At 43.3% G+C, this 288358-nt stretch overlaps 1 protein-coding gene and 1 pseudogene across 2 annotated transcripts; one reads left to right on the top strand and one right to left on the bottom strand.

The window, feature by feature from the left end:
* Positions 1 to 56941: 56941 nt before the first annotated feature.
* Positions 56942 to 267780, bottom strand: Ror2 (receptor tyrosine kinase like orphan receptor 2). Its single transcript, XM_070033324.1, has 9 exons — positions 267420 to 267780; positions 102406 to 102483; positions 85502 to 85789; positions 84302 to 84332; positions 70633 to 70760; positions 64654 to 64968; positions 63538 to 63783; positions 61623 to 61825; positions 56942 to 59421 (listed from the first exon to the last, which is right to left on the bottom strand). The coding sequence occupies exons 1-9, from the start codon at positions 267514 to 267516 to the stop codon at positions 57976 to 57978; spliced, it is 2832 nt and encodes a 943-aa protein (XP_069889425.1). The 5' UTR covers positions 267517 to 267780; the 3' UTR covers positions 56942 to 57975.
* Positions 158327 to 159367, top strand: LOC138834578 (large ribosomal subunit protein uL10 pseudogene; annotated as a pseudogene). The gene has a single exon (XR_011374206.1). The product of XR_011374206.1 is annotated as a large ribosomal subunit protein uL10 pseudogene (transcript).
* Positions 267781 to 288358: the final 20578 nt, after the last annotated feature.

Below are 288358 nucleotides of genomic sequence, written 5' to 3'. Positions count from 1 at the left end.
TTCTACCACTGAGCCACAGCTCCACTTCTGGCTTTTTGTTTTTTGTTATCCACACACACACACTCCCCCCAGTTACTTGAAAACAGGAGTCTCCCAGACTTTCATGCCCAGGCTGTCTTTCAACTGAGATCCTCAGCCTCCTGAGTAGCTAGGGTTATAGGCATGAGCCACCCAGTACCTGGCTACAGTAGCTTTATTATTTTTTTTCAGATCAAAGGTTAACATGTAAATGCTAAACTATAAATGTCTTACAAAGAAAGAAATAAAAATCTTCAGGAACTTCAACTTGCCAAAAAATATTATTTCCTTCCTTCCTTCCTTCCTTCCTTCCTTCCTTCCTTCCTTCCTTCCTCCTTCGTTCTTTCGTTCTTTCATTCTTTCTTTCTTTCTTTTCTTTCTTCTGCCTCTTTCTTGCTTTATCCTTCCTTCCCTTCCCTTCCTTCCTTCCTCCCTTCCTCTTTCCTTCCTCCCTCCCTTCTTCCCTCCCTCCCTCCCTTCTTCTGTCCTTCCTTCCTTCCTTCCTTCCTTCCTTCCTTCCTTCCTTCCTTCCTTCCTTCCTTCCTTCCTTCCTTTCTCTTTCTTTCCTCTTTCTTTCTTGTGCTTACCCTTGCTAGACTCAAGCCATACCTCCAGTCTGTTTCTGCATTGGTTATTTTTAGGTAGGCTTTCATTTTATGCCTGGGCCAGCCTGGGCCGTGAGCCTGCCGCAGTGTTCTCCCACATCACTGGGATGGCAGGAATGCTCCACTGAGCCAAGGCATCATTGCTACCCAGGAGCTGACATAGCAAGAACTCACCACTGCATCCAACAGCTGGAGTCTTATGAACTCTTTTCCACCTAAGCTGCTCTAAACTGTGATTTCCCTCAATGTCTGCTTCCCAAGTAGCTGGGATTACAAGCTTGAACCACTGAGCCCAGCTTGATTTATAAATACACTTTCTTGGTGGTGTCCTTTTAAAATATAAAGTTTTTAATTTTGATAGAAATCAAAGGTATCTGGGTTTTCTTTCTATTTTATCCATTGGCAATGTTCCAAAAATTCCTTGTCAAATCAAAGTGTCTGAAGACTTGCATTTATTTTCAAAGATTATTTTTGGAGGGGGGGCGGTCCAGTCGTGGGCCTGAACTCTGGGCCTGAGTGCTGTCCTTTAGCTCTTCAGCTCAAGGCTAGTGCTCTATCACTTGAGCCACAGCGCCACTTCCGGCTTTTTTCTTTTTTGCTTATGTGGTGCTGGGGAATCGAATCCAGGGCCTCATGCATGCAAGGCAAGCACTCTACCACTGAACCACCTTCCCAGCCCTTTCAAAGATTTTTGTAGTCCAACTCTTACATGTCAGTCTTTGAATAATTTTGATGGCTTTTGTTTCTTTAGTACTAGATATGTAACTCAAGGCTTTGCGCATTCTAGACAAGTGTTCTACCACAGAGCAATATCCTCAATCTCTCTTCAATCAACTTTTGGGTTATTTCAATATTCTTTTTTTTCCAACAACTTTTTATGGCTCCCATAAAATGTGTTTTGGACTCATGCTTGAAATCTAAATCACAACATGATGGTATTTGCAGAGGGCATTCATGTTCATTAGGTTTTTACAAGTCATAAGGATGTGTCTTCATGATAGGATCTGAGCCCCTAGTGAAACAGGAAGACACCCTAGATCTTTCTCATCCTCTCTCCAAAGAAAGACCATGTGAAGAGACAGTAGAGGCAGACATTACTGAACCAGGAGCAGAGCCTCCAGCATACAACCATGCTGCATTTGATCTTGGACTCCCAGCCTCCAGGGCTGGGAGAAAAAAAAATCACCTGTTGTTTCAGTTACATGGCCTGATATTTTGTTAAAGCAGCCTGAGATGACAAAGACACAGTATTTATGTTATATTGAATCCTAAATACCTTTTTTTGTGGGGGGTGAGATGTTTTTATAATTGGAATTGTCTTCTTTTTCATTTCCATATGGTCTACTGCCCATGCATAGCAATATGATTGTATGAAACACAGATCTTGTATCCTGCAACTTTGCCAAACTTGTTGATGACTTCTAATATTTTTACAAGATTTCTTAAGTTTCTCTACATACAATATCACATCATCTATGAATAATAATTTACTTCCTCCTGAGGATCACAGTTTGAAGCCAGCAAGGCAGGAAAGCCCATGAGACTCTTGTCTCCAATTAGCCACCAAAAAGCCAGAGGTGGAAGGTGGTAGAGTGCCAGCCATGAGTGAGAATGCTAAGGAACAGTGCCTAAGCCTTGAGTCCAAGCCCTAATACCGGCACATACACACACACACACACACACACACACACACACACACACACACACACACACACACACACACACAATAAGCTAGGATGCTGTATTGCCCTAACTAGACCCTTCAGAGCAGAGCTGAACAGAAGTAGCTAGAGGAGATGTATGTATTTTGTTTGTGATTAAGAGGAAAGCATCCGTCTTTCATTATTAAATTGGGTATTACCTACGGATTTTTTTATAAAGGGTTTTATCATGTGAAGGAAGCTTTTTCCTAGTTTGTTTGGTATTTCCTTTTTCATTATTTCTATTTTTATGGTTATGCATTGGATTTTTTTTGGGGGGGTCCGGTCGTGGGGCCTGAACTCTGGGCTTGGGCGCTGTCCCTCAGCTCTTCAGCTCAAGGCTAGCGCTCTACCACTTGAGCCACAGCGCCACTTCCGGCTTTTTTCTTTTTGCTTATGTGGTGCTGAGGAATCAAACCCAGGGCAAGGCAAGCGCTCTACCACTGAGCCACCTTCCCAGCCCTGCATTAGATTTTTATCAAGTACATTTTCTATGTCTATTGAGATGATCTTAAGTTTTGTTTTTTTATTCTATCAATATAGTACATGTTAATCACATTTCACATTTTTACAGCGCTAAGATTTGAATTTGGGGCCTTGCAGTTGCTAGGCAGGGACTCTACTACTTGAGCCATGCCCTTGTTCCTTTTTGCTCTTATTATCTTTTGAGTAGGGTTTCACATGTATATGTGAGCTAGCCTAGACTGTGATCCTCCTATTTATGCTTCTTTCTTGACTGGAATGACAGGGGTATGCCATTTTGCCTGGATTTCTGTTGATTTAGACAGATTCTTGCAAACTTCCAGTCCAGGCTGGCCTCAGGTTCTATCTTCCTGATCTCAGCCTCCCCAGTAGCTAGGATTATAGATGTGAATGATCATTCTGGCTTTAATTTTATTTTTATGTAATTGGATTTATGTTTATCATTTTCCTTTTTTTTTTTTTTTTTTTTTTTGGTTGGTCATGGGGCTTAAACTCTGGGCCTGGGCACTGTCCCTGAGCTCTTCAGTTCATGGCAAGTGCTCTACCACTTTAGCCACAGTGCCACTTCCAGTTTTCTGGTGGTTAATTGGAGATAAGAGTCTCATGGGCATAATGGTTTTTTTCTTTCTTGCTATTGTTTCTAACGTATTTATAAGGTACCAAGTAATTTTTTTGTTGCTTCGTATGTCCCTCCCCCATGGTATCACTGTATTTGATGTTGGTATAATTAGCAAATTGTTTAAATAGGGATACAGGTTGACCCACTGCAACAATGAGATGTACAAGACGACGTTATATCGAAAAATGAGCTTTACAATATAGGCGGGGCGGCGGGGGAGGGGGGAATGTAATTGTGGAGATGGGAGGGAAGGGATGGTAGGGGAAAAACAAAGGAGGAGGCAACAATGCTGGACAAGAAATGTACTCATTACCTTACTCGTGTAACTGTAACCCCTCTATACAGTATTTCCATAGTAAAAAACTTATTTTTTAAAAAAGGAGTCTAGGGATTTTCCTGCCCAGGGTTTGCCTTGAACCTTGATCCTCAGATCTCAGCCTCCTGAGTAGCTAGGATCACAGGCATGAGCCACCAGCTCCTGGCTTACTTTTGTTTTTTTATGCCGCAATATTTTTCTTCATCAACTCTTTATTACTTCCTTAAAATTAAAGTTATTTCTCTAAGGTTGTATTTTAATTCTTTAATGATGTTCACTGTATTTTGGATGTTTTAGTGGTTATAAGGATGATCAAATCTACCTTTACATATACAAATCTGCGTTACATTTTTACTAACTTATTTCTAGTGAAATATAGAAAACGCAGGTATTGTTTCCTCAAATATATTTTGTTTCTTTCTCTCTGGCAATCCTAGCAAACAAATGTTGATACATTGATCAGAGTCCCACATTTCTCTTAAGCTCTCTTTGTTGCTGTTTTATTCCTTATTAGTTTGTATCGTTTCTTTTCTTTTTCTGTGTGTGTGTGTGTGTGTGTGTGTGTGTGTGTGTGTGTGTGTGTGTGTGTGTGTGTGTGTGTGTGTGTGTGTGTGCCTGGATACATGTGCACACAGTGGAGATGAGGATCAAACCCAAGGCTTTGTGCGTTCTAAACATGAATATGCCTAGCCTTTGATTTGCATAATGCCTGTCTGTTTTCCAGCTTGCTTGGCCCTCCTCAGGCCAAATAAAATATGCTGTTGGAGCTGTCCAGTGATGTTTTTATTTCAATCATTGTATTTCTCAACTCTTATATTTCTATTTTGTTCCCTCTTTTAAAGCACTTGTCTTCATTGATATTCTCTACTGTATGAAGAACTGTCACCCTGCTTCCCTTTCCTCTTAATCATATTTTCATTTAGTGTCATAAACTTATTTATCGTGTCTGCGCTGAAGTATTTTTCTGACACATGTAACTTCTGGGTCACTCTCACAAGTAATTTCTGCTGCCTGCTTTTGTTTTAGTGTGTGACCCATAAATTCCTGCGTTTGTATGCCTTTGATCTTTTTATTATAAGTAGAAATTTAAATAGAATCTGTTATAGGAACTCTGATTATTGGTGCTTCCTCCAGGTTTATTATTGTTACTTGCTTGTTTATTGCTTAGAGACTATCTGTATTATTTTAATGAGGTCTATTCTACCACCTCAATCTCTAAATATAACACATTCAAGGAACTTCTGATGTGGATCCCCAGGTCCTGTGTCCTGTGTGGCAGGACTCCTATCTTCTCTGTCCCTGACCCCACCCAGCCATTATGCTCCATTACTTCCAGCTAACTTGTCTATTATTAACAATTCCCTAGAGCATAAATTGCTCTATAAACTCATCCAATCAAGTTCCAGTTTCTTAGGAGGAATAAGCTCTGAAGTCACTGGTATGTGTTTTGACCCAGAAAGCTTCTTCTCTGCTTCTTTCCTAATTTCTATGCTGAAAACAGGTTGGTCTGGATCCTGAACATCTACAGCTCAGCCTGCATCCTGAGCATCCTTGTCCTTCATAACATTCATGGTCCTTGAGAACATTCTTGTCTTTCTCCATCCATGGCTATAAAGGATGTCAGTTCCTTGGAGAGAAAAAATTAGGACCTGTCTGTTTTATGGCCTCCTTTTCCCTTCCAGGAAAAATTTCTGAGCCACATCTCTGAAGCTGGGTGTCGACAATGTCAGCTGTCTCTCCTGGTGCCATTCCCACCAGAGGCTCTGAGTGCCCAGAGGAGAAGAATCAGAGCCCTGAGGACCTTTTGGCCTTGTCTCTCTTGATGTTTAACAGCCTCTGTAGGGCAAGGGGATTCCCAGCATTCTCTTTCTCCACTTCCCAATGGCACTTTCTCAGGGCTCCATCAAGGCTAGGAGGAGAAATTCCAAAGAGACAAGAGGAAATCTTTGTGATAATGTTGGTTGTGGTGATGGTTTGATGAATGCAAACATATGCCAAAACTTAACAAAGTATGTGTCCTGTAGGTCAAATTTGCCTAAATAAAATGATCAAACTGGGAAAATAACTTGGGGAGGATATTTCCAGTTTTGATAAGGATTTTTAATATGATAAGGACATGAAGACAGAAACAATTTCCTATAATAGGAATTAATTGAGTTACAAACTCGAGAACTTGCTATTTGTATCTCTAGATAGCAATGCTGGATGCAGGGCCCGTAGATGAAGGTTGAATGCCTGACAGAGAACTTGACATTCTCTACAGCCTCTAATAATGGTTAGTGAATCCATTGGTTCATTGTTGAGTACCTTGCCATTGAAATGGTCCTTTCCTGTCCATCATTCTCCTAGGTGTTTCTCCATAACATTAACATTTTACAGCATTACCATAATAAGTGCCCCCTTATCACGAAGGAAGTCACTGCTTTAGGATCAAGAACCTCTTGGCCCATCTCCTCTAACTTAGTGGTAATAATGACCCGTGCTGACACACACTGGCAACCACATGTGATTCCTTGAGTCTTTGTTATCTGATTATCTAGAGTCAGGTGGGAAGTTTTACTCATCTTTTCTATAATTCTATAACTAAAAGAATCTTTAAGATATGTCCCTCCCCCATGGTATAATCCCTGGTTTCACTGTATTTGATTTTTGGTATAATTTGTGGAGGAAAGGGGAAAAACAAATTTTTTAAATAGGGATACAGGTGGACCCATTGCAACAATGAGATGTACAAGTCGTTATGTCGAAAACGAACTTTACAACTTTGGTGCGGGGGGGGGAGGGGGAGATGTAAGGGGAGATGGAAAGGGATGGGAAGGGGAAACAAAGGAGGAAGCAACAATGCTTGATAAGAAATGTACTCATTACCTTGCCCACGTAATTGTAACCCCTCTGTATGGTATTTTCACAATAAAAAAGAATCTTTAAGAAGTAGGACCAATTTTTAAGTTTATATTAGTTGATGATTTTCCATAATTTGGCTTCTGTTGGATTCTTCAAATTCTATGGTATACCTTCCTTGACCAGACTTACAAGCTCCATTTTAGTAACAGCTGTCATTGCATCAACACCAGGCAAATCACACACACTTCATGTACATCAGCAACAACCCTCATACCCAGTCTAGAAGAGGTTAATTATTCCCATTTTACCACATGTAAACATTGATGGCCCCAGAGATTAAATAGTACTTTCAGTCTCTCAGCAGGCACTAGGCTTTGTCTGACTCCTCAAACATATACTTTCAGGTGATTCAGACTTTTAATCTTTGTCTTTTGAGCTCTTGCCATTTTACCAGTCCAGATCTTCTTTCCTTCTCTTCCTTCAAGATTCTTTAAAATTCAGTCCTCACTTCAGCGTACACGCTTATCTCCTCCAAAGAGTCCCTGTGAATTCCCTTATTTGGGAAGGAAAGAGCAGGGATTTAAGTGAAGAAGTACTTGAAATCTTTTTATGTCCTAAAGGAGGCAGGAGAATTTTCCAGTGTTGGTGGTGATATTCTCTCTATTATTTTGATGGGGGGGTCTAGACATTTTTTATGTCATCAAATTGTACACAATTTACTGCAGGTAAACTCTACCAGTAGTGGTTGTAGAAGGAAAGAAAGAAACAATGGAGTGAAGGAAAGACAAAGGGAGGAAAGTTATGTTTCTATTTATTCTATGAATGACCATGAGGATTGGTTTATGGAAGACATGGTCTGTCTCCATTCAAGGATTTCTTAATTTCTCTCACATAACATTGCAAGAGTGGATTCATCGTGTAAGTTTACTTTCCAAGAGTATTAGCCAAGGCTACCCTAAAGTTTTATCTTTTAAAATGCCTTTTGAAATGGTGACAAGACACAGGATAGCATAAGCCATGACACTTGGTATGAAGATGCTACCTTCCAAACTACATTATCATTTTTCATAAAGAAACCAGAGACAGAGACCAGCAAGCAGAGATGTCATTTTTGCTTATTTCTATTACTTTCCCATTTTGTAATGTTCATGTCCATTCCACAAACATAAAGGCAAAACTTACCACATGCTGTCAAACTAGAAAGAGGTGACTAAGAATCTTATTTAAGCTAACCAGGCTTATTGAAAATAATTACCCAAATGGAAGCTCTGGGCAAAAGCATAAAAAAGCATGCAGCAAAGTGACACTGTCCGGTGTTATTTCATAGTTTGGTAACTACTTTCAGAGGGCAAGTAGTTTGGGTTTGAGCAACAAAATTGTTTTATAAAGTCACATGACTGAGAAATGTGGGGGGATGATTTAGGAAGGGAAGAAAGGAGAGAGAGGAGGGAAAAGAAGGAAAGAGAAAAGGAAGGGGCAGAAAGGAGGAGAAAAGAGAAAAGGGGAAGGAAGAGAGGGAATGGAAAGAGAAGGAAAAGAAGAAGGGAAAGGAAGAAGGGAAAGGAAAAAGGGAAGGGAAAGTTTGCCCAGCTTGTGGAGAACAGGTTATAAAAGTCCATGATAGGCTTTTTCCTATTTTATAAATGATTTTATTAAAGACATAAGAAGATACCAGCAAGACTACGCCTAATAGTTACAGCCTTTTAAAACTCATAATACATTGTCAGAACAAGATGCTGCCTACAAGACATACTCCAGAAAGTGCAAGGTGACATTTCACAATGCTTTCAGAAATTTTTCTTTCTAAAGGAAATTGAAAGATGAGAAAAGTTTGATTTCCCTAAGGCCTTCTACCCATCTTTGTTTATAACATGCAAGAAAAAACCATCTATGAATTATTTATGTCTCCTTTTTCTATATCCACTTCACAGTTGCTCAGTGAACCTGAAGGGCTCACAGGGGTATGAAAGACTTCTCCCTCCAGATTCCTTGCTGCCAGAGACCCACCATGTGGAGTGGGGTAAAGGCAAGTCTCATTAGAAAATCTCACAGAGATAAAGAAAAAGTCTGTGCCTTACCTCCATGATAGAAAAGAGGACAGAGGTTCCCGTGTCTCCTTCAGCCACTTTGTCCCTGAAAAGTTCGGTTCTTTTGGCTACAGGTGCTTTGTGGCTGCACCAGCATTTCATTGCTTGGTGAAATCCAGAGGACTTTTTCCACAACACTTGCCTCAGGACTAAGTTCAGTCTTCCTGGTAACAGCCCTCACATTTGGCACAGAGGCTGCCTTCCATATTTAAAGAAGCCATTCTGACTCTTCTGAGCATCCGAGGAGATAGGTGATGTGGCCCATTTAAAGGCAGACATTTCCTCATTGGATCCTCTGATGAGAAGCTCCGGGATGATCCTGCCAGAGACTCCACAGACACCTGCTGAGCAGTGTCCAGATCTCTGACCTACAGGCACTTTGAGACAAAAGTGGCAAGCTGCTTTCGGATACTGAATTTGTGGCAATCTTCATACAGCATAGGAAATTAAAATATAGACTTATGGCTGGCTGTCCTGAAGAACACCCCTCCGTCCATCTTATCCATAAGGAATATGATACCAGGATCCAATCTGGCTCAAGATAACTCAACAGGAGGGGAGGGGGTCCCTGGGTAGCAATTTTGCTTCTCTTCTCTCTTGAGTCTACTCACCTGGACATGACTAGTTCTGCTTCTTAGGTGGTAGTATTGTTTTGTTAAAGTGCTATTGTAGGGGCTGGGAAGGTGGCTTAGTGGTAGAGTGCTTGCCTTGCATGCCTGAGGCCTTGGGTTCTATTCCTCAGCACCACATAAGCAAAAAGAAAAAAAAGCCGGAAGTGGCGCTGTGGCTCAAGTGGTAGAGTGCTAGCCTTGAGCTGAAGAGCTGAGGGACAGCGCCCAAGCCCAGAGTTCAGGCCCCATGACTGGACCTCCCCCCCAAAAAGAAAAAGTGCTATTCTAGCAAAAAGGGTAGAATTTCTGATTCCTTGCTCTCCGTAAACCATCCAAAGACTCTCCTCACACTTGGCTGAATCATGATTGGAAAATGGCTCAAACAGGTTTTTGTGTTAGAATATTAAGGATGGTGCTTCATTTGCAGACGTCTGATATTATCTGAATTTTTATCTCTTTGGAGAGGAGCTTTTTTAATTATAATTTTTAATTTCTGCCTGATTGTTCCTTAAAACTTTTCTTTTTCCTTGGTGTTCAGAAGTTTGTTGGGGATGAATGGGGAGAAAGGACAGCAAATAGGGGTCATTTGTTATTTATTGAACTCTAGAAGAGACACTCTTCCAGTCTGAAGTCAAATATCTTCCATCCTTTAGAATTCCCTTCACTTTTTTTTTTCTTTGTCAGTCGTGGAGTTTGAACTCAGGGCCGGAGCACTGTCCCTGAGCGCTTTTGCTCAAAGCTAGCATTCTACCACGTTGAGCCACAGCACCACTTCCATGTTTGATTGATTAAGCCCAGACTGGCTTCAAACCGTGATCCTCAGATCTCAGTCTCCTGATTAGCTAGGCTTATAGATAGGAGCCACCACCGCCCAGCTACCCCTTTACTTTTTTTAAGTAAATTTTATTCTATTCTTTTTGTTTGATTTTCCTCCTGAAAGTCCTATTGAATTGATATCTCTTCAGGTTTTATAATATTTTCTTTTCACTTAGTTTTGGGCTATCCAGGTCTTTCAGTGAGTTTTCAGAAAACAGTATTAAATCACTAAAAATCACTTTCGTCATCTTTTTGTAACATGTTGGCTTCGTTTTCATTATATTTTCCATTTCTCTTTATGTTTTCATCTTAAATTTTTGTTCTAGTACTAGGGCTTGAATGCAGGGCCTGGGTGCTGTTCCTTAGCTTTTTTGTTTGTTATTTGTCGGTCATGGGGCATGAACTCGGGCCTGGACGCTGTCCCTCAGATCTTCAGCTCAAGGCTAGTGCTCCACCACTTGAGCCACCGCACCACTTCTGGTTTTCTGAGGGGTTTATTGGAGATAAGAGTCTCATGGACTTTCCTGCTTGGGCTGGCTTTGAACTTCGATCCTCAGATCTCAGCCTTCTGGGTAGCTAGGATTACAGGCGTGAGCCACCAGCGCCTGGGTTGTTGCTTAGCTTTTTTATTCAATGCTTTTGCTCTACTACATGAGTCACACTCCCACTTCTAGCTTCAGCAAATTGGAGGCAAGAGTCTCACTGTGTTTGCTTTGAACCGTGATCCTCAGATCTCAGCCTCCTGAGTAGCTAGGATTACAGGTGTGAGCCACCTGCTCTAATTCTCTTTAAATTTGCCAGTTAATGATGCTTTAAATACTTCCTTTAGATTCCCTTTTTCTTCCACTAAATTTTCCTATTGCTCATCTTCATTTTCTCTCTTTCTGCACCTTGGGTGTTATGGTTTTTCCATATAGGCCAGCAGGGGAGGGCTTCTGTTACTCTTTTTAGTTAGGTTGGAAGGCCATGACAGTCCCTCCACTGCTGCCCACATTAGCCTTTCTACTAGATGCCCTGGAAAGGGTAGGGCTGACAGGGCAGAGCCCAGAAGGCTCTGCTTTGAGTAGGCAGGAAAGAAAACTGGCATCCAGGCTGTAGGTTCCCCAAGTAGGACACAGTGCACAGAGTTCTAGTCCAGAATAAAATTTTTCCAAGGAGTTTTAGAAACATTTTTTTTTGCTGAGGCCCTGCTGTTTGCTGGGAACTGGCACTCTGTAAAATTTGATTCTTGCCACTAAAGAAGGAAATACAGTTTGAAATAAATAGTTGTCTTTGCTATCTTAATTTATAAGTAATGGCATAATAGAAATAAATTAATTTATAGGTCATTGGAGAAAACTTTAAAGGAAATATTTATTTGGCATGCATAAAAGGAAAGAAAAAATAAATCAACCAAAAGTAACTTTAAAAACCCACAAAATAAGCATTCAAGAGGTAAAGGCAGAAAGACCAAGAGTTCTAGGCTAGCCTGGGTTACAGATCAAGATAATATCAAAACCTTAAAATTATCAGGGAAAGAGAGACAGAAAACACAAAAGAATATTGACTGCAGAACAGACCGCCTATATGAGCTAACACAATATAGGTTAAATAATTTTTAAATGCTGTATGGAGCACTCCACTCTGTGCAGGTATTATACTAACAGCTTTACATATGGCATCTTATCGAATCCACAAAACATTGCATTACAGTGAAAATCAGTATTGCCTCCAGCCTGTGGATGAGAAGGTGGAGTATGGAAGCCAGCAATGGGAAAGCTAAATATCCATGTCTGATTATGACGCACCCAAGATGTAAGCTATTGTGTAACCTTTTAAAAGCATATTTGTTGAGCAAATAAATTGAACAAGTATTTTCCAAATGAAGAAGTCTAAATGTTCAATAAATACATAAAAGGCTTAATAGCTTTAGCTATCAGGGAAATGCAGATTTAACAACATCAAGATTTAATCTTACCCCAGTCAGAAAAAGATATGCAACAAATGCTGGTACATATATAGGGAAGGAAATTCTTATACATTGTATGTGGGAATGTAGATCAGTGTAGACACTAAGGAAAACAGCACTGAGATTCCTCAAGAATATTAAAAATAAAACTTCCATATCATCCATCTATATCACTCCTGGATATATATTAAAAAAATCAAGTCAGTTTATTATAGAGATATCTGCATATCTGTGTTTATTGCTGCACTGTTCACAATAACCAAGTTCTGGAACCATCTCAGGCATCCATCAGTGCATGAGTAGATAAAGAAATAAGGTAGGGACAGGAGCCAGTGACTCATGCCTGTAATCCTAGCTACTCAGGAGGCTGAGATCTGAGGATCACGGTTCAAAGCCAGCCAGGGCAGGAAAGTCTGTGAAACTCTTATCTCCAATAAACCACCAGAAAACCAGAAGTGGTGCTGTGGCTCCAGTGGTAGAGCACTAGCCTTGAGCTGAAGAGCTGAGGGACAGCGCTCAGGCCCAGAGTTCAAGCCCCATGACCGACAAAAAAGAAAAAGAAAGAAATATGGTATATGCATGATGACATATATCAAGTCATAAGGAAAATGTTAACTACGTCATTTTTAGGAAAATAGATAGAACAGAAGATCCACACACTAACTGAAATAAGCCAGGCTCACAAACAGAAACATGTATGTCTCTTCTCATAGGTGTAACTTAGGGGATATGAGAAATGACATGAAAGTAAGAGCGGGCTATTACCCATGTGAAAGAGGGAAAGGGACAATGAAAGATGAGATAACACATATAAATACTGAAGGTATTTTATTATGACCAAATATATTAAATGCATGTATGGAAAGTCACAATGAAACTTCTTTCCTTGTACAATTAATATATGTTATTAAAACATTCCTTTAGGACTGTTGATAACATTGGAGATAAAAAAAGAAAACTAGGTACCAATAGCTCACACTTATAATCCTATCTACTCAGGGTCTGAGATCTAAGGATCATGGTTGAAAGCCAGGCCATGAGTCTGTGAGTCACTTATCCCAATTAAACAGCAAAAAGCCAGAAAGTAGAATAGTAACTCAAGTGGTAGAGTGCCAACTTTGAGCAAAAAAAGCTAAGGTATAGCTCCCAAGACCTGACCTCAAGCCCCAGTACCATTACAAAATAAAGAGAAAGATTATGAGAGAGAAGGGGGAAGGAAGGAAGGAAGGAAGGAAGGAAGGAAGGAAGGAAGGAAGGAAGGAAGGAAGGAAGGAAGGAAGGAAGGAAGGGAGGGAGGGAGGGAGGGAGGGAGGGAGGGAGGGAGGGAGGGAGGGAGGGAGGGAGGGAGGGAGGGAGGGAGAGAGGGAAGGAAGGAAGAGAGGGAGGGAGGGAGGGTGGGAGGGAGGAAAGAAGGAAGGAAGGAAGGAAGTCATGAAATGAAGTAGGGTCTTCATTCCAGGGAGCCCTCCAGAGCTCCCTGATTGGTTGCAGGTTATATATCCACTTCCTGATCCAGTTTGGGAAAGACCTGAGCTGGAGGCTAAAGGGCATAGAAAGTCTGACAACAAGGCCAGGTGCAGATCTATCTCCTTGCCTCAGAAAGGACATTCTGATTTCCAGGCTCACACGAGAGTGGCTGAGAAGTCATGAGACCTGCTATTCAGACTTTGCCATCCTTGTCTAGTGGACTGGTCATAGCCTGGAGGACCTCCACATGTGAGTTGTGAGGTGATTTTCCTGGAGTAGCTATCAGAGCAAAGCCTTTATTCTTGGGAGAGAGAGAGAGAGAGAGAGAGAGAGAGAGAGAGAGAGAGAGAGAGAGAGAGAGAGAGAGAGAGAGAGAGAGAGAGAGAGAGAGAGAGAAAGAGAGAGAGAGAGAGAGAGAGCCTGCCTCTTTCTTGGAGGCAAAGTAACCCAGGAGGATGCATCACTAGCTGAGAGGAAGGTGTCTACCAGGCCAGAACTTCTCAGACACAGAAAGCATCAGAACTCTGCCCAGGAAGAAAGCAGCAGGCCCAGGAGCCTCTAGGGCCTCTGCAGAGACACAGAGCTCCTCAGGCTGAGGGCCAAAGCCCTGTCAGTGGGAAGAATGACTGGCCAGCTGTCCAAGCTCTGAGTCCATTAGGTCTGGACTGAACCCAACAATTTGCACATGCAAAGGTTCCCAGACAAGGCAGATGGCCTTGTGTTGCTCAACCCATGCTGAGAATGGCTGGAGGAGATGTGTGCAGATCACCACACCCTCAGTATGATGAGTTCTGTTTTGTGCATGGGGATCTTACTATCTTATTTTAAACAGAGGAATATACTGCTTTAACTAGTGTGACCTGAAGTAGAAACTGGAGAATAATTCAAAACCTGCAGAAAGCACGCAAACAAATAGACCATGTGTTGTCCATTCAATCATAGGTCCATAAGGCCATTAACAAACACTGATGCTCCCTGGGGGGTGGTTCGGGGAGGAAGGATATGGCCTGACCAGCTCAACAGGCTTGGGAGATGCATTTGACAGCAGGAAACGCAATGGGCTCCTTCACTGAGGTACAGAGCCAAGACAGGATTAGCTGAAGTAATGACTGCCTGCCGAAATGAGAATTCTTTCATTTGGTAAATCAATAATTACAAGCACACTGGGGAAATTAGGCAGAGAAAATTGCATCACTTCAATGTTGCTACTAGGATCGTACATGCCTACAAATAACAAATCAGAAATTCCCCCAGTGGTGATAAATAAGCCACACACGTTGGGCCCTGCAAAGGGATGGGGCTGTGTGGAGCGTTGGCTCCTTGTCAACTGTAACATACATGTGAGCTGATTACAAAGTGAGACCGTTCAAACAGCTGCAGGAACTGTTGCTTTATGTTTTGGTGGTGTGTGCATGCATATTTGTGTGTGTGCATGTATGTGCGTGCATGCATATGTGCATGCACATGTGTGTACAGTGTGTATACCTGAGCATGTCCATGTGCATATCTGTAACTATGTATGCCTTATGAAGGGATTCCCAGAGAAAGCACTAATTTTGCTTTGAACTCAATTGCTAGAAAGCACTCTACCACTTGAGCCACATACCAAGCCCAAATAATATCTTATTTTTCTATCCAGGTTAAAAAAATAAAACTTGCATGGGACAAAAATTGCAATGAGCTATTTTGGAACTCTAAACACCAACCTTAAACACCAAGTCATCTGGCCCCCGATGGCTCACACTCTATAATCCTAGCTACTCAGGAGGCTGAGATCTGAGAACCAAGGATCAAAGCCATCCTGAGCAGGAAAATCCACAGGACTCCAATTAACCAGCAAAAACTGGAAGCAGAGGTATAGTTCAAGTAGTAGAGTACCAGTATGCATGGAAAAAACTAAGAGGCAGCACCCAGGACCTAAGCTTACGCCCTATCACTGGAACAAACAGACAGACAAACATGACCAATTTATCCATCTGGAAAGAAATACTTCATCCTGCAGAGATGATCGAAGACACTTGTGTTGAGCCACCCTTCTCTAAAAGCAGAGCAGCCTAGACATAGCATCTCTCACATATATTTGATTTAACAGAGATGGTATAAAGAGCCAGAAGGACAGTTCCCTTCCTACCTAGAGAATCAGACCACAGACAGTGCCCCTCAGCTCTCCCACTGAACTCAGGGATTGTTAGGAAAATGGTCAAACACTCCTGTCCTGTACTACGTGAGCAATACACAGATGTGGGTCAATTGCGAGGGGAAGTTTCAGAGAAGTGGGAGCTAGTCTTGGAATAAAATCCTAAGCGTGCCTCCAACGAGGCATGTATGATGTGATTTGACACTGAACTTGGTGGGAAATGCACCCTACCGTGCCTCACACTATACCACACCCTATATATACCAGAATAATATTATTCTGCCTTAAAAAGAAAAAAAAAACCATGCCATTGACAACAGCACGGATAATCCTAAAGGACTTTATGCTAAGTAAAAGAAAAGCCAACGCTAAAGAACAAATGTTGATCCAGATATATTGTATTCATAAACTGCTATGTTAAATGGCAACTCCCCAGTGTACAATTATTTAAAGATAATATAATTTTTTAAGGTTGGTGTAATGTATTGCAATGAAAGATCCTTTTACATTAAAAAAACTAAACAAATAAAGCAGGATCTGTCATTTACCTTTACTGCTTAGTGTAACAGTTGTATTCCTCAAGAGCAGTATTCCTCTGAAGTAATGTAACTTTCTGTTCATTCTTCTCCCGCTAGGCCATCTAATGTATCCTTGTGGTATGGGAGTTGGGAACCTAGCATTGCTATTTATGTAAGAAATATAGATGTTCATTCTGGCCCAGTAATCTTTGGTTTGCTCCTGGGATTCATGGACCTGAGTCAGACTAATCTGCTAGCTTTCAAGTAAACTGGAACAAAATCACAGACACGTCATTGAAGTTGACAAAGATGATTTCCAGGAAAAGGCTGTCCATTTCTGGGCCCCTCCCCAGCAAACCCCTTCCTTCATTGTTCTTAATTTTGTAGGACATACATTGGATTCTTGACTACATTCCCTCTCTCAAACATGACCTGCCCAGTGAGGCTTATTTTTTAAGTACAGTTAAAAAAGAAAAAGCAAATCTTTGAAAGTATACATCCACTCAAAATACATGAAACACAACAGATAGAGCAATATTGTTTTAAATTAGGGTATCTCCTTCTAACTACATTTTTTAAATGTGAACATGCACTGTTTGCTGTAATTGACTTTTAAGGAATCAATGTGTATTTTTTACTGTCTGAAGGGTTACCTTCATGGATCTAGTTAGGACTTGTCCTAAATAGGTTAGGTCATTTTTGTGCTTGTTTATATTGCTTTGCCTTTTATTATCCCAACATAAAGTCATTAGCTTGGGGGGCGGGGAAACAAATGTTGTATGACTTCACTTATTTCTGGAATCGAATCTACTAGAACTCACAGAGACAAAAAGCAAAATGGGGTTGCTAGAGATTTAAGGAAGGAGGAAATGAGAAGTAGGTCAAAGAGTATCAAGTTTCAATTTTGTGAGATATATTAGCTCTGGTTATAGAACTCATAATATCAAGTAATATTAATTACTGTTATTAATGATATTTATTAATAATATAATTATTATACTTTATATTGAGGTAGGGAGGAAAGGAGAGGGGGGAAAGGTAGCAGGCAGGAGGGCAGAGAAGGAAGAAGAAAGAAATTCTCAGGCCCAAGTTGTTCATTGAATTCTTCCAAATAGTTTTTAAAAGTTAACACCAAATTTACATCATCTCTTAAAAAAACTGAAGAGAAAAAATGGAACCTAAAGCTACTAGAAGAAGCCAGATAACCAAATTAAAAGCAGAGATTAACCAATTAGAAAATCAGAAAACCATAACCAAAATAAACCAAACAAAAAGCTGGTTCTTTGAAAAAATAAACAAAATTGATGGCCCATTGGCTAGATTAATTAAAAAAAGAAGAGAGGAAACCCATATTAATAGGATTAGGGATGCCACGGGAAACATCACCACACGTACCCAAGATATCCAAACAATTCTAACAGACTACTTTCAAAAGCTATACTCTCTAAAGGAAGAAAATCGGGCAGAAATGGATGCATTTTTAGAGAAATACAAGTTGCCCAAACTGAGCAAAGAAGAAGTTAACCAATTAAATAAGCCAATATCCTATAATGAGATACAGGAAGCTATCAAAAGTCTTCCAACAAAAAAAAGCCCAGGACCAGATGGATTCACAGCAGAATTCTATAAGACCTTTAAACAAGAACTAATACCCATACTCCTCAAGCTCTTCAGAGAAACAGAGAAGGAAGGAGCTATCCCAAACTCATTCTACGAAGCCAATATCACACTCATCCCCAAACCAGGCAAAGACCCAACCAAAAAGGAGAATTACAGGCCAATCTCCTTGATGAACACAGATGCAAAGATCCTTAACAAGATTCTAGCTAACAGAATCCAGAAACACATAAAAAAAATAATTCACTATGACCAGGTAGGCTTCATCCCAGAGACACAGGGATGGTTTAACATACGTAAGTCAATAAATGTAATCCAACATATCAACAGAGCCAAGGTCAAGAATCACATGATTATCGCTACAGATGCAGAAAAGGCCTTTGACAAAATTCAACATTCATTCATGCTAAAAGCTCTGGAGAAAATAGGAATAGAAGGAACATTTCTAAAAACAATAAAAGCCATTTATGACAGACCAATAGCCAATATTATACTTAATGGGGAAAAGCTACAACCAATTCTCCTAAAATCAGGAACAAGGCAAGGATGCCCACTGTCTCCACTCCTCTTCAATATAGTCCTAGAACCCTTAGCCAGGGCAATAAGGCAAGAAAAAGACATTAAAGGGATCCTCATAGGAAAAGAAGAAGTTAAACTATCCCTTTTTGCAGACGACATGATACTATACCTCCACGATCCCAAAAACTCCATCCCCAAACTCTTAGAAATCATAAATCACTTTGGCAAAATAGCAGGATACAAAATAAACCCACAAAAATCAGTTGCCTTCCTATACACTGATAATGTACAGGAAGAGAGGGAAATAAAGGGAGCAACCCCATTCACAATAACCTCCCGAAAAATAAAATATTTAGGAATTAACCTAACCAAAGATGTAAAAGAACTATTTAATGAGAACTATAAAAAGTTAAAGAAAGAAATTGCAGAAGACACTAGGAAATGGAAAGACCTCCCATGCTCCTGGATAGGCCGACTTAATATAGTAAAGATGGTAATACTTCCAAAACTAATATACAAATTCAACGCAATTCCTATTAAAATCCCAATGACGTACATCACTGAAATACAGAAAACAGTCCAAAAATTCATATGGAACAACAAAAGACCTAGAATAGCCAAAACAATTCTAGGGGATAAAGACAATATGGGAGGGCTATCCATGCCGAACTTCAAACTCTACTACAGAGCTATAATAACAAAGACAGCATGGTACTGGCACAAAAACAGACCCGAAGACCAATGGAACAGAATAGAAGATCCAGAAATAAATCCACAGGCCTACAGCCAGCTGATATTCGACAAAGGAGCCAAAGACATACAATGGAAGAAACACAGCCTCTTCAACCGCTGGTGCTGGGAAAACTGGGCAGCCACATGCAGAAAACTAAAAGTGGACCCCAGCCTATCACCATGCACCAACATCAACTCAAAATGGATTAAAGACCTTAACATTAAACCTGAATCTCTGAAACTACTGCAGGACAGAGTAGGAGAGACACTTGAACTAATAGGCACAGGAAGGAACTTCCTGAACAGAGTCCCAGGGTCACAACAAATTGGAGAGAGACTCGACAAATGGGACTACCTTAAAATAAAAAGCTTCTGCACAGATAAAGCTATCGCAACCAAGCTAGAAAGACAACCAACTAATTGGGAAAAAATATTTACCAGCAATATATCAGACAAGGGGTTAACATCCTGTATATACAGGGAACTCAAGAAACTAATCCCTCCCAAACCCAACACACCAATTACTAAATGGGCAAGGGAACTAAAGAGGGACTTCTCAAATGAAGAAATAAAAATGGCAAAGAAACACATGAGGAAATGTTCATCATCCCTGGTGGTGAAGGAAATGCAAATAAAGACAACCCTGAGATACCACCTTACCCCAGTCAGAATGTCCCACATCCACAAATCAGCCAACGACAAATGCTGGAGGGGATGTGGAGAACGAGGAACGCTATTACACTGCTGGTGGGAATGTACACTCATACAACCACTTTGGAAAGCAGTCTGGAGGGTCCTTAGAAAGCTAAAGATTGACCTCCCTTACGACCCAGTCATACCACTTCTAGGCATCTACCCTGAACAACAGGAACCAATATACAAGGACACATGCACCTCCATGTTTATTGCAGCACTGTTCGCAATAGCTAGGATATGGAAACAACCTAGATGCCCCACCACAGATGAATGGATCCAAAAATTGTGGTATCTATACACAATGGAATATTATGCAGCCATTAGAAATGACAAAATAATGGCATTTGCAGGGAAATGGATGGAGCTAGAAGGAATCATGTTGAGCGAGGTAAGCCAAGAACGAAGAGACAAACAGTACATGGTCTCCCTGATAAGTGGATGATGAATCCAAAATGTTAGGTGATATGACAAAACTAACAGGACTTAAGAAACAAAGAACTCCCACTCATCTGGTTGAACCACTACTAAATATCCCCATGCTGCTGATCACATATATGGTATATAACATATGAGCACCGTTATATATTATAGACTGTGATAGACAATTTGCTCCAGGAAAGTTAGAATGAACTTGTGACTTTAAATGAGCATCATTATTCCACAATACTGTGAATTTCCGGAAATTAAGTAATCACTTAATCACGATCAAAAAAAAAAAAAAAAAAAAAAAAAAAGAACCTTGGGGAAGGGAGGGAGGGAGGGGATGGTAGGGGGAAAACAATGGAGGGGGTAACAATGTTCAAGAGGAAGTGGAAGTGTACTCATTACCTCACTCATGTAACTGTAACCCTCTGTATAGTATCTCTACAATAAAAAAAATTAAAAAAAAAAAAAAAAAAAAAACTGAAGAGAAGGAAACACTCCCAACTCACTTTTATAAGATCAACAAAAAAACAGACAAAAACAAAAGAAAAAAGAGAACTGTAGACCAATATATCTCATGAGTAAAGACACAAAAACTCTCAACAATATATCAACAAACTTACTACCAAGAAATATATAAAAATAGTAATACACTAGAATCAAATGGATTTTTTTTCCAGGAAAGCAACTGCTTAAATATTCAAAAATCAATAACTAAAATCTTCCATATTGACAGGGTAAAGAACTAAATGATAATTTATGATAAAAGCAGTTAACAAAATTTAACATCAATTATGGTAAAAATTCTCCAAATACTAGAAATGAAAGAGAACTTCCCTCATTTAACACACACACACACACACACACACACACACACACACACACACACACACACACACACACCTATAGCTTACATAGTACTTAACAGAGAGAGAGAGAGAATATTTTATTTCCAAAATGATGAAGAAGGCAAAGATATGTACTATTACTACTCCTATATGTGATTGTATCAGAAATCCTAGCTTATGAGGGAATGAAAGAGAAAGAAATAAATGACACGCAGATTAAATAAAATTGTCCTTATTTACAGGTGACACAATAGTCAACATAAAAAACCCACAAGAAACTTTCTTCAAACTGTAACTAATAAGTAAGATTAACAATGTAACAGGATACATTATTAACTAAAAACAAATGAGATTTCTAGAGGCTAGCAATGGTTAATGGGAATTGGAATTTTTTAAAAAACATGATTTATAGTTGCTTCAAAATATTTAATATTTTAAAATATAATTTTATTGTTATTATCAAGGTGTGGTACAGAGGAGTTACAATTTCATAAGTCAGATAATGAGTATACAATTCTTTCTGGCCAATGTCACCCCTTATGACATGTTTTCAAAGTATGAACATGAGCTACATGCTAAAAATAAAAGTCTATAACTTTGAAGAAAGAAAAATTTTAAAACCTAAATAACTTTATAGATTCCATGTGTTCATGGATTGGAAGATTCAAAGTATTAAAGAAGCCAGCATTTCCCAGATTAATATATTGTTTAATTCAATTCTTTTCAAAAATCCCAGCAGATACTCTTAGGGAGGAACACAAGGCACAATGTGCTTATCTACCTCTGATCACATAAAATGATATTTATCAAAATGAACTCCAGGAAATGGAAAGAGGTTGTTTTTCTTGGTTGGTGTTTTCCATTTCCTTTCTTTTTTTATTATTTGTTCATTTATCTGTCTTTGAGAGGGTAAGGGGCAGACACAGAAATGGAGGGACAAAGGGTGAACAAATACAGCAGTGATATTTAGTAGACTATGTTGAAAATGAGCTATGCAACTTGTGGGTGGGGATGGGAGGAAAAACTAGGAGAGAATGAGGGAAGGGGTGACATTGTCCAAAAAGAATGTACTTATTACCCGATATATGTAACTATAACCCCTCTGTACATCACCTTGATAATAACAATAACTTTTTTAAAAAACTGATCAGACCTTGTGAATGATCATTTAGGTAAATGCCCAGAAGTGGGATTGCTGGGTTATAGGGGAGCGCTAAAGCTACCAGCACAACTATGTTTATCACAGCATTATTCACCATAGGTAAGATATGAAACCAACCCAGATGCCCCTCAGTAGATGATGGAGCTTCCATCAGAAAGAATGGCACCACCCCATTTGTTAAGAAATGGAAAGACTTGGAAAAAATCATATTAAGTGAAATAAGCCAGACCCAAAGAAATATATGATGTCCCATAGTTTCCCTTATTTGTGATAATTAGTATATGTCTAGGATAATCTTACCAGATAAGCAGAAAAACTCAAAAGCTATGTACATATGACTGTATAAGATGATGCTAAGCAAAATGAACCACAAGATATGGACACAAGAGGTTTTTCTTTGCTCTTGTTTTTAATGTACTATGTGATTGGGGGGTTCTTTTGTATGTTCTTCCTTCTATGGTATATCCTCTGTTGTCATTGTGTTTGATTTTGGTACCTTGAATTTTGTATATACATTAATCTAATTGGGGAGGGGAAGGAGAATAACAAATGCTAAAACAAGCACACAGGATGACCTGTTGCAACAATGATACTCACAAGACACTATGTTGGAAATGAACTTTACAACTTGGTGGGGGAGAGTGGGGGAGGTGGGGGAAGGAAGGGATAGTAGGAGAAAAGCAAAGGAGGGGGTTACAATGTTCAACAAGAAATGTACTCATTACCTTACATGTAATTGTAACCTCTCTGTATAGCATCTTTACAATAAAATAAAAATTATCAGGAAGAAATCAGCAACAACAAAAATCCCAGCAGAGAAAAATGAGATTACTAGAGGAAATGCAGTCAGTCAGTATTGAGGACAGATCAGAGAGAAGATTACTGGCTGCTACAGAGTTAGGACTTGCCAAAATTAGGACCTGACCACTCTTCTAGATTATGTCTTACTTTCTTACAATTGCAGAGACTCAGAAGATTATAGTTGGACATAGTGGCTCACACTTACAATCCTAGCTACTTGGGATTGTAGTTTGAGTTCCTAAGACTCCATCTCAACTAGTAAAAGAAGATAAATCTGGTGCTGTATGCTTATCGTACCAACTATGCTAGAAGCTCAAATAAGATGGTTGTGGTCCAGATCAGCCCGGCATAAAAACACCAAGACACTATTTAAAAAATAAGTAAAACAAGGGCTGGGAAGGTGGCTCAGTGGTAGAGCGCTTGCCTTGCAAGCATGAGGCCCTGGGTTTGATTCCTCAGTACCACATAAGCAAAAAAAAAAAAAAAAAAGCCGGAAGTGGCACTGTGGCTCAAGTGGTAGAGCACTAGCCTTGAGCTGAAGAGCTGAGGGATAGCGCCCAGGCCCAGAGTTCAGGCCCCACAACCGGACCCAAAAATAAATAAATAAATAAATAAATAAATAAATAAATAAATAAATAAATAAATAAATAAATAAATAAATAAAACAAAAAGGGTTAAGAGTATGGTTCAAGTGGTCCAAAAACTTCCTAGCAAGCACAAGGCCCTAAGTTCAAACCAGATAGATAGATGATAGACAGACAGACAGACAGACAGATAGATGGATGGATATAGAGATAGATCTAGAAATACTTGGCATTCTAAAGGCTAGTCAAAAGCTCACTGGTGTTTTCTTAACTATTCAATGAAATGCTAAGGGTGCTGAGGCATATCTAGCTGAACAACTCTGTTTATCACCTCTATCCATTTGCCATCTCTCTTTGACGATGTGTTTTAACACTGGTTCAAGCTATCCTGGACCAAAGCTAACATGACTCACTTAGACAAAGGGACCTCAGAACTGAGAAACTGGTCATGACCCAAATCCTGTAACCAAGAGTTCCTACTGGCAAATTGGTTTGTAGGGTCAAGTTCACACCTTCTCCTGATGATTTTCAGCTTCACCCCTTCTGTCAGTTCCTCCATTCCATTATGAAAATCCCCTCCATCCCAGTTGTCAGCAACCCGTTCCCAATGCCAATTTCCCCAACATCAGTTTCTCCTTCCCAACATCAATTTGTCCTTTCCAATATCAGTTATCTTTTCCAATATCAAATTCTCTTTCCTGACATCAATATTCGTTCCATCCTTCCTTCTTTCCTTCTCTCTCTCCTTTCTTCCTTTCTTCCTCTCTTCCTAAAACAGACTTGATTTTGTGTGGGATTATTTGCTTTCTTGCTTTTCCTTCTTTGATCTTGTCTTCAACCCAAGGTCCTTGTCTCAAAGCCATTGAATCTGCTCCACTGACTGTATTAGGGGTCACTTTGTCACTGTCAACAGCAACCTTCTGCACAAGGCCACTAGCTAGAGACCAAAGCATCATTCACATCCCACCAAGCTCCAGGAAATTTGAGTTCCCCCTGCTGGGACTGCTCCCACCCACCCGCACTTACCCATTACACCCTTTCTCATCTAAGTTGGTAGCAGAGAGTAGGTGTGAGGCCTGAGTGAGGAAACTAAGAAAATCTGCTCTGACTTGCTTCTTCACTCCTAAGCTGACTCTCCTGTCAGATCTGTCTTTCCTGTACTCCTTGGATAGTGGTTGCCTTTTCCCACAGTGCTCTCTGAGGTCACCTGCATGTGGCCCCTGTCCTCATGGCAATGTAACATTGCCAACAGTCTATTCAAAACCCCAGCCCACCACTGATGATGCATCTTTGCAAAAACTTCCTAGGTGGGCACCAGGGTCTCACACCTGTAATCCTAGCTATTCAGGAGGCTGAGATCTGAGGATCAAGGTTCGAAGTCATGGGTGCAGAAAAGTCTATGAAAAACTCTTGTCTTCAATTAACCAACAAAAAGCAGAAATGGAGCTGTGGCTCAAGTGGTAGAGCCTTGAGTGGAAAAGCTAAGGGATACTGCCTAGTCCCTGGGTTAAAGCCCCAGTACTGGCACAGACAGACATATAGATGGAAAGAAGGAAGGAAGGAAGGAAGCAAGGAAGGAAGGAAAGGAGGGAGGGAAAGGGAAAAGGATAGAAGGAGAGACATGGAATAGAAGGAAGAAAGGGAGAGAAGAAAGGGAGGAAAGAAAGGAAGGAAAAAGAAAGAAATAAGGAAGGAAGGAAGGAAGGAAGGAAGGAAGGAAGGAAGGAAGAAAGGAAGGAAGGAAGGAAGGCAGGAAGGCAGGAAGGAAGGAAGGGGCCTCTTAATACCTTTGCTCAGTGGGAAATTGGGGAAAGTGATATCAGTGTTCCTTTGAAGATGAAGTAAGTTCCTTTATCACACAGACAGCTAGAATCTGTAGCTCACTAATTTCTGTCCTCCTCCCACTCTTTCAAGAGAGAGGCTTCAGAGCTTCATATTAGGAATCTTCCCCAAGTTAAGAATTAACTGTGAACTGGACTGTCAAGGACATCCCATCCTTATGGATAAGGAAATCTCTTATTTGTCCCTTTGGGTTCACCACCAGCTTAAACCACTCAGGAGACTACCTATTTATTGCAGGAGCATTGGGGAGTGAGGTTCAAACTGAGTCCCACTAGGAGCAGAAGAGGGTACTAGCTATTCCATTCAGGATGACCATATAAGCCAGGTTCTCACTTGTGGGAACCAGTCTGATCACAGCAGTCCCATCATTCCTTCATCTGTGTGTGTGTGTGTGTGTGTGTGTGTGTGTGTGTGTGTGTGTGTGTGTGTGTGTGTGTGTGTGTGTGTGTGTGTACATGCCAGTACTAAACCTTGAACTCAGGGCCTGGGCAATGTCCCTTGGCTATGTCAGCCCTGGCCAATGCTCTACCAGTTGAGCTACAGTTCCACTTCTGGGACTTTTGCTGGTTAACTGGAGATAGCAGTCTTGAGGAATTGTGGCATTGAACTATGATGTTCAGATCTCAGCCCCCTGACTGGCTAGGTAGAATTACAAACATGAACCACCAGCACCTGGCTCATTTCCCTTTGGAAAGAAAAATAGTTTCCAAATTCCCCCAGTTGATAAACAGCACACTGGGTATGAACGCCAGATGAGCTGACGTGGTGGACAGCTGAGAGGAGAGAGATTGTGTGAGGAGAGAACACACTTCCCACATCACAGCAAGAACTAACAAGCATCAAGGAGTAATTAGCAGATGACACAGACCCTCAGGCATGACTGCATGACGGCAGAGCAACAAATCTGAAGAGCATTTCCAGACGTCACTGGCTTGACGCATCTCACAAGACACACAGGTTGTGCCAAAATCCATGTGCGGGATTGATGCCTAGAGTTGTGCCAGCTCTGTAGGGCAGTGTCAGTTGTGTGAGGGTGCACGTCTTAGTGAAGGCAGATTCTTATCTCTTCCCAAGAAAAGCCTGCTGTGGCATCCAGATGAGAATTCATTAGTAATGAGAGAACCGTCCTCAGGTAATTAGGGAAATCTCTTCCTCCTCTCTTTGTTGGCCATACCCTCTGTGAATGAGTCGGCCGCACCTACATACAGCAACATGGGCTACTTCTTCTCTTTGTGATTCTCAGATGGACTCCTAATGATCCAGGGCCCATTTCTCAAAGAGTATCCATTGACAGTGATCCCCCAAATCATGTTTCTGTTGCCAGTGGTGGGAAATGAGGACATTTTAAAAATATGATTATCCTTCTATTTCATGGGTTCCTCGTTCATGTGGTCAGTCAACTATGGGTTGAACACATTAGGGGAAAAAAAAGGTCATGAAAGTGGGAGAAAAATGAGGGGGGGTAAAAAGTTCGATAAGAAATGTACTCACTATCTTACGTATGTAACTGACCCCTCTACATCACCTTGAGAATAAAATTCAATTTTAAAAGGTCATCTGCACTAAACATATACAGACTTCTTTTTTGTCATCCTTCCCTAAGCAATAACATGTACCAATTCTTCGCCATGCTTTGTAAGCCATTTAGAAATGAACTTCAGATATGGAAGGAGATGTATAAGTTCAGGGCAAATACTATGCCATTTTACACAAGGGAATTAAACATCTGCAGATGTGGTTATCTGTGGAAGTGGGGAGAGGGAAGGCTAGAACCACTTATCTGCAGATATCAGGGTGTCTGTATTTTTATATTTATGAGATTCCCCTAGCATTGACTAGGATGAGACTAATGTGTTCTGCACCATCAAATCCCTTCCTATGGAGCCCACAGGTATTTTAACTCAACTACCAGATTCCTGGGAGAGGCATTTGTAAAACACTGTGAATCATCCCAAGATGAAGCAGATATGGGAGTTGCCTGCAGGTGGCGTTCCATCAGGAAAAGCTGAGGTGCTCAGAGAAATCATCCCCAAGCAATAATCTCTAAAACTTGGCTATTCTGTGAATATGAATCCTCCATGCCATAAACCCACTATTACCTATCCTGAGCCCTCTGAAGGAAGTAAGAACAGAAAAGGGAAGGAGAAAGAAGAGAGGAAAGCCAGTGAGTGCATAAGAGATGACCAGACCACAGGAAACACCCACTTCTTCCTCTGTGTCGCCATGTTATAATCAGCCCTGAGGACACAGATACACCATTAGCCACATACTTCCACACTAGTAACTCTTAGTAGATGGTCTGAGTTTCACAGAGAAACCATGAAGTTTATTTTCTTACTCTGATGAAACATTCTCTGTTGACATTCCAAAAAAGAGGAAGTGCCCAGCATAGCAGTAAGTCCCTCATGGTGTAACAGATGCCTTTATAATTTCATTCCTGTGCACACGATGAATATTCATAGGCACTAGATGAGAATTGTTTGGCTCCAGTTAAGACTATGCAATGTCTTTGTCAACAAACAGAAAGAAGTGTGTGACTCTGCCAAAAGTTTATGTACTCTTCATTAATGCCTGTTAACCAAAGCCCTACTTCAGCTGTGTCGGTTTGAGCAAAACAGCAAACAACCAGTGTGTACCTGTCAATTATGGTCAGAGGGCAAAAAGTAAAGGCTTAGGTACACTAAATACATAACTTGATTTCTTCTATTACCTTGTGGAATAATACCTGTAGAATGTCACAGAATGGTTTGACCTGGGTACTTCGTGGTAAAGACTTGGCCAAAGAGTAAAGCAGAGAAAATCGAATGGTCCAAGAAATGCACACAGTGAAAAATCATTGTACATCTGTTGGACACATTTGGATTTTTAAAAAATACTTTCTGCTCCTCCTCTGCCCCCCACCAAATTAGCTTTTGAATGCTCTAGACCCCAAAGTTGTTTCTTCGTCTGGGCCACAAAATTCAAATCTACTGATGGTGTGCCAATGTTGTGTTCTCTAACTGGTTCAGAGAATCAATCATTCAACCCCAGTTTGAACCACGGTGCTTGATGTGGACCAGCCTTCAAAGCTACTCCATCTGTTAACAATTTGTGGGGAAGACAGAACACAGTTTAGCTATAATTGTGTTTGTTAGTTGCTGTATCAATTACTATTTTGGTCAAAGTTTCTATATATTTGAACCAAACCCATAGGACAATTTTCAGGAAATGCTCTGATGTTTCCATCGTACAAACTTGCCAAATATCTCCTGCTTGCACATTAGACAAGTGTAAGGATTACATATAGGTTATCATATACAGCATGTTATAGACAATGTAGTACATTATTATGATTTATAAATACATAGATTTTGATTAACTACCTATAACTATGTCATGTGCTATAGATTTTATATCACAGGATTGGACACATTTTTTTTCTTTTTGTGTTAGTGTGCCAGTACTGAAACTTGCTTGGCTTTTTCACTCAAGGCTGGTGCTCTATCACTTAAGCCACTTGTGACATTTTGCTTGTCAATAGAGAAAAGAGTCTCACATACTTTCCTTCCTGGGCTGGCTTTGAATCATGATCTTTATTTATTTATTTATTTATTTATTTATTTATTTATTTATTTATTAGCTGTTTTTTTTATTGTGAAAATACCATACAGAGGGGTTACAATTACATGGGCAAGGTAATGAGTACATTTCTTATCAAGCATTGTTGTGAACCATGAGCTTAATAAAATCAGTAATACTGTTTAGACCATATGGTGATTTCTCAATAATCCATGATCTCATAAGAGAGTGATTATGATTTTTTTCTGGTACTGTCTGGGCTGGCTTCAAACTGCAACCCTCACATCTCCGCATCCTGAGTAGCTAGGATTAGAGGCCTGAGCCACTAGTGCCTAGTGATAAGCATTATCTTTAAGGGAGAAGGGGAAGTATCTTAAGCTGGCAGAATTTACAGCCTATGTTGCAACTCCTCAGATCTGCTGTTGTAGCAAGAAGAGCCATAAGGAATATGTAAATGAATAGCATGTCTGTGTTGCAATGAAACTCTATTTACAAAAACAGATGTGGACCAATGGCTCATCATTTGCCAATTCCTGCTATGTTGCTCACTAAGTATCATACTTTATTACATACTACATATTATAAAACTGTTATATACTAAATATTTCTAAATGTTTTACATGCGGGCTGAATGTCCTACTTGTAAGGTCTGCACAGGGACTCCCTCCCTCTTGACTAAGTTTCCACCCAGTATCTGTTACCTAGGTAACTGGCACACCTGGAAGCAGTCACCTTCCCCTTCTGCTAGGTCACATCTGGTCACATGCCTCCCATCTGACCTTAGGAGGGTCCCAGACCCTGAGGTCACATCCAGATCCAGTATGGCCATGCCTTTCCCCCACCGGGCCACACCTCTTCCTGTCTCTGGCCTAGATAAGTCCTGGCCCAGGGGTAGGTCACCCCCTTAGCCATGCCTCTCCACCATGCACAGCAGGGCAGGGCGGGGGGGGGGGGGAGACAGTGGGGAGGCAGCAGTTAGGTAAATAAACTTCTTCTCCTGCCTGAATAGTGCATGGTGTTCTCTTCATCGGCTACCTAATGAAACCCTATTAATATACCTATTTAATATACCTTACATATGGTGCTGTGACTCGGATGGGGTTTTTGAGTTGGAAATGTTAGAATTTCCTAACCACCTCTTTTCTGTGAACTGAACTGCCTTGAGATACCATGAGAGACTTTTCACCAATACCACTGCTGGCCTTCACATCCACGTCCACACCACTTCTTTACTCTGGTGAGTGAAACTACTCTCTACGGTTCTCTGTTGCTCAGTCTCTGTCCAAATGTGACGCCACGCCAGAGAGCTCCTACGGCCTTTAGCCGAAAGGCCGGTCACCTCCAGAGCCGAGGACACTTGTTTTTGGAGTCTTGGCCATTTCTCTCTAGAGGGAAGTTGGGACGCCGCTTCTGCCTGGTCAGCTCTCCTTCACTCACCACACTGACTCTCCTACACATTTAATAGGGTGCTGTGAACATCACGCCCAAGCTGTGAAACCCCTTTGCAATGCCTCCTGCATTCCCTGGAAAGCCAGAGTGGCTAATTTTTATGCCATTCTCAGATGTAGACAGTTTTTGCCACTGCAATGGTAAATGGTCAGAAGTCTGTTTACTTTCAGGCTCTCTTTGCTCTCTCTCTGCCAGTCATGTCCAACTTTCCCTATCTCTCCCTTTCTCTTTTCTCTAACCTTTTGGATTGTGTCCTGAAGAGTGAGATGCAGGCTGGGTCCTGGGGACCCCCCTCTACGTTCCCTCTCAAAGGCTAGCCATGCTAGGTTTGAAAATTGTCAGAATTTCCATTTGTTTAGGTTTTCTTGGTGTTTTTTCAGAAACTCACCATCTTGAGTTCACCATCTTGGCCACATGGTGGGTTAAGGGTTGGGTCTCATCTGACCCTTACCCTTCCACCAAGCTTACCACTCCACCCATTTCTGCATCCTCCCCTGCGAAGCACCCCCATTTGTGGTCTCTCCAGTGAGGCCCCATCTGTTTTGCTGCCTCCCCCACAAGGCACCCCCTCTGCGGCCTCTCCTGCAAGGCCCCCTCCCCTGCGGGACCCCTCCTCTGCCTTTGTAGTGGGGGTGGAACCTGAAGCTCCATGTGTGCCAGAAGCAATGCACCCTCACTGTCAAAATCTTCAGCTCTCTCCAGCATTGATCATTTGGTGGTTGTGCCATCTTGGCATCGTGGGGAAGAAAGGAAGGAAGGAAGGAAGGAAGGAAGGAAGGAAGGAAGGAAGGAAGGAAGGAAGGAAGGAAGGAAGGAAGGAAGGAAGTCAGAGGACAGAGAGCCCTTTTAAAATTAAAATTCTCAGGTGCTGGTGTCTCATACCTGTAATCCTAGCTACTCAGGAGGCTGAGATCTGAAGATTGAGATTTGAAGCCAGCCTAGGCAGGAAAGTCCATGAGATTCTTTTGTCCAATTAACCACCAGAATGACAGAAATAGAACTGTGGCTCAATTAGTGAGTTGTACTAGCCTTGAGCAAAAATAACTAAAGGAACAGCACACAGGCCCTGAATTAAACTACTCCATTAGACACAAGAGGACATTTGGGATTCCATCAAATAATTTGCAGATAGCAGCACTCTGATTTAAATTCTAAAGCCTATACTTCCCCATGTTTTACAGTCTTTGATTATTGTTAAAGTATCTTCAGAAGAAGATAGATGAACAAACGAAGCCTGATTCCTCCTGTGTTGGTCAGCTTCCTATTACTGTAGCAAATACCTGCTATAAAGAAACTTAAAGAAAGGGGAAATGAAGGAGGAGGCTGCAATGCTTGATAAGAAATGTACTCATTATCTTGCCCATGTAATGGTAACCCCTCTGTACAGTATTTTCACAATAAAAAAAAAGATAAGAAACTTAAAGAACAGTTCAATTCTGTCTTATGGTTTCAAAGATCTCAATACGTGGTCGCTTGGGCCACTTGCTTTGGTCCTGTGGTGGCACAGTGCATCCTGGTAGGTAATAAGAGAGGCCTGTTCACCTCCTAATAGCTGGGAACCAAAGAGAGACCAAGGGACCTGGGGCCATGTCCCTTTCAAGGACACACTACTCCCAGTGACCTAACTTCTTCCCACTAGGCCCAACCTCTTAAAGTGCCTAACACCTGCCAATTGCACCACAAGCTGGGGACCAAGCCTTTATACTATAAGTATTTGGGGGACAATTATCCAAATTAGAATACCTAGTATATAAACTTTCTATATGTTCAGAGGAACCTCTCCTAAAACTTGGGCTGGGAGAAGTGTGAACACGGCACATGAACTACTGCAACACACACACACACACACACACACACACACACACACACACACACACACACACACCCTTCAAGTTGAAGCCAGACTGGGTGTCAGAATAGTAAAACATCACCCTGACAGTTGTAAAAGGCTGGAAGGATTTAATTACGCTGATGTGTATCTGTTGGAAGCATTCCCAGAGATTCACGCACTCCATCAGCATTCCGAAACCAAATTAATCAACAGATTGTTATCGAGACACAAATCTGCTTGCAGAGATATTTTTGTGAAGTTTAATTCCACAAAGAGAAACATTGCTGCTTGTTAATGTAAAAGAAAGACATAAAATACTAAGAGGAATCACATGCTTGGCAGTTCCCAGAACCATTGGAAAAGAAGATGAAGAATTTTCTGAGGCAGGAATTCTGGAATTCGGGGATCAGGGTCTGTTGAGAATGAACACATTTCAAGTTCTTTTCATAGTTTGCCATGTACAGTGCAAGGCTGATACCGCTCAGGACTTAGGGAGCTTTATTGGGCCTGCCACGTTGCTTTAGAGATCAAACATTCTGAGTGCCAGTATTTTACATGGCACTTCTGAAGCACAGAGCAAAATAAAGTGAAGGTTCTAGCTAGTCATTAGGAGTCCTGGGAACCATGTTTTAAAATATATTTTTATTGGAAGTGGTGCTGTGGCTCAAGGGATAGAGCACTTGCCTTGAGCTGAAGAGTGCAGGGACAGCGCCCAAGCCCAGAGTTCAAGCCTATGACGGACCAAAATAAATAAAATATATTTTTATTGTAAAATACTGTACAGAGGGATACAGTTACATGAGCAAGGTAATAAGTCCGTTTCCTATTGCACATTGTTACTCCTCCTTTGTTTTTTCCCTACCATTCTTTCTCTCCCCACCTCCCCAACTCCTCCCTCCCCATCCCCACCAAGTTGTATAATTTGTTTTCAACATAGTGTCTTGTACATCTCTTTGCTACAATGAGTCAACCTGTATCCTTGTTTCAGCATTTTGTTATTTCTTTCACCCTCCCCAAATTAGAAAAATGTATATACAAGATGCAGGGCACCGGACTCAAATACAGTGAAAACAGGGTTTCTACCATGGGGGAAGAACATACAAAAGAAACCAAAAAAATCACCTCATACATTAAAAAACAACAGCAAAAAAGATAAAACCTCTTGTGTCCGGATCTTGGGGTTCATTTCACTTAGCATCATCTTATATGGTCATATGTACATAGTTTTTGATCTTTTCTGCTTGTCTGGTAAGATTATCCTAGACATATCCTAGTTATTGCAAATAAGGGAAACCATGGGACCTATGTTTCTTTGGGTCTGGCTTTTCCAAGTCATTCTTTCTGATGGAGGCATAGAATTCCAGTGTGTGTGTGTGTGTGTGTGTGTGTGTGTGTGTGTGTGTGTGTGTGTGTGTGTGTGTGTGTGTGTGTGTGTGAGTGTGCGTGTGTGTGTGTGTGTGTGTGTGTGTGTGTGTGTGTGTGTGTGTGACATTTTCTTGATCCATTTATCTACTGAAGGGCATCTGGGTTATGGAGACAATTTTTTGATGACTCCATCTTTTCCTTCGTTCCCTGACCCATCCAAGAAAGAGGTGGTTGTTACTTCCACTTATTAGATCAAATTGCACCTGCTTGACCTCTACATGTCCTTCATATGTCCAGGACAGGATCAGGCCCTGCTGTCACTCACTGGATCCCTTGTTTTTCCTGGGTCTTTGTCTAAAGGAAGGTACTATTTAGAACTAGTTTCTGTCCAGTGCACATCAATATACAAAAATTATTGGCCTCTTCCATATCCAGTGTAAGAGTTCTGAGGCAGAAGAACCCAGAAAATTCACTTCCAAGTAATTCTTGAGTTCCAAGATCTTTAGATAATCTGTCTTCTCTTCCAGCCTGAGACTCCTTTCCTTCCATCCTGCCTTCCATACACCTATCTTTTCTCTTCATCCTTCTCCTCCTTCTTTCCTGCCTCTCTTTTCCTTCTCCCCCTTCCTCTCCTTCTCCATTTTCTCTTCTCTTTTCCTCCTATTTATTTGAGACAAGGTTTATTATGTAGCCCAGGCTGGCCTGGAACTTGCAGTCTCCTAAGTGCTGGGATTACAGGCATGCTCCTAACCACAACTGGCACAGAGTATTCTTACGTTAGTTTTATAGAAAATGTCTAGGGTTTTGAGTTATACATATTAAAAAGAATAGGAAAATAAGCATTTGCTGTATTTCTTCAAAAGTCAAAGTCTCTACAATAGTAAAGGAAAGAAATTGTCATATTTCAAAATTATAATGGCTATCTTTTATTTTGTTTTGTGCCTTTTTGGAGACTGTTTGAAATACAACTGTTTACCTCTCCCAGCTTTCCTTGGGAGATCCAATAAATGTAAGGTTACTCTGTGACCCAGTTATTTTGAATATTCAGTAACTGTATTACAAAACATCCTGGACTCAGGAAGGTGAACAATTTAAGGGATAAGCACAGTCCCAGGTATGTGACGAAGATTTCAAGATCAGATACCTTCCACTCAGTTCCTAACCTGTTAGTCACAGAGTTCTGCCACAATATGTTTCCTTCCTTCCTTCCTTCTTTCCTTCCTTCCTTCCTTCCTTCCCTCCCTCCCTCACTCTCTCCCTCCATCCTTTCTTCCTTCCCTCCTTCCTTCCTTCCTTCCTTCCTTCCTTCCTTTCTTTCTTTCTTTCTTTCTTTCTTTCTTTCTTTCTTTCTTTCTTTCTTTCTTTCTTTCTTTCTTTCTTTCTTCCTTCCTTCCTTCCTTCCCTCTCTCCCTCCATCCTCTCTTCCTTCCCTCCCTCACTGTCTTCCTTCATCCTTTCTTCCTTCCCTCCCTCCCTCCCTCCATCTTTCCTTCCTTCCTCTCTCTCTTTGTTTCCTTTCTTTTCTTTTTTCTTTTTTGTGTTGGTACAGGGGCTTGAGCTCAGAGCTTGTGCCCTGTCCCTTAGCATTTTCACTCAAGGCTGGTGCTCTATCACTTGAGCCACAGCTCCACTTCTTCTAGCTTTTTGGTAGTTAATTGGAGATGATAGTCTCATAGGCTTTCCTGCCCAGAGTGGCTTTGAACCATGATCCTCAGATCTCAGCTTCCTGAGTAGCTATGATTACATAGCCACCAGTGCCCAGCACAAAACATCACTCTTTTTTCTCGTTTTTTAACTGTATTTTTTTGTCTTTTCTTTTTTTTGGTACTAGGGATTGAACCCAGGACATTGCACTTGCTAGGCAAGCACTTTGCCACTGAGCTACAGCCCAGCCCTACATCACTCTTTATTTGTGTTTTATAGTGTTTTGTTTTGAGGGCTGCATCACACTACTGAATGGTAACCAATTAAGCTTCTAAGCATTAGGCTCGATATTCCTAGAGGCAGGGGCATTGAGTCAGCCTTTGTCATTGGATTGCCTTAAATGTGGGCAGTATTGAAGCCATCTTTGCACAGGATACTCTGGTGATAAGGAACCTGTGCTCTCTGACTCTAGCTGGCTCTCCTTCTTAGGAGAGCGAAACATGGTTTCCATGAGAAGGGTAAGCTGGAGTTTCCTGGTTGTTGTGGATGCCTGTACTTTCTACCAGTTGCATAAACATCACAAATCACTGGATTGACAGAGAATTGTACTTCATCCCATATCCTCCCAGGGGACACGTGTCCTTCTCAAATTCCATTTTCTGCAAGAATGTGACAGCAGGAAAGAGGTGGTGGCAGTAAAACAAGTCATGATGGCTGCAAATTACAGATAGATTTTCTTTTGGACAGATGTCAGAATGAAGAATTTCTGTTCTGAAAAGTCCTTTTGTATACGAGAATGTGATGAAATCAGAAAAGGGGAAATCTTTAAGGCAACGTGCAAATTTAAATTACATTAAAAAGCACCAGAGGCTTTTTAAAGAGCCACATCATTCTGGTCACAACTATTGGGCTAGTATCGATGGAGTTAGCCCTTTCCTCATCACCATATTGAACTTTGGGCACAATGAGACACTGGGACCTTACTTACCACACTTGGCCAGATCTACACATTGTCTCATGTTGACACCTCACATGGCCTAGATTTACAATGTCTAATTCCATTCCTTTCCCTTTAAAGATCAAACGCAAGCATGCCCAGAAGATTTCTGTCTTTTTTTCCCCCTTACTGGAAACACATAAAAGGAGTTGATGGGGGAGGGGGGGCATCTTTTGTGTTCCAATTACACAGATCTATCGACAAGAGTCTGTTCTCTAGTGAGTACATTATGTACAGAGGCACTTACTTACTGGCAAATGATTTGAATTGAATTTGACTGGTAATGCTCCCAAAGTTTCAAGAGAACATTTGTTTACTGTTTTGCTCCAACATTCTTTTGTAGCTAGCTTTTGGGGAAAGCATTTTACTTAAGTGGACTATTATGGGCTGAACTGTGGCTTCCCCAATCCTCCATCCCACCTACCCTTTAAATTCATTTGTTGAAGCCCTAATCTCTATACCTCAGAAGGTGACTGAGTTTTTAGGCAAAGTATCTTTGACAGAGGTAATTAAGTTGTTAAGTGGCCTGTAGTCCCATGTTACTGGTGTAGTGATAAGAAATAAAGACACAGATCTCTACAAAGTGTAGACAATATGAAGAACTAGGAGATGATAGTGTCTGCCAGCCAGTAAGAATGACCACAGGAGAAAGCAACTTATGGCTGGGAATGTGGCTTAGTGGTAGAGTGCTTGCCTAGAATGCATGAAGCCCTTAGTTCAATTCCTCAGTACCACATACACAGAAAAAGCCAGAAGTGGCACTGTGGTTCATGTGGCAAAAGAAGCTCAGCAACAGTGCCGAGGCCCAGAGTTCAAGCCCTAGGACTGGTTAAAAAAAAAAAAAGCAACTTACTGATATCACAATCTCAGATTTCAGCCACCATGGCCTGGAAAAAATAAATGCCTGTTCTTTCAGCTGTCCAGCGTGGGCATTTTGTCACAGTAGTTCCAGAAAATGAACACAAATAGACCATAGCAACTCAGCCGCAGGAGTATTTTTCAATGAATTTGTTATAGATAAAGAAACAAACTAAAAGGTAAGTCCATGGGGACTCCTAAGATGAGACAGATCTGAGAAGTAATTGTAGCATTGGGGCTTTCCAGGGTGGTCAGCCTAGCACAGGTATGGTGTGAAAGGCTTGGACAATCTTCCATGGCCACCTCTAGATCCTTTCTGGGGAGCCTGGTTCTAGTCTTAGACTTCTGGTCTACCTCTTGTTGTTCCTAGACCCAAGAAGGTACCCTCTGCTACCACCTTTCCCTCATGCTGTGTTTATTGACTGTGCCCCTGCACAGCTGTGAACTAAAGGAATCAAGTCCAAGTGTTTGATTACTATCATTTCTGCATCTGGCACAACGGTGTGCCTCACTATTAAATTGATGCCTACAAAGTACCTGAGGAATCACAAAATGAGAGCCTATACAAGTCTCCAAACTTTTGGAGGAATAAAAAGTCATAAACATTTCTACACTTGAACTATCTCACTCTTAATGAGTAATTTATTGTCTTCCATGCGCTAATAAACTTACAGGAAAGATCTCTCAAGGCATAGAAGTAGAATGAGATGAAGCCTCTGTATATTTTAGGCTATATTAGTCAGCTCGCTTCAAATTTTAGTCCATCATCATCTTTTGAGAACTTCCTAAGTATGAATTTATTACTAGCCCTAGTGGGTTGGATGTTTATCTAGTATCATATGTTATTGAGATAAAAATATATGGGTTCCTTTTGTATCTGTATGCCAGTCCTGGGGCTGGTACTGGCCTGGTCCTGTCCTTGGGCTCAAAGCTAGCACTCTACCTTGAGCTAGAGCTCTACTTCCAACTTTCTGACTTTCTGGTGATTAATTGGAGATCAGAATCGCATGAACTTCCCTGCACTGGCTGGCTTTGCATCTTGATCCTTGTATCTCAGCCTCCTGAGTAGCTAGGATTACAGATTTGAGCCACTGGTACCCAGTTCTCTGTAGTCTTTTTGAGAGAGGAGTATCAGGAACTGATTCTGGAAAAGTCATGGGTAAAAGTCTGTCAATGATAGACTCTCTCCTGGGCAAGTCATTCAGCCAAAAAGAGCCTAAAAATATCAATACTATTTAGACTCTAATTTATCAGTAATCTATGATCTCATACAAGAGTGATAACATTTTTTTTCTGGTACTGCCTGGGCTGGCTTTGAGCTGCAATCCTCAAATCTCAGCTTTCTTGAGTAGCTAGGATTACAGGCATACGCCACCAGCACCTGACTGATTATGAATCTTCAGGCACTCTAGCCAACCTCAGATACTTGACAAAGTTTTCAAGGTCAGAAGCTATTAGCTTCAGACCTAACAGTCAGTCATAAAGTGTCTCCTTCATACTTATTTCTTCATTATGCTCATGACAACTTGTGGTTTTGTTATAACTAAAATCAGTGTAATTTAATTTGTAGTGTTTATCTCATCCAATAGTTTGTTATGACCTCTGTTTGTTTCTGGCAAGCATATGGATGTAATGAAAAAGAGACTTCATCTCCTGGTAAGGTTCTAAATTTACAAGAACTGACTAATTTAGGTTATGGGATGCCAGCAGAGGGCGAGTCAGCAATTGGTCTTCCTGGAAGCCTGTATTTACTGGATGGGATGATTAGGAAAAGCAGTCTGCTCTCGCCTTTGGAAGAGCCATCTGTTTTGGGTCTATCCCCCATTAGCTCCACTTCCCTACAGAAATCAGATTTTAAGTCCATTCATTCTGGCCTTGATGTGAAATATAGCTCCCATTTTAACTCCTACTGGTATATAACCTTTTTTATGCAAGTACAAGGGCTTGAACTCAGAGCCTAGACATTATCTCTTAGTTTTTTTGCTCATGGCTGATACTCTATCATTTGAGCCACAGATTTTCTTCCGCCTTTTTTTTTTTGGAGGGGGGGGTCCAGTTGTGGGGCCTGAACTCTGGGCCTGGGCGCTGTCCCTCAGCTCTTCAGCTCAAGGCTAGCGCTCTACCACTTGAGCCACAGCGCCACTTCCGGCTTTTTTCTTTTTGCTTATGTGGTGCTGAGGAATCAAACCCAGGGCCTCAGGCATGCAAGGCAAGCGTGCTACCACTGAGCCACCTTCCCAGCCCAGCCCTTTTTTTTTTTTTTTTTTTTTGAGATAAGTGGCCCACAGACTTTTATGCTTGTGCTGGCTTCAAATCATGATCTTCAGATCTCAGCCTCCTAAATAGCTGGAATTACAGGTATTAGCCACCAGTATCTGGCAGTGTATCATCTTTAATTGGATCCCCTTTGTGTTAATGAAAATTTGTGACAAAATACCTAAGCTAAACCAGCATAAATGAAAGAAGGCTTACTTGGGCTTATAGTTTCAGTCTACTGTTGGCCCAATCACTTTGGGGGTCCATGGAGATGCAGAAGAGCATTATGGAATGCATTTGGTGTCACAGATCTGTTCATATGATGGTAACCAGGAAGTAAAGGTAGAGAAAGGTAGAGGAAGGGGTTGCGGACAAAATACCTCATCCCCAATAACCACCTCTTAAGACTTCTACCATCTCCCACTCACTCATAAGCTATGAACCCATCAATGAATTCATGAACTCAAAGCATTCCTGAGCCAGTCATCTCCAAAGGCCCCAAGCCTGAGCACTTCTGCATTGGGGATCATGCCTTCAATGTATGGGCTTTGGGAGATGTTTAAGGTCCAAATCATAATAGCATTTTATGCAACGTTTTCTAAGTGGGTTGATTGATTAATTGATTGATTATGCTGGTTCTAGGGCTTAAACTCAGGATCTGGGGTGCTGTCTCTATGCATTTTTGCTCAAGGCTAGCACTCTACCACTTGAGCCACAGCTCCACTTCTGGCTTTTATTTTTTTAGGTGGTTAATTGGAAATGCGAGTCTCATAGACTTTCCTGTCTGGGCTGATTTTGAACCACTGTCTTCCTAGCTCAGCTTCTAGAGTAGCTAGGATTACAGGAGTGAGCCACCGTTCCTCAGCTCTAAGTGTTGTTGTTGTTAAGATGTCATAAACATTATTGACAAGTGCATGGACACTTTCAGCAGTATCTTCACCCTCAACACTCAAGCAACACAACACATCACATTTCTTCCCCAAACTCCCTACATACCTTCAAGCTGTGGATGCTAGGCTCTCCTACTGTCTGCCACCATTGTTCTCACCAATAGGAGGATGCCCAGTTCTGGAGCGGAGAGCACCTGTCCCAGATCATACCAACCAAAACAGAGGCTGTTACTTTGTTACTTGCTCCTGTACATAATAAACTAAATCAAGCAGTAACAAATTCCAAGAATTCCAAGAAGAGCTTCGTTTTCTCTGTCCTTTTAGGACTTGGTATGAAAGATGGGGCTAGCCTGAGATTCTGTCAGAAGCAGCCTCAGGTGCCAAACCCTAAGCTCTCCCATTCCATACCTTTGTTTAGAAAAGTTCTAGTCTCTGGAATTGACCTCTCCCCTTTGCAAGAGACATAGCAGAACTTCCAACATAAGGATGGTATGTGACTGGTGAGGTGAGGTAGTCGTGTGAAGTCCCAGGGGAAGTGCTAGGCACATGTAACTCTCACCTCTGTCCTTACGTGCATGGATTGCCCAGCAAACAGTAGATTCCTGAAGATCCTTTCTGCTTTTCTCATCTCCCCCCAGAGCTTAGCACCCAGCTTTCTAAATCGCTATTCGAAATTAAGTCTGTGCAAGCACATCTCTTCACAGTAAATAATTCACAGATGAAGAATTGGCCATAATGGGACCACCCATCTGTATTAATTGTGAGAAAATAATGCTCTCCCAACAGCCAAGGCCGCTGGGAGTGAATGGAGACACATCCAAGGAGCTTCAGAAACCAGACAGTGGCAAGGACTCTAGCACCACCTACAGCTCACAGCGGGACTTGCAAGGGACTTCTCAAGTAGCTGCAAAACCTACCATCCTGAATAAAAGGTGTGGTTTAAGTGGTAGAACTCCACTCACAACACAATCTCAGTAAGCAAGAGGCCCTAAATTCAGACCCTAGTATCTGACAAAAAAAGTCAAAAATAACTTTCCATCCCTTTGGAAGGTAGATCAGTGTGGATACAAAATTAGTCTTGTTTTTTCCTCACAAATAAGCATAAATATGTATGGGCACATGTATACATCTTAGCAAATAAAAGTGCAATTATTAGTTAAAATATAGTCCTTATAATCACATAATATAAGTATGTGTTTGTGGGGTGTTTTGCTTTGTTGGTATTAGTACTAGAGCTTGAGCAGAGGGCCTGGGCACTGTTCCTTGGCCTTTTTGCTCAAGTCTGGCCTTCTACCACTTGAGCTACATCTCCACTTCTGGCTTTTTGTTAGTTGGAACTAAGAGCTTCATCGACCTCTCTGTCAGGGCTGGCTTTTGAACCTCAATCCTCAGACGGCTAGTGGCTAGGATTGCAGCCATGAGCCATGAGCACTTGGCCATGTGTTTGTGTCTTCTAGTCAGAAGGCCTGACCTCAGTCCTAATACCTAATCTCTTTGATAATGAGAAATCACTAATCACATAGTCTGTGGCTTCTCCTCATGTTAAGGAGACTGGTACCATTTTCCTAATGAGGCTACTTGAATGACTGATGAAGAATTCATCATGCCTGGAATGCTCACTATAGAGTCTGATGCACTCATTTTCCATCCCTGTGACAATATATCTGAGATAACTAACTTACAAAAAGAAAAGGTTTGTTCTGGCTCATGGCTGCAGTCCAAGGCCTGTAGTGAGTAACACATCATGGTAGGAACACATGTGAAAGGAAGTTGTTTACCCCATAGTGGGAAGAAAGCAAGGGAAGTGACAGGAACAAGTGGGACCCAAATAGCCCCTTCAGTGGTTCATCTCCAGACATCTAATGCCCTTCTACTAGGCCCAGTCTCAGAAATGTTCCACTACCCACCACAGTGCCACGGGTGGAGTCCAAGATTTCAACACATGGCCATTTCAGGGAGGAATATTCAAGATCCAAAATATCCCACTGAGACAAAGATTTATGGTTAAATTGTTAAATTATAATCTCCTCGTACAATTATTTGTAGGCATAAAATAAACTGATATAACGAATTCTGGTAACAAGAAGAAAATAATGACAATTCTTTCTTCATGTACCTACTTTTTAGATAAATATTGTTGCCAGGCATGATAATGCATACCTGTAATCCACGTTACTCTGGAAGTAGAATTCCAGGCCAACTTGGGCAGAGATGGTGGTACAACCCCATCTCCTAAGCAAAATACAAAAAACGAAAGAGCTGGGAGTGTAGCGCAAATGGTAAAGTACTTGCCTAGCAAGCATGAGACCCTGAGTTTGAATTACAGTATCCTCCACAAACAAAAACCAAAAATAAAAACGAGCCACTGTGTTCCAGGCCCTTGTTGGAGACTGGAGATACACCAATATCCTAAAAGCCATCCCTTTCCTCTCTGTACCAAAGCTCCACAGGCCAGGTTCAGCAAACAAAACAAAGACAGAAAAACAGAAATAGTGGATGGTGTAGAACTATTTGGAAACCTTCTACTCAAGTTAATGCCGTGGGCCCTGGGAAAGAGGTAATGTAAACATTCTCAGATTTCTTATCTAGATAAATACAAACTCAGCAAGATTGGCTAGAACATTCCAACCAACAGATGCATTTGTCAGAAAAGTGATTTTAAAACTAATCTGTAAGTTTCTGGATTGGTTTTCTATTGTTACAAACACCACAAATTTTGCAGCAGAAAACACACTTTTTAATTTTATTTTTATTTTTGTCCATCATGGGGCTTGACCTCTGAGCCTGGGCGCTGTCCCTGAGCTCTTCAGCTCAAGGCAAATGCTCTACCACTTGAGCCATAGTGCTACTTCAGGTTTCTATGGTTTATTGGAGATGAGTGTCACAGACTTTCCTGCCCAGGCTGGCTTTGAACCGCAATCCTCAGAATTCGGCCTCCTGAGTAGCTGGGATTACAGGCGTGAGCCACGGGCGCCTGGCCGTATTTCTTTTCTTCAGGTTCTCTAGGTCAGCATTTGAGGCACTGCTCAGCCGGGCCTGCTGTTCAGGTCTCAGAGGCAGGGGCCCCAGGGCCCCAGGTGATCTCTCACAGCTTGATTGGGAAGTTCCTAGGGTCATGACAGGAGCCATGACTTATGGACCAGAATTAAGTGTTTGCCTTCCTGCGTCTGCAGTATGGCTCCCTCTTGTAAAGCTGTGGGGATTCAGTTGTGGAGGCTCTACTGTAATGATTTTATCTAATCTTAATCACCTCCAAAGGTCTCATCTCTGAACATCCTAGTTGCATTAAACTTCCTCCCTCTTAATATCTTAATGAGGCTTAAACTCCAGAAGGAGGTTTATTTTTGGAGGAGAGAAGGGTACAAACATCCTCAAACCACAGCAGAGAACAGCATGACGGGTTCTTAAGCATATGCATTGTGAAGTGATTTCCATGATGAAGCAAATTAACAGCCCCACCCCATCACACTGTTACCTTCTGCACAGGTGGTGAGGACAGCAGATTTCTAGTACATCATACAGCATGCCTAGCCATGCTCATCATGCTATACACTAAATCTCCCGCACTTTCTCATTTCACAAATGCAAGTTTGTGCCTGCTGGCAAACTTTCCCTGACACCCTTCTATGAGTTCAACTTTTTAAGATGTGAGACCGTGTGGTATTTGTCTTCTAGGCTTGGCCTAATATCACATAGGTTCCTCGAAATGCAAAGATTTAGTCTGGTGTCAGCTGCTCACACCTATAATCCTAGCTCTTTGGGAGGCTGAGAATAGGAGGATTAATGTTTGAGGCCAGCTCAAATGGAAAAGTTCACAAGACCCCTTTCCCAACCCATAGCTGGGCACCTGTCATCGGAAGACAGAGAGGATCTTGTATGTAGCCCAGCAGACGTGTCTGCATGACTCCATAGCCACAGAGGGAAGCTGGACATGGTGGTATTTACCTAACATTGCAGCAATGAAGTCTGAAAGTGGTCAGATTTAGGCCTAGAGACCACCGGGCAGGAATGGAGATATCATCCTAAAAATAAGCTAGGAAAGTCAGGGCTGGAGGCATGGTTCAGTAGTATTATGACACCCTAGTAAGTATGATGTCCCAAGTTCAAACCCCCAAACCACTACCAAAAACAAAGCAAAAAACCCCAGCGAAATTCCCTTTTCAACCAAAATAGTATGACTGCATTGGATGTGTATGCTATGGAGCATGTGTCTATTGTGTGTGGCTGGGTGTGCACGTAAGGTGATATATGTGTTTGTGGTGATACACAGCATGCGTGTGCACAGTGCCACAAGCCCTGGCCATCCTGCAGGCAAACCGAAGGCAGATGTGGAAGAGCAAAGACAAAGCAAGCTGCGTGGGGTGAGGGATTTGGGGGGGGGAAATTCTCAGAAGGGTTTTTGGTTTTTTAAACCTATAAGTTTTATTTTACTTTTTAAAAAGTTTTTTTTTCTAATTATCTTCAAGTACAAAGGAGGTGCCACATAAACAAAGCAGTTCATGAATCCAATGCCTCGTAATGCATGTCACCCTTCAACATTCTCTCTCCCCTTCTACCCACCCCCTTCTCTGACTTTTCTGAGTTTTGTTTTAAAAGGCTTTCTTATCTGTTTCTTTTTGGGACCCCCATATCTTGATTTCCTCCCATCCTTTGCCAGGACACATCCTTACACTTAAGATCTGAGGATCATGGTTCAAAGCCACCCCAGTAAAGTCCATGAGACTCTTATGTCCAATTAGCCACCAAAAAGCCAGAAATGGCTCTGTGGCTTAAATGGTAGAACACAAGTCTTGAACAGAAAAGCTAAGGGACAGCACCCAAGTCCTGAGTTCTAGCCCCAGGACAAGCACAAAAACTAAATAGCTAACTAAGTAACTAAATGAATAAATAAATACATAAACAATCTGGTCCCTCTTGGGAAAGGTGTGAGATGAATGTTCATGTCCTGTCATTGGCTTCTGAAGTCTTTAAGTGCCTGACTGAAGGTTGGGTTGGCATTTCCATATGACCTCATATTTAAACAGTGTCCCACAAAGCCATAGCTTACAAGTCACCAACCCATCTTTCATGTCTTGTTGCTTATGGAGATTCCCTTGGGCTGAGTATGCGAGGGAGTAGCCCCTGCCCTGGAGATCTCCTAGGTAGGAGCTCACTTTGTCTGAGCTGCTCACTTCCAGGGCTGCTGGACAGTCACTTTGTCCACTAGCTCATGTCTATCCATCTGCTTTAAACTGGTACCCCACGCTGCTGTCCTACTATTTTTGTGGAGGCATGTGTGGATTGCTTCCCAGCCCACTGCCAGTCATGTAAAATGAGCTCCTAGTTGGGCCCTATAATCCTAGCAACTCAGGAAGCTGAGATCTGAGAATCACAGTTCAAAGTCAGCCCAGACAGGAAAGTCCATGAGACGCTTAGCTCCAATTAACAGCAAAAAGCCAGAAGTGGAAGGGTGGTAGCTCAAGTGATACAGTGCCAAACTTCACCAAAAAAGCCAGCTGAGTGTGAGACCCCGAGTTCAAGCCCACATACCAACACCAAAAAAAAAAAAAAAAAAAAGATGGGTCTCCAGTATTCCACCCACTTACCATCTGCTTTAATCCTCCCACTGTCTGTGGTCCTTATGACCCTCACAGCACATGCTGGAACTGCAGCTTTCAGGGATGCACTGGCCCAGCAGCAGCAGCAAGTGAGTTTCCCATGCTATTACCTGCACAAGTGATATGTTATTAGCTGCTTATTTTTGTTACCGCTTAAAAGGGATGAAGTCCTCATCTGAGTAAGGAAATAAACAATGGAGATAGTGTTCTAGATTATTTCAGGACTTTTTAGAAGTGCATTTAGTGACCAAAAAGAGAAACCTTTTCTGACCAGATTGTTTATGTATTTATTTATTCATTTAGTTACTTAGTTAGCTATTTAGTTTTTGTGCTTGTCCTGGGGCTAGAACTCAGGGCTTGGGTGCTGTCCCTTAGCTTTTCTGTTCAAGATTTGTGTTCTACCATTTAAGCCACAGTGCTATTTCTGGCTTTTTGGTGGCTAATTGGACATAAGAGTCTCATGGACTTTACTGGGGTGGCTTTGAACCATGATCCTCAGATCTTAGCCTTCTGAATAGCTAGGATTGCAGGTATGAGGTACTAGTGCCAGGCACCTGACCAGATTAGTTAAACTGACCATTTGGTCTAAGAAGTGCCTTCGCCCGGCAGGGCTTTTTCAGGAACTGTGCATTGTTTTGGAGCTGTACATGGCACTTCCTTGTGCATCTCCAGGTCTTCCGCTGAAGCCCTGTGGGAGGAACACTGGGTCCCCTGCAGGTTGAATCCATGTCTGCCATTCAAAAATCAAGTGATCATCCTACATGGAATCAGTTTGGAGCATGTCTGGTCAGGATTTCTGTGGCTCCATCTGTAGTACTGATGCATTTGCATTTGGAATAGTGCATTCCACCCCTAAATACATCTTGTGTGTTGTTCTCTATAACTGTATTGGCTGGAAACAGCTTTGCTAATAAACACTCTGGTTTTCCCACACATACAAAAAGGAGATTGGGGGCTGGGAAGGTGGCTCAGTGTAGGGAGCTGCGAGAGGCTGCACCTGGAAGATGGCGCCGGCTTCCGCCCTCCGCCTTCCCGATGGTGAGTGCTCTCTGTGGTAAACAACTCCTTATATGGCTAAGGCAAAGAATCTGGCTTGCTTCCGCGCACCTGAACCTATTGGTGGTTCCCACGTGGCGTATCAGGGTTGGCTACCCAGCGGGTACTTAAGGCTGTGGAGAAGTCTCCCCGGGGTTGGGGTCAGAAGATTACTCAAAGGTCCTGAATAAACTGCAGAGAGAAGAGTCCGGTGTCGCGTCTTCCTTGCTGGTCGAGGCGGTAGCGACACGTGGTGGCCCGTACGGGGACTCAGCCATAACCCCAACGAGGACTCAGAACTCTCTGCGGTCAGGGTGGTGCACCGGTAAGTCCCCAGGTAAAAGGGGAATCCGCGACAAGAGCGGGGATAAGTCCCCAGGTAAAGGGGGAATCCGCGACAAGAGCGGGGGGATAAGTCCCCAGGTAAAAGGGGAATCCGCGACAAGAGCGGGGGGATTTTTGCTCTTCTCGGTAGATAAAGAGAGAGTGAGAACCCGGGGCTAGTCAATAGAGTAGCCAAAAGTGAAAGTAAAAGTTTGTTTACCAGCTTTAAATGTTTAAAACATGGGCGCTTCTTCTTCGCACCCAATGTTTTTTGGCTCTCAATGAGCTACTGCACTCAAAAAAGTTAAAAATAAAAAAGAGTACTTTAGAGAGATTTTTGGATGAATGTGACATCGTTGTCCCGTGGTTCGCTGTCTCCGGAAGCCTCACGGTGGTCTCTTGGGAGAAACTAGGGAGGGACCTAGATTTTGCCTCTGAACAAGGAACACTTAAGAGCGGAGTGAGACCAATATGGAAACTGATAAGAGGCTGTCTCGAGGACCAGCGTTGCAGTGAGGCGGTAGAGAATGGTCAGGCCACCCTAGAAATGCTGCAGGAAGAAAGATCGGAAAGGGCAGACAGCGAAAAGGAGGAGGGCAGGGGGGGGTTATACCCCGATTTTGCCGAACTAGAGACCTCTGAGTCTACAGACTCAGAGGAACTACAATCACTCATAGAACAAATAGAAAAAACAAAGATAAGAAAGAGGAGGAAAGGGAAGGAGAGAGAGGACCCAGATAAAGACGAATGCACGCCCTCCATGCACCGCGCCACACCTTCGGCCCCTCCACTCTATGCGGAGGACCCTGGAAGTGGCAGCCCTGGCTGTTCTTTCAGCCCAGGCGTGTGGAAAGTGGTCAGAACCGAGTTACATCTAGGCTGTCCAATATTTCAGGATCCACAGGGACAGCGGTATCATGAACCCTTAGATTTTAAGGTTATAAAATCTTTAGCTGAGTCTGTGCGGACATACAGAATCACAGCCTCCTTTACTGTAGCCCAGGTGGAGGCCCTAAACAGACATTGCATGACACCCGGTGATTGGAGTGGGCTCGCACGAGCTTGTTTGAGCCCAGGTCAGTATTTAGATTGGAAGGCCTTTTTGATTGAATTTGCTAGTGAAGAGGCTGCAGCCAATCAGGCTGTGGGGAACCCAGCTTGGGACAGAGATATGCTGCTTGGACAGGGGAGATTCGCCAATTAGCAGATAGGCTACCCGGTTCAAGTTTATGAACAAATCAATAAAATTGGCATAAAGGCATGGAAGGCCTTACCAAATAAAGGCGAGGTGAGTGGCAATCTCACCAAAATCCTGCAGGGCTCTATGGAGCCGTTTTTGGACTTTGTTGCCCGTATGGTCGAAGCCGCTGGCAGAATTTTTGGTGACCCAGATGCAGCCATGCCATTAATTAAACAGCTTGTTTACGAGCAGTGCACTAAGGAATGCAGAGCCGCCATAACCCCATATAAGAATAGGGGACTAGAAGCATGGATGAAAGTTTGCAGAGAGCTGGGCGGACCACTAACTAATGCTGGATTAGCTGCTGCTGTGGTGCAATTAACCCAGAAGAAAGGGGCTAGGAAGGTGGCTCAGTGGTAGAGTACTTGCCTTGCATGCCTGAGGCCCTGGGTTTGATTCCTCAGCACCACATAAGCAAAAAAGAAATGAAAAAAGCCGGAAGTGATGCTGTGACTCAAGTGGTAGAGCACTAGCCTTGAGCTGAAGGGCTGAGGGACAGTGCCCAGACCCAGAGTTCAGGCCCAGGAAAAAAACCTATTTAAAAAACGCTGCAAGTTTGTCTAAACAGTTGTCTAGTTATCTTTTAGGTAATTGAACTGGGGAGTTCGACAGCCTGATGGAACAGTTCAGGGTTGCCATCGTCATGGTGAACTCGACCTGAGTGGATGCCGGATTGGCGGAGGGGTTATCTTCATGGATCTTCGCTGCTATGAATCATCTTAAGGAATGGGCGGGTTTGGGAGCCCTGACAGGCCTCCTGGTGTTAGCCTCCTTAGTATGTCTGTGGTGCATTTGCCAAATTAGAGGTTCTCAGTGTCGCAGTGCAGCCATGATTATCCAAGCCTTTACAGCCATTGGAGCAGGTCAGTCCCCCCAAGCGTGGCTTGCCACCCTAAAACAATGAACACAGATTGCAAAGCCAAAGTACTGCAGTCGAGAGGCATGAGTTTTGCCCTCGAGGAGAGCATGTTTGATTGCACACGGATTCGATTCGCCTTTTCCCGTCCTTGTGAAAAACGAATCAATGGACAGGCTGAGTCATCCCTAGAGAAGGCACCCTCTGGAAGAAGGCTTGTATGCAGTCCTTGCATTGCACAACAGGGATCAGACCTCTGTTCTCATCTGTGTTCTTTAAACAAAAAAGGGGGAACTGTAGGGAGCTGTGAGAGGCCGCACCTGGAAGATGGCGCTGGCTTCCGCCCTCCGCCTTCCCGATGGCGAGTGCTCTCTGTGGTAAACAACTCCTTATATGGCTAAGGCAAAGAATCTGGCTTGCTTCCGCGCACCTGAACCTATTGGTGGTTCCCACGTGGCGTATCAGGGTTGGCTACCCAGCGGGTACTTAAGGCTGTGGAGAATTCTCCCCGGGGTTGGGGTCAGAAGATTACTCAAAGGTCCTGGATAAACTGCAGAGAGAAGAGTTCGGTGTCGCGTCTTCCTTGCTGGTCGAGGCGGTAGCGACAGCTCAGTGGTAGAGTGCTTGCCTTGCATGCATGAGGCCCTGGGTTCGATTCCTCAGCACCACATAAGCAAAAAGCCAGAAGTGGCGCTGTGGCTCAAGTGGTAGAGTGCTAGCCTTGAGCTGAAGAGCTGAGGGACAGTGTTCGGGCCCCAAAAAAACAACAAACAAAAACAAAAAGGAGATTGGCCTTTTGTATGTGTAAAGTTAATAAAAAACTCCACCCACATCATGAATATGCATATTTGTTGGAGCTACATAATAAATTGGGGTTCTCCCCCCTGCTCAAGTCTGGTGCTCTACCACTTGAGCCACAGCTTTTTGCTGGCTTTGGAGATAAGAATCTCATGGATCTTTCTACCCAGGCTGGCTTCAAACTGTGATTCTCAGATCTCAGCCTCTTGAGTAGTTAGGATGACAGGCATGAGCCACCACAGCTAGGGTAAATTGAGCTCTTATCAGATCACAAAACACACCTCAACTGTATTTGGCAGGAAAGAAACCTAACCTTTACCTTATACTAATGAAATCCATATGGAAAATGGTGTTAAGTAAGTAGAAGTTTCCCTTTATTGCATGATAAATAAAACGTGATGACACCTGAAAACGCGCATGCGCACGCACGCACGCACGCACGCACGCGCGCGCGCACACACACACACACACACACACACACACACACACACACACACACACACACACACACACACACACACACACACACACACACACACACACACACACACACACACACACACACACACACACACACACACACACACACACACACACACACACACACACACACACACCCCAAAGAGGAATAAGAAGCATTGCTCACTGTCACGGAGTGTCCAGGGCCTGAGCTCTGACCCGCCAGGGCTGCGTATGGCAGGGAAGAGCTATCCATGTCTGACTGTGTCACCAGGCCCCTGAGGGCACCACGGGCAGGATGACCCTTCACAGTGAGGGCTGCAGGGAAGCAACAACATTGATATTTATCCAAAAAGCTTAGACAAAGCTTAGGCTCCTGTTCAGCCAGAATTGGGTGTGCTTTTGTACAGTACCCAGCCCTTGACATGAACTTTGCAGCACACTTTGCAGAAATGCAGGTCAGCAGGTGGGTTCTTAGCTAAACCTGGCATCCCACTCTTCCACATCACTGGAATGAAACAGGCAAAAGGAAAGAGCCATGGTGCAAGTGCAGAAGAGCCAAGATTCGAGGGTAGGGGGCAGCTAGAATGCAGGGAGGATGAAGGTTGAGGGAGATGGATGCAGGCAAGGAAGGAGCCAGGTGCTGGTGGGGGAGGAGCAGGACAAGGGGAGGGGCGGGTGGAGGTGAGGAGGAGCAGGTGCAGGTAGGAGGAGCCAGGATGAGGGAAGTGATGGCTGGAGATGTTGAGCAGCCAGGTACCTGTGGGTAAGGAGCCAGGTATAGGTGGGGAGGAGAGCAGAGAGGAAAGGGCCCAGCCTGGTGTGTGAATGCTGCTGGGTTCTGGGAGAAGTTGCTGTTGGTGGGTCTGCAGGTAGACACACAGTTGCATCCTAGGAGCATCAGGGTTTGGATGTGGCAGATGTGCAGAGCTGGTATCAAGGGCTGGCAGAAGCTGATGAGCCCCTTGACTGGGTTACACAGTAAAGCAAGCCCAGCCCTCTGGGGCTTCGGCCACCTCGTTCACCTAGAAGCGCCCCACATGCTGCCATGGGCAGACACCTGCCACACTGTGATGCAGACACAAGGCCTTCACACGATAATGCATCATGCCATGAGACTTTCCAACCACCAGAACTGAGAAGCCAAATAACAGGCATCCCTATTTATAAAGTAGCCAGCCTCAGATATTTTTTTTTTCTTGTTACTAAGTAGTCAGGCATTCTACCATTTGATACTCTAGCCCCTCCTCCCCAGCCCCCCCTTTTTATTTTAATTTTTGGATAGGGCCTTGGCACTTTTTCCTGGGACTGACCTTGGACTAAGAGCCTCCTACTTATGCTTCTGTGTTCTGGGGATTACAGGTGTGAGCCTGTCTTAGAACAATGAATAAAGTAAAAAGTTGTATCCCAGAATAAAGGCCTTAGTAGACTTAGGAGCAAAGTTTTTCTTTGACTTCTGGCTCTCCTCATTCTCCCCAGAAGCAGGTCATAGACATCAGAGCCTCCTGCCCCCAAAACAAGAGCTCAAACCTAACTATATTAGTCTAAACTTGCACCCTCCTTTCTATATTTAAGAAAATATGTCCCGGGGCTGGGAAGGTGGCTCAGTGGTAGAGCGCTTGCCTTGCTGGGTTTGATTCCTCAGCACCACATAAGCAAAAAAAATAAAGCTGGAAGTGGCGATGTGACTCAAATGGTAGAGCGCTCGCCTTGAGCTGAAGAGCTGAGGGACAGTGCCCAGGCCCAGAGTTCAGGCCCCACGACCGGACCCCCCCCCAAAAAAGAAAATATGTCCCCACATCTGTAAGGAGAAGCTGTGCACAGAGGGGCTCCCCTGTGACTTTGGATCTCCAATCTGAAAATGTCTAGTCACATAAACCCATGACTGCATACATCTGTATTGCTTTCTCTTGTTAATCTGTCTTTAATTCAAAAGATGTCAGCCAGGACTCTCAGGATAGAAGGAAAGGCTTCACCTGCTTTCTCAGCTCTGTATTTCCAATGAAATACTCCAGCCACATCTTGCATGGCTCTAAAAAGAATATGGGCATTTCTGGAGTCAGTGGATCAAGTCTGTAATGCTAGCTACTCAGAAGGCTGAGACCAGAAGATGGCAGTTTGAAACCAACTCAGGCAGCAGAGTTCACAAGATTCCATCTCCAGTTAGCTAGCAAAAATGGGACGGGAGGTGTGGTTCAAGTGGTAGAGTGCCATTCTTGAGCAAACAAAGCAAAAGGAAAGGAAGCTTTGAGCTCAAGCCCTGGTACTAGAGAGGGAGGATGGGGGTGGGGGGAGTGCAGGCAGAGACAGAGACAGAGACAGAAAATGTGAGCACCCTTGCAGGTAACATATTGGATCAGTTTTGACTCATGCCCAGGCCAAAGGGTCACACAACCAATACTGCTTTCTCAGAAAGACCTTTTGTTATGACTACAATATTCTTGGTTAAGGGGTGGTATTTCCAAGCTTGCTCACTGAGCTAGGATGAATCCAGTCTATAGAGTATGCCCAAAAACATTTACTGAAGGGCTGTATGAAAATACAGAATGAGGGCATTTGGTAGACTAATCAACTCACAATTCCTATAATTTGCCCTTTAACCTTAGTCCTTTCATCTAAGTAATTCTATTCAGATAAAATTTGTGTGTGTATGTGTGAGTGTGTGTGCGACTATGCATGTGCACATGCTTTTGTGTATTCCCATCATGGGAATTATTGTTCCTTAGCTTTTTCACTTCAGGGTGGAGCTCTACTATATGAACCATAACTTCACTTCCACTTTTTGGTGGTTAATTTGAGCTAAGAATCTCACAGATGTCCCTGCCTGGGCTGGCTTTGAACTTTGATCCTCACATCACAGCCTCCTGAGTAGCTAGGATTACAGGCATGAGCCACTGATACCCAGCACTGGCTTAGCAATTTTGTTCATGGCTAGTGCTCTACAATGGAGCCATACTTCCAATCCAGCTCTTTCACAGCCTAAGTCAGAGAGTCTCAAGAATTGTTCTGACTGGGCTATCTTTGAACCAAGAGCCTCAGAACTCAGCTTCCCGAATAGCATACAGGCATGAGCCATGGCACCTGGCCTCAGATATTCTTAGATGTTCTTAGAATCAGGAGATTCTCACTAAATGCCTTAGGATGGTTATATGTGTATATTTAAGAAGATGACATCAAGAGCTTGTGAGGGTATGCAGACAGTGGAGCCCTCTGACACTGCTGGTGGGAACATAACATGCAACCACTATGGAAAATAATTTGAAGCTTTCTTTAAAAACAAAACATTATTAAGCCAGGCACTAGTGGCTCATGCCTGTAACACTAGCTACTTAGGAGACTGAGATGTGAGAATCTTGGTTCAAAGCCATCTCAGGAAGACAAATCAGAGAGATTCTTTTCTCCGATTAACCAGCAAAAGCCAGAAGTAGAGGTATGGTTCAAGTGGTAGAGCTCCAGGCTTGAATGGATAAAACTGAGAGGCAGTCCTCAGGCCGAGTTCAAGTCTCAATACTGCCTTTCCTCCCAAAAGACAACCAATTTTTTTTTCCCATACGACTCAGCAGTTCCTCTCCCAGGACCTTCCCAAAAGAAAAGTGCTAAAGAAAATCTTGGGGAAGTCAATGACTTGGGCTGAGCTCCAGCACTAGGGAGGTCTGGCAGATCAAACCAACATGGGAGTGACCTTTGTGAACGTTCTATATTACTAAGCTAAAACTTTGTAATTTCCAAGAAATCAGGAGAGTGAGGAATAATAGCTAAATAGTAACACGCCAATTTTAGATGGCATGAAAAGGAAGAAAGTAACATTGAATGGAGCGATCCCCTTTGTTCTGTCCCTGACTTCTTAACCCCCTTTCTGAATATGAAGCCAGCCTAGTTCCCAGGTAGAGAATTCTAGAGTCCCAAATCGTGTTAGATTTCCATCCTAATGTCATAATTTCGTCTCTCTTTGTGTGTGTGTGTGTGTGTGTGTGTGTGTGTGTGTGTGTGTGTGTGTGTGTGTGTGTGTGTGTCCCCACACGTGCACGTGCATGTGCACATGCATGTGTGCTGATACTGGGATTTGAATTCAGGGTCTCATACTCTCTCTTGGCCTTTCCATTTCTGGCTTTGGACTTCTCTTCCCGGGATGGCTTCAAGCTATTATCCTCAGATTTCAGCCTCCTGAGTAGCTAGGATTACAGGTATGAGCACTAAAACCCAGTAATTTTGTCTTTTGAAAAATGAGAAGTTAAGCCTGCAGATGAACAAATGCCAATAGTCACAGGAGAATTTCTCATTTCAGTCAGGCCAAATCAGAAAAATCCACACTTCACTGATGGATGACCAGCGATAAATGTACGACATTCAGTATAAATATCATTCAGTAATGGAATGATTCTGATCCTCATACAGCAGAGATAACTTCAAAAACATTTGGCTAAGGGAAAGAAGCCAGAAGCAAAATTCCTCATATCCTCTAATTCCTTTGATACTCAAAGTCCAGAAAAGTCAAATCCTGAGACAGAGAGCAGAGTGGACCGCCTGGGGCTCACAAACATGCAGGGCATTTGTGAAGACAGAAACATTCTAAATTTAGGCTGGGGTAAAGGCTTCACACTTGGGAAAGTTAATAAAAACCAATACATTATGCCTCTAGAATAGGCTAAACATATGGAAATATATCACAGCACAGTAAAACTGTTACAAAATGAGCGATTCCTTGCTAGACATTGGTAGGTCACACCTGTAATCCTAGCTACTCAGGAGCTTGAGATCCAGAGGATTGAAGTTCAACACCAGCCTGAGGAGGAAAGTATTTGAGACTCCCATTCCCATAAACCAACAAAATGCTAACAAAAAGCCACATGTGAAGGCATGGCTTGAGTGATAGAACACTAGATGAGTATGTAAGATGAAAGAAAGGCCCTGGTTCAGACAAATTATATATACATATACACACACAAATTAGTGTTATATATTAGTGATACATATGATATATATGCATATATTATATAAAGTGTGTGTGTGTGTGTGAGAGAGAGAGAGAGAGAGAGAGAGAGAGAGAGAGAGAGAGAGAGAGAGAGAGAGAGAGAGAGAGAGAGAGAGAGAGAGAGAAAGGTTGTTAAATCAGCTATAACCACAAATCTTTAGGCTAAAGAACCCAGGGATTCCCTCTGAATGATCAGGAATAGTGTCTCCTGGGGCTCACACTCCAAATTAATCCTGCAGTGACTGTCCCCCGGGAAGAAGTAGGAAGAAAGTGTGCACAAGAGAAGTTTCATTCACAATCTGAACTGTAAGAATATTGGGCTCTCTTTAGAGTTGAATACCCACCCATTTCCCCTCAGACATAAGTTAATTTAGTGCCCCAGCTGAAGTCTACTCACATTTATGGGTAAAGCTTTCCTGCTCAGCAGGAAAGGACAGAAATGGGGGAGTAAAAGATAAGAACTCGAATAGATTTTTCTAGACAATATGTATGTTAGTCACTTGGTTTTGATAGCCTACCTTGAATTGTTTTGTGTATCTGAAATTAATGATGATTTTCCTTAACAAAATTCTTGCTTCTACATCTCAGAGAGGCAGTGTTAGTGTGTTGTCTGTCCACAGCCTGGCACTGGTGGCTCACATCTGTAATCTTAGCCACTAAAAGATCTGAGGAATGGGGTTTGAAGCCAGCCCAGGTAGGATTAATCACCAAAAAGCCAGAAGGAAAGCTGTGGCAATACAGCTCAGGGAGAGTGCCCAGGACTTAAGTTCAAGCCCCACTCCCAGCATAAACAAAACAAAACCCAAAGGTCATTTTCACATCTTCAGTAATCAATTTGTACCTGAGATCTCAACAGAAAATATTTGGAAAAGAGTCATTCTGAGTGCAAAATAGTGATCACTAAATATTGGGAAGTTGCAGCAAGGGTGGACAAAGGGGCCTGGATTTTATCAGTACATGCACATGTTGAAAACTTATGCTGAATCCTGTTCATATATCCAATTAATATAGACTAACAAACTTTTTTAAGGTTATATTAAAAATAAAGGAGTAAGTTGAGTGCAGTGGCCCATACCTATAACTTCCTGTTACTCAGGAAGCTGAGATCTGAGGATCACAGTTCAAAGCCAGACCAGGCGGGAAAGGCCTTGAGACTTTTATCTTCAATGAACCGGCAAAAAGCCAGAACTAGAGCTGTGGCACAAGTGATAGAGTGCATGGTTCTTCTTGAGTGAAGGACCAAGTGAGATGAAGAGGCCCTGTGTTCGAGTGCTAGAACTGGCACAAACAGACAAACAAGCATTGCAATCACTTTTTTTTTTTGCATTTCTCATAATTATTACTGCTATATCCACGTTAGCATGGAACACCAGTTCTAGCAAGTCTCTGAAATCTACAGAAAAGGCTTCATCTCAATAATCAGCATTAACACAGCCTTCCGCCCTCCCAGCCTGGAGAGAGCCAGACAAATGGTCTGCTTCACTTTATTGGATACACCAGCCATGAGATTTACAAACAGAACTGACAAGGTATTCAAGGTACAGGCAGCGGCATTGCCTGTGAGCTTTTGTGTGATGGGGATTCTGAAATGAATGGACCGGGCTTACACGTGGCACAAAAAATCAGCACATCAAAACCACAGCTTGATAGCATCCCCAAGTGGATCATGTAAACAGTTAAATTATTAAGTCATTATTTAAGATCAAATACTTCCATGAAAATGGTATACCAAACAAAGGAAAACCCCATATAAATTACACGTAAGGTATATACATGATTGCTAAAAAAAAATAACAATGCTGTTTTCTGTACAAGATTGCTTCCTTTTGAACATCTGAAAGCCAAGAAATACTTTTTCCAATTCTGGAATTGTGGGCACCACATATATGCAAATATAATTAAAATCATTTCACAAAATTACAAGGCTTTGTCGGTTTGTGTAAAGGCACATACTGCTTTTCTTTTTAAATTCAAGGGGGGGGGGCTCCAAATTTAAGAAGCCCCTTTCTCCTTAGTCCCTGGAAGGTGGCAGTGTCCTGTCCCTATTTATCTCTAGCGGCTCAGAGTCCCAGAAGAAGGCAGCTGAGGGAATCAGCAGCCTCCAGCCTCAAGCCAGCAGGCCAGCTTGCTGAGGATCTCCAAATCCCAGGTGCCTCTCCATCACCTTCAGTAGCCCTGTTTTCTCCAAGTCTGGAAATAACTTGATCCATCTACAATGGAATACCACCGGGATAAGCAGGCAGTGCCGTGGGGTCACCGTGTCCTGCAGCCCAATCCGGGGGTCACAGTGGCAGCTCTCAGTGCGGAGAACAGACAGTCCAGGCCAGGATTTCGCCCCGTCTCAGGAAGTAAAGTCTGCAAACCAGTCCTGGGGGCTCTGCTGTGGCTGCCGGCTGAAGTTCCAGTGAGCTGGGGCAGGAAATTCTCTCCCGGTGCCCTGGGCTGCAGGCCTCTCAGGCTTCCATCTGAACCTGGGCTTCATCCACCTGCAGGGCATCACTGTCTCCCAAGAGCTCGGTCTCGGGGACAGAGCCTTCCTCTTCCTCCTCTGCTTCCTGCACGGGGTTGTGGGTGACATCTTCTGGAACATTCTGTGCGTCCTCGGTGCCCTCGGAGAGGACGGCGGCCCTGTCCGCCACAGAGGTGTTGGAGGGCGCGGTGGTGACATAGCCCGTGCTGGTGGAGCCGCTGCCGCTGTGGCACGAGCTGGGCTTGGGGACCACCTGCGGGGGCACCTGCTGCGGCGCCATCTGTATGGGGATCTGGACGGGGTAGAAGTTGGGCAGGTAGGCCCCATATGCCGGCACTGGCTGGTAGCCATTGACCGGGATGTAGAGCTGGGGTGGAGGCACCATGGGTCTGATCTGGCCCTTCATGGGGATGAACTGGGGCTGTGGGAAGGCCTGGGCCTTCTGCTTGGGCCCTATGTAGCGGGCGTTGCTCACGTTGCTCACGGGGCTGGTGCTCAGGGAGCTGGTCTGTGTGGTGTTGCTGGCTCCCGACGTCTGTGCCGAGCTGTTGTAGTTGGACAGATTGCCCCAGGCTCGCAGCCGGCTGTGGATGTCTTTGAACCGCGGTCGCCGGCTGGGGAACTCATTCCAGCACTCGATCATGAGGGCGTAGACCCAGGCGGGGCAGTCATCCGGGCAGGGGAGCACCTGCCGGTTCCGGACCATCTCCACCACGTCCTGGTTGGAGTATCCACAGTAGGGCTGCAGGCCATAGCTGAAGACCTCCCACAGGACCACGCCGTAGGACCAGATGTCCGAGTCGATGGAAAACTTGCCATACATGATGGCCTCGGGGGACATCCAGCGGATGGGCAGCAGCGAATTACCCGTCAGCTTGTGGTAGTCGGCAGAATAGACCTCACGGAAGAGGCCCAAGTCTGAGATCTTCACGTTCAGCTTGTCATACACCAGCACGTTACGGGTGGCCAGGTCCTTGTGGACCACGTGGTGGCTGGACAGATACTCCATGCCGGCAGCGATCTGTGCCACCACGTGTACAAAGTCGGGGGGCTCCAGGGCCGACTTCACAGTGCGGTCATCATCCGTGCTGCCCACATCAGAGTGAGGCGAGCGCATGACCAGGAACTCGTGGAGGTCGCCGTGTGGGCAGTAGCTGAAGATCATGCTGAGGGGCTGGTCCTTGGTCACCACGCCCAGCATGCAGACAAGGTTGGGGTGCTGCAGCCGCGCCCGCAGCATGGCCTCATGCCGGAACTCCTCCCGGAGGGCTCCTTCCGCTTTGTCCTTCAATGTCTTGACAGCCACGGCCTGGGTCTGCTCCCCCGGGGTGGGCCCAAACAGGTGTCCTTTGTATACTTTTCCAAACCGGTCTTCCCCCAGCTCCTCTGTGAACCTCACTGTGGACAGGCTGATCTCTTTGAGTTTAGCCTGCCAAGAAGAAAACCACCAAATGAAACCTGTCACAGAGATGCCAGAAGAGAGAAGCAGAGCATCTGGAGAGGCATAATCCTGATGCCACCATCATATGGCACAACTTTGTTAGTCCTACCCAGCTCCAGGTACCTGATTAATCTAGTATTATTATTACTATTAGTATTATCTTTAAAGAGCTGAACAAAGGAGTTTCAATTCAACCTGGCAGTTAGCAAATACAAATCAATGTCTCCTCTTTCATCCTTCGAGAGAAGGATGATTAATCATGATTAATCAGGTGTGTCTGTGTGCTGGTACTGAGGCTTGAATTTAGAGCCTAAGCTTTTATGCTCAAGGCTAGTCTAAGGTTCTACCACTTGAGCCACAGCTCCACTTCCAGGTTTTGGTAGTTAATTGGGGACTAGAGCCTCACAGACTTTTCTGTCTGGGCTGGCTTTAAACCTCAATGATCAGATCTCAGCTTCCCGAGTAGCTAGGATTACAGGAATGAGTCATCAGTGCCTGGCCCTGATTCATCTTAAAAATAGCTCTAATGCTGTGTTGCTTCCATCCAAATACCTCGCCTCATGGTCTAACCTGGGTCCTTATGAGGTTACTCTAAAATATAGCCAGTATGCCACCAGAGTGCAAGCGTGCACCTTTCTGCATCCACAGACCCCTGCCCCATAGTTGAGCCCAAGCACCAGCTCTCCCAGTACTTTCCAACAGTGCTCCCCTATCTCCCCAGTACTGCACACATCACAGCACAGTCCTCTTTTTCTTAATGACCCTGTAGTGCCTTTCTTGGGATTTGTTTTTGCCTGTCACTGTTCAGTCATTTTAGAGCCCAGCTCAGCTCTTGTGCAGAGTCTCCCTGTAATCAGCCTGACTCTGATTAGATTCTCAATTCAATTCACTTTTGGCAGAAGTATTGTCCGGGTGGTATGGATCCTCGGACCCTGCCTGTATCCTAGGATCCACAGGACTGCTCCCTGCCACCCCCCCCGCCCCTCCAAATGACTAGCTCTTCTTCTCAGAGGCTGAGAAGGGGCCAGTATGCCAGCATGCCAGCAGCCAAGGGGTTCTGTGTTATACGTCATGGGAAACACTCACAAATCTCTGGCCGAAGAACCAAATGAACCAACTCTGCCCAACAGCCTCTGAGAGATCATGAAAAGCTACTGAGAATGATGCTTCCTCTGGCCTATGGTGAACTAACAGCCCTTCCACCAAGATGGACAAAGGAACCAATTCTGATCCCTCTAACCAACCCCCTCCCACACCATCTACAAACCCTCAGAATGGGGCAGCCTTTCAGAAAAGGCTTGTCCCTCCAATATCTATTAGAGACTAGTATCCTGTCCTCCCTCAATAAATAAAAACCAAAACAATCGACTGAAAACTCACTCCCAAACAGACCCCTCAAAAATGTCAATGTTAACCTGAGTGCTGGTAGCTCATGCTTGTAATCCTTGCTATTCAGGAGGCTAAGATCTGAGGATCAAGGTTCAAAGCCAGCCCAAGTAGGGAAGACAATGACACTCATATTTCCAATTAACCAGAAAAAAAAGCCAAAAGTGGAGCTATAGCTCAAGTGGTAGAGCACCAGCCTTGAGGGAAAAATCTGAGGGACAGCATGTTCAGGCCTGCGTTCAAACTCCAGTACCAGTATCTTTCTCCCCCAACCACCCCCCACAAAAAAAAGCCAAATTACAAGTGAAGTTGGACATCTTTTTCTTATGTGGACAAGGTTGAGGCAAATGAGCAGTGAGGACAGATAGCTGGGGCTTCTGAGTAGCCCTGGTACAACAGGCAGGAATCCATCAACTTGAGATGGTGGAATCCAAATATACCAGCCATTTGTTGGCATATTAAAACAACTCTGTAGGCACCAATGGTTCATGTCTGTAATCCTAGCTACTCAGGAGGCTGAGATCTGAGGAACAGGGTTAAAAGCGAGCTCGGGCAGACAAATTCACCATACTCTTACCTTATATAACCAGCAAAAAGCTAAAAGTGGAGGTATCGTTCAAGTACCAGAGCACAAGCCTTAAGCAGGAAAAAATGATGCAAGAACTCAAGGCCCTGAGCTCAAGCCCCAGTACTAGCACCAAAAGAAGAAACAAAGAAGAATCTTGTGCTGTGTGAAGGAAACTAAGGCCCTTAATCCCCACAGGTTAACCGTGGAGGAGCCTGGCCAGAATATGAGTAGGGACCTGTTTGTGCTGGTTGATGAGTGGCATCTCCATATCCTGGCTGGGGGAGGCCATCAGCTGACGCCGCTGAGGTGTAGAAGCCGATGCCTTCTGCTTATTCCGGCACATGCACACCAAGAAGAAAAGGCAGGCAATGACCAAGGGGATGGCAATGCTCGGGACCAGGATGTATAGAATTCCCATCTTACTGCTGTCTCGGGGACCTGTGAATGACAGGAAGCTTTCAGTATTGTCAGAGAACATCTTCTTTCCAGCTCTGGGCTCTCCACCAGGGGCCCCCAGCTCCCCTCCAGTAGAAACATTTCATACTTAGATGAATTGTATACAGAAGCAAAATTGCACCCCAGATTTAACAACAAGCATCCTGCTGGGTACAACTCAGACCTCCTACCACGAAACAAACTGGAATGTACCACATCAAACGCAGTCAAACTCAAGGGCTCAGTACCAACAATGCCCACTAGAGGTCTCAGTACCAGCAACGCCCACATCCACTTTCCCTTCCTGATGCTTGGGAGCCATGCTCCACTATTGGATTTTGATCTGGGTTCCCCAAATGCTAACCAATGAATGACATAGAGAGAATACTCCAGATGCCCATGTTCTCAGTAAGCAAGACTCAGTACTGAGGAATCGAGATGTCTTTCGCTTCCTCAACATTTTAATGCTTGGATATTTTCTTCTTTTCCAATTTCGTATGATGGTAGTATTTTCATTTAGGATAATAACCTAAGAATGAATTTGACTGAAAAGTGCAAAGGTATTCAATAAAATCTGTCCCATACAACATGTACGAGGGACAAAGGATTTGTGTGTGTGTGTGTGTGTGTGTGTGTGTGTGTGTGTGTGTGTGTGTGTGTGTGCCCATGCTGAGGCTAAACTCAAGGCCTGGGCACTCCCTGTCTTTTAGCATTTTTATTTAAGGCAGGTGTTTTCCATTTGAGCTACACTTCTACTTCCAGCTTTTTGGTGGTACACTGTAGATCAGAATCTCACAGATTTCCCGGCCCAGGCTGGCTTTGAACCATGATCTGAAGATCTCAGCCCACTAAGTAGCTAGGCCTAGAAACATGAGCCACCAGCACCAGGCAAGGGGCAAAGAACTCTTAAAAGCAAAATGAACCAGTTCAAGCTGCCCCTACAATATTTTCTTAAACCAGTCTTTGTCTCCCTCTAAAGGATTTAGGAAAAATTGCAGAGGTTTGGGGTGGAGGTGGGGGGCACCAGATTGCTTAGGAGGATAACAGGCTGGGTGCTGGCTGCCGGCTGATCACCCAGGCTGCACTGCTCCACCTCCCTGCCCCCAGTCACCTTCCCAGGCCCTCTAGTCCACTGTACTTTAAGAGCAGGTGTGGCTATTGTCTTCTTCTTTTTTATTTTTTGTGAATCACGGGGCTTGAACTCCGTCCCTGCCTACATGCTGTTCCTGAGCTCTTTTGCTCAAGGGTAATGCTCTATCACTTTGAGCCACAGTTCCACTTTTTTTGGGGGGGGTAGTTTATTGGAGATGTGAGTCTCACAGACTTCCCTGCCGGGGCTGACTGCAAACCATGATCCTCAGGTCTGACTCCTGAATAGCTATGATTACAGGCTTGAGACAGACCCTGGTACCCAACTCCAAATTCTATTTTTCTATTTTATACTAATACCTTATACAGGGAAAGGATTGAGGGAAGGCCCAAGAAATGAGGGATGACTTGGCCCAGCATCTTTCAGAATTTTCTGTATTTTAAGGTACCCTCCAATGATCCGATACTACTTTCATACTCAACAATAGCTTTCTGTAAAGCAAATGATCAGGGCAGCAAGATGGGACACCAGGCCCCCAGTGTCTCATGGAAGACCCAATACCCTCATCACAGGCCAACTCAACAGTCAATGTTTATTTTTAAAAAAAGAGAGAGAGAATACATACTACACGAGGGAACGTCACACAGTTCCATGCGTACGTTTTTATTCTGCGTAAAACACCAGGGACCCTCCATCTGGCCTCCGGGGTTCCGACAGTAGGCATGGCCCCCTCCAAGCTCAGGGAAGTCTGTGCTGGACAGGTGGTGGCTGTGAGGGTGCTGTAGGGCCCAAGGCTGGCACTGGTGCCCTGACTTGGTGGTGCTGGCCATCCCCCTGTAATCCGAGCCAGAGCCGTTGTAGCACTGGTGATCTGAGAGAGAGGGGCAGAGCGTTAGAAGGCTGAGCATCAGGAAAACAGCCCACCCTTGCACAGAGCTCACCCTCCTTCCAAGGCTACAGAGAATCACAAAACTACCTTTCCATGTGCACCAAAACTTGGTACCTACTGGTACCAAAGTAAACCTAGAAACAAAATCCACATGTGCAAACAGCAAGGGCAGAGCTAGACCTGGCCCTGCAATCTGATAGGCCACTGTGTGGTAGGCCACTGGCTCAGCTACCTATAAGAACAAAACACCATTTCACCTCCATGCAAGTGCTCCCAACTGAGGATGTGCCTTTGCTCTAGGCTTGTATGCAGTGTACCCTATGCACTGTTGTAGAGGTGCCTAATTACCACCACAGCCTCCACCCTAACTCTGGGAGGTAGGGATGGCCATCACCTGCCTGGTGAATATGGAGAAAGCAGGTGTTTGGGCACTTGCTCCAGAGCACAGGCAAGTCCTGCAGTCTGGGTCTTGAGATCAGGCTGTGGCTGCATAGTAAGAAGCCGGCTCACTCCTACGCTCCACACTAGCCACAGAGGTGGTATACAGCCTTGGAAAAAGAGATTCCTGTGCCCCATGGATGGCAGTCCCCCTGAAGCATTCACTGATGAAATTAGCTTTCCTCACTCTCTTCTGGGCCTTCAACACCACTTTGCGCCCCTCTACACCCCCCACCTCGACATGCTTGGGGACGATCAGGCCCAAACTGGCCCTTCTCCTCCAAATCCCAACAGGTGCCAAACCTCTTCCGCTTTTGAGACGTTAGATCCCCAAGCTCAAGGTAGAAGAGGGATCTAACTGGAGACCCAATGGGTATGGGGACGAGAGGCCCATTCGTAACCCCTGGCACTCACAGCGGCCCAGCCTCTCGGCGGGAATGCCGATGCGCATGCAGTTGGCGGCGGCCGGGCTCTCGGGCATGGGCAGCGCCTCGCACTTGGGCAGCTGCAGGCGCATGAGGATGAGCGGGTTGGAACGCGCGATGGTGTACTCCTGGCGGCACAGCTCGCTCTCCAGCACCTCGCACTCATCCCGGCACAGCTCGCGGGGTTTCGGCGCCCGGGAGCGCGCATCGCACAGCGGGAACACGAAGTGGCAGAAGGACGGGATGGCGAACTGGGAGCACTGGTCCGACAGGTGCGTGGAGGTGCCGATCATGGTGAAGGCCGCTGCGGAGACAGACTTCGGTAAGAGGCAGGCCTGGCCTGTACGCCTCACGCCAGCATGCCACCCAGACATCGTCCCACCGCTAACTCCTGCCCCGGGTCCCTGATCCGGCCTCTTCCCTCCTCGCTGCGCCTGGGCCTCTGCATGGGTTATTCAGTCTCTCCAGTGCCTCGACTCTCCTTCCCAGGCGTCAACCATAGACCCTCTGCCCCATGCCCTTCCCGACTCAGATCCCCTGCCTTCCTCTGAGACATTTAGTCAGTGACCCGACTTCCTATTCCCCCTCAATCCGGAGACCCCACCCATAACCTAACCTCGCATCCTGCCACTTTCCACACTCATCCGGGGACGCCCTGCTCTGCCCCTCCATCACTCTCTGGGCCATGGATACCCTACTCTACCTTTTCATAGCGTTATCCATCTGTGGCACAAGACACCCAACAGCCCCACCCTTGTATAACCATACACATACACATGGAACACACACATGCACACACACACGGAATACGCACATGCACACACACGCACACACACGGAGCCCTGCTCACTCCTCCAACCTCTCTCCCCACAGTGAGCCCTGAACACCCTCCCATCCCTGCCCAACCCTTCCCTCCACTTTGAACCCAGTACAGCCTACCCCCCCCCCAACTCCCAGCCAGCCCTGGACACCCTTCCCCAGACCTGTGACCCCCCCCCCCCCCAGCCCTGACCATGATGAGAACCTCCAGCACTCTTTGGTGGAAACCCTAGCAGGGCTCCTAGAGGCAGGCCAAGGACACCTATCTGACCTCTCTGATTAGCAGCAGACACGGGTATGTGGAACCCTCTTACAAACTCAGAAATAAAACAAGAAAGCAGAAAAGCCAGGCCCCAAAGCTCTTAGCTGATACCTCTTCTAGGACAGGAAGATTCAGATCTCAGGCACAGGAGCCATCTTCTAAGGATCTGACTCAGGGTTCTGCAGGCACAGGGTACAGTGCCTAAGTATGGAGACTTCCAGATAACGGTGCAGGACAAGAGGTAAGTCCTTGAGCCCTGTCTTCCCAGTATTCCAGGCTGGCCCAGGTCAGGAAACCTCACAGGGCACAAGAAAGGTGTCCACAAAAAGGAAATGGCAGCCCTGTGTTACACGGCCAAGGAGAGTGAAGGGGAAGGGGAAGGGAAGACAAGGGAAGGGACAGCTGATGAATCAGATGTGCATTATGGCGGGGAGGGGTGTCAGGATGCATATCTGGATAAAATCTGGCAGTAGCAAGCTCCAGGTGTGAAAGATTTGGTGTGCCCTGGGATGCACTACGTGAAAGGAGCAATGGGAAGGAGATGCTATCCTCCTCCCCTTTAACCTACAGAAGAACTGCTTAAATGCTGATCTGTAAGAGCTTTGCCCACCCATGCTGCAGAGACTGTGTCCTCCAACACATCAAGAAACCCCAGAAGTTGGAATTTTAGTGCCAGGGATCCACTGGGGATTTTTTGTATGAAGTACCAAATCCAGCCAGCAGATGGCAATAGTGCCACTTATTTCCAGGGCCCTTGAGGCAGGGGCAGAAGCAGCTAGTGAAGGAGCCCAGTAACTGTGGCCCACACTAGATCCTTTCTAAGTTCTTCTTGTTCCCAATGAAGTGATTTAATTCCCTCATACATGGGAAGGTGTCTACAGATAGTCTATAAAATAGACATGGCTCTGAATGGACCTCGAGCTGATTGACAGGGTCTGCTAACAACCTGGGAGCAAGGACCCTGTCCTGACCAGAGTGGACACTACAGACATCATGATAGTCCTTAAAGCTCCTTCTGTCTGAGGAACAGAGGGTGGGAAGTAAGGCACAAGATGTCTTAGATTTTGGTGGAAGAATTGAGGTTTAAACACACCTGTCAATTAAGGGGAGGGCAATGAAAAATGTTAGCCTTAGCCAGGTGCTGATGGTTTATGCCTGTAATCCTACCTACACTGGAGGCTGAGATCTGAGCATCATAGTCTGAAGCCAGCTGAGGCAGAAAAGCCCAAGAGTCTCTTATCTCCAATTAACTAGCACAAAGCAGGGAAGTGGAGCTGTGGCTCAAGTGGTAGAATGACAATCTTGAATAAAAACTCAAGCAAGAAGCTGGGTGCTGGTGACTCATGCATGTAATCCTAGCTACTCATGAAGAAGAGAATGGAGGAACATGGTTTACAGCCAGCCTAAGCAAGAGGATTAACACCAAAAAAGAGTTGGAAGCAGAGCTGTGGCTTAAGTGGTAGAGCACTAGCTTTGAGCTAGTGCCTTGAGTTCAAATCCTAGGACAGGTATACACAGACATGTACATAGGCATGTGTTCATGTACACATTCATGCATGCACATACATACACACACACAGAATCAGGCAAGGGTGTAAGGCTTCAAGTTCAAACTTCAGTATCTATGTAAACAAAAAATACACTGTCCTTGACTCCAAACAGGAAGAAGTTATCTAATAAAGGCAATCTGGGAGTGTGTACATATGTGTGTGTATGTGGCAATGACCTATACAATGTAACAGCGGATATTTATAGAGTCCCACCTCCTTTTTCTCCTCCAAAGGCACCCTTTGAGGGCTCATTCTGAAGATGACATCTAGATACCACAGAGACGGAACAGTCACATCCTTATCTCTGTCTATGCCTGAATCTCCAAGACCTAATTCAATCAGATTGGAACAACTTCAAATTTGTAGGACACTTAATTTATACTATACCTTTCTTGATAAATGAGTTATCTGATCCTTTAAACACTGGTCAAGAAAACTGTCAATCTTGTGTGAGGACTTCAGTGTTCGTTGATTGGCAGGATGTTAAGTTAGTTTTGGAGTCTGTGGCTAGCATATTTTTGTTTTGGGGGGTGCTGGTACTGGGGCTTGAAGTCAGGATCTGGGCACTGTCCCTGAGCTTTTACAGTCACAGCTCCACATCTAGAGCTTTGTGGTAGTTAATTGGAGTTAAGAGTCTCATAGACTTTCTTGCCCGGGCTAGCTTCGAACTGAGATTTTCATATCTCAGCCTCCAGAATAGCTAGGATTGCAAGTGTGAGCCACTAGTGCCTGGCCAGAATGTACTTTTACAACACCTTTTCAACAATTTTGTGTATGTAACAGTTTGTGTACACAGGTCAGGCGTGGAATCTGTCTGCTGAGGTATCTCCCAATATTTCAGATGTTTGGGCATTTGAGATTTGAGGTTTCCAGATTAAGGAGGCTCAACCTGTATGGTCATCACTTAAAAGTATACTTAAAAAAATATTTTTTACCGCAGTATTCAAAACAGCCTCCTGCTAGGCCAGAAGGCACTTTCAGATTGTATCTTTTTACTGCCCTCCTTACCAGGCCCCTAGCCCTGCCCACCAGAGGCTCTGTGCCAGCCAGGCCAGGCAGGCACTTAGTGACTATGACTTAGGCCCTCCCATTTAAGGGAGATCTCATCAGTGACATCAAGTATACTTCTGCCTTAGGTCTTCATTCTACTCCATTCCACTATCTGGGAGGTGCTTTGTAATCAGTGATCACCTCTCATTCTGACGTCTACACAAAATCCAGGCTCACACCCATAATCCCAGCTACTCAGGAAACTGAGATCTGAGGATTGTACCTCAAAGTCAGCCTGGGCCCATAAATCTTTATTTCCAAACTGGACAGCAAAAAGCCAAAAGTGGAGGTCTGGTTCAAATGGTATGGTGCCATCCTTGAGTAAAAAAGCGAATCAAAAGCTTGAGGCTGTGAGTTCAAGCCCAGTACCAGTTCAAACCACAACAACAACAAAAAAGAAACAACCAGGCGCTGGTAGCTCACACCTGTAATCCTAGCTACTTAGAAGGTTGAGGATCGTGGTTCCAAGCTAGCCTGGACAAGAAAGTCTGTGAGACTCTTATCTCCACAAACTACCCCAAAAAGCCAGAAGTAGAGCTGTGGCTGAAATAGTAGAGTGCTAGCCTTGAGCACAGAAGTTCAGGGACAATGTCTAGGCTAAGAGTACAAGCCCAAGGACCAACACAAAAAACAAAAACAAAAATAAAAAAGGAGCTACCATGGACAGAATCTACAGTTCCACTGCTGGTTTTCTGGTGGTGAATGGGAGATAGTCTCATGGAATTTTCTGCTCAGCTGGCTTTGAACTATAGTCCTCAGATCTCAGACTCCTGAGTAACTAGGATTACAGGCATGAGCCACCAGCACTCAGCTCTAATTCACTTTCTTTCATGTGAGCTTTTCCCTTAATGAAGACTCACTCCACCAATGTGTACAGCTTGGGATGCCAAGGGCTGACAGCCAGAAGAGAAGTTAAACCCTCAAGAGACTGAGGATAGGCAGTTCCACTTCCTGCTGACCTGCTCCATTTCTCAGGCCCTGAGCCAGGTACTAGAAGGCCTGGCTTTGTTCTGAACTGAGGACTGACAGGGGGTGTTCACTGCAGAGTCCCCTCTGCCAGTGACTGACAACCCTCTCTCCCAAATAGCTGAAATCAGGCCCCATGGACCTTTGAACCAAATACAACTCATAGAGAGGGTCAGGAAATACAGAACAAAAAAGGAGTCGAGCAGAGCGAATGCAGCCAGCCTCTGACAGGAGGTAAACAATATTTTGAACTCATCTGGTTTGGCCAAGTTAAAAATGTATGAGTTACAGAGTGTGGTAGCTCACATCCAGCATTCCAGTACTCAGACCATCTTGGACTACACATAACAAGTTCAAGGTGAGCCTGGACTACATAGCTAACTGTATCTCAGAAGACCAAGGGTGGCTGAATATATTCTAGGCCATGCCCACTTGCAAACTGTTGGATATGGCCTGTCCTTCCAAGGGTTTGTGTGCTGGAGTTTGGTCCCCAGTGTGGTAGTGGTAAGAGGTGGTGGGGCCTTGTGGAAGGTCCTTAGAGCTTCCTAGGCTGGTGCTCAGGAAGTGATCCTGCTTAGTTTCAGGAGAAAGTTTTAACAAAAGAATAAGCCTGGACAGGTGCCAGTGGCACACATTTGTAATGTTAGCTAGATCTGAGGATTGAGGATAGAAGCCAGCCCAGGCAGAAAAGTCTGTGAGACTTCTCTGCAACTGACCAACAGAAAGGTGAAAATAGAGCTGTGGCTCAAGTGGTAGAGTGTCGGCCTTATTAAAAAACAACAACAACAACAACAACAACAACAACAACAACAAAACTAAGGGACAGCACTCGGGTCCTGAGTTCAAGCAGTGTGCATACACACACACACACACACACACACACACACACACACACACACACACACACACAGAGCTTACCATCACTCCCCCCCTCCCCCGCCCCCACCCCGCCCCACCAGAGTTGCTCCTTCCTTGCTAATGGTCTCTCCTTCCCACACAAGGATGCTACCAATCATGATGTGGTGAAGCCAGGGCACCCTTACCAGAGCCTGCACTAATGCTGTTGGGTTTCCAATCTCCAAAACTGTGAGCCAAATAAACTTACTTTCTAAAGTACCCAGCTTCAGACATTTTATTACAGTTACAGAAAACGGACTAATGCACTAATTTAAACATACAAGTCAAGGCTATTTTAGGGCAAATCATTGTAGCAACAGCAACTGCTGACTAATGACCTCTGAATTCTAACTGCAGGAGAGAGGGAAGAGGGCCTGAAGGCATGTGTCATTAGCTGATGAGTGCAGAAGGACTTTGCTCCTACCTGTAATCCGGTTTTCAATCTCCCCCTGCATCTGGAGAGAGTCCACGTAGATGGTGCGGTTCCCGATGAAGCGCGCACAGGCGATGCCCCGGTATGGCTGGCAGAACCCATCCTCCTGGTAGTCATCCCTGCTAAGCACAGAGACCCTAAGTATTTACTGAGAGGTAACAGTTACTGCCCCGGACTTATTTGTTGTTGGTTTTTGGTGTTTATCCAACGGAGTCAAAAATGGCCACACAATACCATGCACTCACAGCTTTGTGGCAGAGTTTTTCATCATTGCCAAATCTTAGAAGCAATGAAGATATCCTCAAGTAGGCAAATGGATAGATAGGCTGATAGATCAGACAAAGGACTACTGTTCAACCCTAATGAGAAATGAGCTACCAAGTCATGAAAACACCAGGAGGAAGTTTCAATGACAGGCATGTGAGTCCTGAACTGAGTGAACCTGAAGTCTCCATCCTGAGGTGCTCCAGCTCTGCAGCACTCGGAAAAACAAAACTACAGGGATGATAGAAGAACCTCAGGTTATTCCAGGGATCAGTGACCCACACCGGTGATCTTAGCTACTCAGGAGCTGGAGATCACAGGATCTCAGTTCAAAGCCAGCTGGGCACACTAATCTGAGAGATTCTATTATCTCCAATTAACCAGTAAAAAGCCAGACAGGAAGGTGTGGCTCAAGCGGTACAGCAAAAGCCTTGAAAAAAAAAGCCAACTGAGAGCATGAGGCCCTGAGTTCAAGGCCCAGTATTAGAGTGCACACACGCGCGTGCACACACACACACACACACACACACACACACACACACACACAGATTGACAGGTGGGGAGGGAGGGCTAAATACAGGAAACACAAGGAGTCACCAGGGCAGGGAATGACTGTGAATACCTGGTAGGTCCTATAGGGGCAAATGACAAAGCCCATAGCAAGTGAAAGCCCTAAAGTAGACCCCCAATTGAGCTCATGACAATCCTAATATCTGTCCACCAATATCATCATATTTGAATACAATAAGAGGAGACTGAGGAGGGTGAAAGGGAACTCTAACTTTCTGTTCAGTTTTTCTGCAAATCTAAAAGGGCTTGGGGGAAAAAGTTTTTCTTTCTTTCTTTCTTTCTTTCTTTCTTTCTTTCTTTCTTTCTTTCTTTCTTTCTTTCTTTCTTTCTTCCTGTCTTTCTTTCCTTTCCTTTGTCTCTATTACTTTTCTGGAAACCTTGTCCCTTCCTTTCCCTTCCTCTCCCCTTCCCTCCCTTCATAAGTGTACCAGTACTGGAGCTTGAACTCAGGGCCTAAAGTTCTTGCCACTTGAGGTTGGCATTCTACAGCTTGCTCACACCTCCATTTCCAGCTTTTTGGTGACTAAATGGAGATCCTAATCCCATAGACTTTTCCATCTGGGCTGATCAGATCTCAGCCTCCCAAGTAACTAAGTTTAGGTCTGAGCCATGTATGCTTGGCAAGCTTGGCATCTTTAAGAGAGTATGAAGTGCAAGGCAGGTTGTTAAGGGCCATGTCCACAGATGCTTATGCATACAGTCGCAAACACATGGAGAATGAAACAACCCTTGATCCACACCAGAGACATCACACCAGGCCTCTGAAAACAAACTGGGCTTTGATGAGAACAGTGTTAATCTGTGATGTTGCATTTTCAACCACAGGATAGAAATCTCTGTAGAGGAGACAAGCAGCACACAAATCTCTCTTCTGCTATATTTCTAGGAAGTAGGAGAGGGTTCCAGGAAGCCTGGCCCCACCCAGCATCTGCAAGATGGGCTGTACACTTGGCCTGGTGGCTGCTGTGTAGACAGCACGTGAAGAAGGGTGTGCAGGGACTCAGGGTGGCAGTCTGTTCTACTTTGTCCCGTAAGAACAGCCTACTGAGGGGAAGGGACATAGCCTCTTCCCAACCCCAGGGATGATGATCTGATATTCTTTTTTCACAGCCTGTTATGGTTTGGCTTCACCAATGTAACCCACCCTGGTTTAATACCCAGCTGCACCCTTCGTCTTGTCAAAAGAGCTAGGACAGTAGACTACAGCAGGTCCTTCATGGCTACAGTCTGGTTGGAGGGGGAAGGCAAAGCAGTGGGACTAGGGCTCCTAGGATAAGCCTCTGATAAGCCCCTACCCCTGGAGTTCAATACCTTGTTTCTAGCAAACTTGGAGTCAATCCCACAAGCCTGAGGGCATTTATCTTTCCATCTTGGATGAATGAGGACCATCCCCAAATGAGATCTGCATTTGATCAATTTACCCAAATGGGTATACTCTCCCTGCTCCCATCCTAGCCCCATGTGAGCTGTCACAAAGGCCAAGGCTGAATGCCTGGGACAAAAGGCTGTGTGACATTCTCTCTTCTACTGTTGTCTTTTCAAGCCTCAGAAGAAAAGCCTTTCTCGAAGGAGAGAACCCAGGTACGTCAATAGTATAAAAGTGGAGGCCTGAGGGGGGTTACCCTGAGTGGGAACCCTTTTGGAAAACTCACTGACCATATTTCCTTGGGGCCTTAGCATAGGAGACCAAAGCGTGTGTGCTAATAGCATGTGTGGTTAGAGTGTGGGCTCAGCGGGGACTTCTCTTACCCTCTGAGCTGAAGTTAAATGTTGAGCAGACACTGGCCAGTAACTCACATGAATGAAAACTACCATGAAAGCTGCCTCTGCCCTGGCCCATGCTGACAACGCCTCAAAACACAGGAAAAAGCAGGACACACATGATTGGTCTGACGCCAACTAATGAGCAGAACAAGATTCCGTTCAGTCGATGGTGGTGAATGCCCACAAGGGGGCGCAATTTATCCATTTCCCTTCTAGAAGAGCCAAGGAGAAAGTTCAGGTCTCAAGGCACGATTCTCCTCAGGGGATGGCTGACAGGCATGGGGCAGGTGGCAGGGAGCTGCAGAGCCGGTCTCATACCAACAGCTCTCCCTTAGCCCACTCAGCAGCCTGGATTTCTAATCTGAACTTGGAGAACTCAATAGAAGCTGAGCATCCGTGACTCACACCTGTAATCCTAGCTACTCAAGAGGCTGAGACCTGAAAGACCATGGTTCAAAGCAGGCCTGAGCAGAGAAGTCCACAAAATTCCATCTTTCAAAAACCAACGGAGGCATGGCTCAAAATGGCAGAGCCCCAGATGTGAGCAAGAAAGTCAAGCGGAAGTCCCAGGGCCTCGAGTCCAAGCCCCAGTAGCAAAGACAAAACAAAATTTTAAAAAAAGGAAAGCAAAACTAAACTAAATAAAAGTGGCTGGAAAAATAGCCTAGCTTTTGAATTTTGAGTACAAAGGTACTGATCTCTTCTTTCAAAAGGAATTATGTTTTGTTTTTATGTGGCATAGCTTGGGAGCTCAAGAAAAGCTGTATACTTGATCGTATTGCGACTAAGGAAACAGAATCTGGCATCTGAAGTTTCCCCAGCAACCTAAGTGATAAGGATGTCCTTATCTCATGCTATGACACCAACATTACGCAAACTCAGTCTGCAAATCTCTTGCCCTTTAAATGGTGCCGGGCATGATCCCAGACCTAATGACATCCACAGAAAAGAAAGGGTTGTGTGGACAAGCAAGTGGCTGTCAAGGAGGGGAAGACAACAAAACTTTGAGCAACAAGATTCATCAGAAAGAGGAGGGGAGAGGGAAAGGGGAGAGGGAGGGGGAGGCAGCACCTGCCGCAAGGAGGAGGAACTACTATGCTGAAGAAAAAAGTGCTCTACAGGGCAGGAGAGTGGGAGGGGGAGGGAGGGAGGGAGGGAGGAAAGGAGGAAGGAAAGGAGGGAGGAAAGGAGGGTTAAGAAGACCTAGGGACTGACCCAAGTACTTGTTAAAAGTAAAACCCACTGGGGGGTTGGGGGAAGGATTACTTAATTCAAAGACACAAATAAGGAATAGAAGTTTAACGTTTTTCCCTTTAATAGGCTCTTTTGAGAACAAAAAATAATTGACAAAAATTCAATTGTGGTTACACATTATACAGGAAGTTAAATAACTTTTCCCACAAAGCAAACATTTGTTTAAAAAAAGTAGTAAAAATATTGCTCATATTTGATCCAGATGCCATGGTAGCTGACACCTGTCACCTAGCTCCTCTGGAGGCTGAGAGCTGAGGATTAAGGTCTGAAGCCAGTCTGGGAAGAAAAGTATGAGACTCTTATCTTCAATTAACTAGCAAAAATCCAGAACAGGAGCTATGGCTCAAGTAGCATAACTCCATCCTTGAGCAAAAAAGCCAAGCAAGAGCATGAGGCTCTGAGTTCAAGTCCCAGTGTAGTACAGACAGACAGACAGACAGACAGACAGACAGACAGACAGACAGACACACACACACACACACACACACACACACACACACACACACTCCTCTGTCTGAACCAAGCAGAGAATGCTAAACATTCAATTTAGTAGGAGGCAAAGCAAAAAGACAAAGATGAACCAAAACAGCACACTACTATTACAAAACAGTGTTCTTCACAGAAAGATTAAAAAATAAAAAAGAAGAAATCCAAGCCACAGTGAAAGAAAAATGCACAACTAAAGTTGGAAATGGTAATATTCATCCCTGGCAATCAGTAAACTAGAGAAAAACAATCAGCAAGGAAATGGTAAGTTTTTAAGCACTCGCCCTGACCCAGAGTACCGCGCCAGAGCAGTCACATACCTCTCATGTACATAGAAACTCGCCCCGACAGATCATGTGCCTGGCCATAAAACATTCACAATACATTTATGAGAAGTCAACCCATAAATCTGTAAGCACACAGTATTAAACCAGAAAGCTATGACAAAATGATATTGAGAAACTCTCTAAACATTTGGCAATCTGAATAACCAATGGTTCCAAGAAGAAAATGCAAAGAAAAAAAATTATCTGACCATGAAAATTTAAGACAGGAAAAATGAAAGCCAAGGATCTCAATGTTTGGAAAGCACCTAAAAGCTTCAATTAAAAAGGAAATTAAAGCTTTTGGCACTATAAGGTTGAAAAATAATAACAAAATAAAACACTAACACTAACAGGAGTAGAAACTTAAAAGTAGAAAATAAAAATAGAAAATCCAGAAAGGCAAATGTCAGTTAAGGAGTAAGAATGACAAGAGACGCATTCATATTGTCAGGACTGCACAGACTCCATAGATGTTAAATCCCAGTAAATAAGTGGAGATAAACCCAAAGACTTATACCAATGGCAAATTTCTTAAGAAACATACAACATCCAAAAATAATGCAAATAGAAGGACACAGCTTGGCCACGGGCAGTGGTGGTCATGTCTGTAATCTTAGCTACTCAGGAGGCTGAGATTTGAGAATTGTGGTTTGAAGCTCCCTTGGACAGAAAAGTCCATGAGACTCTAATCTCCAATTAACCACATCCCAATAAAGGAAACAGCCAGAAGTGGAGCTGTGGCTCAAGTGACAGAGACTGAGTAAAAAATTCTAAGGGAAAGTATACAGGCTCCGAGTTCAAGCCCTACAAAAAAAAGAAAAGGGACTGGGAAAATGGCTCAGTGGTAGAGCGCTTGCCTTGCAATGCATGAGGCCCTGGGTTCAATTCCTCAGCACCACATAAGCAAAAAGAAAAAAGCCGGAAGTGGCGCTGTGGCTCAAGTGGTAGAACGCTAGCCTTGAGCTGAAGAGCTGAGGGACAGCGCCCAGGCCCCACAACCGGACCCAAAAAAAAAAAAAAAAGAAAGAAAAAGAAAGAAAAGAAAAGAAAAAACGCAGACTAGACATAACCCATTTAAGAAACTTAAAGTCATAACAACAACAACAAAAGCAAAACAAGAATAACAACAAATCCTTCTCCAACTTCATACCCAACTGGAAAATTCTGCCAAACATTGAAGCTTTGTCCAAACTCTTAAGAGAAAAATACAGGGGAAAAACACTTTGTAATTCATGTTATGAGACTAGCATTTCTGATCCAAGGACATCAGAACAACATCACAGCTGGCTTCTAGGGTTCACACTTAGAATCTTAGGTATTCAGGAAGCTGAGATCTGACCATCTTGGTTTGAAGCCTACCCTTGCAGAAAAGTCTGTGAGCCTACTATCTCCCCTTAATCACCAAAAAACCCAGAAGTGGAGGGATGGCTAATGTGGTAGAATGCCAGTTTTCCCAGGTCCTGAGTTCAAGTCCCCGTACTGGCAATAAATGAATGAATGAGTGAATGAATGAATGAATGATGGGACATTATATCTCACAATCATTGGGAAATACCCTCCTCATAACAGCAGCAAACTAGACCCAATAAAATAACCACGACAATATAACAAGTACAGAATAGACCAAATGGGGTCAATCCAGAACAAGATTACTTCAACCTTACCACAGCAAACAGGCAGAAATCATGCAATCACCTTGGTTAATAGAAAACCAGCAATGACAAGAGTAAACTTTCATTCATTTACTATGAAAGCTCTCAAAAAGGCAATTAAAGAACTTTATCAACCTATATAAAAGGTGCCATTTAAAAGCTCTCAAAGAAGACCCTTGATGGTGAAATTAGAAGCATGTTTCTCCTAAAATGAAGATAAGACAAAGGTTGTCTGCTCCTGCTATGTCTATCCAACATTTCTACTAAGATATCAGCATCACAAAAAGGAAGATCAAAAAGGGGGGGAGGACAGAAGGGAGGGAGAGAGAGAAGGAAGAAGGGCAGAGGGAAAGGAAGGAGAGGGAAGGGCAGGGGAGGGGAGATGTAAGATAAATGGCATATAGTTTAGAAAGGAAGAAATGAAACTATATTTGTGCCAGACACTGGTGGCTTATGCCTGGCTATCATCCTATAACTACTCAGAAGGCTCAGATTTGAGGGTCAGAATTCCAGCCTGGGCCAGGGAAGTTTGTACAACTTCTCTCCAATTAACCAGCAATTAGCTGGTTAGTTAGCACTCACCTCAAGTGAAAAAACAAAAGGTCAACATCTAGAGAGTTCAAACCATAGTACTAGAACAAAAAAACCAAACCAAAATAACAACAACAACAACAAAAAGTTAAATTTGCCAGAAAAAAACAAAACCTCTAGCAACAAGGTGACGCTGAGAAAATAAATGAGGTGAGCATCTCTCCACTCTGCTGTTCTATTGGAACTGGGTTGAGCCTGAGAAGGCTGGTGGTCCATGGATTTGACATCCAATAGTCTATCATTCTTTTGCTTGAATACATTTATGGAAGAAGTTTGGTTTCTGATGGAGTCATTGTTATAATAACTAGCTTGTCACTTGGCAATTTCAATTTTTTTTTGTTTTTACAGTGCCATTTTCCTATAATTAGGATAAAGTAAGAAACTGGACTTACAACAACTCCCTAAAAACAGCAAGGAAAGGAGGCAGAGGTGGAAGACAGCCAGGCTCTGCGTGAGGTGCCCTGGATACCCGGCCCTTGAGTCAGACACGTGAACACATGCTTTCTGTGGTGAGTGAGCCACAGAAAGTCTGGAGATGAGGAGGGACATGGGAGTGGACATGCCGGGTAGGAAGCATGGACATGGATAGCAAGGTCTTAGAACTGATGTTTGTTAAGAGGCCTAAGACACCGGCCCCAAAGAAGGAGATTTGCCTCAGTAATTACTATAATTTTAATTGTTCAAAAGAACAATGTGGCCAGGCTCTGGTGGCTCACATCTAGAATCCTAGCTAGTCAGGAGTCTGAGACCTAAGGATCAAGGTTTGAAGCCAGCTTTGGCCAGAAAGAATGTGAGACTCTTAGTTCCAATTAAGCACCCCGCTCTCCCCCCTTCCCCCCCAAAAAAAGCCAGAAGTGTAGGAGTGGCTCAAGTAGTAGAATGTCTGCCTTGAGTGAAAAAGCTAAGGGAAAAGCAAAAGCTTTAATTTAGCAACAACAGAAGGCACGGTGTACTATACACTTGGCCACAGGTTGGTTTGGGATAGCACGGAGAGAGGAAGGGAGTTCTGTCTGGTCCTGAGTCTTCAAAGAGCACCCCTACCTTGCCACCCTGCCCCTCCCTAGCAATCAGCATGTGTATATGGGTCTGGAATAGTGAACACTGGCCACTGTTCATGTAAAAAGCAAAACAAAGCCTACCATGAAATGTTAGACCTACACCTAGCATTAATCCCCAAGGCACTGCCCAACCTGGTACCTGAGTAATATTAAAATAACACTGGTCTTTGAGGCCCTATCATGGATAGAAGGCCCTCTCTCAAAGCTTTTGTGCTTCACTGTTCGTACCACCTACTGAACACAGATGAGTAAAACACAATGTTTTGATGGCAGTAAATCCCTTCACCTCCCACAACATCCACCCCATTTTCTCCAACACACAGTTGGAGTCTGATCGGCTGCCAGGGCCCACATGTGTGGACCTGTGAGGACTGCGGGCGGGATGAGGGCATGCGTCAGCTGCTCCGGCTCCGGTTCCTGTGTGAGAACTGACAGCCCCGAGTTAGGTACCAGCATGCTCTGCACAGGGATAATCCCAGGCTCCAGAATGAGTCAGTGTCCAACTCTCCACTCCCACAGAGGACACACCATCTGACCTGAACCAAGGAGGGATGATCGGGAACTGTTGTGCGTTTGCTTAAAAGAAAATGGCCCAAGAACACAGTCGCCAAATAGAACAGATGGGTCCACCAATGAACAACTATGGAGAATTTGTGCATATCTAATGTCTTAAGCTTGCTATTTTCCCTCTTCCTGTTTTCATTTTTGTTAATTTCCAGAGATATCCTAAACACATCCTCACAAAGAGAGTCAACCTATTGGTTGTTTTGCTGCTAAGCATCAGGAAAAAGAAAATCATGGTCACAGAAAAATGACTCTCTTCCATCCCCAATCTGGTCTCTTAGATGGAAGGCGTGTGACCAAAGGTGACTGAACAGAAAGACCGCTCTCCTGTGATGAAGTTAGCTGCTAGTCTGGAGCAGGTATGGTTTGGAAAGATAGAAATAAAAAGACCCAAAACTTGATTTAGGCAGGAGGAATCAGTGCCATGCCAAGATGAATATAGATAATAATACATTACACTGTTTTTGTTTTCTTTTCCTTTTGTCTTGTTTGTTCATTTATCTGTCTTTTGGCCAGGGAAATGGTGGGGCTAAGGGTAAACAAATGCAGCAGTGGTATTCACTAGATACTATGTTGAAAATGAACTATACATCTTGTGGGGGGGGGGGGGTGGGAGGGAAAAACTGGGAGAGAGTAAAGGAAGGGGTGACATTGTTCAAAAATAAATGTGCTCTTTATCTGACTTATGTAACTGCAAACAGTCTATACATCACCTTTACAATAACATTAAATACATTAAAAATACAGTGTTAAGACAGTAGATTTTAAATGTTCTCAACACAAAAAGATTAGTATGTATGCAAATGCTACGTATCTTCATCTAGTCTTTTCAGAATATATTAATTTATCAATACATCATGTTGTAAACCACAAATATGTAGTTTATTGGTGTTAGAGCTTGATCCTAAGGTGTTCCACGGTATTAAGCAGAAACATTATCACTGAGCTACAGTCTCAGCCAATACACACAATTTTAAATTCATCAAGTAAAAAATACATTAACTAGTAGACAGGAGTTGATGGCTCATGTCTATAATCCTAGCTACTCAGGAGGGTAAGATCTGAGGATCACAGTTTGAAGCCAGACTGGGCAGGAAAGTGTGTAAGATTCTTATCTCCAATGAACCACCACAAAGCTGGAAGTAGAACTATGGTTCAACTGATAGAGTGTCAGCCTGGAGAGAAAAAAGATAAGGAACAGCAGCCAGGCTCTGAATTCAAACCTCTCATCAAAGAAACAACAACAACCAAGAAAACCCTAACAACAACAAAAAAGACAAGCCAGATCTTGATCAAGAAAATAATAAAATTCTATTGAAAGGGGTAGAAAAAACAAAGTAAATAAATTTAAAGGAAGTATCTGTTATCCCAGTCAATAAATTGCATGAAATTTCAATATAAATTCATGTGGAAGGGTACCAGGCAAGTACCAGTCAAGATAACTTAGAAAAATGACATAATAAAAAGATAGGTGTAATAGCTCAGGTTGCCATTACAAATGCTATGAACTGGTATTTACCCAGAAATTCATTACCTCACACATCTGGGCTGCTCAAAAGTCAGAACTAACCAATTTGGTTCCTGATAGGGGTTTTATTCCTGCTTTACCAATGGTCACCTATTCAGAGATCTCAGATGATGGTGAGAGAAATACAGGAGATGTCTGGCTTATTATTTTTTTTATTTGCTTTAGGTAGTTGTATAAAGGAATTATCATTCAACAAATCAGTTTATAGATACAATGCATCTTTTCTTTTTTAGTCTGAGACCAGCACTCACACTTGGTACCTGACACTTCCTGTCATTGGCTGATACTCTACCAACTGAGCCAGGCCTCCAATCCCCCACCGTGCATCTTGATTGATATATCATTTTTCCTCATTCACTCTCTTCCCTCCAACCCAACCCCTCCCCTCAATTTTCTTAATTTCATAGAAGATGCATTAAAATTATGACCAAATTCTCCACCCATCCTCTCCTCATTTGTCTACCCTACTCCTCTGCCACTCCCTCCACTTGTTTCTTTTATTAGGATATTTCTATTGGATCCTGGACCGAACCATTATGAATCCATTTAGATTTAACGACTTCCTTAATGGCCCCTTTTCCAGCATAGGAATTTGGGGTGGGGGTTGGGGCAGGGAGAGTCTAACCCATAGCAATAAGTGTATGGGAGTATCTTATCTTACTTATGGCAACAAATATTTAAAGCTATACTGTTAGAATGATGAAGTGTTGGTCCAGAACCAGAAGCTAATGGTACACAACAGAAAATCTCAAAGCAGACCATTATGTGTAGAAATTTCACAGGAGAGGGGTGATATTAAATTTAATGATTAGAAGCTGGGCACCAGTGGCTCACACGTGTAATCCTAGCTACTCAGAAAGCTGAGATCTGAGGCTCACAGTTTGAAGGCAGGCCAATTAACTGCAGAGAAAGAAAGAAAGAAAGAAAGAAAGAAAGAAAGAAAGAAAGAAAGAAAGAAAGAAAGAAAGAAAGAAAGAAAGAAAGAAAGAAAGAAAGAAAGAAAGAAAGAAAGAAAGAAAGAGAGAGAGAGAGAGAGAGAGAGAGAGAGAAAGGAAGGAAGGAAGGAAGGAAGGAAGGAAGGAAGGAAGGAAGGAAGGAAGGAAGGAAGGAAGGAAGGAAGGAAGGGGAAGGAAGGAAGGAAGAAAGGAAGGAAGGAAGGAAGGAAGGGAGAGAGAGAAAGAGAAAGAAAGAAAGAAAGAGTGAAAGAAAGAAAGAAAGAGAGAAAGAGAGAAAGAAGGAAAAAAGGAAGGAAGGAAGGAGAGAGAAAGAAAGTGGAGGGAGGAAGGAAGGGAGGAAGGGAGGGAGGGAGAGGGAGGAAAGAAAGAAAGAAAGAAAGAAAGAAAGAAAGAAAGAAAGAAAGAAAGAAAGAAAGAAAGAAAGAAAGAAAGAAAGAAAGAAAGAAAGAAAGAAAGATAGAAAGATAGAAAGAAAGAAAGAGTGAGGGATGGAGAGAGGGAGGGAGGGAGGAAGGGGGAGGGATGGAAGGGAAGGGAAGGGAAGGGAAGGGAAGGGAAGGGAAGGGAAGGGAAGGGAAGGGAAGGGAAGGGAAGGGAAGGGAAGGGAGAGAAAAGGCAAACCAAAAGAAGAGAGGAAAGGTGAGCAAATGCAGCCATTATATTCAATGTACATTATGTAAAATTAAACTGTGTAACTTGATAGGAAGGGGAAATGGGGGAGAAGGATAGAAGTGGTGACATTAATCACGAAGTATTATACTCATAACCTGAATTATAGAATTGTGAAAATGTAACCCTTTTGTACAACTATTTAAGAATAATTTTTTTCAAGCCAGAAGTGCAGGGGTGACTCAAGTGCATGAGACTTGAGTGAAACAAAGCCAAGTGTGAATGTGAGAAACAACAATAACAAACACATGGAAATCACCAAACAAAAGCATTAAAATATGAAAATTCTAACACTAAATAGATTGTAGAGAAAACACCTGCTTATAGGATGGGGATCAAAGTCAGAGCCTTGCCATGCCTGATGTCAGCTTGGACTGTGGATTGGGTGACTTGAACTTTTTGTGCATGTCCATGAGTGACTGAAAAACCCTAATGCTGACTTTTGAGGTTTTAAATAATCTTCAGTAAACAAATGAACTTGCAAATCTAAAACTCACAAGAAAAGGCTGTCTAAAGGGCAATTCAATGGCCACTGCATAAACAGGACAATACTCCTTCTCACTTATATTAACCAGTGAGACCTAACATAACATTAACTCTCATTACTACTTTACACCCAAGACACTGGTAAGTTCTGATAGTACCTCACACCAGAAACCAGGGCAATGAGAAGCTAGGTTCTGCTAGTGTTCCTTAGCTCAGGAGGAGGGCAATCTGGCCACTCGTGGTAGATAATGGAGGGCACACCTGCAATTCTACTCCTGGATCTTTGTCCTCAGAGACACAGATCTCCCTGGAGATGTCTGTATTTGTGGGTAAGCACTAACTTTCACTCAGCAGGTGGTACAGGATTAAAACACAGTACTCATTGTATAAGAACATCTATTACCAGGACTTTCAGGTTGGAAAGCCTCCCTCACTGACCTCCAAAAAAATCTAGTTAAATGTTACATACAAGATACCTACATAAAAGAGAACACAAAAAGGTTTAAGACAGGGAAGGGGTGTGTATGAGGGAACATGATAGTAAAAGAAGGTTCTGGCAAATGCAAATAAAAAGAAAGCAGGTGCAGCTATTTAGTTAAGATTGAGTTCAAAAGGGGTGACTTTGATCAAGAAGCACTAGACACTTAACTAGACATGTTAAATTATAACTCCCTTGTACAGCCTTTTAAAGTTCAGAAAATTGGGGAAAAAAGAAATGGCTCAGTTCAAGGCAAAAGCATTAAAAGGAACTACAGTCAAACAAACCACACAACAATCAAAAAGATAACCAGCATCTAACCTAGAGCTACTTAAGGACATAAACAATATTAAAAATTAGAAAACACACAAGCCACCTGTAGCTCACTACTCCTGTAACCCTACTCAGGAGGCTGAGATCTGAGGCTATAGACCCAAAGCCAGCCCAGGAGACTTGGATTTTCCAAGTTCTTCTTGTTTTTCTCTTCCTTCCTTCCTTCCTTCCTCTTTCTTTTTTTCTTTCTTTCTTTCTTTCTTTCTTTCTTTCTTTCTTTCTTTCTTTCTTTCTTTCTTTCTTTCTTTCTTTCTTTCTTTTTTCTCCAACTGGTTCAGCCTTTTCACTTATGGCTGGCACTCTACTACATGAACCATGTCTCCATACAGGATTTTGCCAGGTGATTGGAGATAAGAATCATATTGACTTTCCTGTCGGAGCTGGCTTATATCCCTTAGATCTCAGCCTCCTGAGTAGTTAGGATTAAGGATTATATGAGTGAGCCACCAACACTCAGCTACCGATTATTGGTTTTATGACAGTTTTTCTTTACACTAAACATGAAATATGTCAGTTTCCCAACACCAAACAAGCAAATTGTTATCTTTGTTTCAAGTGAAACCCAGCCTTACTTCTAGCAAACCCAGCAAAAATGAATTTTCAGTCATTAAAACTAGGATTTGGACATAACAGAACTCCTTGAAGCATTGAGAAAATGGCTTATGGAAAGCAGATACTTACTGGAAATTATGATTTGGGCTGTGAGTTGGACCTAAAGAGAGAAAACAATAGGACAAGTTACTATATGTAAGGCAATATATAAAGCACACATGTTCAAATCAGGAGGATGGTAAGCATGGGATAGGGGCGGAGCATCATCTGTTGCTGGTTGTCCTCTGTCCTGCTCAGGAAGACAAGCCTGAGGCCCTGGAAGCCATGAACAGAGAAGGGTATGCTTGAGTTTATGAGGCTATTTTTTGAGATACTTTCAGAAGTTTTGCTGTTGCCAGGGGGCATTCATTACCAGACACTCTCCCACAGCTTATATACTATGTGTAACAAGCAAGATAATGCCAAACTCTGGGTGGGCACTGGTGGCCCATGCATGTAATCTCACCTACTCAGGAGGCTGAGATCTGAGGATTTTGTTTCAAAGCCAACCTGGGCAGGAATTGTGAAACTCTTACCTCTAATTAACCATCAGAAAACCAGATGTGGAACTGTGGCTCACAAAGAGCTCAAGGACAGTACCCAGGCCCAGAGTTCAAGCCCTGGGACTGACAATAAAACAAAAACCCAATTTTTCCCTCTGCTTTGCCCTCCTGCCCAACTGGATCAGGCTTACCTGGGCAGAAGTTATATTAGCTTTACAAAACCAAAACTTAGACTGGACAAGTCCACCTGTGAGTTTTCAGGATTAGTCCCAGGCCTGAGCTCAGAACTGTGGGCCTTCCCACCAAACTTGCACCTTGCCACTTGTGTTAGATTACTTGTGTGTGTGTGTGTGTGTGTGTGTGTGTGTATGCTGATACTGGGCCCTAAACTCAGGGCCAAGTCACTGTCCTTTAGCTCTTTCTCTCAAGGCTGGTGATCTACTATATGAGCCACAGCTTCACTTCTGGCTTTTTGTCAGTCAATTGGAGTTAAGTCTCACAGACTTTACTGCATGGGCTAGCTCGGAATTGCAATCCTCAGATTTCAGCCTCCTGCGCAGCTACACTATAAATTTACAGACAATTTCCCCATTTTCCTTTCTCAGTTAATTCATGGTTAACAGATCAAATGTGATCTAGTACACAGTGGGTATGGACTTGGGGAATGGTTTTATTGATCTCCCCTATAGACCTGTGTGTATTCAGTTTCAAAGAGCAAATGAATCTCTCCCTCAGTTACTGTGAACATTCCTTTGCTTATCAACATGTTTTGACTGTCTCCACTCACCCAGCCGCACATAGAGGACTCCAGTGGCAGTAATGGTCTTCACCCCATTGGTGGCCACACACTGGTAGTAGCCAGTATCTGTTGTGTCCAGGTCTTGGATTCTTAGTCGAGAGCCATATTCTGTTTTCCGGATAATGATACGCCTGGGTTCCTGCACAACTGGGGCATCATTCTTCAGCCACCGCACACTGGGGGGTGGATTTCCTGCTACCTTACAGTGCAGGATTGCTGTCTGGCCCTGGACAATGGTGATGTTGTTTACAGGCTCCAGAAAATTCAAAAAGTAACCTGCCAAGGAGAAGGGTCCAGAATGAAGAAATGTAATGGGAGAAAGAAAGGGAGGAAGGGAGGAAGGGAGGAAGGGAGGAAGGGAGGAAAGGAGGAAGAGGGAAGGGGGAAGGGAGGGAGGAAGGGAGGAAAGAAGAAAGGGAGGAAGGGAGGATGGGAGGAAGGGAGGAAGGGAAGAAGAGAGGGATGGAGGGAGGGATGTGGGGGCAGGCCCTAGCACTCCCTGGATTCTTGAATGAACTTCTGTGGGGAGGGTGCTCATTTTGCCCACAGATGTTATCAATTCTAGATGCAGGCACTAAGTGTGTCACATTCTAGAATGCTGCTATAGATACTGAGTCTCCCTTCTTGGCGGTAATACAGGTCAGGCTCTGAAGTCTGTGGTCATAACATTTTTGTCAACTAACTAATGCCTAACCGCTTTATGTAAGTTTCCATTTTATACATATTCAATATATTTTGTTGATTCTATGACATTGAAATTTAGCCTTGGAACACAAGCCTGACTGTGGCTTTTCTCTAATAGCATTTCTCTGGGAGGCCCATTGCAGCCTTCTGCCCATGCATAGTGGATACCTGGGGCTCTTGTAAGCAACAAGTACACTAACACAAATCTAGCCAGGCTGTGGTGGCATATGCCTGTAGTTCTAGCTACTCAGGAGACTGAAACCTCAAGATCCCAGTTTGAAGCCAGCCCAGGCAAGAAAGACCATCTCTAATTAACCAGCAAAAAGCTGGAAATGTAGCTGGCTCAAGTGCAGACTTGAGAGAAAAAGACAAATGAGAGCATGAGCCCTGATTTCAAACTCCAGTACCAGTATCAAAACAATAACAACAACAACAAAACCTCATAAAACTGCAAAAGCAAGGATAGTAAGTAGAGAAGGACATATGTCCACAGTAACCCACAAGCAGAGGGCCACCTGGTTCAAGCTCAGTTGCAATATGTATTCTGGGTTATCTCTGCAAGACTGTGACAGTATCAATAATGCTTTGAGGACTGTAGATACTTATTAATGAATAGGTGAATTTGCATATAAGCCACCTGCAAACAATGAAGTTCAACTGCTATTCCCTTTCCAAATACTACATGTTATCCAAGCTAGTCAATATGAAGTCAGTATCATACTTAAGCAGAAAGCCGCAATAAATAAAGTGTATGGCAAAACATGTCATCCAAAGGAACAGAAAGGAGGATAGGATAGAGAGGGAGCAGGGCTGAGTGCTGCCACATATGTCAGGGGCAGCAAAGGCCTCCCTTACTCAAAGGAAGACAAGTCCTTAAAATTCCCCTAGTTAGTTCCTACAAAGGGGGTTGGAAACATTGCTAGTATATGAAGGCTCCAGCAAAGCCATCAGGAACTCTGGGATGGCACTGGGAGTCAGAGGAATAAGAAAGTCTGGGGGCAGATGAGGAAGAGTGATATATGCACTGTGTACAGACTTTTGTTGTACACAAGTACATGTATATGCATGGACATGTATGTGTGCGTGTGGGTATGTGGGTGAATATGTGCATGTGACTGTATATGCAGACACACACACATCTGTATAAAGTACAACAGGGTACTCTCAAGATAAACATACAAACTAAAACCCCATCCCTCACAGGGCAAACTAATGTTCAATAAGAATCGATTGTGAGTGGAAGAATTTGTGTTAGCAAAACTGAATGGAACAGTGCCCTCTGAAAATGACTTTAAAATAAAGTCACTGCTATTATTACTTGGGGGATGGGTGCCAGGACCCACTGGGATATCAAAGTCTACAGCTGCTCAAGCCTTTTATATAACATGGCCCAGTATCTAATCTATGACATCTTTCTGTACACTTTAAGTCATCTCTAGGATTTTTCTGTATTTCTCAAAATAACGTACATTCTAAATAAATAGTTGTTATAGCATGTCTAGCATTGAGATGAAGTCTAGTGGACACTTCTGCCCAAAATAGCTTGGAAAGTCAATCCTCCCAGTCTCGGCCGCTCACGTAGCTTAAGATGGCAGGCAGATCCATTGAGGCCAGCTATAGGTTGAGAAGTAATTGTGTGAACTTTTCTGTTTTCAGCCTCCAAAGGTAGTTTCTTCATTTCTCCTCTTACTTAACAAATATATTTCAGAAACTAGCTCAAGTACTTTTCATTGACATGGATAGCTCTCATCTCTGTCTCTCTGTCTCTGTCTCTCTCCTCTCTCTCTCTCTCACACACACCACAAACTAGCTTTTCAATGACTGTTTCTTAGTTGTTAGCTATGCTCTGTTTTTAAGTCATCAATGATGACTGATATTGCTGACTTTATTTTTATTTTTGCTGGTCCTGGGACTTAGACTTGGGACCTATGTGCTTTTCCTGAGCTTCTTTTTGTTCAAGGATAGCCAGTACTGTACCACTTGAGCCAGTTTCACTTGTGCCTTTTTAGTAGTTTGAGATATTAAAAAAAAAAAAAAAAAAAAAGGCTCAACAAACTTTTCTGCCCAGGCTGGCTTTGAATTGTAATTTTCAGATCTCAAGTTCCTGAGCCACCAACCCTTGGCTTATTGTTGACTTTTACTACTAGGGATCTTGAAATCTTCCAACTTTTTATACATTCATTCACCACCAATACATCCTGCATCTTTCACTTTTCTGCTAGGTTAAGCTGAACTCATCCTGATTCACATTTGTTCCTTGGATAATGGACTGAGCCTGTAAACACTCTTAGGCTGGGTCTAAAGCTATCTATTACTTCCATCTTGAAGAATAGTTTAGCTGGGTATAGAATTCCAGACAGTTCTTGTCTCCTGACTTCTCTGTTGAAAATCTTGCCCATGACTGTTCCTTTGCAGGTAGTTTAAACTTCTCTTCATAGGTTACTCTTCCCCGCCATCCCTCCTTGTTAGTCCTGGAGCTCAAACTCTGGGCTTGGGTGCTGACCTGAGCTCCTTTTTGCTCAAGGCTAGCACTTTACCACTTGAGCCACAGTGCCATTTCCAGCTTCTTCTGTGATTAGCTGGAGATGGGGGTCTCACAGACTTTCCTGCCCCAGCTGACTTCAAATCAGGATCCACAGATCTCAGCTTCCTAAGTAGCTAGGATTTTAGGCATGAGCCACTGGTGCCCAGTGTAGGCTATTTTCAATACATTCCCTTTGTTATTGTAATTCTGAAGCCTCTATTGATAAAGATGGGATTATTTTATTTTACCCTCCCCAGAAATCAGTGCTTTACTTTACATTGAGAACACTCTCTCAGATCAGTAAAAATACCTATCAAAATGCCTTTTTCCATTATTTCTTCTGTAAACTCTTCCTTTAGATAGATGCTAATAGTCTTGATCTGATTCCTTACACTGTCCACCTACTTTTTATTTTATTTTATTTTATTTTTTTTGTCGGTCATGAGGCTTGCAATCTGGGCCAGGCACTGTCCCTGAGCCCTTCAGCTCAAGGTAAACACTCTATCACTTGAGCCATAGCACCACTTCTGATTTTCTGGTGTTAATTGGAGATAAGAGTCTCACGGGCTTTCCTGCCCAGTCTGGCTTTGAACCACGATCCTCAGATCTCAGCTTGCTGAGTGGCTAGGATTACAGGCATGAGCCACCAGTGCCCAGCTGTCCATCTACTTTTTATATCCAGTCCCTTTCTATCTTTAGTTGTTTGCCATCTGCTCTGCAAATCTCTATAGTCCTGCACCATAACCATGATTTTATTTTCTAGAAGGTCTGCTTTGTTCTTTCAAGTTTACCATTGCTTTTTTTTTTCTGTGCAGTTTTCCTATTTTTTGGGGGGGGTGGGTCATGGGGCTTGAACTCTGGGCTTGGGCACTGTTCCTGCATTCTTCAGCTCAAGGTGAGGTGCTCTACCACTTGATCCACAATGTCACTTCCAGTTTTCTAGTTTATTGAAAATAAGAGTCTCATGGACTTTCCTGCCTGGGCTGGCTTTGAACCATCCTCAGATCTCAGCCTCCTGAGTAGCCAGGATTATAGGTGTGAGCCACCAGTGCCTGGCCAGTTTTCCCTTATTTTGCTGTATTTATTTATTTGTTTGTTTGTTTTACTGGTATTGCAGCTTGAGCTCCAGGCCTGGGTACTGTCAATTAGCTTTTTCACTACAGGATGACATTCTATGACTTGAGCTACACTTCCAGCTTTTTGGTTGTTAATTGGACGTAAGAGTCTCATGAACATTCCTTCCTGGGTTGGCTTTGAACCTCAATCCTCAGATTTCAGCCCCTTGAGGAGCTAGAGTTACAGGCGTTAGCCACCAGCAGCCATTATCTGTGTGTGGTTTCATTCCCTTCTTTTGATTTAGCCCTCAGGCTTCATTGTTTACTGCTTGCCAATCATCTTGTGCTTCTCTGTGAGTGCTTTGTAATTTTTCATTGTAGGGCTGGTTTTCCTGGGGAAAATCCCTTGAAAACTGGGTTCCTCTGGCAGACAATGAAAGTTTTATTTTAACTTTCTGCCTTGGGATTTCCCACAACATTCTAGCAACTGAACTCTAGTTTCCAGAGGTGAAGGCACTAAAAACAGGCCCTAGTTAGATTTCTCACGAGTAAGATTTCTGAGGCATTTCCCATCCGAAGTTAGGGTCAAGTCAAGCTCTATTCTCACCTTCCTGGGCAAACAGGGCAAATGTTCTCAAGCCTCAAATCTCCCATCTCCTAGCTTTGTATAGGCTTGTTCATAAGACCTCAGCTCTGTGGACCCCATGGGTTCCCTCCCGGCTCAATGTCAAAAGCCTAAGACTCTGAATGAGCCTGCATCATAGTATCTGCAGCAGCAAAGAGATTGCAGAGTCTTACATTAAGGTACAAAAAGTAAATTCCTTTGTATCCTTAAAAACAAACATGATGTTTTATTTTTTCTTGAGAAAAACTTACTATATCCAATATTTGACTTAATATTGTAAGGTACGTATTTACTCTCAATCAAGATTTTCCTACTGTTTTTGTTTGTTTTGGTGACAGTATTGGATCTGAGAGCTGTCCCTAAGCTTTTTTGCTTAAAGCTATCTCTCTATCACTAGAGCCACAGCTCCACTTGCAGCTTTTTGGTGGTCTATTGGAGAAGAGTCTCACAGACTTTCCTACCCAGGCTGGCTTCAAACTTTGATCCTTAGATCTCAGCTGCCTGGTAGCTAGGATTATAGGCATAAGTACTGGTACCCAGAAGGACATACCCACTCCTGAATATGGTCTTTAGCATAGCACTTATATTTTGAGAGTAATCCAATGCCAAAGCTTTGGAGGATTACCTGTCTTAAGGTGCCCTTTTGTAGTGCATCTACATCTTCCTGTTGTCTCCCCACTCTGGAACCCACCCCACTATTCATGTGGGCAAGTCCATGCCCTTACTACATGACAGCCACAAAATCTAACTCTGTCTTCCATAGATTTGCCCCCCTCCCCCGAGGACCCCAAGAAAGCAAGCTGTTCTCCAGGCTACCTCTCAACTGTTCTCTGCTCAGGGTTGCTACTCAAAACTGTTTCCATTCTCTCCCCTGGCCTTCTGGGCAATTCTCCATCTCTCTTACAAGTTCACAAAAGCATGTCTTTTGATAATGTTTTATTGAGCATGTGTACGTAATTGCCATGAAAGGGCTGCCAAATTAATTTGGTCCACCCTCAATCGCTGCCTTCGTCAATTCTCTGGAGATCCAACAAGAAAGCTCTCTGAAGATGGAACATAATAGTCTTCTCTCTTTTTGTTTAATTTACAGCCAGCCATGTCACCTCTCTCTTGGCTTCATTTCCCTTATGTGCAAAATATGGGATTTATACTAATCATTGTCTAAGTTCCCTTTTTAGCTCATACACACAAAAAATTCCATTAAAGCTGCCCCAAACCTCTTCAGAAAACTAACAGGCTGCAAGGAGACATGCATGGCTGATGTAACCACTCAGGTCTCCATTTATTAGGAGCAAAAGCCTTTTAATTCACCCAACTGAGTTTTCCTTCTGCTCAGCAATGCAACTTTAGCAGCTGATGCTGATAGTCCCTAGTGCCCTGGCCAGCTCTGTGCAGCCCTAAGCTCAAGACAACACAGCTGAGTCCAAACATTAAAACACCCCAGAAGCAAAGGTAATTCCATCACCAAGAACACTACCCTCCTGCACAATCAAGGTTAGATCAATGATTAATGACTTTTATATCCCAACTGATTGCCCGAGTAGTCACTCATGTGGTCAAATTACTTAGGTGTTTGAAGATCTGCTTATTTACCAGACCAGGCTGACTGGTCTAGGAAGGAGATAAAGAAAGCCTTATGTGTAGGGGTCACAAGGTCACAAGGCTTTGACTGGTGGGAAATAAAACAGATGAATTTCCTGGAAAAGCAAGTGAAAAGGAGAACTCAAGAACTGAAAGAAAGATATAAAGCTGCTCTTCCCAGGAGAAAATATTTACAGGTCAATAAATCAGCCAGAGACAGAAAGCTCATGCTTCAGTTCAGGCTCTCCCACCGAGCTGCCCAGTGGTCTGCCCAGAAAACAAGAGGACAGAAACGATAGGGATCAGAGAAACTCAGATAATTGAGGAAAATAAAAAACAAAGGGACAAAAGTGATGGAGAGAACTAAATTGTGTGTGTGTGTGTGTGTGTGTGTGTGTGTGTGTGTGTGTGTACAAATATATATGGGCATGTGCAGGGTGATATGCATATATATATATATATATATATAAACATATTAACTCAAGTATGGTGTATTATGCAGGGAAGGATTCCAATGATGTAACTCCACTGAACAGCTAACTTACAGTTTAACAAATGAATACCAGAAAGCTGGAACATGTGTTATTCAGGGGTGGGGCTTAGGTCAAGAGGAGAAGCATAGATGAATGGAGAGAGGAAGGGTAGGTGAATACAATATGAATGTATATATGAAGATAAAAGTAGGTAATTGAGGGGAATGGGTAGGGTTGGGAGAGATGAGGAAAATGATGAAAGAGGTGACACTGATTAAGATGCATTATACTTATAAACTGATTTGTTGAATGGCAACTCTTTTGTATAACAACTTAAAATAATAAAAATATGATTTTTTAAAGATGCATCATATTCACAAGCTGATATGTTGAACTGAAATGCCACTGAATAGCTACTTCAAAACAGTAATTGTTAACAAGTGATGGAGAGAAATACCGAAGAACATTTGTACTTTAATGGGACAAAATGTGTTTCCTAACTTTAAAGCCATGGCCCCCAGACAGTGAATTTGACCTTACTTGGAAAGAGGGTCAGTGCAGATGTGATCAAATGAAGGTGGTCAGTCTTGATGAGAGTGGATCCTAAACCAATGACTGGGGCCTTATGGACAGAGATGAATTTGGACACAGATATATAGAAGTAAGACAGCAGTGTGAAGAAGGAAGTAGAGACTGCAATGATACTGCCACAAGCCAAGACACCAAAGTTGCCTGCAAACTCTGAAGCTCAAAGGGACATGGGACAAATTCTTCTTTGAAGAAATCAGCCTTGCCCACATCTTGATTTTGGACTTCCAACCTCCAGAACTATGAAGAAAGCACATTCTTGCTGGAACAAGGTGCCTGTTGTGAGAAAAGTAACCAGAGAGGTACAGAGCCTGAAGATGAAGGAAGAAGGGCTGTAGGAGGAAGGAGACAGCCCCACAAACTAGATACACACCCACACACTCACCAAGAGACTGGGAAACATGCACAGGAACAGACAGGTTAGGTACTAAACCAACAATAGAGAAAGAATTCCTGCTAAGTCACTGGAAGTAAGAACAACATCCAACTACCATCCTTATTGTCCAGACAAGTGGGAGCCAGTGGCTAGCTGTTAATGATTTTATCAGTTGAAGTAAAAACTATCGGAACAATGAAATTGTCTTTAGCTCATACTTTGACTCATTTTCTGGCCACTTCTGGCCACTCGAATGGCCTTCCATCCCCACCAACTATTCAAAGGGGAGGTACCATGAGCCCAAGAGTGGTAGGTACTATACCTTCATACTGAGATGGTTCCAGTATTAGAACTTGGGACAGAGCATCCCAAAATATGTCTGTAGAATACCAAAACATGCCACCATGAAATACCTTTCTGTGGCATATTGAGAGCTAGTTATTCAGAGAAATTGCAGACCAAGGAGTAGCCCTGAAAAGATGTGCTTTGGTAAAAGGAATTTCATCTCTGAAGTACTTATAAAGTACAATCCTACACCAAAAAGACATTTCAATCAATGGCAGACAGAGAGACCTCATAAGATCAAATTGCCTGGTAACGACTCAGCCATCTTAGCTCCTGCAAGCACAATCTAGGATGTAAAAATCACCTAAAGCTATACTACTCAGATGAACCAAGATTGTTTCAGAGACAACTTTATTTTCTGCAAGCAGAAAGGCCGCCTCAAAGCATGATACTTAGGTGCATTGATATGGTAAACTTAGAGCACTTGGAGACAATGGTTGTAGACTCTGGCTTCTTTTGAGCTCCTTTATCTGTGAGGATAGTCCTCAAACATGACTCTCCTTGACTGAGATTCTAACCAGACAAGATGCCCTTGATTATGGGACAGGGGATGGAGGCTGACACCAGATGGAACTGATGGTCACTCTTCCTTCTGATGGTGTGTTCATCTTTCTCATATTGGCTTGCTCTTTTCCAAATGCCTTTCTATACCCTGTGAAGAGGTAAATGAGCTACATCCTGCTGGGGTCCAGAATACACATGAGGTCCTTGTGGTATAATAATACATCTGTATTATTTTTATCCAACTAGCCTACCTTATGTTGGTTTAATTGATAACCCAGTGATAAAACCTACCCAGGTGGAGAAAGCCATCCCCACCCCTGTGCCAGGACCTAGCACTTGGTGGGCTTCAGTGAATACCTGCTGAGTAATCCATGACTCAGTTCAGGAACCATGTTCTCCCCAAAGCTTCCCCAGCCCTTACAGGCCCCAACTACAGTACAGTACTCCCCGGGCTATTTTACATGTCTTATTTCTGACTCCAGAGGGCAGGAACTCAAACTCATTCCATTATAGGACAGTCTGCTGCAGGGAACACCAGCACCGAGGTGTCTTTAGTTCACACTTTGACTCATTTTCTGGCCACTGGAATGGCCCTCCACCCCCACCACCTATTCAGAGGGGCAGTACCATGAGCCCAAGAGAGGCAGGAACTGTGCCCTCATACTGAGATGGTTCCAGTATTAGAACTTGGGACAGAGCACCCCAAAATATGTCTGTAGAATCCCATTGTCACTATTCTACCCTGCATGGCTTTATTTACATTTATGGGCCCTCCTGGGTCTGATAAACATTACTGCCTGTTTGTGTTCCTCCCCCCATTACCTAGATTTGAACATAGGGCCTCAGATTCAGCTGGCTTTCTTGCTAGATATTTTCGAGGTAAGAGTCATACTTTTCTACCTGGGATGGCTTGACCCATAATACTCTAGATCTTGGCCACCTGAGTAGCTAGAATTACAGGCATGAGCCACCAGCACTTGGCTTGTGTTCAAGCTAAAAGAATTCTGAGGATAGTTACATCCATCTAGCTGGAGGGGAATAGTCCTCAGTGCCCCTCACCCTGGGTCAACCCCAAGCCCTTGGTACCTAAGCCCACCTCAGATTTTTCATAATGTGGGTAGGCACCTCTTCAGCTTTGGCCTGGGCAATTGGTAGTATCCTGTTCTGGGAAGTGCCCTATTCCAAGGAGACAGCCAGTCCACAACAAAAATCTCAAGGACTAATGTGCATCATGACTATGTTGTAGATGAAAAAAATGGAGCTTGAAAAGTCTAGGCGACTGGCCAGGCTCAGCTCAGTGTGGGGGCCAGCCGCAAACCTGGAAGCAGAGGCCAAGTCTAAGTTAACTACACAGAGGACAGACGTCAAGCTGACAGCTTGCCATCAGGACTTTACTCTAGGACTCTATGGTAAAACTTAGAAATCATAAGCACATTCCTGTGTATGTGTGTGTGCGCACATGCACACACACACACACACACACACACACACACACACACACACACACACACACACACACACTCACTCACTCCAAGACTTCAGCAAGAACCAGAAACACCTACAATGTATTTGCTCATTCATCCACATGACCTACATGAATCAAGAAACCCACACTTAGTAACACAGAGCAACAGGCATTGTCTCCATGACAACTAGTGCCTTGTGTTTTCTTTCCAAGGAAATTTTGGATCAGCACAGCAGCATAGCCCACCACAAACAGGAGCAGCAGCCTAGTAAGCACAGGGCGAGTAAGACATGAGCCCCTCATCCCTGTGATTTAGAATTCACTTGAGATCATCTAAAACTGCCACCTATCCTCGCTTGGGCAACATTAGAACCTCTTCTTCTGGACTCAGCGTAGACAGGAACTGCTCTCCCAAAGCACATGCACAATGTCCATCCTGGTTGAGCAAGAACACAGAAGGCCACCAGATGGGCAAGACCATCTCTACTCCACCCTGAAGTCCAGAAATTATCCACTTCCCACAAACATTCCAAAGTACTGATTTTATAGAACATGAGCTGCATTACACATGCATTTAAAATACAGCCTTGGAACAAAAGAGCAAATGGTTTCTAGGTGAAATGAAGGCTTTTGTAAGTAATGTAATAGTAATAAATGGAACATATGAATGCATACATATAGTGATGTCTGATATAACAGGGAACACAAAATTCCAAGCATTTATTCATGTATTAACTATGCTATAACTGCAGTCCTAAAACTGCTTCAGTCCTGATGATAGCACTCTGCTATGTGGAAATTTACAGCAAACATTTTATCTGTAAACCAACATGCTTGGTGGACACTTCCTCGTCTACATAGGCTGTGTACTCTGAAACCTTCCCTTATCTACCTCTTTCTCTGCTCCTCACCCTAGGTAAGTCAGAGAACCAGCTCTTGAATTTGCAGGAGATTGATTCTAGGACCTCCCACAGATGCTCAAATCAAGTTCCTTCCATAAAACATCATCATATCTGTATCTAACCCAAGTACATACTCCTGTGTACTATCTCTCAATAACTTGAAACACCTAACGGTGCAAATACTACTACCATTGTTACACTGTATTGCTTAGGGAATGCCAAGTGTGGAGAGAGTTTATACTTGTTCAGTATGAGACATTTAAAAAATATTTTCAATATATAGTTGATTGAATCCCTGGATTTGAAGCCCACAAATATGGGAGGCCAGTGGCCTATGTTATGTGCTAAATAGTAGCATAGGAGTATAATACTGATAGCTATATCCCAGTTACTCAGGAGACAGAGGAACTCATGGTTCAAAGCCAGCCTAGGCAGAAATGTCCATGAGACTTTCATCTCCAATTAACTATCAAAAAACCAGAAATGATAGACCACAACCCTTAAGCAAAGAAGGCAAGGAAGAGTGCAAAGCCCTAGCGCCAAAATAAGTAAATAAGCAAATAAATATTGTGACAGTACACATTTGAACAAAACCACTGCATACCTAACTGTCAGATTTTACTTTCTTGGGACCAAGGCAAACTTTCCTGGTCACAACAGATAGACTGACCCAAAGTTTGATTTTACCTGCTTGTAGTTTAGAGACGTCTGCATATCACAAATAATGACTAAAGAAAATGCTAACACAATTTGCTCAGCTATTTACTTATATATCTAGTTTGAACTACATGTGGCAAAGAGCTGCAGTCCAGTAAATTGAGAGAGGAGTACTGAGTGTGGGATTGGCCAGGCTAAGTCCTCCCTTCCCTGATGGTATACAGTTTGAGATTGGAAAGGAAGGAGAAAGAAAGAGTGTAGTGAGTTGTCTTTTGCACAAGAGCCATTACCTAGGACACAACACACACACACACACACACACACACACACACACACACACACACACACACACACACACACACACACTATAGAATCAGACAGTCAGATTGAGGGAAGAGCTAAAATCCTAGAGCTACAGAGTCTCCTGGGAGGCAGTTTACTGTAGATCCTCAAGGGTCTGAAGTCTTGACACTGGGAAACTCAGGGATCCACCAGTAATCATAATTCTAAGAGTTAGAATGGCACCAGCACCAGCCACTATTTCCAGGTGCTGGCTTGTGAGCTAAGAAGCAAGATCTTTGATCCCTCCTATCTGGAGCCTGGGCCAGAACAGTATCTCCCCCAAAACCAGCCTACAGCATGATAACACCACCTTCCTATCTTCCTGCAAGCTGATCATGTAGTATGTTCATTCAGCCATATTGTCATTGCAAGGATGCGTCGTAACACGTACACACGCTTGCTCCTTTCCAGGGTGGCTTGACAGGTTGCCTTCTGCAATCAGTGTTTCTGTGCCCTGGGGAAGCCCTTAGGCAAGCCTCCAAACTCTGATTAAAAACTTCTCCCAGCTCTGCAAAAGGACTGATGTACACACATGCATTTTAACCCAATCATTTGTAGGTTACCAGAAGGGAAAAAAAGGGCAAGAAGCAATCAAGTCCCAGATAAGCAAAGAAACTATCAAAGGGGAAGCCTTATAAAATGCCTGGAGCTTTGTTTAAAATTTTTGATATTTTTCTTCACTAAGGTAAGTAAATGCCACTTCTGTTAGGTGAGTCCTAGATGTCTTGCTTCTCTGTGCTTACTCCTGATCACTAAATTTAAGTATATCCCTCTTCCTGCCACACGGTTCTATCCCTACAGGGAAGCCCCACATCCTTTAGCTCACCCTAGAGCTGAGAAGTTCGTAATATATTTTTCAAGTAAAGCAACATACTTCATTTTCAAGTAAGTATCAGAGTTGTACAGATGGTTGTGAGCAGAATTTTACACTGTTACTGTGATCACATTGCCCTCGGCTCCACCCCTAGCCTTCCTCCAATGCTGGCTTCTCACTGAGGGAATTCAAGCCTCTCATGTTCCAGGCCAGGCACCTTCAAAAAACACCCATAAAACACAAATTTTCCTGTGCCTAAAAAGCAGTGCATAATGTGTTCCAGGACTGCCAGACTGGACTTCCTGTGAGCTAGAATGTTCTAAAACTGTGCTACCTATCCTGGGAGCCAGCAGCCATATCAAAATGTAACTTACAGGACAGAGGAACTGAATCTTTAATTGTTTTGTTTGTTTATTTATGCCAGTTCTGGGGCTTGAATTCAGGGCCCTGTGCTTTCCCTTGGCAATTTTGTTCAAGGCACTCCGCTTCTGCCTTTCTACTGCCTTTTCTACTGCCTTTCTACTTGGAGAAAAGAGTCTCAGGTGCTGAGATCCTGAGGTCTCAGCCTCCTGAGTAGTTAGGATTACAGATGTGAGTCACCAGAGCCTGAATCTAAATTTTATTTTAACTGACAAACTTAAAGAGCTACATTTAGTTGGTGGCTAGTGTCTTGAGGAGCATAGGTCAGCTTCTACTGATTTCTATGACCACCATCCAATAATCCAGACTACTTCCCTTCAGCACCTAGTTCCTCAGGCCCTTTTCCTAATAGGCCACACACATTTCCATAACTGCTTTACCAGATAATGTCTGTACTTCAGATCTCAGCACAAATCAGGATGCCACCTTTTCTTCCTGCTCCCTACAAACTGGCTCCTTCCTTCATGCTAATCACCATTAAATAAAATCATATTAACCTAATAGTTTCCCCTCAAATTGCCAGGTCTCTCCCGTCACACAAAGCAGAGGACATGCTCAGTCACCACAGAGGAATGACCAGTATCTATAGGCCATCTGCAGGCTTGTGGAATGAGATGAGCATCCAATCCTGATGATTGTGCTTTGAAGCTAACCTGAACAGGAAGGTCTTTGAGACTCTTATTTCCACTAAATTTCCAGAAAACCCAGAAATGGATCTGTGTTGCTAGTCTTGAGCAAAAGAAGCTTTGGGCGCCCAGGTCCTGAGTTCTAGGATCAGTACCCCAAAAACTTACCACTGATGGCTCTAGTCTGTAATTCAAACTAATCTGAAGTCAGAGAGGCAGAAGATTAATGTTCAAAGCTAGCACGCAGGGGAGGGGCGGAGGAGGGGCGGGGGAGGGGACGCTTGGCCTAGGTAGTAGAGTACCAACCAAGCAAGTAAGGTGAGAAACTATGAGGCCCTGAGTTCAAAGCCTAGTATCAGAAGAAAAAACAAAAACAAAACAGAAAACAAAACTATTGCCAGGAGCTGACAGCTCATGCCTATAAATCTTAGCTTCTCAGAAGATTGAGATGAGGATCTAGGTTTAAAGGCAACTTGGGCAGAAAAGTCCATGTGACTCTTTATCTGCAACTAACCAGCAAAAATCTGAAGTGGAGGTATGGCTCAAGTGGCAGAGACTCAGCCTTAAGAGACAAAGTAAAGCAAGAGTGCGAGGTCCTGAGTTGAAGCTCTAGTACTAGCACAACAACAAAACAACAAATTTAACTGTCCTTTCTCAGGAAATGTGTGTCTGAGGCTGTCTGCTCATGAAGCCATCAGCTCACACACATCAAGTGATGCTCCCACAGACAGAGAGCAGAACCGCTAGATGTGCCCAGCATTCTTCTCCTAATAAAACTACCATTGTATACATAGCAGATCTGTAAAGAGCAACATAGTCAGTACATCTGGGCTGAAAAGAGAGTAAGTAACATGTGCTCATCAACATCTTAGAGAGGACAAAAGCCTCTCCAAGAAGTCTCTGAATGCCAGGCACCAATGGTACATCTCACCTAAATAGGCCTGGGTTGGAGTGCAGCTCAGTGGTAGAACACACACCCCTGGGTTCCACCCCAGCACCACAATGCAAAACAAGCCAAGTATGAGTGGCTCACACCTATAATCCTAGTTACTCAGGAGGCTGAGATCTGAGAATCCCAGTTCAAAGCCACAGTTGACAAATCTGAGAGACTTTTTTCTCTAATTAATCAGCAAAAAGCCAGAAGTAGAGGTATGGCCTTGGGTGGAAAAAGTCAAGTTAGAGTATAAGGCCCTGAATTCAAGCCTTAGTACTGATACAAAAACAAAACAGCACAGCTGGCCTTGTGCAGACAACAAGCACTGGATATGGCTGTGGTGCTATGTTTTGAGTATGTCATTCAAATTTCATGGTGTGGAAACTGAACTCCCAAAGTCACACGTGGATAGCACGGAAGTGAGACCTTGGGAGTCAGTAAGGTTAAATGAGGTCAAGGAGGTGAGGACCCCCTGATGGCTCTGGTGATTTTATACAAAGAGGAAGAGACCTGATCTGGCACAGCTCTATCTCAGCACATGAGGCCCTCACAAGTTATGATGTAGCAAGAAGATATCACCAGATACCACCTCTAAGCTCTTGGACTTCCAACCTCCACAACCATAAGCCAAAGAAGCCTTTACTTGTCATAAATCAGCTAATCTGTGGTAGGAAGAAAAAGCAGACAAAGATATAAGAAGCATCATGCCAAGAAACCCTGTCAGGACATAAAGTGACACCTTAACTTGCTAGATCAATGTCAGTCATAACTGCTCTAACACTCAGGAGACATAGCCTTAGCAGGGACCTAGAAGTAAACAGGCTACTGAAGCAAAACAGCAGTTCCTAAAGGTTCCATAGGCTTAGACAACACTGTGGAGCCAGGTACTCAGACCTGTAATCCTAGCTGTTTAGGAGGCTGAGATCTGAAAATCTCAGTTCAAAGCTAGACAAGGCAGAAAAGCTCATGAGTCTTTATCTCATGAGTCTTTATCTTCAACGAACCAGCAGAAACGTTTGACTGGAGGCATGTCTTAAGTGGCGGAATATCAGCAGTGATTGAAAAAGCAAACTAGCACCAAAGAGAGAGAGGGAGAGGGAAAAGGGAAAGGGAGAAGAGACAGGCTAACTGCTGTGGAGTTCAGCACCAGCTATGGAGAGAACAGAATAAATTGACTGCTCTGCCAGAAAGTGACTGGCCCAAGCATCTGTGGCCCTCCATGATCTCCATGGAGGAGGTAACTGGGCTTAGCCGAGGCCCAAAGGAGCTTCCTGTCAGTCCCTCATGTGAGGATAGTAAGAATGCACAAGGGCCCCCTCAAGGAGCCAACTACACCAGTTCCTTTATCTTGGGCTTCTGGCCTTCAGAACTAGGAAAATATAAATGCTTCCTATTCCAATCACCCAGTGTATGGGATTTCATCATGCTGGCCCATGCTGACTGAGACAACTCAGAAATACACACTGACCGTGCGCAAACTGGAACAGGTGGCACTTCCTCACGTGGTTGGTCCACATCTGCCCAGCTTGGCTTAGCTTGCTCTATCAACTCTGCCCTTAGGGAGTAATTAGCCAGTAGGACATGAGAAAAAGAGTGCACTCCCAGAGTGGAGGAGAGCACCTGGCCACTTCACATACCTTCACACTTTTGGACTATTTCATTGAGAAGAAGAAATAAGACTGGTGCTTACCAACAGGTACTTAGTGGCTAAGAAAAGAGGCTCCACTCAGGCCTTTATCCTTGTATCAGCCACCTCTGACAAGTCCTTCTGACAAGTCCCAATCAACACCCAATACCCCAGCCACCATCAAGAGACACAGGAAGCCGGGGAGGGGAATCATCCTCAGGTCCATAGACAGAGGGCTGCACTGTCCAACCCACCAACCATGAGATTAAGAAGGTCCAGCCCTAACAGGCAAATCATGTGACATGACAAGCCTGGAAATATGAAAAGAGCATCTGCTCTTCCCAGCTTACCTTTCAGAGTAGGACTGGGACTGTCCTGTCCATCGGGTTGTCCTAAAGGGTCATTTGGATCTGGAACCTCCACTTCACCTGGGAAAAGAACACAGGTATACATCAGACAAACCCTCACTTCAGAAACCTGTAATTTGTGTCTCAGGAAAAGACAAAGGTATTTGGACAAAATTTCTCACTGTTTGCAATAAACAAGGAGGGACTAGGTATTATGACAACTTGTCCAGGGGTTACTTTCTTTCCTGCCTTCCTTTTTATTTTGGCTAGAAATTTAACCCAGGACTTTAAGTATATTACTCAAGTTCTTTACTACTGAATACTGAAACAGAAATGTTTCTATGACTTTAAAAACATAGTCGTTTAACCAATGTCTGATTTAATTGTGGCCATGCTGTTGGAAGCACATTTACTGTTCTGTGACAGTCATCTAAGATTAATTCATTAGCGAAGACAGAAAAAAGAGTTCATGAATCTAACAGAGCCTAAGTGTGCCACTAAATGAAAAATGAGCATTCCCCTTAGCTTCCTAGTTTCCACAAATAATCACACATCTTTGAGATCCACTCATAAAAAGCATTTCAAGGAGTTTCACAATAAGGAGCATCTCATACTGTAAAAACCCTCCCTCCTTCCCTCCCTCCCTCCCTCCCTCCCTCCCTCCCTCCCTGTCTTTCTTCCTTTCTCCCTTCCTTTCTCTTTCTTTGGGTCTGGTCATGGGGCCTGAACTCTGGGCCTGGGCCTGGGAGCTGTCCCTCAGCTCTTCAGCTCAAGGCTAGTGCTCTATCACTTGAGCCACAGAGCCACTTCCGGCTTTTTTTCTTTTTTTGCTTATGTGGTGCTGAGGAATCAAACACAGGGCCTCATGCATGCAAGGCAAGCGCTCTACCACTGAGCCACCTTCCCAGCCCCTCTTCCTTCCCTCTCTCTCTCTCTCTCTCTCTCTCTCTCTCTCTCTCTCTCTCTCTCTCTCTCTCTCTCTCTCTCTCTCTCTCTCTCTCTCTCTCTCTCTCATACCTGAGGTTTAAACACAGGGTCTGGGCACTGTCCCTTAGCTTTTTCACTCAAGGTTGGCACCACTTGAACCACCTTTCCACTTCTGGCTTTTTGTTGGTTATTTAGAGATAAAGACTCTTATGGACTTTCCTACTCTGGACTGGCTTTGAACCATAATCCTCAGATCTCAGCCTCCTGAGTGGCAAAATCTTTATTTTTTAAATCTCTCCCATACCTTTCTTGGGCAACCACACCACCTTCCCTTGGACAAATAGATGCATGAAATATAATACTACAACACTTGAGGGCTAGTGGTCCTATCACTAAAACCAAGGTGGTATATCAACTACACAAAGCAGTCAACAAATTGCTGCTGCAAAATTAAAGATTTGCTAGGATCTAAGGCGGAATTTTTTTATTTTGTTTTTGTTTTGTTTTTGTGCCCATCCTGGGGCTTGAACACAGGATCTGGACACGAGGTCTTAATTTTTTGCTTAAGACTAAGCTACATCTCTACTTTTAACATTTTGGTGGTTATCTGGGGATAAGAATTTCATGGGCTTTTCTGCCCTGATCTGGCTTTGAACAATGATCCTCAAAAAATCAGCTTTCTGAGTAGCTGGAATTACAGGCATGAGCCACCAGCACCTAACATAGGATTTGAAGTTTTAAATTGACATATTACAAAAGAAACAAAAATCAAAGCCCAGTGCATGTACTAAGCAGCAAAATGTAGTGTTAGCTATCCCCCTAATGCTGACAAGGTCACAGTGACTTTGCATAAATGGGCCAGGCTCTGCTTCCTCTCCTCCAAGACCTGCCCAGACTGGAAATGTCTCCACTTCTGAATTGGAAGCTGACTAAGATGAGTCTGCAAATCGTTCCCCCCATGGAATTGGGACATCAGGCTTGTATTTCTTCAGGGTGTGTATTTATATGACTTTTTCACACTATTTGTCAATTCCTAAGCAGTTAATAATTCTTATGTCTCCTATTTTCAATATGTGTATATGTAGATATAATACGTGTGTTTGATTTCGTGCCAATTTAAAATGTCAACTGTATGACTAGATTTTCCTAAATGAATATCCTGTACCAGCAAGAAGAATAGAAGGCTGGATGGAAGTGTGACTATCAGAACATAAAATGGCTTGGTGAGTTGGTGCTGTCAGTACACAGCTCACATGGGCTCCACACATGGAACAGGAGTTTGGCTGTGAGACACGGGCAGGGAGTAAGCAGAAAGACTTGTCTGGTGGAGCAACATCCCTGACCTACCCTGTTGCAGAACCTACACTGTTCCTACTGCACAGCCACAACCCAACAACCTACTTGGCAATCATTGTTGCTGTACCTAGTAATATCTCCTCTGCGCTCATGCTGAGTAAGCAGTCTCCTTATCTTCAGAATTGCTTTCTGTCAACCAAGGTACAAAAATATGACATGGAACATTACGGAACGCATAAACTTTAAATTGTGTGTAGTTCTGAGTAATGTGATGAGTTCGTGAGTCATCCACTCAGATGCAAACCACTGCTTGGTCCAGAATATCCATGCTGTATGCCCTGCCTGACCACTGGTCACGCAGCAGTGATCTTCATTATCAGACTGACTATACAGTGACATGTTTCTTGTGTTCAAGTAGCCGCTAAGCAGTAGTCTAATGTCACATCTCAGTGTCCTTGCCATTCACCTTTCTCATCTCTTCATGCATGAGTTGTATCAATTCACATCATCTCAAGAGGTACTCAGGGTGAGTGCAGTATAATAAAGTACTTTGAAAGAAAGAGAAAAGACTAGAGTCACATAATTTCTATTGCAGTACACTGTTAAAATTGTCTGTCTCGTTAATCTTATTAATCTCTTACTGGGCCAAATATATAAATGAAACTTTATTACAAACAGGAACAAACACCTACATAAAGAGTCTGGGACTGCTGGGCACCAGTGGCTTGCACCTGTAAGCCTAGCTACTCAGGACATTGAGATCTGAGGATCGCAGTTAGAAGCAGTCTGGGCAGTAAAGTCCATGAGGCTCTTATCTCCAACTAAGTACCAGAAAACCTGAAGTGGTGTTGTGGCTCAAAGTGGTAGAGCACGAGCTTTGAGTGAAAAAGCTCAGGGACAACACCTAGGCCCCACAACTCACACACACACACACACACACACACACACACACACACACACACACACACACACACACACACACACACACACACACACACACACACGGGGGGGAGGGAGAGAGGGAAAGAGGGAAAGAGAGAGAGAGAGAGAGAGGGAGAGGGAAGGAGAGAGAGAATCTGGGATTCCTTATTGCTATGCATCCTCTGATATCTTGGGACCCGCCCCGCCCCAGATGAAGAAATGACTAGTACTTCATATCAAGGATCCTTTAGTTTCCCTGGTTCAGGTTTCCTCTGTCTCCAGCTATCTGACAAGCTTGCTTTAGCAAAGCCTGTGCCCACATAGCAGGAAGAGTTGTGGAAAGGTTGTGGAGTCTTCTGCACTCTCAAAGAGAACATTATGAAAGCAGACACATCTCAACTCCTCAGCACTTTCTCATCTGAAAAGAAGAACACTACTCTAGACAGATCATGTGGCTTCATATTAGTGACATTTCAACAGGTTGTTCCATTCCATACCAAAGGCTCACACATGTTGAAGAGTTGTTTAAAACACCTTTAAAAAATATTTTATTGTAAAGATACTGTACATAGGGGTTACAGTTACACGAGTCCTATCAAGCACTGTTACCCCCTCCTTTGTTTTCCCCTACCATCCCTTCCTTTCCTACCTCCCCAACTCCTCCTTCCCTGCTGCCCCAGGGAAAGGTTTAAAGTTCAACATAGTGTCTTGTATGTCTCATTGTTACAATGAGTAAACCTGTATCCTTGTTTCGGTATTTTGTTATTTCTCTTCCCCTCCCCAAATTAGAAAAATGTATATATAAGACATAGGACACCAGAATCAACTACAGTGACAACAGGGGTTATACCATGGGGGAAGAACACACAAAAGAAACAAAAAAAAATCACATAGTACATTAAAAAGAACAAAGATAAAACCTCTTATGTCCCTATCTTAGGGTTCATTTAACTTAGCATCATCTTATATGGTCATACGTGCATAGCTTTTTTTTTTGGGGGGGTGGCAGTTATGGGGCTTGAACTCTGGCCCTGGGCACTGTCCCTCAGCATTTCAGCTCAAGACAAGTGCTCTGTACACAGCTTTTGACCTTTTCTGTTTGTCTGGTAAGATTATCCTAGACATATACTAGTATTACAAATAAGGAAAACAGTCCCCTATGACCCAGGAATCCCACTTTTAGGCATTCACCCAAACAATCACAAAGAAGGCCATACTAAAGCTACCAACACAACTATGTTTATCACAGCATAGCTAAAATATGGAACCAACACAGATGTCCCTTATAAAACACCTTTTAGGGGCTGGGAAGGTGGCTCAGTGGTAGAGTGCTTGCTTTGCATGCATGAGGCCCTGAGTTCAATTCCTCAGTACCACATAAGCAGAAAAAGTCAGAAGTGACGCTATGGCTTGAGTGGTAGAGCACTAGGCTTAAGCTGAAGAGCTGAGGGGCAATGCCCTGGCCTAGACTTCAGGCCCCATGACACCCCCCTCCCAAAAAATACACCTTTTATATTCTGTCCCTCTCTGCCTCTGTTTTTGTCTCTCTAAAGTTCTGAGTCTTGAACTCAGGGCCTGGTGCTCTCACTTGCTTCGTTTGCTCAAAGCTGGTATTCTACCATGTGAGCCATTCTTCCAGTCCAGTATTTTTGCTGGTTAATTGGAAATGGAATCTCTTGCATTTTTCTGCCTGGGCTGGCTTCAAACCCCAAGTTTCCAGACCTCAGCCTCTGAGTAGCTAGAATTGTAGGTTTGACACCCTCCCGTTTTACTTTTAATGATTTTATCCAGGAAAGGGCTCCAAAGCCAAGCATCAGTGCTGATCAGGGACCTAGAATATGACTGGATTCATTGGTTTGAATGTCATTCAATAATACTATGCCAGCAATTAGACACCAAACTCTTTGGAGAATAGCTGAATAGTACACTGACTATCATTGACCCAGTAATTTCAGTCCTTGGGCATATTCTGAGGAATACTTTATCAAGGCCCTGTGTGTTCAGGGTTGGACCAATAAATGTTTATAGAACAACAAGGGACAAGACTCACTGTTATATTAACAATGCTTATTGGCAGTCATTTTCATAGCCTTGCATGGAAGAGCTAAAGGCACAGGCCCCACTCAAATGAATGTGAATTTTGAATAACAGACACTGTGGATCAGTCAAGAAAAGCCTTCTGCAAACCTTTCAACATAAATCACTCATGTGGCACCTTGATAATAAATCAGTAAAAGAGAGTAAGTATGCATCTGAAAAGTGGCATAAAGGTGTGTCCTGCTCCCCAGGCTTGCTCTTAAAGAATGCAATTATCTCCCTCTCATTAACAGCAAAGACACTATTAAGCAAGAATTTACTAATGAAGTTCAAACCTATGCCCTTGAACTTGAGTCCATGGTGCTATTCTGGTTTTTGATTTGTGTTTCTTTTAAAACATGTTTTGTTGTTCAGACTTTGCATCCATTAAACCCTTCACCTGTCCATCTGAATCAGGATGCATACTGTGATATAATTAGATGCAGTCTTCAGAGCAACATTCAGAAAACTTCAAAGCCATCTGATTTTTAATTACTGAGGCAGGAATTCTATTCAAACCAAGCTTGGAATCCTTGGATTTAATCCTCATGAAAAAAGTATAATTCCTAGGATATGAGAATGGATTCATGATGCAGAGACTACAGCCCGAGAGAAGGATCTGGCTGCAGACCAGTGGTCTCTTGGAAAGGAAGTATATAAATCTGACCATAAACTGCCTGCATAGAAGTTCCCACAGCACTTCCTCCTGCCCATCTGTAACTGGAAATGCCAGTCACATGCTCCAAAGACTCAGCAATGCAGCAAAAACATCCCTGGAAATGCAACCGTGAAGGGGAAATTCGTAGTTGGAATGAGCAGTGTATACAGTCCTAAAAAGGTGAATGAGCCTGGGAGCTGAGCCAGGTAAAAGGTGTCTATATTGAAGCAATTCAGGGTTCCAGGAATGCTCTTGTGAAAATCTTATGCTGTGTTTTCAATGCCAGCTAGACTTGAGTGGAATGGCTAAGGGACAGTGCCCAGGCCCTGACTTCAAGCCTCAGTAATAGCAACAACAACAAAAAATAATAATAATAAACTGCCAGCAAGACCCACATAGCACTGAAAGGAAACTGCCAGTTTATTGTTGACTAATGGTCTTAACAGTGTGTAATTTTTTTAATTTCCATTTTGTCTAATTGTGAGCTGAGTAAATATATTTTAGAAAATATCTCTTGCCAATATGATCTTGGCTTTGATCCCATTTCTTCAGCAAACCTATTAAACACCACAACTAGTCCAGGTACTGGCTCAACTCCCTCCACGACCACTTCCCGAATGCTTTCCTACCTTCTCCTTCTGACTAGCCAGCAGTGTGCAACAAAAGTCTACTGTCAAGAGGCCAAGGAAATATTTGGTTGAAGAAGGAGAGAGGACCCTAGGGCAGCTGAATTGAGGTCTTGCATGGACACTGCCTTTCCAACATCTACCACCCTGAGGGCTAGCAGCCAGCCTGGCCAGGTCCCCTCCCCCAGATTTTGCTGGGAAGTTAAGGAACTGCCCCATCACTAGGACAGCAGGCTCTGAGGCCTGCTTTCTCTAATGTGCCTGCTTGTTTCTGCAGCAAACCAGTAGAGAAAAAGCAATGAGCGATGCTTAGAAAACATTCGAGTTTGCTGCATCCTTTCCTTGGGTTTCAGGGAAGATTATTTTGATTTACCAGCCAATCCTGTCCCATCTGGATTTTAAAGATGTTTTGAATAAATAAAATATTTACAATTTAAATTGTTTAAAATGTTAAAGATGTTCAAAAAATAAAATGAAAAGAAACTCCACTGCCTTGGGAAGGAAGGTTCTTTACTTGATTCTTCTTCTTATTTTTGTGCTGATACTGGGCTTGAACTCAGGGTGAGAACTGTCCTTTAGAATTTTTTCTCAAGATTGCTACTCCACTACTTTGAGCAACATCTCCAATTCCAGCTTTTTAATGGTTAACTGACAATAAAGAGTTTCACAGATTTCCCTACCAGGGCTGGCTTTGAACAATGATCTATAAATCTCAGCCTCCTAAGTGGCTAGAATTACAGAAAGCTGACCCTGGCCTGCATCTGTGTGAGTGGGGTTGTCAGTTTTTAATCCAGGGCTGCACATGAGTCCTGGGTTCCCCATTTATGTCCTTGCTTGGATTTCTTGTGGAAAAGTTTCATAGATATAATCCCTATGAGGCTTCTGTTTCCGCACCTGATCTTTGTATCCATCCCTTTTTGGGTAGTCCTCATACTGCCTCAAAAAGGTTTTCATAGCACTGATTTTGACTTGAAAGTGACTAATAGGGCAATCAGGCTCAGACTGACAGAGAACTGCCTGGGAAAGAATGAGCAAGTTACTGGAGGCCATATAGGAGTCAGTAGACTAGACTGCTCGTGCCAGGAAACTGACAAATACCTGCTTGTGGCACCAGCTAATTCTTCCTTCCTGGTGCCACCTTCTTACTTCTAGGCAGTGTCCTGTTCATCCTCCCCCCCAAACCCCATAACCCCATCCCTCAGCAGTCAGTCATCAGTTGAGATATGTCCATCCTCTAGGCTCCCTCTCTCTGAGGATCCCAGCAGTATGGGGCTGCCTCAGCTCACCCACACCAAATTCTTCAGTTCCTCTCCTGCTGGCTGACATTCCTTTCTGACACAATGCTTATGCCAACACCATTCCACAACTCAGGAGCTGCATCAGCTCCAAGGGCATTTGGGGGAATAGATGTGGGGCCTAGCCTTGTACAGCCTGACCGTATTTGGTGATGGTCTTGTTAGACATTTACACAGTTCACACGTTCCAGCTTAGGCACATCATCCTCACAACTTTCCTCACTTGCATGACCACACCTGGGTCTTTTTCTGCTACAGGATGCCTGGAGAGATTCTCCTTTTTTCTAGTCCACTATGCAAAAAAAAAAAAAAAAAAAAAAAAGGCTCCTTTTTCCAGGCTTGATCTCTGCATGACCTACTTAAATAAATGACATCAAGATTTTCAGGTATCAATGGCTCACGTGCGTAATACTAGATACTCAGAATGCTGAGATTTGAGCATTCCAGTTCAAAGCCAACCCAAGCACGAAGATTCTTATCTCCAATTAATCATCAAAAAGCAGGGAGTGGAGCTGTGGCTCAAATGGTAATCTTGAGCAAAAAAGCTAAGGGACAACACCCAAGCCTGTAATTCAAGCCCCAGTACTGTCACTCACACATATAGATAGACACACACAGACATACACACAGACATAGACAGACAGACAGACAGACAGACAGACAGACAGACACACACACACACACACACACACACACACACACACACACACACACAGGAAAGGCAGCAAGGAGATAATCTATCACATACATAGACTGGGAGTTTGTTTTTCATCAGAACCCAGAGAGATAACATAATCAAAATATAAATAGAAAAAATTATCAACCCATAATTCGACATCCAGACAAATTCTAATACAGAAATGAAGAAGTTAGGACATTTCCTGATACCTAAAATATTAAACATCTGTCTTTAACAAAGTACTCTAATGGAAATAGCAATGAGCAGAGATGAAAAGCCATTGGACAAGAATTCTAATTCACACGAAAAGGATAAAAAGAACACCATTAAAAGAACCAGGTACAAGGAAAGGCAGTGTAGGCATGCCCTTTACGACTCCTTTTTTGCCTTCTTCACTTATTTGTCTTAAAAGATTATTGCACCAGGCTAGGCACTGATGGCTTGGATTGTAATCCTAGCTTCTCAGGAGGCTGAAATCTGAGGATTTCAGTTCGAAGGCAGCCTAGGTGAAAAAGTCCATAAGACTCTTAAATCAATTAACTAGCACAAAGCTGGAAGTGGAATTGTGGACTAAGAGGTATGGTGTCAGCCTTGAGCAAAAAGCTAAACAAGAGCTCCTGGTTCCAAAGTCAAGTCCCAGTAGGAGCACAGACAAGAGCTTATTGCATTAAATTCTAACTGTAAAACTATGTTGGGCTGGAGGAGTGTGTGACAAGCAAGTGCATGGCTGAGTTTAAAGACTAGTACCCCCCCCCACACACACACACACGCACACACAAAGGCATTAAAAATCAAGATGCTACCACTAAGAAAATAATTACATGCACATGTGAACAATCAAAGAAAATTTGAAGTATAACTACTTATATTTTATACACAACTAAGAGAGAAACTGAGGAACAGAGAAGACCCAAAACAAAAAAAGCAAGTCAGGTATGGTAGTGGCTCATACCTGCAATCTCAGCACTCAAGAGTCAAGGAAGGGAGATTAAAAGTTTGAGAGCAACCTGGATAACAATGCAAAAATGCTTTCTCCAAAAACAAAACAACAAAACATAGAAAGACAAATACTAAGCCAGACACGGCGGTGCATTCCTGAATCCTAGTTTACTCAAGATCACTGAGTTGAGTTTGATGCCAATCTAGGCAAAGTTAGCAAGACCCTATCTCAAAAAACAAAAAATAAAATAAAATAAACAAAGGATTTGGAGGCCCTTTTAAAAGCTTGTCTCAGCCTTGATGAGAACAGCAAATATCAGAATACCCAAATGCTCATCACCTTAATGAGTTAATAAATAATAGTGCAGATACATTACAGTTAAATGATAAATAAGTAACAACAGAGGTGACAAATGTACTACAGTGCCTGCCAGCAATCATTTCAAGTTTTGAACATTTTACCCTGCTAGGCACTAGTTGAACTGCTTTTCATCATCCTCTTATTTAACCCTCAAAGTAAGGACTGTAAAATTCCTCTCATTGCCCTCAATCACTGTAAACAAACTGTTATACCTCATTGACTTGCAGTTTGAAAAATAAAAAACAAAAAACTTCGTGCAGGAGATGCAGAGGGTAGTGGTCAGATCACAAACAGGCAAAGCAAGGCAAGAACCAACTAACTGTGGCAAGCTACATACCACTCTTACACATGCAGAGACTGAGCATTAAGCCACCAAGACTGCACATAAGTCAGATCTATGCTGAGGTTGGAGAAAGGAACTGGGTGAGCTTCTGTTGGAATCCTTTAGGCATTTCCTCTGCGGTTAAAAAAAAAAGCTACATTAATTGCTTAAACAAAAAATAAACCCAAATACTTAATCTTTGTTTTTTGAGTTTTGAAATGAGTGAATTATGCAACTTAAAAACACCTATTACAACCAGATGCTGCCTATAATCCTAGCTATTCAGGAAGCTGAGATCTAAGTATTAAAAGTTCAAAGCCACTACAAGCAGACAGCTCTGTGAGACTCTTACCTGCAGTTAACCAGCAAAAAGGTAGAAGTGGACCTCTGGCTCAAGTGGTACAGCAGCTGCCTTGAGTGAAAAAGCTAATGAAGAGTGGCCTGAACCTGCGTGCAAGCCCCGATACTGGCACATACATACACACATTATCTATTGCACAAAACCAGATGTATTTAAACTCTCTGCCACACCCCCAAGCAATTGCCACCACTTAGGGAAAGTAGTTGCATTCCAGTCCTGAACATCCTCCATCCAACCAGGTCCACATACCAGGTACCATTAGATGATGTCTGAATTCTGCAATTTGAAGAGCAAGGGTAGTGACAACATAAACATCTATATTTTACAGTGATACAATTGTAGCACTGAAGTTGAAAATATTAAAACAATTTCAACCACTGCTGGTGAGTGGTTATCATAAAAATGCATGTAATTGCCAGCTATGAATGCATTTCTCTCAATTACTGTCTGTGGCACTTTGGAATTTCTCCTTTTAAAGGAAAAGAATTTACTGCAAGAATTATGTTAGCAATCATATCAACAGACACTACTTATTTCCCAGGCCACTGTAAAGATTATATATAGAGAAAATTTTTTCTATGCATTGTTTTACTTAATTGAGACTTGTAAACTCATAAATCATGGTCATTTCCAGGCTTTTCTTTGAGGATCTTCTATTTTCACAGCCAAAAGCCCTAAAGTAATCAATCCTGGCACAGTGTTATGGGTGATGGCTACAGGGTAAATGTTCCTGTGTGTCCCTCTGCACAGCAGGTGGGCTCCCCTCTGTATGTGAAGCCCTTTTGCCTTTATAACCAAATGGTACCCAAGAATCTGTTATTCTTGCAAAAACACGTGTGCATGCCTGCAAAGATTGGGCAGCCCTGTTGTTTTGCTGCTATGTTAGCAGTTGGATTTGGTTTTTTTTTTAAAAGACCTTATTTTTTTTAAAGGTGAGGGGTGGGATGGGGGTAGAAGACAAAAGACCAGGCACTAACGATTTACAACTGTAATCCTAGCTACAAAGGAGGCTGAGGTCTGAGGATCACGGTTCAAAATCAGCCTGGGCAGGAAAGCCTCAAACTTTTTTTCCCCCTGCAATTAGCCAACAAAAAGCCATAAGTGGAGTTATAGCTCAAGGGTAGAGTAAGCCAGCCTTGAGTGAAAAAGCTAAGGGATACTGTCTGGGCCTTGGGTTCAAGCCTCAACACTGGCACAAAAACAGTGGGGGAGGGAGGGAAGGAGGAGAAATGCTGACAGCTGGCCTCACAGAGATGCCTGAGCTGGATGCCTCATCACTGAGAGAAACAAGGGTCAAACGACCCTTGCATGACGACCAGGCTTTCATACAGCCTCACTTACAGTGGCATACTCTCCCAATAGATGACCTGCATTTTTCTAAAACTTACCCTTGGATCTTTTACCTTAAAAAAAAATTCTTAGAGCACATTTTACCCTTTCTACATTTCCTGTTCCTTCTTACCTAATCTCAGGGGCGCCTACGAGTGGTAAAAGGCCTTTCTGAGACTCAGATCCCAGGATGGAGAGACACGTTAGCACATAGATGAAGGGCTGATGGCCTGGGCTAAGATTCCTTGTCCATGACATTGTAGTGGGAGGTCAACCAAGCTCCCTGCCAGGAAGAAACCCTAACAGGATTCTGTGTCTGTAAGGCTGGTGGACTTTGGGATCAGAGCAGCAGCAAGGAGAGAGGCTACTAGGGAGAAAAATTACCTGCAAATAATTTCACATTGACAAAACACCCTCTTGGGGGCCTGGGCTGAGCAATTTCCTAAGTCACACAGTGCTGAGATCCCATCTGTCCCTTTTTTTCCCCTCACCCATTCAGTTTCCCTCTCTGTCTCTACATGTCTCCCTCCCCTTACACCTCTCTTTCCTAGTCTGTATGTGTCTCTCATATTTTACTTCTGCTTTTCCTGCTCCAGGCCTAAAGTCCTGTTCTGCTTCTTGTTTTCACTCTCATCCTATCCTCCAGATTGCTTTTCCTTCACTCCAATGGTTCTGTCACCATAGCACATGTGGCATTTTAGACTATCAAGTTGGAAAGGGGTCCTTGGTTTCCCCTGAGTGAGGGCAAGAGATATTCCAAATACCTCTGCACAGAGAAGACCTCACCACAGAGAACTCAAAGCTTGGAGGTCTGCTCTGCTCCAGTCTACATTGGATTTCTCCAAAGCCTATGAGTCAAAATAAAAATTTAGGTATGATCTAGTCCAATAGTTCCAGTTCCTGCCTCTGCCACTCATTAGCGCTGATCCAGGGCTCCTTGGCAACTTTGTTTCCTAAAATGCAAATGTGGGTGAGGAAAGCTCAGCCTTTGAGTAGCTGTGACAAATAAGTAAACAAACAAAACACTAACAAAAACTTTGCCAATTGTACCTTGAGTTCCTAACAAGTCTACATATAACCATTAGTATATATTGTTTTCTCATCTGAGTTTTTTTCCTCTAACAACTCATCTGGAATACAGTCATGACACACAGGTCCTGGGACCATCATTAGTGAACTTAGCAAGGGGCAGAAATACTAGCCATTCATGTCAGTGGACCAGGGAAGTTGTAACCTGGAGTCATTAAACACAAAGGGCCTTCCTATTGTTAAGACTTCTTGGTGCATTGTAATGTACCAAGAAAAGTAATCAGAGATTTCCATATATTTTTTAGCGTGTGTGTATGTGTGTGTATGTATGTGTGTGGGTATGCGCACACACACACTCTGGGGATTGGACTCAAAGCCTTATGTACTCTGAACAAGTGTTTTACAATAGAACTACCACCCCAGTTTTGGGTTTATTTCTTCATACAACATTGTCTTCTTTGAGAGCAACAACATGGCAGACACCATGGTTATGGTATCCCTAACTTTCAGATCTGAATTTGGCTGGGCACCATTTGCTTATGCCATTTATCCTACCTACTTAGAAGGCTGAGATCTGAAGATCACAGTTCAAAGCCAGCACCAGCAGAAAAGTTCAGAAGATTCTTAATTCCAATTAACAAGCAAAAGGCCAGAAGTGGACCTGTGGCTTAAATGGTAGAGCACCAGCCTTGAGGCAAAAAGCTAAAGGACAGCACCCAGGCCCTGAGTTCAAGGTCTAGTACCATATAAAACAAAACAAAACAACAAAACAAAAGCTGTGCTTTGAATGCAGAATTTGAATCTTTTTTTGGGTTAGCAAAAGGCAGTACCATCCCCACCCATGATATTAGGATGCATCAGTGGACTCCACCACACCCCATCAGCCTAACAAGAAAGAGAAACAACCAGCCAGACAACGTGATACACTGTAGACTAGTTGTCTTGGATGTAATTTCAACACAGGATATTTTCAGCTTCTGATAGGGTTATCAGGACACAGTCCTTGGTAGGTTTGAGGTGCATCTGTATTTGCAAAGTGTTTACAGCCACTGACTAGAAAATGCTTCCAGATGCCCAGAAATGTTGACTATTGAAGGCATCTGTTGGCCTATAATCAGGAAGGGACCAACTTCTTTATAGGAGTTAGCTCAACACCAATAAAAATGCAAGCATAGAACAAGAAGGTTAGCCAGAAAGAAACAGCATCTGAGTCAGAAAGGAATCAAGAGGCAGAGGCACTGAACCTGGAGTTCACAGGAAAAGATCCTGGACCAAAAGCTTGGCCTCTCTGCCTTCAAGCTCGTCCCAGCTGGTTTAACAGTTAGTTATTATGCCATAGTAAAGTTCACAGCCGTGTTTCCAAAGAGATTCATTATTTATGCAAACACACTGCTTCTCCATGTGTACTAGCTGGAAGAGTGCAAGGAGCCCTTAATGGGCCACAGGCCTGTTTAAAATATTTACCAATATAGATGCCAAGTCTAGCACCATGTAAAAGTAGATGAGGAGAAGAGCTGCAATACTTTCATCCCGGAGGGTAAACTGTAGAAATGCTGGGGGTTCCCAGAACTCTGCTTTCTTTGTGCCTGGACCATTCCCACAGAAGAGGATGACCTTTCCTCCATGGTGGGGGTGGGGGGGAGGAAGGGGGGAGAGAGAGAGAGAGAGAGAGAGAGAGAGAGAGAGAGAGAGAGAGAGAGAGAGAGAGAGAGAGAGCTGAAAACAAAACTTAGGCTTTATATAAGTTCTATACTACTGGTTTATATCCCCAAATAACCAGGAAGAGTTTAATTAGTCACTTCTCTATAATTTCTTGCCCTGACTCAGACCTTTGAATTTTGAAGATTTTCACAGTTTGCAACACATACTTCATCTAGTCTGGTGTACAAGCACTCTGGTCTTCTTCTTTAACTGTTCTCTTGTGAAGGCTTCCACAACCACATAAAATGAACTAAATAAAAAATACATCTTTCTCTTTGCATCTGTCTTATGTCCGTTTAATTCTTAGGCTGAACCAGAGACCTCAGGAAGCAGAGGAGGAATTGTAATCCCCCACACCAGGAGGTATGATCTAGAACAAAGTGTGGCAGGATTTGCCATGCAGCTTTCCTCCTCTGGAATAGGTTCCTTGAGTAAATACTTTCAGCACAAACCAGCTAGATAACTGGTTTACAAGGGGAGACCATGGCAAGGTTGTAAGGAGAAAAGGCACCTTGGGACTTGCCTATGGATACATCCAGGGTGACAAATTCCCTTACTTAAGGAAGAGAACTATCTCTGACAGCCCACTGACACAAGAAGCTTGGCGTCTCTGTGGAATTGAAGGTCCACCTGGTTTGCTTTTGCTATAACCCCTGCTTTCACTGTATTTGATGCTGGTATAATTTGTGCAGGGGAAGGGAAAAAACAAATCGTTTAAATAGGGATACAGGTGGACCCATTGCAACAATGAGATGTACAAGAGATTATATTGAAAAACAAACTTTACAATTTTGGCTGGGGGAGAGGGGTGGGGGGTAGGAGATAGTAAGGGATGGGAAGGGGAAACAAAGGAGGAGGCAACAATGCTTGATAAGAAATGTACTCATTACCTTGCCCATGTAATTGTAACCCCTCTGAACGGTATTTTCACAATAAAAAAATAAAGAAAGAAAGAGTCCTTGTGTGCTTCTGGCTTATAAGCCCACCTCCAACCAGATATTACCTGACATTAAAAATGGTGCTAAGCCAGGTGCTGGTGGCTGTGATCCTAGCTACTCAGGAGGCTGAGATCTGAGGACAGTTTAAAGCCAACCCAGACAGGAAAGTCCATGAGACTCTTATCTATAATTAACTACCCCAAAAGCCAGAAGTACCAGCTTTGAGCAAAAAAGCTTAGGAACAGCACCCAGGCCCTGAGATCAAGCCCTAGGACCAGAGAGAGAGAGAGAGAGACAGAGACAGAGACAGACAGAGACAGAGACAGAGAGACAGAGAGACAGGAGACAGAGAGGAGAGAGAAAACAACAGAAAAGAAAAGAAAAGAAAAAAGAAAAGAAAACCCAGTGACCAAGTCAGGTGCTTGTGGCTTATGCCTGTAATACTAACTACTCAGGAAGCTGAAATGTAAGGATTGAGGTTTGAAGCCAGGTCCAGGCAGGAAAGTTTGTAAGATTCCGATCTCCAAGCAGCTACCAAAAAGCTGTAATTGAAGCTGTGGCTCAAGTGATAGAGCACCAACTATGAGTGAAAAAAAACTAAGAGAAAGAGTGAGATCTTGAGCTCACACCCCCGGATCACCACACACACAAAAAAACTATTCTCCGTCACACAGGCAAACATCACAGGAGCAGGTCACAGGACAGAACTGGCTGAGGGCAGGTGAGGACATCTTCACTCGAAGACAGTGTGGAAGCAGAAGACAGTGGGCAACATCTCTCAGACTCAAAACAACATATACACCCAATACCCGCAATTCTACTGTGGGTAATATGTCCTACAAAGCAAGCTCACAGGGTTCATATCCTGACTTTTGCTGTCTCTGTGATTTAAAAAAAAAAACACATGATGGGTAGTTTTTTTAAGTGGTTCCCTTCACTTAATATAAATAAAGACTTCAAAAATCATCCATCTTGGTGCCTGCAGAAGTTAGACATTCCTCTCCCTTGCCAAACTATTCCATAGAATGAAATGGATGTTTTCTCTGTTCCTCCACATAGGGACATCTGGCAATTACCAGATTGACACTGTTATAAATGAAGCTCTTAAAAACACTGTGTGAAGATCTTTTTGTGGAGTTCATGTGCAGGTCTTTGTATGAACATTTTGTGCAGGTCTTTGTGTGGACATGAGGTTTCCTGCTCTGGGCAGCAGCATCCCCTCCATGCCGATCCCTTCGGCTCTCTCTCTCTCTCACCTTTTTATTTCTGGGGAGTGAAGGCCTAAACTCGGGGACTTGGCATTGTCCCTTAGCCAGTTAGTTCAAGGCTAGCACTGTGCTACTTGAACCACTTCCGAATTATTACTGGCTAAATGGAGATAACAATCTTATAGACTTCACTGCCCAGGATGGCTTCGAACAATGATCCTCAGATCTTAGCTCTTGAATAGCTTGGATTACAGGCATGAGACATTGGTGCCTGATTCCCCTTCACTTGTACGTGAACTTTAATGAGCCCATAATTGTGCCCAAACATAAATTACACACTCCCCCCCCTCCAGATCTTCTTTAGCAAGATTCTGACTCTGAAAGTGGGAGAAGGGGCTTTTGTTCCTGTCTTCCACTCAGGACTACCCACACTGTTAATCTATAGTCCCGGTTGTGGACCTTGGTATGGGAGGGGGGAGGGGAAACCATGTCTCAGACTATGCCCAAGTGGATCCATGTTCCAGTGTGTCCTTTCAGATCTGGGTAAGCAGTGACAGAAGCTGAGAGCAAGGCCCATGGATTGGCTGATGGAGGTCATCACAAATAAACCCTTCCTTATTGTGAAATTTTTAAATATAATTTGTACACTTGGCATACTTGGCTTAATTTGCCCATTTATAATACCCATCAGATCCCCATAGGCATTTGAGTTAGAGCCCTGCCAAGTCTTAGCTGCAGACACAGGAACTCTTTCCAGAGGCACCACAGTTTATAGACCAAGGAGTTAAGGGCACACTTCTTCTACACAGCTAAGTTTCTACCTTTCACTTCCTTGACCTCTCACTTTCTACTTCGTGAACATGTAATTAGAAAGCAGCATCCCCAGATGCCAGCACCCTGATCTTGGGCTTCCCAACCCAAGGAGAGAGAGAAGGGCTGGAAGAAGGGTGATGAAGCTTAAGAACCACCAACTCAAACAGCATCAGCAATGTTCTTCTTTTTCCCATTGTAAGAGGATTCAATATAGCCTGAAGCTGAAAGCTAAGCCAGAAAAATGAGTGTGTTCTTGGTCTTCTGTCTACCAAGAAAGTGATGGAACCACCATGCTATGACTGCAGGAAGATGGAAGCATCTGAAAACTATGCAAGTATGCTGCCTGGTGAAGAGCTGAAGAATCTGACCAAAACCAAGCAGAGGACTTGAACAAATGTTTCTCCAGAGGTGATCACACTAATGACCAACATGCACATGAAAAATATATTGAATGTCATCATCGGTCATAGGGCAATGCAAATCAAAACCACAGTCAAGTATCATCTTTCAGCCATTCAGAGAGGATAGTAAAGAGAATATAGCAAGCCTGGACAGGATGTAAAGACACTAGAAGACTTTCTCACTGCTGGCAGGAATGAAAAATTGTACAGCTGCCATGGGAAATAGTGTTAGTTTCTCAAAAGACAAAAAAGTGTAAGTAAAAGACAGATGGAACAGGTGTCTATCAATAAATGAGCAAAATATAATCTATATAGACAATGGGATATTATTCAGCTTACTACAGCAGTAAACGTCAAAAAGTCACATTGAAAATTAACTAGTAATGTGCTGGTATTGGGAGGTAGGCCTTTAAGAAGGGATTATCCAGATTATCCAGAAAGAATCCTTCCTCATGAACTTAATACAGTTATCAAGGGAGTGAGTTTATTATAAAAAGGTGTGCTGAAACAAGGATACAGGTTGACCTATTGTAACAATGAGATATACAAGACATTATGTTGAAAACAAACTTTACAACTTGAGGGGGAGGAGTTGGGAAAGTGGGGAGGGAAGGGTTGGGGGGGGAAACAAAGGAAGTAACAATGCTCGATAGGAAATATACTCATTACCTCACTCATGCAACTGTAACCCCTCCGTACAGTATCTTACAATAAAAATATATATTTTAAAAAGGTGTGCTTTCCCTTTTCCTCTTCTTTCTGCTATACCCATCCATATCCCTCTTTCCTTCTCTGCCTCTCTCTTGATCCCTCTCCTACTATGTGGAACAAAGCCTTCCCAAATAGTAGCACCTTGACCTTGGACTTCCCAGCCTTCAAAACTGTGAGTTCATTAGATCCTACTCAGTCTGTGATGTCTGCATATAGCAGCACAACACAGAGACACAGCCTAAAATAGGAGGAAAGTTCTGATACATGATAAAACATGTAGCTTAACTGGTAAGAATACTGTGCTAAGTGAAACAAGGCAGTTGCAAAATAACAAATACAATGTGAATCCATTTATATGAAGTATCTAGGGTAGTGGAACTAGTAAAACAGGAAATGATAGTGGCCTTGAGGGACTAAGAAGAAGAAAAGAGGAGTTACTGTTTAATGAGTATAAAATTTCAGCTTTGCAGGAAGAAAAGAGATCTGAAACTACATTGCACTGCCATGTGAATGTACTTTATTACTGAACCACCCACTTAAGAAATGGTTAAGATGCTAAACTGTATTAGTTGCTTAATAATGAAAATGAACAGGCTTCTGGGAGCTAGTGGCTCAGGCCTGTAATCCTAGCTATTCAGGGGGCTGGGAGCTGAGGGTCACAGTTCAAAGTCAGCCTGAATGGACAAATCTGAGATTATTACTTCCAAATAACCAGCCAGAAGCTGAAAGTGAAGGGATAAGGTAGCATGCCAGCCTGGAGCAAAAAAATCTAACCAAGAGTGTGAGACCTTGAGATCAAGGCCCTGGCACAAATATAAACAACAACAACAAAATACCTTTCTAATGTATTTATAGGTACCACGTGATTTTTTGTTGCCTTGTATGTCCATCCCCTACAGTATAACCCCTGTTTTCACTGTATTTGATGTTGGTATAATTTGGGGACGGGAAGGGAAAAAAATAAATTGTTTAAATGGGGATACAGGTTGTATCCCCTTGCAACGCTATGTTGAAAAACGAACTTTACAATTTGTGGGGGGGCAGGTAGTTGTGGAGATGGTAGGGAAGGGATGGTAGAGGAAAAACAAAAGAGGAGGCAAAATGCTTGGTAAGAAATGTACTCATTACCTTGTTCATGGAATTGTAACCCCTCTGTACAGTATTTTCACAATAAAAACTTATTTAAAAATAAAAACAGGCAAGCTAGATTAAAATTCCATAAGAGGCAACAGGCTGGAGTTATGTTTCAAGCAAAGGAGCACTAACCTGTCCTACCTGGGTGGTCATGGTCGTTACATTGGTACTGTGCTTTATGAATATCACAGTGACACAAAACCCTGAACACAGAACATCAGGTCTATACTTTCCAGGGAGTTTCCATCATTTTCATGAATTACATTCATCACAGTCCAAGTCTTGTTTCATGGGGGGCCTCAGATTCCCTCATACGTGCACTTCTATGACACAATAACCCAGCTTACAGGAACTGACTTCAAGGCCACTCTCACATGTTTTCTGGGGGTGATCTCTTTTTCTGGGTGAAAACATCTGAGACTTCAATTTTAACTTACTATGGCTCTGTGACACATTCATTTCTGTCAAGGGTCTATTGCTTGGTTCATAGACTCCATGATTCTCACTGTATCCTAGCACAGTGGTAGGAGAAATCTCTCCATTCCTGAGCCTCCACCTTCATGACTGACCTATTCCCTCCTACTACTACCTTCACAGCAGGTTAAATATTCAACATGTGAATTTCAAGGAGACACACACTTTCCAACCATAGCAGGTACCATCATGGTTTAGAGTCTAAAAAGCAACAAATCCCATTGGGGGTCTGTTGGGAAAATCAGAGACAACAGTAAATTTAATAGCATGGTGACCAATTCCAGGCTGGTATGCTAAAAGATACCTCCACACTAAGGGCCATCTGCCATCCAAACCTGACTATGGCAGTTGTATGCTACCATAGTTACATCACATCAATCACTATGAAATCACATCAAGGCTAATAAGAAAGGTATTTCTACTAAAACTAAGCCAGGAGCCAGGCACCAGTGGCTCACACCTGTAATCCTAACTACTCAGGAGACCGAGATCTTGAGGATTGTGGGTCAAAACCAGCCCAGGTAGCAAAGTCCGTGAGACTCTTATCTTCAATAAACAGCTAGAAAACCAGAAGCGGTGCTGTGGCTCAAGAGGTAGAGCAGTCACCTTGAGCTGAGGAGCACAGGGACAGCGCCCAAGCCCAGAGTTCAAGCCCCACAACTGGAAAGAAAAAAAAAACTAAGCCGGGGCATTAGGAGGCAAAAGAGAATGAGTTTGCTTTTTAAATGTCAGCAATTGTGCACATGACATCACAAAATACTGGCAGCACGGAATCGTGAAAGTAAAAATCTATCCAATCCTGCATTTTGCTGGTGTCTGGGTCATTTTGCTGCATTTCAAAGAAAGAGAATGCACTTTGGGAGTGGAGTATATGAGAAAGATGTCCAGGCACTCTGATTAATTGACTTTCCCACTAATATCCATAAACTGTGGAGTGCTGATGGCTCACACCTATAATCCTAGCTACTCAGGAAGCTGAGATTTGAGGATCACAATTTAGAATCAGCTTGGGAAGGCAACTAACAAATAAAAAACCAGAAATGGGGCTAAGCAAGAGTTCAAGCCCTAAAATTAACACAAAATTAATTAAATCATAACTTAATGCACGTTGTAAGTGGAAGCAAAAGATATAAAGCATTAAACCTGTTAATTCCCACTGTAACCTACTTTTTCAACCCATTGTGACAGCTAACATCAAAGCATCTCCAATTCCATCAGCAGCCATCAAAGCAGTGCTGAATATTGGCATTCATAAGGAGCATTCTAAGAGTTTTCATTTACTTTTTTTTTCCAAAGAGTTTAAGAAGTATTCATTATTTATACCAATGCTGCAGGGAATAAACTGAGTGAGAGTATGTAAGCCATTTAACCAAATCTACTGGACCCCAGAGGCCAGACAGAGGCTTCATCAGGCCCATCTGATACAAACATCTCCTAGGCTGGCATGTGGCCGGGCCTTGGGACCCGAAGGCTGGGTATAACTCACAGTCACACCACAGATTTCTAACCAAAATTGTTTGGATGGCCCAAAATTGCCCATAAACGATACAAGGTCTACATATTAAGCCACAGTAATATTTCAGAAGTAGTCCTTTATAGAAGAAAACTCAAAATTCTGATTTTCCTATTTTTTAAGTCCTTTTTCTACTGCCTGAAGCTAACTGCTTTGTTGCAGAACAGCTTAAAAGAAAACAAAAACAAAAGCAAAGCAATCCGTAGCTACTAGGTTGGTGGCTCAAGCCTATAATCCTAGCTATTTGGGAGATAATGATCAGGGAATCATGAGTTGAGCCCTGCCTAGGAAAATAGAAGCCATCTCAACCTATGGCTTGGGAATAGTGTTTTGTGCCTATTAAACCAGCTACAAGGGAAGCACAATGGCTTGGTAGAGTGGCGTGCACTCAACGTCTCCAGTGACACAGGTAAGAACAAGTAGGAACAAGATATTACCTTCTAGATAACTAATGCAAAAGGGACCAACCAGGGCCATGGCCTAAGTGGTAGAATGCCTGTTTGGCCCTGAGTTTGATCCTCAGTACTGCCAGCAAAAGCTTAATATGAAACTTCAATTTCCCTCTACTTGCAGGTAAGTAAGAGTTCCTGTGCAATTTCACTGCAAAGGACCAGACACTGACAAAAGTGTCTGCGGCATAGGCCTACCCACTGACAGATCAGGAAAAAGCACATCACTCTCAGACACATAATCCATGGCAGGGCTGGGAAGGTGGCTCAGTGGTAGAGCGCTTGCCTTGCATGCCTGAGGCCCTGGGTTCGATTCCTCAGCACCACATAAGCAAAAAGAAAAAAGCTGGAAGTGGCGCTGTGGCTCAAGTGGTAGAGCGCTAGCCTTGAGCTGAAGAGCTGAGGGACAGTGCCCAGGCCCAGAGTTCAGGCCCCATGACCGAACCCAAAAACAAACAAACAAACATAATCCATGGCAATCTAGTAAACCTGGCCCGTGACATTCACACAGTACAGGACACCCAGCAGCAGCGCATGCCATTCAAGTCACTAGGAACTTAGCAGGCCTACCCTTCACAAAAGCTCAGTCCACTGGGGATCTCCTACCCCATTCCCCCATCCCATCCCTACACACAGCACTAGTGACTCACGACTAAGACATTTTCCACTATACCCAAGGCAATGATAGCACAAGAATCCAGAACAGGATTTACCTTCCTGAAGTCTGTGAGACTTTTGGCACCATTTCTGGCAGCTCTGAGAAGCCTTTTCACAGCTATGCTATCTATTTCATGGTAAAAAAAAACAAGCACAGCCTAGAGCAATTCTGAGAGAGGATTTAGAAGGCAAACATGAGCAGCCGTCAGCAAACACCTTCTTAAAAGAGTGTTTCAAGCCTGAAGCGCCTATAGATTGACAAGTGCGGTTGTGCCTTCTGCTCAAGCAGATGTTTTCCTCGGCATTACCTCCTTGTAATACATGATCACTTGGTTCTACATGCAGGGGCCAGAATGCACCAACCAAGCTGGCTCCCTCTGCCTGCGTGCTTTAACAGGCTGGAAGGAGGTACCCATGTGGTGATCCTGTATGTCTGTGACCTTCAGTGTTAGCGGTGGTACAACTTATTCCATGACCTGGTGTGCAGCAGCAGATGGCCTTGAAATTCAAGTTCAAATAGTAGCGTCACATAGAATACCCGTTTGCTTACGGAACACTCAAGAATAAAAGCTGGCATGTGGATTCTGGTTACAGCCCCAAGAGCCTGGTCTGAGTTGCCAGATGTGACCTGCACAGGAGGGCCGCATTGACCTTTAACCCCATCTCTTGGATATTCAGAGAGGCCCAACAAATTCCATGTTGGCTAAGTCTGCGAACTGGTATTACCATGCAGTCGACATACATAGAACTGTGTCTCTGCTGAGGGACCTGAGCAGTGTCCACACTGCACTGTGAAGAGGAACAAGCATGGCCCGTTTAGGCTGCCTGGGGCTGACATAGATCAAGACCTAATCCTTTACCCCTACTGCCTGGCATAGGGAGCAGGGTGGTCCCTACCTTGTTTAGGGCCCACTGAGAAGTGTGGGTGATGAAATGGCAGGAGAGACAAGCTACGTGGGAGGCTGAGAGCTCAGGATCAAGGTCCAAAACCAGCCTGGTGGAGATGAACTGTGAGACTCTCCTCTCCAAGTAACTACCAAAACACCAGAAGTATAGCTTGGCTCAAGTAGTAGAGTACCTGCCTTGAGCAAAAAAGCTAAGGGAGACCTCCCAGGCCTTTACTTTAAGCCTAAGTACCCCTACACACACACACACACACACACACACACACACACACACACACACACACACGTCTAAATTCTAGACACATTTTAAAATAGGTCCATAGGTCCCCACTGAGAGACAAACTCCCTACAGGGGTCTAAGCATCCTCTTTCTCTCTTACACTGGGTTGGCATGTCTTAGTGTTCAGATCACTTTATTTCTGCTCAAGTCTACACAATTCCTTCGACTCTGTTTATGGATGCTTGTGTGCCATTTGCTTGTGTCCCCTGGAAGTAAAAAATATAGAAGAAAATGAATAGTTGAAGTCACACAGTCCTTACATTTCCCTAATGTAGGTAATCTTAAAACAAACAGTCTCAAGCTCCTGTTCTTAAGGGGGGAGGTTAGAGAAAGGGAAGGTCAGAGAGACCTTAGAAATAAATCCATGGATTCACAGTAACTGTGAAAACCAAGGGCCAATGTTATTTCCAAACATAAGACAGGATCAGCACCTCTGGAGGTCAGGCACATATATGTGTGCGGCTTGTCCCATGCACACTTGTGTGGGCCATTTTGCACACTGGGGGCTCTCAACCAAGATTTGGAATAGGGCCGGGGTATGTATGAACTATGATGTGGGTCAAGAGAGACCCAGTAATCCTTCACACCCATGTGACTCTCTGCTTTGCCCCTTTCTCCTTGTAAAGAAACATACTTAATTTTATAGGTCTACAGATAATTCCCACCTCGGCTAAAAAGTAAAAAGAGAGAGCCTTCAGACTACCCTTTTGCCAGGGAAGTGCAGCTGGAGGCTAGGCTGACCTACAAAGTTCTGCTACCTGGGCTCTGAAAGCTGGAGGATACTGGGCTCCATGTGTTCAGGCAGAATGTAGTTCTGTCTCAAGTATCCCTCTGCCCACACAGTACTGAATTCACCTTCATCAAAGGCCTTTGTGCTTTATCCCTTTTTGTGTGTGTGTGCCCATTTGGGGGCTTGAATTCAGGGCCTGGGCATGTTCCTAAGCTTTTTTGTTCCAGGCTAACACTCTACCACTTGAGCCACAGCACCACTCGTGGCTTTTTGGTTTTGGTAGTTAATTGAAGCTAAGAGTCTCATAGACCTTCTGCCTAAGCTAGGTTTGCACCTCAATTCTCAGATCTCAGTCTCCTGAGTAGCTAGGATTACAGGCATGAGCCACCCACCCAGTCTGGACTAGGCTGTTGCATTCTAGCCACCACACCTTCACTTTTGGCCAAAAAAAAAAAATGTTTTTTAATAAATAAACAGTAAGCATCTCCTGGTATGTCATACCTCCTGGAGAAACTAATTCACAGTAAAGGAAATAGAACACACTTGGCCTCCTGGCACGATGACAAAATATACATCAACAAAATGTCGGCTTTCTACAGTTTACATCACTCACACCCCTCACACTAGAAGGACCTACAAATTACAGCTGTTGATGTTTTCATATAACCTAAACTTTCACTCTACAGAACTCCTACTTGTCTAAATGTATTTATACTCTCCGTCAGGGAGGGCTCATTATGAACACCGGTTGTTTAAACAGTAACCAGATTGTTTGGGGCTGTAGTGGCTGGGTCAGGACGGGTTTGCTGTCTGTGGTGCACTCTCTAGAACCCACAGGGTGAAAGGAACCAAAGAAACTGGTAAAAATGAAAATCGAGACATAAGAAAAGGTCTTTGTGAAATGTAAACAAGCCCAAATTGTGGGGCTGGTTTTCTGGACCCTGGAGGAACCACACAGTAACGAGATGTCAAAGAATAACCCACCCTCAGAAACCCAACTACTCTGATACGGGAGCGCAAAGTAGCCTTCTACAAGATTCTATTGTGCCCCAGCCCCTGAACCACTTGGTTGGAATTCAGGGTATTCTTTGAGTGGCTTTTCTGACATTCCCTTCACCTATGCAGTGCTTGGGAAACAGTATTTTCAGTCTAGGGAAGTGGGGCTTTCCCCCAGCAAGTGCAGAAGGGCCCCAGACACCAAGAAGGAGCAAAAGATACAGCAGAATCTTTAAGGCAGAAAGCTGAGGGCCGGGAAACTGAAAGGGTGCTGAACTGTCTCCAGGAGAAGAAATTGCAAAGTAAGATGTATTATCATGAGGAAAAAAAATAAATGGTTCATGCCTTAATCCTAGCTACTCAGGTGGCTAAGATCTGAGGATCACAGTTTGAAGCCAACCCACTTAAAATCTTATCACCAATTAACCAGCAAAAAAAGCTAGAGCTGTGGCTCTTTAGTGAAAAAGTTTAGGAACAGTGGCCCAACTGTGGGCTCAAGCTCCAGTACTGGCAGGAGGTGCTGGGGGGCAGGGAAAGATGGGGAGACTGAAAAAGTAGTGGAGAGGGAGAGAGGGAAAGATAGAGAGAGAGAGAGAGAGAGAGAGAGAGAGAGAGAGAGAGAGAGAGAGAGAGAGAGAGAGAGAGAGAGAGAGAGAGAGAGAGAGAGATTGAGGGGGGAAAATCACAGTAAAAGAAATCTTGACATAATGCTAACCTTCCACCTCTTGAGAACAGCATGGATCTATCATCTCCCCAGAGGATGCTGGTCTCTGTCTTTAACCTGTGCTCATGCTAGGATGAAGGTTGTTGCCTTGAAGTGTAAACTGATGTATGGACAGACTATACCTATTTTAATAAGTAGCAGACTTTTGGCCAATCAGAAGTCACCAACTAGTTAGTATTCAAACAAGACAAGCATGATGCAACCCATTTGGGATGTCTCTTGTCTTGTTTTCTGTATGTTACTTCCTTTTCTCTGACCCATTTTTAGTCTAGTATGATACCTAACTCAAGAATGGATATAAAACTTGTGGAAAATGGGGTTAGATGTTAGCTCAGTCGTAGAGTGCTTGCCTAGCATGCACGGGGTTCCAGGCAGAATTTCTAGCACCTCTCATAAACAGTGTTTTGTTTTGTTTTGTTTAATTTTTGGCAAAAGTAGATTTATTGTAATTTTATTTTTCAGAAATATTTAGAAATAATTTACAGGAAGATATATATAGGTCATTCAGAAATACTACACCATTTTATATAAGGGTCTTGAAAACCTGCAGGTTTATGAGGTAGGGTTCAAGAACAAGCCTCTTTGGGCACACCTATAGCATGGTCTATATACTTTAAAACACAAAACAGAAAATTAGGTTAAAGCCCAAATTCTGCTTGTATCCACTGGCTTAGCTCAACTGTCTGGGAATCCCTTTCCTCATTAAAGGCATGGCTGACACTTTTGTGACAATCTTGCAGAGCACCAACAATGATTCAGAAGTGTGCCCTCTGGCTGCCTGATCAGAAAAGGGAACAGAAAACAGATAGTAGGTCCAAAGCAGAACTGGTAAATAAATACAAGCAATTTAATTCTTCTAGTAAATTGTGATGGTCTACTTAGATGCATTTACCAAAAAAAAAAAAAAAAGTTCATGATTATATAGATTATATTTCGAGAGGGAAGTCCAATAATGTCAACTACCCTTTACCATAATAAATCATATACGTGACATTTTTAAGTATTCTATGGCTTTCAGTGTACAGATCCATGGCTTGTATAAAATGATTTTCCTCTGATGAGTAGTCATTACAATTTCCTCTCAATAGTTAGAAACCACAGGCATTTTCATTCGTAATACCAGTTATCACATAGTTTCTGGAAAAAAAAACTTTAAAGGCAATTAAAATACATAGGTCAAAAGAAAGTGCTAAAAAGAGTATTAAATATTTATAGGTAGAATGGGTACAACTAGCAGGAGGTATTACTTTGAGCTCCTCTTGCTTTTGACAGGCTCATAGTAAATTACAGGATTTTCACTAATCCTCAAATAAACAGTGTAAATACTGTTCTTACCTCAGAAATTGCCTGCTGGCTATTAAGGGGTATTCTTAAGGAAGAATTGACAGTATGTCAACTGTCAGCCTTTGATAGGCCTCTAGGTAAATTCCCCACAAACTGAAAGTATTTGATGGGAAGGAAAATCAAAAGAAAAACAAAAGATGACTGATTAGGACATCATCAAATAATGTGGTAACACCCAGATGTCTGAAGATGGGTAGGTTTCTAAACCTGAATAACACACAAAGAACCACTACCCACAGGCAAGTACTGTGCAGGAGTTTACTTTAATGTATAGCACGTATAACACTTTGGACCATTATAAATATATTTATTTATTTACTTTATTATTTTGGTGCTAGTATTGGGGCTTCAACTAAGGACTGGGCATTTAGTGTCTCTTAGCTTTTTCACTCAAGACTGGTATCTACCACTTGAGGCAAAGCTCTACTTCCAGTTCTTTTGTGGTTAATTGGAGATAAGAGTCTTGTGGGCTTGCCTGACTAGGCTTGCTTTGAACTGTGATCCTCAGATCTGACCCCCTGAATAGTTAGGATATCCAATGTAAGGCACTACCAAGTATACTGATAATCAGTGTTCTCAAAGTCTGTGCATTCCCTATGGCACCACACTCCTCTCCATAAATGGTAATTATTATCACTTTCTATGTAGTTGCTCAAACACCAGGAACTATCTAGCTCCCTCTTGCCCTAACTCTTCATGGTCAATGAATCAGTCACCAGAAGACAAGTCCTAAATCCTACTCTAATAGCAGCCATCCTGTTCACTGCTGAGATTCTCCTCTGACCCCCTATCCAAGCCCCACTTCTATGTGTATGTATAGCCCATTGGTTTGCATGAAGTTAGAGAAAAACAGGAGATCCTTCAAGAGAAAAACTGAGCTTTGTTGTTCCTTTACTTAAAACCTTTCAGACCAACCACACACTCCAACCAAAGCTCTGAATCCTCCCCACCACTAAAAGGGTCTGTCTCCTCTCTCAGGGAGGCCTCACCCCTTACCAGACAGTGACCCTCACTCTACTGCCAACCTTGGTCCATCCAAGTTCTTTCTTGCCCTGAAATGCAGACATGTCTATTTATTGTGGTTTCCCCAAGGCTTCATCTCTAGGTCAGTTTCCCTACAGTAGCCATCTTCTCAGACAGGCCTTCTGTGCCACTTCTCAAAGGTGTCCCCACCCACCACACTCTACCACAGTTCTTCCCATTACAGTTTTGCTACCAGCTAAAATCCCTCTTTATGTATGTGTTACTTTGTGTGTGTGTGTGTGTGTGTGTGTGTGTGTGTGTGTGTGCGCGCGCGCGCGTGCGTGCATGTAAGTGCACGCGTATGTCAGTATTAGAGTTTGAACTCAGGGCTTGGGTACTGTTCCTTAGCTTTTTCGCTCAAGACTGGCATTCTACTACTTGAACGACAGCTCTTCTTCCAATTTTTGGCTGGTAACTGAAGATAAAATTTTGATGGACTTTCGCGCCCAGCCTTGCTTTGAACTGAGATCCTCAGATACCAGCCTCCTGAGTAGCTAGGATACAAGTATAAGCCACCAGCACCTGCCTCATATGTTTTACATTTTTACTGTCCATCCCCACTAAGTGTCTGATTCCTTGTATTTCCTAAGAAATGATATCACAGTCATCCATGGTTTTGATGTGGGGTTTGTTCCTTTCAAAGCTCATATTGAAGTTTGATCAGCATGTGTAACATGGCTGAAAGGTAGATGGCCTTCGACAGAGGGCTAATGCTTATCTTGAGGGACTGGATTCACTATCTTTAGAGCAGGTTCTTATAAAGCTAGTTTATTACTTGGTGTTTTTCCTTTTCCAAACATGTTTTGCTCTCCTACTATTTTGCCATATGTTGAAATAGCACAATGCCATCACAAGCCAAGCAAATACATGTGCTATGCTCTTGGACTTACTAAGACTCCAGAGCCATGAGCCAAAGTAAATTTCTTTTCCTTATAAATCATCTGGTCTCAAGTATTCTGTTATAGGAACAAGAAAATGGACTAGGACCCAAACTACAAAGGATTTAGAAAAGAGATAAAGAAGCACAGGACTGGAAAATACAGCAAAGACCATCACTGGGCATGTATTGCTGTGTGTGTGTGTGTGTGTGTGTGTGTGTGTGTGTGTGTGTGTGTGAGAGAGAGAGAGAGAGAGAGAGAGAGAGAGAGAGAGAGAGAGAGAGAGAGAGAGAGAGAGAGAGAGAGAGAGAGGAGGGAGAGAGAAGGGAGAGAGAAGGGAGAGAGAAGGGGGAGGGAGGGAGAACTGGGGTATGAACTCAGGGTCTCTAGTTTTTGCTTTTTCACTCAAGGCTGGTACTATACCACTTGAGCCATACCTCCACTTGCAGTTTTTTGTTGGTTTAACTGGAGATGAGTCTTTTGGGTTTATCTGCCCAGACTAGCTTTGAACTATGATCTTCAGACCTCAGGCTCCTGAGTAGCTAGGATTACAGGAGTGAGCAATCCGTGTCTAGCTTATTACTGATTTTGAGCCTAACTTCAAAAAATACTTGCAAACAGGACGGGAGGAGAATTTATAACTATTACATAAGCAAATTGCACTACTTTGACACTATCTTAAGTCACTTAAAATTGACAAAACATTGGAAGAAGTATAGTTTATCTGACCATTGATGCTTTTATTTAATGACTTGGAAGACACTGAGCATTTCTGAAAGAAGGATATACAATTCCTGGAAGTTAGCAAAGAAGGCTCCTGCCTCCTGGGTGCTTCCTCCCTCCCAGCCTCTAGAGCCTTGAAACAGGCAGCAGAAAATGTCAGCAGCTGCCATTTCAAATGTATCAGGCCCACATGGTGAGGCCATGAGCTTCACTTCTGAAACAGAGTTTATGAGAAGGAAGGCTGGGCCCCACCTGTGAGGAGCAGAACTATCCTGACTCCTGCCTACTGTTGGTGACATGCAAGGTGGGAGAGATACTCTGGGGTGTTCCCAGTCTAAAGGGGCTATGACACAGGTATTTCAGAACGACATAAATAAGCTCATCAAAAGTCAGGGCAAGCCAGGAACCTGTGGCTCATGCTTGGAATCCTAGCTACTAAGGAATTTGAGATCTGAGCATCCAGATCCTAGCCTAGACAGGAAGCCTGGTGAGACTCTTATTTCCAGTTAGCCACCAAAAGAAGGCAACCATGGAGGTGTGCTTCAAGTGGTAGAGTATTACTCTTGTATGAAAAATCTAAGCAAGAGCTGAAGGCCCTGAGTTCACCTAGTACCAGCACCCAAAAAAGTTGTTTTTGTTTGTTTGTTTTGTTAAAGTCAGGACACGCTCACCTGTAGCCTCTGGATGTGTTGGCATGTCTGAAGACAGACTGTCTACCATGAGGAGCCAGAAAAGGAGTTCTGCCTCCTGGGTCAAACTCTGACGGCTGAGGCTACCCAGTTATGATCATTACTCCTTGAAGGCTCTAGCCTGACACCTGTGAGGGTCCCACTCCAGTACAGGGGGCCACTTATGGGCACTAGTCCAAGCACTGGTGTCCATTGGCCATCAGCCACTAAGGTCAAGGAGGTCCTTCTGAATCCGAAGTTCCCAAGGCCACTTTGTGAAAAAGAGGCCCCCTCTGGTATCCATAGCAACAGAAAGTCAAGACTGGGTTTAATGATCATGATTAAGATTTACTTAGGGAATAAAAGCAGAAAGAACACAAAGGGCCAGCTAGTTGTAAATGGGAGGGAGAGGGGCCATGGGCTGTTTGAGGGTCTCTAGCTTTTGTTTATAGCCGTTCCAGACGATCTTAAAATTATCAGGTTGGGGAGAGTCAACCTCAACACACTCTGGTCTTCGATGCAATTGGTAAAGCATTTCCTCTTCTCTGGGGCCAGATCAGCAATCACATGAGCTTTTGCTTTTCTAAACTCCATGTTTGTTTTTGTAGTCACTGCCAAACTAAATCAATTCAGCTTGTGGCAACTTTAAAGAATCATGACTTGCGCAAACAGTCTCCGTCTTTGACTCCTTTCCAAGGACGTCGCGCAACATTTATATAAGTTTCACATGCCTGGTGATCAAATCCTCTAATTACTCAAATCTGTGTCACAGAACTGCAAATTACAGACTTCTAAGATGACAGATTTCTATTAGGTGATATGCTTGGCTAAAGTTCTTTCTTTTATTCAAATAGGAGAGCAACACTAAACTTTTCTTGCAACAGCAGGTTCCATGTATGAATAGCTCTTTTCATCTTTAGCTACAACAAAATCACACACACACACACACACACACACACACACACACACACACACACAGAGGACCGAAGGCCTGAGTGTTGTCCCTTAGCTTTTTCTGCTCATGGCTAGTATTCTACCACTTGAGCCATAGCTCCACTTCCAGCTTTTTGCTAGTTAATTGAAGATTAGAGCCTCACATACTTTTCTGCCTATGCTGGCTTTGAACCATGATCTGTAAGCATGAGCCACCAGCATACCAGCTCCTAGCTGGACCTTTCAGTCCAATAGCAATGGTTATGATGACTAAATCATTCCTAACAGCCTTCTGGGGTGAGTGAGTAAACCATTTGCTACCAAGAAAAAAGCTTTTGTGGCTCTCTGTGGATGGACCAGAAATCAAACAAGCAAACAAACAAAAAGACAGAAAGAACCAAGTAGGCTCAGGGAGGCCTAGTCTCTGACCCAAACAGCAAGATCACCTCTGATCTCTCAACTAATCAACTCAACTCTTACTGCACAGATGACTTCCTCCTGCAGAGCCTGGGCTTGTCTCTAACTGTGATGCCCTGGCTCTCCTATCCTTCAGAATCCTGCCTCTAATCCTGCCCCTCAGTCCTTCCCTGGGATGAATATGGCTAAAAAGTAGACCCGCTAAGCTAGGGAATGTGACTCAGTGGTAGAGTGCCTGTCTAGCATGCACAAGGCCCTGCGTTTCAATCTGCAGCACCAAAAACAAAAAAACGAAATAAATAAATAAATAGAGGAATGGTACTCTTTCTGCTCCAGAAAGATCACTTAATTCTGGGGTCAATCTGAAATCTCTATTCCATATCAGCCTGGAGCCTGTTGGATCTGACCTAGGGGAAGTGCCCAGAGCTGGCCCCAAATGGCTTCTACCCTAAGACAAGGATGACGCAGCCACAGGGTGACAGGGAGAGATGGGAGAGATGGGAGTGAGAGGAGATATCTACAGAGCAGTAATATATGTCTTTTGAGCAAAATATTTCCACCACAGATGCCCAAACACTACTCCTGGGCTGCTGACTTTGTCACCCCTGGGTTTGCACAGATCAGCACTTAATCATAGCTGTTGCTGATTCTGTCACCCTTGGGTCTGCACAAAGCTGCCCCTACACCCAGCTGCCCTGACTCTCAGATTTTTCCCCAAAAGGTGCCCAGGCAAGGCAGGTACTAACCTTTGAGCATGTGTCTGTAAGTACACATCTATATCTCTGTGAATGTGTTTCTGTGTGTGCATGCCTATGTGTGTCTACATCTGTGGTTGTGAAAAAAAGGAAGGGCCAGCTAGATCAAGGGATGCTGAAGCAATGTAGGTCTAAACACAGGAATTGTTTTTGCAATTTGCTTCATTTTTACTAAAAAAAAAATACCTAACTGTTACATTCTTTTCTTATGTTTGCTTTGGTGCACTTAAAATCCATTATCCACCAACTATGAAATAAAAGCAAACCCAGTGTCTGGTAAGATGGATGTGTTTTCCTGGCCTCAGTCTCATCTACAAAATGGACCTCATTGGAGGGCCACCAACAGGAGGGTGAGTCAGAAAATGCAGTCTCAATCAACAAAGAGCTCTGGCCACAGACATTCAAGCACAAGAGAGAAAAATCCAAGAGCAAGGATGCCAGGAAGTCACTGAAGGGGGCAGTGGAATGAACTCACAATACGCACCTTCAAGAAAACTGCCCATGCTTCACAAATAGCCAATGTTGCACTGCTAAGAAGACAAGGCATGTCTCCTTTAGAGCCCCAAATTTAAAAACCACTTGCCTGAGTGGATGCCTATGGGAACCCTGGTCTGAGGAGGAAAACATAAAATACAGATTCTGGGTAAGATTACAGGAAGATAAATATCAAATAATCCTTAGATAATATCATGGAATGACTATTAATTTTCCATATAGGAATGACTATGTCATCAGGGGGACAAAGTCATCAATCTTAGAAGCTGGATAAACAGCAATTTGGGGTGAGGAAGCATTAAGATGTCAATGTTTTTTCAAAGTGCTCAAGAAAATATGTCTGGTGCTGGAGTCCTATGCCTGTAATCCAAGCCACTCAAGAGGTTGAGATCTGAGAATTGGGATTCAAAGCCAGCCTGGGCAAAAATCGTTTTATGAGATTTTTATCTCCAGATAACACCAGCATCTGGCTGACTTCCATCTGGCTGGAAGTCAGCCAGATGCTAGTGGCTCATCCAAGTACTCTTAGCTCCTCAAGAGGCTGAGATCTGAGGATCAGATCTCAGGAAAGTCTATGAGACACTTATCTCCAATTAACCACCAAAATTAACCACTTGAACTGTGGTTCAAGTGGTAGGGTGCTAGCTTTGAGGGAAAAAAAAAACCTTAGGGACAGAGCCCAGGTCCTGAGTTCAAGTCCCAAGATAGGCACCAAAACAAACAAACAAAACAAAACAAAAACAGCTGAAGTGGAGGTGTAGCTCAACTGATAGAGCACCCACATTGAGGGAACATGCCAAGTAAGAACAAGAGGCCCTGACTTCAAGCTCCAGTACCAGCACCAAAAACAAACAATAAAAATTTTTTAAAAAGGAAAATTAATAAAATGTATAGCTTGGGGGGGGCAAAGAAAACCAATGCAATATTTTAATAATAGTTTAGTCTGAGTATATAGTATGTTTTGTTGATCTGCCTACCAACTCTTTTTATATTTGAAATTTTTCTCCATCAAAAGATAGACATCCAGGAACCCACATCTTCAAAATAACAAGGAATGACAGAAGTACATTTAGTTAAGTGTGGGCCTGGAGAAAGGCACTCACAGAACTCCAAATCAGTGTGGCTTCACATCTCTTAACTTCTCTAACTATGGATCCCATGTGGGACTCAACTGAGGGTCCCTAAGAGATCCTCAAGCCTTGTTACCATTCATCCTCACCTGGCTTCAGTCACTTTCAGCCTAACTCTACCTTCCCAAGCTAAGCTCAGAATACCCAAGACTGGGTGATTTGCAATGAATAAAACTTAACTTTGGCTCAGGGTTCTGGAGGATAGAAAGGTAAAAGTACGGCATCACCAATTGTCCAAAGCCTTCGCCCCATGGTAGAAGGAGAAAGGAAGAGAGGGACAGCAAGAGAAGAACTTTCAGCCTCAAGCCTGTATATCTGCATTAATGTTTTCATACCTACAGGAGACCTAACAGACTCAAGTAACCTTGCCCAGCTCCCTTGCCAGAGAGACCTTGTAACTGGCATTTACAGATAGAAGATGGCACTTTGGCAGGTAAACAAATGCACAGAGCCACAAGGAAAATGGCAGACCTAGCAATTCAATCTGAGTTGTTCATAGTGCAGGCATGTGGCAGGTGCAGGTGGCTCAAGTCTGTAATCCTAGGGTCTTAGCCAGCCCAGGCAGGAAAGTCCATGAGACTCTTATCTCCAATTAACCACCAAAAAAAACTGAAGTGGAGGTCTGGCTCAAGTGGTAGAACACCATCCTTGACCTGAAGAAGGTAAGGAACAACTGTGCCCAGGCTCTGAGTTCAACTCATAGTATTAGAGCATGTTGCACACACTTTTGCATGCAGAGGCACACACCCACACCAAAAAGAAGAACAGAAAGGCAAGGGAGACGTCTATCAAGTTGCAGTAGGAAACAGAAACAGATGAACTCTAACCAAATCCCAAGGTTCCAACTTTGGAAACATTTCCAGCAGGCACACTTGGGAGGGGCCAGGGGTCACCCACCTGAGATGCTGTCCACTGGGCTGCTATATGTCACACTAGTTTCCTTGATGAGAAACAGGGCTTTGGGGGCAGGGTGTACACAGCTCTCATCCACAGGACAAGGAATGGCCCATGTGTTTGTAATTAGGAGTCAGGCAGCTCTGGCAAGCAGAAGAGATTTGTAAGGCCTCTTGCCAGGAGTAATTTCTTTTCTGCCTAAATAAGGCCTCTCCTCACTCAGTGACCAGTGACCAGCACTGCCCACAGGGCAGCCCAGCTTTGGCTTCAAGGAAATGGAGGAAAAAGGGAGCTCTGAGTTTCAATCATGTTCGCTGAGTCAGGCCACATGGCTAAGACCCACAGAGTTTTCTTTGTAGCCTCAAGGAAGCCAGTGATAAATAACATGTGTCATTCAGACTGGGGGGGGAGGGGCAGCACACACATGCACATGTGTGTGCACACACACACACACACACACACAAACACATTTCCTCCACTGGCAATCAGTGTATAATACACAGAAGCCCTGAAAACAACGCTGTCCTCCCCTGACACACAAGGAAACCTAAGTAACCAGAGAGAGGGCTTGTGATTAGTAATAAAGCAAAACTCATGCAAGGCCCCTTCCCCCACTCAAGAGCAGATGTGGCTGGTGCCAGGCATGCCGTGTAAGGAGAAGCCACTTCAGGAAGCACAGGCAAGCCGTGGTCAGTCTCCCCCTGGACACCCAAAGTGCTGGAGTCACATGAATATCAAACGTGCTGGGTGACCCATCTTCTGGCTTCCCAGAATAAAAACACAAACCAGATAATGAATTCCTGAACCTTGACATCTTCAAGATCTGGATGCTTGCACAGTTCACAGGGGTTTACAAAGAGTTTTGTTTTTTGTTGTTGTTGTTGTTGTTTTTTACAGAAATACCTGGCCTAAGATCTGGGCCAGAAGGAGAAGAGAGCTGGGCAGAACTCTCTCAACTTCCGTATTTTGTTGGAGTATCCTGGGGGAACAGAGTACTTACTCATCAAGAGAACAGAGGCATCAGCTAATGTTAAGTTCACAGGACTTATTTTTCTGCATTGGTTTTACCCAAAAGAAAGGAATAATTCTTTTTTTAATAAGATTTTATTGTGAAAATACTATACAGAGAGGTTACAATTACGTGAGTAAGGTAATGATTACATTTCTTACCAAGCATTTGAGAAATGGGACCAGTCATTTAGCTAGAAAATGGGAGGAGGGAAAGACCATGGAGAAGCCTCAATTTAACAAGCCACAGAGGGAATCCTCAGCCCTTCTTCCATCTTCCCAAACTGCTGACTTGAATAAACTCACTAATTGTCACACGGACAAGAGGAGATGGTCCTTCCAGGAGCAAATAAACCAATATAAAACTTTATTGCTGATTTAAATTAGCCTTGATCCAGCACAACTTCCAAGCCTGCTTCCTAATGGCTCTTCACCACCATCCTAATGGGGGCTGGGCTCAGGAGGGCTCATGGTGGCTCTGACCCCTAGCTGCTGGTCAAACAGCTGCTTTATGGATAGGAAATGTCTGTGTCTTACTATACATGTCACATGGTTTTGTGATTAACAGCCCAAGAACCTGGCTTTAAATCCCAACTCATTCACAGCTACCAGGGACATGTCTAAGAAGCACAATTATTAATCCTAAATCATTTTTTTTTCAAAAATTGAGAAAGCACTATGATGAAGAAACAAAAATATATGCCATGCTTTTAACTCAGACAAAACTACCATTGAAATATTAGTACATTTCTTTCTGACTTCCTAAATAATATATACACTCTACATATTGACACAAACACTATTTGTTACTAGATTAGAGTCATTTAGCATGTTGGGCCTTTCATTATTAATAATAACATACTGGCCTAAAAGCATGGCTTAGTGGTAGTGTGCTTGCCTAGCATGCATGAAGCTCTGGGTTCAATTCCTCAGTACCACATAAATGGAAAAAGCCAGAAGTGGCACTGTGACTGAAATGGTAGAGTGCTAGCCTTGAGCAAAAGAAGCTCAGGGGCAGTGCTCAGGACCTGAGTTCAAGCCCCAGAACTGTCAAAAATAAGTAAATAAAAATAATAACATACTATTGTATTAATAATATATTACAACTCCTTGGAACTATACACTTCCTCCACATAGTGAAAAACATCCCATGCATTTGGCCCACTTTCTGGTTTTTAATAAGCACTTAGTATATCTTGGTTGAACAGGCAAAATTATATTATAAAAAAATTTCCCAGGGGCTGGGAAGGTGGCTCAGTGGTAAAGCGCTTGCCTTGCATGCCTGAGGCCCTGGGTTCGATTCCTCAGCACCACATAAGCAAAAAGAAAAAAGCCGGAAGTGGCGCTGTGGCTCAAGTGGTAGAGCACTAGCATTGAGCTGAAAAGCTGAGGGACAGTGCCCAGGCCCAGAGTTCAGGCCCCACAACCGGACCAAAAAAAAATTCCCTAAGCAGGGCACCGGTGGCTCACGCCTGTAATCCTAGCTACTCAGGAGGCTGAGATCTGAGGATCACGGTTCAAAGCCAGCCCGGGCAGTAAAGTCAGTGAGACTCATCTCCAATAAACCACTAGAAAACCAGAAGTGGCACTGTGGCTCAAGCAGTAGAGCACTCTTGAGCTGAAGAGCGCAGGGACAGCGCCCAAGCCCAGAGTTCAAGCCCCACGACCGACCAAAACAAACAACAACAACAACAACAAAATTGCCATAAATATCACATCAAGAAGGTTTTGCTAAATCACTACTTACTTAATACAGGGTGTGTGTATGCATGTATGTACACATATGTATGCATACACTCAGGGCCTCAACCCTCTTTCTTGACTTACTCAATCAAGATTAGATTTCTACCACTTGAGCCACACCTTCATTTGATCTTTGTGCTTGTTAATTAGAGATAGGACTCTCCTAGATTTGTCTGCCTGGTATGATAATAGAACCATGATCTTTAGACCTCCAACTCCTAAGTAGCTAGGGTTACAGGTATGATCAACCAGTGTCCAGTGAAAAGGTGATATTTTCATATAAACAAAATATATTTTTGAATAACTTTCAAAATGTACTAAAGTATTCCCTGTTATTCAGCACTTGGATTATTTCTAACTGTGCATCAAATAAAACCACCAGTAACAGCCCTATGTGTAAATTTTTCTCTTTTCTCAGGAAAGATTCCTAGAAGTGAATATCCTGAGCTACAAAGGTTGCAAGGTAACTTTTGTATTCATTGCTAAGAATATAAACTATTTTTCATTTCCTTAAGTGTTGGTCAGCTTGCCATCACTGTGGCAAAATATCTTTAATATGCATTTTTTAAAAGAAGATTCACTTTTGCTCAGAACTTCAGATTCCAGTACATGGTCTCTTGCCCACAATGTGCTGGGCCTGTAGCAGCCAAGTTTATTATGACAGGAGTCCACGGTGAAGGAAGATGCTGACCTTATAATGGCTAGGAAGTACAAAGCAGGCAGAGACATGGGTTCCAGAATTCCCTTCAGGGGCACATCCCCAATGATCTAACTTCCTCCTCTTAAGGTCCTAACTTCCTCTTAAGGTCCCACCTCTTCCCGATAGTTCCATTGTCTGCGAACTAAGACCTTAACATATAAGAGCTAGGGAAACATTTATGTTCCAAACTAGTGAAGCATGGTGGTTGAAACCTATAATTCTAGCACTACTGAAGATGAAGCAGGATTTTGAGTTCAAGGCCAGCCTAGGCTTCATAATGCATAATACCTTGCATAACAATATGCAAGGTTAACAATATTGAAACTTTTAAATTTACTTACCATCTATAAGCATTTTTCAAGAAATTCATTTGTCTCATTCCTCTTCTATTCATATTCATCATTTTGGAGCAGGAGCATATATATTTAGCACTGTAGCTACCACTCCCTTCCTGGTCATGGGGCTTGAACTCAGGGTCTGGGTTCTGTCCCTGAGCTCTTTTGCTCAAGCACTCTCGCTTTGAGCTACAGCTCCACATCTGGTTTTTGAGTGGCTCATTGGAGATAAGAGTCTCACAGGGACTTTTCTGACTGTGCTGGCTTTGAACTCAGATCTCAGCCTAATGAATAACTAGGATTACAGGTATAAGCCACTGGCACCCAACCTGCTTTGTAGCTTTTTAACATACATATACATATGTATGCATGCACGTGCACACACACACACACACACACACACACGTGCACACACACACACACACACACACACACACACACACACACACACACACATACATTCACACTTTGGCTTGAACCCAGGACCTGTGCCTTGAACTATTTTGCTCAAGGTTGGTGATCTACCACCAGCTCCAGTTCTGGCTTTTGGATGGCTAATTGGAGATAAGAATCTCATGGACCTTCCATTTGGGCTGGCCTCAAAACCACAATTTTCAGACTCAGCTTCCTGAGCAGCTAGTCTTTCAAGCATGACACACCAGTATATATATTTTAAAACATAGTAGATATCTTCTTTTACCACATATCATACTCAAAACTTTTATTTACTATACCTTTGTTTTTCCCTAGAATCCTGTAAGATCTTAGCGGATCATTTTTGTCCAAAGTCACTCAACAAGTCCCTCTGAGATACTGACTGAGGTGATTTGAAAAGTTGGGCACTTTGGGAAAATCTGGTATCTTTGAAACATTTTTGTCTTCCAGAGAACATATTATTGCACTTCAAGGTTTATATTATCCTAACATCCTTTCATATTGGTTGGTAAAGTTTTCAGGTTACTTCAGCTGCACCTACGTATGTTTTGATGGTGTGGTGACATCTTTGTTATGGGATCCCCTGCCCCCACCACATCTTTCCATTATAGTCACATGCACAAGAGATTTTCCAATGTATTTCATCTAAATTCATCAATGAATCCACATATTAACTCTAAATGGTTTTAAAGTACATAGTTCCATAAAAGCAGTAACAGCATCTTATCCAACTCAAGTTCTCCCTGTGTTTCAACTTCATTTCCTGTATTCTTAAAGACTCACAGAGCAATCTCATGCAAGGATGTTTAATTGACTGCAAAATTAATAGGAATATTTAGGCTGTAAGACTAATGTTTATTTTTAGACATAGATATTAACTAATTAATCATAGCTAATTAAAATGCTATCTTGCTAGGTGTCGGTAACTCATGACTATAATCCTAGCTATTCAGGAGGCTGAGATCATGGTTTGAAGCTAGTCCGGGCAGGAAAGTCCATGAAACTCATTATCTCTACTTAAACCACCAGAAAACCAGAAGTGGCACTGTGGTTCAAAGTGGTAGAGTGCTAGCTTTAAATAAGGGGGGGAAAAAAGGGTAAGAGAGAAGCTTAGGAAAAAACACTCAGGCCCTGAGTTCAAGCCCCATGACCAGCAATAATAGCAATAACACACACAAAATATGTTATCCTACCTCTGGTATCCTGTGATTTTTTTTTTTAATTTTTTTTTTGGTCCGGTAGTGGGGCCTGAACTCTGGGCCTGGGCGCTATCCCTCAGCTCTTCAGCTCAAGGCTAGCGCTCTACCACTTGAGCCACAGTGCCACTTCCGGCTTTTTTTCTTTTTGCTTATGTGGTGCTGAGGAATTGAACTCAGGGCCTCAGGCATGCAAGGCAAGTGCTCTGCCACTGAGCCACTTTCCCAGCCCTCCTGTGATTTTTTTTAATCAAAAACTAGTGGTGTCCTTAGAGTTTAATAGGTATTTCTGTATTTCTGTATAATCTGTATTTCAAATGTCTGAGTGACTTCAGTCACCTAAAGGACCTGGTGCCTCAAGCCTATAATCCTAGTCATTTGGGAGGATAATATCTGAGGATCTCAGTTAGAAGCCAGCCTGGACAGGAAAGTCCATGAGACTCTTCCCCAATTAGCCACCAAAAGGTAGAAGCAGAGGTGTAGCTCAAGTGGTAGAGTCTATCCTTGAGTCAAAATTTCAAGCAAAAATGTGAATCCCTGAGTTAAAATCCCTTTTTACTCTCTCATTTTCTCTCTCACACATACACATGCATGAATACACCCCATAAAAAAGTCAACATAAGGGAAAATTTAAATGATATCAGGTATAGTTTCATAAACATGAACTAGTCACCATGGTACTCTCATGTCTCCAAACAAATCCTCAGTCCCCAAGGTTGAGTGACCTTGGCGTCCAGACCCAGTGAGACAGACAAATGGGTACTCTGTATAAGAGATCTATGGATACATTGGTCAGTTATTAAACACAGGCATCCCTCAGGAGCCAACCATCTCAGGTGTAGTCAGTATTTCCAAACTGCATGAGACTAAATGAGCTCTTAAATATTAAGAGCAATGTGGGCTCCAACGGCTCACACCTGTAATCCTAGCTACTCAGGAGGCCGAGATCTGAGGATGGCAGTTCATACCCAGCCTGGGCAGTAGTCTCTCAAACTCTTAGCTCCAATTAACCACCAAAAAATACCCCCAAAAATGGAGCTGTGGCTCAAGTGGTAGAGCACTAGCCTTGAGCAAAAACTCTTAGGGACAGCACCCAGGCCATGAGTTCAAGTCCCAGGACACACACACACACACACACACACACACACACACACACACACACACACACACACACACACACACACACACACACACACACACACACACACACACACACACACACACACACTTCAAGTAAAAATGAGAAAATGAAGACAGAGCTGTATTCTGGAATGTAGGCCTATTATGCTTTCTTACCAAGGCACCAAGGTTCACAGATGGCCAGCAGTTCATTAATGGTGGCAGACCATTTAAAGTTAGAAATCATAAAACAAGATACACTCTTAACAAATACTAAAATATATATATGAAGTACCACCAATGTATCAATGAAGATATCTGGTTGATATTTTGATATTTGTATTACTTCTTCATAAATCACCCACATTATATATAATCTATTTCCTGGTTTGATTCTTTCAACAGTGAGGTATTCAAATGCATCTAGGAACCCAAATACGAAATATTGATCCATTCATTAGAAGTCAACAGGATTATTTTAAGAGGTTTTCTTCATTCTGTATTTTTCAGGTATTAAACTTGAGGAGCTTTTTCTTTCTTCTCATTCATACTACTTACAGAGTGTGTAAAGTTATGCCTGTTTAAATAAGCACAACTTCCATGAGCAGGTTTGGGAACACACAGCTCTCAATATTAAATACTGTTATTATTAGATAATCAGTCCTCAAACAGAAGACTTAATATGTTGCCATATTAAGAGAAAAACAAATTTGAAATAAAGTCTGGCTCACACATTTAATCCTAGCTACTCAGTAGATTTCAGGTCTGTGGGATTGTGGTTCAAGACCAGCCCAGGCAGAAAGTCCCCAGACTCCATCTTCAAAATAATCAGCAAAGAAGGAAAGAAGGAAAGGAAGGAAGGAAGGAAGGAAGGAAGGAAGGAAGGAAGGAAGGAAGGAAGGAAGGAAGGAAGGAAGCAAGGAAGGAAGGAAGGAAGGAAGCAAGGAAGGAAGCAAGGAAGGAAGCAAGGAAGGAAGCAAGGAAGGAAGCAAGGAAGGAAAGAAGGAAGCAAGGAAGCAAGGAAGCAAGGAAGCAAGGAAGGAAAACCAAAATACAAAAAAACAAAAACAGGTGGCAAGCAATCCAAGTGGTAGCAAGGCTCTAAATTCAAGCAAGCTACCATACTGGCAAAAAAAAAAAAAAAAGTTTTAAGGTTAAAGTAGCTTAGAAAAAGACATCAAACTGGTCTTAGAGAAGTGGAAGGAATTGACAGTTTAACGATATTCATTCTATGGTTTAAATTGTCTAAAAACTTTGTAAAATTGAACTGAGAACTGGTGGCTCATCCCCATATTCCTTGCTACTCAGGAGGCTGAGATCTGAGATCTGCATTTGAAGTCAGTCCAAGCAGAAAAGTCTGTGAGAATCTTACCAGCAATTAACTAGAAAAAGGGGGGGGGAGCCAGAAGTGGAGCTGAGGCTCAGTAGTAGAGTACTAATTTTGAGCAAAAAGCAATAAGAGCATGAGGCCTTGAGTTCAACCCCCAGTACCAGAACAAGAAAATATTGTATTATTACTTTTACAATGTAAGCTTGTTGCCACTTCTACGGAATATAATGCAAGAATGAAGTTATGTTTGGGAGATGGATGGACCTAATGACTTCCTGAAAGGGACCAGTGGGGTATGGAAGGGAGTCAAGCAAGAACTTTGTGCTACTTTGACTTAAAAAATACCTCTGAATCTGAATGCCAAATCCTGGTGGCTTTCCATCAGATCTCATTCCTAATTCCACACAAGCTGTTTTAATAGTGACAGGTAGCTATGTGCTCATCTTTACCCCTTTCAAAAAGGAGGTGTGAGAACTGGAGACATGGGCCTACCCTAGCTGGAGAAGGAACCGTCTGCCACCCCGTTTAAAAGGTAAATGCAAACCATACTGTCTCTGGCCCAAGAAAAACAAAGATACACTAAGGACTCTCTCATTAAAGGGGTCTGAAGGTGTCCCATCCTGTTTAGACATGTATGCTGACCTATGGTGACCTTGACTATACAAAGCCATCACAGTGTTGACCTTGTACAACTCAGGCTGAAAACAAAAATAATCTACATGAATCTTTCAGAGCCCAGATCAGTCAGCAGTCCAAAAACACCAGCCACTTTTCATTTACTGTCCCTCCAACATGGGGGTAGGAAGCAGCGATGAAGGAAGAGGTAGGAAAGGGGAAGAGAGGGAGGGGAAGGAAGCAGGGGAGGTAATGTAAACATAATCATTTGCTAGAGAAGAAAACACAGATGTGTGTGCACACATGCACACAGGCACACATGTTAGTACGGGAGTTTGAACTAAGGGTCTCACATTCCCACTGGGCTTTTTAAACTGATTAAGGTTGGTGCTCTACCACTAGAGGCACACCTCAATTTTCTGGCTTTTAGCTAGTTAACTAGAGATAACCCTAGGTCTCCTTGGCGCAGGCCGAAATTTTCTTAATAGAGATACAGAAACACAACAAATCAAAGAAAGGTTGGACAAATGGGATTGCATGAAATTGCAGAGCTTCTGCATGGCAAAGAACATAGCTAGCAAGTTCAATAGATTGGGAGAAGATCTTCACTAGCCATACAACGGACAAGGGTCTCATATCTAAAATATACCTGGAACTCAAAAAATTAAATCCCCCCAATAACAAATCCTCAAAGAAACAACTGCCCAATAAATAAGTGGGCGAAAGACTTAAAGAGAAACTTCTCTGAAGAAGAAAGAAGGATGGCCAATAGACACATGAAGAAATGCTCAACCTTCCTAGCCATAAAATAAATGCAAATCAAAACAGCATTGAGATACCAACTCACCCCAGTTAGAATGGCTAAAATCAAGAACTCTAATAACAACAGATGCTGGAGGGGATGTGGACTGAAGGGAACCTTACTGCATTGTTGGTGGGAATGTAAACTTGTTCAACCACTTTGTAAAGCAGTATGGAGGTTCCTCAAAAGACTCCACATAGAGCTCCCCTATGATCCAGCAATCCCACTTTTGGGCATTTACCCAAATGTTTACAAACAAGACCACATTAAAGCTACCAGCACAACTATGTTTATTGCAGCATTATTTACCATAGCTAAGATATGGAACCAACCCAGATGCCCCTCAGTAGATGAATGGATCAAGAAAATGTGGTATATATACACAATGGAATTCTATGCCTCCATCAGAAAGAATGACATTGCCCCATTTGTTAGGAAATGGAAAGGCTTGGGAAAAATTATATTAAGTGAAGTAAGCCAAGCCCAAAGAAACATAGGTCCCATGGTTTCCCTTACTTGCAATATCTAGTATATGTATGAGTCAAGCAGAAAAGGTCAGATAATGTGATGTTAGGAAAATGAACCCTAAGATATGTATTTAAATGTTTTTTTTCTTTCATGCATTTGTTTCTAACGCATCTATAAGATTATTTCTTTGTTGCTTTGTATGTCCCTCCCCCACAGTATATCCCTGCTTTCACTATATTTGATGTCGGTATAATCTATGGAGGAGAAGGGGAAAAATAAGTCCTTTAAGGATACAGGTGGACCCATTGCAACAATGAGATGTACAAGTCATTATGTCAAAAAATGAACTTTACAACTTTGGTGCGGGGGGGGGGGGGGGGTGGTAGCGTGAAGGATTGGGTGGGGGGCAGGGGAGGATGGGAAGGGATGGGAAGGGGAAACAAAGGAGGAGGCTACAATGCTTGATAAGAAATGTACTCATTATCTTGCCCATGTAATTGTAACCCCTCTGTACAGTATTTTCACAATAAAAAATAAAAATAAAAAAAAGAATCTCATGGACTTTTCTGGCTAGGCTAGCTTCAAACTGTGACTCTCAGATCTTAGCCTCCTTAGAAGCTAGGATTATGAGTGTGAACTACTGTTGCCCAATACACAGATTATTATTATTATTATTATTATTATTATTATTATTATTATTATTATTATTATTATTATTATTATACCATCTGTTGGATACTAGGGCCCATTTGTAGAATCACTCAGACAAGAGAAAAGCTGGTTAGATACCCTCTCTCATGGTCCATAGCCCAGTCTTAAGTCAAAGAGATCTAGTATCCTTTGGCATGCCCTGTGATATAATTGAAAGTCTTCCTCCAGTGACTTTTAGTAGGAAAGACTATCCAAAGTGATCTGATGGCTTGTTCAGAAGAAAGACTTCAGAGGCATAGCATAGTCTTTCCCAGGGAGAAGAATCCACATTTGGACATTTGCCTCAATGCATGAGCCAGAGTTCCATCCCACCTTTCCCCACCACCTTCAACCTTCCTGATGGGACTTGCCTAGGGTTGTGGCCTTCTTAAAACTCAAGTTAGGCTTGGTCCCAGTGTTGGGAACTGGGTTTTAAGGGAAGTGTTTGGATCATGGAGGCAGAGCACTCATGAATAGATGAATATCTTTTTCTCCTGAGTTCTGGCTCTCCTGGGAGCAGCTTAGTTACATTGTAACACAGACAACCTATACTGCAGGTATCTACTTGCCCTTAGGCTTCCTGCCATTGTTGAAGCAGTATGAAAACCAGATGTGGTCACCCATCATAGATTTCCCAGCCACCAGTACTATGAACCAAATAAACCATTTTCATTTTGTCCTCCTCTTCCATTTTTTTTCTCTCCAATAGTGAATATCAAACCCAGAGTCTTGAAAAATGAACTATACAATATTGCCTTCCAGCTCTTGGATTTTGTTTGAGGTAGGTGTGTGTGTGTGTGTGTGTGTGTGTGTGTGTGTGTGTGTGGTGTGTGTGTGTGTGTGTGTGTGTGTGTGTGTGTGTGTGTGTCTCCATCCATCATCCATACTGGGGCTTGAATATGATTCAGGGCCTAATGTGTGTGTGTGTGTGTGTGTCTCCATCCATCATCCATATTGGGGCTTGAATACGATTCAGGGCCTAATGTGTGTGTGTGTGTGTGTGTGTGTGTGTGTGTGTGTGTGTGTGTGTGTGTGTGTGTGTGTGTCTCCATCCATCATCCATACTGGGGCTTGCAGGGCCTAATGTGTGTGTGTGTGTGTGTGTGTGTGTGTGTGTGTGTGTGTGTGCGTGTGTGTGTGTGTGTGTGTCTCCATCCATCATCCATACTGGGGCTTGAATATGATTCAGGGCCTAAGCATGGTCCTTAGCTTTTTCCCTTAAGGCTGGTGCTCTACCACTTAAGCCACACCTCCACTTCTAGCTCTTTGGTGGCTACTTGGAAGATAAGAATCTCAAAGTCTTTCTTTCGCAATCCCACTTCAAAAACCAGTTCTGACATCTCAGCCTCTAGAGTAGCTAGGATAACAGGTATTGAGACACTGGTGACCAGCTTTATTTTGTTTTTTAATTAAAGTCTGACTAATTTTTCTCAAGCTAATCTCAAACTCCTGCCTCTACCTCCCAAGTGTCCAGTGGCACACCATTGTAATTCTGGCTACTCAGGAGACTGAGATATGAGGATGAAGGTTCAAAGCTAACCTAGGCAGGAAAGACCAGGAGACTTTCCTCTGTGTGTGTGTGTGTGTGTGTGTGTGTGTGTGTGTGTGTGTGTGTGTGTGTGTGTGTGTGTGTGTGTGTGTGTGTGTGTGTGTGTGTGTGTCCAAGGGGAGTGAGGGTGGTCATGGGGCTTGAACTCAGGGCCTAGGTACTGCCCCTTAGCTATTTTTCTCAGGTTTAGTGCTCTGCCACTTTGAGCAAGAGCGCCACTTCCAGTTTTCTGATTGTTATTTGGAGAGAAGAGTCTCACGGACTTTCCTGCCCAGGCTGACTTTGAACCCCGACCAGCAGATCTCAGCCTCCTGAGTAACTAGGTTTACAGGCATGAGCCACCAGTGCCCAGCACTATTTCTTATCTCTAATTAACCATTAAAAAGCCAGAAATGGAGGTATGGCTCAAGTCACAGAGTGCCAGCCTTGAGTAGAAAAAAATTAAGGTACAGCACCCAGGCCCTTAGTTCAAGCCTCCGTATTGGTACAAAGCATAACAAGACAAATAAGAGGAAACCAGGTTCACAGGCTCAGTGTGCACTCTGTCTAGACATGCAACAGCCTATTAGAGGAAGGGGCTGATGGGCTGACAGACAAGACTCGTGAGTGCTGTTTTCAAAAGATGGAGAGAACCCATGCTGTCACCCAGCCCAACCATCCATCCACATCAGGCTTCTATACCCAGCAATGCCTTGATCTACATGCTTCTCCTTTCCCAGCCACTCCAGCTGGGTGTCTATGTGGCATGCAGAGTGCATGGTGCTCACATTGATGCTCTAAGTTCTGACCCAACCCACTAAATGGCCCTCCTAATGAATGGCAGCCACATGCTTCCAGGTGCCCAGGCCCAAAGTCTGTAGCTCATTCTTGTATAACTCCATGTAAAGGAATTCAGAAGCTTGAGTTCTTTTATCTGAGTTTCTTTACATGGACACAACTAGTCTACACACATCTCTCTGTAACTCTCCTCGACAGATTGCAGACCTGAATAAGCCGATCCCTTGTTCTCCTCCTGTTCTCCCTCCAGCTTTCCCTTCAACAGCTCTGCACAGCCTGGTGTCCTGAGGACCCAACACACAGAACTGAGTCATCTTGACTATTCAGGCAAAGTTTCCTCTATTACAGGAAGACAGCCAGAGTCCTGATCCAGCCTTGCTGGAGGGTCAGCTTGATCCAAGCTAGACAGATGCCCCTCATTATGTGTTTAAAGTAGCTTGACACTGGGCACTGGTGGTTTGTGCCTATAATCCTAGCTACTATTTCCAATTTACCAGCAAAAAACAAAAGTAGAGCTGTGGCTCAAGTGGTAGAGCACCAACCTTAAGCAAAAAAGCCAAGGGACAATGTTCATCCCAGTACCAGGACACATACACAAGTACAAGCACACACGCACATGTGCATACACACACACACACACACAGAGCTTTACCCCAGTCCAACTCTTTGAGAAAATCCAAAGCACAGGCAGGCAAGTGATTTCTAACCCCAAGCATCAGAAACACCAGCTGAGGTCAGAGAAGGTCCAAGGAAAGTTCAGTGCAGAATGAGGCTGACCGGGGTTCAAAGTGTATCCATGCTTCAGTTCCCTCGGATGAATGCAAAGGACATATGGAGGAGGATCCAGGGTTAAGACAAGGAGCATGGGGTACAGAAGCTCAAAGAGGGCATTCCTCTCAGTATCTCCTGGGAATCCACTTTTGGGTGAAGCCATATGGAGCCCAAGCACTGTGCTCCCTCTCCTCATTTCTTGGCTCCACAGTCACCTTAAAGGTCAACATCCCATCATTCAACCCTACCACCTACAACCAGGTGACAGTTGCTTATTCTTAAAGCCAGCCTAGCTAGGACAATGAGTTGAGGGTTTGTTGTCATTGTTGTTTTTGGTGCTGGTACTGGGGCCTGAACTCAGGGCCTCCTACCCTCACTCAAGGCTGTTAGTCTACCACTTGTGCAACAGCTTTTTGCTGGTTAGAGCTAAAAGCCCAGTCTGGCTTTGAACTAAGATTCTCAGACCTTAGCCTCCTGAGTAGCTAGAATTACAGGTGTGAACCACTGGGACCTGGCCAACAATTGTGTTTTGTGGCTTCTTTTCTTCAACAAGTGACAGAGCAAGTGTCAGTCCTTAACTCAGCCTGGCACAAGCCCATCTGAATTCTCTTTACCTCAAACTCCATCTGAGACAGGAAAGACACAGTCTGAGCCTGAGAGTGGACAACAGGGACACATGCTCTGTCCCACGGTCACCATCAACCCAAACAGAGCTCTACCTTGCAATCACATACTACCATCCCACAGGAAAAACCTTTGTGTGATCAATTTCCAAGATCTTCTGAGAATGTGAATCCCCAAGGAAAGCACATGAAATTTTAGCATGGGGCCTCAAGAAAAGCACATGCAATTTTATTTACTTATTTTCTGACAGAATTAGGGCTTGAACAGGGGCCTGGCTGCTGCCCCTTCGTTTTTCCACTCAAGGCTGTCCCTCTACCACTCAAGCCACAGCTCTACTTCTGGCTTTTTGCTGATTAACTGGAGACTTTTCATCTCTGGCTTTGAATTTTGATCTTCACATCTCAGCTGCCTGAACAGTTAGGATTTCCAAGCATGAACTGGCACCTGATGCACTTGTAATTTTAAACTTCCATAGGTCCTGAAAACATAGTCCACTGTATATATACAATCCACTGAAAAGGCCCATTTGCAAGTGAGCTGGCTGCAGATTCCCAAGGGCTCCAGATAAACAGAGCACCAATAAAACTTGATAGCATGGGCTCTGTTCAAGGGAGAACATTTTACAACTCAATCGAGGTCTCTTCCAGGAAATGATTGCTTTCCCAGTCTGGTCCAGGAAAGTGTCCAGCCTTATGTCTCTGGGCACAAATGTCACTATAAGATGGGGGGGCAGGGAAGAAGGGACTAAGGCCAGTGAACTTGCATCCCACAACATAACACAACACCATGGTGCGGGAACTGAGGATGACCAAAGAGAACCCTACAATCTCACAGTCCCTGGGGTCCTATGGAAAGAGACAAAAATGGAAGTCTTGCTCCCCAACAATCCAAAGACCAGGCTCCCATAAGTTCCCAGCAGAGCTGTTGGTTAATTCAAAGATGTTCCTCGCTCTCCAAATCTACCGCTACCCCCAAAACATTCCTCCTCCATCTATCCTAAAGCAATGTCAGTGGCTTCTTTAAGACAACCTGGAATTTCCTCAGGATGAGAGCAGTGGCTGATAAGCTCCATCGCTCTCCCATCTACACACCCTCCCAGGCCCCAAACACACTCATTCAGAGCCCCCAGAGGACGGAGGGCACAATATGCTTCCAGCTACATCTTGGAACACAGTTCTCCCTGATTCATCCCCTACCAGGAACATGTCCTCAGTATAAGGAGCTAAAGAATCACAAGGGCGGTGCACACCCCCTCCCAACATAGGAGAGGAATCCCATAAGACCTCTTTCTCAAGAGGTCACTTCCTTTACCTGTTCCTCTTCTCCTCCAAAAGTATCCACTTAGCTTGTCAACACCAAAAGTTGCATTTCTGATCATCCCTCTTTTTTATCTATTTACTTTTGCTTCCTACCAGGCACCCTGAGCAACAATGTTCAGTTTCCACTGCTTTATAACAGCCAGGCACCAGTGGCTCATGCTTGTAATCTTACTCACTCGGGAGGTTGAGATCTGAGGATTGTCGTCCAAAGCAACTTAGGCAGAAAAGTCTATGTGACTGTTATCTTCAACTAACTAGCAATATACCAGAAGTGAAGCTGTGGCTCAAGTAGTAGAGCACTATCCTTGAGTAGAAAGCACAGGGATAGCACCCAGGCATGGTGTATGTGTGCATGTGCGTGTGCGTGTGCGTGTGTGTGTGTTGCACTCAGGCATGGTGTATGTGTGCGTGTGCGTGTGCGTGTGCATGTGTGTGTGTTGCACTCAGTCATGGTGTGTGTGTGTGTGTGTGTGTGTGTGTGTGTGTGTGTGTGTGTTTGGTTCACAAGTTGAACCAGTGGCTCATACCTGTAATCCTGTAATCTTAGCTTCTCCAGTGGCTGAGATTTAAGGATTGAGATTCAAAGCTGCCTGGGGGAGGAAAATCCATAAGATTCTTATTTTCAGTTAACTATCAAAAAGCTGGAAATGGAGCAGTAGCACAAGTGGTAAAGCACTATCCTTGAGCAAAAAAGCTAAGGAACAGCACCTAGGCTCTGAGTTCAAGCCCCGGGACTGACACTAGGAAGAAGAAATAGTGGAGGAAGAAGATGACAGAAGAGGGAAGAAGGAAGAAGGAAGAATCCTAGCAAGCCTTTGTGCAATCTCCTTCTTTGTTGGTAGAGGGCCTGGCCTATAATACTTCTTGAAACTGAAGTGTATTTGTTTGGACTGTTGTAAAAAGAAACCTCATTTGCTAATCAAGGCTGAAGTTCATGGGTGTTTACAAGGAGCACTACTACATGGACATGCTACTGACTGTCACCCTACCTCATCCAGGCTCTGGGGATTACACAGGCTGATATGAGTTCTGACCATGCTGTTTGAAGACTACTGGGAGCTTGCTACATTCTTCTTTTTTATTATTAAGTAGGTGAACAAAGAGGTTTCAATTCTGTAAGTTAGGTGATAAGTACAATGCATCTTGATGAATGTCACCCTTCCATTTCTCCCTCATGTCCCCTCCCATCCTTACCCTCAAGTAACATAGTTCAATTTTTATATAATGTACACGGAACATAATGACTGCATTTGCCTGCCCTTCCCTCTTCACTTCCTGTGCTATCCCCCACCACGTTGCCCTTACCCCTGAACATGTCTTACTTCCTGGTATTTATTTTGTTATGTTTAACAAAATGAATTACACCATTGTACTTCTCCCCTAAGTATGCTATCCTTTAGTCAGTTTGTTTGTATATGTATAAAATCCTGTATATGTTGTCTTGTATGTATGTAGGTAGGTATGTATTTTAGATCTAGCTTCCACATATGAAAAAAAGTGCTATTTGTCTTTCTGAGCCTGACTTACTAAACACATAATTTTTTTCTAAGGCTGTCTATTTCTCTGCAAATGACATAATGTTTTTCTTTCTGTGGATGAGTAAAATTACATTGTTTATATATAGCACATCTGCTTGATCTACTACTCATCCATTGTAGGGCATCTGGGCTATTTCCATACCTTGTCTATTGTAAATAGTTCAGCAAAGAACACAGATGTCTTTATCAGATCTTGACTTGTAATACTCTAGATAAATGCCCAGGAATGGTTATTGCTGGATCCTAGGATAGTTCTATGTTTAATTTTCTGAGGAATCTCCAAACTATCTTCCAAAATGGTTGCACTAATTTACATTCTCACTAAGAGTACAATAGGATTCCCTATCCCCTATACCCCGGCCAGCATTTGATATTGTTTGTATTCATAATAATGGCTAATCTTACTGGTTGTGATGGGATTTCAATGTTGTTTTGATTTGCATTTCCTTTATGGCTAGGAAAGTAGAGTATTTCCTCATGTGTTTATTGGCCATTCTTACTTCTGAAAAGTCTTTATTTTGCTCGTTTCCCCATTTATTGTTTTATTGTTTTCTTTTTTTTAATTTAATTTTATTTGTGAACATACTGTACAGAGGAGTTACAATTACATGGGCAGGATAATGCGTACATTTCTTACCAAGCATTGTAGCCTCCTCCTTTGTTTACCCTTCACATCCCTTCCCAGCCTCCCCCCTTCCCCCCATCCCAATCCTATTCCTTCCCCCCCCTCCCCCCCACCCCACCCCCCACCGCACCGACTTGTAAAGCTCGTTTTGGACATGACAACTTGTGCTTCTCATTGTTGCAACAGGTCCACCTGTATCCTTAAACAACTGGTTTTTCCCCATCTCCTCCACTAGTTATACTGACATCAAATATAGTGAAAGCAGGGGTTATACTGTGGGGGAGGGACATACAAAGCAACAAAGAGATAATCTTATAAATGCGTTAGAAACACATGCATGAAAGAAAAAAACATTAAAATACACATCTAAGGGTTCATTTTCCTGACATCTCATTATCTGACCTTTTCCGCTTGACTCATACATCTACTAGATATTACAAATAAAGGAAACCATGGGACCTATGTTTCTTTGGGCCTGGCTTACTTCACTTAATATAATTTTTTCCAAGTTTTTCCATTTCTTAACAAATGGGGCAATGCCATTCTTTCTGATGGAGGCATAGAATTCCATTGTGTATATATACCACATTTTCTTGATCCATTCATCTACTGAGGGGCATCTGGGTTGGTTCCATATCTTAGCTATGGTAAATAATGCTGCAATAAACATAGTTGTGCTGGTAGCTTTAATGTGGTCTTGTTTGTAAACATTTGGGTAAATGCCCAAAAGTGGGATTGCTGGGTCATAGGGGAGTTCTATGTGAAGTCTTTTGAGGAACCTCCATACTGCTTTCCAAAGTGGTTGAACAAGTTTACATTCCCACCAACAATGAAGTAAGGTTCCTTTCTGTCCACATCCCCTCCAGCATCTGTTGTTATTAGAGTTCTTGATTTTTGCCATTCTAACTGGAATGAGGTGATATCTCAATGTTGTTTTGATTTGCATTTCTTTTATGGCTAGGGATGTTGAACATTTCTTCATGTGTCTATTGGCCATCCTTCTTTCTTCTTCAGAGAAGTTTCTCTTTAAGTCTTTCGCCCACTTATTTATTGGGCAGTTGTTTCTTTGAGGATTTGTTGTTGGGGGGTTTAATTTTTTGAGTTCCAAGTATATTTTAGATATGAGACCCTTGTCCGTTGTATGGCTAGTAAAGATCTTCTCCCAATCCGTGGGTTTTCTATTGATTGTTTTATTGTTTTCTTGGGGGGGAGGGCAGTTAGCTTCTTTCTTGAGCTTCTTGTACATTCTAGATATTAGGCCCTTGTCAGAAGTATAGCTGATAAAGATCTCTCAATCTGCAGACGGTCTTTTTTAGTTTAGTAACTACATCCTTTGCTATGCAAAATCTTTTTGCTTGATGCAATCCCATTTGTTGAGTCTCTTGCTTGCTGAGACCCTGGAAGTCTACTCACAAAGTTCTTGCTTATGCCAGTAAGTTCTAATGTTTGTCCTATTTCCTTCCTGTAATAGTTTCAAAGTTTCAGGTCTGATGCTGAGGTATTTGACCCATTTTGAGTTGATATTAATTAGTGCAATATGACAGACAGGGATCCAATTTCAGTCTTCTACATATGGATGACCAATTTTCCCAAAACCATTTGCTGGAGAAGTTGCCACTTTTCCAACATATATTTTTAGCTCCTTTATCAAATGACTGCAAATATCTAGATTTATTTCTGGGTCTTCCAGCTATTTCCACTGGTCTTTGAGCCCATTTTTATACCAGTACCAAGCTGTTTTTGTTATTATAGTTCTGTAGTTCAAGTTTGAGGTATGGAATTGTGATATTGTGATACCTCTGCATTGCTTTTTTTGCCCACAATTTCTTTGGTTATTCAAGGTCTTTTATGATTCCCCATGAATATTTGGATTATTTTATCTATCTTGTTGAAAAATGACACATGATGGGTATTACAATGATTTTGTAGATTACCTTTGGCAATATGGACATTTTCATTATATTAATTCTGCCAATCCATAAACCTAAGAGGTCTTTCCATTTCCTGATATCTCCTTTAATTTCTTTCTTCAGAGTTTTATTCTTTTCCCTATAAGATCCTTCATGTCCTTAGTCAAGTTTATTCCTACTTTGCCCAGGGGAGAGGTGGAAGGGGGCAAGGCAGGAGAGGGTTGGTTGTGGGTCTTGAATTCATGGCCTGGGTGCTGTCCCTGAGCTCTTTTGCTCAAGGCTAGTACTCTACCACTTTGAGCCATAGTGCCACTTCAGTTTTTTAGTGGTTAATTGGAGATAAGGGTGTCACCGATTTTCCTGCCCAGACTGGTTTTGAACTCTAATTCTCAGATCTCAGCCTCCTAAGTAGCTAGGATCATAGGCCTGAGCTGCCAGTGCACAGCTCCTACTTTTTTTTGAGGCTATTATAGATGGAATTGTTTTCTTGATTTCTCTTTCTGCTCATTGTTGGTAAACAGAAAAGCTACTGATTTTTGTGGGTTAAGTTTGTATCCTACTACTTTGCCACTTATTAATCAGCTCTAGAAGCTTGGAGGTAGAGCCTCTAGGGTTCTTAGGTATAGAATTATGTTATATGGCTTCTTTCACCAGGCGTCCTCGTGAGAGTGACCTCGTCTTTAAACCCTACGTGGCAATCCTTGACACACCGTCGTGATGCCCAGGGAAGACAGGGAGACCTGGAAGTCCAACTACTTCCTTAAGATCATCCAACTTCTGGATGATTATCCAAAATGCTTCATTGTGGGAGCAGACAATGTGGGATCCAAGCAGATGCAGCAGATCCACATGTCCCTCTGAGGGAAGGCTGTGGTGCTGATGGGCAAGAACACCATGATGCGCAAGGCCATCCGAGGGCACCTGGAAAACAACCCAGCTCTGGAGAAACTGCTGCCTCATATCCATGGGAATGTGGGCTTTGTGTTCACCAAGGAGGACCTTACTGAGATCAGAGACATGCTGCTGGCCAATAAAGTACCTGCTGCTGCTCGTACTAGTGCCATTGCCCCATGTGAAGTCACTGTGCCAGCTCAAAACACTGGTCTGGGGCCCGAGAAGACTTCCTTCTTCCAGGCTCTGGGCATCACCACCAAGATCTACAGGGGCACCATTGAAATTCTGAGTGATGTGCAGCTGATAAAGATGGGAGACAAAGTGGGAGCCAATGAAGCCACACTGCTGAACATGCTGAACATCTCTCCCTTCTCCTTTGGGCTGATCATCCAGCAGGTGTTTGACAATGGCGGCATCTACAACCCCGAAGTGCTTGACATCACTGAGGATGCTCTGCATTCTTGCTTCCTGGAGGGTGTGCGCAGTGTCTGTCTGCAGATTGGTTACCCAACTGTGGCCTCTGTGCCTCATTCTACCATCAATGGGTACAAGCAGATCCTGGCTTTGTCTGTGGAGACTGACTACATTTTCCCGCTTGCTGGAAAGGTCAAGGCCTTCTTGGCTGATCCATCTGCCTTTGTGGCTGCTGCTCCTGTGGCTGCCACCACCACTGCTGCTCCTGCTGCTGCTGGAGCCCCAGCCAAGGCTAAAGCCAAGGAAGAGTCGAGGAATCAGATGAAGATATGGGATTTGGTCTTTTTGACTAATTTCCCAGAAGCAGTCAACTCAGATTTATTTGCAAAACAAAATTTAAAAAAATTATGTTAAAAAATTATTTTAAAAAAATATTTTAAATTATTTTTAAAAAAGATGTTATCTGCAAATAAGGATAGCTTTATTTCTTTAGATCCCTTTTATCTTTTTCTCTTGTCTTACTGCTCTGGCTAGGAATTTCATTATTATACTGAAGAGAAGTAGACAAGTGGACATCCTTGTCTTGCTTCTGATTTTAGAGGAAATGGCTTCAGTTTTTCACCATTTAGTATGATGTTGACTGTTTGTCTGTCATAGATAGCCTTGATTCTGTTGAAGTATATTCCTTTTACTCCTAGCTTCTCCAGAGCTTTTATCATAAGTGGATGTTGCATTTTGTCAAAGGCTTTTTCACAAGAGTCATGTGACTCATATTACATTTATTGATTTATGTATATTGCAACTCTTTTCTTTATATATACATTACTAAATCTTACCTTAAAGATTACAGCCTGGCCAGGTGCCAGTGGATCACAGGTATCATCTTAGTTACTTTACACAATAGTCAGAGATAAGGAGGATCAAGGTTTAAGGCCAGCTCAGACGTGGGATCCAATTTCAACTAGTAGCTGGGCATGGTGATGTAAATCACACTTTGTCAGAAAGTATCTATAAGAGGATTGTGATCCAGGGCAGCCTGGGAGGAAAAGCAATATTCTATTTCAAAAATAACAAGGATAGAAAGAGCTCAAGCAGTCAAGCAACTATATAGCAAAGCTCCAAGTTCATATACAGTATCAAGCTGGGTGCTGGTGGCTCACACTTGTAATCCTTAGCTCTTCAGAAGGCTGAGATCTGAGAAGCAAGGTTCAAAGCCATCCTGAGTAAACAATTAGAGAGTTAATCTCCAAATAATCAGCAAAAAAGTGGAAGTGTGGCTCAAGTGGTCAACTGGCAGCCTTGAGCAAAATAAAAAAGCCAAGCAAAAGCACAAGGCCCTGAGTTTAGTACCAACACAAAAAAAGCAAAACAAACAAAAAACTAAACAACAACAAAAGACAAAACCTATCACACACAAAAAATTTTAAGACAAAAAAGCATTTCTACATCGTTTCTTGGTCTTAAAAATCCAGGTAAAAGATGGGCACCAATAGCTCACCCCAGCAATCCTAGCTACTAAGGAGACTGAGATCTGAGGATCATGGTTCAAAGCCAACCTGTGCAGGAAAATTCATGAGACTCTCATCTCCAATTAATCACCAGAAAACAGGAAGTGGCACTGTGGCTCAAGTGGTAGAGTGCTCACCTTGAGCTGAAGAACTCAGGGACAGAGCCCAGGCCCAGAGTTCAAGCCCCACAACTGACAACAAAACAAACAAAAAATCCATGTAAAAGATCACATGGTAATAACAAAAATTATAACAATAAATTAAATCTGCAAATATCATAAGCAGAAACGTCACTGTTTACAACAGAAGGGGGGTTCCTATATGAAAACAACCCCATCTCTTTGCAGTAAGAGATTTTAAAGGGTTGGGGGAGGGGTGAGTCAATTACAAGGTTGGCTTTTATTCTCAAAACCACATCTCATAAATTTTCCATTTCCCAGTTGTCTCATTTTCAAGATATTTAAAGTGTTTTAGAAAAAGAAGAAAAATTCCAGTTGTACACCAAAACTGTATCTTAAGGCATGGGGAAGGGGGGTTCCTTAAATAAATTAACACACATTTAGTAGGTAAGAATAGAGTATATTTTAATCACTATGGTAGTTTCTCTTAATTTTCCCCAGACTTTGCGTTTCAATTCCAAGGGAAAAGTAAAAGACTAATAGATATCAATGAACATGCCACGTGTCCACAAGTTCTAACTGGAACATATAAAAGAAAAATTATAGTTTTCATTGTCAAACTGCCACTTTAAATACATATTTTTAGTTAAAAAAGAGAAATTACACACATTTTCCCTCTACCCTCACAAAACTGGTTTCATTTTTGCATGTTGATGTCTAACTTTTACTGCCTTGTTCCAGGAGTCTATTTGGGGATTTATAGTTTATTAGGCAGTTAAAATCATGGCCATATTCCTTAACTTGGCATACCTATGGGACAGTTTCCTGCTTTGGATTCTGAAGGATGTATTTATTACAACTTACACACACACACACACACACACACACACACACACACACACACACACAATCAAAAATAACATTGCAGAACTAGGGACCAGTGACTTGTGCCTGTAATCCTAGCTACTCAGGAGGCTGAAATTTGAGGATCATGGTCCAAAGCCAGCCCAGGTATTAAAGTCTGTGAGATTCTTATCTTTGATTAACCATAGGAGGAGGAGGAGGAGGAAGAGGAGGGGGAGGGGGAGGGAGGGAGGGAGGGAGGGAGGGAGGGAGGGAGGGAGGGAGGAAGAGGGGAGGGGAGGAAGGAAGGAAGGAAGGAAGGAAGGAAGGAAGGAAGGAAGGAAGGAAGGAAGGAAGGAAGGAGGAAAGAGAGAGAGAGAGAAAGAAAGAAAGAAAGAAAGAAAGAAAGAAAGAAAGAAAGAAAGAAAGAAAGAAAGAAAGAAAGAAAGAAAGAAAGAAAGAAAAGAAAAGAAAGAAAAGAAAGAAAGCCAAAAGTGGAGGTAGGTGCTCAAGTGGTAGAATACCAATTTCAAGCAGAAAAAACTAAGGGATAGCCCCTTGGCCCTGAGTTTGAACTCCAGAACTGACACAAAACAAAACCCAGCAAGACATCCGAACCACCAGGTTTGTTTGAGACTGGGTTATCCTAAAGGCTGAGAGGCCAGGCCAAGGCCAGCACCAGCTCTGACCTGCAACCCTCAGGCTGCAGTCCTACAAGGCCATCTTTGTCCCGGATGTGAAGAAGTGAGCTACAGCATTCCTCTGCTCCCAGCCCATCTGCAAAATCTCCGTGACTCTTAGACAAGCACAAGAGAGACACAGAAACACTAAGATCCAAACAAAGAGCCTTGCCACTCAGGACTCTGCTTCTCTTTCATTTATTTTATAGTGCTGGAGGTGGAGCCCAGAGCCTCAGGCATGCTGGACAAGCCTTGTCCATAAGCCACAGCTGTAGTCCTCTTTTGTGCCTCGAAACAGGGCAGGACAGAACCAAACTTCCACCTGCCACACAAACACCCCTATGCACCAGCAGGCTTCAGTTCTCTCCAGAAGGGAAGGACCATACTCCTGGGGACAGGGACCCCAAAGCATAGTCAGCAGACTCCACTACAGCCTAAAAATGCTGTCTCTCCTGTCAGTCCCTTTAAAACAAGCAAAGCAGGCAATGTGTGTCTAAGCATTTAGCCCTCACAGACGTTAGGAATTCTGTGAAACCCAGCATTCATAAAAGCCAGGGCTGCCAGAATTAGTCTTAAATACAAAGAACAAGAGAAGCATTTCTCAGTATACAGCAGATGAATGCTTCAGCAGAAACTTCAGTGAAGGTTGCTTTATAAACTCTAAAAGGAAACTGGACAAACTTCATTTTGTGGGTGGACAGCAAACCCTAATAACTAAAACCTGGGCAAAGAGGCAAAAGTGACATTACAATAAAGTACAGGGTGCACACACCGCACAAGGTGCAGGGCCCTCTGCTGCTGACCTGTTGCATGGTGGTCATTTGGATGTGGAGTAAGAAGCCTTAGCAATTAAATCCCTCATAAGGACAGGAGACTCACGGCTCTGCAGGACAGGGTTACACTGGTAGTAATCTTCTGTTTTGTGTTTTATTTTTGGGTGGTGCTAGGGTTAGAGCTTTGAGGGCCGGGTTTGCTAGACAGATGCTCTACTGCTTCCTGACCCATGCTTTCACCTCTTTTTTGTTTTGTTGTTTTTGAGATGGGAATCTCAGTTTTCTTCAAGGGAAGCCTGGATCATGATTCTCCTATTTACACTTCATGCTGTAGCCAGGAAGAGAGGTGCATGCCACCATATTTAGTTTTGTCTCGGGAGCTTTTCTGCCTGGACTGGCCTAAAACTGGGATAACAGGCTGGGATAATTGGCTGAGATGGAGATCTACTGAACCTTTTCACTTGGGCTGGCCTCAAATCACAATCATCCAGATCTATCTCCCAGTAGGTATAATTACAGAAATGAGCCATTGGTGGCTGTCTATTGGTAGTTCTTAAATTCCTGGGTATGTGTAGTTGTCCTAGGAAGACAAGATGGCAGGCATGGGAGATGGGGTGAGTAATGTTGGGTTTATTTTCCTTATCAAAACACTCTCCTCTTCTAAAGCAGAGTACTGATGCTTGTACTCCTAGCTACTCAGGAGGCTGAGATTTGAGGACTACAGTTATGAGGCCAGCCTGTATAGGAAAATCTGTGTCTCTTCTCTCCAACAAACTCCCCCAAAAAGTTGAAAATGGAGCTGTGGCTCAAGTGTTAGAGTGCTGGTCTTGAGCAAAAAAGCTAAGGGACAGCATTCAGGTCCTGAGTTCAAGCCCTAGGACCACCACACACATCATCATCATTTCCTATGGTATTCACAACAGATTCCTGGTATCCGGTGGTACCAGATCAATGTGTAGTGTGGGTGTGGGAGAGTATCAGTCTGGTGCAATGTGTATAACGTGTGTAGTGTATATGATCAGTATACTGGGTATGTGATGGTTTGTATACACGTACCATGTGTGTGTGGTGTGTATGGTATGTGGTGTGAATGTGTATATGTGGTGAGTATATTGTACATGTATGTGTCCTGTGTGGTATGTATGCAAAGAATGTCTGGGTATGTAGTATATAAAAGTAGTGTGAGTGTGTAGTGTGTGTTGTGGATGTGTTTTGATTAATGTGTGTTGATGTCTGTGAGCATGGTAGTTAAGTATGTTTATCCTGTGAAAGTTGGCTTTGGACCACTGCAAAAGCCAGGACCAGTTTTCTCAGAGGACGCCACAGACTACCTGGACATTATGATCTATTTAATGCAATTTCTCTTTCTCTTTTGGACACAATACTAAAAGTGTACTCTCCTTTATTCATAATTGTGTTTCTTTTAAATGGCTTTGGTGATTTGGCCACACCCACATCATGATGGCTGAGGGGCCCCATGGCACCTGCCAAGATGTGCCAGCCTGTCCTCGACATTTAAGACACCCGCTGCCCACCAAAGTGCCCAGGATTTTCATGAACACTCCTGAGTGGGTCCAGCCATCCTGAAGGTGAGGTGGCAGGCCTGGGTAATAAATAATGGTACTTTCATGGTAGCGTATAGAAATTAGAAAAGATATGTCTACTGTAAAACCCACTGGCTGCACTTGTGTAACCTCATTAAAATGACCCAACAGCCCAGGGTAACATGATCACATTCTTCCTCATTTTTCTAGTTTTGTCCTTTTATGAATGAGGGGAGCCAGAGCTCCACAGCTCACTGAAAGCCCATGGCTTCCACATGGCAGGCCCAGAACAAAAACAGACTTCTGCATACCCTACACCCATGCACCACCTAAACTGCCTCTGGGAGTCACTTTCTCATGGGAAAAAAAAAATCTTCATGGGTGACAATTTCCCTCCAGCTTTTATAACAACCTGCCCCTATTTTTCAGACCTGGCCTACACAAAAGGCTGGGTCACCAAGTGGAACCTACTTGGGGCTGGGATGGGCCCAACAAGCAGTCAACCTATTCCACAGACGTCACAGTCATTGCCCTATGTTCTTTTATTTTGTGTGTGTGTGGGGGGGTGGGGGGTGTCAGTTTTGTGGGCCTGAACTCTGGGCCTGGGCGCTGTCCCTCAGCTCTTAGCTCAAGGCTAGCACTCTACCACTTGAGCCACAGCACCACTTCCAGCTTTTTCTGCTTATGTGGTGCTAAGGAATTGAACCCAGGGCCTCACGCATGCAAAGCAAGCACTCTACCACTGAGCCACCTTCCCAGCCCCAACTGCCCTATATTCTTCTTGTTATTTTGTGCCATTATTGGGGCATGAACTCAAGGCCTAGATACTGTCTCTCTTAGCTTTTTCCACTCAAGACTGGTGCTCTCCACTTCTGGCTTTTTAGTGGTTAATTGAAGATAAGAATCTTACAGACTTTCTTGCTTGAGCTGGCTTTGAACCCAGATCCTCGTTTCTTAACCTCCTGAGTATCTAGATTACAGGCATGAGCCACTGGCACCCAGCTCCTTTATACTCCTAACAGTTAGCATTTGCTACAAACAGGGAGTAAGAAAGGTAAACATGATAATAATCAAAATTATTAAAGAGGTTAATGACTAGCACGCTTCTCCTATACCTCTATCCACTCATCTAGATAAGTGCTCAGAAGCCTAGTGCTCCTAAACCCAAGCTGATATGCTCAGCTTAAGAGTCAATAGATTCTCCATTTTATTGTATTTCATGCAGTATTGATAAGCTGGAGCAGCTCCTTAAATACAACATAGCAAATAATGTTCACCCACAGACAGAACAAAGCCTAAGCAGGCATTATCCCCTGGGTCTGATCACCCATCTCCAACCATTTGCCAATTTGCTGAAGGTTTCCAGCTCACAGATGCTCCCTCTAACCTGTCTATAAGACACAACAGAATGCAGACGAGTCTGCACAAATGACCTGGGATTTTACGGCTTAGTTAACATATTTAGTCCCTCCTTTCTAGGTCAAGAGAAAGATTTCCTGGAGCGCAACCAAAAACTTTTTAAAACTTACAGTGATCCTTTTAAAATAAAAATAAAAATAAACTACATATTTCTTCGGGGCCACATCCACACTTTAAAAGCTCTTCCATGAAGCAAATGTTAATAAAATGTGTAGGCCTCCAAATGTCACTTCAGCCAAATTCCCACATGACAGACTAACTGACAAAGCTGAAGTCCTAGCCACAGACTGGCACAGGCCTAAAGCTAGTCCAGAGATTAATTGGGGTGGGATGGGGAAAGTGCTTCAGTGGTAGAGGCCTTGCCTAGTAGGTACAAGGCCCTGGGTTTGATCCCTAGCACTGCAAAAATTCAATTTTAAAAAGCATTGTTTTATTTTTTAAAAAAAGCTTTCAAAAATATATTATTGTAAAATGAATTCCACTCCTTAGTGCTTTACTCAAAGGGATGACAATAAAATCTAAATAGCAGGTGAGTTACAAAATGCCAGGTTATAAATAAGCCTGCAAATGTCTATTTCCATGAAGGGCTGGTGCTCAGAGACATTGCCAAGGGCTCCTAGACAGTCTCCCTCTCCTCTGGCCCTCATGAGGCTCATAAATGCAATCCTGACCAGGTCCTTGGGCACTCCTGCACTGTTCTGAATGCTCTCAGATAGTGGTCAGCCCACTCTTTTGGACACCAGCCTCATGGGCTCCTTTATCCCCACAGGGTTTCCTCTTCTGTTTATGGTGCTTCACATGCTTGTGCATTTCCTGCACATTCTGTGTGTGGCCCTAATAGCCACCCTGAGAAGCATCTGAGTTTACATTTTCCAAAGGGAAAACCTTCCAAAAGAGAGACCTTTCCCAGACAGTGAGGGTCAGGGAGGATGTAGACCTCTGATGGACCGCCCCTCTGGCCCTGCCACCTGCTCTGGGGACTCAGAGCCAAGTTGCTGCTACAGAGGCCTCTGGCTGCAATGTCTGTATGCATAAAAGAAGAAGATAGAGAAAAGATAAAGACAAGAAGTAGCAAGAGCAAGGCTTTTCAAAAGCCATGGACACAGTGGTCCCTTCTTATCCATAAGGGATACCTTCCAAGGCCCCTGAAATGCCCGAACCAGCAGATAGTACTGAACTCCATGTGGACTATGTCTTCCTGTACACAAATACATAGGATCAGATTTCATTTATATTAGGTATAGTATGAGATAAATAGTAACCAGTAATAAAATAGAACAGATAAATAGTAAATAGATAAACAGGTAAATAGTAACCAGTAATAGAACAATTAGAACAAGACTGTGTAAAAACAGTTACTTAACACTTACAAATTATTTACCCTTGTAATTTTTCATTTAATATTTTTAGACTGTGGTTGACTAGAACAACTAAAACCACACACACACACACACACACACACACACACACACACACACACACACACACACACAACCTGCAGGCAGGGAGAACAGCAGTAGTAGGAATTACCAAAACATATTCATATTCTCATTTCTCTGTCTCTGTCTCTGTGTCTGTCTGTCTCTCTCTGTCTCTCTCTGTCTCTCTCTCTCTCTCTCTCTCTCTCTCTCTCTCTCTCTCTCACACACACACACACACACACACACAACACACATACACAGAGTCTTCCACCCTCCCTCTCCCAATTTTTTTGGTTGAACTCAGGTATTTGAACTTCCTACTGAGCAGGCACTTTATGGCTTTAGCCACATATCCAGACTATTTTTTCCTTTAGAATCTCAAGGTTATGCCCCAGGCCAGCCTCAGACCTTGATCCTCCTGCCTCTACCTCCCACAGACCTGAGATCACAGATATAAATCAACAGGCTCATCTTTAATAAGATGGGAATCTCACTGACTTGATGCCTAAGCTGACCACAAATCACAAAATTATCCCCAAGTTCTGCCTCTCAAATAACTGGGATTACAGGTATGAGCCTCCATGTCCAGTCATAAACATAATTCTTGGTCCCCAAGTACATGATTATCTATTATTAATACTCCTGTAAATTAGATTACAATGAGTGTACTTAATAAAAAAAGCTAGTGCATACATGCCAGTCTCTGCATGTATATTATCGCCTTTAATCCCCAAAATGACAGCATTACTACACTGTAAACAGTTGAGAAAACTAAAGCAAGCCAGCAGCCCAGACATAGGCACTGCACAGTAGCCCCTAGTGTAGTGACACCTCACATTGTACACCAGCTTCTCAGGCCAGAGAGAGGCAGATCTGACTCCACCTGGGCTGGCCTACTCTACCCACTGACATGTCAGGGGCAGAACAGAGATCAAGCCCCACCTCTAACTACATACAACTTCCTTGAATCCCCCAAATGGACAGCTTTCCAGTCTGTTAATCCAAAGCACTAATTATCTTTTTGTTGTGGTTGCTATTCTGGTATTGGAGCTTAAGCTGAGGGCCTCATTCTCTCCGTTGGCTTTTTGTTCAAGGTTGATGCTCTACCAATTGAGCCCAGCTCCACTTCTGGCTTTTTGCAGGTTAATTGGAGATAAGACTCTCATGGACTTCCTAGGCTGGCTTTGAACCACAATCCTCAGACCTCAGCCTTCTAAGTAGCTAGTATTAAATTAAGCATTCATTATCTTAATTCAGCCCATGGTAATGGAATGAACAATGGTCCATGGTAACCAAAGAGACCTCAGCAGCTGGAGGGAAGCCAGGGAGACATGGCAGGATTTCTGCCATCTGAAGCCTCTTTCAGACACAAGTCTTGGGTGCACCATCCAGACAGAAAAGCCAAAAATATCACCTCATTCTCTCTGCAGGAGGCAACTCCCTGAGAGAAAGCATGGGACAGCCCCAATGACAGGTACCTGAATGCCCCTATTCATGATGTCCCCAGATTAGCAGGGGGTGGGTTTGACATTTCTATTTATGCCCACATTCATGTGCTGGGAGGATCTGAATTTATTTATTTATTTATTTATTTATTTATTTATTTATTTATTTGTTGGTCATGGGGTCTGAACTCTGGGCCTGGGCCTCAGCTCTTCAGCTCAAGGCTAGCACTCTACCACTTGAGCCACAGCGCCACTTCCAGCTTTTTCTGCTTATGTGGTGCTGAGGAATCGAACCTAGGACCTCAAGCCTGCAAGGCAAGCACTCTACCACTGAGCCACCTTCCCAGCTCATGGATGTGAATTTTTTTTAATTTAATTTTATTTGTGAACATACTGTACAGAGGAGTTACAATTACATGGGCAGGATAATGCGTACATTTCTTACCAAGCATTGTAGCCTCCTCCTTTGTTTACCCTTCACATCCCTTCCCAGCCTCCCCCCTCCCCCCCAATCCCAATCCTTCTCCTTCCCCCCCTTCCTCCCCCCCCCCCCCCCGCACCAACGTTGTAAAGCTCGTTTTGGACATGACAACTTGTACTTCTCATTGTTGCAACAGGTCCACCTGTATCCTTAAACAACTGGTTTTTCCCCATCTCCTCCACAAGTTATACTGACATCAAATATAGTGAAAGCAGGGGTTATACTGTGGGGGAGGGACATACAAAGCAACAAAGAGATAATCTTATAAATGGGTTAGAAACACATGCATGAAAGAAAAAAACATTAAAATACATATCTAAGGGTTCATTTTCCTGACATCACATTATCTGACCTTTTCTGCTTGACTCATACATATACTAGATATTACAAATAAGGGAAACCATGGGACCTATGTTTCTTTGGGCCTGGCTTACTTCACTTAATATAATTTTTTCCAAGTTTTTCCATTTCCTAACAAATGGGGCAATGTCATTCTTTCTGATGGAGGCATAGAATTCCATTGTGTATATATACCACATTTTCTTGATCCATTCATCTACTGAGGGGCATCTGGGTTGGTTCCATATCTTAGCTATGGTAAATAATGCTGCAATAAACATAGTTGTGCTGGTAGCTTTAGTGTGGTCTTGTTTGTAAACATTTGGGTAAATGCCCAAAAGTGGGATTGCTGGATCATAGGGGAGTTCTATGTGAAGTCTTTTGAGGAACCATGGATGTGAATTTTAAAAGAACTCATCATGGGAAATGGAAATGCATGCAGAGCAGAGGGGACTGAATGGAACAACCATGGTAAATAGATACCCCAGAAGGCCATGCAAGCCTGCAAAGGAAAACCTCATGGTTGACACAGTACCTAGAGGGTATCCAGGAACCTTGCACAACTCCTAAGCAGTAGTTTCCAAGTTCACACAGGTCCAGTTCACGAAGGCCAAGGTTAATGAGGATTGGACAAGTATCAATGCCCCCTTCTGGAACAGGCCAGGTGTGCCAGCTTGCAAATGTGTCAACACAGTTGACTTTTTCTGTATTTACTTCCTGAGAAATGCTTTTCTGCTCCACCTAATATATCTGTGTGTCTGGGCAGGGGTGGGATGGGTGATTACTGATCTCAATCTTCCTTCACTGGGAGAAAGTAGATATCTGCTAGAAAGCTGTGACCACCCATTACTTCCCACCAGCCTGCTCACACTAGAAATGATGTCTTAAACCAGAACTAGTGGCTCAGACCCATAATCCTAGTTACTAAGGAGGCTGAGATCTTAGGACTGGGGTTTGAAGCTAGCCAAAGCAGGAAAGTCCAATTAACCACAAAAAAGCCATAAGTGAAGATATGGCTGAAATGGCAGAGCAACCAGCCTTGAGTAAAAAAGCCAACTGAGAGTATGAGGCCCTGAGTTCAAGCCCTAGTACCAGCATACATGCACCCACATACACACAAAGACAACAACTGAGTAGCCTGTGGAGCGAGTTGCTGGCAGAAAGTAAGCACCAGAAACATAATTTGCAGGCCCCAAACTGGCTACTACCCCTGAGTGCCCAGCCCTAGATTTCTTTCTCATTAAAAAGGTCAATCTTCCAAAATGTATCCAAATAGACTTTGTCAGTTAGAGGTACAGTTCTTTTTTTTTTTTTTAAATCTCAATTCCAAGCCAACCAACCCAGTGATATATCCAGCTGCTTCTAGGCCAGGCCGCCAGGTCGGGCTGTCTGCACATCTCCCCTCTGATCGCCACTTCCCTGCAGACCAGGCCTTTCAACAGCCACTCTCTGGCACTGAAGGCCTTCCAGAAACTCCCCCTCTTAAGCCCTTTTTCATTCCTGGAGCAGGCGGCTGAAGGGGAGGGCCGGCTGTAACAGTTCCACACGTTTCAGCAAGCTGCCAAGCCAACAGCATAAATCAGAGTATGTTTTAGTGTTTCAGGCCAAAGGAAATGGTTCTCCAGTTAGGTTCCCTACCGTTTCTTAAAGTGATTATTTTGATTTAAACCATTGCCTGGTGGCAAGACTGCTGGCTACTAGCTTTAGTTCGTTTGTCCTGGAAGCTGGGAGTACAAAGAAACTCTGTTTGCTGGCTCCCAGGGGCTCCTCCAGGCAGCACTGAGGTGGGCTGTGAGTGCCTGCCCCCTCCACAGACCAGAGCTTGTTCCTTGCCCCCGAGAAGCTGCCAGCCCCAAAGACATCGCCTGCTTCCTGCCAAATGCTGTCATATAAGCTGCTGTGCTTGAAATGGTCAAACTATCTGCAGAATATCAGGATCTCTCCACAGCTAGAAAAACACGCATTTGGAAGGAACATAACTCAGTCCATAACAAGATGCATTTTTAAGGTGGACAGGACCATCTCAGCTGCCATGGAGAACCCCAGGCCCTACTGCCTCATTTCTATCCACTACCTGGGCCATCTTGATTTCTGCTACCAGAACCTATGCAGTTGAGAAGATTGGAAAGAAAACTAGAAGAACTGGGCTAGGAAGATGGCTAAGTGGTAGAGCGCTTGCCTTGCATGCCTGAGGCCCTGGGTTCGATTCCTCAGGACCACATAAGTAAAATGAAAAAAGCCGGAAGTGGCGCTGTGGCTCAAGTGGTAGAGTGCTAGCCTTGAGTTGAAGAGCTGAGGGACAGTGCCCAGGCCCAGAGTTCAGGCCCCACGACCGGACCCCCAAAAAAAAAAAAAAAGAAAAAGAAAAGAAAAAGAAAACTAGAAGAAACTCAGGTGAATTCACTGAGCATTAGGGAAGTGTTTTCTAATTATTTTACACAATCTTCAATATATACAAAATAGAGGCAGCCTGCCCTGGGTCTTTGAATGTTCTTGTAGAACAGGGAGGAAGAAGGGGAAAGGGAAGGAGAAAGATGGAAGGGGGAAGGAGAAAGATGGAAGGGGGAAAAGGAAAGGAACAGGGGAAGGGGAAGGGGAAGGGGAAGGGGAAGGGGAAGGGAAAGGGGAAGAGGAAAGGGAAGGATGCCCATGTGTCCTTATTTAAAGCAACCATTCCGTGGTCTGCAAAATTTTGCTAATATAGCTGGGCACCATTGGCAAGAGGCTGAGATCTGAGGATAAAGATTTGAAACCAGCGCATTAACCAACAAAAAGTCAGAAGGAGAGCTATGCCTCAAGTGGAAGAATACTAGTTTTGAGCAAAAGTCTTAAGGACAATCAATATCCAGACCCAAGTTCAAACCCCAGTACTGGCATGTTTAAAAAAAAAAAAAAAGCTGCTACATAAGCAAAAAGTGTTCACAACACAGTCCAAAATAACAAATAGAAGCAAAAATAGGGACCTCTGAGCCATCTGCTCAGGACAGTACCTTAAGACTTTGCTCTTCCTCCAGGCCTGGAAGGTATCCTCCCCACCTTGAGACACTAAAGGCAGACTACAGATGTTGTCTCAAGAAGTATCCTTCACCCACTGACACAAGAACCCAGGTGGAACCCCTTCCAGCATTGCTCCCACCCCCACCAGGCTGGGATAGCAAAGGTCATTGCGGGGGAGGGGAGGGGAGTGCCTTTCCCAGTGTACATCATTTAAAGCTGCTGTAAGCAGCCAGTGTACAAGCCTATACCTTCTCCTAAATCCCAGATTCCTCTGTGAACTGATTGGTGAGATACTTGACCCAGCAAACCATCACTATGAAATGCTTCCTTAGAACTAGACTAACACAGAAACCAAGCTAGGCAGTCCAGGGGCTCCCCAAAAGATATGCTTTGTGCACAGAGCCCCCATTCTCATATCATCTGGCTCATTATAAGTTTAAATCAACTCTACTAGGGTTTAATTTGTACATAATATAGTGTACCAACCTTAAGGGTCCATTATCATAAATTCTGACCCATGCATACTCCAAAGTAACCATAATCACAATCCCCTGAGAAGGGCATTGGGAGGGGAGGGCAGCGCGGAGCGGCCTGAGGTATAGGCAGCTATCAGAAATGGAACCCTGCCCTCCGAGAATACCACTTGGAAGGAAGGATTATGACAGCCCACCAGTATAGTGTGAAGATGGGGCCCAGTTGGGGCCTTCCATCCTCCACCTGGATGACCTTGAGAATTTAAGTCTAGTGGTTGCATCTTAAAAGTTAAGAGCCTCTTGAATAGCCAAAGAGCTCAGGGATAGTACCCAGGCCCTGAGTTCAAGCCCATGAACAAATTTAAGAGCCATATGCTCTGGGCTGTAGCTCAGTAGTAGAGGACTGCCTAGCATCTGTGAAGCCCTGGATCTGACTCCCAGTACTGGGGGATGGAGAGGGAGAGAGACAAAAGACACATAAAGATGTTGTATAGTAGATTTTAGGTTAGCTAATGTCTAAAATTGTCCTCCCTCTACCAATATGTTAAGTCCAGTCCTGAAAGCAGAACTACGCAGAGGTAATAATATTGGTTAAGTGAGACAATGGGATGGAGTTTTAATCCCCAGAGAGCTGCAGGCTTCATGGAAAAGGAAGAAAGACAGGAATCCCTCTATTACATGAGGATACATTAAGAAAGCAACAATCTTCAAAAACCAGGAGAGTCCCCAAAAGGAAATAAATCTGCCCAAACCTTGAACTTGAAGCCTCCAGAGCTGGGAATAGTAGATGTCTGTTATTCAAACTGAACAATCTTTGGGGGTTTTTGTTGTGGCTGCCTAGCTGACTAAAACAGATTTCTGCAAAGAACAAAATGGTTCCAAGGGAAATCTCAGGTGAAACCTCACCATCCAGTACTGACTCAATATAGTGCCCAGAAGTTTCTCATTTTGAGTACTGCATCACCTCAGTCCCTCTCAGTCATGTTTGCCCTCTGCTACAGCCCCCAATCCTCCTTTGAATTCGGAGCACTGGAGAAGACACTAGGAAAATCACTGGGCTAAAGCATCTTTACTGCTACAGTGCCTCCTCCTTAGAAAAAGGGGATACAAATATCCAGGTCTTCAGGAACAGGGATATGCCTCCAGAATTCAGCTGTTCACGTGCAGAAAGGTGCTCTTTTGGTACCAAGATACTCACAGGGCACAATACAGAGACACTGTGGGACAGAGCAGAGGGCATTGAAAGATGAAGTGATACTATGTGCCAAGATCCAGAGGTGCAAACAGTGTGGGGGGAGGGGAAGGTTGGGAACAGGAAGAGGGAGGGCAAATCCAAGGGCAGAATCTTGAACTTGAAGTGTATGTGTGGCCCCATCCTTCCCAAAACACAATTCAGAGGAGGAATGGAATAGCCAATTTCTGGTATCAGCAATGAGCCAGCTATGCCAACACCTGCAAGCCACTGAGGAGCTAGCCCCATCCACACAGAACACTGAACTCTCAGGGGGACCTCCTCCTTTCATGCTGGACCTTACACCAATGCTGACCTCAGGCTTGGCAGTGTAGTGATGATCCTTTGACAAGATCTGTTACTATAAAGTACACTCAAAGTCCCTACATATATTATGCGCTGAAAAAAATGGGAATTTCCACTTGCAAGTCATACAGAGGCACAAGTATTCCCCTGGAAAAGGTACCCACATACACGCACCAGTACCCCCACTTCCCACAAAGAGGGACTCCAGGATGCTGAGGGAGACAGTGGTGAGGTCGGCTTCTATTCCAACAATTTTGTCTCCCCAAAGTCAGGCTGAATAGATAGGCCTCATCTGTAGCTCTCCTCCGGGGGCTGTTTTTCTCATTTCCTGAAGGAATATACTGGCGATGGGACTGGGGGTGGGAGGCTCCAGCTAAGAAAGCCCACTCAGCACAGGGCCAGCCTTGCTCTCCCCCCTCTCCGGAGGTGCTGGAAGCAGGAAGACATCCTTCACATCCTCACTGTCACCAAACACGACACTCCCCACAGCTCAAGTTCACTTGATTGGGCTCAAGTCTGTCTTTGATCTTGAAAGAAACACTCACTAGACACACTGTCCAGGATGGAAAGGCACAGAAGGCTGCTTTGCAGGGCTCCACGGGCGGTGTGCATCCCCCATCCCAACGGTGGAAATCAACTCTGAATGGAAAACAGATGGGACTGTTCACCAAAAAAAAGTTATTTATATTGTGGAATCTTTCGGAGCAAGCAGAGACTTGAAGAGGTTTATCACCTGGGGCATAAGGCTCATGATACTTGAGTCCCTTCTTGCAGGAAAGGGACGGATGTGTTTTATGGAAAATAAAGACAAGGAAATATGTCAGTTTAGATGATATTGTTTGATTTCTCTTTCTACTAATGTATGTGTGCCAGTTCCAATCCATCAAGGAAAAAAGTCACTCAGTGAGGCAACAAAGAACGCTTTTCCAGAGAACCTTCCAAGGCAAAGATTAAGAGCTAATTGTTCAATGCATTAAAGGAAGGAGAGGGGCCATTACTGAACTGATCACTTTGTAGAGGCAATAGATATAATGGTCCTCTAGTCAGTGCCACTCATTTTTTGAGCAATCACTCCGGCCAAACCTATAACTTTTAAAAATTTTTTCATTTATTTATTTTTGTGCTAGAACTGGGGCTTGAACTCAGGATGCTGGTCCTTAGCTTTTTCACTGAAGTCTGGCACTCTACCCATGAGCCACAGCTCTACTTCCAGCTTTCATTTTTTTGCTGGTTAATTGCAGAAAAGGAGTCAAATAAACTTTTCTGCTCCCACTGGCTTCAATCCAAGATTCTCAAATCTCAGTCTCCTAAGTAGCTAGAATTACAGCCATGAGCAACCAGTTGCAATATTTGTATCGGCAGTTGGATACAAGGTGGGTAAGATTGTGCTACACTACTCCCTAGCCTTGAGATAGGGATTTCTTCCTTATCTTTTTTTCCCATTAAAATATATTTATGCTAATGCAGAGGTTCATACCTGTAATCTTAGCTTTCGCAGGAGACTGAGATCTAAGGATCACATTTTGAAGCTACATAGGCAGGAAAGTCTGAGACAATTAAGCACCAAAAAAGCTGGAAGTGGAACCATAGCTCAAGTGGTAGAGCCTTGAGTAAAAAAGCTCAAGCACGGTGCCCAGGCCCTGAGTTCAAGGCCCAAGACCAGCACACAAAATAAAATTGTTCTCTTTCAGCAGTTGTACAAAGGGGTTTCATATCACCATATCAGTTTATAAATACAAAGTATCTTGATCAATGTCACCCTTCCCATCATTCTTCCCATCCCTTCCAACCCAACACATCCCTTCAAGTTGTATGGTCCCATTTTCATATACTTCTGGCCATAAACAAAATGCAAGTCAAAACAACACCGAGATTCTACCTCACCCAGTAAGAATGGTCATCATCAAATGCTAGCAAGAACATAACAAAAAGGGTATACTATTATAATTTGGGGAGGAATGTAAATTAGGCAGTTTAGAGATTCCTCAAAACAACTAACCATAGAACTATCCTACAGTCCAATGAGACCATTCTTGGGCATTTATCCAAAAGATTACATGTCAGAACATGATTTTAAAAAAAACCACTTGCTGCTCTATTCATCATAGCCAAATTATGAAAATAGCCTACATACCTTACAATGAATGAATGGATCAAGAAAATGTGATAGGGGCTGGGAAGGTGGCTCAGTGGTAGAGCGCTTGCCTTGCATGCCTGAGGCCCTGGGTTCAATTTCCCAGCACCATATAAGCAAAAAGAAAAAAGCTGGAAGTGGCGCTGTGGCTCAAGTGGTAGAGCGCTAGCCTTGAGCTGAAGAACTGAGGGACAGCGCCCAGGCCCAGAGTTCAGGCCCCACGAATGGACCCCCCCCCCAAAAAAGAAAAGAAAATGTGATATATATATAAACATATACCACATATATACATATATGTACTTTTGTATACATATATATGTGGTATACACATACACATATATGTATGTACACCCACACAATAAGATGCAGATAACTTTGTAACAATTTAGATAATACATGAAGGAAACACTCTTCAATATTTTGTGTCCAAAGACTTTTTTGTCAGTATTGGAATTAAAACTCAAGGCCTCACTTATGTTAGGCAGGCAGATGCTCCAACTTACTGAATCACTCCCTAGACCTTTTTGCTTTTGTTTTTGTTTGTAGGTTTTAAATACAGACTCACATTGATGTCCAGGGTGGCTAGGACCTCAGTTCTCCTATGTATGCTCTCCACAGAGCTGGGACAACAGGCACACGTATCTAGCTTTTTTTTTAATTGGTTGAGATGAGATCTCAAGAATTTTTTTGCCTGGACTAGCCTTGAACCACCATCCTCCCAATCTCAAGTACCTAGGATTTTCAGGTATGAACCACACTACCCAGCACCAAAGAGTTTTAAAGCATTTACAGCTTCTAAAATATGTCCTTTTCTGGGACAATGAGCATTCTTTTTTAAATTGTTATTATAAAGGTGATGTACAGAGGGGTTACAGTTACATAATTCAGGTAAAGAGTATGTTTCTTTTGGGGCAGTGTCATCCCTTCACTCACTCTGTTTTTCCCTCCAATCCCCACACACAAGTTGTATAGTTCATTTTCAACATAGTATCTAGTGAGTACCACTGCTGAATCAGCATTCTTAACACTGAATCTGTGATACTTGCAGGAAATAGCAACAGACCTCATGTGTCCATCAGATCAAATGTCATCTCTCCCTTCTACACATCCGACACCATTATGAAAGTGACACTGCTCTAAGCAGATCCCCAGTATCCTACAGGACCAAAATCCATATAATATGGTGTGATTTCAGGAGTCATAGGAAATGTTCCTATTTCACATGCTCTCCTCTTTACACTGATTTCCTCCTCACAGCCTGCTCGTATATATAGATACTGGGTGCTCTGAAGGTGCCTGTGTACAAAGGTTTGGTCCTCAAGGTGCCACTGTGAGTGGGTAAGGGAGATATGGGGTCACTGGAAATACCTTAGAAGTGATTTGGCCTCTGGGTCTTGCTCTTTGATCCCTGAATCATAGCATGAATGGTTTCCTCCACCAAATGCTCCTGCCAAGCCATGCCATTCTTGCCACACATCCAAAAACCATGGGTCCACTTGATTTAGACTGGAAACTCCAGAAGCATTTTTTTCTTTATAAAGTTAACTTTCTCAGGTATTTTAGTATAGTAATGGGAAGCTAACTAATATACATCCCAATGACAAGACACTGGAGATTCCCAGCCTTTACTTGATTTCAATAGGGAGAATCCAAGGGCAGGAAAGGATAGCAAAATCAAAGAAAAAAAAAAAAAAAACAGAAAAACAAAGGGACCCAGGAGGCAGACATAAACTGAGACAAGAAAAACATGAGAAAAACAATCTCTGCCAGTGGGAACTAACACCTGCAGGGAAGCCAACTTGAAATGCTGTTTGCTGGAGCACAAGCCCCTTTTCCCTCTCCCCCAGCTCCGCATGACTGTATGAATATGGAACCAGGATCTCCAGTGCCAAGGCTGCTTTCCTAAGGATGCTCTCTTCTAGGATATCACTATAGAATATTTCACCTGTTGCTTCAAAGAAGTCACCCTTCCTTCCAGACTTTCTTTTATACCATGCAGTTATATGTGAACACATTCTTCTGAGTATCACATGTGGAAAAGGTTAAAGTCCCTTTGGCCAGGACCTTTCCACTCACTGCCATTTGGTACCAGGCTGTTTGGACAATGTGAACAAGGTGGCTGTGTGTGTGTATGTGTGTGTGTGTGTGTGTGAACAAGGTTGCTGTGTGTGTGTGTGTGTGTGCGCGCGCGCGCTGGGACTTGAACCAGGGCCTAGGCAATATCCCTTAGCTGCTGTGATTAAGTTACAGCTCATTAGGTGGGAAAAGAAGAAAACTGGACTACAGGGAGGAGTCCACTCTAACCACAAAGGCCCTTAAAAGGAGGATGCAGGAGCTTAAGAAAACATGATGTGATGATAAAGCTGACTTCAAGAAAGACACTATCCAGATGACTCTGAAGCAGAAGTCACTCTAGAAGATGGGGGAGGCAAGAAAATGAATTAATTTCTAGAGCCTGCAGAAGAATGTGTTCTGAACCCATTCTAGACCTCTGGCCCCAAGAACTGTACAAGGAAGTACTTACATAGTTTTAAGTAATTAGGTTTTGGTATACTTTACAGTGGCCACAGGAAACTAATACACCTAGTAAAAGTAACTATTTTCCTAATTTTATTCTATATTGACATATTCCTTTCTTTTTTTATTGTGAAAATACTGTACAGAGGGGTTACAATTACACGGGCAAGATAATGAGTACATTTCTTATCAAACATTGTAGCCTCCTCCTTCGTTTCCCCTTCCCATCCTGCCCCCCCACCCCACTCTGCCCAACCCTCCTCCCCCCACCACCAAAGTTGTAAAGTTCGTTTTTGACATAACAACTTGTACATCTCATTGTTGCAATGGGTCCACCTGTATCCCTATTTAAACAATTTGTTTTTTCCCTTCCCCTCCACAAATTATACCAACATCAAATACTGTGAAAGCAGGGGTTATACCATGTGGGGAAGGGACATACAAAGCAACAAAGAAATAATCTTATAAATGCGTTAGAAACAAATGCATGAAAGAAAAAAATCATTTGAATACATATTTTAGGGTTCACTTCCCTAACATCACCTTATCTGACCTTTTCTGCTTGTCTCAGACATAGACTAGTTATTGCAAATAAGGGAAACCATGGAACCTAAGTTTCTTTGGGCCTGGCTTACTTCACTTAATATAATTTTTTCCAAGTCTTTCCATTTCCTAACAAATGAGACAATGTCATTCTTTCTGATGAAGGCATAGAATTCCATTGTGTATATATACCACATTTTCTTGATCCATTCATCTACTGAGGGGCATCTGGGTTGGTTCCATATCTTAGCTATGGTAAATAATGCTGCAATAAACATAGTCATGCTGATAGCTTTAGTGTGGTCTTGTTTGTGAACATTTGGGTAAATGCCCAAAAGTGAGATTGCTGGGTCATAGGGGAGCTCTATGTGGAGTCTTTTGTGGAACCTCCATACTGCTTTCCAAAGTGGTTGAACAAGTTTACACTCCTATCAACAATGCAGTAGGGTTCCCTTCTGTCCAATCCCCTCCAGCATCTGTTGTTATTAGAGTTCTTGATTATAGCCATTCTAACTGGGGTGATGAGGTATCTCAATGTTGTTTTGATTTGCATTTCTTTTATGATATATTCCTTTCTGAACATTCCTTTCTAAATTTGTTTTGCCCATTTCTATTAAGATTTATCTATCTTTTCCATTATAGCATTTGTGACATATTTAGGAATTATTTTCCTACTTTAAAGTGATGGTTAATCTTCACTGTCAGCTTGATTGGATTGAAAGATGTCTAGGAGATTAGTAAAGCATACCTCTGGGTGTGTTGGTACAGGTATTTCCAGAGATGATTAGAACAACAGACTCTTACCTAATGAACAGATTAATCCCTTGATGGATTCACACACAATATGATGGCATCATAGAGAGGTAAAAAGTAGGAGGTGAGTGGGGCCTAGCTGCAGGAAGTAGGTCAGTGGAACCCTGTCCTTGTCCTCATTAAGTCCTATTTTCCTTTTCTCTGCTTCCTGTCTGCCATGTGAACTGCTCTGTTTCCCCCCCCCCTCCCATGATGGACTCTCTGAAACTGTGAACCAAGTTGTTTTTTTCTCAAATATTTTATTCACAGCATCTTAAAGTCACCAATATATTCAACTTTTCAATGAGATTCTCATCTATTTCTCCAGGAAGGAATGGTACAAAGCACATGACTAATATAATTTTGTCACAGAATACAATGGGGGGATGCTAAAAATTGACTTCAGATATCCCCATTCACTGGAAAGCACCTTCATCACTGAGTAAATTCCCATTATTACCTGGATGAGCTTAAATACTATCTACTCTGTTCTATATATTTGTTTATTTAATTACTACAACACAGTTTGATATTGGGTGGAGCAATTATGAGTGATTTTCTTCCCGAAATTATCTTGGGTTTTCTTGCTCACTTTTCACATCTATAGATTTCTGAAATAGTAGTGGATTTCTATAAAGTAACAATCTATTGGGGTATAAATGAAAAATGCATTAAATTTGTATGTAAATTTCTAACCATATCAATTGTCTGTCCAAACTTTCTGATCTTCTTTCAAGTCATTAATTCAATGAAGTCAAAGGTATGCTCAGCACATTTCTGCTGAGGTTATTCCTGGATAGCTGAATGGTATTGTTGTCATTGGAAACAGGATTTCTTTCCCAGTATTTGTTCTCTACTTTATAATAAAAATGTCAATTATGCTAAGCTCAAGTGGCTCACACCTGTGATCCTAGTTACTAACGAGGCTAAGATTGAGAGGCTTATGGTTCAAGCCAGCCAGGACAGAAAAGTATGCAAGACATCATCTTCAGGCAGGCAATCTATAGGTGACATGCACCTATCACAGAAGCAACAATGGGAACCCTAAAGTAGGCTATTCACAGTCTAGGCACTAGCCCATATCCTAAATCTAACCAAAAAAACAAAAACAAGAACAAAACAAAACAAAACAAAAAACAAGGCTTGAGATGTGAATCAATGGTAGATTATCGAATAATAAGTAAGAATCTCTGAGTTCAAACCCCACTACCACCAAAAGAAAAAGGAAAATGTTTGTCCATGGGTCCTGAATCCAGTCAGTGCACCACATTTCTAAACTGTTTCTAAGAGTTTCAATTGAGTCCCTTACATTTTGCATATAGAGCAGATTGAAGCCACTGCAATTAATACTAATTTCATCATTTTAAAAATGTACACCTGGGCCAGGTGCTGGTGGCTCACACCTATAATCCTAGCCACTGGGGAGACTGAGATCTGAGGATCACAGTTCAAAGCCAGCCCAGGCAGGAATTACCTATGAAATTCTTATCTCCAATAAACTACCAGAAAACCAGAAGTGGCGCTGTGGCTCAAGTGGTGGAGTGCTCACCTTGAACTGAAGAGCTAAGGGACAGTACCCAGGCCCAGAGTTCAAGCTGCACAATCAGGGGAAAAAAAATATTTTTTACGCCTGGGACTTAGTATAAAGCTCAGCAACAGAGTATAAAAGTCCATGGGTTCAAACCCAGCACCACAATAATGATGATATTAAAATTAAAATATGTACATAACATTTGCTTCAATTACCTCCCCTTGGAAACCTTCTGCCTCTCAAATAACTCACTTGGGCCATTTTTTGTGCTGGTACTAGAGCACTCAAGGCCTCACACTATTGCTTTTCCACACAGAACTGGTGCTCTACCTACCACACATCCAGTTTCACTTGGCTGTTTTACTGACTCTCTATAACCTGTGGGTGTTTTTGATGCTAGTCTCCTAGTAGCAGCTGTTAGTGCTGTGAATCACTCCATCCCCCGTGACGCTAGGGGATTCATTCAAAATGTAATTCTGACAGGGGGAAGGAGGCTGAGGGTGACTCAGTGATTGCCCATCATGTGTGAGGCCCCAAGTTCATCCCCAGCATTGAAGAGATGTATGTGTGTTTGAGTAGGAGGGAAGAAATACAATCCAAGAGAACTTTCCAGAAAGAGTGTGGTGTTCATAATTTTATATTTCCCCCACTTCAGGAAATTTAAAGCTGCACAAATAGAAATAAAGAATTCTGTAGAGAGGGTGGGATTACAAATAAATAAAATAATTACATGATGTAAGTCAAAGTTGGACAGGAAAGAGGTACACAAAATAGGTTGAAAAGCTGTCCTTTAAAAAAATCTCTGGGTACCAACGATTCATGCCCATAATGCTACTTACTCAGGAGGCTGAGATCTAAGAATCAAAACCAGTCAGTGCAGGAAAGTCTAAATTTGTGTCCAAGTAGCCTCCCTCAAAAAACAAAGCCAGAAGTATTGCTGTAGTTCAAGTGATAGAGTACCAGTACTTAGCAAAACAATAAGTAAGGGACTGAGTTCATGGCACAGTAATAGAACAACAACAAAAAAAAAAAAAAAAAAAAAAAAAACACTTTCCTCCAGGAAGAGAAGAAAAAGAAAGAAATATGGGGAACAATATTAGCCAGAATACTTTAGGATTTCCCTTCTGAAAGGAAGAACAAAGGGAAAGGCCTTTGTCCCCTTACCACTGATCCACCATGTACTCAGCCATACACAGTGGTTATCCTGGTTCACCTGCCACACATTACAAACATACCCTAACACTTGTCAAGATGCTTCTGCCCTTTCTCAGTCTCTCTCAATTTGAAACTCTATGTGAGCACTAACAAAGTGCTCACTGAGTACACAGCCAAATTAATTTCCCAGACCAAAAGACCCACTTGGGGCCCTGATCCCGAGCCCCCAAAATCAGACCTCCGCCAGGAGATGTCCAGACTAAGTTCAGAGGTCACAATTAACAGACCTCTTTCTAGGCTACCTCATCAGGTGGCGAGAGAACAGAAGAGACTAGAAGTACAATCGAAAAATTATTAGAAGAGCTGAGCAGCCTGTGAAAGGATAACACAACCCCTGAGGTCAAAGAGGTGACACAGTTATGACCAAAGACAAAACCTGGGTTCAGGGAGGCAGCAGCCAGGGTTGTAATTAAGTCTGGCAAACCTGCTTGCTGGGTGAGCAGCCCCAGCCCTACCATTCAAGCCATCCCAGGGTTCTGGGCTCCCCAGTAACAGAAATAAACAAGATCTAGAGGTCACTCACATAATGTAAGAGGCCTAGGAAGAGTACTGATCAATAAAAAGTAAAACAAAATTTGAAAGCGAAGGTATTGTCTTTTGCCACAATTTGGACCTTGAATGTCCCCCACATGTTGGAAGACAGTCCCCAGCCCCTTACACTATCAGAAGGTGGAAGAATCTTTAGAAGGTGGGACCTGGTGGAAGGAAGTTAGGTCATTGGGGATGTAACCCAGAAGGGTATATTAGGACCCTAGTCCCTTCCAAACTGTACCTCTGCTTCCCAACCATCTCAAGGAGAGCAGCTTAGCTCCACCCTGATGTGCTGTCTCACCATCAGCTAAAAGCAATGGATCAACAGACCATGCCCTAAAAACCATAACACAAAAGAAACCTTTCTCCCTTATAAGCTGGTCATCTCAAATATGTTGTCATACTGATAGAAAACTGGCTACAACACTTGCATTCTATAAATGTACAAGTAAATTAAACTGCACGAGTGTTATGGAATAAATCATGTTCCTCCAAATTCATACACTGGAATCTCTAAGTTCAAACACCAGTACAGCTAAAATCTAAATAAATGATTTTTTTAATGTTTTAAGGAAAAAAATCTCATTTCCTAGTACCCTAGAATGTATTTAGAGGTCCTCTAAAAAAAGAGGTCATATGGACAAGCCCCAACCAATATGACCAATGTCCTTAGAAGAAGATGAGATTAATATGGGCCCTGGTGGCTCACACCTGTTATCCTGGCTAACCCGGAAGCTAAGATCTGAGGACCGTGGTTCAAAGCCAGTCTGAGAAGAAATGGCTATGAGATTCCTACATCCAGGTAAGCAGCAAAAAGTAGGAAGCAGAAGTGTGGCTCAAGAGATAGTGTGCGCCAATCTTGAGGAGAGAAAGTCAAATGAGAGTGTGAGGCTCTGAGTTCAAGCCTAGTAGTGGGAAGGAGGAGGAGGAGGAGGAGGAGGAGGAGGAGGAGGAGGAGGAGGAGGAGGAGGAGGAGGAGGAGGAGGAGGAGGAGGAGGAGGAGGAGGAGGAGGAGGAGAAGGAGGAGGAGGAGGTGGAGGTGAAGGAGGAGGAGGAGGAAGAGGAGGAGGAGAAGAGGAGGAGGAGGAGGAGGAGGAGGAGGAGGAGGAGGAGGAGGAGGAAGAGGAGGAGGAGGAGGAGGAGGAGGAGGAGGAGAAGGAGGAGGAGGAGGAGGAGGAGGAGGAGGAGGAGGAGGAGGAGGAGGAGGAGGAGGAGGAGGAGAAAGAAAAAGAAGAAAAGAAGGAAAAAAGGGAGAAGAGATTAAGACAGACGCACTCAAAGTGCCAACCAAGTTAGGACACAGTGGGAAGTTGGCACCTACAAACCAGAAGAGACCAATCCTGCTGACACTTAAGACTTCCAACCTCCAGAACACTGAGAAAAATGTGTGGTTTAAGTGCCCATTGTGGTGTGTATTGTTAGGAATGCCCTAGAACACTAAGGCAATGCTCTGGTCTGAGACATTACTTCCTAACACAGTCCACAGCAACAGTGGTAATGGCTACAGTCATGTGCTGCTTGAATATTCCACATGCTTCACACATACAAGCCACACTGTCACAAGAATCCCAATAGCTGCCACTTCATCATCCACAGCAAGCACAGGTGCAAATTCTACCATTCTTTTCTATATCACATGCCTAGCATCATCCTGCAGGCAAAGGGGAAGGATCTGGCCTTGAGGCCCCAGGACCTATGCTCCTTCCGATCCCCAAAATAACCCTCCAACCAGGGTACCAAGTGTACACAGTGGTGCAAAAGAAAGAGAACCAGACAGTGACCCCTGAACCTACTATCTGATTTCACAGCAGATCTTCCCCTCCTTTGCCATCTTCTCTCTCGTCATCCAACTGTGTGTCAAGGCTGTTTTAAAGTTCTACACATTGTCATGGAAGGTGTCAAGCAACACAGGTGGTATTCCCTTTTGCAGGAACCATCACTCCATAGCTGACCTTGACATGAGCCTCTCTGACCCCTGGAGGCTGAGACAAGCCTTCCATTTGGAAGTCTCTCCTAACCAAACTCTGAAGAAGATGGTGACCTGCACTCAGGAGCCACACTGATTGATTGTCTGGAAGACTAATTTTAAAAGCCTTGCAAATTGGGTATTGGTGGTCATGCCTATAATCCTAGCTACTCAGAAAGCTGAGATCTGAGGGTCTAGGTTTGGAGACAGCCCAGGCAGAATCCAAAAGGCTCTTATTGTCAATAAATAAAAATAAAAATGGGGCTGGGAAGGTGGCTCAGTGGTAAAGTGCGTTGCCTTGCACACATGAGGCCCTGGGTTCAATTCCTCAGCACCACATAAGCAGAAAAGCTGGAAGTGGCACTATGGCTCAAGTGGTAGAGCACTAGCCTTGAGCTGAAGAGCTGAGAGACAATGCCCAGGCCCAGAGTTCAGGCGCCCCCCCAAAAAAAAGGCTGGACATTTCTGGTTGTGAGACTCTTATCTCCAAGTAACCAACAAAAAGCCAGGAGTGGAGGAATGGCCCAAGTAGTGGAACACCAGCCTTGAGCAAACAGCTGAGGTAGCATCCAGGCCCTGAATTCAAGCCCAGCAAACACAAAAATCCTTCCAGGAAGTCCTTTTCTGCAGCAGAAGACACACCGAGACCATGAAGAGAGGGCTGCTGTGAATACAGGTCTGCAGTCATTCCCTGGGTACTCCTGGGAAAAGGAAGTGACGAGGTAGCTCCCTTGCTGGACACAGACAGAGGAGGATGACACAGCCTCCTGTCATCTGGGCAGGCAGACAGAGCAGGCCACTTTCTCCTTGGGAGCTGATGCCCCTCCTCCACAGTGCCCTGCAGATCAGGCTCCTTGGGAGGGGCCAGGAGCAACAGGGCTGCCCTTGTTCCTTGCAGGTTCCACAATCTGGTTTTCATTGAATGGAGTTTTCAGTGCTCTCCCACCACATTTTTCTTTAATTATGATAAAAGAGAGTAACTTAATCAAGCATAAATCCTGTTGAAATGAACAGGAGAAAATAAGGGGGTTAACGTGGAGAAGGGGGAGGGTGGAAACGTGGCCCACAGGTCTTGTGGATTTAGGAGAGAGTCTGCATGAGCTGCCAAACCAGCCATTAAAAACCAAGGCTGGTTCCCACCCAGAATCCAGTCTAGAAGCCTGCTACAAGAAGAAGAAACAAAGACCAGGCACCACCTGCTTGATTAAGGTGCCTAGGAACAAAGAAACAGTTCACCAAGCTGTCCCCACAGGCAGGATTCAAGTTCCTACAGACCGCTCTGTCCCACAATAAAGGCTGACCAGGGGAGGGATGCAGAGGTCATGCTTACATGTGTTCACATATATGTGCATGCATGCTTACAGCAGCAAGCAGCAGAGGTTCTCAATATATCTGATAGCCTAAAGCCAAAGGAGCAATAACTCCTGGGGTGGGGGGGAGGGAGAAGGGGCTAGAAATACAGAATGCCAGCTGGGCGATGGTGGCTCAGGCCTATAATCCTACCTACTCAGATGGCTGAGATTTGAAGGTTGAGGTTCAAAGCCAGCCTGGGGAAGAACAAGTGTATGAGATTCTTATCTCCAATTAACCAACAAAAAAGCTGGAAATGGATCTGTGGCTCAAATGGTAAAGCACCAGTTTGAGCAAAAAAGCTAATACACACACACACACAAACACACACACACACACACACACACACACACACACACACACACACACACACAATCCCAGGCTAGAACTACAGAATCAAATGCACTTGATAATAGAGAACAGAGCTAGGCTGGGAAATCTGTACTTAAGAAGACATCTGGTGTACAAGTCGTTATGTCGAAAGACGAACTTCACAACTTTGGCCGGGGGGGGGGGGGGAGGGGGGGAGTGGATATGGGGGGACGGGATATGGGAAGGGATAGGAAGGGGAAACAAAGGAGGAAGTAACAATGCTTGATAAGAAATGTACTCATTATCTTGCCCATGTAATTGTAACTTCTCTGTACGGTATTTTCATAATAAAAAATAAAAATAAAAACAAAAGAAGACATCTGGGGCTGGGAAGGTGGCTCAGTAGTAGAGTGCATGCAGGAGGCCCTGGGTTTGATTCCTCTGCACCACATAAGCAGAAAAAGAAGCCGAAAATGGTGCTGTGGCTCAAGTGGTAGAGCGCTAGCCTTGAGCTGAAGAGCTGAGGGACAGCGCCCAGGCCCAGAGTTCAGGCCCACGACCGGAACCCCCCCTCCAAAAAAAAAAAAAAAAGGAGACATCTCTCCCACCTCCTCCCCCAAAGAACCATCCAGTCTCAAGTTTAGAAATTGCTCTTATATCAGAGTGTATGTCTTCCATTCATAGAAGCAGAGTGTGGATTTAAAAGGTAAGACCACAATTGCATCTTTTCATTGAAGGAGTTATTTTGTGTGCTTACTATAAAGAGCTCTTAGCTCTCAGGGCCTCAACAGGCCACAGGAATCCTAAGTACGAATGCAAACCAGTGCATTTGGCCTCCATAAGGATGCTTTGAGTGTCTCAAGCTTCCAGATGAGAAAACGGGAGCACAAAAGGGCTCAGTCCCATAATCTACCAGGTCCAGGAGTCCAAACTGGCATCTGGCTCTACACATCTGTCTAATCAACACACAGTGCCAGGTACTACACAGGATTCATTTCAGGTAAGCAGGACAGTTGTCCCTACTAGATAGTGATCTCTGAGAAAGGCCCTAGGGTCAGAGAGTTTTGAATCAAGGTAGGCGTGGACTAAAATCAGGACTCTGAAACTCCTGGAGAGAACACACAATAAAGGCCCTAAGTTGTATGTAACTTATCCCTTCCCAGAAGGAACATTTGGAAGTTTCTCCTACACAGAACTCAGAGGAAATTGAGAGTATTTTCTGGAATCTTCTCTAGATTGAAGGTCCTGAGAATAGTGCCTCCCTTTGATAACAAAATGGTGTCAGAGCCACACAGAAATATGAATTTCCACTTGTAAAACCAACACCAAGAAAACCACACCAAGAGACTATTATTTCTAATTAACCACCAAAAAGCTGGAAGTAGAGGTGTAGTTCAAGTGGTAGAGCACCAGCCTTGAGCAAAACAGCCAAGGGACAGTGTCCAAGCCCTGAGTTCAAGCCCTAGTATATGCAGCAAAAAAGAAAGTAAGGAAAGGAGAGAAGAGGAGAGGAGAGGAGAGGAGAGGAGAGGAGAGGAGAGGAGGGGAGAGGAGTGGAGAGGAGAGGAGAGGAGAGGAGAGGAGAGGAGAGGAGAGGAGAGGAGAGGAGAGGAGAGGAGAGGAGAGGAGAGGAGAGGAAACACAGGGGAGAGGAGGAAAGGGGAGAGGACAGAAAATAGAAAGAAAGGAAGAGAGAGAAAGAGAGAAAAGATGCTCACAAAATGAGAGTATATATTTTCAAAGCATATGTTTGACAAAGGACTTCTAGGTGTGTTACAAAAACAGTGCAATGGGCTGTGTCTGCATCTCTTCTGAATCTCTATGTTGAATCTCTAGGCCACTATGAGATGGTATTGGGGGTGTGCCCTTTGGAAAGTAATTAGGTTGAGAAATCATGTAGGAGTAATGGTAGTAATAGTCCTTATAAGAAGAGCACTAGCCTTAAGCTGAAGATCTGAGGGACAGCGCTCAGGCCCAGAGTTCAGAAAAAAAAAAAAAAGACACCAGACAAGCCGAGCGCCGGTGGCTCATGCCTGTAATCCTAGCTACTCAGGAAGCTGAGATCTGAGTATCACAGTTCAAAGCCAGCCTGGGCAGGATAGTCCATGAAACTCTTATCTCTAATAAACTACCAGAAAACCAGAAGTGGCGCTGTAGCTCAAGTGGTAGAACGCTAGCCTTGAGCTGAAGAGCTGAGGGACAGCGCTCAGGCCCAGAGTTCAAGCCCCATGAGCGACCCCCCCCCCAAAAAAGAGAGAGAGACCAGAGGCTCAGAAGGTGGCTCAGTGGTAGAGTGCTTGCCTTGCATGCATGAGACCCTGGGTTCAATTCCTCAGCACCACATAAGCAGAAAAGGCTGGAAGTGGCGCTGTGGCTCAAGTGGTAGGGCACTAGCCTTGAGCTGAAGATCTGACAGACAGTGCCCAGGCCCAGAGTTCAGGCACCACAACTTGCAAATAAAAATATGAGACCAGAGCTCCACCATTCAAAGACACAAGGAAGGCAGCCTTGCTGGCACTTTGATCTTGAACTTACAACCTCACTATTGATGAGAAATAAATCTGTTGCTAAGCCATCTCATCTACAGTGTTTGTTTGGTTAGGATAGCCCAAGCTAACACGACCACTTACAACTAAATCATAAAAGATAAATTACTCAGTCAAATTATGATCCCAAGGATCTACACAGCAACTTTTCCTCTCCCACAAAAAAAAACATATACATGGAAAATAGACAAATGAAAAGTGTTTAACCTAATTAGCTACTTATGAGATGTAAATCAAAACAATGAAATATTTCATATCTTCTAGGATAGTTCTGATCAAGTGCATGTGTGTGAGAGGGAGAGACAGACAGACAGACAGACAGACAGACAGACAGACAGAGGGGGAGAGGGAGATGGAGAGAGAGAGAGAAAGAGAGAGTGAGAGAGAGAGGGGGAGGGAGGGGAAAAGGGAGAGGGAGAGGGACAGAGATGGGGAGAGATGGGGATACTGAGGACTGAAGTTAGGGCCTCAGGCTTACTAAACAGGCACTCTACCACTTGAGCCACACCTCCAGCCTCAGAGCTAATTTTAAAAGATACAAAATAGCAAGGGGTAAATGTGGAGAAAGTGGAATCCTCATACACTGGGGGTGGAACCCTTCTGACTCTTAAAACATAGAGTTAACATATGCCAAACAATTCCATTCCTAGGTAGTTTTTTGTAACATGTACTGAAATGTTAACAGACATGGTATTCTAACTGCCAAAAAGTGGAAAATCAAGTATCTACTTACTAATAAATAAACAAAATGTGCTATGTCAACACAAATGAAATAAGATTCAGCCACGAAGAGAATGAAGTGAGCATATGTTACAATATGGATGAAGCGGGAAACATGAAGCCAAGAAGGCAGGCACAAAGCCTGGATAGTGGTTCATGTCTCTAAGCCCAGCACTCCAAAGGCTGGGGCAGAAGGATCACAAGTTCAAGAGCAGCCTGCATTATATGATGTTTCCTGGCATACTTGGTTATGTTATTTATCTCAAAAAATTAAACCAAGAAGCAGGCCGTCACAAACCACGTGCAGTATTTATGTGAAATGTGTAGAATAAGTAAAACCACAGAGACAAATGGGACATTACTGTTTGGTGAGGGCTTGGGCAAGATGAGAGAAAAGGGGTGATGAACACTAAGCATGCAGTTTCATTTTGGAGTGATGAAAATGGTCTAAAATTGATTGCCATTGGACTAGAAGCATGTGTTAGAGGACTAACCATTAGCAGAAAGGGCTGAGGAGAGGTGGAGTCTCTGAGTTCAAGACCAGGTATGCAAGAAAAAAAAAGAAGAAGATTGACAGTAGTATACTTTAATGGTGAATTACATTCTATGTAGACTACCTCAAAGTGTAACAATGACTAGAACAGGGTACATGTAACAGTGATACACATAATCAGAGCATTCAGAAGATGGAAGCAGAAAGATTACCAGGTTGAGGTAAGCCTGGGTTACACAGCATGGCTCTGTCTCAAAAAATATTTTTTATTAATGTAGAGTCAGGTGCCAGTGGTTCCCACCTTTAATCCTAGTTACTCAGGAGAACTGAGGATCACAGCTCTGAGATAACCTAGGATAGAAAGACAAGAGACTCTTTTTTTTTTTTTTTTTTTTGGTCGGTCATTGGGCTTGAACTCTGGGCCTGGGTGCTGTCCCTCAGCTCTTCAGCTCAAGGCGAGCACTCTACCACTTGAGCTACAGAGCCACTTCCAGTTTTCTAGTGGTTTATTGGAGATAGGAATCTCATGGTCTTTCCTGCCTGGTCTGGCTATGAACCCCGATCCTCAGATCTCAGCCTCCTGAGTAGCTAGGATTACAGGCGTGAGCCATCAGCGCCCGGCAGTCTAGAGACTCTGATCTCCAATTTATTGTTTTTTGTTTTTTGTTTTTAAGCCAGAAGTGGAAGTTGGCTCAAGTGATACAAATTCCAGCTTTGAGCAAAAAACTCATGGACAACACCCATGCCCTGAGTTCAAGCCCTAGGACCAGCACAAAAAAGAAAGGAGGGGAGGGGAGGGGAGGGGAGGGGAGGGGAGGGGAGGGGAGGGGAGGGGAGGGGAGGGGAGGGGAGGGCAGGGGAGGATAGGAATAGACTCAGGCAACTATAAAAACTAGGTGAATTCAGATAAAGATATAGATGAGCTGGTATGTTAGCTTTCTATGGCAGTGGCAAACGATTAACAACTTAAAAGTAGAAAAGGTTTATTTTGGCTCTGTTTCAGAAGGCTCAGTCCATTGTCACTTGGCCCTGTTGCACTGGACCTGCAGAAGTACAGTCCATCATGGTGGAGCATGGTGAAGAACTAATCCCCTCACGGAAGAGAGTGCCGGTAAGACAGAAAGAAGCTGGAGTTTCTCTCAGTGGCACAGCCCCCAAAACAGAACTTCCTTCCACTAGGCATCACCTCATATTATGTGTGTGTGTGTGTGTGTGTGTGTGTGTGTGTGTGTGTGTGTGTGTGTGTGAGAGAGAGAGAGAGAGAGAGAGAGAGAGAGAGAGAGAGAGAGAGAGAGAGAGAGAGAGAGAGAACTGGTATTGGAGATTGAATTCAGGGCAAGGATGCCCATCCCTTAGTTTTTTCACTCAAGGCTAGGACTCTACCATTTGAGTCACTCCTAACTTATGGCTTTTTGCTGGCTAATTGGAGACAGGGGTCTCATGGTCTTTTCTGCTCAGGTTAGGTTTGAACTATGACCCTTAGACCCCAGCCTCCTGAATTGCTAAGATTACAGGCATGAGCCACCAGCACTCAGCTTAGGCCTCATCTCTTAATGGTCTCCATCACCTCCCAATAGCATCAAAGGCAGGGGCCAAACACATGATCTTGGAGAGACATTCCAGATCCAAGCTACAGCAGCAAGCATGAGAGACGAATCCTCAAACCCCTTAAAAATGCCAGGATCCCATCTCTATCCACATGTACACATTAATGTCTTTCCTTTAATACACATCTGTGTTCCTTAATTGTCTGATTCAACCTGAAAGACCCAGAACTCATGGTTAGATTGTCCAGGTTACAGAATGCTGCCCTGGGAAATGGATCTTTGTGTTTCTGACTGGATTTTAGACAGTCCAGGCCTGGGTCTTATACCCTAAGGACTCTAGGCCCACTCATCCTCCAGGAGGCTGTGAACCTGGGCCATGGATATCGGACCTCCCGACAAACAGGAAATAGGAACACTGTCAATGAACAGGGTGAAGGGATGAAAGGTCCAGTCCTGAAATTAAGAGCTACAGTCTTAATTATGTCTTAGACATGTTATAATTCTTCTTGCCAAAGTCTGCTGAGAAACACAGTCATAGATCAAAGTGTATGGAAGGCTTTGGGTTGTGAAAATCACATGAATCAAGATGTCTGCGGCATCTGTGGTGAGCTGACCACCTTGCCAGGGTGGTCTCATTCACAGCTCCTTTCCAAGCAGAGGTCCTGAGAATCTGCTGCCTCACTTGGCCCTCTGGGCTTCCAAAGGACTTGAAGAGGATGGCTGGGTTTCAGGCCAGGCTCATTTTAGACAACTCACTGTAAAAATAACCTGAGCACCTGAAGAGCAGATAAATCACATCTCAGTAAATTCAAACGTATTCTATGTTGTATTTATGTCACTGTTATACATCTTCCTTCTGTCTGCACTAAAAGGGAAAAAACCTTGAAGACAAAACTCTTTAACAATATTTTAACCCAAAGCTTCTTTTGTTTTGGTGCCAGTCCTGGGGCTTGAATTTAAGACCTGGGTGCTGTCCCCGAGCTCCTTTTGCTCAAGGCTGGTGCTCTACCACTTCAGCCACAGCCCCATTAACTGCTTTTTTGGTAGCTGAATAGAGATATGAGTCTCACAGACTTTCCTGTCCAGCCTGGCTTTGAACCATGATCCTCAAAGCTCAGCCTCCAGAGTAGCTTGGATTACAAGTGTGAACCAAGAGCACCTGGCTGTCACATAGTTTCTTGTTTGGGAGGATTTCTTTTGCTCAAGGCTGGTACTCTACCACTTGAGTCTCCTCCACTATCAGCTTTTTACTGTTTAATTGGAGATAAAAGTCTTAAACTCTCCTGCTTGAGCTAGCTTTGAACCGCTATACTCAGATCTCAGCCTTCTGAGTAGCCCAGCTCCAAAGGTTTCTTAAGTGGGAATTTTTTCCTCAACAGCTGCCTATTCCCAGAGTTTTCTGTAATTTATAAAACTTTCAACATATAAGGTAATGCTAAAATATTTTTCAATATAATTTTCAAAAACAGTAACTCTTCATTCTAATAGTTTATAAACTTTCATGAGTTCTTTCACAGGACAAGGGGTAAACAACATGAAGGATATGGCTGCTCTTAAACATACCAATCTACAATTTATACACCTGCAACCAGGAAGTGATGCCTCAAAACAGCTCTCAGCGTAGGGACTCAGGAAATCAAATGACTCAACTGTGAAGCTGTATTTGCTTTTTCCTTTAACTGAAAAAGGAAGTACTTTTGTACTATAGTTTGAATAACTACCTTCCAAGGAGTGTCCAGCCTATGGGATTACTAAGAGGTGGTAGAATCTTTAAGACATGTGCTTAGTGGGGAAAAGAAAGGTTACTGAGGATATGCCCTTCAAAGTGACACGGAAACCCAAGATCTCCTTCTTCTCTTTCTTCCCGGCTACCAGTGCTGAGCATCCTCTTACACCATGAATTCCCATGATGCTCAGGTTCACTGCTGTCCCCACAGACCAAGAGATGACAGACTGAAACCTCTAAAGTCATAAGTCAAAGTAAGCCTTCTCTCTGTAAGTTGACTATCTTCAGTATTTTGTTACAATAACAGACATGAGGCTAATATGCTTTGATAGCATTTACTGTCTCCCTCTTTGAAAATTAAGATATAAAGTCAAAGAAGTGGTGACCTCATGTAAATACTAAATAGACAAGTGGCTGCCTGAGGCTGGGGGTCTGGGTAGGAATGAGGAACAAGAATATGTTGACACAAGCCTCAGATTGAGTTAGTGTTGCATTACACTGCATGGTGACTACAATGAATAGTATTATAGATTTCAATACCAGCTAACCAGCCACTTGAATCTTCTTCCTTGTAATAGAGAGATAGAGATAAATAGAAATGAAAATGTAACATTGTACCCTATAAATTATGCAATTATTATTTGCAAGTAAATAAATGGGGGCACTGACTTTGTAGGAGTCAAACATGGAAGAGGAGTTGCTTCTTTTTGTTGTTGTTGTTATTATTGTTTTATATTATTTTTCTGGATATAGAGCCCCACCAAAAAAAAAAAAAACTATCTTCCTCTCTCCTGTCTCAGCTTCCTGAGTGCTGGGGTTATAATTAATCACTATCATGCTTGACTAATAACTTCATCTTTAAAAAGCATACCAAGTAACCAAAGGCAATTAGGTAAATATAATCTAAGCAAGAAAGAAATAGCTTTCTATGGATTAATTCTTTACTACTCTTTAAAAAACTAGATCAGGGCAGAGATGACATTTCATTTTCAAAATATGGGCCATGACATAAGACCACCTGAACCAATAATGGCATAATGTATGAGACTTTCCTTTACCTTTTGATTGGACACATGGAAGGTGGATGCTGTAAAAAAAGAAAATACTTTGGGGGCTGGGAAGGTGGCTCAGTGGTAGAGTGCTTGCCTTGCATGCGTGAGGCCCTGGGTTCGATTCCTCAGCACCACATAAGTAGGGGGAAAAAAGCTGGAAGTGGCACTGTGGCTCAAGTGGTAGAGTTCTAGCCTTGAGCTGAAGAGCTGAGGCACAGAGCCCAGGCCCAGAGTTCAGGCCCACGACCGGACACACAACCCCCCCCCCCAAAAAAAAAACCTTGTTTCTTTGGCAGTTGCCTGACCTGCCTAAGATGACTTATGAAAAAAGAGAAACTGTCTAATTTTAAAGTGGCTATGTTTAATAGGATCCTACTTTAAAAAATGAAAGTAATATGAAAGACATTTCATTTTAACTGCTACATGGGGTATTTCTTTAACATGGGATAGCATCCAAATTTAGCAACACACATTAAAAAGGGGCCTTGGATCATGACATTCCAAGTTGAGATCAAGTTACAATAGTGGTGCTATGTGAAAATGCTTCACAATAAACTAGAAAGCAAGCCAGCTGCTTGCTTTAAAGAGTAATTTTCCTTAGCCAGGCACTGGTGGCTCACACTTGTAATTCTAGCTACTCAGGAGGCTGGGATCTGAGGATTCCAATTCAAAGCTAACTTTGCTGTAGAAAAGTCCATAAAACTCTTTATCTTTAACCAGCAAAGGCAGAAAGTGGTAGTCTGGCTCACGTGAAGAACTCCAGTTTGAATGAAAAAAATAAATAAATAAGCAAAAGCTTGAGGCCTTACGTTCAAATTCCAATACTGGCATGAAAGAAGGAAGGAAGGAAGGAAGGAAGGAAGGAAGGAAGGAAGGAAGGAAGGAAGGAAGGAAGGAAGGAAGGAAGGAAGGGAGGGAGGGAGGGAGGGAGGGAGGGAGGGAGGGAGGGAGGAAGGGAGGCAGAGAGAGAGAGAGAGAAAGAAAGAAAGAAAGAAAGAAAGAAAGAAAGAAAGAAAGAAAGAAAGAAAGAAAGAAAGAAAGAAAGAAGGCAGGCAGGCAGGGAGGAAGGGAGAGAGGGAGAGAGGGAGGAAGGGAGGAAGGGAGGAAGTGAAGGAGGGAGGGAGGCAGGCAGGTTGGGAGGGAGGGAGGGAGGGAAGGAAGGAAGGAGGGAGGGAAAGAAAGAGAAAGAAAGAAGAAAGAAAGAAAGAAAGGAAGGAAGGAAGGAAGGAAGGAAGGAAGGAAGGAAGGAAGGAAGGAAGGAAGGAAGGAAGGAAGGTAGGAAGGAAGGGAGGGAGGGAGAGAGAGAGAGAGAGGGAGGGAGGCAGGCAGGTTGGGAGGGAGGGAGGGAAGAAGGAAGGAAGGAAGGAAGGAAGGAGGGAGGGAAAGAAAGAGAAAGAAAGCAAGAAAGCAAGAAAGCAAGAAAGCAAGAAAGCAAGAAAGAAAGAAAGAAAGAAAGAAAGAAAGAAAGAAAGAAAGAAAGGAAGGAAGGAAGGAAGGAAGGAAGGAAGGAGGGAGGGAGGGAAAGAAGGAGGGAGGGAAAGGAGGAAGGGAAAGGAGGGAGGGAAAGAAAGAAAGAAAAACAAAAGAAAGAAAGAAAGAAGGAAAGAAAGATAGGAAGGAAGAAAGAAGGAAAGAAAGATAGGAAGGAAGGAAGGAAGGAAGGAAGGAAGGAAGGAAGGAAGGAAGGAAGGAAGGTAGGAAGGAAAGAAGTAGCATAGCACACTTGTATTATGCCCTTGATGCTACGGCAAAAAAAAAAAAAAAATCTAATTAGCTAACACTTTCATGGACTTAATTTTATTATAAAAATATGTATTAAGGAGTTGGAAGGCTAGAAAAGATAAACAGGCTCTACCCAGGGGTGGATCCTACTAGGAAGGCGTTGGAGGAACAAGGAAGATGAAAGAAGATGAATATGGTTAATGTAGATCGTTTGCATCTATAAAAATAGAATAATTTGCCGGGTGCCAGTGGCTCACCTCTGTAATCCTAGCTACTCAGGGGGCTAAGCTCAAGGTTGGCCTGGGCAGGAAAGTCCATGAGACTCTAATCTCCAATTAAACACCAGAAAACCAGAAGTGGCGCTGTGGCTCAACTGGAAGAGTGCTAGCCTTGAGCTGAAGAGTTCATGGACAGTGCCCAGGCCCTGAGTTCAAACCCCACAACTAACCAAAAAAAAAAGCAAAAAACAAAAAAACCAAGGACTTAATTCTTATAGCTCTGGAAGTTGGGAAGTCCAGGGTCAATGTGCCTATATTTGACAAGGGCCTTTATGGTGCATCACACCATGAGAGCAAGAGAAGGGGAAGGAATGAGAGGGGAGGGAAGGAGGGAGGGGAGGGAAGGAGGGAGGGGAGGAGATATCTGTTTGCGGGAATATACAAATAAGTATATCTTTCCCATTAAAGAAGCACAGGAAAGAACCAAGTCTCTTGTTTATTTCTTCATTTTTCATTTTTCCTGTTCTTCATTCTCTTGCACTCAAGCCCCCTTATAGTGCTATGAAGGTAATGACAGAGGTGCAACAGAGGTCTGCAGGAGCTTAACCCTGAGAAGAACCTGCCTCAGTAGAGGATCTACAGCCCAAGTGAGTCTCTCTCTCTCTCTCCCCCTTCCTCTCTCTCTCCCCCTTCCTCTCTCTCTCCCCCTTCCTCTCTCTCTCCCCCTTCCTCTCTCTCTCCTCCTTCCTCTCTCTCTCTCCCTCCCTCTCTCCTTTTATGTCTGTCCATCTTCCAACCACTTGATCCAGACATGAGCATATTCAAGATGCAACAGGGTGGCTAAAGCCCAAGGGTTTGGGCTAGAAGACTGAAACCCAAGCTCCCAGAGAACTGGAAAATACCAGAGAGATGATAGAAAGGGAAAAATGCCAAAAAACGGGAAGAAGAAAAAAAAGTCCCTTCAGGTTGTTTATAAACTTCTAAGGCCACCCATGAGCTGCGCATGTGTACCTCTGCCCCAAACAGACGTTAAGACTAGAACTGCAAAACAGAGCACCACAAAGACCCCGGACTGGCCACAGGGAGACAGGCATGGGACAGATCCAAACAGCACTACAAAGGCTTGGAGGTGACATCAGTACCACAAACACAGACTGCTGTCGGGAACTGAACCCAAACATATCAACTGCCTTAGATCAACAACAATATTCATCCAAAAGGTAAAGAACACCCAGAATCTAATAACCAAAATTGAGAATCTCTGTGACAGAATCCAAATATACTCCATATAAAAAGATCTAAGAAAATTTTAAACAATATTGATTGTTCATTAATAAGATGTTTCGGATGTTGCAACCATCTGACAGAGACTTCAATACAGCTATTATTAAAATGCTGAAACAAGATACAAAAATTGCAATTTTATACCTTTCTTGGGAAAGGTATAAAATCTACAGAAACAGAAAATTGTAAATTTGAGAATGGAAACATCTAATAACTAAAAGAAAAACCTCCAAGAAAAGGATCAAGATCTACATGGAGATTACTGAGAAAAGTCAATAGAAAGTACAGAATTGAGTTGGGGACCAGTGGCTCACGTCTGTAATGCACTCTGTGAATAGCAATTTCTTACAAACACAAGTTACACTGATGAGCAGCCCATTCCTCAGTAGGCACTACAAAGAAAAGAAACTACACATGTGCATTAAAACAGCTCTATTTATAATAACTGGAAATAACTCAAGTGCCTTTCAGAAAGTGAATGGACAAGCAGACCATAGGGCCCCTATACAAGGGGTTATGAGGAGCAACACAAAGGAATGGATGACTGACACTTCCAATATCACAGGTGAATGGCATTGGTAGAATAGAGAACCTACCTTGGAGGAGTCAATACTGTGTGATTTACAACATGTCATTCTTAAAAAGACAAAGTTACAGGATCAGAAGACAGGTTAGTGGTGAATAACACTCATGACTGGGATCAAGGTGTCTAAAAGGGGTTCTGGGGGACAACAGAATCATTTTGTTTCCTGATCTTGGTGGTGACTGCACAAATTCATCTATATTTGTGTTAAAATTCATAGCACTCTATATAAAAACCCAGTTTTACTCTATTAATTTAAAACTAAATGTTTGTACGTGTGTGGTCATGCACACAGCCAATAAAGGGCCCTTGGCTTTTTCAGTAAAGCTTGGCACTCTACCACTTAAGTCACATCCCCATTTCTAGGTTTTTCACTGGTTAATTGGAGATAAGAGTCTCATGGACTATTTTGCCCATGCTGACTTTGAACTAGGATCCTCAGATCTCAGCCTCCCAAGCAGCTAAAATTACAGGCATGATCTAGTGGTGCCTGGCATTTTCAGGAACTTTTGAGAAGAAAAAACTTTTAAGAAGTATTAGTGAACATTCCTCAACTCCCACCAGTCATTGATTTACATCATTCCTGCAAAAGACAGCAGGAAGCAGTCAGCCACCTAGGGACTGGGGGCTAAATGTGGCTCACTGCCTGATCTGAAACCCAAGAATCCTTATTCCAGTTTTCAATGGTTCAAAACCAAAAGGAGATTCTGTGACACAGAAAGGTCATTTGTCCACAATAATGCTATAATAGAACATGTCATTTACTCATATTATCTCTGGCTACTTTCACACCACAGAGTAAAACAGAACATTTGCAACACAGACACCCCCAAATCCTGGTTATAACTCCCTGGTTTTTTACGGTAAAGGTTTACCAACCCTGATCTAAATTGAATAATTTAGTCATTAAATATGGAAACGTTGGGGTTTTTCTTGATTGATACCAACTGACCAAACAGTAGAACACTATACTCTGCCCTCAAGCGCCTGTTTTATAACCAAGGAAATTTGTTCAGCACAGAGCAGAAGGGTAGAGTATCCAGGCTGACAGAGGTCAGCAGTCAGGTGAGGACAAGGACAGCCAGACCTACTCTCGGTAACAACCCCTCGTGCAGCTTCCCAAAGGCCAGGGCTTCAACACCTATCAATTTAACAAAGGAAAACAGATGTATACTTACACCTTTCACTTATTTTTATGGCTCTTTCTGGTTATGAACATTATTAGTCTTTCAATTCCTGAGCACTATAACCCACATCGCTTTCGCAAGAGTGAAATATTTCTATAATGCCGAAAGCAATTCAAGATCAAAAGTTAATTTTTTTAATATTGAGTAAAATACTAAGTGCTGAAAGCAGAATGGCAAAAACCAAGGAGAAGGGAAGAAGGTGGGAGGAGGGGGGGAAGCCCTCTTATTTCAATAAATCTGGACAGCATTGTTCCATGAAGCTTGCCAACAGCCCAGAGCCACAGTTGGGGCCCTGATTTTGAGGGAAAGCCTGAGTTAGTATGTGTGCTACACCTGGGAAAGATATGTATTCTAGTGTCACTCCATGAGTGGGGAAAACAGCAGACAAGTTCATCCTTTAGTGTTTGGAATACTATTTAGTAGAGTCAAAACCCAACCATTTCACACTGAGTCAAAATCCAACTGTTAATACCAATACTAAAAGCAGTATTGTTCTGTAGTTCACAAAAGCAGCATTTACCTCCCAGAGGGCTGCAAACATCCAAGCTGAAGGACTTCCCCAGCTATAGAAGCCGTTAGCTCTTTTAATAGACCCCCCACAATAAAGTGTCTCCCATCTTCTGAAGGCTAAGAAAAGACATCTTGGAGTGGGCTGTACTGTGCCGTCTCTAACACCTCTTTATAGACAGCTCTGTCCTATTCTCTCTCTTCTGGCTGGTTCTACTTTCTCTGTTCACATTGGTCTCTTCCATGTGCAGAGCAGCTGCTTGATATATATATCACCATGTGTGTGTTTCTCCATTTGGACCATTATCTGCCTTGTTCTCTTTCAGACAATCTTCCTATCTTACCATTTATTATCTACAGACATCAGCCAGTACTCACTCACTGTATAAAAGCTGACTGAACAAATCAACCTAAATTTGGACAGCCTGTAATGCTAGCTACTCAGGAGACTGAGATCTGAGGATTGCAGTTTGAAGCCAGCTAGGGCAGGAAAGTCTCTGAGACTTATCTACAATTAACCAGTACAAAGCCAGATGTGGAGATGTGGCTCAAGTGATAGCACCTGCCTTGAGCAAAAAAGTCAAGTGACATTGAGGGACCCTAAGCCCAAGCCCCAGTATTCCCAGTATTAGCACAAGAGAAGAGAAGAAGCATGCGGGGAGTGGGGGGGGGGAGTGTTGTTGGTAATAGTTTCCTTACCTATAGCATGTGGGAAGCTTGCTGGCAATGGATTCTCATAGTTACAATACTGAGTTAGTGCTGTATCCTTGTCATTTTAACAATGTGTAACTTTGACATCCCAAGCTAAGCAGCTGTTCTTCCAGAGGCTAGTACACTTCCCAAGATTCCCAGCACATCCAGTATCAAACATCCCAGGGACACCTTAGGGAACAGTGGGTAGTATCTGCAACACATTTATAATCAGTGTGTGCATCGCTGTGGCCTTCTATAAGGTCACTAATAAGTCAGCCTTTATCTCGGCATTCTCCATCTAGTCCCTGCCCCTGGCTCAGGATGTTTAAAGGCCAATCTACTAAATGCCTTGTACTGCAGACCATTCAGGAGGCATGCACAGACATGCATTTTATTAGGCACCTCAAAGACTGCACAGAAAATACAGAAGCATCCAAAGCAGTAACTCCCTGTAGCAGATCTTCAGTTTAAATAGAGAACAAAAGCCTCACAGGACAATAGCAATATATAACTGAAGTAACAAAAGGAGAAATCTAAGCCAGGCAATTGGTGGCTCAAGCCTGTAATCCTAGCCAGTGCAGGGGCTGAGATCTGAGGATCATAGTTAAAAACTAGTCCTGGTAGAAAACTGTGAGAGAACCTTATCTCCAATTAACCAACAAAGATGCCAGGAGTGCAAGTGTTGCTTAAGTGGTAGAGTACCAATCTTGCACAGAAAAGCCAAGAAAGAGTACAGGCCCTAAGCTCAGGCCCCAGTACAAGGAGCAAAATGTAAGTAGGGAAGGGGTAAAAAGAGAAGGAGAAAGAAAAGGGGATGGAGACAAATGGGGAGAGGAAGGGAGAGATGGAGAGGGACCTGGACATGGTTATACTTTACATACTGAGAAAAAATAAAAATAAAGGCACCTTCGTGTGCTTTGCTAAAACCTAAGCAATTTGGTATACAAAGGGCCAAGTCTTCCCCCTTGATCACAGCATGATATATCTTTTGACTGAAAGAAAATCATACCAAAGTTCTTCATGTCCATGGGGACTTGACTATTTAAGGTCATCATTTTCCCTATCATCATATTCCTATTCTCCTTCAATCATGACAGTGGTGGGTTTGTCTCACCAACACCTTCCAACCCATTGTGTCTCCTTCATTTCTCTGAATAAAACAGCATGAAGGTTGGGGTTTTATTTATTTCATTTTTATTTTTTGGTTCCAGTCATAGGGGCTGAACTCTGGGCTTGAGCACTGTCCCTCAGCTCTTCACCTCAAGGCTAACGCTCTACCACTTGAGCCACAGCACCACTTCCGGCTTCTTTTTGCTTATGTGGTGCTGAGGAATTGAACCCAAGGCCTCATGCATGCAAGGCAAGCGCTCTACCTCTGAGCTACCTTCCCAGCCCTTTATTTCCCTACCTCCATCATTTTGCACTTGGATAAAATTATATACCAACCTACTATATCTAGTCTATATCCCCTTTTGTCAGGTACTGGAAGCACTCTCCGAGCATTCAAAAGCAATAGACAAAGCCAGATGCTGGTTGATGGCACCCACTTGTAATCTGAGGATTACAAGGCTGTGATCTGAGATCTACAGTTCAAGGCCAGTACAGCATACAAATCTGAGAAACTCCTATCTCCAATTACCCAGGAAAAAAAAGCTGAAAGTAAAGCTGTGGCTCAGGTGGTAGAGTGCCAACATTAAGCAGAAAAAGGCAAGTAAAAACAATGAAGACCTGAGTTCAAGCTCTACAACCAACTCCAAAAATAAAAGCAATAGACAAGAACACAGACCTGTCAGGTGCAATTCCAGAGGTTAAGTGAAGGTCACGTGACCCAAGGCAGACACACATACCACTCCTCAGAAACACAGTGTGCCCAATCCAGCATTATATATGGCATGGAATTTATCCAGCATATAGCAATTGCACCCCAGAGTGAGCAGCCCACCCCACATCCGGACTCTTCCATAAAGAGAAAGTGCCTTTGGGAAGGATTTCCCTCCCCCTAGAAACTCAGGATGTAAATTATCTTGACAAATTAACTTTCACTTCTCTTCAGAGATAAATTTGGAAATGGAAGCATTGAAGAGACTACATGAAAGGGCTTCCATCTGGTGGTCCTGTTGAATCAGGTGGACAAGTTGAGTTTCTTTGATTTGACAAAGACTTAACAACCTATAATTCAGTCTCTGCCTATATGAAATCAAGTCTGGGCATGAAAAGTGATAGAAGCCACCTGGAAGGGAGCTAAGAAAGCCTCCAGCCCAGAGAAGGCACAGAAGAATTCCTGCCCAAGCAGGAAAGTCCATGAGACTCTTATCTCCCAAAAAGCCAGAAATGGGAACTGTGGCTCAAGTGACAGAATGCCAGCCTTGAGTAAAAAAAGCTAAAGGGCAGCAGCCGGGTCCTAAATTCAAGCCCTACTACCAGCACAGTAAATAAATAAATGCACACTTAATTTCCATTCTTAGTTTATAAAATGTCATCTGATTCATAGCAGAGTTCTGGTAAAAAGAATTTAGCCAGTATATTGGTCAGTTCTTCATTGCTGTGACAAAATAACTGAGGAAAATCAACCTATAAGGAGGAAAGATTTATTTTGGCTCACAGTTTCAGATTCCAGACCATGGTTACTTGGTTCTGTTGCTTTGGGCCTGGGGCAGCACAGTTCATCCTGGTGAAACAAGGCTGTACACCAGAAGCAAGGGTCTGAGGGGGACAGGTCTTCATATTCCCTTCAAGGGTACACCCTCAATGACCTAACAACTTCATTAGGTCCCACTTCATCAAGTTTCTACCACCTCCCAATAATGATACAGACTCCATGACCAACCCTTCAATACTTCCTTCTGTAGAACATTCCAAATCCAAACCACAACAGCTACCTTCTACTCAACCAATTGCTTTGAATATAGGAGATGAAAAACATTCATAGCTGGGCATGGTGGCTCACACCTATAATCTCAGCTGCTTGAAAGACATAGATAAGAAGGATCACAATTCAAAACCAACCCAGACAAAAAGTTCACAAGAGTCCATCTCAATCAATGGCTGGGCATCATGGCATTCATTGTCATCCCAGCTATATGGGAAGCGTAAATATGAGGATCATGGTCCAGGATGAACTAGGTATAAACGTAAGACTGTATCTCAAAAGTAACCAAAACAAAAGGACTACAAGCATGGCTCTGAAGGTAGAGTTCCTTCCTAGCAATCACAAGGCCATCAATTCAAACCCCAGTACCTTAAGAAAGTATTATATATATGTACACATATATGCATTACACACATATATTACATGTAAACTGTAAATATAAATTATATATATGCACATTACATAATAGATAATAAATTTATTTCATATTATGTTTATAATTTATAATATATGTATTATATATACTGAACAAAACTATTTTGTCTTAGACATATGTGAGAGAATAGTAATGGTATAAAAAGAGGAATAAGAAAGTATAAAAAAGGCGTGCTTTTGATCGAACTACCTTGTATGCATGTATTTGAATATCACAATGATCACCTTTCTAAAATTATACATTAATAAAATTCCATCTGTACTGAATATAAACATGTTTTTCTTGTCAGTATTCTTAAACAATACAATATTACAACTATTCACATAGCATTTACATTTTCCAAGGAAAAAAATGATGTTTTGTTTTCTTGAAACAAAGTCTTATTACATAGCCCAGGCTGGCTTTGAACATCCTGCACTGACTCCCAAGTACTAGGATTATAATGTGTGTCCTGCAACTGTATTAAAAATAATATATTATATACGCTGGGTTCCAGTAACTCATGCCTGAATCCTAGTTACTTAAGAGTCTGAGATCCAGAGGATCATGGTTCCAAGCTAGCCCAGGAAGAAAAGTCTATGAGACTGTACCTCCAAAATAATCTGCATAATAATCTGGTAGCATAGCTAAAATGGTAGAAAGACAACAGAGAAAACAAAAAAAAAATACAAGGCACAGTGTTCAAATTACAGTCCTGGCAAAAAGAAAAAGATATGTGATCTGGAGCACAAACAAAGGACAAAACACCAACAAAGGGATTCTAAATGTCAGGTTCATTAGAGAACAGTGAAGGTTAAAATATATATATGAAAAATCTCTACTTATCATGGCACCAGTACCTCACACTGTACAAGGTTGAGAGCTGAGGGTGGAGGTTCAAAGCCAGGTTGGACAGGAGACTCGTCTACAATTAACCAGCAAAAAGCCAGAAATGGAACTGTAGGACACACACAGACACAGACACACAGACACAGACATACACAGTCATACACAGACACAGACAGACAGACAGACAGACAGACACACACACACACACACACACACACACACACACACACACACACACACACACACAGTCAAATTTCCAAATCACTTATTTTTTTTAAAAAATCAACAAAGGATGCTTGATAAGAAATGTACTCATTACCTTGCCCGTGAAATTGTAATCCCTCTGTACGGTATTTTCACAATAAAAAAAAAAAAATCAGAACTCTTAGCAAAGCTATTAGAAACTGATCCCAACAACAAGAAAAATGCAATTGTATGGATGAAAGAGAAAACTGTGAGCAGCAGTGGCTCACACCTGTAATACTAGTTTCTCAGGAGGATCTGAGATCTGAGGACTCAGGCAGGAAAATCCATGTGACTCTTTATTTCCATTAAACCATCAAAAATCCAGAAATGGACTTGGAGCTCAAGTGGTAGAGTAGAAGACCTCAGGGATAGCATTCAAGTCCTGCACCCAAAGTAAGTGTGTAAGAGTGTGTGTGTGTGTGTGTGTGTGTGTGTGTGTGTGTGTGTGTGTGTGTGTGTGTGTGAGGGGGGGGAGGGGAAATCATACTTGTTGTGGATTAGTGACTTCTCTAAAGGATCAGGCTGAAAATTTTCTGGGAAGGATCTTCCATTCTAGATGCCACTAAGAACATCTGTGACTTGTGGTAGGAGATCAAAATACTCAACAGTCTGGAAAAAGTTCATTGCAACCCATATAGTAACTTTGAGGGGTTCAAGATTTTAGGATAGGAAGTAATCGCACATATTGGAGAAACGGCAAGAGAAGTAGAATTCAAAGTGGAGCCAGAAGATGTGACTGAACTGTAACCACACAATAAAACAGATGAGGAGTCGATTCCTACAGATGACCAAGGGAAAATGGTTCCTTGAGGTGGAATCTACTCCTGGTAAAGATGCAGTGATAATGTTTAAATGACAACAAAGAATTTAGCATTATATAAATTTAGTACATAAAGCAGAAGCAGGATTTGAGGACTGGATCCAATTTGGAAAGTGGTTCTACAATGGGCAAAATACTCTGAAACAGCATGATAGAGAAACATGCTACAGAGAAATGTTTCCTGAAACAAGGTGTCAACCAATGAAGTAATCTGCTATGTTGTTTTATTTTCAAAAGCTGCCACAGCCAGCCAGCCTCCAATCATCACTATCAAATCAGCCAGCATTGGCATCCAGGCCAGAACCCCTGCCAACGGAAGGCTCAGGTGATCCTTAGTGTTTTAAGCAATGAAGTATTTAATTATATTATTTTTTAGACATAATACTATTGTACACTTAATAGATGCCAGTACAGTGTAAACATACTTTTTATATTGGGCTGGGAAACCAATAAGACTCTCACTATACTCTCTTTATCCTGGTAGGCACTTTAATGAGATGGTCAGGAACCAAACCCTCACCATCTCCAAGGTATGCCTAGACCTGTGATTCTTCTGAAGTCTGTTCATAGACTGCATTATATCCAAACAAGCCACTTTTACCTCTGGGGTTTAGATTTATGCTGAACCAGGAGAAAGGGCCACAGCGTAATAATACCTGCCCCTACCTGGTGGGAGGTTGTCAAGGTTATAATTAGATTGCATTTGCAGACAGGACCAGAGCTTTCACAGGGAAAGACTATAAATAACTTCAGGTATTATTATCCCCAAAGATAATCAATTATTTTCTCATCAAAAGGAGGCTAACAAAGACAAGCACTAAGGACAGAACCCTGTAATTTGCTTAAGCCTCTGGCTTCCACAAGACTTTCTGAGTGTTTAGAATTCACAGGGACCCAGTGCCACCTCCACCACTCTCTGACAAATGGGGAATTCACACTCTCTAATAAATCCTATTAGAAGGGAGGGAGGGAGAGAGGGAAGAAGGAAGAAAGGAAGGAGGGAGGGAGGGAGGGAGGGAGGAAGGAAGGAAGGACGGAAGGAAGGAAGGAAGGAAGGAAGGAAGGAAGGAAGGAAGGAAGGAAGGAAGGAAGGAAGGAAGGAAGGAAGGAAGGAAGGAAAAGATAAGACAGACCAGACCAGAGTAGCACTAAATGGCATTCACTCCCTAAATTCAGATATATGGGCAGGGGAAATGGAGGAAGTAATTGAATGAATCTGAACACATGGTAATAGCTCCTCCCTTTCCCCTCCTAGGCTTCAGGGTCCCAAGCCTACTTTCCCTTCCCCTAGGCTATACCTTCCCCTTTCCTACTGCAAGACAATTATTGCAAGGGCTCTTCCCAAGGCTGTTTTGTGCAAGGCCTCCTAGCCTGCCAGGCAGAGGCAGGTGTTTTTCATTAGCTCCTCCCAGTACTTCATACAGACCATCTCCCTCATCCTTTCCAGATGAACAGTGCTCATTTGTTGGGCTCCTACTATAAAACAGTGACCCTGAGGATAGCCTCTGGGTTTATTCATTGGCAGGGATCCTGAAGGTCTACCACACAGCCAGCACTCTGCGGAGTTCAAGAGCTACTCAGAACGGACCCAAGCTGAGTCCATTCTTCTATAGGAAGGGGCCTAACTCTCTAGAGACCCACATGAAAGGCCAACCATATTTAAAAACCCTCCAATGAAGAATTCATCTCAAGAAGACAGCACTTTTCTTTAAAACAAACTCTAGAGGAAGCTGCTTCCAACTGCCATAGAAATTGACACTGGGGAAAGGAGCACTAAGCCAAAAGATAAAAGGATGAACACATAGGATGGGACCTAGGGATGAACTTCTAAGAGAAACAGCACTCTAGCCACTCCTCCACACAGGGGCAGAGCCCAGGAGGGGAATAAAAGTGAGGTGGCTGCATCCTTTAAAATTTTGACAAAGGACAAGCAACAAGAGGAAACAATGATCCCCCTTCTCTTCTGTACTTCCTTATCTCAAAGTTAAGTTTTTGTTGTCGAAACAGGGAATAAACACACGTAGGTGTGCATGTGTGTGCACCTGTGTGCGCGTGCACACGCATGCACACGCACACACAAAACAAGACTCAAAAGTCACAAAACAAAAGAACGGGAAAAAGGTTTTCTTCTACCCTCCTACTCTCTCCCCATCACAGAAGTAATGGCTTAGGTTTTCTTTTCTTTATTTCTTCCTTCCTTCCTTCTTTCTTTTTCCTTTTTTTTTTTTTTTTTTTTTGTTAATTGGAGATGAGAGTTTCTCTCAGATTTGTCTGTCCAGGCTACCTTCCTTTGGTCCAGGATCCTCAGATCTCAATTACAATTACAGTAGCTACAATTACAGGCGTGAGCCACCAGTGCCCAGCCAAAGCCTGGTTACTTAAGCTAAGTAATAGGTACCCGGTGTTCTTTTCATGGTTCTTTATGTACCCACTCAGTGATGTACTCTTTAGTGTGGACAATAGAGGACTCTTCCTGGTAATACGTAGCTGAACCTCTGTAATAGCAGTCTCCAACAAGGTTCTTGAGGCCTTTTAAATTAAAATCAGAAATTCATTTCCAACATTGCACTAGTCACATTTCAATTGCTGTAACATAATGCTGTGTAAACACAGAGGCATTCAATCTAGACATGACAAATATACAGAATACTTCCCCTCCAAGCCCCCAACTTGCCCTTGTACAGCCTAACTTAACCAGGATGTGGGGCAATTCCTAAGCACTATTCTTCTCACATTTTTTTTCTTGTGCTGTGTGTGTATGTGTGTGTGTGTGCGTGTGCACACGCGTGCACACATACACGTGCCAATACTGGAGCTTGAACTATAGGTTTGAGCACTGTCCCTTAGCTTTTTTTGTTTGTTTGTTTGTTTTGCACAAAGCTAGTTAGTGCTCTACCACTTGAGCCAGAAATCCACTATTGGCTTTTTGGTGGTTAACAAGAAATAAGTGTCTCACGAACTTTCCTGCCCGAGCTGACTTTTTTTTTAAATTGTGAAAATACTGTACAGAAGTGTCATAATTACATGGGCAAGATAATCCGAGCTGACTTTGAACTGTGATCCTCAGATCTTCACCTCCTGAGTAGCTAGGATTTACAGGTGTGAGCTACCAGCACATAGTTCTACCTCTCACTTTCAACAGGACACACAAACCTCCAGCACCCGGTAGACAAAACACCTCCTCCTAGAAGTCGATGAATTATTTCCAACAATGTCCTTCTTCTAAGGCCAAAGAGCTCCCTACCCAGCACATGTCACACCAACATGGGTCTTGCCAAGAAACATACTTGTGAATTATGGCCACTGAGAGAGCCACTGGCTCACCACCTGGCTCCTTTACAAGATGATGCTGAGGGACAGCAAGAATCTGTGAGGCAGCGATAATCCTTTCCTTGTCAGTCCTTCAGTCCTTCCACTTCCTCACTCAACATCAGCTAATTAAACCCACCTCGCCTTCACCTGCCCCGAGCCACTTCTACAGAGACAAATCCTATTAATACCACAGAACATATCAGTCAAGGCCCTTCCAATGCCTTCCCCATTCTGCCTCTGAGCCGCGGCTACTGGCATATGCCTGTGTCACCCCCCACACACACACACACATACACACGATTCCAGCATGGTTTTCCTAAATGGGCCACAAAAAGGATTATCCTTCATAGTGTCTACCAAAAAAAAAAAAAAGTAGGACAGGAATGAGAAAAGAAAAAAAGAGACAGCAAGTGCAAACTTTCTAAATACAGAAATTGCATATTTTATAGTCTCCATTCTCCAAGCCTGCTTTTCTAAGATGTTGTTTCTACTTCTATCTACATACTAGGTAAATACTGCACTGAAATTTTCTTGTTTGGGTTTTTATTTTCATGCTCATACTGAAGCTTAAACACACTTTTCTGTTCTTGCTTGGCTTTTTTGCTCAAGGCTGGCACTCTACCACTTGAGCCACAGCTTTACTTCTGGCTTTTTACTATTTATTTGGAGATAAGAGTTTCACAGACTTTCCTGTGCTGGTTTCAAGCCTCGGTCCTCAGCTAGGATTACAGGTGTGAGCCAAGATAACCTGGCTGAGCCTTTTTTTTTTTCTTAAGTAGATATCAGAATATAATCTAGATATATATTACTATGCACTGAATTCAGTCTAAAAAAGGTTTTGGTCTGAAACTCGGTTTTCTAAATGAAGTCACCAACTTCTTGTGCTGAGAAGATAATTGTCTCAAGACTATTTTGTTGCCTTAACTCTGCAATTTCTGAGTTGCCAGACTAAGTGCCATAAGCATTCCAACCACAAAAAGAAAAAGGAAGAAAAGAAAAAAAGCATTCACATACCTTTGAGCTCAGGAGTCCCAGAGGCGGTGGTTTGTTAAACCCTAACATAATATGATCAGCAACTCTGCTTTCCACCTTTCCCCAAAACCCTGTGAGGAATAAGCCATAGAATGTCACCTCTCCCTCATTTGTCAATCAACCCCAGGAAGACAACCCTTTCCAAATGGCAGCTAGGCTGCAGCTGGGAGGAGAACAAAGGGAGAGGGTGAACAAAGGGCAAAGGGCAGCAGAAAAGTTAGGGGGAGGAGGGGAAGACACCTCTTCTGTCACAGTGGAAGCATGGATAGGGGACAGAGCGCTCTTGTGTGAAGGCCCTAATGTAGGAATGATCATCCTTTCCCTAGCCTTACTTTGAATAAAATCTCCCTTCTCACCACATCCTCCTTGCCCCCTGTGGGCTAGAGGTGGCCCAGGCAAGGGTGCAGGGCTCAGGATCCATCCCAATGACCAGCCAGTGACTCCAGCTGCCTAGGCCAGAACAGGGTGAGGAAGATCACAGAGAGCAGAACTCAAAAGGAGAGGGCCAAATGCCTGGGTGAGAGGCAACCAGAAGGCTTTGTACTTCCAGACAGAAACAACAGGAAGGCTACTCAACAAGGTAAAGAACTCCACCACCCCACCTCCATGTTGCCACTCATACACATTTTAATCACAGTGCCCATCAAACTACTTAGGCTTTCTTTTCTTTTTAATCCCTACTGAATATGAAACAAAAAAAACACATAAACAGGAATATAGGAACAGGATTATTTTAAACTGTGTACACACATGTGTGGTATGTTAGAGCCTGTACTACTTGAGCCATACCCACAAGTCCTTTTTGCTTTAAATTTGATATTCAGATAGGGTCTCTAAAGCTAACTTTGCTCTGGCTGGACAAGGCTAGTCTCCAACTAAAAGCTCCGTCCTCCCATCTGTACCTTCAGTATTGCTGGGATTACAGGGGTGTACCACCATGCCCAACACTAGAATGGTTACATTTGTTAAATTTGTTAAGCTCCTATAGTCTTTTGGATACATAAAAGCATAAGTTTAATAAAGATATGAAAGCTGGATACTGGTGGCTAACATCTGTAATCCTAGCTACTTGAGAAGGCTGAGATCTAAGATTTGTGGTTCTAAGCCAGCCTGGACAGAAAAGTTTGTGAGACTTTTATATCCAATAAACTACTCAGAAAAAACCAGAAGTGGCACTGTGGCTCAAGTGGCAGAGCACTAGCCTTAAGCAAAAGAAGCTCTGGGACAGCACCTAGGCCCTGAGTTGAAGCCCCAGAACCCCTACACACACACAAAGAAGAAATGATAAATTGTTGGAAAAGCTTTAGAGAGGAACAGGAGGCAATCATTGATGCTGCTATAGGTGACTGAGAGTCCATAGGGTCCACCTCCTCCCACTTGTTTCTTATGAAAGTTTTCTCACCACTCACTCTTTCTTTCTTTCTTTCTTTCTTTCTTTCTTTCTTTCTTTCTTTCTTTCTTTCTTTCTTTCTTTCTTTCTTTCTTTTTTGTTGGTTGTAAGGCTTGAACTCTGGGCCTGGGTGCTGTCCCTCAGCTCTTCAGCTCAAGGCTAGCACTCTACCATTTGAGCCACAGTGCCACTTCTGGCTTTTTGTGTTTATGTGATGCTGAGGAATAGAACCTAGGACCTCATGCATGTAACATAAGCACTCTACCACTGAGTCATCTTCCCAGTCCACCACTCACTATTTCAAAGATGTCAGTCAGCTCCAAGCCAACCCAGCTGGATTGAAGCTCACACCAGGGAACATACATGTCAGTCTATTCTGCAGGCTTGGAGTCTCTTTTTACATTCCAATGGTGTCTATACTGAGACTATATCACGATCTATCTACACCGAGGCCTCTGGCCCCACTGTGGTGCTCTTCACACTGAATGTCTATACCTCCGATTTTGTCTATAGCAGCACAGTCAGTGCACCCTCTGTGCTGGGAGGAAACCTCCTTCCTGCCTATCGCAGGACCTTCCTCTTCCAGGCAGTGCCTGGCTGGGTTATGAAGCATTCCCTGGGCACCAGTTGCTCACACCTATAATCTCACTACTTAGGAGACTGAGATCTGAGGATCCAACTCTGAAGCCAGCCCAGGCAGGAAAGTCTGTGGATCTCTTTTCTTCAATTAACTATCAATTCTCTGTAAGTGGAACTATAGCTCAAGTGGTAGAATAGCTGCCTTGAGCAAAAGTTAAGGAACAGCTCCCAGCTTATATCTCAGTACAGAGAGAGAGAGAGAGAGAGAGAGAGAGAGAGAGAGAGAGAGAGAGAGAGAGAGAGAGAGAGAGAGAGAGAGAGAGAGAGAATCCCTGTAGCATCCTGCTCCTGGGATGAAGTTTCTTTCTTCTTAAGAAAATCAGGCTTTCCAGCTTGGGGGTGGGGAGGGTATAATTTTAGGGTTCAGGGTGTTTTGCTGGCATTGAGATTAGCAGATGGAAGGGAAAAATAACACTACCTGCTGGGCACCTTTCTTCTCACCACAAGTCAGTAACCCATTATACTTAGCATTTCAAAGCCCACAGGAGGAGTCCTGGGAATATAAATACAGACCCCAAGAGGCTCTACGAAGTTACCTAGAGACAAGCTCATTTCTTTATTCCAGGATTGATAGGAAATTCAAACTCTTCAAGAATCTGAAGCAAAAGAGATTTAAAAGCCCTGGCCTCTAAATGGACTTCTAACTATGCAAACTCAGACAGCTCTTGAAAATGTAATAGAGAAAAACAGCAGAGTGCCAAATACAATATGATTTGTTTGCTTGTTTGTTTTTATTTTTTGTCTGTCCTGGGGCTTGATTACAGGCTCCCGCTTGTAATACTAGCCACTCAGAAGGCTGAGATCCAAGGATCACAGTTTGAAGCCAGCCCAGGAAAGAAAGTCTATGAGATTCTTACCCCTAATTAACCAACAAAAAGCTCAAATGACAAAACATTAGCCAATAGTGAAAAAACTAAGAGAGCCCAGGCCCTGAGTTCAAGCCCCAGAGCACCATAAACACACACACACACACACACACACACACACACACACACACACACACACACACACACACACACACACACACACACACACACACACACACACACACATATATGACTTCTCAGAACAGAACCTCAAATACAGGGCAGGCAGGACTTCTAGCAGGCAGGTGGGCAGAAGAGCCTATGGGGTTTGTTCCAGGTGACTACTCATATAGGCATAGTGTACAAGAGAAGAAAATTGCCAGATGCTGGTGGCTCACACCCAGTAATCCTAACTATTCAAGGAGGCTGAGATCTGAGGATCTGAGGATTACAGTTCAAAACCAGCCTGGGCAGGAAAGTCTGTGAGACTCTTATCTCTAAAAAACCAGAAGTGGGGCTATGGCTCAAAGTGTTAGCTCAAAGTGTTAGTTGAGCAAAAAAGCTGAGGGATAGCACCCAAGCTCTGAGTTCAAGCCCTATGACCGACAAAAAAATTTTTTAAAGAGTAGAAAGTCCTTTATAGTTCCATTTCTAACAGCGAATTATTCCAAAGTTTAGGGACCATTTGCTTTTCAAGCATGGATATATTTTAATTTAGCATGAAATAGTTCACATGCATCACCTCCCCTAAAGTAAATGAATAATATGATCTCCCTCCAAAGATGTTCCTGGTTCTAACAAATATGATATCTCCTTCCCTTATATCATTTATCCAAAAGCAACATTGCTCTGTAACTTAGCCTCTACATAATTTGAAGCTATACATATCCTACCAGTTGTTATTTCCTGCTAAACACTGTGCTATGAGATCTATCCACATTGAAATATGTAGCTGCAGGAATTCCAATTCATAAATAAATCTTAAGCTGGGGCAAGTGGCTCACACCTGTAATCCTAGCTACTCAGGAGGCTGAGATCTGAGGATCAAGGTTCAAAGCCAACTCAGGCAGGAAAGTCTGAGACTTTTATCTTGTTAGCCCACAGAAAACTGGAAATGGTGTTGTGGCTCAAAGTGATAAAGCACTAGTAGCCTTGAGTAAAAGAGCCCAGAGACAGTGCCCAGGGCCCAAGTTCAAGCCAGAGTATGGACAAAGAAATAAAAATAAATAAATAAGTAAATAAATCATATTGTATTTAGTGACTCAGGCCTGTAATCCCAGCTTCTTGGGAGGCCAAAACAGAGGATGGAAGGTCAAGGCTAGCCTAGGCAAAAAGTTAGTGAATTCCATCTCATCCCATAAACCAAGCTCCTATGATGCCAGCTAGTCAGGCAGAAGGATCTGTCTAAGGCCAGCACCAAGCAAAAATTCAAGATCCTACCTGAAAAATAAACTATAAAGAGCTGGAGACTTAACATAAGTAGTAGAAGCACTTGCCTAGCCAACATAAAAAGATCCTGAGTTCATATGTCATTGCTGGGGATGTGGGAAACGTCACAAATTTTCCCAGTGTTCTGCCAGTAGAAATTTGGATTGTTCAAAGTTTCTGCAAACTTCAACAAAAGAATGGCCATTCCTGGAACCAATCCTTATGCCCTAGAGGGAAGAGGGTGGTATAATAAGTGCCTGAACTGGAATAATACAGGCAAAAAGGCAATTCCACTTGTCCAGATACTACTAAATTGTAGTGAGGACCCCGGTGACCAGAGTATACCCAATGACGCTCTCCAGCAATTTTTTCTCTCTAGATACATTTATCAACACTTGTTACTGTCAGAATTCTTCATTTTGGTGAATCTATGGAGACGTGATACTTGCTCACGGCTACCTTTCCTGTTCCAAAGCCTTTCCAGGATTTTTCCTCCTTTGTGAACTTTTATATTTTTAAGATCTGCTTAGAGTACAGCTCTGCTTATAGTACAGCTGCCTGTAGGCTGAAGACAGACTTAGCTGGTAGCTTAAAAGTACAGATTTAGTTGGGCACCGGTGGCTCATGCCTATAATTCAGGACTCAGAGATCAAGGTTTAGGCTAGCCCCAGTAGACAAATCCAAGAAACTCTTACCTCCAATTAGCCAGAAAACAGCCAGAAGTAGAGCTGTGGTTCAAATGGGAAAGCACCAGGCCTGAGTAGGAAAAGCTAAGCAAGAGCTCAAGGCCATGCGTTTAAGCTCCTATAACAGCACCAAAGAAGAAAAACAAATACAGATTTAAAGGTACAAACTGCGGAACATTCCCTTGGCAGCCTGGACCACTGAAATTTAGCCATGTGAGGTTTGGCTACACCAAGCTCTTTCTTGGCTTGAAATCTAGGTCCAATGAGGGGATAGTGAGGCAGGACTGACATGAGAGTAGCACAGGAATAAATGCTTCCCACATCCCCATTGTGTCCCATCATGCCTGCTGCTCTCTAAAGTAGTCTCAGCTCAGACTGTATAACTTGTGCTCAGAAATTACAGAAGGAAGTGTGTGTCCCTAAACTCAGGAAGACTAAGTGTCTAGAAAGAAATTGGTATTGGTGGTTTAGAAGAGAAGGAGTTGTCTTACTCAAGTAGCTGATTTTTTTGGGGGGAGGGGGGGGTCCGGTCGTGAGGCCTGAACTCTGGGCCTGGGCGCTTTCCCTCAGCTCTTCAGCTCAAAGCTAGCGCTCTACCACTTGAGCCCAGCACCACTTCCGGCTTTTTTCATTTTGCTTATGTGGTGCTGAGGAATCGAACCCAAGACCTCATGCATGCAAGGCAAGCGCTCTACCACTGAGCCAACTTCCCAGCCCCTAGCTGATTATTTTTGCATAGAAACAAAATTATTTTATTCACCAAATAAAAGGTTCTGGCTTCCTGAGTTGTAGGGAGAAGAGGTAGTGGTAAGTTGTCAACCTAGCAGTTTGATAGAATTCTTAATACACTTTTTCTTATTTATTTATTTAGTCAGTCGTGGGGCTTGAACTCAGAACCTGGGTGCTGTCCCTAAGCTTTTCAGCTCTCTACCACTTGAGCTACAGCCCCATTTCTAGTTTGCTGATGGTTAATTGGAGATAAGAGTCTCATGGACTTTCCTGCTCGGGCTGGCTTTGAACAATGAACTTCAAATCTCGACCTCCTGAGTAGGATTACAGGCATGATCCACTGGCGTGTGTGTGTGTGTGTGTGTGTGTGTGTGTGTGTGTGTGTGTGTGTGTGTGTGTGTGTGTGTGTGTGTGTGTGTAAATAATGAAGTATCTTACAATTCCTATGATAAACCCTTCCAACATTGCTCTTTTTAAACATATTATTTGCTAAATTCTACATAGGATATTCACATGTATGTTTTTAGATGTCCAGCAGACACCTATGTGAAGTACTTTAATTTTCTACAGGAGTGCCACAAATGACCTCAAACTTAGCAACTTAAAACACCAGGTGCCAGTGGCTCATACCTATAATCTTAGCTACTCAGGAAGCTGATATCTGAGGATCAGGGTTTAAAGCCCACCCAAGGCAGGAAAGTCCATGAGACTCTTACCTCCAATTAACTACCCCCCCTCAAAAAAAAGCCTAAAGTGGAGTTGTGGCTCAAGTGGTCAAGTGGTAGGTTGCTAAGCTTGCATGAAAAACCTAAGGGGCAGTGGCCAGGCTCTGAGTTCAAGCCCCAGTACCAGCACCAATAAATAAACAAATAAATAAATACATAAGACCCTGCTACTAGAAAACACTTCCAGGTTGTCTTCTGTCCTCAAAAGAGAAACCAGAACAGGCCTGATGTCCTTCTGTATAGATGCTTAAGAAGATCATCTCTCCAACTCTCCACTAGTGCTGCAGCACTGAGCATATTCATAGCTCTGACTCTGCCTCTAACTCAATCTTTTACATGACACTGGTTCCTCAACAATGCTGCCCCCATCCAGTTGACCTTTAGAAACACCACCTTAATCTACTCCCCATTTTTTTTCCTAAGGTGACTAAATTCTAGCCATCTCTTACACTCCTAGAAAAATCTGAGCTTATCCTGATTCTGTGTGGCCCAGGGAAGTGACACTGATGATTTGGCATTTTCTTCCACCTGGTGAGAGCCTGCTCAGATCAGCACATTTCTCATTCACTATCTCTGCTTCTGGTTCCCATTAGAACAACTGTTTCCCAGAACACCAAGAATAGCATCTTATCTGTCCTTTCCTCTTGAACTTCCAACCTGTGAACTTGATGGAGGAAATGTTCAAATGCATATCATAATCCCTAATTTTTAAATATATGTATAAGGATATTTCTTTCTTTCTCTTTTTTTTCTCCTCTTGGTCTCAGAACTGATTAAACAAAACAATGTTCTCTGTCCAAACCTGTATTTTTCTTATTACTTTCTAATCATTTTACCACCAACATAAAGGCCTGTTCTTTTCTCAACACTGAGCTCTTTAATCATTCCTGACAGGCCTCGGCTTTCCACTTGGCCCAGGCCCAGCAAACACCGTTGGGCTCCACCACCCTCGGCTGCCTCTCCTCTGGGTAACACAGCTCATTTAAAAAGTGAGTGTGGGCAGGGGGAGAGGAAGGCCTCTGTGCCTCATGAAAGCCGCTCTTCCATAGTAGGGTAAACGCAGCCCTGGGAGCCAGAGACCCAAAGGGATACGTGGATGGAGGAGTCCCTGCATCTCAACATGCTACTATGGTATCATGATCTAAATTAAGTGGGTAGCTTGCAAACCATTCAACTTGATAGTTAATCATAATATTTAAACTTATAAAGGATGTAAATATTTAACTTCAATCGGCACATCTAGTCTCTCTTTTGAGATTAGAATAATGTTATGGGCTAGGTGCCAGTGGTTCAAAGCTGTAATCCTAGCTATTCAGGAGGCTGAGATGGGAGGATATTGGTTAAAATGCAGCCCCGGCAGGAAAGTCCATGAGACTGTTATCTCTAACTTTGAGTGAAAAAGCTAAGGGACAGCGCTCAAGCCCCAAGTTCAATTCTCAGTACTGGTACATATGCACCCACGCACGCACACTCACACACACACACACACAATAATAATAAAAATAGTAATAATAATAATCTCATGGGGAAGCAGGGCAGATAGGCTCATCTTACATGTATGGAGAAAGGAATGAGGTCTTCTGACATGTTCTCTAATAAGCCACCATGGGTTATAAGGCTAATAAAAAATATAAGTAATTTGAGGAGCAAGGGATAAAGTGACTACAAACTTCTATCCCTTGAGGAAAACTGTATGTGCTAAAAATAGAATCATGTTGACCACCCAGAGGGATTCAGAAGGTAGAGGAGGAATTCCAGGTGAAAGAAGAATGTAGAGTTAGAATTCTGAGTCCCCAGGGACAGATGGCAGGCTTCCTGAACTGGATGGACAGAAGAGCTACTTCCCAAAGAGGCCCTGGCTCACTCACAAATTCATCATTCTTCCAAAATGAAAACGCTTACCGGGTATCAGTGGCTCACACTTGTATTCCTAGCTATTCAGGAGGTTGAGATCTGAGGACTGCAATTCAAAGTCAGAGCAGGCAACTCTGTGAGACTATAATTAACAAGCAAAAGTGGTGGAACAGCTCAAGTGATAGAGCAGCTCAAGTGGTAGAGCATCAGCCTACAGCAAAAAAGAGATATCAACTAGGCCCTGAGTTAAAACCCTTGTGCTGACACAAAAACAAACAAACAAAACACTTAAAGCTCCAAAAAGGAAGGTCAAGATATTCAAAGGCAGCAAGACACCTGGACAGCATTCCCTTCCTCAGGATGGGTCTGCTTCTGAGAGAGTCCATGGCCTGCATCTCTGCACCCTTGAGGACTTGTAGCTAAGGAAGGGCTAAAAGTCTAAAGAGAGAGGCAGGGGGGATGGAGGGGACAAACAGGCCACAAGGCAGTTGAACTCAGTCCAGACTTGGCCATGGCTAGGTTGGTAGCCCTGAGGACCCCTCAGGACTCCTGGGCAGGACTCTGACTCCTACAGATTTGTACAAGCCACCAACCTCCCATGACTTCCCAGATTGGAAAAGAAACCCAGAATGTCTTTGCCAATCCAGTCAGGCATCCTGTATCCAACTCCTTCTCTAAAAATGGTGTGGAAAGCCCTGTAAATGAGACAATGTTCATTCCAGACTCCACGTAAGGGAAAAGTGACCTGTAGCCAGCTGAAAGTAGTGTGAGCAGCAGTCATCTGTGAGGTAATCAGGCAGCTGGTCCTGTGCCTGGCTCACCCCATACCTCAACTTCACAAAGCCTCCCATTCATACCAATATGCTAGAGACCCAGCATGCCCCCACAACACACAGGAGGGCCCAGATGCTACCCTAAGAGGTCTGGGAAGGCTCCACCCATTCACACAACTTCATTTGTAAGACAGGATACCCAGTTCAAGCTAAGCATCTGACAAGCACACAAAAGATCATCAGCACAATATGGAGGCTTCTTGCCTCCACCAGAGTCACTGCTAGCCAGCAAAAACAACACTGACCCAAAGAGGACTTTAAATTCTCCAGTCTTGAAGATCAAGGTGCTTTGCAAAGCTTGATCTGAGCAGCCCAGAACAACACTGGTAAGCCTGGGCCCTGGTCTAGAAGAGACACTGCACTCTAGAGATACATGAGTGGTGGGCAGCTTTTGATGACCACCCACGAAGGCTCCAGCTCCAAATGTGGCCCCTGAGCAAATCTTCTTGCTCTCTCTAGGCAACTGGGAGAGGCTCAGACATCTGATGCCACAGGATCTCAGCACACCTTCCTGGTCTCAGCTCCATCATCTGTTCTGCTAATTCAGCAAGAGCTGAGATGGCTTCTGAGCAGAGAGGGCACTGAGAATGGCAGTCCAGGTTCTGTACACAGCTTTAGGAGAAACAGGTAAGAGCGATGTCAGGTCCACAAAGTGAGGCTGCTTCCCTGACCTTGGGCCTCCAGGAAGAACCCGGGAAGTAGGGGGGGAGGGGGGTATCCTGACAGGGAGACAGGAGAAGGCAGAGGAAGGCATACACAAAGGAATTAATCAAGCAAATAAATGGCTGTGGGTGCTGACAGCCTCACAAAGGGGGGTTGTGGACACATGGGCTGCGGAGAACTGGGCTGGAAAGCTTTGTAAATATTTGAGGAACAGCAAGAGCTGGGCACTGGGATCTTAAATGTGTACCACATGTGAGACCCCAGGAGAATGTCTCTTTTAGGGCCTCCTTCCTCCTCTGTCCAAGGGGGACAGGAAAGACTGTAACCTCCACATGCCAGCAAATGAATGCCTACCTGCCCTGATGCAGGCACCCAGAGTGTATGTGTATGTGTCAGATATGCCTTAGAAAACCAGTCTGCTCTAGAACACAGCTGCTGGGACAGACAGAAAACTGTAGGAGGGGAATGGGGACAGCAGATCCTACGGCATCAATGAGGACAAAGCAGAGACAGGAGAAACATCTACCAGGACCAAGTTCCTCTGACTTCTCCCAAAATGCCATTATACACCAGACACCTGATCATGAGACATGCACCATGAAACCACACAGTCATCACATACAACATATGCCATGTACTACATATGCACTTACACTCATTAATACACATACACTTGGTGATATATACACACACTGGTAATTTTATACACAAACACACAAGTATAGATATGTATAGGCACTTGTCTACACAGTATAGATACCACATGTACATACACACTAGCAATACATATCAACACACATGCACTCGTGCAAACACACATAGGTCCATCCATATATATACACAGAACATACATAGCACACACACATACACAAACGTACCAGAAAACTAAGAAAATGAGAATTCAGCTTATAGCAATGTAAGACCCCGACTGTGACTTTTGATAATTTGGTAAAACATTAATCTCTAAGTACCTAGTAACAAAAGATCCCACAGTCTATTCCAGAGCTGAATGGGCCTCAGATAAGGTGCAGCAGGCTGCACAGGGTCTCACACAGCCTTGTCCTCCCCATCCTGTCTCATACTCAGTTTGGGGAGCAGGGTCTGGAGCTAACCTTACCTCCCAGTGGGACCATGACAAGACCAAAATGAAAAGAGGAAAAAGACAAGTGTCCCCTAGAAGATGATTATATGCCCAGGCTATATGCCCAGGAGGTGTGGCTCCAGCAGTCCTGACCTGCTGACCAGATTGCATGGGAGCAAGCAAGGAATGGGCTCTGACTCCACCCAAATCTACCATGCCTACCTTTCTAAGAATAGGTATAGAGTACATTACATCTAGAATGGATATCGTATAGAGTACACTCATATCTTGGCACCACCTAAAATTGATTCCAGAACACCAAAATGCAAGGAGGCTCCCGTCCCTTGTATAAAATGGGACACTATGTGCATAAAACACATGCAGACACTCCCATGGACTTTAAATCGTAGATGATTTACAATGTAAATATCAATAGTTGTTATCTGTTTATTATTTGTATTTGTCATTTCAAGGAAAGTCTATGCATGTCAATGCAAATGCAATTGTACTTTCGACCTTGAGGAATCTCTGCCTATATCTAGTATAAGTTGTAGTCCATAAAGCTACGCCCACCAAAAATACAAACCATCATGTCAATAGTTTGTGCATGTGTTTCAGTCACCTGTACAGCTGATTTCCTAGCCAAAGAAGGAACATCTACAATAGGCCTATACCCCCTGCCCCAATTTAGAATGAACCTCTTTGTTCTCCAACAAGAAAAAAAGCCCCGTGTGGTTTCAAATATTACCTCGGTGCAGAATCTTGCTAGGGGTAGGGTGGGGAGTAAAAATAAAAGTGTCTGAAGTTCTAAACCTGAAACCTGGGGACCTTGTCTTTTCCCTGTACCAATAATGTTCTTATGAGTGAATGGCCTACCTCCTAGATTCTAGAGCAATAGGCCAAGCAAACTGAAGGCACCTGAAAACAAAAACATTTGTTTGACTATCTACCTTAATTCACTCCAGAAACACCAACAGACCCAGTGGCTCACTCCTATAGCTCACTCCCTAGCCTACTCAGGAGGCTGGATATAAAGACTGCAGTTCTAAGCCAGCCTGGGCAGGAAAGTCCATGAGACTCTTATCTCCTTCAATTAACCACCGAAAAAGCCAAAAGTGGAGGTATGGCTCAAGCAGTAGAGTGCCAGGTTTAAGCACAAAAGCTTAGGGACAGCACCCAGGCCTTGAGTTCAAGCAACAGGACTGGTACAGAAATAGAATGAGAAAAAGAAAAACACCAACACTCTCACTTTTCAGATGCAGAAACTGAGGCTAGGAGAGGAAGTAACTTGCAGGAACTCTACCCAGCCAGCGGGCCAGCAGACCAGGGTGGTTTTCCCTCCACCAGATACCCAGAGCATGATGAGTCAGACTGGGACAGGCTCCAAAGCCAGCCACCATCTTCCTGAGTCCAGGATGTAAGTTCAAAGTGGTTGACTCAGCTCCCTAACAGATTCCACAAAGAATTCAGAAATGCAGACTTCCAGGACACAGGAAAGAAAGGAGTGAGAAACAACTATATAGAAAGTTACACTTACGTTCTCTTACCTAATTTCTTCCTACCTGGGAAAACTTATAATTTTAAGCCAAAGCAGAATGCTCAGCTTTTCATCTTTAGGTTTCACAAAATGAAGTAAACTTCCTCCTCCTCCAAGAGTCCTTTCCTTTCTTTCCTTACAGTAAACCCAAATCCCAGGCCCTCAGGCCCAGCCCTCCTCCCCTTGCCCCAATAAAAACCCCTACTGATCTCAGCCCCCATCAGGAGCAGTTGGAGTTGGGGAGGGAGGGAGGGGATGGTGCTTGAACAGAAGTGTCCCCTGGGACCTTCTGAGTCTCCTTCGGGTCACCCTACCTCCCATGAGACTTCAGGCCTCTCTGAGACACAGACCACCACCTGAGACCAACTGAGTTTCCCAAAGTCTCAACTGAGATAACAATAAGAATACCATTGAACTTATTTTAATATGAACCTAGTTCTCAACACTGAAGCTAATATATGAACATCTTATATGCCCTCACAAACTTAAAGTCATCAGAACTGAGGTGCAGCTCAGTGTTGGAGTGATTGCCTAGCATGCTCAAAACCCTGGGTTCATCCTCAGCATGCACATTAAAATCACACACTTGGGAGTGGAATTTGGGCACATGCAATAAAATGCATGAACCTGACGGAGTTATATTAAATGACATACATCAGACACACAGGACTTAAAGAGAAAGATTCATGAAGACAGGGGTGATTGACAGGCCCTAGAGGGAAGTGAACACGGAGTTAGCGTCTCATAATGACAGTTTCTGAATGGGATTATGAAGAATTCTGGAGATGGGTGGTAGATCTGACACACAGCAGTATGAAACTATTTCATGCTGGGGAAATATACTGAAAAGTTATTAAAATGGTAAATTTTTGCTAAGTGCATTTTACCACATAAAAACAGAGAAAACCCCTGTGTACTCAAAAATATTAACAATAACAACAACAACCCATTCTCCCCTCATGTATCAATGTACAGCAAATTTTAAAGTGTACTTCAAGAGAACAATGAGAGCTAGGTATGGCACATGCCATAATCCCAGCATTTGGTAGGCTGAGGCTGAAGGATCATGAGTTTGAGGCCAGTTTGGCCTACATAGCAAGCCCAAAATGGAGAAAACATGCAATTAGATATGTAAAGAGTCAGTCACAGGCAGACCCTTCCCTCAGCCAGCAAAGAAGAACTAGACAGATATGTGTGGCAGGATCTCAGACATCCAAAGCCTAGCCAGCTCCTTGCCTGGCTTCTGCTGACCTGGCAATCCAGCATCGGCGGGCTGCTCCAAGTTTCCTTCTACCACACTCACCCATTTACTTCTATAACCCAGCTACAACCCTAAAATAAACTAATCAAATGCTAGGTGGTTTGTGCCTCTGAGAGGTCAATTCATAGTTGTTGGGGGGGGGGGGTTTTGTTTGTTTGTTTTTGTGGGTCGCAGGGCTTGAACTCTGGGCCTGGCACTGTCCCTCAGCTCTTCATCTCAAGGCTAGGGCTCTACCTCCTGAGCTGCAGCGCCACTTCCAGTTTTCTGGTGGTTTATTGGAGATAAGAGTTTCACGGACTTTCCTGCCTAGGCTGGCTTTGAACCGCGATCCTCAGATCTCAGCCTCCTGAGTAACTAGGATTACAGGTGTGAGCCACCGGTGCCCAGCTTTCATAGTTTTTTTTCTTCTCAAAAGAAATACAGTTCCTATAGCTCCAAATTCTTCCCTGAGTATGTTAAAGTAAAACAGACTCCAACCTATACATTTTCTATAGATTAAAAACCAAGATTTTTTCCCCCCAAAGTCCATCCCAGGGGCTGGTACCCAATGATGGCTTCCCTTCCTCGGGATCCCCGGATATCCATAGCCCACTTCTGGGTAGCACTCCCACCTCTCTGCAGACCAAGAAGAATGGAAGGAAGCACAGACCAGCAATTCTGGAGCAGGCTTACTAGAAACTCAAGGGAAAATGCCTTAGATCAAAGTGTGCAGGATGCACAAGGTACTAAGTGCCAATGCCAGTTTCATACAGGTAACAGGTATGACTGCAGTCTCAAAAACAAAGTTAGGTTCCCACATACAATGAGTGCATGGCTGAAATAGTAACACAGTGATTTCAGACATTCAAAGCAACACCACCAAAACTCTGAACCAGTCCCAGTGCCCTGACATGTCATGTGTCATTTGTGTTTAACCTTAGAGCCAGATCTGGTGCCAGGCGTAATAAGGGTGAAGAGATTCCTCAGAACTCTACCAACTTAATTCTGTCACTCACCTGGCCCAAGGATACCCATAAAGCCACTAGAAAGGGACCCTCTCACAGCAAAGAGCCCAGAATGTTCTGGAGAGCAGCTCAGACAATAAAGGAAATGTAGACCTAGGTAGGTGACATCTTCCTCCAGTCTACCCTCAGGAAGTAAATGGCATGGCCTAGCCAAGAGCCAAACATGCTGTCATCCTTCATGAAAAACAACCTAGTCACCAACTGTTCTCTCTCCTATTAAGGAGACTGAGGCAGAGAATAGGCATGCCTGGGGATGGAATGGGGCAGGGTGACATGGGGGAGGGGGGAACGAGGCTCTGTGGAGTTCACACTTCATGCTGACCTTGAAATATCTCAGCAGAGAGTTCTCTCAGATCAATAGAGGGGCAACCACTCCACCAGAAGACCAAGGGTTGGGGCAACAAAGCACAGCCAAGTCCTTCCAGGCCAACCACCTCCAAGGGGCACAAGCATACAGTCCTAACTCCTCACACTGCCCTGCTAAGCTGGGAACAGTTCATCATTCCTGATCCCTCCCAGGAATCTGGCACCCTTCAGCCCAAAATAATGAGATAGAATCTCTTAGAAGAAGGAGGAGGAGGGGGTGGGGGAGGAGAAAGAAAGAAAGAAAGAAAGAAAGAAAGAAAGAAAGAAAGAAAGAAAGAGAGAGAGAGAGAGAGAGAGAGAGAGAGAGAGAGAAAGAGAGAAAGAAAGAAAGAAAGAAAGAAAGAAAGAAAGAAAGAAAGAAAGAAAGAAAGAAAGAAAGAAAGAAAGAAAGAAAGAAAGAAAGAGAGAAAGAAAAAAAGAAAGAGAAAGAGGGAGGGAGGGAGGGAGGGAGGGAGGGAAGGAGGGAAGGAGGGAAGGAGGGAAGGAGGGAAGGAGGGAGGTAATAAAAAGGAACTGCTAGTCTAGATGCTTTTAATACAGCCTGAGGTCACCTGACTCCCAAGGTACCCGACTACAGACACACACACACACACACACACACACACACACACACACACACAATCCATACAAGCATCACATACATATATATATATATATAATATATATATATACCGACTCATACTATATTTCACATACACATATACTACACATGGAAAATACACACATCCCACATAAGCATCTCATATCAACACATACACATAACACATATACCCCATAAACATATCAAATGAACACACAAATGTACTACACATGGACTCTAAAGTCTTGTGTCTTTTCTTTTGAAGGCCATAAAGTCTCTCTCTACATGGTGGTAGAATCCAGAGAACAAGAGGGCAAACACCACAGGTTTCAGAAGAGAAAACAAAAATTGAAGCCAACTTGGAGAAATCAAGGAGCATGTTCCAGAAGAAAGAGAGCAGAGCAGCATGCTCTGATTTTGTCTCTTCAGACCTCAGCATAGTGCCTTTCCTGGGAAATTTTAGAATCTAAGCAGAAGATTGCATATTAAAGAAAATGTTGAAAATTACAGACTAGATTTATGTGCAACTCTCAATTGCTGGTTTTAAGAAACTATTATTAATGAAGAAGCAAAAACAGTACTTATTTGTAAAAAAAAAAAATTCTTTGGAAAGAAAAAAAAAAAAGAAACCAGTAATAATTGCTGAACAGGCAAGACAAAATTAAACTCAAGAGAGAAGGTTTTAAACCACACTAAAACCCCAAGAGGTATCCCCTGCTGAAGTACAGGCGGTGACCTCAACTCCTATTCTGTGGAAAGGAGGCAGGAGAGGCCAGTGTGCACCCCAAGTCTGCAAGGCTACTCTGGAGTGCCAAGGAAGCTTGTGGGTCCCCACAACACTGAGCCTTTCCCTAGCTCTTCTCTTCCCCCCAGACACAGAGCTGGGGTGAAATCAATGACAAACAAGCTTGAGAGAAGAGTTCCATCATGACCCACAGAACCTGCGGCAGCAGCCTTTTGGAGAAGTTTGTGTTGGGGAAAAAAATGCCCTAAAAAACGGTCTGAGGCCACAGCTGCATTGACCCTAGGCAATCATCTCACTGGCATATGGTGGCAGGGCTGCCGCTCAAACCAGCAGGACTCCAACAGGCATGTGGGCAGAGACTTCACCCCACCAAAGGACCACAGAGCTGCAGCCACAGAAGACCTCTCACTCTGGCACCCCAAGAAACATTTCTTCCACCATAACCCTGCCTCCCCAATTCATTCATGACGCTTAATAAAAGTGCTTTGATGTGGATTTTTTGTAGTTGGTTATTCCTTGTTATGACCAATGATCCACATTATTAAATGGATTTTTTTTAAAAGTCTCATTTTCCTTCTTGCCTTCCCTTCTCTTCCTCCCTCCCTCTCTCCTTCTTTCCCTCCTGCTCCTCCCTCCCCAACCCTGCCTCCTTCTTTTTGGTGCTAGGACCAGGATTTGAACTCAGGGCCTCACATTCTTGCTCAACTCTCTTGCTCATAGCTGGTACTCAACCACTTGAGCCACATCTCCAGTATGGCACTTTGCTCATCAATAGAAGATGAAGTTTCCAAGACCTTTCAGCCTAGGCTGGCTTCCAACTCTATCCTCCAATCTCAGGTCTCCTGACTAGCTAGAATTGCAGGCATGTGCCACTATTGCCTTGTTATCTGTTTTGTCTTTCTAGTTCTACAAATCTTCACTGCATGTTTAGAAAAGTGATGGTTTGCAATGATAGGGAGGGACCAAACTTGTTTTTTAAGGTATTTTTTTGTTTGTTTGTTTTTTTTTACCAGTGGTAACATGAGGACAATCAAAAAAGATCCTGGGCTACAGATGGAGTTGGGCAGCAAAGCACCTGCCTGGCATTCATGAGGTCCTGGGTTTCACTCCCCAAACAGCAATTGGGTAAACATGTGCCTCAAAACTTGCCACACTCACTGCTAAGTGTACAGCGCAGTGGCACTTGCACACTGCTGTGCAATCACTGCTTCCATTCACCCCAGGGCCCTTCTCATCTTGGAAAGTTGGTAAAAGTCTCCACCAGAGACTTTTTTTTCCTGTGCTAAACAGGAAACCATTTATTCCAAATCAAACACTCCTTTCTCCTTCATGTTCTTAGGAACAAGCACACATTTTCCGCCCAGGTACCTTCCTGGCATCAATAAGGGACAAAAAAATAACTGAGAGAAAGTCCCTCACAAATGCATGGCACAGAGAACTGAAATCAGAAATGATAAGACTCTACTGCATCCCTCCTACATCCCTTTGGCAGGAAAGATTTAGTGGCTGCCCTTAAAGGACATCACCAAGGCAACCATTAAGGAAAACCCAGAAAACAAAAGGCTAAAGGACGGTGTGAATGCAACAGGTGTGAAAATGCAACATGGGGCATGTTTCTAGAAGATTACAGAGCTAGCCAGCAGCCTCTGCCAGGAAACCAAGTTATTTCCCACTAACTATAGAGGCAAGAGCTTCCCATATCCCTGACACCTAGCCTCGATAAGCCACTCCTAAAACAGTGTCTTCTCTTCAAGATACTTCAGGGACACACTACTCATCTAAATGGACTAAAATGAGTTGTGAGCCTCCTAGTACTTTAGGATGTGCAGGGGCAGGGCACTGGCCCACTCCAGAGCTCAGGGTACTGTCCAGTTATCCTAACCATCCCACAGTGGGGCAGGGAAAAGGCCAGACTGCAGGAAAAGTGATCTTCAGGAAAACATAGGAGATGTATGTAGGAGGTATGAATAACTTCCTTGAAAGTTATTTGTAAATGTTACAATGCAAGAAACTCCATACAGAAGTTCGATAAAACAAAGTGGAATCCAAAATTAATACAGAGATAAACCACATAGCTGTATATATTATCAATCATGGGAGGGGAAGGCAACTCCCTGGTTTCAATCTGTGTTCACAGAGCAAATAGTGAAAAACATTTCTCCAGTTCATGGTTCAGAAGGCAGATAAGATCAAGTTTAGGTGGCTATATCTGGTGCAGGTCTTTTTTGCTAGGGAGGAGGCTAGGAGGGGGCTCTGTTAGATGGCAAGTTTGGGCAAGTCATGCTATGGCAAGCCATCCTGGCTCAAGTTTATGCTCTTCTTATAAGAGTGATAGCTCTACTAGCACTCCGTCCTCCTCTGGCCTAGAGCCTTGCCCTCTTATAGAGTGACAGCTCCACTGGCCCAGAGCTCTAACTTCTTATAGAATGTCAGTTCCACTGGCCTAGGGCCTCACTCTATGTTTCACTGAACCTTAATTCTCTTCCAAAGATTCTACTTCTAAATACCATAAATTAACTTTCTATCCTCTTAAGATCTCTTACTGGGAGTTAAATTCAACAAAATCTTTAGTGGGCACATTCAAACCATCCATCAAACATCCCCTAGCAGATATAGCTTTACCTGGTATGTGAGGCCCTGGTTCAATTCCTAGCAACAAGAAAGATAGAAAGATAGGAAGGAAGGAAGGAAGGAAGGAAGGAAGGAAGGAAGGAAGGAAGGAAGGAAGGAAGGAAGGAAGGAAGGAAGGAAGGAAGAAGGGAGGGAGGGAGGGAGCGAGGGAGGGAGGGAGGGAGGGAGGGGGGAAGGAAAGAGAGAAAGAGAGAGGGAGGGAGGGAGAGAAAGAGAAAGAAAGAAAGAAAGATAGAAAGGGAGGGAGGGAAGGGAGGGAGAGAGCGAAGGAAGGAAGGAAAGAAAGAAAGAAAGAAAGAAAGAAAGAAAGAAAGAAAGAGAGAGAGGGAGGGAGGGAGAGAGCGAAGGAAGGAAAGAAAGAAAGAAAGAAAGAAAGAAAGAAAGAAAGAAAGAAAGAAAGAAAGAAAGAAAGAGAAAAAGGAAGAAGGAAGGAAAGAAGGAAAGAGAAAGAGAGAAAAGGAGAGAGGGAAAGAAAGAAAGCAAAGGAAGGTGTCCTGACTGTGCAAACTCAGACTGCTCTTCAAATTGTAAGAGAGAAAATATAGCTGTGGACTGGTGGCTACCTATTCTGAGGATTGCAGCTCAAAGCCAGCCTGGACAAAAAAGTCCAAAAGACTATCTATACCACAAAAATCCAGAAGTAGGGGTGTGGCTCAGGTGGTAGAGCACCAGCCTTGAGAAAAAAAGCCAAGACAGAGCAAAGGCCCTAAGTTCTCAAACCCCAATACCAGCACAAAATAAAACTTTTAAAAATTGTCATAATTTTAATGACTTTTGAGTAAGAAGCACAAGTAGGATTCTTAAAAGTTATCTTAGTAAACTCCAATCTAGCACTTATTAAAAGCTAAGCTTGATGAACTGAGTGTGTGTGTTGCGTGTGTGTGTGTGCGTGCGTGCATGCGTGTGTGTGCGTGTGTGTGCGTGTGTGTGCATGTGTGTGTGCGTGTGTGTGCGTGTGCGTGTGCGTGTGCGTGTGCGTGTGCGTGTGCGTGTGTGTGTGTGTGTGTGTGTGTGTGTGTGTGTGTGTGTGGCTTGAAATCAAGGCCTGAGTTCTGTCCCTTACCTGTTTTGCTCGAGGCTGGTGCCACTTCTGGCTTTTTTGCAGATTACTTGGAGATATGAGTCCTTGGATATGGCTGTCCAGATTGGCTTCAAAGTGTGGTCCTCAGATGTCAGCCTTCTAAGTAGCTAGGATTAACGTTATGAGCCCTGTCACCAAGTTTCCTATGAGCTTCATAACCATTAACTCATGTGCTACCCTAAATGATGACCCCAGGAGGCAAATGGATACCAATAGTTACCCCATGTTTATGCAGGATGCTTAGAAGAAGCACAAAATCACCATGGGAGATAAACAATATTAATCCCAAGGGAAAATGTTTAAAATAAATTCTGCTTCTTACCACTGTAACTTCAAAATTGACATTAAAAACAAATAAAATTAATGACATATTTAAAAGATTACCCAAAATGGGCTCCACTGAGATTTTAAAACATCCAATAGAGCCAAAAGAAACAGCACTGAGATTTCAAGTGGAGGGTGCCAATTAAGAAAAGTGATTCCAATTCCTGAAATGTAAACACCTTATAACTTCATTATGCAAACCCATAAAGCCTACACGTTGGACAGTTAAAAAGTCTGTAGATGAGGAGGGTTAAGTTCCTTCCATATCACTCTAAATTAGTATACCATGGAAGAGCTGGCTGATGTCAGCATCACACCAACAAGAGGAATTTAACAAGAAACCACAAACCTCTCTAATTTACAGAGCACCATAGTTCACAGGGCCTAACAAAACATGCTACTTTGCCAAAAACAACCTATAGAATTTCTTTCTGATGAGAAAATCAAAATAGTTTGCTAATTGCTTTTCCTCCTCCTCAGGTGATCTGTCTTAGCCTGAGTGTGCTTCCGGTGGCCATCGTAAGAAAAGTGAAATGCATGCATCCCACGACTGTGGTGCCTCAGGAATAGACTGCAAAGCTACATCAGGAGTGAGCTCTGAGCCCCAGTGGTAGGTGAGAGCACTTCACCTATAACAAGCAACATACACATGACTATAAACTGTTTCATTTCTTTAAGAACAAAGAAGAGCAAAAAAAGCTCTTCTTACTGGAAAAAAAAAGATCCATCCCCACTGATTTGGAAAACCAGGAATGAACATCAAACTTGTCTTCCCTGTCAGACCTGACTCTTCTTCCATCAAATTTGTGGATTTTATTCCTTTGGGGAACTGTATTTCTTCCAAAGAAAGTAAATTCTGCAGCAGGGTGCTATGGCTCCCACCTGTAATCCTAGCTACTCAAGAGGCTCAGATCTGGGGATCAAGGTTCAAAGCCAGCCCCAACAGGAAAGTCCTTAAGACTAATATCTCCATTCAACCACCAGAAAAACATAAGTGGAGCTATGGCTCAAAGTGGTAGAATGCTCTTGAGCAAAAAAGCTCTGGAATAATGTCCAGGCCCCATGGTTAAATGTTCAAGCCCCATGGTTAAAAAAAATTAAAAAGAAAGAATGAAAGTAAATTCTGCACTTTGCCCCTGGTTAAAAAAAATTAAAAAGAAAGAATGAAAGTAAATTCTGCACTTTGCCCCCCAAGTCATCTACTCTTTAGCCTGTCAATGTAGCAGAAAAGAAACTTAGGCCAGGTGCCAGTAGCTCATGCCTGTAATCTAGCTGTTCAGGAAGCTGAAATTAGGAAAATTTTGGTTTGAGGTCAGTCAGAAGGAAAAAAACATTCTCAAGACTCTATCTCCACCAATAGCTAAGTATGGTGACAAGTGCCCGTCAGCACAGCTACATAGTGGGGACTGAAGTTCCAGGCCAGTCTAAACAATGAAGTTCACAAGACTCCATCCTAACAAAATAAAAGCTGGTCCTAGAGGAATGATTTGTACTCTTGTCATCCTATCTCCAGTGTGAAGTATAATTAGGAGGATTCTAGTCCAAACTAATCCTGGGTCAAAAATGAGTTCCTATTGCAAAAATAACCAGAGAGGCCGGACGCCAGTGGCCCATGCCTGTAATCCTAGCTACTCAGGAGGCTGAGATCTGAGGATCGTGGTTCAAAGCCAGCCTGGGCAGGAAAGTCTGTGAGACTCTTATCTCCAATTAACCACCAGAAAACCAGAAGTGGCACTGTGGCTCAAGTGGTAGAGCTCTAGCCTTGAGCTGAAGAGATCAGGGACAGTACCCAGGCCCAGAGTTCAAGCCCCAGGACCGACAAAAAATAAATAATGATAATAATAATAATAATAACCAGAGGTAAAAAGGGCTGGCTCAAGTGGTAGCATGCCTGCATAGCAAGTGTCAAGGCCTCAAGTTCAAAGAGTTAAAATGGCAATGCCCAGTGCTGGCAATGGTGTGGCAGAAAAGACCATCTCAGACATATCAGAGTGGATAACCAGTTGAAGAATGTGTGTTGAAGGTCACATGGTTGAAGTTATCAAACAACTTCAAATTTGCACAACAAAATATCTTGGGAATGTATCAATTTCACTTATTCGAACCTGTGTGAAGCAATACATTTGAGATCTGACATCCAAAAGTACAAGCCACAGAAGCAACACACTCATGAAACTATAACCAACTGAAAAACGTCTGTCCGGCAAGGACTGGGGCATAGCTCAAATGGCAGGGCACAGAGGCCCTGAGTCCAATCCCCAGTACCAGGGCCAAGAAAAAACATTCTGCCCAGCAAAGGAAATAATTATCAGGTGAAAAGTCAAGCCATGAAATGGGAGAAATATGTCAATCACACCTAATAGGGGATTAGGATCCATACTACATAAAGAACTCCTACAACACAATAACTAAAATAAATATCCTGATTTTAAAAGGCATAAAGAACTTGAACCCACATTTGTCCCAGAAAGTCATACAAATGACCTTTCAGCATCTGGAGAAACGAGTTCAACCTCACTAAGCATCACTCATGCCAAATGAACAAAACCACAGTGAGCCAGGGATAGTACCTCACACCTGTAATCCTAGCTACACAGAAGAAAGATAAGGTTCTAAGCCAACCTGGGCAAAGAAGTCCAGAAGAATCCACCTCCAAAATAACCGGCAAAAAATCTGGGCTGAGCCAGAAAGCCAACCAAGCAAGTTTGAGGCCTGAGTCAAACCCCAGTACTGGTATATTTTAAAAAAAAAATCTATAATGAGCTACCAACTCACACCAATTAGGAAGGCCACTATAAACACAGAAACACACATGGACAAGGGGGAGGAGGAGTTGAGGTTGGAGGGAGGGGGAAGAGAAAGGACAGAGAGGGGGAAGGAGAGGGAGAGGCGGAAGAAGAGGGAAAAGGAGAAAGATAAAATATAACAAGTTTTCCTGAGACTATCTCATTCCTACTATTGGTGGAAGGAATAGTACAGCTGCTTGTGAAATATGATGGAAGTCCTTCACATGGAATTACCATATTACCTGTGATGCCATATCTGGGCATATATGCAAAACACTTGAAGGCAACATCAAGAGGTAGCTGCACATCCAAATTCAATGACCGTTATTCACCACAGCCAAAAGGTGGAAAGCAATCCCAATGTCTATCAGATGATAAAGCAATGAATCAAACATGGCATATAGCATATACATAACATGGTATGAACATATAGTGGAAGTATTTACTCAACTTTATATAGTTTTTTTTTTTTGGTCGGTCGTGGGGCTTGAACTCTGGGCCTGGGCGTTGTCCCTCACCTCTTCAACTCAAGGCGAGGGCTCTACCACTTGAGCTACAGTGCCACTTCCTTTACTCAACTTTAAAATAAAGGGAATCCCATGATATTCTACAATATGGATGGACCTTGAAGACTATGCTATTGAGACCAGACATTACAAAAAGACCAATATTATATGAATACACCATACATCAGTACCTGGAGCAGTCAGATTCAGAGGGAAAGCAAAATGGTGCCTTCAGGGGCTGGAGGAGGGGAAACAGAAAAGGGGGTTCTTTAATAAGTGCAGAGAGGGGCTGGGAAGGTGGCTCAGTGATAGAGCACTTGTGTTGCATGCCTGAGGCCCTGGGTTCGATTCCTCAGGCCCCACGACTGGACCCAAAAAATAATAATAATAATAAGTGCAGAGAACAGGAAGGGCAATTCTTCCTGCTATAGAGATGGATGTAAACAGGCTTAATACTACTCAACAGTACACTTTAAAATGGTGGCAAGAAACGAGTGCCAGCAGCTAACGCCTGTAATCCTAGCTGCTCAGGAGGCTGAGATCTGAGGATCATAGTTCAAAGCCAGCCTGGGCAGAAAAGTCCTTGTGAGACTCTTTTTTTCCAACTATCCACTTAAAATCCACAAGTGGCACTGTGGCTCAAGTGGTAAAACACTAGCCTTGAGCACAAAATGGCTCAAGGACAGTACCCAGGCCCTGAGTTCAAGCTCCCCACCCTCCCAAAAAAATGGTGACAAGGCAAATTTTAAAATTGTGTTTGTTTCTTCTGATGCCAGTACTAGGGCCTGAAAACTCAGGACTTCATGCTTTCCATTGGCTTTTCTTTTTTTTTTTTTTTTGGGGGGGGGGGGTCCGGTCGTGGGGCCTGAACTCTGGGACTGGGTGCTGTCCCTCAGCTCTTCAGCTCAAGGCTAGCGCTCTACCACTTGAGCCACAGCGCCACTTCCGGCTTTTTTCTTTTTGCTTATGTGGTGCTGAGGAGTCGAACCCAGGGCCTCATGCATGCAAGGCAAGCACTCTACCACTGAGCCACCTTCCCAGCCCCTCCATTGACTTTTCTATACCACTTAAGTCATGACTATACTTCTGTCTTTTTGCTGGTTAAGTGCAGATAAGAGTTTAATAAACATTTATACCCAGGCTGGATTCAAATCAGGATCCTTAGATCCAAGCAGCTAAAATCACAGGTGTATAATTGTTTCTTTGTTGTTCTTTCGTTTTATTTTGTTTTGTTTACCAACATTAAAACTTTTGTTTAACTTCAAGTTTACTTTGAATAGATATTCAAGGAAAGGTAGCTTTATATTAAATACATAAAATAAGCAATGTTTATAATGTGGAATGATAGATGCTTAAGAACACTTACAGTCACAGTAAGTAATGATCTCAATCAATACTGAAACAAAGTAAGAGGCCCATTTCTTATTGGGCCTATCACCACATCTACACTAAATCTTTTCCTTTAACAAACAAACAAGCTAAATACTGGTAGCTTATGTCCATAATCCTAGCTACTCAGGCAGCTGAGATGTAAGGATCAAGCCAGCAGGGCAAATAAATCCACAACACTTTTAGCCAATTTTACCAAGAAGAAGGCCATGAATGAAAGATTTCCATTTGTGAGTTAAAAAACTGAGCAAGGACACAAGGCCATGAGTTCAAGCTACAGTCCTGGCATCCAAAATAAAAGAAATATAAAACATGCAATTGTCTACAACAAAGGTACCTATTTGAGCAGGGGGATGGGGAGGAGGCACCAAAACAAAGTATTTTTAAATAAGTTTCAACAGGCAATTCAATTAATAAATGAAGGAAAGGGACAGAGAATTCCAGTTACTGCGTGTAGAAGGGATGATGCTATACAAAGCTTCCTTAGACAAAACCACAGTCATCATTATTGCAAGCAACAACCAGAGGTGGATACTAAAAACAGCGGATAAAAGCAAAATGAGAAACATAATACTTACACAGGATGACAGACTCTTCCTGCTAGACACACCATAATGAAGACAGGACACGCAGAAGCTTCACAGAGAGAAACCCAGCAGACACCACCTTAACCCACTCATCAAAGGAAACAGTCCCCATAAAGGACACAGGAACACCATCTTCCTCCTGATACCATAGCACCCCTGCTGCCTTCCTGCCAAACACATCCCTTGAACAAAGAAGCACAAATGACAGAGCGTCCTACAAAATAGCCATCAGTACTCTTCAGGAACGTCAAGGTCAAGGAAAAAGGCAATACTGAAGGACACCAAGGAGACATGACTACCAAAAGTCATGTGGGGTTCGGCTCAGATCCCACACCAAAAGCAGGCATTAGTGAGAAAAACAATGAACTTAAACTTCCTAGTCTTAATGAATGGACCATATTGACTTAAGATACTTACTGTTATTGTTGTTGTCTGTTTTGTGTACCAGTCCTAGAACCCTTGTGCTCTAACTTGGCTTTTTCACTCATGGCTGGTGCTCTGCCCCTGAAGCCACACCTCTACTTGAAGATTTAAGAGTCTCTTAGACTTTTCTGCCTTGGCTAGCCTCAAACTGGGATTATCAGACCTCTGCCTCCTTAGTAGCTAAGATTACAAGCATGAGCTGCAAGGGACCGACAAATGAAGACATTAGTACAAGGAGAAATTGGATGATGGGCATATGAAACTATAATTTTACAACCATTATGCACATCTGAAGTTATGTCAAAATAGTGTGTATGTGCTTGGGGGGGTGAGTGTGGGTGGGTGTGGGTGGGTATGTGGGTGTTGTCTACATGTGTTCATCTGCAAAGATGTACTTTCTTCCAAAATCAAACAAAATTCCTCGTAGAAAAAGAATGAGGCTATATTTTTAAGAAAACATATTACTAAATCTAACAAATATGAAATACGCAAAAGCTTGGGATATTTCTGATTCATTAGCTATAACCCAACTCCTTAATATCCAAATGTAATGTTTCTCTAATATTCTATTATTCATATTGTGCTAGACTTAACAATAATTTAATTGTTAGCTAATGCTATCCTGAAAATTCTAAAAGTGAATATGCATATATATGGAACAGGCCATGCTACATTTTCAGGGCATAGTTAGAGCTCAATCAGGTCCTGATTGAAAAGATGCAGCTATAAACTAGGGTACAGTGATTCATGCCTGTAGTCCTAGCTATTCAGGAGGCTGAGATCTGAGGATCCTGGTTCGAAGCCAGCCAGGACAGGGAAGTCCATGAGACTCTTACCTCTAATTAACCAGAAAAAGCCAAAAGTAGGGCGGTGGCTAGAGTGGTAGAGAACAGCATTGAGCAAAAAAGCTCAGGAACAGGGCCCAGCCCTGACTTCAACCCCCAGTACAGGCAAAAAAGAAAAAGGAGGAGGGGGAGGAAGAAGAGGAGGAGTAAAAGGAAGAGGAAGAAGAAGAGGAAGAGGAGGAGCTGCTCCTATACCAACTTCAAATTCACAATCTAAGAACACATGTACAAATATGCCTAACTAGGCTCACAAGGTCTTCTTATAACTAGGCAACATTATTTTTCCACCTAAGTATAACATGACAATATCTCAGATATAATTGTAGAGAGTTAAGCCTCCAATATGCTTCAGTTTTGTTCAGTGAATCAAGGACTAGAGTGAAACTAAATTCCTGAAAGGCACTATGACAGATCCAGCATCCAGCAATTAGTATGTTCTGGGCTCTGCTCTCACAGTAAACTCCTAAACCATGAGCATTGTCTGTTGGATGCCTCTATAACAGGATGCAATGATAGTGTAGTTTGGCGGGGAGGGGGGTGGGGGGAGGAGGATTACAGTTCTTGAGGTCTGGCAGGACAAGGTAGGACCACATATGGTAACAGAAGGCATCACATCCAAGACAGCATCAAACAACCTCTCAAGAGTATCCTAGTCCCAAGATAATAGCACTAATGCCAGTCTATTTATAATCACCTTAAAAGAAAAAAAAAAGTCAAATAGTATTTTTTTCCTTTTATTTTTTTTTCCTGTTTTTGATGCCAGTGCTAGGGCTTAAAGTCAAGTTACTGTAGCTTAGCTTTTTTGCTCAAGACTGACTGGCTCTTTGCTGATTAAATGGAGGTAAGAGTCTGATCAACATTTCTGCCCTGGCTGGCTTCAAACCACAATTCTCAGATCTCCATTTATTTTCTTTTTATTGGTATATTTTAACTAATTTTTACAGTTACTACAACTATACAAAGTAATGGACTTCATTGTGGCATTTTCTTGAATGTATATAATGTGCTTCGATTATATTCACCCGTTACCCTCTCTTGTCCCCCCCCCATTCCATCCTATCCTGTTCTGTCCTGTCCTGTTCACACCTCTGCTCCCCACTTCTTCTGTTCTCCTATTTCCCTGTCATTTCAGGTCTAGATTCTGCATATAAGAGAAAACACATGGCATTTGTCTGAGTGTGGATTGCTTTATTTCCCTTAACATCTGTTTAATCATCTCTTACAGGTCTCATCTCTCAACTGTGTGGAAATGACAACTAAGTTCCAACACATAACTTTTGGGGACACATTCAAAGAAAGGTCTTTACTTAGACATCTACAAGAAGGCAACCCATTACATTACAGGGGTACAAGGTTCCATCTTATCCCCTCATGCTTAGCAAGCTTTCCATCCTCATACTCATGAGCACAGATCAATGCTCCAAGAATCACACTAGCTTCTTGCCAAGGCAGAAGTAAGGTAAAGCCTTCTCTAAAGACTCTGATTCCTGGAAAGAAAGTTCCTCCTTCCCTCACATTTTGTTGGCCAAAGCTAAGACATATGCCCACCCAGCCCAGTCATCAGCAAAGGAGACTGTGATTGCCATGACAGGTGTAGGCCAATCACAATGAGTCCTCAATGAACTTTTCCAGTTTCACATTACCTGAACACAGACACTAGCACAAAAAGAAGTCTGGCAAGCAGGCATAGGAAAAGTAAAAGTAACTTTGCTTGTTGACTAGATTCTGGAATAAATATCACAAGTCGACTCAACATCACCGAAGTCCATCTTCATTTTTGGTTTCCACAGTGGGGCCATCATCTGTATCAGAATATTTCCAACCCTCATGTAGCATCTAGCCTTATAACTGCCTCTAGAACCCAGAACTAGCCACTCAAAGGTGCCACTGTGCTAAGAACAGTGATAGTGACTCAGGGTCAGAGAGACATCACCTTTGAGCCAACCCCTAACCCACTGTTTCCAATTCCTGAAATCTCAATATACACTTAGCAGCCAGAGAGTGTAGTCCAGGCTAGAAATATTCCAAGGCCCTAAGTTCCATCTCTAATATCATGGAAACAATGAAATCCAACAATGTGTCACCCCCTCAAATGACAGAGGTACTGCCTTTACTTCATGAAGGACCATGAAGAGAACTAAGGACTGTAACTACTTACACAGACACATGCACACAACTGCCCTTCCAGAGTGACCCCTTTTAGCCAAAATCCCTCTCCTAGCCTGGCACCCTTCAAAGGAATGCAGCATGTGTCCATTTTCCTTGGAGAGAAAGGGAGAAGAGATAAACAAAGAGCTGGCTGCCTGCTTCAGTTCTGGCAGGATGCAGCACTGAGTGTTGGACAACTCCCAACACTTTCTTAATCATATTACAGCATCTCTTAGCAGTGCCTCTGAGAACTCAAAACATCTTTAAAAGGGCATTAGGAAGCCCCGCAGCTAGCTCCTAGGATGAGGTAAAGTCACATCTTGGCTTCAACTGATCCCACACAGGAGAGCAACGTGAACAAGAGAGGAAGAATGATTTCTTCCTACAGCCAAGGCTGACTTGATTCATTGTAGGAATGTGTGCTCGTCAGCCGGTAATCATTCTGGGAGTTCTTCCATGTTCTTTCCAGGAGTTAAAAACCTGACTGTTGAGGCAGGGGATATAGCTCAGTGGTAGAACCACTTGCTTAGCATGTGAGACCTTGGTTTACTCTCCACCACAGCAGCAAAAACAATGAAAAAGGTTGGGCACTGTTGGTTCACTTCTATAATCCTAGCTACTTGGCAGTCTGAGACATGAGGATTATGTTCAAAGCCAGCCTGGGCAGAAAAGATCCTGAGACTTTTAGCTCCAGTGAACTAGCAAAAAGCCTGCAGTGGATGTGTGGCTCAAGTGGTAGAGCACCAACCTTGAGTGAAAATTTTAAGAAAAAAAACTGAGGCCTTGAGTTCAAGCCCCAGTACTGGCACATACAGAGAGATAAAAGACAGAGACACAGAGAAAGAGACAGAGACAGAGAAACCCTCATCCAGATTCCTGCCCAAAAGCCTAACTGGGGCACTTCCTCCTCCTCCTCCTCCTCCTGCAGCAAGACCTGAGCTCTCTACCCAACCACCACCCTCCTTCCCTCTATGCTAACCACCAATGTCTACTGGACTTCAAATCGAAAGATCCTCTCTCAAAATCAAAAACCTGCTCAAGTGGAAAAAATTCTAGGCATCATCCTGCCAGTCCCAAGTGTTTGTATTTTTTTTCTCCTGATGATGCTGAAGACGGTAAGCACAGCATCCCAACACAACAGCGGCTGTGTTGGGGTCCCTTTTCCATGTGCTGACGCTGGGATTTAATACATGTAGTTTGTCATTAAGAAAAGAAACTACTCAAGAGGCTGAAATTTGAAGATCTGAATTCAAAGCCAGCCTTAGGCAGAAAAGTCTCGGAGACATTTATCTCCAATTAACCAACAAAACACCAGAATGTAGCTCAAGTGATGAGTGCTAGCCTTGAGCAAAAAAGCTAAGAGTCAGTGCTAGGACCTCAGTTTAAGAAAAGAGAGAAGAGGAGGAGAGAAGGGGAAGGGAGGAAGGAGGGGAAAGAGAATAAAAGAGAGGAGAAGATGGAGAAGAAGAGAGAAAGAGAAAAGAACAGAAGAAAAAAGAGAAGAAAAACTTGGAAAAGAGAAACTTAGAAAAGATAGGAAGAACAATGTTAAAATATGACCTAGATTTTTACACTGTATTTAAAAACAGATTTGTTTAATTGAAGCCCTTTATACAGCTACTTAAAGATAATAAAATTTAAATTTAAATAAATTTTAAAAAGAAACTTGTCAATTCTGGCCTAGTCTTATTTCATAAGTGTACAGAACCATCACTGCCTCTCAAAGAAGCAGGCAAAGGAGATGGAAATTAGCATTGACCACCTACATGGAAAGTGAGGTCCTTTTCAAGCTTCTTAAGACTTTCCCTTTTGGCTGCAGAAAATGCTCACTTCTTCTGTATCTGTGGGAAGCAATGAATCAGGAGACCCTGTGCTTTTCCTTCCTAATTCTCGAGCTTTGTTCCTTCACAATGGCTCCAAAATTAATCCACCGTGTTTCATCATGTGATATTTATCTGTTTTCCATCACCTACCTCTCCTTCAAGGTCATTCATTTCCTCCTGACCCTCCAGCATTCTTCCCACTCCCCTAAACAATTTAAGAGCAATTCTGCAGCTCAGCCATTTTGAGTTTGGCATGGATTTCAAACTCCCTTTTCAAATGGAATCTCTGTTCTGTCTCTCTAACTGCCGTTTCCCTCTTAGGCCACTCTGAGTGTTTTTACTTCTAAACTCCTTGGCCAAGGTCATCCACAAATTAACTTAGTTTAAGAAAAAAAAAAAATCCAGATCCTAGATATGGGAGGGAAAGTTATTTGCAAAGAAGCAATGCCAAGAAAGATGTAGAGGAGGCATAATTAATGTCACCGTCTGAGGCTGGGGACCTGACATATTATGCAGCGAGCTCTTTACATCCGAAGAGTTCTCCATGCTATGTTAACAAGGGGATGGGGTGTCTGTGTATGTATGTTTGTGTGAGTATGTGAATATTTTGTTTTGTTTGTGATAATGAGGTTTGAACTCAGGGTCTGGCACTTGCTAGGCAGGCATTCTACCACTTAAGCTATACCTCTAGTTTTTCTTAAAGGTTTTTTTTTTGGGGGGGAGGGTGGGTCTGGTCATGGGGCCTGAACTCTGGGCCTGGGCGCTGTCCCTCAGCTCTTCAGCTCAAGGCTAGCGCTCTACCACTTGAGCCACAGTGCCACTTCCGGCTTTTTTCTTTTTGCTTATGTGGTGCTGAGGAATCAAACCCAGGGCCTCAGCCATGCAAGGCAAGTGCTCTACCACTGAGCCACCTTCTCACCCGCTTAAAGTTAGTTTTCAAATAAAGTCTCATTCTTTTTGCCCAGGGTTATCCTTAAAGTGCAATACCTCCCTAATAGCTGGGATTATAGGTGTGTGTCACTATGCTCAGCCCACAGTTTGTACCTTGAGTGTTTCCCAAAAGCTCATACCCTGAAGGTTTGGTCACCAGCCTGTGTCAGTATTGACTGTTGTAAAACCTTTAGGAGGTGAGGTCTGGAGGGAAGAAGTAGGTCATGGGGAACATGCCCTTGAAGACAATTTGGGGAGCCTTGCCCTTTTTTTTCTGTTTCCCAGCAGCCATTAGGTCAGTACCTTTGTTCTACCACACGTTCCATGCAAGGACACACTGGCTCACCACAAGCCTAAAACAGAGCCAACTGATGGTGGAGTGAAACCTCGGATGCTATGAGACAGGATTTTTCTCTTCAGAAGGCGAGCACCTTAGGTTTTTGGTCACAGTTACTGGCTAATGGAAACACCAACAAACCTGCCATGGAAACCCAGGCACTGGGCAATAGCCACAATAGCCACCACTTCCTGCATTCACACTGTGGTTCCTTGAGAAAGAAGACAGGTAGAGTTTATCTACATGAGAGCAGCCTCAGGACTCACACAACAGGCAGAAAGTACTAGGAGTCATTTCACTAAGCAAATTTGAATTGCTTAACACACACACACACACACACACACACACACACACACACACACACACACACACACACACACACACACACACACACACACACACACACACACCTACTTAAAAGACAGACAATAGCCTGACACTGATGGCTCACACCTATAATCCTAGCTACTTAGGAGGTTGAGGTTGAGATCTGAAGATCCAGGTTCAACAACAGTCTAGGCAGGAAAGTCTGTGAGGTTCTTATCACCGATTAACCAAGTGGTGGAGTGCCAGCCTTGAGCAAAAAAGCTAAGGGACAGCCCCTAAAGTTCAAGCCCCAGTACTAACACAAACAAAAAGAAAAGAAATAGAGATGGGAGAGAAGAGGGGGGGAACAACTGTTTGTGGGAAAATGGAACCCTCCCTCACACATTGTCTGTGAGAATACAATGGTGTGGGCTCTGCAAGAAACAATTTGGCAGTTTCCCAAAATATTGAACATATTGGTCCTATAGGGCCCTAAAGAACATATGCAGTCTTACACAAACATATACACAATATTTATAACTGCATTATTCATCATAGCTGAGTGGAAACAAACCAAATATCTATCAACCAAGTGCATAAAATGTAGTCTAGCCACATAACAGAACATTACTCACTAGCAATATCTGTGACAGGTCCTTGACAGAGGGTCCCCTTGTTGAGACAGAGTAAGAAGGTCACTTCACCTCTATAGGTTCCCCAAAACCCACAGCTCCAGTCTATCAAGAGAAAAACACATTTGACAAACCCACACTGTGGAACATTCTATGAAAACCTGACCAGCACTCCTTATCCAAGGTCATCAAACAAGTCATTTGTCTGTCACATCACAGACAGGAGGGGCCTAAAGAGCCAGGCAGCTAAATGGAATATTATGTACTAAATGGGATCTTGAAACAGGAAATGGACATTTAGCAAAACAAGAGCACCTAAATAAATGATGAACTTCAGCTGATACAATGTGGCTAAATTGGATCATGGGTTTTGAAAAGTGTACCACTTTCCTTTTTTTTTCTTTTTTAAATTTGTGGTGCCGGTGTGAGGGCTTGAACTCAGGGCATGGGTGCTGTCCCTTAGCTTTTTCACTCAGGGCTGGTGTCCTAGTACTTGAGTCACACCTCCACTTCTGACTTCTTGGTAATTAATTTAGATATAAAACTCTCACAGACTTTTCTGTCTGGGCTGGCTTTTCAAACTGATCCTCAGATCTCAGCCTCCTGAATATCCAGAATTATAGGCATGAGCTTCTGGCTCCCAGCATTTTTTTTTAAATTTTTATTTTATTTTATTTGAGAACATACTGTACAGAGGGGCTACAATTACATGGGCAGGATAATGCATACATTTCTTACCAAGCATTGCTGGCTCCCAGCATTTTAAAGTATACATCTTTTTTTTTTTTTTTTGGTCCAGTCGTGGGGCCTGAACTCTGGGCCTGGGCGCTGTCCCTCAGCTCTTCAGCTCAAGGCTAGCACTCTACCACTTGAGCCACAGCGCCACTTCTGGCTTTTTTTTCTTTTTGCTTATGTGGTGCTGGGGAATCGAACCCAGGGTCTCATGCATGCAAGGCAAGCACTCTACCACTGAGCCACCTTCCCAGCCCTAAAGTATACATCTTAAAGTGTCCTAAGACAAAACTTTTGTTCTCATTTTAGAGAGGAATAAAGTGCTGACACTGATAGGGTATGAATGAGCCTTAAAAATATTGTGCTAGGGGCTGGGAAGGTAGCTCAGTGGTAGAGTGCTTGCCTTACATACATGAGGCTCTGGGTTCAATTCTTCAGCACCACATAAGCAGAAAAAGCCAGAAGTGGTGCCGTGGCTCAAGTGGTAGAGCGCTAGTCTTGAGCTGAGGAGCTGAGGGACAGAGCCCAGGCCCAGAATTCAGGCCCCACGACCGACAAAATTATTAAAGGCACCATATTATATTGTTTCTGTTTGGAAGTATCCAGAAAAAATCAATCCACACAACCAAAGGGAAGACTATCAGATGCCAGGGCCAGAGAAAGCCCAGTGGCTGCTCAGTGGATATTGGGTTTCTTTACTGGGGCAAGGACAATGTTCTAAAATTGACTGTGGTATTTGTTGCACAACTCTGTGAGTACCCTAAAAACCACTGAGTTATTTACTTTGAAGTGGTGAATGTCCTGGTATATGAATCATATGAAACTGTTATTAAAATTAAAGATCTTAACAGAGGGAAAGTTGAATCATACCAAATTGCTTTCATTCAAGCATTTTTTTAAATTAATGGATCCGTTTTCTAGAGCAGCTTTGGGTTTACAGAAAAACTGAACATCAAGTATAGTGTAGCTATATTCAATGTACATGACACATTGTTACACTACACTAATGAGCCACTGTTGACATATTAGGTTGTTTTTGTTGGGATTTTTTAATGGTTTGTTTGTTTTGTGTGTGACAGTACTGGGGCTTAAACTTAAGGCTGTAGCTCTTTCACTCGAGGTTGGCTCTCTACCACTGGAACCACATTTCCACTTCTGGCTTTTTGGTGATTAGTTGGAGATAAGAGTCTCACATACTTTCCTTCCTTGTCTGGCTTTGAATTGCAATTCTCAAATCTCAGTCTCCTGAGTAGCTAGGATTACAGGTGTGAGCCACCAGTGCCCAGCCAACACAAGAGTATTAACTAAAAGTCCTTACTCTACATTTTGTCTGGACTTTCTAGATTTTGATTCGTCACCTCACTGCATTACAGTATCCTACAGGGCAGTTTCATTGCCCTCAGAAATACTCTGTGCTCCACTTACTCACCCTTTCTTTTCCTCAAACTCTGGTGGCCATTAAGCTTTTAACTTATGTTAAAATTCATGCCTTACAGAATGATACTGTATGACTACAAACAGACAATACAGTTTCCTTTTCATGCTACATCCTACCACTTCTGAGTCAACCATCTTTGACCTATTAAAAGCAGCAACTCCATACTGCTCATTCAATCTAACAGAATGATTTTCCCCTTGGACCTGTGGCTCATAAGTATAATCCTAGATATTAAGAAGGCCGAGATCTGAGGATGGACGTTCAAAGTTGGCCTGGGTAGACAAATGAACAAGAGCTTCATCTCCAATTAACCAGAAAAAGCCAAAAGTGGAGTTATGGCTTAAGTGGTAGAGAGCCAGCCTTAAGCAAAAAGGCCAAGAGAGAATGCAAGGCTCTGAGCTCAAGCCCTAGTATCAGTACCAAAGACTAAATAAAAAACATTAGATGAAACTGTTTTCCAAAATCTGTAGATTTCCTTGAGGTTAGTGTATCTTCTCAAACCCGGCTCCAGAAACCAACTATGCAGTTATCATCTGACAGAATCCAATCCAATTGCCCTTCTTCCTGGGTGTATCCCTGACCCCTACACTTCTCCAAACCCTATCTCTCAAGGGCTCACCCTGGCTAGGCTCTGCTGGCCTTGCCCTCTTAATCCCACTAAGCAATAACTTCCCTGACACAGGCATCCTCACATAAAGCCCTTCCCTCAACTCTTACAGAGGCTTTTCAAAAAAAAGAAAAATACCATTACTAACACCTATACAAGCAAGTAAGTTGGCCACCAGTGGCTCATATCTATACTACGAGCTAAGCATAAGCTCTATCACTGAGTTACACTCTCAGCCAACATATACAGTTTTTAATTCATCATTTTTTTTGTTTTGTTTTGTTTTGTTTTTGGGTCTGGTCGTGGGGCCTGAACTCTGGTCCTGGACGCTGTCCCTCAGCTCTTCAGGTCCAGGCTAGCGCTCTACCACTTGAACCCAGCACCACTTCAGCTTTTTTCTTTTTGCTTATGTGGTGCTGAGGAATCGAACCCAGGGCCTCAGGCATGCAAGGCAAACATTCTATCTCTGAGCCACCTTCCTAGCCCCATCATTTTTTTTTTTTTACTAATAGCCAACAGCCAGTGATTCGTATCTGCATTCCTACTCAGGAGGCAGAAAGACTCTTAACTCCAATTAACTAGCAAAAAGCCAGAAGTAGAGGTATGGCTCAAGTGGTAGAACACTAGCCTTGAGTAGAAAAGCTAAGTGACTGCGCCCAGGCTCTGAGTTCAAGCATAGGTGTGTGTGTGTGAGCACACCCATGCATGCATGAATGCACACGCGCGTACCACACACACACACACACACACACACACACACACACACACGCAAGCAAGTAAGCAAGCAAGCAAAGAGATTATTCTGCTAAACAGTTCCAAGGAATTCTGTGATTCCCCAGCAACAGTAGGTGCTTAACTTATCTAATTGAGTAAATCAATAAAGCCATAGTACTTTAAGCATAGAGCAGGTACCCAGTAACCATTTATGACTGGCTGACGGAATGTAGGCCACACAGTAGAGACTAGAGCTATCTACCAATGCCTTGTGATGATTGTGATGACAGAAATTCACAGTGCCCAGTATACTTGGCCACTGAGCACTTAAATATGGCTGGTTATAATTGGGACACTCTGTTTATTTAATTTAATTTTGTTTTAATTAGTTCAAACTGAAACATAGTTCAACTACAAAAATAACCATGCCCTGGGATCCTGACATTATCCTCCAGAAACACCAGTGACATGAGAATTTGAAATTGGGTGAGTGAATATTTGGCAAACAAAACAAAGTTTTAGAGACTGAGGCTAAAGAAATATGTAAAAATCAGCCAACTTCATATCTATAATATTAGCTACTCTGGAGGTTGAGATCAGAAAGATCATAGTTCAAAGCTGGCTCTAGGGGCTGGGGATGTGGCTTAGTGGTAGAGTGCTTGCCTCCCATGCATGAAGCCCTGGGTTCGATTCCTCAGTACCACATAAACAGAAAAAACCAGAAGTGGTTCAAGTGGTAGAGTGCTAACCTTGAGCACAGAGAGGCTCAAGGACAGTGCCCAGGCCCTGAGTTCAAGCTCCAGGACCAGCCAAAAAAAAAAAAAAAAAGCTAGCTCTAGAAGAAGGTCAGAAACTCCAACCAGCAGAAAGCTGAGCTGGAGGTGTGCCAACTAAGCAAGCCTAGTGAGTGTGAGGCTGTGGGTTCAAATTATAGTACCAGGAAAGAGAGGGAGGGAGGGAGGGAGGAAGGGAGGGAGGGAGGGAGGGAGGGAGGGAGGGAGGGAGGGAAATGTTACTCTAAAAGAACAATATTATGTTCTTTCTTAGTAATCAACCTTAATTAGTATTAACATAGTTAGGAGAGGTTGTCAAACATGAAACCTCCCTTTCTGCAGACATTCACTGTACTCTCTGAGACTAGTCCTGAGATGTGACAGGACTGTGGAATTCAACAGTGACAAACACCTGGCAGAGAAATCACTGATCGCCTAGGAGACAGGGCGTTTCTCTTGGTGAGGAGCAGAAACCTGGCTTCCATGTACTCATCTCCATTTCTCCTGCATGTGACTGACAGACATACTTAAAAAGACATTCTCAGTTGGACTTGAAGAATCACAATATGAATATTAAAACTTTAATCTGTTGCCAGATACAGAAATACATCTACCTTTCATAAAAGACCAAGTATAAGATGTCTAGGTGAACTCTGAGGACTCAATAAAGCAGGCCAGTTACCAAATGACAAACACAATGTGTTTCCACTCATGAGTAGTAAAATGCAGTCAGAAAGAATGAATGGTAAGTTAGACTGGGCACACTGGCTCATGCCTGTAATTCTAGCTATTCAGGAGGTTGAGATCTAAGGGCCAATGGCACTAATGATGTTTTTTGGATTCCTGATGCTGTGGCATCTTCAGCCTCAATACCTGGCAGAAGCTGCCCCACCCAAACCTCACGAAACCTAGTGACAGCAAAGGGCTCAAGGGACCACACTGCTTTTCAGAGGTAAACCAACCAAACCAGAGCCCTACCTCCAACCTTTTCCTGACCAACACACCAGCCACACACCCCCAGGCCCAAGCCACGGGCAAGATACAGGAAGCAGGTAACAGGGGACACCTCATTTTCTCACATCTGCAAATGTTCCTTAGAGATCAGCCATTCTATCCACCCTGTCTTTCAGCAGAAAGCCTAGCAGAAGTGGTCCTCAGCTTTCTGCTCTTTCTGTTCTCTACTTCAACAAACCTGGTGCTTCCTTGCAGTCCTGCCTGGTATGCTATGTCCTCTTCTTGTGAGAATTCAAGAAATAAAACCTTCTGTGTAAAATCACACAGGATGACACCAATGGCTCACACCATTAATCCTAGCTATTCAAGAAGCTGAGATCTGAGGATCATGACTCAAAGCCAGCCCAGGCAGGAAAGTCTGTGAGACTCCTATCTCTAATTAATCACAGAAGAGCCAGAAGTGGCACTGTGGCTCAAGTCGTAGAGTGCTAGCCTTGAGCAAAAGCTCAGGACAGGGCCCAGGCTCAAAGTTCAAGCCCAGGATAGGAGAAGGAAAGACAGAAAGAGAGGAGGGGGAAGGAAAGGAAGCAAGGAAGGAAGGAAGGAAGGAAGGAAGGAAGGAAGGAAGGAAGGAAGGAAGGAAGGAAGGAAGGAAGATAGGAAGGGAGGGAGGGAGGGAGGGAGGGAGGGAAGGAGAAAGGGGGAGAGAGAGAGAGAGAGAGAGAGAAAGAAAGAAAGAAAGAAAGAAAGAAAGAAAGAAAGAAAGAAAGAAAGAAAGAAAGAAAGAAAGAAAGAAAGAAAGAAAGAAAAGCACAGAGTCCTATCACTGATCTACCACTCATCAAAGTGGAACTGAGGTCTGGTGGCCATGTAAAGAGACATATCCTTCTCACACTGGGCACTAGAAATGAATGGGATTCTGGCAGGCAGAAGAGCCCAGTCTCAGAAAACCAAACTGCTCTAGCCACGTCACATGCAGATCCATCATTCCAGAAGTTACATTCCAGCAGTCCTCTTTTTTTTTTTTTTTGTGCCAGGATGAGGGCTCAAATTCAGGGCTACACGTTCTCAAATAGCTTTTCTTGCTCAAGGTTGGTACTCTACCACTTGAGTAATACTTCCACTTACGGCTTATTGTTGGTTCATTGGAGTTAAGTGCCTCATGGACCTTTTCTGCCAGTGTTTGGTTCAAACTGTGATCCTCAGATCTCATTCTCCTGGATGGCTAGCATTATAGACATGAGCCACCAGTGTCTGGTAGTTCCCCACTCTTAACCCATGGATATATTCCAAGGCCCCACATGGATGCCTGCAGTCATGGATAGTACCAAACCCGACAGATACTACATTTTCCCTATACATACCTACCTACAATGCAGTTTAAGTTACCAATCAGGCAGGGTAAGATTAAAAATCACAATATTGTAGAATTGTTAGCAATGCTCCTGTGTTTGGGGGAACATAATTAAGTAAAATAAGGGTTATTTGTACATAAACATTGACACAATTGATCTAACAACCAAGAGAGTTACTAATGAATGAGCTAGAGGGGGATAGCACTATACAGGGTGGATCCACTGGAATAATCCTGTCCCAGGAGGATGGAGTGAGGTGGCCTGAGGTACCAAGAAAGGCTCATAATTTAAAACTTACAAATCGATTATCTCTAGAAGTTTTCATTTTATTCTTTTGGACCATGACTGATTTTAGGCAACTGAGATAATGGGAAAGCAAATTTTCAGATAAAAAAGGGACTCACAATTGCACCTCCCTTTGAGGACTGCTCAGAAAGGTACATAAAATTATGTACTCTGCAGGGCACAACACAGACCCTGAAAAGATTTAGCTACTAAGAACTGACTGACTCCAACTGAAGCTTAAAAACACTAAGTGAAGTCAGGCACTATGGAGGGGTGAGGGAGACGTGGGTTCCATCCCCAAGGTATCTCATTATGTGTGTATATATATGCAAATACTCCAAGATCTGAAAAACTCAGAAATAATTCTGATCCCATACATCTCAGATAAGGAATTCTCAGTCTACAGTAATCTGCAGGAAGAAATTTCAGTTGTAAAAACGGACTCTCCTGCTACTCACACAAGCAGAGAAAGACAAGTCTACAGATGTCCATAGCAGAGCTGTTTCGAATAATAACCTAAAAATCAAAGTAACCATCCACAGATGAGTGAATTAAATTATGCATATGCAAATGACAGATATTAGCCATAACTTTTTGAACAATGTAGCTTGAAATGCACTAATATGGAAAATTTTATAAGAGCTATAAACTTCAGTCCAGTACGTATGGTATGATCTCATTGTATATATATATAAAAAAAAGAAAGAGAGCTATAAACATTAAACTGGAAAACATGCTAAGTGAAAAAAGCCAGGTCCAATAAGATACAGAGCCATTATTCCATTTAGATGAAATTTCTAAAACAGACAAATCTACAGAGACAGACTGCTCACTAGAGACTCAGAAACCACAGGGGGAAATGGAGTCTGACTGCTAATAGGTAGAGGGTTTCCTTTAGAAGTATTAAAAGTTTCATGGAGTCAGAAACAGGTGGCTCTTGCCTATAATCCAGGCTACTCAGAAGGCTGAGATCCCAGACTCATGCTTGGAAGCCAGCCTGGGCACACTGGAAAGTTCATGAGATTCATCTCCAACTAACTACCAAGAAGCTGGAAGTAGAGCTATAGTTCAAGAGGTAGTGTGGTAGCCTTGAGTAAAAAAACTAAGGGACAGAACCCAAGCCCTGAGTTCAAGCTCTAGTACTAGCAGGAAAAATAAAGTTTGGAACTGAGTAGTCATGGCTGCCTAACTAAATATGCCACATATCACCGACTGTGCATTTTAAAATAATTACTTTTAAGATATCTGAGTCTTACCACAATTAAAAAATAATAGCCTGTCAAGGAGATGTACAGGCAGGTAGGTAAGCCCATGAGCATTCTTGAAGGAAACACAAGTAACTGGTGAGAGGGGAAGGCCTGGGCATGAGGAAGAGGAGGAGCTAGTTGTGACTTCATTTTACATACATCCTGCTTTGTTCTGGCATTTGCGCTAATGGATTTTTTTTTTGCTTTGGTTTTGTTTTTATTGATTTTTTTAATGTAAGTAGAATTATATTACACTGGTATAAAATTAAAAGTTCAAAGAAAAGCTCAATGAAGCTTTTTGATCACACCCCAGAGTTAGGAAGGGCCTTAAATATTTGTCTCCATAAAAATGCAGAAAATATTGTTTTATGAAGGTTTTCAGAGTTGAGGGTTGTGTTTTTTTAATAAATAGGAAAGAAACATTGTTGAAGTCAGGCATTGGTGGTTCATGCCTATAATCCTAGCTGCTCAGGAGGCTGAGATCTGAAGATCCTGGTTCAAAACCAGTGCAAGACTCTTATCTCCAATTAATGAGACAAAAGCCAGAAGTGGAGGTCTGGCTTAAGTGGTGGAACACAGCCTTGAGTGAAAAAGCTAAGCAAGAGCTCAAAGTCCCTAGGTTCAATATCTAATATGAACACACACACAAATTATAATTAATTTTTTTTGGGGGGTCCAGTTGTGGGGCCTGAACTCTGGGTCTGGGCGCTGTCCCTCAGCTCTTCAGCTCAAGGCTCTACCATTTGAGCCACAGCACCACTTTCGGCTTTTTTCTTTTTGCTTATGTGGTGCTGAGGAATCGAACCCAGGGTCTCAGGCATGCAAGGCAAGCACTCTACCACTGAGCCACCTTCCCAGCCCATAATTAATTTTTAAAAGAGCAAAATAAACAGTTTGTGCAAGCCAAAGCTCTACCACTATCACAAGGACTTTGTTGCCTCTAATACATACCCCAATTTCACAGCAGGACTCAAAAAATTATGAACAACATTTTTAAAAGCTTAATCCTGGGCAGCTGGTAACCCACTGGCTTTTGGTCTTTTTTGTGTGTTGTGTTTTGTTTTTAATTAAGTTCAGCTTTTAGAATCCATAGAAATATATGGCTAGTCAAGTAAAAGAAATCTGACTATATTGGTTCTTTCTTATAATGCCCTTAAATGAAAGAAAAATAGATAAGCTCAAAGTTCAGAGTAATAGCAAAAACTAGCACATTAAAACTGAACCTTACTTGAACTCTGAAAACATAATGCAACACTTTGTTAATGAGAGGTAATAGGGACTGGGCTCTGGTTTGCGTAACAATGGAGTTTCCTTCTCCTAAAAGACATGATGATATTTCACTTCCAAAACATTTCCTAACTAAAAAGATAACACACTAAATTTTGCTAATAGTAAAGGAAATCTGGAATATGTCCTAAAAGTTAGTTGAATCTTAAGAAATAATTATGTTCTTAAAAGAGGTTTTAATAGCATCAGAAGATAAATCCCTTCCACAAGAGAAGTCACTAGGTTTCAGTCTTTTAAAAGCTACCTTCCAAGCCTCCCGGCACTGATGGTTCACACCTGTAATCCTAGCTACCCAAGATTATGGCATCTGAGGACTGAGGATAGCAGTTCAAAGCCAACCTAGGCAGAAAAGTCCATGAGTCTCATCTCCCAATTAACCAGCTGAAAGCTGGAAGTGGAGTTGTAGCTCCAGTGACAGAGAGCCAGTGAAAACCTAAAGGACAGCACCCAGGTCCTGAGTAAAAGCTCCAATACTGGCACCAAAAAATAAATAAGGGGCTGGGAAGGTGTCTCAGTGGTAGAGTGCTTGCTTAGCATGCACGAGGCCCTGGGTTCAATTCCTCAGCACCACATAAGCAGAAAAAGCCAGAAGTGGCGCTGTGGCTCAAGTGGTAGAGCGCTAGCCTTGAACTGCAGAGCTGAGGGCCAGCGCCTGGGCCCAGAGTTCAAACCCCACGACTGACAAAAATAAATAAATAAATAAATATAAAATAAACCACCTTCCAGTCACAAGTTCCCAGCAGCCACTTCTCTTCCCTGTCCTGCCCCTTGGCTTCCCACCTGCAGCCCCTAAATGCTGCCTTGTATTGGTGCTTGTCCTGGACATTGGTACAGCACCCCTGTACCCCATCCTGGGGGTCTACACACACACACACTCACGCATGCACACATACACAGGTGGCCCAAACTTAGACCCATCCTAGCACTGCCACAGGAGCTTCCTTTCTTCCCTCGGGTAGAAAGGCAGGAACGAACTAAGCATAAGCCTTCTGGAGTCCCAAACACAAAAAAAGGAAGAGAAAAAAAAAGCACTTCCACCAACCCCTCCTCTCCCCAAGCCTCCCACTCCATGCAGTGCTGCAGGGCCTTCCTATGGCTCCTCTCCCAGGAGTCCACGCCTCCCACTTCAAAGGGCTTCCCCATACATCACACTGGCTGACAGCCCCACATCTCAGCAGCAGGAAGATGTTTGCTTCTGTTGGCTTTTGTTTGGGCTTTTGCTGAGGCCCTGGTGAGGGAAATAAAGGCCAGAGATGGGAGTCTGAGCTACAGTGGGGAGCACCCTGGAGGCTGTGGGGCAGCTGTCTTTCATCCCTAGGGAACTGCCTGCTCTGCTGTGACTCCTGGGAGGCCCCTTCATTTGGGAATCACCCAGCCCAATCCAAGCCTCCAGAGCTAATCAAGGCTCCTATCTACAGACAGACAGTCTGTGGAGGAGAGAGGGCCAGATGGCAGTTGACCAATGCCATGAGGAGGACAAGCCCTGTACACATGGCTAGGCCTGCATGGAGGTAGGTGGCTTCTGTGCCCTGGCTGGCTGAGCACAGAGATGACAAGATCTCCAAAAGGGCAGAGGTGCTCTGGTTTGGCCAAGTGCTTCACCTGAGTTAGGTAGAGGGCACACATGGACACCTCCTACAGCCCACACTGTATGGTGTGGCACATCCCACCTCTGGCCAGGCTGGCCCTGGGGAAATGGTGTCTTTCCCTGCTGACCAATGCTGGAGGCCCAGGTCTGTCAGTTCTGTACCTATTCACAGTGGTGGGTTTGTAACAGCTAGTGTGTCTGAAACGCACTGACTACTTACTTGGGGCTGATCAATTCTGAGGCAGTGAACTATCTAAACCACTTGCTAGTACCTCTGACACACCTTTAACCTTACACATACCGCTCCTCCGGCTCCCGCTCCTCATCTATTTAAACATAGAGCTCATGTCCATACTCAGAAGCATATGCACCATATAATAAATCTCCTTTCCCTGCCCTTCACCATTATCATCTCTTCATCTGGCATATAAAGCCGAGTGTGACATGTAGGACCCCAGGAGTTTGGGCCTGGGTTCTAAACTACAGTTTCACTTTCTTCAAGTAAATTCTTACATAGGAACCCAAAAGGCAAAATCAGCATAGGATGAGCACCCACCTAAGTTACATGTGCCTGTATTCATTTAAGTGTGTCCTGGATGGAAACTTAATCCTCCAAGTAACACAGATATTGATGGGGTAGAGGTGCAGTTGGGAGGCAGTTGGCCTTGGCGGCTTGATGAGTGGAAAAGACCTAGCACAGTTCTGCATCACTGTGTGAGGCCCTCACCATATACACAGGAAGACCTCATTGGGTATCAATGGCAAACTCTTGGACCTCAAGCCAAATAAGTCTTCATTCTTTTTCTTGTTTTATGTGGAGTTCATATTCTACCACCAGACTACACTCCCAGCCCTTTTCTTTATAAATTATCACATCTGTGGTACTTGGCTATACAACAGAAAACAGAGTAAGACAGTTGGCATAACAAGCCACCAGAGACTAGAGAACTTAAACAACCCAAATTTTCTGTCTCACAGTTCTGGAGGTTGGAAGTTCACAGGGTGGGCTTCCTTCTGGGTTCCCAAGTGAGACTACTCCTGGCTACTTGTTCTGAATACAGACAATCTTTCTGGCCTATTCATCTTCAGCACCTTCCTTCTTGCTTTCCCTATATTTGAGGGGCAGGGGGTGGGGGGAGGAGGTCTACATCCAAATTCTCTGTTTAAAAGAAAATTGTTACATTGGACTGAGGCTCACTTCAATGACCTCACTTTATCACTTCTATAAAATCCCTTTCTCCAAGTACAGTCTGAGGCACTGAAAATTAGCACTTGAGAGAGAGAGAACACAACTCAACCAATAACAGTATATAATATTCTCTTGATAAAAGTCAAAATGAGCCTCCACTCAATAGGGATAAAAATTGGAAACAGTTGATTAGCAAAAGAGCAATAATCTCATTCCACATCTGCATCTTTTAAATTTTTTGTATTGCTCTAGTTTCAGAGTATCAAGATGATGGTTCTTGCAATCATTTATACAAGGCAAAGGAGTTTCAACAGCTCTAGGTTTAAACTCCAGAACTCTGGAATTGAGCAGACACGGCCACTTCCATCTACACCAAAACAAGCCAACTGGGAGATGCCTTGAACCAATGGGAGATCCAGGTGGATACAAACTTGCACACAGATTTATTTCACAATAACTTCAAATATGTCTAAAATGGAGTATGCATCAAATACTTTGCAAAGCCTAGAAATGCTCCTCACGGGCAGTTAGTAACTTCAGAGAAGCAGCCACACTGAGCATCCCTAACTGCTCACAGGGTGTTCCCAGTGCTGAGCTGCACACTTGCTACTCTGAACTGACTTCCCTTGCACTTTCTTACCTTCCCCTAGAGTTAGAACCAGTTGAAGACTTTCTACAAAGCAAGGTGTAAAATCATGGGTTGGTAGGCTCTTTGTTTCAGTAGCCTCTACTCATTTATTTAATTGTCCAGGTACTGGGACCCCTGAGACACCCAAATCAACCAATATATACATAAAATGTTAAGTGTCTATGACTGATACACATATTAAATAAATAATCTTTAGATTACTTATATCACCTAATACAGCGCATGTCTTCATTTGCATAGATTCTAACACATTCAGTCCATGAAAAGTTCAAGTTTTGCTTTTGGAATGTTCTGGAATTTCCTTTTTCCAATGTTTTCCATCTGGGCTTGATTGAATCCACAAATGAAGAAGGCCCTCTGCATTCTGTTCTGTAGATATAAACACATTCCCTTGGGTGATAACAGATAATTAGCACAGGAGATACACAGGTGCCAAAGATTCTAGATCTTTTTTGTTTTTAAATCAAGCTGGAAGGTGCTTGTTAGAATACAGAAGTAAATGAACAGCAACAGCTAAGACAGGAGCCAACCGCCTCATCTCCAAGTGATTCCTCTGTCATAGGAGGTTTCTGTTTGAAGATTTCACTCTAGAGATGACTATCAATTCAGAAATGGGGGAAGGGAGGAAAGGATGGAAGGAAGGAAAAGAGAGAATGAGGGAAGAGGAAAGGATGAAAGGAAGAGAGAGAATAAGAGAGGGGGAGAAAGGGAGGGAAGAAGGGAAGGAGGGAGGAAGAAAGTTTTTAGATGAACCATATGCAGTACACATCTGTCCTAAACCTACTCCTCCATCTAGAAAAGATTCTTTGAAAATTCTCTCACTAGCAACTATAGTTTTATATTCATATGTTCACTGCCTAATAACTCACAGTTGAGAAAGAACTGTTGATTTCACTTAAAAGACATGCAGATGTTTCCAACCCTCCCTAAATGGCTCTCAATGAACAGTGCACCTATTGTTTAGCAGACTCCAGAATCTGTGCATTTTAAACACTGACAGGTAAGAGCAATCAAAATGAGAAGTTACACACCACAGGGCCACACTCCCACACTGCTGATACACGCTCCAATTTCAGGCAATTGAAGAGGTCAAAAGAACCTAGGATAACTCTCCAATTTGTGTTTATCTTGATTATAAAGTTAAATTCCTCTATTAGTGGAGCCTTTTGTACATGTTCTTTTACAAACTATAACTGTGTCTCTTTTCCTTTTCTTTTCCTTTCTTCTCATCCCTTTTTCTTTTTCTTTTTTTTTTTTTCTGTGTTGAGAAAGGAATTCAGAGCAATGCACAAGACTGGCAAGCATTTTAACATTGAGCTATACCTCCAGCCACCCTTTTCTCCTATTCAACTGGAGCAATTTTTCTTATTCCATTCCCTTCTTCCCCCCTCATCTCTCTCTCTTTGCTGGGTACTCTTCTGTGCTACCACTGTGCCATACTTCCAGCCTATCTGAATCACTTATGTGTTCAGGATGTTAATTCCTTCATTCTTTCTCACTGCAGACACTCTCTTAGCCACACTCTGAATTTTCAACTGAGATATCAAAAGCTTTGCCCTGACAGAGAACTAAGCATTTTGTTGTGATGGAAAGGAAGGAGGGGAAGTACCTACCTGAAAGCTAAAATGCCTTCCTCTCATTCTTCCACCTTAGTACCAAATTCAATAAGCCCAAGGCTCAAAAAAGAAGGAGAAGAGCTGGTCACCTGGGGCTCACACCTGTAATCCTAGCTACTTACCAGGTCTGAGAGCTGAAGATCACAGTTCAAAGCCAGAGTAGAGAGGAAAGTCTGTGAAACTTTTATCTCCAACTAACGATCCAAAAAGCCAGAAGTGGAGCTGTGATTCAAGTGGTAGAACACTAGCCTTGAGCAAAAAGGCTAAGGATCAGTGACCAGGTCCTGAGTTCAAGCCCCAGTACCAGCACAAGACAGAGACAGAGAGACAGAAAAGAAGGACTGGAGGTGGGAGAGGGCCTGGGGTCAATCTCCAGCAGTATAAAAAATAAAACCAGGGTTCTGAGAATGGTAGAGAGTAGCCCATTCCCCTAGTGTCCTTCAAGATATTACAGTGAGAAGTCACCCACCAAGAAGGGATTGGAAAGAACGGGAAAGGATGGGAAACCCTAAAAGGGATGGGAAACCTGGTGTAAAAAAGGCTCCACAAGCAGTTCATGTCTATAATCATTGCTACTTAGGAGGCTAAGAGCTGAGGATCATGGTTCAAAGCCAACCTGGGCAGGCAAGAAAGTCCATGAGACTCTTATCTCCAATAAATTACCAAAGAAGCTGGAAGTAGAGTTGTGGCTCAAGCGATAGAGTCCTAGCTTTGAGCAAAAGGAGCTCTGGGGGTCTGGGAAGGTGGCTCAGTGGTAGAGCATTTGCCTTGCATGCCTGAAGCCCTGGGTTCGATTCCTCAGCACCACATAAGCAAAAAGAAAAAAGCCGGAAGTGGTGCTGTGGCTCAAGTGTAGAGTGCTAGCCTTGAGCTGAAGAGCTGAGGGACAGCGCCCAGGCCCAGAGTTCAGGCCCCACAACCAGACCAAAAAAAAAAAAAAAAAAAAGCAGCTCGGGGACAGCACCCAAGTCCTGAGTTCAAGCCCCAAGACCAGAATAAAAGAAAGAAAAATAGGAAGTGGCACTGTAGCTCAAGTGGTAGAGCACTCGCCTTGAGCTGAAGAGCTGAGGGACAGCGCCCAGGCCCAGAGTTCAAGCCCCACGGCCGACAAAAAAAAAAAAAAAAAAAAAAGAAAGAAAAATAAATAAATAAAATGCTCCCAACTGTAATTCTAACTACTCAGGAGGCTGAGATCTGAGGATTGAGGTTAGACACATCAAAAAGCCAGGTGTGGCAAATGATAGCATGCCAGTCTGGAAAGAAAAAGCTTAGGGAGAGTATAAGGCCTTGAGTTGAAGCCCCAGTACTCGGACATGTACACACACACACACACACACACACACACACACACACACAGGCTCAGCACACACACACACACACAGGCTCAGCACACACACACACACACACACACACACAGAGGCTCAGCAGAGTTCACCTCAGCTTGGCATGGCAGAGGGAGCCTCCCCTACATGCTTCAAGATGTGGAGTATGGACAGAGTCAGCCAGGCCAAGCCCTCCTCTAGCCAGGCAGGACCCAGCTCAAGGCAAATACAGAAAAGCAGCACCTCCTGGAATTCAGGACTAGCAACCCCCCTGGAACCCTGCAGTCTGGCTGTCAGGCAATCTAAATGAGGGTAGGAACAGGAAGCCAAAACTTGGAAAACCTTATTGTGTAAATGCAGTATGGATGGCCATTACAAGACTGAGAAACTGAGGAAGGCCACAGTGTCAGGTAACAGGAAGAGCTCCAAGAGCTCCAGTTAATAATTACTTGTGACAGTGATATTGAGGTTATACCAAAAAAAATCTTTAACCAAAATTCATTTTAATATATTCAGAGATATTTTTTAATGTTGTCTGGGAAAATCAAACCAAATAAAACATGGTCACTGTTGAAGCTGAATGAAAAAGATGTAGGTCTTAAGTCTCTTTCTTTCTCTTTCTTTCTTTCTCTCTTTCTTCCTTTCTTTCTTTCTTAAGTCTGTTTCTACTACAATAACAAAATGTTACAAAGTGGGTAATTTTCAAGAAATAGAAATGTACTGCTCTCAGTTCTGGAGGCTGATATCTGAGCTCAAAGCAGTAGTGCATTCATGATGTGTTGAGGCTCTGTCCTCCCATAGTAATATTCGTGTTCTGGGTCTTCCCATGGTAGAAGACGACAGAAGGGCAAGATGGCCCAGGATGCTTCCTTCAATCTCATTCGCACTTAGGACAGGAGTCCTAAGACTTAACAGAAGCTCTTGATACTACCACACTGGGTAACTGGTTTCAATATACAAATTTTGGAGGACATAAACTTTCAACCATAGTAGGTTCACTACAGCAGTCTAATTTTAAGTATATTGGAAGTTTTAAGTAATAACTTTTCAGGTGGGAGACGGGGAGGAGGGAACACAGTGGTGGCTCATACCTGTAATCCTAGCTACTCAGGAGGCTGAGATCTGAGAATCATTGTGCAAAGCCAGCCTGCGCAAGTAAGTCTGTGAGATGCTTATCTCCAATTAAACACTGAAAAAGCAAAAGTGGAGCTATGGCTCAAGTGCTAATGCACTAGCATTGAATGTGAAAGTTCAGGGACAGTACCCAAGCCCCAGGACCAGTAACAGAAAATAAAAAAATTCAGGGGCTGTTTAGTGCTGCTGCTTCATGGCTGTTCCGGAGGCTGAGATCTACTAAAGATTGTAGTTCAAAGCTAATTGGAGCAGATAAATCCAAGAGACTCTTACCTTCAATTAATCAGCAAAAAGCTGCATATAGAGGCATGCACAAGTGGTAAAGCGTCAAACTGAAAAATCCAAGCAAGAGCATGAGGCCCTAAATTCAAGCCCCACCACTGGCGTGCACATGGGAGTGCACACACACACACACACACACACACATACACACACACAAAGACAGATAGAGAGACAGACAGATGGGGGGGGGGGGGAGTAGCCAATAGTTCTTGTAATCCAGAAAACAGATTTAGTCCCTTCAAGGACTCCCTGTAATCCTAGCTACTCCGGAAGCTGAAGTCTGAGGATTGAAATTCAAAGCCAGCCTTCAGCAAAAAAGAGCTACGCAAGAGTCCAAAGCCTTGAGTTCAAGCCCTATCTAGAAAAGGAAGGTATGTTTATGGACTGGAAGACTCAATACTATAAAGATGTTAATATTGCTCAAAGTCATCCATAGATTCAGTATAATCTGTATCAAAAGCCCATGAACCACCAGGCACCAATGGCTTACACCCATAACCCTAGCTACTCAGGAGGCTGATATCTAAGGACTGAAGTACAAAGCCAGCCTCAATAGAAAAGCCATCCTCTTAACTCCAATTAACCAGCAAAAACCTGAAAGTGAAGCTGTGGCTCAAGTTGTTCAGCATAGCCTTAAGCAAAAAAGGGAAGGGAAAGCTTTCTAGCCCTGAGGTTCAAGCCCTAGTAACTGCATAGGAAAAAAAAGAAATCTCACGAGCCATTTGGTGCCTACTAATACCTGAAATGAGGCTTGAGGGTAACTGAATCTTTATTTTATTTTATTGTTATCTTGAAGTAGTTGTATAAAAAGTGTTCAATTCAACATGTCTTTTATGAGTACAATGCATCTTGATGGATGTCATTATCTTACATAAATTTAACATAAATGGCTCGATGTGCCTATCGGCTACAATATTCCACAGCACAAGTCTACAAGGAGTACAGGCCAAACTGTTTCTGTGATTGAAGTGAAGTGTCCTTTTAGGATAGTGTGGAAACTATTAGAAGGGGAACGCCGGGGCTGAGGCAGCCCTCCCCCACTCTGGGACTGGGCAGCAGCCACATTCTCCTGATAACATCTCACAAGTGACAGAGCACTCACTGGAGCTCATTCCAACACAATTAAAGACAAACACGCGCACTTCCCACAGAAACTTAGACCTTCTAGAGGACAAGCTACTTAGGGGAATTAGGCTACATTTTTCCATAATTATTTCCTTCCCTTTGACTTTTGATTTGTTGTTGTTGTTTTCAGAATTAGAACTTCAAAGAGCACACCCTCAAAAAATCTCACAAATGATGCAAACCACACCAACCCAAAGTGCCTGTTTTCAAAAAGTTTGATGAAAATTCCCAACATTGTCCAACCATTCCTTGGCCACTCTGTTCAGATTATTTCAAACCATTACAGCCCAGACAGTTTTTACAAGTGTGCATACAAGCTGGGCAGTCCCACCCTTGTTTCCAACTTGGCAAGCTTCTCAACAAAACCAAATAAATATATGTTAGGAAAAGGAGACGGTACAAACCCCCAGCTGGTTTGGGTTGTAATTAATGGGATACAGCTCCTCTTCTTACTTAGGTTTTTACTCTATAACTCAAGAAGCTCTCACTAGCCACTAAGCTCTTCACTCTGACACTGTGCTGCAGGGGAACAATGCAAAATCAACAACCTAAAGCAAGGTTTTCTAAACCAGCCCTTTTAGCCAACAGTCTTTTCATGAAATTGCTATTGGCCATGCATCTGGGGATACAACTAATAAAAATACAGACCTAGCTGGCAAAGTCCCCTCTGCCAAAGCCCAGTTCCAAGGCTCCATTGCTTTGAATCTCTTAGCATGTGTGGGGTCCATCTGGTAGTCACAAGGAAGAAAGAAAGAGAAGAAAGAAAGGAAACGAAGGAAAGAAGGAAAAGGAAAGGAAGGAAAGGAAGAAGGAAGGAAGGAAGGAAGGGAGGGAGGGAGGAAGGAAGGGAGGGAGGGAGGGAGGGAAAGAAAGAGAGAAAGAGAAAGAGAAAGAAAGAGAGAAAGAGAAAGAGAGAAGAGAGAAAGAAAGAAAGAAAGAAAGAAAGAAAGAAAGAAAGAAAGAAAGAAAGAAAGAAAGAAAGAAAGAAAGAAAGGAAGGAAGGAAGGAAGGAAGGAAGACAGAAAGAGAGAAAGAGAAAGGGAGGGAAGGAAGGAGGGAGAGAGAGAGAGAGAGAGAGAGAAGGAAGGAAGGAAGGAGGGAAAGGAAGGCAGGAAGGCAGGCAGGAAGGAAGGAAGGAAAGAAGGAAGGAGAAGGAAAGGAAGGGAGGGAAATATGTGATAGTTTCCTTTACACAAAGCAAGAGTCATGGCCAGTGGACCAATACAAAGAAGAACCAGCCCTGGAGAAAGGCCTTTGTCATCTTGGAGGATGGCCATAAACCTTGAGCAGAGATAAAACTTTCCGGTCCTTGAAATACAACCTTGAATTACAGAATTAGAACTCAGCAAACAATTCCAAAGAAGCCTATGATTTCTAGCATTAGGGTGGACAAGCTGAGTCCTGCCCAATAGGAATCCTGCCCAATAGGGATCACAGTCTTCACACCCAGCTCTCATTTTAATGATAATGATGACTCTTCTCATCCCTCACAGCCCCAGGAATGCATTTTAAAAGTGTCAGTTCTTAGGCCACAGAAATGTTTCTAAAGGGGATTAATCTTCCCTCTTGATCCAAGGAGCAGCTTCTAACCCCTGCATATCTCAGAATAAAATATTCCAATAGGAAAGGGTAGCATAAAATCCCATCTCTGTCAGGCTTACAAAGTCCCCGAGGTTAAGTCTAGGCTAAACGTTTTCAAGTAGCAACTAGTGACTTCACTGTAAGTCACATAATAATAGAGAGGGAACACACAAATACTAATTCAATTACTGCTGCACTTTGAATAAACAATAGGAACATGTTTAATAAAAATAGAAATGTCATTTGCATATTGCCTCAAAAATTGGCAGACTGCTGTCACCAAAAACTGCCCTTGCACACTGCAAATTTTGGGGTTTGTGGGTTGTTTTTTGTTTGTTTTGTTTTGGGGGGTTGTATGCAAAATATTAAGCTATTTGTCAGATTTGTAACTACAACTTGTTTAATAATCAGACTGTAGTTTAAGGGCTGGGGCTGTAATTGTGGTAGGAGACTAAGTATGGAATGTGAAAAGTCGTAGGTACAATCTCCAGTGCCACCGAAGGAATATTTTTTAAGTGCAGCTCTGCAGCCTTGTTAACTAGAGCCCCTCTAGATGACAATGAGTGTCCACAGGGTGCAAACTGTCAGAGTAGCATTCTTCTCAAGTGGATAGCAGGGCTCAACTGGATCTCATGATTACATTCTAGAAATGTATAGTTTTTCTTTGCTTGATACCCAACTATAATAAGAAAAATGTGTTGCCTTACTCTTATACATGAACGCTTCTCTGTTTCCGCCAAGTGTTTTTGAACAAGATGTTTCCATTTATGTTCTTCTAGATGGGTCGCTATCCCAACATATTATGATCATCCCTCCAGGGACCTGGGCCAGAAGTATATACTGCACTATCAAAACTAAGAGAAGAGCCGGGGGGTTAGTAGCTCAGGCCTGTAATTCTAGCTACTTTGGAGGCTAAGATCTGAGGATCCCAGTTCAAAGCCAGCCCTAGCAGAAGAGCCCATGAGCCCCTTATCTACCACTAATAAGCAAAAAGTCACAAGTAGAAGAGTGGCTCAATTGGTAGGGCACTAGCCTCGAGTAGAAAAAGCTACAGACACACAAAACAGGAGAGAAGGGACTGCTCCAGCATTCCTTACCTAGAAGTACTGGTGGTCTGAAATTAAACCTATGTTCTTAGGAACCTGTGTCCTTAGGTCAATCTTCCTATTAAAATGTAGAATAAAAACTTATAATTCCTTCTAAACTCACCTTTCGATGTGTTTACATAGTACATAATTTCGGGTATAAACCATTCAAATTGCAGAGGCAACTCTGGCAACAGAAAAGATCTCAAACACCCAGATCTCCAATCCTCATAACTCTATTTTGAATAGGAATTATATCCGTTGGAGTCTCAGTTAACCTGGCAATCAAGAAAGAACTATACAGACCTACTCTTTCCCCTACAGATAGCATTATTTCACTAGAAAAGTAAACCTATCTCCACGGAGGGTTCAAAAGTGAAAGAAAACCACTCTTCAGGGTTTTTTTTTTTTTAAAAAATAGATTTACTTATTTAAACTACACCAAAAATGCAATCGACTTCCTCGATTTTATTACAACCTCGATTTAAGCTGTGGGCTGGTCGTCAACACCCACCTCAAACCCTTCCACAGCCACACCTCCCCCCAACCCCCTCGCGCAACCCACAGGGTTGCCAAGATTTTGTTTTATTTGCGGGGCAATTAACCACCGCGTGGCCGCCAGCAAAAGCAGCGCGCAACCGCACGTCGACGCCACCGGCCAGACCCCCTCCCCCAGCCAATGGCTCTCCAGAGGGCACAGGGGAAGATTCTAGCACAGGAGGACGCTGTGATCGACTCCACCTCTGAAAGAGGAGCACTTACTTCTTCCTGCGCTCTGGGCGGTTAATGCTTTAACGGACACCAATATAAATGCAAACTTCTTCTTCCCAGGTCAAATCAACAGGAATGTTTGACGTAATCAGCATCTGCTTAAACCCAAACTCCCCCACCCCCACCCTCCGGAGGCTGCTCGGCGTCTCTGACTCTCATCCATCCGGCTACCCGAACAGCTGGGCCGGACACCAAGGGAGCGCTTAGCACAGCAGGGTGAGCCGAGCACACCTCTCCCCCCCTGCCCCAGCCCCGAGCCCCGCTTCACCCCCGCTCTCTAATTCTCACCTGCCTGCAGGAATCGGAAGGGGGTACGGATAACCCTTTACCAGCATGGAAACTCTCACACATTTCTGGGACTTAAGTCTCATCTGTCTCTAAATGTCCGGCGCTTCGAGGTCCTCCCTGCGGTCCGACGTGGGCCAGACGCCACGAATGCACTGGGATCTATACAACGAGGATCAGTATCGGCCCTGGGCACCTCCAGAGGTCCCCCTACGTCCCCTCTGAACCCCTTCAACGTTCCTACAATGTTCCTCCTCGCCCCGGATCCGCGCACTGCTAGCCACACAGCTCCCCGCCCCCCTCCCGCCTCCGGAGGCACGGCGTACCCTCGAGGAAACATCTCCAGAAAGCCAGGCCTCTCAGGTCCTGGGGGCCGGGTTGATAGTTGGGCCCCCAAATGCCCAGGAACCCCTACCCCAGTCACAAGGGACGCCCCTTGTACGACCTGGGCCAACAAAACCAACGCAAGCTCTGCGATCTTAAAAGGCTGAGGGGGTTGACGGGGTCCGGAAGCCAGACCTGCGGGCGCCCCCACGGCCTCCTGGGGGCCTCACCCGCCTCCGGCGCCCGCTGGGCCAGAGCCCACCCTGGCACGGGGGGGATGGGGCGCCTCCGGGGCAGACCGAGACTCTGGAGTCCGTGTGCCCTCGAAGGGTAACCTCGAGGAGCAAAGATGCAGTTAGTGTCCCGGAACCCAGGAGTGCCCAGCCGCAGGTCTGGGCTCCGGGCGCTCACTCGCACTGGGAGCTGCACACTCGCTCGCCGGCAACCCTCGGAAAGCCCCGGCCAGGGGCTCCCGCCGCCGCCCGCCCCGGCCTCTGGAAACACTTAGCGGTCCCCAGAGCGCGGCTTATTGGAACCAGCCCCAGGCGGCCAGGGGCACGGGCCGGGGCGCAGGGCCCAGACTGGCGCCGAGCGCGGAGGGGATGGCCCAGCCCCGCGCCCCTCGCTCCTCACTCAGGAGCCAGCCCGGGCGCCAGCGCGGCGGCCCGGGGCCAAGTGACGGAGAAAAGGATGAGCCCGCAGCCTGCTCCGCGGCGGGCGCGCGCGGTCTTACCTGAGCTCCACGGCACCGAGAGCAGGAGCGCGGCGGCCGCCCAGACGGCCGAGGCGCACGGCGGCGCCCGCCGCGGCAGCGCCGAGCCCCGGGCCATGCTGCCGGCCGGGGGGCGGGGGGGGGGGGGGAGCAGCCGGTCGCCCGGCGCGCTCGGCCTTCGGGTTTGGGGCTGGGGCGCGGGGCCAGGCGCCTCCACCCCTTTTCGGCCGCTTCTGTGTCTTTCTCCCACCACCGGGCTTCACAAGCTGGTCTCCCTTAAGGACCTCGTCGCTGTCCCTTCTCCCGGCTGGGATGCGCGCCGACCGGCTCCGGCCACGGCCCAGGATGGCTGCGGAGACTCCGGGGCGCGGGCTCGGGCGTCCCGCCGGCCGCCGGGACGAGAGCGGGGGGCGGACCGCGGGCGGGCGCGCAGGAGGCAGGGTCCGGGACTCACCCGCCCCAACGGGCAGAACGAGGCCGGCACCGGCGCCCCCTGCCGGTGGCACTCGCGGGCGGCGGCGGGCTGGGTACACGGGAAGCGGGGATCCCGGGGACCGCCTTGCGTCCAGGGAGTCGCCTTCGGTGCGCGCACTCCAGCCTGCACCGGACGGCCCTGGGTCACCAAATTAGCGCCTCGGGTCACCCAAATAGGACTTGGCCTAGGCTACCCACGCTGCAAAGGCGCCTGGCTCAGTTATCACCCACCTTCTGGGAACTGAAACACTGGGGATCTGGGGTCATAAGTCAAAAAGAAACTCAAGGCCACATGCCACTCAGCCATTCCCTATCCGGGAGAATTAGAAAGACCTACCCGGTCCTAGCAATCCTCAGCGTCCGAGGAAGAGGAAAAGTGTGGGTTTGGCAAAGGAAACGTTCAAGCAAATAAACTGGCCGCCGCCACTCCTGGCGTCCTGCCAAGGCCGGTGGGGACAAGCACGCTTGTCCAAAACGTTCAGAAAGTGATGAGAATAAAACCGTGTGGAGGCAGCCCTCGGGAGATGCTATCCGAAGCCACCACGGCTTTAGGTTGACTGTTAAAAGCCAATTGTGTCATTTTACCCATTAAAGGCAGAACGCTATTTGTTCTCTATAGAGCCTCAGAACATGCAGAAGTAATTTGCTTCACTTGTAAAAAGACATTTTGAACGCAATTCAAATAGCATATTTTCTTGCTTATTCTTGGTTTTTTTTGCTTTAGCACATGCAAAGGTCTGGATCTGGAAGGCCCCATCCTCTTGTTTGGAGCTGAGGAATTTTCTTTGTTTTTCTTCTCTTGGCGAATGGATTTGGATTCTCCTTGCCTCTAGGTTGTTTGTTTTGCAGGGTTTATCTTTTAACCGATTACCAGGCAGTTTGTTTAGTGTTATTGCCAGAGAACTATTCCCTGTTAATTGAAGTAAATGAGGGACAGCCCCAGCCTAGAAAAGCCCCCCCCCTTAGCTCGCCAAAGATGTCCCTCAAAGCCTCAGATGTGTTTTGCTGTGTGGCTAAGCCAGTCCTGATCCCCACCACTGTTCAAATTAGTCGGGCCTGGAGCTGTTTCTGCCTAATTTGTCTGTAAGAACATCTCACACATTCATTCCTAACTCCGATTAGAAGATACATTGTATCTGGCCAAGGGGATGCTTGGCCAGGGGCAGAATGAACAAAGACACACGGTCCCTCCTAGCAGCGTGGTAAATCATTTTGCCATAGCTCTGATCACTGTCCTTCTGGCCACTCCGGTGTGGACTGCTCTCCAGGGCAATATTTAAAGTCTATCTGGTGTTTGAGGTTTTCTTCCTCTTGCTTTCCCTTGGGAGCCCTTAAGGAAACTTTTAGAGTAAATAAGGGTTTAAGAGTTTTGGTCTGGAAGCTGGGTACCAGTGGCTCGTGTCTATAATAATTGTAGCTACTCCGGAGGCTGAGATCTAAGAATCATGTTTGGGGCCAGCCCACGAAGACAAATCTGTGAGATTCCAGTTAACCAGTGAAAAACCAGAACTAGAGACATGGCTCAAATGGTAGAGTGCCAGCTGTGAGTAAAAAAATATGAGGCCCTGAGTTCAAGCCCCATTACCAGCATACACACACACAAAAAAGTTAGTCTTGAAGCACTTAGTTCAAGACTTTGTTCTGGGAAGTGGCGCTGTGGCTCAAGCGGTAGAGCACTTGCCTTGAGCTGAAGAGCTGAGGGACGGCGCCCAGGCCCAGAGTTCAAGCCCCATGACAGAAAAAAAAAAAAAAAGACTTTGTTCTGATGTATTAAAAACCTTTTATAGAGTGCAGAGAAGGGTCCTTGGATCTCTGTGTTGGAAAGTTGGTCCCTCAGCCAGACTCTATCTCAAGCCCTTGGAGGTTAGGCCACCCATCTCATTCCACACAGCTTGAGGTTATAGTTAGAATCATTTAACTAATCAACTGTGTGCCCTTCAGGAAAATAACCCAGTCATGCTTCTGCCCCTATCTCCAAACAACCTTCATATGACTGAATCCCCACAAGGTGCAAAGGTATCTGTGTGTGTGTGTGAATGTGTGTGTGTGAATAAGTGGGAGGGTATACTGGGGCTTAAACTCAGTGCGTGGGCACTATTGCTTACCTTTTTCACCCAGGGCTGTTGTTTTACCATTTAAGCCATAGTTGAACTTCTGGCTAGCTTTTTGGAGATGAGTCTAATGTGACAGTGATACTCAAAAGACACCATGTTGGAAATGAAGTTTACAACTTGGGCGGGGGGAGAAGAATGGGGAAGGGAGTTCTGGGGGAGGGAAAGCAGTAGAAAATGAGGAGTGGCTGACACTGTTTGAAAAGAAATGTGCTTATTACCTTATTATGTAACCCCTCTGTACATCAGTTTTACAATAAACAAATAAACAAAAAAGAGTCTAATAGACTTTTCTGCCTGGGCTGCCTTCTAACACAATTTTTTTCTACTTCCTTTTTTAATATATTTTTTTATTGTAAAGGTACAGTACAGAGGGGTTACAGTTACATGAGCAAGCTAATGAGTCCATTTCCTATTGAGCATTGTCAAACCACAATCTTTAGTCCTCTTGGAATTACAGCTGTGAGCCACTAACTCCCAGCTTTCATTTTTTAATGTATTTACTTATTTATGCATTTATTTATTTATAGTACTAGGCAGTGACCCCGGGGCATTATACATGTTATGCAAATGCTGTGCCACTGAACCATACCCAATCCTGGACCAAAGTCTTTTTTTTTTTTTTGGTCTGTCATGGGGCCTGAACTTGGCCTGGGCGCTGTCCCTGAGCTCTTCAGCTGTAGACTAGCACTCTACCACTTGAGCCTCAGCCCCATTTCCGGCTTTTTCTGCTTATGTGGTGCTGAGGAATCGAACCCAGGGCCTCATGCATGCAAGGCAAGCACTCTACCACTGAGCCACCTTCCCAGCCCCCATGGACCAAAGTCTTTAAGTAACAACATACATTTTTGTGCACAGCTTCTCAGATGTGGTCAGAAATATAGGCACTATTGAACATAATTCTTCTTTTTTTGGAGGGGGGATCCAGTCGTGGGACCTGAACTCTGGGCCTGGGCGCTGTCCCTCAGCTCTTCAGCTCAAGGCTAGTGCTCTACCACTTGAGCCACAGCACCACTTCTGGCTTTTTTCTTTTTTTTGCTTATGTGGTGCTGAGGAATCGAACCCATGCATGCAAGGCAAGCACTCTACCACTGAGCCATCTTTCCCAGCCTGCACATAATTCTTTAAAGCACATAATTCTTTAAAGCTTTAATTAATCATTATCATCATTATCATTATTGGAACTCAATGTTGGGGGCACAGTCCCTGAGCTTTTTTGCTCAACATTAGTGCTCTACCACTTGAGCCACAGTTCTAGTTTCAGTACTTCGGTAGTTTTGGGAGATAAGAATCTCACACACTTTACTGCCCCTGCTGGCTTCAAACCATGATCCTCAGATCTCAGCCTCCTGAGTAGCTAGGATTACAGGCATGAACCAACAGTGCTCAGCTTTTAAAGTTTTATTATTATCTTTGCATATTTCTTTCTCTAGAGTTCCCCTATAAACAGCTCCAACTTGCTTTCTCCCACTTTTCCCTTCCTCCTTCTTTGCTTTGCTATTGGTTTCAAATGAAAGGATAAACAGGCAAAATTGGATGAGTCTAGGGAAGCTTTCTCAGTAGGCAGCAGGATATGGCTTAGGTCCAAGGCCAAATTGGAGCTACATATAATGTCCTGTCTGTATTAGTTACCAATTGCTGCATAATAAATTGTCCTCAACAATAATAGATCCAAGCAGCAAGTCATTCTCCTTTCAAATGATTTCTGTAGGACAAGAATTCAGGAGATAGTTAGCTAGGCAGTAGTAGCCCCTGGTCTCCTAGGAGGTTGTAGTGAGATGTCAATCAGTGCTGCAATCACCTGAAGACCTGTCAAGCTGGAGAGTTCTCACATGTAAGCTAGATGGTTCACTTGCTGGGTGAATGGTTCTGGGTAAGAACAGGAAACATCAGTGTCCAGCCACGTGGGATAGTGGAGCACCCTTACAACATGGCAGCTGTCCAACCCCAAATAGAACCAGACAGAAGCTGTAATGTCTCTTACAATCTAGTTTTGAAAACAAGTATTATTTCTGTAATGTTTTATTGGTTATACTGTGAGCCTCCTTCATCCTAGGAGAAATCAGACCAGAGCATTCACACCAGGACTAGGAATTGCTAGATGGATCCTCACAACAGGTAGCAAGAAAGTGTATACTTTGTTCTAGCAAGAATAACAGGAAAAAGTAGGATTTTCTAGCAGGCTACCAGGTCCCTGCAGACATGTAGAGAAGGCATTCCAAGTAGAGGGAAGAGCCAAAGTCAAAGCTTTTGGGAGAAAGAGGTCCTGGACTATTTGTGCAACAGCCCAGACCAGGATGGTAACTGTGTAGTTTAGTTTGCATTTTCTCAATGAATGTTGTATATTTTATGTTGTATTAGAGAAACATATTTCTTAGGTCCATTGGCTATATGGCTTTTTATAAACTGTCTCTAAAAATCTTTGGTTTATTTCCTAGTTGGGTTATATGTCTTCTTGGTTTTGAGTTTTAAGAGTTCTTTGTAAGTGCTGGATACCAACTTGTATCAGACAACGACGTAAGTATATATTCCTCCCATCTCTGGCTTGTGTTTTCCTCCCTTCCTCCCTCCCTCCCTTCCTTCTTTTCTTTCCTCCTTTTATTTGTGCCATTCCTGGGGATTCATCCCTTGCTTAGCTTCCCCTCCACCCTCATCACCCCCCCCCACACACACACCTCAAGACTGGCACTCTACAACTTGAGCCACATCTCTACTTCTGGCTTTTTGATGGCTGATTGTAAGTAAAAGTTTCACAGATTCTTCTGACTGGGTGAGATGGTCTCAAGCTGTGATCCTCAGATCTCAGCTTCCAGAGTACACAGACTACAGGTGTGAGGCCCTAATACCCAGCTTTTCTTTTTTTTAAATTTATTTATTTTATTGTGAAAATACCATACAGAGAGGTTATACTTACATGGGCAAGATAACGATTACATTTCTTACCGGCTTTTCTTTAAACTTTTTGAAATTAAATTTAAAAAAACAACAAAAAAACAATGTTTGGGGTTTTGTTTTGTTTTGTTTTTAACCAGGCACCAGTAGCATATGCCTATAATCCTGGCTACTCTGGGGCTGAGATATGAAGATCACAGTTCCAAGCCAGCCCAGGCAGGAAAGTTCACAAGAGACTTATCTCCAATTGCCAAAAAGCTGGAAGTGTGACTGTGGCCCAAGTGGTAGAGAGCTAACCTTGAAAACTCAGGGACAGTGCCCAGGCCCAGAGTTCAAGCCCCAAGACTAGCGCAAAGAATAAGAAGTACTCTCATTTTCATGAAGTACTATTTGTCTACATTTTCTCTTTAATGATAATGAATTTTTGTTGTTGTTGTTGTTTGTTTTTGTGTGTATTTGCTAGGTTTGGAGCTTGAATTCAGGGACTCATACTTTTCTCAGCTCCTTGCTCATGTCTGGCACTCTGCCAGTTCAGCCACCCCTCTAGTCCGGCATTTTGCTGGCAAACTGGAGATGGTGTCTTGCAGAATTTTCTGCCTGGGATGACTTTGAACTTTGATCTCCAGGTCTCAGCCTCCTGAATAGGTAGGGCTTTAGGTGTGAGCCACCACTGTTCAACCTGGGTAGTGTGTTTTGTGTCTGAACAAATGCTAACTAACTCATACAAATTAAAAAATAATAATGATAGTGAGTAAGATTCTGGAAGATTTGGTGAATACTAAACTTGATGCCTCATCACTGGTGCACTGATATAAAAGGTAGATGGCTCCACTTTGAGACTCGCTGAGGGGGAATGAATCAGGTCAGTGCAATGGAATTTTCACTTATTCATTACTTCTCAGTCACCAAAATCTTCCTGTACTCTACTAATGGCAAGCCCTACAAAACTCCAAGTACAAACAAGATAAATAGCCCATCTTATCCAAAGAAATTATTCACTTTATGCCATTCATTCTGCTGGGCTGGCCAGGCCCTCTAAATCCATACAAAAAAAAAAAAAAAAAAAAAGACTAAATGTGGTCAGTGGCAATCCCAGGCTGACCCATGGGATGTTTCTGTTCTTTTACTCAGCCTTTCTGTCACATTCTATCCTAGACCATTCCCCCCCCCAAAACACACCCACCCACCCCCAGCTCTGATGACATCAGGCACTCCTGGTTTACTTCTATTACCCCTCCCTCATCCTCCCTCCTTTCCTCCCCCTCCCCCTCCCCCTCCTCCTCCTCCTCCCCCTCCCCCTCCCCCTCCCCCCTCCCCTCCCCTCCCCCTCCCCTCCCCCTCCCCCTCCTCCTCCTCCTCCTCCTCCTCCTCCTCCTCCTCCTCCTCCTCCTCCTCCTCCTCCTCCTCCTCCTCCTCCTCCTCCTCCTCCTCCTCTCTTCTTCTTCTTCTTCTTCTTCTTCTTCTTCTTCTTCTTCTTCTTCTTCTTCTTCTTCTTCTTCTTCTTCTTCTTCTTCTTCTTCTTCTTCTGCCTCCTGCTTGCTAGGCAGATGCTCTTCTACTTGGGGCCATGCCTCCAGCTCTTCTGTTCCTATTTTATTTTTGAGATGAAAGTCTTTTTAACTTTTCCCAGACCAGGCTCAAGTTCAGCCTCCTGAGTTGCTGAGATTACTGGTGTGTGCCACCACATCTGGCTTCCTTGCATGTCTTTAAGCATGCCTTCTTGTTTGTAGCTCAGCCTCTTCCACATGGTTCTATGCTGGTCTTGGGCCTAGGTCATCCTTTCCTAGTGGCTCACTCCACTCTGTCCTAGTGGGAAATGACTTCTAAAGGCATGGCTTCAGCTAACAACTGTGTGCCCAGCATCTCCTAAATGTGTGTCTCAAACATGGGCTGTAGCCCTGATCTCTGAGCCTATATTATTTCCAGATGACTGTCACAATAGTACTTTAAATTCAGGTTACCCAAACCATGGATTCAAGCTCTACATCTTCCTTTCTTGAGCCCTACCTTAGATCTCTGCTACTCCTTCATCCAATGGCACCATTGCCCTTCAGTTCCAAAAGACAGACAACTTAGCTCTATCTTTTATACCTCTCTCTCCCAAGCCAAACCACTTGCTAGTAGTTCTGCCTTTTGATGCTTCTGCCTGGTCCAAGTCTTATCCTTAACCTTTGTCACTGCCATAGCCCAAGAGAAGCTCATCTTTTGCCTGAAAAAGAGCCTCCAAACTACCTCTCCAGCTCTACTTTCAACCACTTTCAATCTTTTCTTCATACATTTAAAGGAAGAACTCAAGCCTTTCTAATTGTGTGTGTGTGTGTGTGTCTGTGAACATATACTCTTTCACTCTACCAACTGATTCATATATTTACTTCCAGCTTTTTGCTGGTTAATTGGAGAGTGTTACAGACTTCCTGCATGGGCTGGCTTGAAACCTTGGTCATCAGATCTCAGCTTCCCAAGTAGCTCAGATTGCAGGTGTAAGCCATTAGTACCTAGCTCTGAATATACTCTTGGAAGCGTATGTCCCCAGCTCCTTCTTGTTAGTCATTTCTTCCTGGCCAGCATGGGATGAACAAACTGCTGCCATCATACTTGTTCATTTCCAGGTGGTCTTCACTTCTATTGAGCTCATTCAATTGCAAGGGTTCCACTATCCCTTCCTCAGAATTTACCAAAGTAACTTGCCAAATTCAAGTACACATTTTTTCTCCTTATGTAGGGTTTTTATTAGAGGACAAAGGATGTAGCTCAATGGGACAGACCTCATCTAGCTTAAGTCCCTAGATTCAACGTGTTAAGTTGAAACTACTATGTACAACTACTTAAAATAAAAATTTTTTTGAAAGAAAACTTCAGGTTTTCTCAGCAACACACACACACACACACACACACACAGAGTTTATTTTTCAAGTTTATCATAAAGGCTATAATGCAGGATAAACTCTGCCATGATCAACTATGCTGCTATAAAGCATAAATATATATAACATATATTTAATATATTATATATATAATATATGCTGCTATAAAGCATTAAAGGGTTAAACCTTGAAACCAGGAGCCAAAATAAATTTTCCTCCTTATAAGCTGTCTGTCTCAGGTATTTTGTCCCAGAGACAGAAAGCTGACAAACATATCTGTGTTCCGCAGGCTTACTTGATTTAGGTTCATTTTCCCTGATAATCTTCATCTCCCAAAAGAAAGGGCTGATGTAACCCAAACAGTTCTTGAGATGAGGTAGAAGTATATTTATAGATTTTAAAAAGTGGGAAAGGGAGGGAGCAAGACAGGAAAGCAAAGCTAATTTATAATAAATATGACAACATATTTCATTTGCCAGCCTACTGGCTTTATAATGTACAGCAAATCTTTATAAAATAATGCTAGCTGGCTTCTCTATTTTCTACTTACATGTAACTTCTTGCAGGCCATTTCTGAAATTCTACAACAATCCACAACCGTGGTATTTTTGATAATTGTATTTTATCTCAAAGCATTTTCCTATAAACGACGGTCTAAATTATTGGGGTTTTCTTGTTCCCAAATTCAGATTCAGTAAACCAAGGATTTCAGTTTCGACCAATACCTGCAAACATTAAAGTTCATAAAACTTGCCCGTCATGGTGGCCTGTAATCCTAGCTTCTCAGGAGACTGAGATCTGCAGATTGAGATTCAAAACCAGCTCAAGCAGAAAGTCCATGAGACGCTTATAGCCAATTAATCAGCAAAAAAGACAGAAGTGGAGCTGTGGCTCAAGTGGTAGAGTGCCAATCTTAAGCAAAATGGGCTATGAGACAGCACCAGATCTACTGATTATAACATCTAAAGAGCCAGGTGTTGGTGACTCAGCTGTAATCCTTGTCTCTCAGAAGGCTGAGCTCTGAGGATTGCAGTTCAAAGCCAGCTCAGGTAGGAAAGTACATGAAACTCTTATTTCCAATTAACCACCCCAAAACCAGAAGAAGAGCTATGGCTCCTGGTGGTAGAGCACAGCTTTGAGCTACAAAGCTCAGGGGCAAGGCCTAGTTCCTGAGTTCAAGCCCCACAATCAACAACAACAAAAATAAAATCCAAAAAATCTTCACCCACATGCCTGGCATCTCCTTCTCACACATGATCTTCTTTAAAAGACATTTGACTTCTGACACTGTTCTGGCCCTCAAGACCACAGACATATAACCAGACCACAGACAATCCTAGGTATGATTAGGCCTGGCATTGTTTATGGCTTCAGTTCACTGCATTCTGAAAGTTAAAGTGAGTCATAGTGTGAGCACAGGTTCAGTATTGGAGCACAAGTAAACGTGGAGATGTGCTTTATTTTGGGTAACTTTGAAGACTACTATGTATTATATAGTTGGTGCTCTGTGTCTGTGGGTTCTAAATCCATGGAGTCACCAACCATACATTGAAACTATTTAGGAAATGTACATCTGTTAAGAAAAAAAAATTTAAATTTGGCATTCTTTGACAAATAGAGTATTACAAATATGTATACAGTATTTAAATTGATTAGGTAGAATATGTGTTCTAGAAATAATTTAAAATATATAGGAGGTATTGGATGCCATAGGTTCACATTTGTAATCCTAGCTACTCAGGAGTCTGAGATCTGAGGATCACAGTTGGAAGCAAGCCCAGGCAGGAAAGTCTGTGAGACTCTTATCTCCAATAAAAACTGCTCAGAAAAACCTGAAAGTGGCACTGTGGCTCCTTGAAGTGGTAGAGCACTAGTCTTGAGAAAACGAATCTCGAGGACAGTACCCAGGCCCATAGTTCAAGCCCTAGGACCAGCAAAATAAAATAAAATATATAGGAGGAAGTTGATATAGATTATATGAAAACACATGTATTATGTCATTTTATATAAAAGACTTAAAATAAAAGACTTAAGAATTTGTAATCTTGAGGTGTCATGGAACCAATCCTTCAAATAGTAATTGCCAACTGTATTTGCATATGTGTGGTGTGGTGGTGGTGGTGGTTTGTGTGTGCGTGTGTGGTGGTACTGGAGCTTGAACTCAGGGCCTCACTCTCATGCTTGACTTTTTCACATGGAGCTGTTATTCTAACATATGAGCCTTGCTGTTACTTCCAGCTTTTCACTGGTTAATTGGAAATGAGAATCTCAAGGACTTTTCTGTCCAAGCTGACTTTGAATCATGAACCTCAGATCTCAGCCCTCTGAGTAGCTAGGATTACAGGCATGAACCACCAGCACCAGGCTGCAAGTCTGACTTTTTATGCACAGTTCAGTTAGTTAGTTAGTTAAGACTAGTTGAGTACATGACCTATTATTGAGTCATAGGAACAAATTGTTATTTGTTTGGGGGCTTACGATACAATTTATACTAATACTTCTCAAAATGAATGGCCAAAGAAGAAATCTTTACACAAGAATAAAGACACTATCAGTATGAATAAAAGTAGGTTGTCCGTGCTTTGTCAAGTCTATGACAAGACTGAATGTAAATCAATGCATGAATTTCTTCATCAAAAAACTGTTTAAAATATAGTCTAATGGCATAGTTGGTTTATGTTCCAGCACAAGTTCCTATTGCAGCACACTTACATAAAACCTGATGAGCTCTCATTTAAAACTTCTTTGACTTTACTTACTTTTTGCCTATTTGGTTTATCTGTGTCAGGAACAATCTTGTTTTAAAATCCCCACTGTGGGCTGGGAAGGTGGCTCAGTGGTGGAGTGCTTGCCTTGTATGCATGAGGCCTTGGGTTCGATTCCTCAGCACCACATAAGCAGAAAAATCCAGAAGTAGCAATGTGGCTCAAGTGATAGAGCGCTAGCCTTGAGCTGAAGAGCTGAGGGACAGAGCCTAGGCCCAGAGTTCAGGCCTTACAACCGGCAAAAGTAAAAAGAAAAAAAAACCCACTGTGATAGAGGTTTTATAAAATAATCCCTATAGTTACATCAGATTTTGCTTTGAGTATTTTTAAGCAATGTTGCTAGGTATGGATAAGTTTATAATAATTTTATGTAATTGGCCTAGAACATATGTTGATCACTGATGGTAACTTAACTCGCATACATTCTCCCCTTACTCCTTAGCCAAAATATTTTAATTTTGTTTGAAGTTGCAATATGCTTACCTAAAAATTTATAATCCCTGATTTCCCTTATATACAGAAGTAACTATCTTATAATTTGGATATGAACCAAAACGACTTAGTTACTGAATACTTAGTTTTCCACTGGTGGTTATTTTGGGAGATGCTGGAAACTTTAGGGAGATAGGCCTGATTGGAGGAAGTAAGTTCCAAGGCTGTGACCTTGGTGCTGTATCTTGCCCTTACCCCTTCCTTCCTATATAACTCTTTCTGTTTTCTGTTCACTATTAGATGAGTAACCTCTTGCTCCTCCCTCACTACCAGCTTAGAAAGCAACAAAATGGGGACTGGACCTCTGGACCATGAGTAATTCCAAGTTACAATTTGACATGCTTCTCAAAATCCAAGTGGAAATGTTGAATATATCCTTGGACATAGGACAAAGGAATTCCTAAAAGTAATTCCTCCCTCTAAGTGGCTTTTAGTCAAGTATTTTGTCACAAAAAAAGTCTAACACAGATGTTTAGAACTTCTGATATAAGAACCATCCCTCACCTAGTGCCGAAAGCTACTTAGGAGACCAAGGTTCAAAACCAGTCTGGACAGATTGTTCTCCAATGAACAATCAAAAAGCCTACATGGAGGCATGATTCAAGTTGGTAATGTGCCAACTGTGAGTGAAAAGGCCCAATAAGAGTACAGGCTCTGAGTTTAAGCCCATTCCTTTTTGACATTTCCTTTGTCTTCATTCTCTGTGGAGTGTAAGAGTGAAGGCTCTCAATGGAGCCTGGAAGATAAGCAGGTAAGGAGAAATAGCTCAGGGCAGCTTTAAACCTAACCAGCACTACTTGTTTATATTACTGACATGAACTCTTATTGAAGTCACTATTGTAGGATTTTGTCACTCACATAAAATCCTTGTACAAAGTGATCCCACTGTCCATTTTGATATTCTATTCCTTATATTATGTCTAATAGGTATCACTGTTGCTATGCCAGCTTTATTTGTATAATATTTGCTTGTTTTGCTTTTTGTTTTTTGTTTTGCTCTATATATCTTTTTTATTCTCCTCTCACTTAATTTTATGTAATGTAATATTACATTTTTTTGTATTGGTAATAGGGTTTGAACTCAAGACCTCACACTCTCGTTGAGTTCTTTTAGCTCAAAACTAGTGTTCTACCACTTGAGTCACACTTCCACTTTTGGATTTTGTTGCTGGTTCATTGGAGATAAGAGTCTCTTAGATTTCTGTCTGTTTCAAATTAAGTTTCTTATACCTTAGCCTCCTGAGTATCTAGGATTACAAATGTGAGCCACCAATGCCCCACTATTATTACTATATTTTAAACACTCAGTCCAACTATATATAATTCCTCAGAGATAAAATTGGTATGTTAACTCTGAAAGCTGAGCATAGTGGCAAATGTTGTTCTCTCAGCACTTTGGAGGTGGACACAGTATTGAGAGTTCAAAGCCAGCCTCCATTTAAAACAAAACAAAACAAAACTCAAAGAACAAAACTCTGGGCATTGTGCCAAACACCTTAAATACCAGCAGTTGAGACTCTGAGGCACTAGATTACTCCCTGGATTACTCTGGTTATTTTTCAGATCTCTTACAAATTTGATTCTGACAATTTTGTCAGGTTTCTCATTGTAGAGAAATTTTGGAGCTCATTATTTCATCATTTCCATTGATTTTGAATTCATTTCTACCAGGATTTCACCTTTGCTTCCCTACAAAGATGCTCTTGTATTTATTTTTGAGACAAAGTATCATTGTGTAGTCCAGCCTGGCCTTAAACTTAAGATCTTTCTGCCTCCGTTTTCCAAGGATTACAGGTGTGTACCACTTCTCTTGGCACAAACATAATTTCCAATGTTCTTTTTTTGGGGGGGTCCGGTCGTGGGGCCTGAACTCTGGGCCTGGGTGCTGTCCTTCAGCTCTTCAGCTCAAGGCTAGCACTCTACCACTTGAGCCACAGCGCCACTTCTGGCTTTTTTCTTATATACTTATATGGTGCTGAGGAATCGAACCCAGAGCCTCATGCATGCAAGACAAGCGCTCTACCACTGAGCCATCTTCCCAGCCCTAATTTCTAATGTTGAATTGTCTCATTCACCTGGTGATGGCATGTAGTCTCATGCTAACTATATATTAACAATCCCTAATGAACATCCCCAATTCGGACCTCTGTCCTGAACATTAATGTCCTATGTCCAGTGACACACTCAATCTTTCCACTTGAATTTTGAGAAGCAAGTCAAATTGTGAATGTCCAAAAAAAAAAAATCACTGCTACCTTTTCCACCAACATACTCCTCCAATAATCTTCCTGATCTCAGTGAAAGTATCATTCAGGCTAGAGACTCTGAGTCATTACACATCACATCAAATGTGTTGCCTCTACCTTCAGAGTGTATTCCTGAACCAATTTTTATGACATTGGCCCGATCTCCATTACCTCACTATGAATGTGCATAGTGCTCCTTCTGCTGCTGTGCTTTCTATGCTAAATCTAATTTCATCATGACAGCCAAGAAGAGGTATTTAGAACCCAATTTACATTCCTTCCCTCTAGCTCCCCCTTCAACTGTCCCATGACATTACAGAAAAAGCAAACTTCCTCCCATTGGCTGGGAGATGACATATGATCTAGCACTCTGCCCTCATGTGCTTTGGGTCCCATGATCCTCCCTCATTCATTCACCCCTTCCATGATGGCATCCTTGGTCTTCAGAGCAGGGTGGGCACTGTCCCGGCTGTCTGGAACACTCTCCTCTGACAGACATCATCATATCCTGTTTCATCTCTTCAGTGGATCCTCCCCTAATTATCCTAATCTTTTCCTGCTCCCCTGGTTGCTATGTTTTCTTTTATCCACCCCCCCCACTCCTGCCATTTTTTGGTAATAGCTATGCCCCAGCAACTGCTGTCTTTCCTTAACATGCATAGCTCTCTATAGAACTTCATTCTTTTTTTTTTTTAATTTTTCAGTGAACCTTATTTACTCCTCAACTTCCTCTGTGTGCTGGTCCCAGTGGTCTTTTTCAGGTTTCACTTTCCTCCCTCTTTTCTTCCATTAGGCCTTGTCTAAAGAGTCACTAAGACCATGCAGAGATCCCAGAAGCTTCACTAGATACAAATGTGACAATCCGTTTTCTGCAACTAGTTGACCTTTTGAAGTAATGCACAACCTTCCTTTGGAGTCTGCACTTCCAGTCATGGTTCGACCAGCTCAAGTGGTCTTTTCCTCCTAAAGCAGAGCTTTAACATTCCACAGCTGTGTGCCGAGTTCCTTCTCAGGCCCATGTCGGAACTCCTCTGTTCTGCTACACAAGAATGCATGATTTACGTATCTCTGAGGGGATGTAGATTGTACAAACGATATATTATGCCATGAATTCCAACCTTGCTCCTGTCAGTGTTTATTTGACAGTCGGATGCCATGTCATAAAAATGATATGAAGAGAAACAACTGAAATTTATGAGGACTAGGTGGAAAATAAGATTGAGAACTTGTTGAAATAATAAAACATAAGATGTTTTTCTTTTTAAGGAGAGAGAAAAATTTAGTATTCACATGGGATGGAAATGAAATACTTCTTGGTGAATTCAGAGCTGACTAATGTAGCAAAGTAGTATTACAAGATGTGTGTCATCCTCAGAGTGTCATTAGACAGTTTTGACTTGACATACAGCCATTTTCACTGCCCTTTTTGAATGGACTACTACTGTACAATGAAGTAACTTTGAATGAATCAGTATCTGTAAAAAGCATAGAATACTACCTATTAAATTGTCAATACCATATGTGTAAGCACTTATTAACTATGGAACACAAAATGTGCATTACACATTTTATTTTCCACATAAAATAGTTTATAGCAACCTTAAGTAACATTACTCTGTAAATCTATAAATTCTAAGGAATTTAAGAAAGTGGAGGAATAACAAAATAAAGTACTTTGAATGGAATGCAAGTGAAAACATCACAAACAAAAATTCGTAGTACTGCTACTGAAGAAATACTTAAAGAGGAATACAGTAACATAGGAATCAGTGATACCAACTGTAAGAAATGAAAAATATGAAGCTGGACACAGGTGGCTCATGCCACCAAGTAGCTAATCCTAGCTACTCAGGGACTGAGATCTTAGGATCTCAGTTCAAAGCCAGCCCAGACAGGAATGTTCATGATACTCTTATCTCCAATGAAACCACCAGTAAACCAGACACTTCTGGTTCAAGTGGTAGAGCGCTTGCCTTGAGCTGTAGAGCTCAACAATAACGCCCAGGCCCAGAGTTCAAGTCCTATGACTGACAGCACCTCCACCCCCCAAAAAATGAAAATTATGGCAGGTGCAGTGGCTCTGTCATTCAAGCTACTTGAGATGCAGAAGTATCACAGTTTGAGACCAGGCTATGAAAAAAGCTAGTGAGATCCTCCTCTTAACGACAACAACAACAACAACTAAAATCCTAAGAGTAATGGTACATGCCTATCATCCCAGCTACGCAGGAAATATGAGAGCAGGCTCCTGATTCTCAAGGCTAGCCACAATAAAATAGGTGAGATCTTACCTGAAAAATAAGTAAAGCAACCAGGTGCCCATGGCTCACATCTATAATCCTAGCGACTCAGGAGGCTCAGATCTGAGGATTTTGGTTCAGTGCCAGCTCAGGCAAGAAAGTGAGAGAATCTTAACCACCAAAAACTCAGAAGTGGAGCTGTGTCTCAAAGTGGTAGAGCGCTAGCTTTAAGCAAAAGAGTCCTGGGATAGTGACCAGACCCTGATTTCAAGTCCCTTGACTGAAAAAAAAAAAAAAAAAAGCTTAAGTTCAAGCACCACAACTAACAAAGAGTAATATGAGCCTGGAGCTAACGGCTCATGCTGGTAATCCTAGTTACTCAAAAGTCTGAGATCTGAGGATCAAGGATTAAAACCAGACAACTCTGAAAGACTTTTATCTCCAATTAAACCCACAAAAAGCCCAAAGTGTAGCTGTGGCTCAAGTTGTAGAGTAACTGGAGATCAAAAGCTAAGGGACAGAGGATATGCATAAAATGCCTAAATGCCTAAAAACAGTGCATATGCATAAATGACTACATGTCTAAAACAGTCATGGAGTCATTTATTGTCATTATCAAACATCACTATACATAATTATATTGCTCTACTTTGATCAGACTGACAGCACAGTACATTTATTTATATCAGCATCACCACAAGCACTATTGTACTATGACTTTCTCATGGTATGTTAGTCAGCTTTGTGGCATAACAGCAAAATACCTTACAGGCTACTTGGGAAGTTGAATGGCTTACTTATTTCACAGTTTTCAAGATCAGTTGGGCCACAATGATTTAGCCTCTGATGAGCTATTGTGGCAATGTTGGGAACACAGGTGGGACTAATCAGTCCAATCTAAAGCCAAGAAGCAGGGGTAGGGGAGGAGGGATGACAGTCTGAGGGCATGTCCCCAGTGACACTGGGACTTCCCACGGGGCTCTACCTCTTAAAGGGCTACAGTACTCCTAACAGTATCACCCTTGGGATCAGGCCTTTACCATGTAGACTTTAGGGATCATAATTAAACAGTTAAACAATAGTCAAATATTACTAGCAAATATTACATTACTAGGCAATAGGAACAAATATATTATATATTAAAATGTACTGTGCTGAGGAGCAAACCCAGGCCTCATGGATCCAGATATTCTACCAGTGAACTTTGACAACAGGTGGGTAATAAGGATTTTAAGCTCCTTCATGATCTCAGAGGGCCATCCTGGTAAGTGGTCTGCCATTGATTGAATTATTCATATGTAGTGTGTGACTGAACATTTACTCCACTACTAATTTATGTGTTACTCATGACCTACTTTTTTGGAAGAAACACAAATTCAGGGTTCCTTAAGAGGTGACACAGTTCAAAAAGAAATATACTCATTACCTGACCTATGTAACTGTATATCACCTCTGTATATTACCTTTACAAAAGATAATAAATAAAATATTAAGAAACAAAACAAAGTAAAACAACAACAAATAAACAAATAAGTTTTCTGTGAGCCAGTGGCTTGTGCCTGGAATCTGAGTCAGTCAGGTGGCTGAAACTTAGAGGATCAAGGTTTGAATCCAGCCCAGGTCAAAAAGTCTAAGAGACTCCATCTCTAGTTAACCAGCAATAACTGGTCTAGAGGCATGGCTCAAGTGGTAGAGTGCCATCTATAAGCAAGAAATCTGAGTGAGAACTCAAGCTCTGGTACTGGGAAAGAAAGAAAAAAAGAAGGAAAGAAGGAAAGAAAGAAAGAAGGAAAGAAGGAAAGAAAGAAAGAAAGAAAGAAAGAAAGAAAGAAAGAAAGAAAGAAAGAAAGAAAGAAAGAAAGAAAGGAAGGAAGGAAGGAAGGAAGGAAAGAAAGAAAGAAAAGAAAGAGAGGGAAAGAGGGAAAGGGAGAGGGAGAGAGGGAGAGAGGGAGAGGGAGAGGGAGGGAGGGAAGAAGTAAGGGAGGGAGGAAGGAAGGAAGGATAGTTTTAATGGAGGGGTAGGAGCTAGAAGATCAGAGAGCTAGTAGCATTGTATGTCATCTGCTGGTGGAATTCTATGTTATCTGCAATAGGAATTGTATCATTCTATAATTTGGTCAGTGTGCCTTAAATGAGCCTGCTGTCACACATAATCCATAATCATTGCTTATCCTACTGTGTCATGAGCTCTGGGTAACACTGGCTTGGAGATCTTATTGCCTAGGTGTCTCTGCCAGCTTGTGCTGGCATCTGATGGGGGAGAATTTTCTGTCTTAGAATGATCTTTCTGTATCACACCACAGAGAAGAGGTAATTCACTTAAAGGCTATCAGTAACCATAGGACCTGATACAAACTCAAAATGTTCATTTTGGGTTGGAGAAATGAATCAAATTATAGAACATGAAAAAATGACAAGAGGAAGGTTGATGAAATTCAAACAGGATGGCAGATGTTGTGGATTGAGTTGCATGCTCCTGAAGATGTACATGTTGGAGTCCTAACACTCAGCATGCCATGGCAGGCCTTGCTTAGACAGAGGATCTTTGTAAATGAGGTCTTTCAGGTGGGCCCCAATCCAATATGAATATCTTTATAAAAGTTGGAGGCAGATACACACATCAAGAAAATGTCATGCATATTAACTCGGGATGTTGTGATAGAATACTGTAGACTAGACTGCTTAAACAGAGTCATTTGTATCTCACAATTCTGGAGGTTGCAAGTCCAAGGTAAAGGTGCCAGCAGGTTTAATTCTTGCTGAGGGCTTACTCACACAGCAGCAAAAAGTTCAAAACATTCAACAGGCAAGTTTCCAGTTGACTCTGAACAGAGTAAAACTCTTCCTTTTTAAACTTTTAAAATCCTTTTTGAGGGAATGAAGGTTATTGGGGTATGAACTCAAGGATTTATGTTTGCTCAGCTTGTTTGCTTGACTGGTGCTCTACCACATGAACCCTGCCACCAGGACAGCTTTTCGCTACTTTTTTTGGAGATGGAGTCTCGTGGACTTTTCTACTAGGGCTGGCCGTGAAACATGATCATTCAGATTATAGCTTCCTGAGTAGTTACAACATGCAGTTAGGTATGAGCCACCAGTGCCTAGCTCAATCTGCCTTCTTAATTCTGGGTGCATACTCTGAATTGCTTTTTTCCCCTTGTCTACGTAGTGTTACATATTTCTTAAAAATATGTTTTATTGTGAAGATACTGTACAGAGCTGGGTTACAGTTACATGAGCAAATTAATAAGTCCATTTCTTTTCAAGCATTGTTACTCCCTCCTTTGTTTTTCCATACCATCCATTTCCTCCCCACTTCCTCAACTCCTCCCTCCCCCCTCCACAAAGTTGTAAAGTTTATTTTCAACAGAGTGTCCTGTACATCTCATTGTTAAAATGGGCCAACCTGTATCCATATTCAAGCAGAAGAGGTCAAAACCTATGTCCATATGACCATATAACCTGATGCTAAGCGAAATGAACCCCAAGATAGGGACACAAGAAATTTTATATTTCTTGTTGTCCTTTTTAATATACTTATAATGTACTATGCGATGTTTTTTGTTTCTTTGTATGTTCTTTCCCCATGGTACAACCCCTGTTTCACTGTATTTGATTCCAGTGTCCTGCATCTTGTATATACATTTTTCTAATTTGGGGAGGGGAAGGGAAATAACAAAATGCTGAACTAGTGTTAGGGGTTTTTTTTTTTTTGCATCTTCTGTGTGTATTGATGATTTCACAGCCTCCAACTGAAGTAATCTTTAACTTTTCTAAGTGTAGAAAGACTATGAGGGACTTAAGGGAGAAAATATGTGTACTAGATTGTTAGGTATGCAACATGAGATTTTATTTTGCATTTATACCTTGGCTGGCCTCAAAGTATGATCCTCCCCACAGCTACTTCCTGAGTAGCTAGGATTACAGGTATGAGCCACCAGGACCTGGCTGGAGATGTTTAGCCCACTGTGAATATGTCAGCGATATGTATTAAAGTGTCATGAAATAAAAACACAAATGAAACTAGGTTATATATTGATTGGCTCATAGGAACTAATTTTGAGCCTCCCTAAAGCTCAAGAGGTTCAGTATTTGCTACTGCACTACCATGGATAATGATAATTGGTCAGATACTCACAAAACCCCACATATCATGTTCAAAACCTAAGCAGGATTGAGGCTGAAGTGTGGTTTCATGGTAAAGTAACTGCAGAGCAAGCATGAGGGCTTGAATTCAAATACATGTATTCCACCAAAAAAAAGTAAGTGGCATCCTCTAATACTTTGTTTTCCAATTTGATTTTTCAGCTAATGTATCATATTAGAATGATCTTAGTTAAACAAAGCCTAGACATTTTATAGCCAGTAAGTCAAATCCAGTGCCATGCTCTCCTTTCTGTTGCTGTTGGTAATATTAGGGGTTGAAACTCAGGGCTTTGCATTTGCTAAGCAAGTGCTCTTCCACTTGAGCCTTGGCCCCAGTCCTCTCTGTCTTTGTTATTTTCAAATAAGGTCTCACATGCATGCCTGAGTCAGCATGGACCATGATCCTCCTATTTAGGTTTCCCATGTAGCTAGGATGACAGGTGTGTAACAAAGATGTGATTCAGCTATTGGATGAAATGAGGTCTTGCTTTTATTCCTGGGCTGTTCTTGAACTGCAATCCCACATCTTGAGTAGTTAGGATTTACAGGTATGAGCCACCAGTACTAGGCCAGCTACCCCTTCTTATAAACAAAGTTTTCCTAAAATACTGCTACCTCTATTTATTTAGACATTTTCTCTGGTTGATTTTGTATCACAAGGCAGAGACTGTAATCCCCTCACCAAACCTAAAATATTTTCTGTCTGACCCTTTTCAGGAAGAAACTTGTC

Source organism: Dipodomys merriami, unplaced genomic scaffold, assembly GCF_024711535.1.
Source record: "Dipodomys merriami isolate MVZ:Mamm:240054 unplaced genomic scaffold, mDipMer1.0.p SCAF_22, whole genome shotgun sequence".
Classification (NCBI taxonomy): Eukaryota; Metazoa; Chordata; class Mammalia; order Rodentia; family Heteromyidae; genus Dipodomys; species Dipodomys merriami.
The sequence above is the reverse complement of the archived record's forward strand: the minus strand, read 5'-3'. Positions and strand labels throughout refer to the sequence as shown.

What these genes read in the sequence shown, in the direction of transcription:
- Ror2 (XM_070033324.1), bottom strand. Translation starts at nt 267,516, where the DNA reads ATGGCCCGGGGCTCGGCGCTGCCGCGGCGGGCGCCGCCGTGCGCCTCG. An exon ending in CTCGGTGCCGTGGAGCTCAG is followed by an intron (nt 102,484 to 267,419) that starts GTAAGACCGCGC and finishes TTCTTTTCCCAG; the next exon opens with GTGAAGTGGAGGTTCCAGAT. An exon ending in TCCCAGTCCTACTCTGAAAG is followed by an intron (nt 85,790 to 102,405) that starts GTAAGCTGGGAA and finishes TCTCCTTGGCAG; the next exon opens with GTTACTTTTTGAATTTTCTG.